General features: G+C 42.3%; 1 protein-coding gene and 1 long non-coding RNA gene across 3 annotated transcripts; one reads left to right on the top strand and one right to left on the bottom strand.

Moving 5' to 3' along the window:
* The first annotated feature begins 79,489 nt into the window (after positions 1-79,489).
* On the top strand, positions 79,490-259,803 carry PLEKHM3 (pleckstrin homology domain containing M3). The gene is made up of 7 exons (XM_068968990.1): positions 79,490-80,097; positions 101,278-102,213; positions 134,232-134,377; positions 145,490-145,683; positions 163,171-163,234; positions 226,809-226,966; positions 259,626-259,803. Exons 1-7 carry the CDS (start codon positions 79,503-79,505, stop codon positions 259,801-259,803), a joined length of 2,271 nt encoding a protein of 756 aa, XP_068825091.1. The 5' UTR covers positions 79,490-79,502.
* Positions 234,092-275,086, bottom strand: LOC138076710 (uncharacterized). 2 transcript variants are annotated; one of them, XR_011144686.1, is made up of 3 exons: positions 274,881-275,086; positions 274,659-274,731; positions 234,092-234,205 (listed from the first exon to the last, which is right to left on the bottom strand). It is a non-coding gene; the product is annotated as an uncharacterized lncRNA (long non-coding RNA). The 2 variants fall into 2 exon arrangements; XR_011144687.1 differs by lacking the exon at positions 234,092-234,205 and adding an exon at positions 239,432-239,535.
* Positions 275,087-288,358: the final 13,272 nt, after the last annotated feature.

Raw genomic sequence — 288,358 nt, 5'->3', positions numbered from 1 at the left:
TGAAGCCGTGAAATAAAAAGATGCTTGCTCCTTGGAAGAAAAGCTATGACCAACCTAGACAGCATATTAAAAGCAGAGACATTACTTTGCCAACAAAGGTTTGTCTAGTCAAAGCTATGGTTTTTCCAGTGGTCATGTATGGATGTGAGAGTTGGACTCTAAAAGAAAGCCGAGGGCCAAAGACTTGATGCTTTTGAGCTGGAGATCCAACCAGTTCATCTAAAGAAAATCAGTCTTGAGTATTCATTGGAAGGAGTGATGCTGAAGCTGAAACTCCAATACTTTGGCCACCTGATGCAAAGAATTGACTCATTGGAAAAGATCCTGATGCTGGGAAAGATTGAGGGCGGGAGGAGAAGGGGACGACAGAGGATGAGATGGTCGAATGACATCGCCGACTCAATGGACATGAGCTTGAGTAAACTCTGGGAGTTGGTGATGGACAGGGAAGCCTGGCATGCTGCAGCCCATGGGGTCTCAAAGAGTCGGACACGACTGAGCGACTGAACTGAACTGAACTGAAGAACTGAACCATTGAGAAAAAACAGACAGACATGGATGCACCAAAACAACAAGAGAAAGGCGTGAACACACAGGGGGGTATATGGTGTCAGGTATATGGTGCATCAGGCGGACAGTGAGGAGCCCAACATGGCCAGAGGACAGAATATAAGGAGTGAGTGAACATAAACGCCAGAGAATATACTAGAAAGATGGGGTAGAGTGGCATAGGAAGTGCTTTCAGGTAATAGAAAACCCTGGAAGGCATTCAGCAGGCTTCATGAAATTGGATCTGTGTTTCTTTAAAGTCAAAGGACAGGCAACTGGGAGGAGGGATAGAAGCAGGAAGCCAGGGAGCTACAATAGCATTTACAGAGAACTGGTCCAGCTCCAAGCGGACCTGCCCCATCAACAGAGGGCAGCCAGACAAAACCTCTCTCCAGACAGTCCCTCTCTCCTAGGGAAAAGAAAGGCCAGGTGGCCAGATCTTCCCACTTTTCATGAAAATCTAAAACTGTGTCAGTACATTCTGATGTTAACTATCCACGCACCAGCCTGATTTGTAATACTGATTTAAACTTTAAAAAATCATGACAATCAGGCAAGCAAAATATCCTCTCAGTTAAATTTATGCACAATGAGGAACAAAGAAGGGATTAGAAATCCAGACAGCAGAGTTTGGTAATTAAATCCTGCAAGCAGACTGCCCTGGACTTGGATTCATATTTTCCCAGGAGGCCAGGAGTAAGTAACTTAGCCTCTCTAAGCCTCATTACACAAGATGATTGATGGGATTGTTGTGAGGGATAAATTAAATAATGCATGTTAAGCCTTTAGTGCAGGATTGGGAATACAGTAAGTGCACAATATGTAAGCTTCCTTTGTTGTTATATCTAATGCATTATTATTCTCTGTTGTATTTTTCTGTAGTTAGTGGATTATTCTCATTTCATAAGTTGAGTTTAAGATTCAAAGCACCACAAATAACTACTACAATCTTTAAAAAAAAAAAACCTATTTCTCTAGTTTTGATACCCATATTAGTAAGAAAAGTGAGAAAAAAGGTAACTGGCATCATTCATCCTCCCTTTGAAAACAAACCAGACGTTATGGCCCTGAAATTCATTGAGCCTTTCCCCCAAGAATACGAGGCTCTCCCTTCTCTTAAAGTCTTGTAAGTAAGTTTTTAACTTGACAGACATTTTCCAGCTTACATTTTCAACACTAGAGTTTTGTAGACATTTAAAAAACCTAAACCTAAACTTTAAATTAGAGGCAAAGTTGACTATTTAAAGAAGCCTATATGAACAAATATCTTACTTGCTAAAGATAAGGGTTCAGTGATTTACACTTAATCCCCCAAATGTTGTGGATCCAAGTTTGCTCAGAGAGCATTTAGTAGATTAGCAGCAGCTGTTTTGTCTGACCTGTTCTTGGGTTTCATGTCTGTCTTCTAGCAAAATAGGAAAGGAAAGACTAGGCTACAGAGGCTCAGAATGCAAATAACTCTGAACTGAGATCACTTACATTGCACTGGGCAGAACTCTTCCAACTGCAAATGTCTGCAAACTAACCCATACAAGCTTTAACCGAAAGGATGATCTATAAGCCTTGGGCATGGCTGGGTGCAGGGGTTCAAGTAAGATTATCAGGAGCTGTTCTTTGTAGACTTCCTCGGTCCTGTTTTCCTCTGTGTGGGCTTTGCTCTCACCAGGCTCTTTCCATATATGGTGGACCTCCATAGCTACGGGTGTACAGCATCCTGTAGCTCAGAATCCCAGTGGGGAGTTCTTAGAAAGTCTTGGCATTGAGTCTCCCTGGCCTACTTTGAGTTAATTTCCCTCTTCCTGGGTTGATCACTGTGGCCAGTAGAATAGACTATTCTAAGGGGTTAAGATGAAGCCTGGGCTTATTCCTGGAGTTAAGGATAGAATGAGCTAGACGGAAGCCACCTGGCTCGAGAATGAGGAAGAGATGTTCCCCTAAGGCAAAAGGGATACTGGAAAGTGGAATGGATTGAAAGCAGGGAAAAGTCCAGATGCCTCCCTCCAAGGTGCCAGTGCCCTCCACTACAAAATCCAAAGAAAACTGGTGACTTGATTTGTGCCCCAACATGTAGCGAACAGTTCTGCTAATGCCTGCAAACCAGCTACTAGATAATCACCACCAGGAAGACAAGCTGAGAGTACAGGCTAGCTAGCACCTCTGCTTTCTCAGTCAGTTTTGACTTTATGATGCAAAATATGATCTCTTCCTCCTTGCAATTTAGAGTGCTTTTTTAAAAATTTGCTATTGGGAGGATTTAGAGTTATGTAAGAAATCCCTGATGATAAAACCAAGTGGACCCTGGCGTGGAATTACTGGGTGAAGTTAAGACTGTTCTACCATGAACTATGTAAAAAGTAGGGCCAATGAACTTGCTGATTTCCTAAGGGCAAGACTTAGAGTGAACTGCAAATAATCACATTTCTTTGAATGGCCAAGTCTCCTCACCACCATAGCATCTATCTAGTCTTTAAGTCTGTTATCTCATTTTTGAAAACCAGACTTTGAACTGCTATAAATTTCCTTGTAAAACTCCCTCTTATAATTAACAGTATGATTGTGCAGCAAGAAGCGATTAAGATTTGGGATCAAAAGCTTTGACTTCAAGTCTCCAGCGGTCTTCTTTTTTGGCCTCATATGTGTTTTATTTTAGTTTTTATCAAGATATAATACTTGATACAGAACATTATGTCAGTTTCAGGTGCACAACATAATGTGAAATGATCACCACAAGTCCAGCTAACATCCATCACCACACACAGTTACAGAGGCTTTTTACTGTGGTGAGAATTTTAAGATCTACTCTCTTAGCCCCTTTCGAATACACATGTGTCCGTGCATGCTCAGTTGCTCAGTCCTGTCCAACTCTTTGCGACCCTATGGACTGTAGCCTGCTAGGCTTCTCTGTCCAGGGAATTTTCCAGGCAAGGATGCTGGGGTGGGTTGCCATTTCCTACTCCATCCAAACACACAACACAGTATTATTACCTGTAGTCGCCGCGCTGTCCACTACCTCCTCATCCAATGTCCTTCTTGCCAGTTGCACGGCCTCATGTTCTGTGAACCTGTTTCCTCGTCTCTCAAATACCCATAGAATTCCTGCCCTATCTACCTCGCCAGATTTTTATGAGAAGCAAATATGATCATGTTCAGGAAGCCAATATTTAAACTATCAAGTGTTCTACTTTATTGTAAGGTAGACACATGGAGTTATTCTATAATAAAACTGCTGCTTACAGAGCCACTCAACTTCAAACACATTCCTAGACTCTCCCCAAAGTGGGCAGCTATTCATATTTGAATATTTCATAAATGTGGATGGAAGGTTTTTGGAGGCTTAGGCTGCCTTTCTTTGAGAGAAATGAAATCTTATTTTCTCCTTTAATATAATAATTATGGCTTATTTGGTGGATTTTTATTCCTTTGTAATTAATCTATTTTTCTTTTGGATTATGGAAGTATTTCTTGAGACAATATTTGTGTCATCTGTATGTCATTTCTGGCTGCCATTTTTTCCATCTTGGATCCCTTTTCACTTCCTTCCCTTATGTTTAAACTCAGTTTCACGGTTCCCACCTCAACCATCCATCCACCCTCAAGCAGGAAATGGGATACACACACATACACATTCACACAAAGAAGAAGCATATAGGTAAAAACAGGAAGAAAGTTAGGAAAAATGCAAAATTCATGGGACTTGGAGAAGGATGTGTACATTAGTCCAAGCATTTGGACTGGGAGAAAAATTGCCATGAAGTTTGGAATACAATGAATTGAGGGGAGGAACAGAGAGTTCTAAGTCATTGCTTTGAAAACCTGGGTCTCATTTTCATAGCTTGTTTTTTGGCTGCCCAAATGTCTGGGGGACTGCGTTCAGCTTAGGAGATATGGCTGTGCCACTTAGGGTCATTTAGGCAGTCTTTTGTAACTTTTCTGCACATGTCATTTTTGATGTTTGAGACAGGTTTTAAAAAAATAATGTGGATGAAACTCACCAATGTAATACATTGTAAAAGAAGCCAGATACAAAAGATCCATACTGTACAATTCCATTTTTTATAAACTAAGAAAACAGGCAAAATGATTGGATGATGTTAAAAGCTGGGCTTGAGTAGTGACGAGAAGCGGCACCAGTGGGTGTCTGGGTTTCTGCTAATGTTCTGCTTCTTGATATGGGTACTGGTTACAGGGTGTGATCAGTTTGTGAAAAATCACAGAACTGTATACTTACAATTTGGCATATATGTTATACTTTAATTTAAAAATTTCTGCGGGCTTCCCTGGTGGCTCAGAGGTTAAAGCATCTGCCTGCAATGCAGGAGACCTAGGTTCAATCCCTGGGTCGGGAAGATGCCCTGGAGAAGGAAATGGCAACCCACTCCAGTATTCTTGCCTGGAGAATCCCTTTAAATAGCATCAGTTGCTTTAAGAAAATATCAAGCGACTTCCCTGGGGCTCCAGTAGTTAAGATTTCACCTTCCAATGCAATGGGTGTGGGTTCAATCCCTGGTCAGGGAGCTAAGATTCCACATGCCTCACGGCCAAAACACCAAAACATAAAATAGAAGCAGTGTTGTAAAAAATTCAGTAAAATGGCCCACATCAAAAAAATCTTTAAAAAGAAAATAGCAACCACAGAGATCTTGAACTTATTTTCTCCTAATTAGTGAAGTTGGCTGGAGTGAAGAAGTAGGAAAGGTTCTTGACATTCAGGCTTTTACTGCTCAATTATTCACTCATTTAATACATGTTTATTTAAGAATGGGGTCAAGAACTAAAGGCAAAGAGAGGTCCTTGCTCTCACAGAGTACAGTCTAGTTAGATGGGGGAGGAGATAGCTGTCAATCAAATAATCACACCAATCAATTTATAAGAGACAGAACGGAGGGAGGAGGAACCATGGGGAAGTCCTCCTCTCTGAGACAAGAAGGGTGAGTGGCCCTTGGTAGAGGAATAGAAGATTGGTTGTTATGTGGTATTTAACTGTTAGGCTTAATTTGACCACTAGAGGGCGGCCACAGACAGGTATTTGCGGCAATTCATCAACCGGTGGAGAACCGAGTCTAAAAGTTCTCATAGCTTTTGTTCAACTCTCCTTGATGGTGTTGCTGCTGCTGCTGCTAAGTCGCTTCAGTCGTGTCCGACTCTGTGCGACCCCATAGACGGCAGCCCACCAGGCTCCCCCGTCCCTGGGATTCTCCAGGCAAGAACACTGGAGTGGGTTGCCTTTTCCTTCTCCAATGCATGAAAGTGAAAAGTGAAAGTGCAGTCGCTCAGTAGTGACCCCATGGACTGCAGCCCACCAGGCTCCTCGGTCCATGGGATTTGCCAGGCAAAAGTACTGGAGTGGGATGCCATAGCACAAAATATCTAACAGAAACTAATAATCAAGTGTCAATTTACATATGTTCATTTGGCCGTGTAGTCTTGCCTAACAATATAATACAGATTCCTACCAAGCGCCTAATTGCCTTAAAAGAATAAAGTTAAACAATCAAAAAGGAATGGTTAAAAGAGCCACCCCCAAGTCACAGGTATGCTATTACTATTGCTTATTCATTAGGACCCCGAAGTCCCTCACACCTACAGCATCCCAGGCCCCCACAGAAAGTACTTCACTGCATGATATTACCTGTTTCTCACTGAGGCAGCGAATGAGCTGGTAGAATTTTACGTGTTGCCTTCAGAGAAACAAAGGCAGAATAAGCAATAATTCACCACATCCAGTTAAATGATCAAGGATGAAATTAAGGTTAAAACCAAGTCAGTACTAGTGCACTAATGAGCAGATCTCTTTAGCACCTAAGCATTCCAGTAAGCATTTAAGGCATGGCTCTCCCTCCCTTAAAACTAATTTCTAGTGCAATTGAAAAAAAAAAGTTTATTTTAATTGTTTAAAAATGAAAGCAAATCTATCCTGGTGACAGGTGAAGGCCTGTGTGGTCCAGACATTGCCCGTCTCCGGGACCCCTTTCCTCTCCTCCTTTCCTTACTTCTTCCCAGTCTCACTTGACTTGATTCCATGAAGTCAACAAACATTTCACATTTTCCATCACTTCTTTTTCGCATTTGTTGTTTCCTTTGCCTGAGATGTCTGTTCTCATCATCACACAAGAAGCTTTTTGTTCTTCAAGTTCCAGTGAATTGTCACTTCCTAAAAAGACTTTGTAAACCATGCACTCCTGGCTGTCCCTTCCCATAGAACCTCGACCTTTAGCCGGCACTTTGATGCCCAGTATGCCAGTCCATATTTTCTAGCTGTGCTAGCAGCTGAATGTGGCCACGTGTCTGGTTAATGGTTGTAGGTGGAAACACTGTGTGAGACTTCCTAGAAGCCTCCTTAAGAGCAAGCAGAGGGACTTCCCTGGTAGTCCAGTGGTTAGGACTTCACCTTCTAATGATGGAGTGTGGGGTCAGTCCCTGGTCAGGAAGCTGAGATCCCACATGTCTCATAGCCAAGAAACTAAATCATAAAATGGAAACAATCCGTAGCAAGTTCAATAAAGACTTTTTAAAAAATCCATATTAAAAAAATCTTTAAAAAAAAAAGAAGAAGAAGAAGCAGAGAAGTCCTTACTTTCCTCTCTCCTGCTGTCTAGAATGCCATTATAATAACTGCAGCTTCTAGAAGCATCTTGGACTCTGAGGCGGCAGTGATGATGGGAAGAAGGGCAGAGAGGAACCTGGAAAACTAATGATACCATGGGATGGGAGTGGGATAGGAAGTACCAGCCTCTAGGTATCTTTTATATGAGAGAGAAACAGACTGCTTTACGCCACGGCCCCTTGTAGCTTTACTGCTACCTGGCACCGCACCTCAATACTAACAAACACACCACACCCGTCCCCACACACACCACCCTATTGTCTTCAGCGCCCTTTCTCTACCTGGAATAGCTCATTCATGTGTGTTTACATGAGAGCGGGGGCCTGCTCTGTCTTGTTCACTGCAGTAACCCCAGCATCTGCTGTAGTATTTCTGTTCCTTTCCAGAAATTCTTGGAATTTTGATATTTTTCCGAATTCCAAGAAAATCGTTTGAGAAAACAGAGGAAAGTATTATAATTCTTCCTACAAGAAATAAAGATTAATGATCTGCATGGAGCTGATCCCCCAATATCAACAGCTAATGATGGCGTGGCAGTCATGGAAAAAATCTGGGCGGTTTCCAGCAGCTGTGCTGCTTCACTACGCTGCACAAGTGTTTTACTCAAAGCCTGGAGAGGTGAAAGCTTCAAAAACCACTAGCAGGAGGCATACACAGTGCAGATTCTGAAGGTGAGAAAAACGAAAGCAGTGAGCTCAGATCCAGACGATGCGGCTGGGCTCATCAGTATGATCTGCAAAATGATGTCCTCCTGACCGTTTTTCAACTAAGAGAAATTATAATACTGTTCACATTTTCTCCAGTGAAAAATTCTCTTTTGCAACAAGAATGGGGGAAAAAAAACTTTTAGGCTTTTTGAATGGCAAGGCACCTTGAAGCACACAGGAAAAAAATAATAATTGAGAGATTTTTAAAGACCCCAAATGAGAAAAATGATTTTATGCCCACTGAAGTTGGGACACTTGTTTTCAAAGAGGAATATTACAAAATTCTGAGAGGAATATTAAATTGCTTGAAACTGGCTTGATTAGCAGTTGAAACAATAAGTAACCATGATGCAATTCTTCTAAGCAAAAACAGAATTCTGCTTTAAAAAAAATTAGAATAAAATTGCTTAATGTAGGAAAAAAGATCTAATATCCCTCATTAAACATTTAAGCAATGTTAGTAGTTTATATGAGAGGGACAGCTTCTTTGCTTTGGCAAACAAGAACAAAATCATTTAGTTAGCAAAATCATTACTGGAAAGATTCTTATGAAGGAAAATATGCCTTATCAGAAGAAATGTGAAGAAGAGTAAATGTTTTTGTGGACTCTCCATCGTGAAATCTGAAACTGGTCTAAAATCTGAATTAGCAAAAATGATATAAACTTTAAGAATGAGATGAAAATCAGAGAAATACAATATTTTAATCATTTTAAAAAGGGACACAGTAGAAAATACCACAACATTGTAAAGCAACTATACTCCAATAAAAATTAATTTTAGAAAGGGAATGAATTTATAATAAACTACATGTATCTTAACAATCAGCTTGAAGACGCTTCTAGACATACTCTCAACAATTCAACTATCCACACAAAATTAAAGAACAAGGCCTTCCCTGATGATCTAGCAGCTAAGACTGTACTCCCAATGCAGGGGGCCAGGGTTTGATTCCTCGTCAGGGAATTAGATTCCACGTTCCGCAGCTGGGACTCCACACAGGGAAATAAAATGATTGATAAAAAAAATAGATATCAGAATGAAAGAATATTCAATATCTGAAATATTCGTCATAAAACAAGACAAAGATTAAGACAACCAAAGCAATTCATGCTCTGCTGCTGCTGCTGCTAAGTCTCATCAGTCATGTCCGACTCTGTGCGACCCCATAGACGCCAGCCCACCAGGCTCCCCTGTCCCTGGGATTCTCCAGGCAAGAACACTGGAGTGGGTTGCCTTTTCCTTCTCCAATGCATGAAAGTGAAAAGCAAAAGTGAAGTCGCTCAGTTGTGCCCGACTCCTAGCGACCCCATGGACTGCAGCCACCAGGCTCCTCCGTCCATGGGATTTTCCAAGCAAGAGTACTGGAGTGGGTTGCCATTGCCTTCTCCGATAATTGGGTGCTGTTAAAAGTTCATTTTAAGAATGGTAACTTTTAACAGAAATAGACGCACAGACATAGAAAACAAACTTACAGTTATCAAAGAGAAAAGGGGATGGGGGAGTGATAAATTAGGAGCTTGGAAATAGGAGATACACACTCCTGTATATAAAACAGATAAACAAGATGGTCCTACTGTATAGCACAGGGAAAATTACATTCAATACCTTATTACAAACCATAATGGAAAAGAATATGAAAAAGGATATATATATGTACAATTGAATCATTTTCCATATGCCACAAACTAACACAACATTGTAAATCAACTAAACATCAAATTAGAAAAGAATGATAATTTTTAAAATTTAAATGTTCATGGTATTATTTTTTAAACTCTAAGACCACTGTACTTGGCACTTGTTTGTCTTTTAACATTTTCTATTATCAAATATCCATACCAGGTAGAGATCGTCTTTACATGTCACTGAAATTGTCAACCTAAAACAGATAGACTACAGTTATTTCTCCAGCAAAAATGAGTTTATTTGAAATAGGTAAAAGATGACAATTCAGGGTCTGCAACTACAGTGTACGCACCAGCCCCCAGCAGAAGTGGAGAGGAAAACTGTTTTAAAGAGGGAATAGGAACTTGGAGGTGGGGCAGGGGAGGGGAAGGTGGTAAACAAAGAGTCCATTGGAGGAATTGAGAGTTTGAAGTCTAGTGGGTTTTCATTGGCCGAGTTGTGAGTCTCTCATTGCCTGAGCTCTTGCCAGGAAAGAAAGAGGAGTCTTTTCTTCCCCTTGTTGGGCTCAGCTATCATCTAGGGCGTGACAGCTCTCCCTTCTGGTCTCCTGACTTTATTTTAATTGAGGTTTCTGTTTATTTTTATTTTTTTACAAAAGGTAGTATAATCTTGCATAAGTATATATTTCCATAATAATAAACCATTCATTTACTATTACTTTTTTGTTTTTTGCAGAAAACTTTGGAAACCTTTTAGCATAACTTTGTCGCAGAAAAATGGTTCACCATTTACTGTTATGGTCAATTGCTATTTAAAAACATACAAAGGACTTCTCTGGTGGTCCAGTGGCTAAGAATCTGCCTACAGTGGAGGGGACACAGGTACTACCTGGGAGGATCCCACACGCTGTGGATCAACTAAGCCCCTGCATCACAACTACAGAGCCCATGCGCCCTGGAGCCTGGACTCCACAACAAGAAGCCACTGCAATCACAGCTACAGGGCCCATGCGCCCTGGAGCCCGGACTCCACAGCAAGAGAAGCCACTGCAATCACAGCTACAGGGCCTATGCGCCCTGGAGTCCGGACTCCACAGCAAGAGAAGCCACTGCAATCACAGCTACAGGGCCCAGGCGCCCTGGAGCCCGGACTCCACAACCAGAAGCCACTGCAATGAGAAGCCCCTGCACCACAGCTAGAGAGTGGCCCACACAACTAGGGAAATGAAGATCCAGCAGAGCCAAAATAAATAATAATTTTCTTAATGTAAAGAAAGGTATTACAGAAAAAAATTATAGAATAACTTATGATTTTGAGAATTTCTGAGAACCCCAATTTCTTGTTCCAGAATCCTGACAATTGGTATCTATCAGGAATTTGTCAAGCCTAGTACAGTGTCTGGCATAGAGCAGACACTCGGCATATATTTCAAATGAAATCAATGTGACCTTGTTCCATAGCCCCTGCCACCCTGTGAGGTAGAATGTGTCCATTTAAAGGAGAAATCCAGGACCTCCTTTGAGGCTGGTGTGGGACAACACCCTGAGATTCCTGAGAGCTCTGGTGTTTACTGAGATGGTCTATGAGACATAGTCTTAAGATTCTCAGAAGTACTCCCAGGCCTGCCCTGAATTTCTCTGATAGAGTATCTTATAGCCACACTCTGGATGTGAGCTTAGCCCCAAAGCCATTTCTTGTTTAAGAATCTTTTAATGGGAGTGACTCGGGATGACCGACAATTTTATTTGAGAATCCAGTAAATCTTTATTTCTTTGTGTTTTCTCCCAATTCTGCCAAAAACATGCATGATTTCTTCATTAGAAACATTGGAATTGGGTCATCTCTCCCATCTTGTGTGTACATACTTGGCTTAGTTGCAGCACCAAGGATCTTCAATCTTTGTTGCTGCATGCGGGATCTTTTTTTTTTTTTTTCCTACCTGCAGCAAGTGGAATCTTTACTTGCAGCATGAGAACTCTTAGTTGCAGAGTATGGGATCTGGTTTCCAGAACGAGGACTGAACCTGGGCCTCCTGCATTGGGAGCGTGGAGTCTTAGCCCCTGAACCACCAGGGAAGTCCCTCCCATCTTGCACGTTATCATGGGACCTAGGAAAAGGAGCTTGGCACTTTCTACATTCCGCTTGGACATCTCCCCAGCTGACCCATGAGTTAATTAAGCAGACTTTCTAATCTTCACTTTCCACAGGTGACAGTGTTGCTAGACTTTCTGCCACTACATGAAAGGTATCCTCTGTTTTCCAGCATCCGCATCCTTCACTCCCTCCCCAGCTGTCTTCATGGCCTTTTTGGCTTCTTCCTACCACCCTGTCCCAAAGCCAGTGTCGTATGGTTTAGGCATTTGTTAGGGTAGCATCCCATTTCCAAGGACAAAATTCTGTTCAAGTTATCTATTGCTGCACGATAAACCTAGTGGTTGAATAAATAACTTACTATTACTATATCTGGACACAGCACAGCAAGGACAGCCCATTTCTGTTCCAGAATGCCTGGAGCCTCACCTGTAATGAGTTGAATATTTGGAAGGCTAGCACAGTTGGAAGCTGGCTGGTATCTCTTTTTCCTCTCTTGATCCCCTTCTCCCTCTCCAGAGAGTTTCTTTGTGTGGTTAGTTTAGGCTTCCCTATTTGATGGCAGCCTCTGGAGAGTCAGTCTTCTTACATAGCAGCTCAGGGCTCCAGTCCCTGTCCCAAGAGACAGGAATGGAAGTTGCTAGTCTCTTAAGGGCAAGTCTGGGAGCTGTCATTTTTCACAATACTCCACTGATCAAAGCAGTCAGAACTCACCCAAAATCAAGGGAAAGCAACATAATCCCATACTTCAATGAAAGTAGCATCAAAAACCTCTAGATACCTCCCATCTGCCACATTTTTAATTCCTGGGGTGAAAATAATATAGTTAAAAACTTCATGATAACAGAAATTCAGGTATAACTTCACTCCTGCCCAGGCCATATTCTTAAAAGAAAATGGCCTTAGGGATTTGCCTGGCTGTCCAGTGGTTAGGACTTCATCTTCCAATGCAGGGGGTATGGGTTTGATCCCTGCTTGGAGAGCTTAGATGCCACATGCTTGGAAGTGGCCAAAACCCAAAACATAAAACAAAAACAATATTGTAACAAATTCAATAAAAACTTTAAAAAAAGATGATCCACCTAAAAAAATAAATCTTAAAAAAAAAAAAAAAGGTGTGAGGAGTGGCCTCAGATTCTTGGTTTCTACGGTGGTTTGTACTGTGATCATTTGTGACCCTTCTGTATGCGGTACACCCTGTGCTTGTGATAATGAAATAATTGGTGTTCTGAATATTCCCCATTCATCTCTCCAGGTAACATCTTCACCTTTCTTCACCTGCTCTGTGTCCCGGGAGGCTCCTGGTTGAGGCCAGCCACAAGGTGACGCCAGCGGGAGGGCGATGGCTGGAGTAGGGGCTGGTGAATGAAGGCACAGTGTTTTTTCTCCAGCTCCCTCCCCGCTGAGTCATTGTGGTTTGGTTCTGGGGCTCCTACGCAGCCTCCTCCATTCAGCCGTCCCAGGGTAGTAACAGCTTCCTGGCTCTTGCTAGCTCTAAGGTACGGCATCGGCATCGCTTGGGTTTTGTTCCTTTCACTCTGACTCTTTCCGATTATTCTACTTGGGTCTTCTGTTTGCTTGTGGAGACTGAATACAGATGGTCTATTTCTTATAAAACTAATAAATTAATAAATTTTTTCTTACCAAAATTTTCCATTGTAAAAATTTTTCCAATGGAAAAATGTATTTTTCCATTCTTTTATCAGGTTTTGGGTCCATGCCCCACATTTTTAGAGTTCTTTACATCTCAGGGAACTCAAACAGGGGCTCTGTTTCAACCTAGAGGGGTGGGATGGGGAGGGAGATGGGAGGGAGCTTCAAGAGGGAGCAGACATATGTACATCTGTGGCTGACTCATGTTGATATTTGACAGAAAACAACAAAATTCTGTAAAGCAATTACCCTTTGATTAAAAAATAAATAATTTTAAAAGAATATTAGCCCATTATCTGTAATACATCTTACAAATATTTTCTCTCAGTTTGTTAGCGGTTTGCTTTAGCCATTGTTGTTCAGACACTAAGTCATATCTGACTCATTGCAATCCCATGGACTGCAGCATGCCAGGCTTCCCTGTCCTTCACTATCTCCCAGAATTTGCTCAAATTCGTGTCCTTTGAGTCGGTGATGCCATCCAACCATCTCATCCTCTGTTGTCCACTTCTCCTCCCTCAGTCTTTCCCAGCATCAGGGTCTCTTCGAATCAGGTGGCCAAAGTTTTGGAGCTTCAGCTTCAGCCTCAGTCCTTCCAATGAATATTCAGGGTTGATTTCTTTTAGAATTGACTGGTTTGGCTGGTTTTAGCCATCTAGAAACAAAAAATTTAATATTCTGTGTAGTCAAATATATACCTAAATGTATTTTTTCATTGCTTTTAGATTTGCAGTCTTTTCCCATACCAAAGTTGAAGAATTCATTGCTATTGTCATTCCAATCCCAAAGAAAGGCAATGCCAAAGAATGCTCAAACTACTGCACAATTGCACTCATCTCACATGCTAGTAAAGTAATGCTCAAAATTCTCCAAGCCAGGCTTCAGCAATACGTGAGCCAGGAACTTCCAGATGTTCAAGCTGGTTTTAGAAAAGGCAGAGGAACCAGAGATCAAATTGCCAACATCCGCTGGATCATGGAAAAAGCAAAAGAGTTCCAGAAAAACATCTATTTCTCCTTTATTGACTATGCCAAAGCCTTTGACTGTGTGGATCACAATAAACTGTGGAAAATTCTTCAAGAGATGGGAATACCAGACCACCTGATCTGCCTCCTGAGACACCTGTATGCAGGTCAGGAAGCAACAGTTAGAGCTGGACATGAAACAACAGACTGGTTCCAAATAGGAAAAGGAGTGTATCAAGGCTGTATATTGTCACCCTGCTTATTTAACTTCTATGCAGAGTACATCATGAGAAATGCTGGACTGGAAGAAACACAAGCTGGAATCAAGATTGCTGGGAGAAATATCAATCACCTCAGATATGCAGATGACACCACCCTTATGGCAGAAAGTGAAGAGGAACTAAAAAGCCTCTTGATGAAAGTGAAAGAGGAGAGTGAAAAAGTTGGCTTAAAGCTCAACATTCAGAAAACGAAGATCATGGCATCTGGTCCCATCACTTCATGGGGAATAGATGGGGAAACAGCGGAAACAGTGTCAGACTTTATTTTGGGGGGCTCCAAAATCACTGCAGATGGTGACTGCACCCATGAAATTAAAAGACCCTTACTCCTTGGAAGAAAAGTTATGACCAACCTAGATAGCATGTTCAAAAGCAGAGACATTACTTTGCCGACTAAGGTCCATCTAGTCAAGGTTATGGTTTTTCCAGTGGTCATGTATGGATGAGAGAGTTGGACTGTGAAGAAAGCTGAGTGCTGAAGAATTGATGCTTTTGAACTGTGGTGTTGGAGAAGACTCTTGAGAGTCCCTTGGACTGCAAGGAGATCCAACCAGTCCATTCTGAAGGAGATTGGCCCTGGGATTTCTTTGGAAGGAATGATGCTAAAGCTGAAACTCCAGTACTTTGGCTACCTCATGTGAAGAGTTGACTCATTGGAAAAGACTGATGCTGGGAGGGATTGGGGGGAGAAGGAGAAGGAGACGACAGAGGATGAGATGGCTGGATGGCATCACTGACTCGATGGACATGAGTCTAAGTGAACTCCTGGAGTTGGTGATGGACAGGGAGGCCTGGCATGCTGCGATTCATGGGGTTGCAAAGAGTCGGACACGACTGAGCGACTGAACTGAACTGAACTGTCTTCTGGTAGTTGTATGATTTAGTATCTTACATTTAGATCTCTGATCACTTTGAATTGATTTCTGACTCTGGTATGAGGTATGGGTTTAATTTTATCTTTTTCCAAATAGTCCCAGCACCATTTATTTAAAAATCTAACCCCTTCAAAATAGGTATTTTTTGTTTTGAATGTGTACACACACACACACGAATCTAAAAAGTAATCAGACTTGGGAGACAAGCAGTTCTCTAAAAATTTACCCCAGATGTGGAAAGAACCAGCGTCATTCAGTTCAGCGACTTGGGAGAAGAAAGCAACTATTGCAGTATATACCTACAATTTGCAATGAAACACAGGGAGATGAGCAAGCATAGTCTCCACCCTAAGAACATAACCACCTGAAGGGGGCGATAAACACTTACATAAAAGACTGCAGTGAGCCTCAGTGTTTAATACAGTATATTTGTTGGGTTAGCACCTCTCTGGGCCCCCAAAATCTACACCCAAATATCCATATGAAGTGCTTATGTATGTCTACGGTGATCCATGGTAGAAATGCAATTTGCTTGCTATTGTATATACTGAATGCTGATTTCGTATTCTCCAAGTATCCTGATCACCTCTAACATTGATCTTCATCCCCATAATGGTCTCTTTCATGGGAGAAAGACTATTAATATGGTAAGACCTTTCATTCGCTCTACAGATACTTATCAAGTGGCTTCTATGTGTGCAGAACTGCTCTCAGAGCTCAGATAGTAATAGAGAACAAGAAAGACCTGTGATGACTGCATCCTGGAGGCAGAGGCAGAAAACAAACATTTAAGGTATAATGTCAAGGAGTATGATGAAGAGTACAGCAAGTCAAGGAGTGAAGAGCGAGGTACCATCTTAGATAGGATGGAGAGGGAGAGCCCTTCTTGGGAGAAGAAAGCAGTTAGGGAGTCTTGAATGACATGAATGGGGAAATCACGTGAAGGCCCTTGGAGAGAGCACCTGCAGATCTAGGGGCAGAATGGGGGCCAATATAGTCAGAAGAGAAAGCAAGGGAGGGGCCAGGAGAAGAGGCTTGAGGTAGGCAGTGCCTAGATCCAGTAGGAACTCTAGGTTAAAAAAAAGAGCTTGCATTTTTTTCCGTGAAAAAGGATCCTTTTGGCAGGGGCATGACATGTACAGTCTGATTTATGTGCTAAATCTGGCTGCCATGGGGAGAATAGATCATAGTGTGGGTCACATACGGGGGGCTGGAGAAGAGTCACGGAGTTCCTATGAGAGATGACAGGAGCCTGGACCAGGACAGCTGTGGAGAGGAAAAGAATTGGAGAAGCAGAGGACTATGGGAGTTTTTTGTAAGCCGAGCTAGCAGGATTTGCTGAGGGACTGAATTTGGGAAAGACAGGAGCCAAGGATGACTCTGATTTTGGATTAACCTGGTGAATAACAGTACCATATATGGAGAAGGGCAAGAATCTAGAGATCTATATTGGACACATGGGTTCAAGATATTTGGTTACTTCCCATTAATTTTTAACATCCCATCATAAATTGCTTGTTTCTTTCCTATTCTGTGGTCTTCAGTTAGAGTTGTTCCCAGGAAGATGTTTAAGCTCAGTGAAAAGAAGAGAGAATAAATGACCATTTGGTCATTTCTCAAGGTCTCAAGCATTATCCTTCTAAAAGAAAAAAGATTGAGTCAATATTATTATTGATTTAATAATAGCTGTTTGAATCTAGTTGACTTCGATTGTAGTCAAACAGGGAAAAATCAATGGAAGTTAAACTCAGTGGTTTGCAGTGTTTTATATGGCTAAGAGCAGAGATGAACTTATAGCTTGCAACTGGCTCAGTCTGACGGGATGTTAGTTAACTGGGGGTAGATGCTTTAAATAATAACCGAGCCCTGATCCTTAAATCGGAATCTGTTAGGGAACATTTTCTCAGCATCTGCCCCACACAGGGGAGTTTGCTAGAGATTGTCACCATGTCAGATACTGTGGCGCACTTATTGTTATTCTTGGACACCTCTTTGTTCCTGGAGAGTTTCCCATGATTTCCAAGATACAGTTGATCATTGCGTTTTGTTTGTGAACTGTGTTGAGTCCCCAAGACTGAACACATAACTTTAATAAGACCATAAATGGGTTAAGGTATGTGAATTACTTCGAGGGGTTGAAAAGGTCATAGAAGTAGCATTTAATGTTATCTTTACCTTAAAAGTAGCTCTTCAACGAAACAATAAGCAAAAAGTGGGTCAAAAAAAAAAAAAGTTGTGAAGAGGATATTCTTGACAAAGATCTTGGGTTTACAGTCAATTATTTCCTGGCTAAGTGAGAACCCCTGATAATCGGTGAATTCTGAAGAAGTGTGGCCCTTTCAGGCCTCACACTGAATCTTAGCGGGTGGAGCAGAGCAGAATATCTGCAGCTATTGTGAACCATAAATTATTCTGGGTCTTTTTGACGGGAAAAGAAGAGTGGCATGGGCCAAATATGAATGAGTTACATCTTAAGCAACAAATGAGCAACATTTTTTTTCTAAAATTAAAAAGTCTTTTTTTCTTATAAAGAAAGCAATACATTTTAATACAGAAAATTATAAAAAAGAAAACAGTAATCACTACTCAGAAATTACCACTGTTGCTATTTTATTTATATACTAAAATATATATGTGTGCATATATGTGTGTATATATATAAACATATATAATCTTTTAGGAATATTGACTTCTATGAGTATATTCTTTAAGATGGTACAATTTGAAAACTGAAAGATCAGCTTTTAAAGAACTTCAAGTTACAGTGAAAAGTTGCCTAGCATAGACTTCGTAGTAATTATTTACATTTTACAGTATACATTCTGTGTGTTATCACTTTTATTAGTACTAAGCAATAGCAGTTGCTATTAATATCATTAATAATTATTATTAATATTGTTGCACTATTGGTAACAAAGGAAAGAATACCTTGCTGGAAGATGTAAGTCCTAGTCTCAACTTATGATTAAAAAGACAATGAACTTTGTTAAGCCTCAGTTTCCTCAAATGTACAGTAAAAATCTTGGGCTAGATGAAATCTGAGGCCTCTTCTAATTTTGAAATCCTATCTAAGCCTTGTTTTGGAAAATAGGTACTTACTAAGATGCATTTCCTGAGATGCCAAATTTTACTTTCAAATATTTTTATCTAAAACATACCTGTTTTCAAGCAAAGAAAATGGATCACATTTTGAAGAATATTCTAATGCTTTGAAGATGGAGCCTATTTACAGAGACCAATTTGTTTCTCTGCATTATTTTAGCATGCAACTCTACCCTGGGACTGAAGCTTCCTAAGTATCTGAGGCTTTGGAAAGTGGGGGTAGAAGAAGCTCATTACCATGGAGATAGATGGGAGCAAATGGTCATATCATCAAAAGCAAACTAGAAATGTACAAAGCTTTTGTGATGCTGATCCTTTTTTTTTTTTTTTTAAGTAAGAAGAAGAAGGAAAAAAGGCACAAATAAAAGGACAGATCTCGCTCATTAAATCCAACACTAATTTAGTAATCAGTGAAATAAAGGTACCCTTGAAAGCCTGCAGCCAGAAAACACAGTACAACAAAGAAGCACAAAAGGTTGCTGGCTGCCAGGTGTAATTTCCAGGTACTCCAAGTGCATTTGGACTCCCTGTTCTCTTAGCTTTTCCTTACAGATTGGCTGTCTTCATAGTAGATGTGAACGATCCATTTAGTCACCCCAGTATGTTATCCAAATATTTAGGGGGAGAAAAATTGCAGGAAAATAACCTTTAATTTTATGATTCTCTAGAAGAAACTGTTCAAAATTAAGAGGTATGAGAAGCTAAGAATGAGAGCTAATTTATTTTTCTGTTTATTACCTACCACTTGGGATAACCTGAAAATAATTTTGACAAGAACATTTAGAGTCAAATTTGGGATAAAAGTCAAATTTACATAAAGTGGCTTGTATCAGAGTAAAATCACTATCAACTGTATCTCTACCTTCATCTATATCTATAGATAGATAGATAAAAAGGTTTTCTTTTAACCTCATCAATTATTTTATTTTACTCAGGTAGAAGCTGCCAAAAGCCGAAGGGCAGCAAAGATTTATTTTCAGTTCTTCATAAATATTCAAAATAAGAAAAATCATTTAAGAATAAATATATAAAAGTTAAAAAGCATGGCCAAGATTCTGCCTTGCACTTTCAGTCTATAAATTAGAAATAGTAATTATGTGATGTTGGGATGTTTTAGAGGTTGAAGTATTACTTTTAAAGTGTTTTGTGCTATGCAGAGAAGAAATACACTTTACATCATATTATAGATGTGATTTATAAGAAAAATAGTCTCTTCTCCCTTAACTTCCTCTTCCTTTTCCATTTCAGATTTCCCCTCTGGTTACAGCTATTAAGAGAGAAAACTATTTGCAATTACAAAGCATTAATTTAATTGATCTATAAATTCAATGTAAAGACAAAACATCAAGATTTTTTTAAACTCTACTAGTACGGAAGTTCATTAAGAATGTAAATGAAAAGTTAGAAAAATTCTGAAAAATAGTGAAGTAGTTAATACAAACAAATATTAAAATATATGATAACGTTATAATAATCAAAATATTCTAGAGAAGAAATAGGTAGCTCAAAAGACTAGAATAATCAGAAATAAACCCAAATACACATGTGAATTATGTATGAAAAGGTGTGCTGTGTGCCCAGTTGTGTCTGACTCTTTGCAATCCCACGGACCATAGCCCACCTGGCTCCCCTGTCCATGAGATTCTCCAGGCAAGAATACTGGAGTGGGTTGCCATTTCCTTCTCCAGTATGAAAAGGTAAATGTACCAAATTTGGGGAAGATGAAAAGAAGGGAAGATGTGTCAGTTAATAAATGGTAGGTAAACTGGTTAGGAATAAAAAGTGAAACAAAATAGGTCCTTTATCACATTCTTTATATCTCCCAACTTTCCAGAAGATTTTAATATTCTAAATGTTAAAAAAATAAAATTATAATTCTAAAAGTTCAGAACTTTAAAGATTTTCTTTGATAAATAATCTTGGCATATAAAAAGACTTTCCAAGTAAGACAGATAATCCTAAAGTCTTAAAGGAAGAGAAAAATAAATTTGAGCATATACAAAGTGGAAAAAATATTGCAATATAATTGGCAAAGAGATATAGTCATTGATATGCAACGCTTTGTACAATTCATTGAGTAGAAACAAATCAAATGGAAAATGGTCAAATATATTAAAATTTTCCTCTCTTTCACAATTAAATAGTTGTATATTAAAACAATGAGTATATCCATACAATGAATGTTATTCACCAACAAAAAATAGCATAAGGAATTCCCTGGCAGTCCAGTGGGTAGGACACAGAGCATTCACTGAAGAGGGCCCAGGTTCAAACCCTGGTCAGGGAACTAAGATTCCAAAAGCTGCCTGGTATGGAAAAAAAAAATGAAAAAGAAAAAAGAGGAAAGAAAAAAAGTAGCATAATTTATAGTAGCCCAAAAGAGTAAGCAACTCAAATGTTCATCAATAGATGAGTGGGTAAGCAAAATGTGGTACATCCATTTTGCTAGAATATTATTCAGCCACAAAGAAGAATGAAGTACTGATAACGGCTACAAACATGAATGAACCTTGAAAGAAGTGAAAGTGAAAGAAGCCAGACACAAAGACCATGCTGTGTGATTCTAATTATATGAAGTCCTCAGAATAGGCAAATCTCAAGAGAGAAAAAGTAGATCAATAATTGCCAGGGGCTGGGGGATTGGAAATTGGGGAGAAATGGGGAGTGACTTCTAATAATTAGCATCTCTTTTGAGATCATGACAACTGTGGTGGTGACTGCACAATTCTGTGAATATGCTAAAACCTGTGACCTGTGAACTTTAAATAGATGAATTGTTTGATACATGGATTATATCTCAATAAAGCTGTTAGTTTTTAAATGTATTTTTTAATGAGGTATGTTGAATTTGTTCATTAGATTACAAAATTCAATAAATAATGAATATTGTTAATAGTATAGGACAAGCATTCTTATACTTAATGGAAGTACACATTCATACACTTTTTTGAGGACAATTTAGCAATATCTTTCAAAATACAAACACACCACATCTTTTGATTCTACAATTCAAATTCAAAAAATTACAAAAGATATACTTGTAAAAACTTGCCAAGTTACATACAGAAGGAAATTGTGGTTAATGGGAAAATCTGAAAATCTGGAGGTACCCATTTTAAAAAGTACATACAGCCTTTCAAGAATATCATGGAATTATGTGAACTGATAGGGAAATACCTCCAAGAAAACAATAAAAATAACTAATATTTATTCAGCACTGGCTATGTACCATCTTCTAAGTGCTTTACAGACAATAACCTACCAAATCCTTTTTGCAACCCTATTTTTAATTTTAATTTATTTTTTTTTGCAACCCTATATTTTTATCTGTATATTCCATTATACAGATGACAACACTAGAAAAGCACAAGTGTGTGAATAGCAAAGAGGAAGTTTTTGCTCTTGATTTTATATATTTTTGCATTGCTTAAACAATTGACCATGTGATATTAATTTTATTTCAATAAAGAAAAGTTAAAGCCTCAAACCCAAAGAGTTTGTATTCTAATATCTAAAGATTCTGGGACACATCAAAGAAATTAAGAAAGGAGGCTATTTCTGTCTTCAAAAAGCAATATGACTTGCCTACGACAGGCAATAGGCTCTGTTATCTCCATTTTTCAGATGAGGTAAAAGAAGTCAGAAAGTTTAAGTGAATTGTCCAATATTACACAGCAGTGAAATGACACTATAGGATCTGAACCAAAATCTGAGGCTGAAGCCTACACTCTTACAAATACAATAGGCCCAGCAAGAAACTGGATACAATATAAATATCCATCACCAGATGAAATATTACATATCAGTTAAAAAAAACACCTAGTTTAAAAGTAAAGGTCCTTTATGACCTTGAGATAAGAAAAGATTTCTTAAATAGGACACACAAAAAATTTAACCATAAAGAAGAAAAAACCTAATGAATAAGACTATATTAAAATTAAGAACTGCTATTCATTAAAAGAAATCTCTAGGAAAGTGAAAAGGAAAACCACAGATAAATGAAACTATTAGCAACACACTTATCCTACAAATCATTTTCTTTAAAGACAACAAAATATAAAACAGACAGAAGATTTGAACAAGAACTTCTCAAAGGAGGAATTCAAATGGCTAGTGAACACAGGAAAATGTATTAAAACTCACCAATCAACAAGCAAATACAAGTTATAACTAGACAACCTTATCTATCACCAGAGCAACTAAAAAGAGAATGACTGACAATGCCATGTATTGGTGAGAATATGGAGCAACTGGGACTCTCATATATATGACTGTGGATTGTAGTGATTGTAAATTGGTACACCCACTTCAGGGAACTGTTTGGCAATATCTATCAAAGCCAGACTCAGCAGTACATCCAACAGAAATGCATGCATCTATTCACCAGAAAACATGTTCATAGCAGCATTATTTATAATGGCCAAAGTCTTGAAACAACTCCAATACCTGTTAACAGTAGAATAGATAAATGAAATGTGGTATATTCCAACAATAGATAAAGCAATGATATACAGTTTATTCATAAAGCAATGAAAAGATATGAACTATAACTACGTGAATACCAATATAGATGCATCCCACAAATATAATGTTGAGCAGAAGAAGTCAAAATAGAAAAACTGCAGTGTTTTGATTACCTTCCTAAAACACTCAGAGATAAATCTAATGTTGATGGGGTGATTGCTCAGCAGGAGGAATGTATTGAATAGAAATGTATAAAGGGAATCTTGTGCAATTTTTAAAAATTACACTATAGTTAATTTGCAATGTTAGGTTCTTCAGTACAGCAAAGTGATTCATTGATACGTGTGTACACATTTTAAAATATTCTTACCTAGTACAGTTTATCCCAGGATATTAAATATAGTTCTCTGTGCAATACAGTGGGACTTGATTGTTTATCCATTCTACACATAGTAGTTTGCATCTGCTAATCCCAAACTCCCAATCCATCCTCCCACCACCCCTGCTGTTCCTGGGGCAATCAATGTTCTATATGTCTGTGAATCTGTTTCTGTTTTATAGGTAGGTTCTTCTGCGTAGTATTCTAGATTCCACATATAAGTGATATCATATGATATTTATCTTCCTCTTCCTGACTTACTTCACTTAGTATGATAATCTCTAAGTCCATCCTTGTTGCTGCACATAGCATTGTTTCACTCACAAAAGGATATTTTGAGGGCTGTTAATGGGTCAGGAAGCAACAGTTAGAACTGGACATGGAACAACAGACTGGTTCCAAATAGGAAAAGGAGTACGTCAAGGCTGTATATTGTCACCTTGCTTATTTAACTTATATGCAGAGTACATCATGAAAAACGCTGGGCTGGAAGAAGCACAAGCTGAAATCAAGATTGCCAGGAGAAATATCAATAACCTCAGATATGCAGATGACACCACCCTTATGGCAGAAAGTGAAGAGGAACTAAAAAGCCTCTTGATGAAAGTGAAAGAGGAGAGTGAAAAAGCTGGCTTAAAGCTCAATGTTCAGAAAACGAAGATCATGGCATCTGGTCCCATCATTTAATGGCAAATAGATGGGGAAACAGTGGAAACAGTGTCAGACTTTATTTTTTTGGGCTCCAAATCACTGGCAATGGTGATTGCAGCCATGAAATTAAAAGACTCTTACTCCTTGGAAGAAAAGTTATGACCAACCTAGATAGCATATTCAAAAGCAGAGACATTACTTTGCCAACAAAGGTCCGTCTAGTCAAGGCTATGGTTTTTCCAGTAGTCATGTATGGATGTGAGAGTTGGACTGTGAAGAAAGCTGAGCACCAAAGAATTGATGCTTTTGAACTGTGGTGTTGGAGAAGACTCTTGAGAGTCCCTTGGACTGCAAGGAGATCCAACCAGTTCATTTCTAAAGGAGATCAGTCCTGGGTGTTCATTGGAAGGACTGATGCTAAAGCTGAAACTCCAATACTTTGGCCACCTCATGCGAAGAGTTGACTCATTGGAAAAGACTCTGATACTGGGAGGGATTGGGGGTAGGAGGAGAAGGGAATGACAGAGGATGAGATGACTGGATGGCATCACCGACTTGATGGACGTGAGTTTGAGTGAACTCCAGGAGTCGGTGATGGACAGGGAGGCCTGGCATGCTGCGATTCATGGGGTCGCAAAGAGTCAGACACAACTGAGTGACTGAAATGAACTGAACTGAACTGAACTGAACTGAACTGAACTGAATGTTCTGTTCCTTGTTCTATTAATAGCTTCTGGTTACACTATGTGAAAATTCATCAAATTGTGTATTTATAATTTGTATGCTTTTCTGTATATTATACTTCTATAAAAATTCACGTAATAAAAATTAAAACAAATGAACCAAATGTATATGTAGTAACAGCGATAATAATAAAAGCATAAAATTGAGAAATTGTAATGACCTTAATCATATTATATGCAGTAACTATCAGTACAATATGCATTTTTACGTAAGTTATATTTCTGTAAACTTTTTTTTTTTTTGGCTGCACCTCATAGCTTGTAAGATCTTAATTCCTAGAGTGGGAATTGAACCCAGGCCATGGTCATGAAAGTGCTGGATCTTAACCACTGGACTGCCAGGGGACTCCCTCCTAGAAAATTTTAAAACATAATGAATAAGATAACCAACAAGGACCTACTGGATATAACATGGAACTCTGCTCAGTGTCATGTGGCAGCCTGGATAGGTGGGGAGTTTGAAGGAGAACGGATACTTGTGTACGGCTTAGTCTCTGCTCTTCACCTGAAGCTATGACAATATTGTTAGTCGGCTATACCCCAACAAAATAAAAAGTTAAAAAAAACCCATAATATTAATATTCGTATTGCATGGGGATCCATATAGATGGTATCAGTACAAAAATCATAGAATGTAGAGCATGATGACTATAATTTTTGTTATCATTTATTACTCTATTGAATACTAGAAATGCCAAGGAAGTAGATTTTAGGTGCTCTGGTCACACCCCAAAACTGGCAGCTGTGTGAAGAGATAAAATGTTAATTATTCTGACTCTAAATGTAAATCATTTTATTATGAACATATACATCAAATTCGGAGAAGGCGATGGCACCCCACTCCAGTACTCTTGCCTGGAAAATCCCACGGACAGAGGAGCCTGATAGGCAGCAGTCCATGGGGTTGCTACGAGTCGGACACGACTGAGCGACTTCACTTTCACTTTTCACTTTCATGCACTGGAGAAGGAAATGGCAACCCACTCCAGTGTTCTTGCCTGGGGAATCCCAGGGACGGGGGAGCCTGGTGGGCTGCCGTCTATGGGGTCACACAGAGTCAGACACGACTGAAACAACTTAGCAGCTTCCATCAAATTATCATGTGGTACACCTTAAATATGTGCACTTTTTCTCTTAAAAAATCATAGACACGTGACCCCGGGCGGAACCGGGCCCGCCACCATGGGGGGCACCAGGCTACTTCAGCTACGATGAATGAGCCATTGTGAAGAGAGAGCCCCAGGAGGCACGCGGATTATGTGGTCAGTGGACTGACCTGAGAGACCTATGTAAAAGGAAAGCCTATTCCAGCACACGGACTATTTTTGTACTAGAATTTGCTAACTTGTAAAATGGCCAATAATCAGGATTTCCCTATAAGTCTCTTGGACACTGGTCACTTGTAGGAAATTTAAACTCTAATTATGACAGCTACATTGAAAAATAATTGTACTGAAATTAACTTGTCTATCTTTATTTGGTTTTAATTTTTAAATGTTTTTAAAAAGAGATTTGTTTTGGGGGGGGATGGGGCAGAGGGTGGGCGATTTCTTTTGTAAGTATAAAATAAATGGACACGCATTGGATACAAAAAAAGAATTCATAGACACCAAAGAGTAAATATCAAATGTGTGATCATGATTGCCTCTAAGGATGGAAGAAGAATGAAACTGGACTGAACCTATAATTTTTTCATAATAAGATGTCAAAAGCAAATATCACAAATAATAACATTTGATAGTGGGTACAAATGCATTTGTTATATTACTCTTTTATTCTTCCATATGGTTGAAGGTTTCAATGTTTTTATTAAATGTTCTTTGTACCACAACTAACAGCCTCTTGATCGGTTACTAGAAATCAAATTGACAAAAACTCCTACAGAATGAGATAATTTTGGAGGGGAAAGGAGGGGAGTTGATGTTCAGTTAGTTTTACAGTCTCATGTCTCTATCACTGATTTGAACCATTTTGTTGAAGCCATGACCAAGTAAAACAGAAACAGGATTTGTCTGATACTTTTATATGTGACAAATTAAAGGTCAGCTCAACGTATTTAACTGAACGACTGATCTTCCTTCTTTTGGCTTCTTCCTTAAATGAAATAGCCAGCTTACAGATCTAATTTTCCTATCTTAGTGTGTCTTAGAGCTGACCCTTCTTTTGCTCTCTAACTCAATTGTACATGGCCTGCTCTGCTCAGGTCCTAGTCCAGTCTAGCTTGAAACACCATTAATGGTCCAATATTCATTAAATATTGATTTGTTTCATGTCACATCACTTCTTTGCACAATAGCCTTCAAACTCTCCCAAGTCTTCCTTCTAGGTAAGAGTTAGTGTAATACCCAATCACAGAATTACTTCATTACCAAGGGGATTTAAACCAGAGCAAAGCTCCACGTCCCTAAACTCTTCCAAATCACTTTTACATAAGATGAGGTCCTGAAAGAAACCCAATCATCTTCTTACTGAGATGCCTCTTGCTTCCTCTTGCTCTGCGTTCTCTCTTACAACACCCAGAAATAAATTTGACTTCCTCAACTGTAGGAGTGTGCCTGTTTAGAGGATATTGATACGTTAAATTGAGTGAAAGAAGCAAGGCACAAAACGATATAAAATTCCTTTTAACTGTGATTAATAAAAGTCAATACCAGTTAAATTATTTAGGTATGCTTTGTTACGTAGATGATAAGACTATAAAACAAAAACAAGGAAATAGTTATGACAAGTGTTGGCATAGTGTTAGTTCTTTTCTTTTATAAAATATTTATTTATTTGGCTGTGCTGGGTCTTAGTTGAGTCATGCAGGATCTTTGATCTTTAGTTACCGCAAGGGGGTCCTAGTTCCCTGACCAGGGATTGAACCCAGGTGCGCGGCATTGTGAGTTCAGAGTCTTAGCCACTGGACCCTCAGAGAAGTTCCCACGGTGTTAGTTCTCAGGGGGAAGGAAGGGATGGGATGGGCTGAGCCAATCAAGAAGGGAGCTCCACGGAAACGTCCTACTGCAGGAGAGCATGGGTGGAAGCGGCCACATCCTGAAAATGACCTGAGAGCCGTGTGAAAGGCCTCTTCTCCAGACGTGTCTGAGAAGAGGATTCAGCATGATGCCACTAGACAAAAAATGGATTCAAGAACATGTCCGGTGATAAAGCTTCAGTCTGGGCATAGATTACCTTATTCAAGGATGAGTAAAAAAAACAAAGCATAGCAACCTAGGGGGGTGAAAAAAAAACTATTGCAGAAGAGGAGAAAGGAAACAACTCACAAGAACCTCCTAAGAAGAGCTTGCTCCAGGCTTTGGTCCACTGTTGACTACTGAAAATTCAGGGAACTGACAGCCTTAGTAGGTCCCAATGGAGTTTTTCAAAGGGAAGGGTTAGGAGTTATTAAAAGAGGGAAATAGCACAAGAAAACATCAGGGTGAAATGAAAATGCAACAAGATTTTTATTTAAAGGAAGAATTGTAGGGAAAAAGGTATAAAGAAGGTTGAGAAGTGCTTGCAAATGAGACTCTCAACCAGGGCTGAACATTCTTGCAAACGAGATGTTCTGCCCAGTGTAGGGAACTAGGTTTAAGGAAGGTTGAGAAGTGCTTGCAAACGAGACTCTCAACCTGAGCTGAACATTCTTGCAAACGAGATGTTCAGCTAAGAATCCTGTTTGTTCCCATGGGAAAAGAACATTTCTTGCACACAAGGATGTTTCTCTGATTCCTCAAAAGGAACAGACCCTGGGACAAAACGGATTCTAAGTTGATAAAAAAAGTTCCCCAAAACAAAGTCTTAGCTGCAGTAAATAAGTCAAGGTAAAGGTTATTTTGCCCTGCGCCTGCGCACTGTATAGTCTCTGAATCATAGTGCTTGGCAGCTTGCCCTGTAGGTTGTTGTGCAAGGGATATAAAATAAAGTAGCTGTAAGAAGCAAGCGTTAAAATATAAAGATTTAAACCACTCTGCAGTGTTGGTGTTTCATTCCGTCGCCGACAAGAATGATGTGATAAAAGATTGGAAAGAAATTAAAACTGAATGCTGGAATTTTAAAAAAACAATATTGGAGGGTGTTACAAAATTAAGGCTATTGTGATATAGGTGACAAGTTAAATAACTCCCCAAATGCAGAGAACAGGAGAGAGAAATGAAAAAGTTTAGATGATGGAAACAAAAGAGAGAGAGCAAAGAAGAGAGTCAGCAGATGTTCCTTGAGAAGAGCTTGGAATGGAAACACTCAGTCACCAGAGATTTGATAGAAGAGTCATTCTCCACAGGAGAATGGGGGTGAAGAGGCACGTCACAGCTTGTTGAGCCACAGAAGCAGAATTGCCAGGGAAGGAGCTGTGTGCTTTTATGGATGTATGTATGTGTGGGTATATGTATGTGTGTGTGTATATGTATGTATGGGTGTATATATTATATTGTGGTATAACAGTTTACAATATTAGTTTCCAGTGTACAGCAAAATTTTTATAGATTATATTCCATTTATAGTTATAAAATACTGGCTATATTCCTTGTGTGTGTGTGTGTGTATGCCCAGTTGTGTCTCTTTGTGACCCCATGGATTGTAGTCCACCAGGCTCCTCTGGCCATGAGATTTTTTTTTCCAGGCAAGAGTACTGGAGTGGGTTGGCATTTCCTCCTCCAGGGGATCTTCCCAACCCAGGGATCGAACCCAGGTCTCCTGTGTTGGCAGGCGGATTCTTTACAACTGAGCCACCTGGGAAGCCCGGTATTCCCTGTGCTATGCAATAAATCCTTGTACTTATTCATTTTATGTGTAGTAATTCCCTACATCTGTCATCCAGTTTCCCTCTCCCCACTGGTACTCATTAGTTTGTTCTTCTATATACGAGTTAGCTTCTTTTTTGTTTTATTCACTAGTTTGTTTTATTCTTTAGATTCTACACATAAGTGATAATATACAGCATTTGTCTTTCTCGATCTGACTTATTCTACTAAGCATGATGCTCTCCGGGTAGGAGAGGTAGGCTTGTAAATTATAGTAATGAGTGACTGATGGTAGGGCTGTGTTTGTGTTCTTCATGGTGTTAGGAAAAAAATGTCAGCACCATTATAAAGTAGATCTGAGATAAGATAAGATGTGGATGAATGAATAAAGATGTTTAGAGTAAAAGTGCTAAACCATGTCCTAGGTAAAGTCAATCAAGAGAAGACCACACTCAAGAAAAGGAAACCCTCCTATACTCTTGGTGGGAATGTAAATTAGTACAACCACTATGGAAAATGGTATAGAAGTTCCTTAAAAAACTAAAAATAGAGCTACCACATGGTCCAGCAATCCCACTCCTGGGCATATATCCAGAGGAAACAAAAACTCTAATTCAAAAAGATATACGCAAGGGCTTCACTGGTGGCTCAGTGGTAAAGACACTGTTTCCACTGTTTCCCCATCTATTTCCCATGAAGTGATGGCACTGGATGCCATGATCTTCGTTTTCTGGGTGTTGAGCTTTAAGCCAACTTTTTCACTCTCCTCTTTCACTTTCATCAAGAGGCTTTTGAGTTCCTCTTCACTTTCTGCCATAGGGGTGGTGTCATCTGCATATCTGAGATTATTGATATTTCTCCCAGCAATCTTGATTCCAGCTTGTGCTTGTTCCAGCCCAGCGTTTCTCATGATGTACTCTGCATAGAAGTTAAATAAGCAGGGTGACAATATACAGCCTTGATGTACTCCTTTTCCTATTTGGAACCAGTCTGTTGTTCCATGTCCAGTTCTAACTGTTGCTTCCTGACCTGCATACAGGTTTCTCAAGAGGCAGGTCAGGTGGTCTGGTATTCCCATCTCTTGAAGAATTTTCCACAGTTTATTGTGATCCACACAGTCAAAGGCTTTGACATAGTCAATCCAAAATCACTGCAGATGGTGATTGCAGCCATGAAATTAAAAGACTCTTACTCCTTGGAAGGAAAGTTGTGACCAACCTAGATAGCATATTTTTTAATATGTAATATCTCTGCTTTTTAGCAGATATTTTTAGCAGATATTACTTTGCCAACAAAGACCCGTCTAGTCAAGGCTATGGTTTTTCCAGTGGTCATGTATGGATGTGAGAGTTGGACTGTGAAGAAAGCTGAGAGCTGAAGAATTGATGCTTTTGAACTGCGGTTTTGGAGAAGACTCTTGCGACTGCAAGGAGATCCAACCAGTTCATCTTAAAGGAGACCAGTCCTGGGTGTTCATTGGAAGGACTGATGTTGAACCTGAGACTCCGATAGTTTGGCCACCTCATGCGAAGAGTTGATTCATTGGAAAAGACCCTGATGCTGGGAGGGATTGGGGGCAGGAGGAGAAGGGAACGACAGAGGATGAGATGGCTGGATGGCATCACTGACTCAATGGACATGAGTCTGAGTGACCTCCGGGAGTTGGTGATGGACAGAGAGGCCTGGCATGCTGCGATTCATGGGGTCGCAAAGAGTCGGACACGACTGAGCAACTGAACTGAACTGAACAAACTTTTGAGTTGATAAGTCATGAAATGAAATGACTGGTGATGAGTACAAAAATAAATTAAAATTGAAATCATTTTGAATAGTGATTTCAATTTTACTACTCAAAATCATTTTAAGTAGCTTATTTTTTAACATCCCCATCCTCTGTATGGGGCTTCCCAGGTGACTCAGCAATAAGAAAATCCACCTGCCAATGCAGGAGACACAAGTTCGATCCCTGGATTGGGAAGATCTCCTGGAGACAGGAACGGCAACCCACTCCAGTATTCTTGCCTGGGAAATCCCAAGGACAGAGGAGCCTGGCAGGCTACAGTCCATGGGTTTGCAAGAGTCAGACATGACTTATTAGAGACTAAATAAACCACCACCACCACCATCCGCTATATGACAAAATTACTTTTAGTTATAATAATTAAATAAAACAAAACTGGTCAGAAAAGAAATGTAGATGGTGAAAATAGTTTATTAAATTTTGTATATATAACTATACTAGTAAAAACTTATACTACAAAAAAGGGAAATACAGCTTAATACTTCTAAATAAAAATGATGTGAGATTTTTCTGGTCAAAAAAGAAAAACTTGTACCTACATATTGGTCAGACACAGTAATGAATTAAAACACCATGATTTAATAATAATTGCAAAAACTAACAACATTATAAACAAGAAGAGAGTTCTATTAAGGATAATGTTAGAATTCAGTAAAACATTTTATATATAAACTAAAATTTGCAATTGCCAATCAGAAATATTCACCTTGCAGTTTGCACTATTTCGCTCTTTTCTATTTTAAATACCGAAAGTTCAAATAGTCACAAAGAATGACAGAAGCTCTGATTCTTTGTCTTTGAAACCACTCTGATATTTATGTCAAATCTACTGCTTAGAGACAGGCATTTGTGGTGCCACAAGGGTTGGAAACACAAACTGGGGTCCTTAAAGTGAGATAGAACAACCCTGAACCAATATGAAGTTACATTTGGAATGAGCTTGCATGTGCTGTGTGTTGAAAACCCAGCGTATAACTGGGAGTTTTTATAATTAATATCCATGTAGAACACAACATTTACTAAAGAACAAGTAATAAAATGTGCTAAGTTGACATTCATGCATCTTCTTAAAATTCAGGAACCTCAACAATTGTTGAGCATTTAGGCAAAGACTTTTTTTCAGGGAAGGGTATTTCGTCGCTGACTTTGGACATTTCTAGGAACGTGGTGATAATGAACAGCGGACAGCATTTAGTTAGTTTCATTAGGCTCCCACTGCCCTACCCTTGGGTGACCACTGGTTTTAATAATTCTGGTAAGTCTGGGGGGGTGCGGTGGGAAACTGAATGTCAGACCCTAGGTATCTCTTTTTCTAACTGTCCTCCAAAGAAAGTTCTGTGGTTTAATCCGTTGGGGATGATGTTCTCAGTCCTCATATTGGGAAGCTAGTGGTTTAAACAATGGTTTAAACCAGGGAGGGGAATATTTTTCTCCCATAAGGGGCAGTGTCATCACCGATGCACGCTCCCTCTACTTTTTTTGGTGTCAACATCCTTCACTTCTGTCTTTTCCCCTTAAGCTCACAGCGTAACTGCTAAACCTCAAGATCCTGTGCTAACAGTCCCCTCAAGCAAGAAAAACAAAAGCAAAATGCTCACAACAAGCCAAACCTTTTTTTTTCAAATGAGGAAAACAGTTAGCTTCCCTAGAAACCTCATCAGTCAGATTTTTGCTTACATCTCATTGGCCAGAACTTGTTATGTTAACTGCAAGAATGAGAAATAAAGTTGTTGGTTTTTAATTTTTTTTTTAGCTAAGAGGATTTTTTTATTTGGAACATCCCAAATACAGTTGGAGTTCTTTCTGGAAGGAAGAATGGATGTCACTGAGGTAAATTATCTGGGAATTTGGTTCGTGTGTGCTTAGTCGTGGCCCACTCTTCATGACCCCGTGAATTATAGCCTGCCAGGCTCCTCTGTCCAGGGGATTCTCCAGGCAAGAATACTGGAGTGGATGGCCATGTCCTCCTCCAGGGGATCTTCCCAACCCAGGGATTGAACCCATGTCTCCTGAGTCTCCTGCACAGGCAGGCAGATTCTTTACTGAATGTTTTCTTTACTGAAATAAACAAACTTGGGGTATACATGAATTTCCCATAAGGAAAGTCTTGTGGTTACGAATCATAAGAATTTGAATACACGGTCCCAGTGCTATAGAGGAGAAAGATCCATGATAGTTTCTGAATGCTTGTGCCCCCTCAAACTCATATGCTGAAAGACTAACCTCAAAGATGACACTATTAGGAGGTGAGGCATATGGGAAGTAATTAGGCCATGAGGGTGGAGCCTCCACGAGTGAGGGGACTAGCGTCCTTATTAAAGAGACCCTAGAGAGGTCCCACGCCCCTTCCACCCCGTGAGGGCACAGGGAGAGGGTACCTCCACGAGGACGAGGGTCTAACCCAGACTCCTCATCTACAGGTGTCAGGAGCTTGCACTTCCCAGCCTCTAGAATGGTGAGAAGCGAATTTTTATTGTCTAAAAGCTACTCAGGCTATGGTATTTTGTTATAGCAGTCTGAATGGACCATCTGCTAAAACAACCTATTTTTCAGAAGATGTTTACTCTGCTGCGTTGTTCAGTCACTAACACTTTGTCCGACACTTTGCACCCCCGTGGACTGCAGCACGCCAGACTTCCCTGTCCTTCACTCTTTCCTGCAGTTTGCTCAGATTCATGTCCATTGAGTCAGTTATGCTATCTAACCATCTTATCCTCTGCTATCTACTAGCTTTGTTGTAGTAGAGATTATTTCTGTGCTAGGTCACATAATTTCATGCTTTTATTTTAAAAACTATTTTAACACAGTTTGTATTTTAAGATTTTTCCACTTGTTACTTTCCTTTCTGGTGACCAAGAGAAAATAAAATAGTATATGATCCTGTTCAATCACCATGACTATAAATACTGCGTGCATGTGTGCTCAGTTGTATCCGACTCTTTGCAACCCCGTGGGGGTTAGCCCGCCAGGCTCCTCTGTCCATGGGGTTTCCCAGGCAAGAATACTGAAGTGGGTTGCCATTTCCTTCTGCAGGGGAACTTCCCAAACAAGTGACTGAAACTGCATCTCCTGCACTGCAGGCAGTCTTCTGCATTTCAGGCAGATTCTTTACCACTGAGCCACCAGGGAAACCCACATATATTCATAAACATATACAAACAGATACAGAAGTAGATATTAGCATTTAGCTATAGCAGCCTATGGTTACTTCAGTAAAGAGCTGGCTCGGAATACCCAGGCTTCCACTCAAGCTGATCTTCTCAGAGTTTGAGCACATCACATGGCATAGCCCTCTTTACAACTATATTCTAAAACACCCCCTCATCAGATTCTCCCCAGCCTAAGAACCAACAGTGATATAGCAAGGCGTGCTTTAAGTGCTACCTTATTCTACAGTGAATACATGGGACCATTTAAAAAAAAAATGAGGTAGATCTTTAGGACTAACAGAAAAAACTGACAAAAACTGACAAGAAAGTAGAGAACTGTGCTGTGAAGTGAACAAAGGAAGCTGCACAGCCTTAAGCAGAGGAGACTTTGATTTGTTGTCTTTTGTCAAGGGGAGAGGTGATTAGACTCTGCAGAGAAAAAAGTCTAAGGGAATCTACATCAAAATGTTACTTTCTTTTTTTCTTTTTGAGGAGGTCATGAGAAACATTATATTTTTTCTATATTGCTTACTTCTCTGATGTCTTATGTTTTTATACAAAAATATATTATCCTTAAAATCAGAAAAAAACTAGATATCAATATATATGCATACCTAGATTCATATTTATATGTAGCATGTTTTCTAAAACTCACTTCCTTACAAGATCCGGCCTTGTCTTCATACCACTCCCAAACTTTCAGCTTTCATTAGGCTCTTCCATGCCATGTATATTTTCCCCTTCAAGCCTTTGTTCCTATTATTCCTTCTGCCTGGAATGCCCTCCCCAAAACCCTTCATTATTCCAAATTCTACTATACCTACCTAATCTTCAAGGACAACCCAGATTAAACTCAAGGGTTTCCTTGAAACACCTCCCCAAGTTCTCACCCCATTCAAACTTCTTTCCTCAACTGTTATAATGCCTTAAAACTTCAGTATGTATGAAAATCCGCTGGAGAGATTGTCAACCTCCTGCTTTCCTGCCCCCAGAGATTGTTTCAGTGGAACTGCAGTAGGTCCGGAAGCCTGCATGTCTAACGATGCTTCCAGGTGATGTTGATGCTACTAATGATGCTTCCAGGTGATGTTGATGCTACTAACGATGCTTCCAGGTGATGTTGATGCTACAGGTTGTAGACCACATTTGTAGAGACCCTGGACTAGAACCCAGCAATTCAGGATTCATTGTACCTGTTGTCTAATTTACTTATAAAACATGTATCTTTTGTTATAGACTGCCAGTTCTCTGCGTTAAGTAGACACCCTGTTTCATACTCTGCTGTGTCCTTTGCAGTTTGAGAGTTGAGAGATGCTCATAGGATACATGTTAACTGAGTTTGGAGGTTTGCAGATTTTCTCAGTAATTTAGACAGCGCTAGAGATTATGTAACAATTTGCAGCCATCTATTCCACTATTACCAAGTCCAGAAAACTTTCTAGTCCTGGTTCTGAACTTGAGGACATCTGGAATCCATGCGCGTGACCACGTGAATTTACAGTTACAGGATAAGGGACAAAGGACATGCTGGCCTCTGCAGATAGTTGCTTTATGGAACCTCAGATTCTCTGAAAACATAACTTTATCATAAGACTTTCTTTCTTTAATTTCCAAACTGTTCCTAAATTAGTGGGAGCTCAAGACTGGCTGATGCAACTTGATTATAACAGAGCAGTCTGAATTTAATTGGCCACAACTGTGAAATTCAAGTGTGCAGTTGACTTCTAGCCTTAGTTTCCAAAAGGAGTGACTATGTGCGATTGGTGAGTCCACTATCTGAATGCCTGATGCTGCTCAGTGCAAGTCAGGGGACACTCAGCTTGCCCCATATAGGCCAGCCCCTATATCTCCCCAGAACACTCCAAGCAACAGAAAACACACCCAAATCTGTGCTCTTACTTTGCATCTGCCGAGGTCCACCCTTCTTTCTCCAACCAGTAGAGAAAGTCCACATTTTTCATGGGGGCCAAAACCAGCTGGAACAATCACGCCTGGCCATCTCTATGCCGATATGCTTGCAGTGCTGACCATCTGTAATCCTTGACTCCCCTCTTTGGCTAAACACCCATTCTCTTTCCCACTGGGTCATGACAAGACAGGAGGCATCATTAAAGCTTGTGGTGCTTCTTTGAGCCTTGTGAATCTATGTTACTGCATATGGGCCCACTTATTAGGGGAATAAGAATGTGCTTTTCGTTCTACCTCTGAAACTAGAAAATTAGTCTTTAACCTCACAGGAAAGGATAACAGGCCAGTACTCTGATAGGGGAAAATATGGGGTGTAGGTAATTCCTAAATGTAGTAGTCATGGAAACCTCTCAGGGAACAAACTTTGGTTGAAAAATTGAAAATAGGCAAGTACTTAGGTCACAGATATTGTTCTGAGCCCTGAAGATATAGTGATGTACAAAACCAGATGTAGTTATTGCTTATAGAGATTATAACTATTCTCATGACATTACAGTCTCTTGAGGAGGTAATTATAAATATATAAATCATTCCAATAAATGTAAAAGTTTAATTGCAGTGGGCTTTCCTAGCGGCTCAGTGGTAAAGAATCTGTCTGCAATGTAGGAGACTCAGGAGACGCAGGTTTGATACCTGGGTCAGGCAGATCCCCTGGAGGAGGGCATGGCAACCCACTCCAATATTCTTGCCTGGGAAATCCCGTGGACAGAGGAGCCTGGCAGGCTAAGGTCCATGGGGTTGCAAAGAGTCAGACACAACTGAAGCAACTGAGCATGCACACATGCCATGAAGGCATATATGGTTTATAAATGCATGAAGTAAAAGTTATTGACCCCGAAGGGCAGTCAGGGAAGACTTTCCTGAAGATCTGACTACTGATCTGAGAGCTGAAGGATGAGTGGATTGTACTAGGCAAAAGGAATGCTAGGCAGAAAGATGTGCAAAGGCCCTGTGGCAGGAATGGGCAGGATATGATCAATCACTGAAAAAGGCCCCAGTGACTGGAACAAAAAGCTGTAGAAAGCACAATATAAGACATTACTAGACAGGAAGAAAGGGCCAGACCATGTTGGGTCTTGTAGATTATATCAAGAATTCTCATGAATAACAGGAGGCCACTGAGATGTTTAATTACATTTCTGTTTTGAAAGAGTTGCTCTGGTTGTTGTAGGGAGAATGAGTTGGGAGGCAAACAGTGCTGCTGGAAGAGAATTGCAGGGGACGATTGCAGTCACCCAGGGGAGAAGAGATGACAGCTTCATCCAGGGTTGGACCAGGGGATGTGAGAAATGGACAGCTCAGGTCACTTCCCAGCTAAAACTATAAGTAATGCACAAGAGTTCCCTTGTGAGATACAAGCCTCCAGGAAAGCTGAGTGTTTGAGGCCTTTGTTAAAGCTGGCTGATTTTAACATGGCAGTTTGAATCCAAGTGGCCATCCTAAGTCTGAAACGTAAGTACACCACAGACTTAAAAGGAAAAATGGGACAGTGATTTTTCTGGAGAAGTAGACCCCTGAAAGATGAGAAGAAGGAGCAAGCTAAAGGGGAAATTGCCCAGGGCATCATCCTACTTTATTCCTACCGAGTGAGGCTGTTTCCAACGACACATTCCCCAAAACCCAAAGGGCCAAGGGCCAGTAAGAGGAAGTGGGGGAAATCACCTTGCCGTCAAGAAGAAAGGGACAACGATGTTTCCTCATTTTGAAATCTAGAATCCTGAGCAGCAGGGGTCCACACCAAGTTTTTGTGAAGGTCATTTTGCAGTACGGTAACTTCTGGCTTACTGTCAGCGTCTCTAAAGACAGTCCCCAGAAATAAAGGGGCAAAGAAGGGGCTTTTTTAGAACCGTTAGCATGCCCCCTCCCCCACAGCCCCATTAGTGAGCCTTATTAAACCAACTCAGACAAAGAGCAAAGATGCCCTAGTTAATGGAGAGTCTCTGATAATTACTCTGCTCAGCCGCTTCTTTTAGGGTCTGAATGGCCTTTAAATAATGTTTCTCTTGCTGTGGTCACAGACAATGACCTAGCAATCTGCTTTAAGCGGTGCCAATCCCATTAGCTAAAGAATAGCAAACTCTGTGTGTGTCTGTGTGCCAATGAGTGAGTGAGTGTGTATGTGTGAATGTGTGTGTGTGTTGAGGAGCTCAGTTTATGAGAGAGATTAGATTTAAATGTTGCTTTCTTCCTCTTTTCCTCCCTTCCTTAATAAACCTATCCCTCCCAAGAATCAAAGGTATCATTGTGTTTACTGGGTCATCCACTGGGCAGAAATCTATTCCTGAAAGTGACAAGGAATCTTCTCAAATGCTTGTAGAAGATGCCCCTCATTCTTATTTACTAAGCACTTCTCTTCAGGATGTGATTTTCAACTTATCTCTGCTCTCTAAAACCTTCAAGTCCCAAACCACAATCATGCCAAGAATATAGTCACTGCAATACATGTCTACTGTTCAAAGCTGAAAAGCTTAAAAATGTGGAAGAAAATAGGGTAGGAGACAAGGCTAACAGGAGGAAATATCAAGATCCTTGGAATATTTTGCCCTGTGGCCCTCTCTCCTGATGCTTGCAACTCTTTTCTTCCAATAATTAGACTACGTTGATGATCTAAGAAAGAATTGGAAAATTTTATTTGAGCCAAACTTGAGGATTATAAGCTGGGAAAAGCATCTCAGAAAGCTCTGAGAACTGTTTCACCTGGTAGAAGGCACTGTTATATAACTTTCCTTGAGACAGAGGGTTGGACATGAAATGATGTGACATTGACAGTTTACATAATGCAAACGTAAGCATCATTGTGGTGGTTCACGTGACCCCTTGCAAGAGCAGGGAGGAATGTTATCTTAAAGGAGTTGTCAATGCCACCAGAGAAGGTTGCTCTTTAGAGTTCAGCAGGTATTCCTGCCAGTGGGGGAGGTTTGGTCGATGTATTGCAAATATGCAATACACAATTGGAGAGAGGGGAAGGCAGGGGTTAGAGAAGAATTTTTTATGTTTAAATTTTTCTCATCTCACCATAAAATATGAATTTTATTCCACAACTATGTAGTTATATTTAAAAACAAATTATATCATGGGCAGAGACTGAGAAAAAGGGCAAACTTGCTTTATCTGGGGCTTCCCAGGTGGCACTAGTGGTAAAAAAAATCTGCCTGCCAATGCAGGAGGCACAGGAGACTCAGGTTTGATCCCTAGGTTGGGGATTGCTGCTGCTGCTAAGTTGCTTCAGTCATGTCCGACTCTGTGCGACCCCATAGACGGCAGCCCTCCAGGCTTCCCCGTCCGTGGGATTCTCCAGGCAAGAATACTGGAGTGGGTTGCCATTTCCTTCTCCAATGCATGAAAGTGAAAAGTGAAAGTGAAGTCGCTCAGTCATGTCCAACTCTTAGCAACCCCATGGACTGCAGCCTACCAGGCTCCTCCATCCATGGGATTTTCCAGGCAAGAGTACTGGAGTGGCGTGCCATAGCCTTCTCCGAGGTTGGGGATTGGCAAGGGTCAAATGCTCCAACATGAAAGTGTGAATAAATTCAATCAGGAGCAATTTTGTCATGAAAACGTGTAAAGCAACATTCAGATGCACTGAAGTGAGTCAGCCCTGGCTGGAACCTGCTCTTGCCCACCTTGGTCTGGAGGACTTTCTCAGGGGTTCCAGAGTGGTCTAATCCAACAGTTTTGAAACAGAGTGTGAAAACAAGTCAGCAAAACAATCTGAGATGACTCCAGTTACACAAATACATGGCAGTGAGTTATGTGCAGCTCAGTGAGTCTCACAAAGCACCCTCAACACACACACACATGTACACACACCACTTGACAACTTCTGGAGAGAACAATTACACTCCAGCCAATAGGATAAAAGCTAGTTTCTAATTCTGGATTCCAGAAAGACACCGTAGGCCAGGGGAAATTCTCCTCAGAAAAAGTAAAGAAGATGTTCTTACTTCTCATTACTTACCATCCCATTCTCATTCCCTTTAACATCTATCTTTCATTTCAGTGACTGTGAACACCTTACGTATAAGTGTCCTTCTCTATAATTTAATTTCTGATGTTATTCACTTTTGAAAGCACAAACTTTCAAACAGATATCTATCTGAGAGACGTTGGTTTCTTGTATGCATACTGTTAGCAATCTACCTGTTGAGTAACAACTTTCATTTGCATAATAATTAGTTAAAATATGTGAAATAAGGACTCCTACTGCAGGAACTGAAGCAAGTGCTTCGGGCCTTGGGGCTCTTTTGTATCAGTGAGTCCTGTTCTGGTGAAAACGACGGAATAGTGTGAAAGTTCATTTGGGTGTGTGAGGAAGGATGGTGAACTTTTTAAAAGATAAAAAAGAAAAGGGGGATCCAACTCTTAGAGACAGCCTTGAATCTTGGGTTAGATTTTTTAAAAACACCTTGAAAATTACTCTTAAAACCAAATTGAATTCTGGAACTCAGTAGTCTTTTACACTCAGTTCAGTCACTCAGTCGTGTCTCACTTTTTGCGACCCCATGGACTGCAGCACACCAGGCCTCCCTGTCCATCACCACCTCCCGGAGCTCACTCAAAGTCATGTCCATCGAGTCGGTGATGCCATCCAGCCATCTCATCCTCTGTCGTCCCCTTCTCCTCCTGCCTTTAATTTTTCCCAGCATCAGGGTCTTTCCCAATGAGTCAGTTCTTCACAGCAGGTGGCCAAACTATTGGAGCTTCAGCTTTAGCATCAGTCCTTCCAGTGAATATTCAGGACTGATTTCCTCTAGGATTGACTGATTTGATCTCCTTGCAGACCAAGGGACTCTCAAGAGTCTTCTCCAACACCACAGTTCAAAAGCATCAGTTCTTTGGTGCTCAGTTTTCTTTACGGTCCAACTCTCACATCCATACATGACTCCTGGAAAAACCATAGCTTTTATTCTCCAGAACTTTGTCAGCAGAGTAATGTCTCTGCTTTTTAATATGCTGTCTAGGTTGGTCATAGCTTTTCTTCCAAGGAGTCTATTTTAATTTCATGGCTGCAGTCACCATCTGCAGTGATTTTGGAGTGTCTTTAATATTACAAATATAAATTTTCTGTTAGATCTTACTATGAACCATCATGGTGTTTGGTGCTGTGAGTTATAACAAGTATAATAAATATAATCTATGATCCTAGACTTTGTGGCTGGGATCATAATTTCAGAGGTCCTGATCCTCAATCCAATGCCTTTTTAGTACAGCAAAGCCTCTCTTATGACATGATTACCTTTTTTTTTTGGTTTGTTTGTATCTTTTTTGTCAATTTTTTTTTTACTTTCTTAAAATTTATTTGTTTACTCAAAGGATAGTCACTTTATAGAATTTTGTTGTTTTCTGTCAAACAACAACATTAATCAGCATGACATGATTACTTTATAGTAATCCCATAAGGACTAAAGATGAAATATTGAGTAAAAAGTGTTGAGCCCCAGAACTGGACTGTGAAGAAAGCTGAGCACCAAAGAATTGATGCTTTTGAACTGTGGTGTTGGAGAAGACTCTTGAGAGTCCCTCGGACTGCAAGGAGATCCAACCAGTCCATTCTAAAGGAGATCAGTCTTGGGTGTTCTTTGGAAGGAATGATGCTAAAGCTGAAACTCCATTATTTTGGCTACCTCATGCGAAGAATTGACTCATTGGAAAAGACTCTGATGCTGGGAGGGATTGAGGGCAGGAGGAGAAGGGGACGACAGAGGATGAGATGGCTGGATGGCATCACTGACTCGATGGACGTGAGTCTGAGTGAACTCCGGGAGGTAGTGATGGACAGGGAGGCCTGGCGTGCTGCAGTTCATGGGGCTGCAAACAGTCGGACACGACTGAACGACTGAACTGAACTGAACTGAACTGAGAACTACCAAGGACTGCTCTTAGATCTGTTGACTTGCTTTAGGTCCTTCTCTGGCTGCATCTCTTTCTGGTCAGTGAGGTGGCTACCTGGAGCCCTCTCCTTCTAGACCAGGTTCCTGGGGTATCAGAATTCCCTGTACCAAAGCCAAGAGTCTATCTCCAGCACTGCATGGGCTGTTCCTCAGGGCTTGCTTTCCTGGGGGCTGATCCAGCTGCCAGTATGTCCTCAAAAGTTTGAGGACTGACTGTGGCTGGGGAATCAGTAAATGAAGTTAGGGATGGCAGCTGAGGTGTTTATATGCACATGTTTGGGGCTTTGTGGTGTAGGACACGATCTGGGCTGGGAAACTGAAGGCATCCATTTGTTTTCTTGTCCTGGCTTTTGTAAATATTAGGGTCTACCTGCTCAGCTCCCCAGTTCCAGTGGAATGAAGTTTGCATACATGTAATGTGTGTGTGTGTGTGTAAATTTTTTTACACTGCTCTGCAGTATGATATCTTCATGTTTATCTCCATGCAATAACAGCTTACTTACTGGGGGCCTTATACTGCCAAACACTAACACAAATTTTACTGTGAATTAACTTATTGCAATAACACTTTGAGGTAGATAATATTATTACTATTATTACATTATTATTATCATTACCATCCCCATTTTACCTACAGGGAAACTGAAGCACAAAGAAGTAAAATAATTTGTGCAAGGCCTGAAAATGAGTAAGTGTTAGGGACAGGATTTTAACTGCAAGACAAGGTAGCTGCTCATGTCTCCTCTGCTTTTCTACCACAATTCTATTCATCCTTCAAGGCAGGCTCAAACCGTTGTTCTTCTGTGGAGGCCTGTCTGAGTGGCTCCATCTGCCTCTGAACTTCTGGAATTTCTGTTGCCTTTATCACTCTCTGGGTGTTTATCATCTTTCCATCTAGAGGTGAAAGGTGACTAGACTCTTGACTGACAGCTAGTTGAGTAGGAGGTGACTTAGTTTCTCAAAACAAGTATGGTGGACTCTGTGATGGGTGGCCCAGACTCCCTATCAGAAAAGGACTCATTGCCCCAGGTGCTGGGAGTGGTGTCAGTAGACTGCCTTCAGTGGTCAAACCCTTCAGGGACTGTATCAGCTGCAGAGGGCTGGCTTGCCCAAGGCCATGCTCCCTCCCACATTCATTGACAGATGGATGTGGACAGGAAAAGGCCTGGTCATCTTGGTCAGTGGTGAGCTGGAGCCAGCTTCTTCTGGCTCTTGAGGCCTGACTTTTGCACATCTCCAATTCCTTGTTCAGTGACACGACATTCATAAACTTAGGTATGGTGTGGTGTTTACATTATGGAAATCAGCCAACACTAACAAGTCAGGGCTTTTGTTTTCTCAGAGTTCGATTTGCCAGCACACTACTTGTTCTTTGTCCAGTTCAAGACTGCTCTGAAGCCTCTGACAGGCCACTCTTGCTTCATGGGGCTGGTGAGGCTGCACAACTCTACCTGTCCCCTTGCCCAGTTTGGCTCTCATCCACTCCCATACACACATGCTGATCCCCTGGGTATACCCTGCATGCTGAATTCTCTCTGAGTCTGATTCCTGGGAATTCAATCTGCAACTCTTTTATTTTTTTCTCTTCATGAGTTGTTTTATTTGGGGCAAAATGATGACTATAGTCTGGGAGACAGCCTCTCAGATAGCTTTCAGGGTCTGTTGAAGGTCAGCAACTCCTGCAACTCTTTTTAAAAAAATATTTATTTATTTAGGTGTGCTGGTTCTTAGTTATAGCACACGGAATGTTAGGTCTTCATTGCAGCATGAGCACTCTTAGTTGTGGCATGTTCAATCTAGTTCCCCAACCACGGATCGAACCCTGGTCTCCTACATTGGGAACTTGGAGTCTTACCCACTGGACCATCAGGGAAGTCCCCCCAGCAGTCTTCATGCTGTTAAAGTTTACCTAACTTTGCTGATTGTTTAGGTGTTTTATTGGGAATTCTGGGTTTTTCCAGAAGAAAGTTGAGAGCATATCATACAAAACACTTCTGTCCCACATCAAAATTGAAAAAGTTTTCCTTTTACAAGTTTTTAACTTTCTGGACCATTCTATCAACAGGTAATTTGTTATTCTTGTTGCTGTTCAGTCACTAAGTCATGTCTGACTCTTTGTGACCTCATGGATTGCAGCACACCAGGTTTCCCTGTCCTTCACTATCTCCTGGGAGTTTGCTCAGGTTCATGCTCATTGAGTCAAGTGATGCTATCTAACAATCTCATCTTCTGCTTTCCTCTTCTTCTTTTGCTTTCAATCTTTCCCAGTATCAGAGTCTTTTCTAATGAGTCAGTTTTTAGCAGCTCTTTTTCCAGTAGTCATGTATGGATGTGAGTGTTGGATTGTGAAGAAGGCTGAGCACCAAAGAATCGATGCTTTTGAACTGTGGTGTTGGAGAAGACTCTCGAGACTCCCTTGGACTGCAAGGAGATCCAACCAGTCCATTCTGAAGGAGATCAACCCTGGGATTTCTTTGGAAGGAATGATGCTAAAGCTGAAACTCCAGTACTTTGGCCACCTCATGCGAAGACTTGACTCATTGGAAAAGACTCTGATGCTGGGAGGGAATGGGGGCAGGAGGAGAAGGGGACGACAGAGGATGAGATGGCTGGATGGCATCGCTGACTCGATGGACACGAGTCTGAGTGAAATCTGGGAGTTGGTGATGGACAGGGAGGCCTGGCGTGCTGCGATTCATGGGGTCGCAGAGTCAGACACGACTGAGCAACTGAACTGAACTGAACTGAATGGAGGGCCTAGTTAGTATTAACCACCTATAAGCCACCTCAAGCCCATGAACCTCTGACCAAGAGGACAAAGCATTCCTGTATGTGCTTGTTGAATACCTAAAATGAACCACACTCATATTGCCCAAATATAGAAACTTTCTTGTAAGGTTCTATTACTCATTCTTGATCTTTCTGTTTTAAAAAGACATAGTCAGTGATAGTAGGGTATGGAATCACTGAATATTTTGCTTTGTTGAAGGCTTTTCACCTTTCTTTTCCTGTTTACCTATTTGTAGAAGTGATAGCAAAAGACCCCAAATCATATATGGTCTGACCATTAACTAATCAGAAAGAATCCTGCCTCTAATTCAAGAGTGGGATCAGGTATCAATCCTTTGGGTATTGGATCTTAGGATGGGTAGAAAGGGAATTCTTTGGAAAGAGATTTGAGACAGTTAGGAAGCTTGGGAACAGAAGCTAGTTAGCAGAAATGGAGTAGCCATCATAGTCTACAAGAGTCCGAAATGCAGTACTTGGATGCAATCTCAAAAACGACAGAATGATCTCTGTTCGTTTCCAAGGCAAACCATTCAATATCATAGTAATCCAAATCTATGCCACAACCAATAACGCTGAAGAAGCTGAAGTTGAATGGTTCTACGAAGACCTACAAGACCTTTTAGAACTAACACCCAAAAAAGATGTCCTTTTCATTATAGGGGACTGAAATACAAAAGTAGGAAGTCAAGAAACACCTGGAATAACAGGCAAATTTGGCCTTGGAATACAGAATGAAGCAGGGCAAAGGCTAATAGAGTTTTGCCAAGAGAACACACTGGTCATAGTAAACACCCTCTTCCAACAACACAAGAGAAGACTCTACACATGGTCATCACCAGATGGTCAACACCGAAATCAGATTGATTATATTCTTTGCAGTCAAATATGGAGAAGCTCTGTACAGTCAACAAAAACAACACCAGGAGCTGACTGTGGCTCAGATCATGAACTCTTTATTGCCAAATTCACACTTAAATTGAAAAAAGTAGGGAAAACCACTAGACCATTTGACCTAAGTTAAATCCCTTATGATTATAGAGTGGAAGTGAGAAATAGATTTAAGGGACTAGATCTGATAGACAGAGTGCTTGATGAACTATGGACAGAGGTTCGTGACATTGTACAGGAGACAGGGATCAACACTATCCCCAAGAAAAAGAAATGCAAAAAGGCAAAATGGCTGTCTGAGGAGGCCTTACAAATAGCTGTGAAAAAAAAAGAAGTGAAAAGCAAAGAAGAAAAGGAAAGATATAAGCATCTGAATGCAGAGTTCCAAAGAATAGCAAGGAGAGATAAGAAAGCCTTCCTCAGTGATCAATGCAAAGAAATAGAGGAAAACAATAGAATGCAAAAGACTAGAGATCTCTTAAAGAAAATTAGAGATACCAAGGGAACATTTCATGCAAAGATGGGCTCAATAAAGGTCAGAAATTGTATAGCCCTAACAGAAGCAGAAGATATTAAGAAGAGGTGGCAAAAATATAAAGAAGAACTGTACAAAAAAGACCTTAATGACCAACTATGATGCTGTGATCACTCACCTAGAGCCAGACATTCTGGAATGTGAAGTCAGGTGGGCCTTAGGAAGCATCACTATGAACAAATCTAGTGGAGGTGATGGAATTCCAGTTGAGCTGTTTCAAATCCTGAAAGATGATGCTGTCAAAGTGTTGCACTCAATATGCCAGCAAATGTGGAAAACTCAGCAGTGGGCATGGAACTGGAAAAGGTCAGTTTTCATTCCAGTCTCAAAGAAAGGCAATGCCAAAGAATGCTCAAACTACCACACAATTGCATTCATCTCACACACTAATAAAGTAATGCTCAAAATCCTCCAGGCCAGGCTTCAACAATATGTGAACTGTGAACTTCCAGATGTTCAAGCTGGCTTTAGAAAGGGCAGAGGAACCAGAGATCAAATTGCCAACATCCGCTGGATCATGGAAAAAGCAAGAGAGTTCCAGAAATACATCTATTTCTGCTTTATTGACTATGCCAAAGCCTTTGACTGTGTGGATCACAATAAACTGTGGAAAATTCTGAATGAGATGGGAATATCAGACCACCTGATCTGCCTCTTGAGAAACCTATATGCAGGTCAGGATGCAACAGTTAGAACTGGACATGGAACAACAGACTGGTTCCAAATAGGAAAAGGAGTACGTCAAGACTGCATATTGTCACCCTGCTTATTTAACTTAAATGCTGAGTACATCATGAGAAATGCTGGGCCGGATGAAGCACAAGCTAGAATCAAGATTGCTGGGAGAAATATCAATAATCTCAGATATGCAGATGATACCGCCCTTATGGCAGAAAGTGAAGAAGAATTAAAGAGCCTTTTGATGAAAATGAAAGAGGAGAGTGAAAAAGTTGGCTTAAAGCTCAACATTCAGAAAACAAAGATCATGGCATCTGGTCCCATCACTTCATGGCAAATAGATGGGGAAACAGTGGAAACAGTGGCTGACTTTATTTTTTGGGGCTCCAAAATCACTGCAGATGGTGATTGCAGCCATGAAGTTAAAAGATGTTTACTCCTTAGAAGGAAAGTTATGACCAACCTAGATAGCATATTCAAAAGCAGAGATAATACTTTGTCAACAAAGGTCCATCTAGTCAAGGCTATCTTTTTTCCAGTAGTCAAGTATGGATGTGAGAGTTGGACTATAAGGAAAGCTGAATGCCAAAGAATTGAACTGGTTTTGAACTGTGGTGTTGGAGAAGACTCTTGAGAGTCCCTTGGACTGCAAGGAGATCCAACCAGTCCATCTTAAAGGAGATCAGTCCTGGGTGTTCGATGCTGAAGCTGAAACTCCGATATTTTGGCCACCTGATGCGAAGAGGTAACTCATTTGAAAAGACCCTGATGCTGGGACAGATTGGGGGCAGGAGTAGAAGGGGACGACAGAGGATGAGATGGTTGGATGGCATCACCGACTCAATGGACATGGGTTTGGGTGGACTCCGGGAGTTGGTGATGGACAGGGAGGCCTGATGTGCTGCGGTTCATGGGGTTGCCGAGTTGGACATGACTGAGCAAATCAACTGAACTGAACTGAAGTAGCATTTGTGGAGCTGTTTTAATATTTTAACAATGGAATGGCCTTGTGGATGCCTCCCAGCTTCATTTGTACTTTTACGCAAGTCCATTTATGCCTTTAGGGTTCTACATCTCAAAAGCTTTTAATTTACTTAATAAGACAAACAAATTATATTTTATTGCTCTCACTGAATATCACAATCATCTTTACTTAGGTATGGTTGTGAACATGGGGTGAGATATACTTGGTTTGCAAATTCTAGGCTGTAAATAACACCAACATTTTTTGATTCTGTTTAAAATATTTTTTGATGAGACTTTTGTTTTACTTCTTGGAAGATAGCATTGCTTTATTGAATCCTGGCTTGACCATTATGTTATAAAGGAAAGTTTAGAGGAAAAAAATTTAATGAAGGTGTACAATAATAGAATTGCCTTACATGTCATTTGGTATTTTACTTTGTTATAATGTATGTTTATGAAGATGATTTGTGTGTGTGCGTGCTAAGTCGTTTTAGTTGTGTCTGACTCTTTTTGACCCTACGGACCATAGCCTGCCAGGCTTCTCTGTCCACGGGATTCTTCAGACAAGAATATTGGAGTGGGTCCTCCAAGGGGTCTTCCCGACCCAGGGATCTAACCCCTGTTTCTTATGTCTCGTGCATTAGCAGGTGGGTTCTTTACCACTAGTGCCACCTGGGAAGCCCCGTGAAGATCAGTAACTAGGTATCATAAGTGTTGTGGACAGAGGAGCCTGGAGGGCTACAGTCCATTTGGATGAAAAAGTTTGGACACGACTTAGCAGCTAAAAAAAAACACCCAAAAAACAAACCAAAAAAGTGCTATGGAAAATGCAAAGATGGAAAAAGCAAGTTCTTTGCCCTTCAGGGGATGCAGATGGAATATAATTGTGGAGCCTAAAGCAGGATAGTGGGAATTAATGAAAGAATATCCAGGAGTGGTTAAAAAGAAAAGTGAATCCAGAGTGTAGAGTGGGAGAAAGAAGTATTGTGGAAGTAAGTCTGGAAGATGGAGTGCTTTCACTTGTAAATGACGATGCTTTCAGTTGTAAATGACAGAAACCAACACAAACTACCTTGAGTAAATAGGGACTTCATTGGTAGCATACTGTGGCGTCTAAAAGACATAAACAGGTGGCCCTTTGGATTCGGGGTAATAATGATGTAGGCTCGTCGATTGTAACAAATGTATCATCCGAGTGCGGGATCTTGACAGTGGGATCGGGGTTGTGTATGTGTCAGGCACAGCCAGTATCTGGGAACTCTGTACTTTCTGCTCAGTTTTGCTGCAAACCCAAAACTGCTCTGCAAAATAAAGAAAAAGCGTGCTATGGCTGCTATGTCTGGGATCATCCACTTGTCTTGGTGCTGAGGATCTGCATCAGTGATAATGAGTGAATCTAGTCATCCTGTAAATGCAGCATTTGCATACATTTTAGGTACCAGATAGTCTGCTTAATGCATAGTGGGGAAAAAACGACAAAGCATCAGCCCAATGATCACCTACATTGGAAGCACTCTGAGGCACTTGTAAAATCACAGAATTCAGGACTTTATTGTAGACCTTCAGAATAAAGATCTATGGGTATATGGTCAGGCCACTCAATTCAGCTGTTTTCTTGCTCTCTGTACATTCCCCTGCTCACCTACACCCTACTCACATGACTGGCCTTCCTATGTACTTGCCCCAGGCCTCAATTGGAAATTGTTCCTATTGAAGGGGCAGGGAGGGGCATGCCCTTCTACTGGTTTCCCTGGTAAGCCATGGGCCTATCTGACGTCAATTGTCAATTCCCCCTGTAACTAGCAACCACCCCAGGAGTGAAGACTGCTACCAGTCCACAGCACACCATGGGGTGTCACTTCAGATTCTTGCTTCAGGCATATAAGATCCCCCACCCATTAAACCATAGATAACTCTGTTGCTAAGTCCAAGCTCTTTCTTTGGTCTTAAAACTGGGCAAGTACAGGCCTTGTAGGCATGTGGGGTGCAGCCCAACAATGGGTGTGTGACCCAGGAATTTGCAGTTTCAACAAGCATCTAAGAGCCTTGACACTCAAAATGTGGCATCACCTGAGAATTCACTAGAGGTGCAAAGGCCCCACCACAGACTCTTGAATCATGACCTGCATCTTAACAGGATCCTCACACGTTAAAGTTTGAGAAACACTGCTCTAGAAGATTCTGTTTCATGCTGAAGTTTGAGAATCAATGGCCTGGGGAGACTAATATGTAGATAAATGCATTTATAGAAGAACATGTGAGTTCCTCTGGGCATGCTTAAAAGGATCAGGTTCCTCAGTCAGAGACTTCTAGGAGAGGTGTGATGACACTTGCTCCATAAAGAGCAAGGAGAAGTTGGCCAGGCTAAAGGGATGGGGCAAAGGTGACAACTCTCATCAAAGGGAACCAGTTATCAAAAGTCCTGAGGCAAAAGAGAACACTGCATGTTTAGGCAACAACAGGTATCTCAAATTGCAGTGTAAGTTTTCTGACAAACTTATTTAAACTCTAAACATCAAAAGAGATTTTTTTTTTTAATTCAGTGGGGAAAGATTTTTATTCATTTTCCAGAGAGTGGGGGAATCCTGTTTTTCAAACCTTATCTTGCTACTTTCTCTGGCCTCCTTTGACAATTTTTTTGTGTGTGTCCATTTCTTTGTTCATTCATTCAAATATATATACCGTGCCACTGTGAAATTCAAACTGTTAATTGCTCAGTCGGGTCCACCTCTTTGTGACCCCATGGACTGTAGCTTGCCAGGCTCCTCTGTCCATGGAATTCTCCAGGCAAGAATCCTGGAGTAGGTTGCCATTTTCTTCTCCAGGATATCTTCCCAACCCAAGGATCGAACCTGGGTCTCCTACATTGAAGGCAGATTCTTTATATTCTGAGCCACCAGGGAAGCCCCTGATCAGTAGGCACAGAAGCCATTGTGCTTTGTACCTGTAATGTGGTGGTGAGTGAAACTGAAATAGTTCCTGCCCTCAGGGAGTTTGGGCTTCCCTTGTGGTTCAGATGGTAAAGAATCCGCCTGCAATGGAGGAGACATGGGTTTTATCCCTGGGTTGGGAAGATCCCCTGGAGAAGGGAAAGGCTACCCACTCCAGTATTCTGGCCTGGAGAATTCCATGAACTGTATAGTCCACTTGGGTTTCAGAGAGTTGGACACGACTGTGCAACTTTCACTCACTCACTCAAGGAGTTTACAGGTGAGGCTGGAGAGGGGGTAGAGATGCCAACAAAACAGGTAAGTTTTTTTTTTTTTAATATGTAATTATAAATTGAGAAAATGGCTAAGTGAGCTATGATGGAGAATAAAGCAGGAAACTTCAAGGACAGTCTTCCATTCAGACCAGCCTATCCTCTTGTAAACTGGCCAAAGTCACTGGGGGTGGGTTGGGGAGAACTCAGGTCGCCTGCCAGTGTGCATGTACACACACACACACACAAACACACACACACGCCCTTTCTGTTTTGATGTGAATCTGAATGGGGGTTGAAGACCTCTCAAAACCATCCTCTTTCAACCTGCAGGCTACAACATGAAAGGGCAATGAAAATTGACTTTCATCGCAGCTCCAAACCGGAAATGCGAAGCAACCTCTAGGTTCTAATAGTCCTATTTTTAGAAATAAGTTATTTCTCAAATTCTCTTAACCAAGGGAGCTGCTAACAACTAGTCCCAGGTTTGTTCCAAGTAAAAATTTCGAATTGCAAACATCCATTTGGGCGTTGAGAAGAGCAGAGAGGAGACTGAGGCACATAGCACTGTTTTCAAGAAGTGTGTGATGAAGACTGTGAGAAAACAAAGAGGTAAGAAGGCCAGGAGGGTGTGATTGGCCATACCGAGCGCTGGGTCCCTAGGGCAGGGAAGACGAATCCTTGCGGCCTGGAACCTTGTGTGTCGGAGTCTCGCTTCCCGGGCTGCTGGAAGGAAGCATTAAAGTGTGGGACCGCAAGAAGCGCCTGTAAACAGAGAGCCGGGCCGGAGTGGTCGCTGGCCAAATGGGCTGTTACCGTGAGGAGGGCGGGCTGCCGAAACCTAGCCCCAGCCTGGAGTAGGTTGCAGGCCCTGCAGGTGAAGGGAGAGAAGCAGTCGGTGGCCAGGTGAGCATCTGTCTGCTTCTTTGCCGCCTGGCTGGCCACTGGGGGAAGGGTGTGGGGATGACAGCATTGTAAATATCCGAGAAGCTCCCTAGGGTAGCGGTGATTTTGCTATTTCTTCCATCCTCTGGAATGAAAATTGCACAATAATGCAGTGGATAATAGTTGAGAGGAGATTATATGATGCATTGTCTATTTATTTTTATGAATCAGGTATATAAGTAGAAAGCAGTTGAAATAGCTGATCCTGTTCTGTGCGTTTTTTTTTCAGTCCTCCCCTCCTGGGTCCTAGAAACGAGGCCTCAGCAGAGCTTTTAATTCTCATCTAACTAGGGCTCCCAGATTACAACGATTGTTCCTTCTGTTGACCTTGCTCATTTTTAATATATAGTAAATGCCACTGTGTGACTGATGACAAGCATGATTTGGTCTTCTGTAAAAGGATTACTAAGCTAAAAGATTGAGATCCGGAAATTTTAGACCCACTCCTCAAATAAAGTAAGTTACTACTGAGATATACAAATGAATGACAAATAAAGACTGATCTAGATTTATAGCTTGCAAAGCAAAACAGATCTGAATTTACCAGGTTAAACCGAGATTGAGTTATGCTGTTGTAAACTTATTTGGAAGTTTTCTTTATTCTTGGAAAAGAGAAATATCTAGGCTTTTTTCCTGTAATATATTAATTCCAGTTGTCATAGTCAATTGCAATTTGTATTCATTCATAAGATACTTTGGCACACCTTTAAGATACAAGGCAATTTCTATTTCGTTAGCTTCAAAAAAAATGCTTTAATCAAAACTGGGCTGAAAGATCAGTAGACATGCAGTCCTTCTGGGTAATATAGTCTAACTTTTAGTTACTAGAAGAATATTAGAGTAAATTGCACATAAAACAGTGTTTTAAAGTCATGCACATCAAGGAAATAATATTAATGACTGATGAGTTTGCCTTTACAGTGAGTATTTTCACAATGTAATGGTTCATAGCAAGAACTATAAAGCCAGTCTGGGTTTGAATTCCTGCTTGGTCACTTCCTATTGTGTAACCTTGAGCAGTTTATTTGTTGTGTTTCTTAATCTTTGGTATGGGAATGACAGTACTGATCTCATAGGGTTATTATGAGGATTAAATGAGTTAATATTTTTAAAGTTCTTAGAACAGCACCTGTAGAAATTGCAATATACATGTTTGTTAATAAATACATAAGGATATAGCAATGTTAAAAGTAAATGGTGATTGCCAGGAGCTGGGGGAGGGTTGAAATGGACAGTTGTTAAATGGGTATAGTTTCAGTTTTGCAAAATAAAGAGTTCTAGAGATTAGTTGCACAACAAGGTAAATATACTTAACAGTAACTGTACCCTTAAAAATAAGATAGTAACTTTCATATTGTCACTTTCCCCACAATTAAATCTTTATCAGCAGTGTTAGCAAAGTTATATACAGTCATCCCTCAATACACAAGGGTGCTTAGTTCCAAGACCTCTCAAATACCAAAATTCAAAAATTCTCAAGACCTTTATATAAGATGGTGTAGTGCCTTGCACTTAACCTACACGCATCCTCTGGTGTAATTTAAATCATTTTTAGATTGCTTATGAAAGTGTTAGTCGCTCAGTTGTGTGTAACTCTGTGATCCCATGGACTGTAGCCTGCCAGACTCCTCAGTACTATAAGATCACTGGTAGTACCTAATATAATGTATATTCTATGTAAATAGCTGTAATTTCAATGAAAATACTTTGTAAATAGTTGCCTTTTTTTTTTTTTTTAAGTTGCTAAGTCATATATTACTCTTTGCTATCCCATAGGCTGTAACCCACCAGGCTCCTCTGTCCATGGCATTTCTCAGGCAAGAATCCTGGAGTGGGTTGCCATTTCCTCCTCCAGGGGCTCTTCCTGACCCAGGGATCAAACCTGCATCTCCTGTATTAGCTGCCAGATTCTTTACCACTGAGCCATTAGGGAATCTGCAGATAGTTGCCTGTTGCTCAGCAAATTCAAGTTTTGCTTCTGGAACTTTCTGGAGTTTTCCCCCCAGATATTTTTAATCTGTGATTGGTTGAATTTGTGGATGTGGAAGCCAAAGGTACGGAGGACCCACTGTGTTCAGAATCTTTATTAGCACTTACCAGGCCCTGTCCACAGCTGTCTTTGCTATTGTGAAAATGCACCTTCTGTCAGTCATCAGTAAGATTCACTTATTTGGTAAATTCATGCAATTAAGACATCACAAAGAGAACAAACAAATGATTAGAAGCAACACGTAAGATGCTGTGGCCCACACAATTCTGAAAATGCCCCTCCCCTGGGATTGCATGCTCTAATCCCTAGAACCTGTTGCAGTGATGAAGTGTCACTTCCTTGATCATATTATGTTACATGGCACAGTTAAATATAAAATAGGAGAATGAGCTGGTGGGCCAAATCTAATCAAAGTGAAGTGAAGTCGCTCAGTCCTGTCTGATTCTTTGCAACCCTGTGGACTGTAGCCTACCAGGCTCCTCTGTCCATGGGATTTCCCAGGCAAGAATACTGGAATGGGTTGCCATTTCCTTCTCCAGGGGATCTTCCCGACCCAGGGATGAAACCCGGGTCTCCCGCATTATAGGCAGACGCTTTATCGTCTGAGCCACCAGGGAAGTCAAATCTAATCAAAGGGGCCTGTAAAAGAGGAGAGCTTTCTCTGGCTAGGGAAATCCGAGTGATCTGAAGCCTTAGAAGGACTAAATATGTTGTTGCTGTGTTGAAGATGTGGAGGGAATGCTTGAGAAGGAGTAGGGTTGGCCTTAAGACAGTTCAGTTCAGTCGTTCAGTTGTGTCTGACTCTTTGTGACCCCGTGAATCGCAGCACGCCAGGCCTCCCTGTCCATCACCACCTCCCGGAGTTCACTCAGACTCAAGTCCATCGAGTCAGGGATGCCATCCAGCCATCTCATCCTCTGTCGTCCCCTTTTCCTCCTGCCCCCAATCCCTCCCAGCATCAGGGTCTTTTCCAATGAGTCAACTCTTTGCATGAAGTGGCCAAAGTACTGGAGTTTCAGCCTTAGCATCATTCCTTCCAAATAAATCCCAGGGCTGATCTCCTTCAGAATGGACTGGTTGGATCTCCTTGTAGTCCAAGGGACTCTCAAGAGTCTTCTCCAGCACCACAGTTCAAAAGCATCAATTCTTTGGTGCTCAGCTTTCTTCACAGTCCAACTCTCACATCCATACATGACCACAGGAAAAACCATAGCCTTGACTAGATGGACCTTAGTTGGCAAAGTAATGTCTCTGCTTTTGAACATGCTATCTAGGTTGGTCATAACTTTCCTTCCAAGGAGTAAACGTCTCTTAATTTCATGGCTGCAGTCACCATCTGCAGTGATTTTGGAGCCCCCCAAAATAAAGTCTGACACTGTTTCCACTATTTCCCCATCTATTTCCCATGAAGTGATGGGACCAGATGCCATGATCTTCGTTTTCTGAATGTTGAGCTTTAAGCCAACTTTTTCACCCTCCTCTTTCACTTTCATCAAGAGGCTTTTTAGTTCCTCTTCACTTTCTGCCATAAGGGTGGTGTCACCTGCATATCTGATGTTATTAATATTTTTCCTGGCAATCTTGATTCTAGCTTGTGCTTCTTCCAGCTCAGCGTTTCTCATGATGTACTCTGCGTATAAGTTAAATAAGCATGGTGACAATATACAGCCTTGATGTGAGAAAGTCAGGAGACCTAGAATTGCTGAGGGTGACCGAGCATGGAAACGGGGAACTCAGACTGAGGGCCTGCAAATGAATGAGCTCGTAACTGGTTTTTTTACCAGAGCCGTTGGTTAGAAACACAGCCTGGCCAGTGCATTGATTTCAGCCTTGTGAAGGAGAGCCTGAGCTGAGAACCCAGCCAGCCCCATCCAGACTCTGACCTTCAGAATTGTGAGGAAATGCGTGTTGTGTTAAGGTTCTAAGTTTGTGGGAATTTGCTACACCACAATAGAAGACCATAAAGACAGGAACAGATTATCCATAGAAGAGAAAACTAAATGGCTAATAGTCATATGAAAGTGCATTCTCAAATAAAAAAGAAAAGAAAAAAAAATGCTTTCTCTTTCCATTAATCAAGTAAATTGAAACAACAACCAGCTCTCAGATTTACATAGATTTTAAAAAATTCTAGCTCTTCACATCAGTTAGTGTGCAGTAGAGCAGACACTCTCAGATGCTGTGAGGGGTACCCTGATGTTAAACCTTTCTGAAAAACTTGTTGGCTGAATGTCTGAAAAATCTCATGAATGTGTCTACTCCTCAGTCCGGTAGTTCCACTTCTAGCAGTCTGTCCAAGGGAACTTATAAGAAATATTTAAAAAGTTAACATTCACAAGTGCTTAATATAGCTTTGGTTAGAAAAGTCAGGTATTGACAGTAGTCTCAATGGCCAACAGGAGGGGAACAGTTTGAATTAATTATGGTATTGTCAAAAGATATGGTGTTATAGAGACTTTTAAAAGGATATTTATGAAGGCTTTTAACAGTATGGAAAGGTATTTACCAATTTTTGGTAAATAGGAGGAGATCGGTTAGAGAAATATATGTGTAGTAAGTGAAAAGTGTTAGTCGCTCAGCTGTGTCCAACTTTTTGTGACCCTATGGACTGAAGCCTTCCAGGCTCCTCTGTCCATGGGTTTCTCCAGGCAAGAATAGTGGAGTGGGTAGCCATTCCCTTCTCTAGGGGTTCTTCCCGACCCAGGGATCTGAGTCTCCCACATTGCAGGCAAATTCTTTACCATTTGAGCCACCAGGGAAGACCATAATAACTCTCAGCTATGTTTAAAAAAGCAGAAAATATACCTATATAAGGAAAGAGGCTGAAAGGGCCAAAATGGAGCAGCACTTTTTTTTTCCCATTGGAGGATGACTAGGCATAGTTTATTTCCCCTTGAACATTTTTATGTATTTTCAAAACATTTAACAGTAAGTATATAGTAGTTGTATATAACCATAATAGTTAACAAATATTATTTTAAATACTGTTTAAAACTCTATGCTATGGGGCATACAATGACTCTAAGACCTTGTTCAGTCAAATAATGGAGAAAATAAAAGTTCATAAATAACTAAAACGTGTAAGAAAGTGATGTTTTAAAGAAACACAATGAGATAGGAAATGATAAATATGGTTGAGAAGGTTGAAAACAAGGTAGGGTAACTTATTTGTCAATACAGATAATCAGTGTAAGCTTTATGGTAGAAGGATGGATGAGTATCATACTGAAATAATAGAATAAGGAAGCTTGTGGTTGAGTTTCCTTAAGTCTTTGTTTCTCATAGATTGATGGATTTTAGGCTTTGGGCCATAGACTCAGGTTAATTATACAAGTGGAAAACAAAGAACTCTGATGGCTATATAGCCATTAGCGAAACAAACAAACAAACAAAAAAAACCATTGCATGTTGTTACTAGGAAAAGCAAACTAGGCTGGTAACATCTGCATTAAAAACCATATAAAGGTAATACTTCCTGAATATTTATCAAGTATTTAACATACTGTATTCCAGTTTAATCTTGTGTGCAGCTTTCCTATGATATGTGAAGTCAAGTCATACATTTACATATTTAAGAAGCAGGCAGGTTGTAGGGTACTATTTTAATTACTGGTTTCAGAAAACCTGATTTTACTAGAAACCTGAAAAGGTTAGACCGGTTGGGTAGAATGTTTAGGATTCTCTGTCTCCGGACACTTTCCAGGAGCCCCAGACCACTGCCGCTCCTCCTCCTTTTCCTACTATTCCTTTGATAGTTCGATATGCCCTCTCCTCCGCATCTGTAGGAAAGTCCTGGAAGTGTCTCTTGCCCCACTGGCTGTTAGCCAAATGCTGATTTTCTTCATGGGGCATGTTTACCCTTTAAAAGAAACCGTGTTGAGGAATATCTAACAAGGATTTGCTTTCTTTTTCCTTTTTCTTTTAGAGTGGATTTAGTATTTGGTTCTTAAGTAGCTGAACTGTATTCTAGCTTGGAGTTTCTGGTGCAAGCTAAATAATTCAGAGAACTGGGTACTGAGTGAAAGTGTGGTAAGCATAACCGCCAGCAGTGAATTCCATGGCTATGTTTGCTCTGCTTCACTGGCTACTGTAGGTTTTACCAGACAGCAATAAAAAGCCCACATCGTTCACCTTCATATTGACAGTTGGGTAAGTTTATTTGGTCCATGAGTGTAGTTAATGTTAGTGGCAACATGAGTTATGAGCAAAAAACCAAAGTCAAAATATAGAGGCCATTGTGTTGAGATGTCAGGCATGCTATTTTTCACTAACATTTTTTTTGTTTTTCATACACTCATTAACTGTCAATTTGAGTTTTGTGTTTTAAGTTTGATCCCCTGATTATATGTCACATTTATGAGTATGGAAGAGATTATTCACCTAGTTACCATGATTAGTATAACCAATTTATAATTCAATGCAAACTGAAGCTGCCTTGGTCTGTATTATCTGTTTTACCTGTGGACATTTATCTAACTGCAGAATTGCTAAATATCCATTTCACTCCAAAACCTACAGATGTGATTATAGATTTTCATAGCACAAGGAACGAGTATTACAGATTAGAAAACATTGGAAATGTAACCAACAGTTTTTATGCTCCAGGAAATTAGCTAAATGATCTTTTCTCATAAACCTTTCCAGAACAACTTCTCTTCCACCCTCAGGGATTCATTGGTTTGTTAATTAGACAAGTAAGAATTGAGCATTTGTTTTATACCTTGACACATACCTCTTATACTTGGAGCCAGAGATACAGTCTTGAAGGAAACAGGCACAATCTTGCCTTCGTGAAGGTTGCCATCTAGCAGGGGAGACAGACAAGTAAACAGGCTATTTTTACAGAGTGAAAAGCATTATAATTGAGAAAATATGTGTGCTATGGTACCTCACAAGAGGGATGTCCAGAATGGACATGGGAGGTCAGGGAAGATGTGGTACCTCAGCAAAGACCTGAAGGCTGAATGAGAACTAGCTAAGTTCTGTGCCTGTGTGTGGCGGGGTGGTGGTGGGGTTACAGGATAAGAGATGATGAAGATTTAAGAGGTAACCCTAGAAAAATAAGTGGATCGGAGCTCTTATAGGCAGTGTTAAGGAATATTAAGATTTATCCAGAAAATAACAGAGTTTTATCAATATTTTTAGAAAGCCCTCTCTGACTGCAGTGTAGTGAATGGATTAGTGGAAGGAAAAAAATAAAGGGAGGAAACTGGCTGGTGTCTGAACTAAGGTTGTAAAGAAGGAGAGAAAGGGATAAATTTGGCAGATCTCAGAGAAGTAGAATTAACATGACTTGCTGTTCAGAGTGATTTTGGGGGATGATGATATTCTTCACTCTGTGGAGAATGCCAAGAGGAGGGCAGGCAGAGGGTTAGATGAGGAGTTCGGTTTTGTGCATGTTAGGAGTTAGGGGATGTCTGAAAGGCAGTGGCATGTGTGAGTCTTGAGCTCAGGAGAACAATACTTCTCATCTCCACGTGGACTTCTACAGAAAGCCACAGGGATGGAGAAGATCACCCAGTGGAAAAGGAACTAAATAAGAGGGTTATGAGGAAAATAGGGGAGCACCTACGTTATGATATGGGCATTTTGTTGTTCAGTCACTCAGTCATGTCCAACTCTTTGAGACCCCATGGGCTGCAATACACTAGGCTCCCCTGTCCTTCACTATCTGCCAGAGTTTGCTCAGATTCATGTCCATTGAGTTGGTGAGGCTATCTGCCGCCTCCTTTTCCTTTTGCCTTCAATCTTTAACAGCTTCAGGGTCTTTTCAAATGAGTTGGCTTTTCGAATTAGGTGGTCAAAGTATTGGCGCTTCAGCTTCAGCATCAGTTCTTCTAATGAATATTCAGGGTTGATTTCCTTTTAGGATTGACTGGTTGGATCTCCTTGCTGTCCAAGGGACTCTCAAGAGTCTTCCCCAACACCACAGTTCAAAAGCATCAATTCTTTGGTGCTCAGCCTTCTCTATGGTCCAGCTCTCATCCATACATGACTACTGGAAAAACCATAGCTTTGACTGTACAGACCTTTGTCAGCAAAGTGATAAGGGCACAGGAAAGGGAGCTCATACAAGGGACTGAAAGGAGCATACAGAGATAAAGGAGAAGTGCTGGAAGAGACCGTGTTAATGCATTCAAGAGAGCAATGCAGAGAGTGAGTATTCAATAGTTCAGTACTACTGAGAGGTCAGGCAGTTGTGGAGTGAAAAGTCTCCCGGGTTTGGCAATAAGAAGATTGCTGCTGACCTCTGCCTGTGCAGTTTCACCTGAGGCAGAATCAGAGTGCTTCCACATGGTGAGAAGCAGAGTCAGAGAGAATTAAAAAAAACAAAACAAATTTCTTTAAGGAACTTGGAAGAGGAGAAGGGACAAAGTGTCCAAGCTGTAAAGGAACTTGGGGGACAAGGGAAGATGTTACTTGTTTATTATTGCTTCTTTGAGAAGAAATATTCCTTTTGAATCACCCTGAATCTAGTCCTAGTGAATCCTTCCACTCTAAGACCACCAGAAAGCACAGAAACTAATGCTGCCTGAATAGTGCAGGAGGAACCCTTGAGTAAATTAAAACCTTGTCTCAGAGCTTCCAAAACTGATTGCTGTCACCACTCTCTCCACTAGTTTGTTGGTTTGTAATGGGAGGAGATCAAAAAGACTGTGGTGACCTTTTCCCTGGTACCATCCAGATGACACCTGGCAGTGTCCTGTACTCTGCTTTTGAGTTCTCAAAGCACTTAGATTATGTCATTTGATTTGCACTCCAAAACCATCTTTGGAGGAGGTAGGGCAGGAATCCTTATTTGACCTACATTGAAAGAACTAGAATTCAGGTTCAAATGACTTGACAAGCAGTAGTGGTGCATGGACGCTTCAAACTCAGGTCTTCTAATTCCAGACCTTGTGGTCCAAAAGTAATTACCCGTCACTAAAAGGTCAGATATCATATCTATATTTTCACTGTAGTGGGGTCATATGAAACCTGGGCATGTCATCTAAAGAAACAAGACTGAAAGTTGTGGGTCAACTTTGTTATTTTGTTTGAATCCCATATATACTGGTATTTGTCCCTCTATCTACCTGTCACCACCCCCCCCCCACAAAAAAAGTTAGTTAGTTTATTTGGATGTGCCTTAAAAGCTGAAGCATGTTTGAATTACCTATAGTCACATCTAACTTGAAAATATTCCTTTCAGTTCTTTTGACAGAAATACTTATTTGCAGGGTTAGTTTTTTTTTTTTAAGCAAACATTTTTACAAGTGTTTCTATTTATTGGCTAAATGAAAAATGATGTCTTTGGTAAACATTAGTGAAAGGTTAGGGCAATTAGGACTATGTAAACATTTTGAAAGCACTTGTTTGGCCAAAATGGAGTCACAGTTATTATACCCTTGCAGACATTCCAAGCAGTATGTCCAAGGTCACTTCAGAGAATTGAGGTTAGAACAGCCTTTTATTCTGTTTGTTCAGGCACCTCTCATTCACCATTCCCTTAGAGAATTTACAGTGACACAGAAATAGTACAGAGGTGATTTTTTTTTTTTGTAAATTAAATATATTTAGCAGTTAACTTTCTGAGTTGTGGGATACACAAATAGAAAGATTTAAAGTTCTTACTGTTTGAAATTAACATTCAGAGTACCTTATGTGTAAAATTCTAGCTGTGTTATCTCAAGGTAATTAGTTTGCTGTTGTTCTACTGGCTGGTATGTGCATTTTAGAGGCTGGTTTCCACTCACTTACTGACCATATTAGCTTGGACAAGGTATTACTGCATTTCTTTAAATCTAAGTCCCTTATCTGTAAAGTGGTAATAATAATAATAGCAGCAACTCTTCGATAGGGTTGCTTGGAGGATTTAACAGCATAATGAAGATACAAGGCTTCGCATAATCACTTTAGTAAGTGCTCAGTAGCACTTTTTTCCAGTAGTCATGTGTGGATGTGAGAGTTGAACTGTAAAGAAAGCTGAGTGGTGAATAATTGATGCTTTTAAACTGTGATGTTGGAGAAGACTCTTGAGAGTCCTTTGCACTGCAAGGAGATGCAACCAGTCCATCCTAAAGGAAATCAGTCCTGAATATTCATTGGGGAGGACTGATGCTGAAGCTGAAGCTTCAATACTTTGGCCACCTAATGAGAAGAACTGACTCATTGGAAAAGACCCTGATGCTGGGAAAGATTGAAGGCAAGAGGAGAAGGGGATGACAGAGGATGAGATGGTTGGATGGCATCACCGACTCCATGGACATGAGTTTGAGTAAACTCCGGGAGTTGGCGATGGACAGGGAGGCCTAACATGCTGCAGTCCATGGGGTCACAAAGAGTCGGACACAACTGAGTGACTGAATGGAACTGAACTGAAGTGCTCAGTAAATGTTACAATGACTTAAATCTTGGGTTTGGCATAGGAGCTGTAAGAACTCTGTGTAGTTTTTTAAACTTTTTGTTAAATACACCCTTCCACATTTAACTTATGTCCATCTACACTGAAGGAGTCCTCTGCAGGGCATTTTTGAAGACTTTAGTAGTAGTCATTTCCGATGCTGGGGAACTATTTGAATCCCAACTGCTGTAAGCGTATCATCCTAATGTCAGATCAAAACAGAAAAATAAGACAATCAGAGCTTCAGAATTCAACTTCGGAGGGTTTTTGCATAGCAGACTTGTTTCGTAAAAATCCATTTCATACTAATGATAATAGTCTATGCATGCATGCATGCTCAGTCATATCAGACTCTTTGTGACCCAGTGGACTGTAGCCTGCCAGGCTCCTCTGTCCATGGGATTCTCGAAGCAAGAATACTGAAGCGGGGTGCCATGCTGTCCTCCAGGGCATCTTCCCAACCCAGGGATCGAACCCAGGTCTCTGTGTCGGCAGGTGAATTCTTTAGCCACCTGGGAAGCCCAATGGTCCATAATAAAAGGAATTTAAACCAAGATTTAGAGGTGAAAATGTAGTTTTTAGTGTTCTTCTTTTTCGTACTTTGTAAACTTTTCCTCTATCTATATGATGGACAGAATTTTTTGGCCTATGTGTTGTACTTTAGTAAAATAGCAAAGACTTGTCTTCTTATTTTTACCTTGCCTTGTCCTTATCTTTGAGGGTCAAAGACAATGTTTTGTCTGCTTTTGGCAGTCTCATTTGTTTCCTGAGAGAATTGGTAAGAGGCTGCTTGGTAGCCAACCAAGGTCATTGTCAAAAATTGTGTCCAAAAAGGAGGGAGAAGTTGTGGAAGCAGCCCATCATCACTGGGTACCTCCATCCTTTCAAATAAGAAGTGAGTCACCTTCTGCTTAGACCTTATTGTGGGTCTGGTACTCTCTGGGTGCCATTTAACAAAGATCTGGGCTCATATTTAAGCAGGTTCAAGTGTACCGAGGCAAGAAAAAAAATCAGATAATTACTTCTCATGTACATTCACCCTAAATGCCCAGAGGAACCAGTTCTGTGAATACATGCTCACACGCAAGCTGGTTGTTGCTTTGAAGGTTAAAGTGGTGAGTATTCTCCCTTCTGCCAACCAGCTGTGGTGACCTAAGAAATTAAGTCAACAGGAAGTGAGGCATGGGTTCATTTCTCATGACATCTCAGCCACCCAGCAGAGGCTTCTCGTGGCCAGGGATGTTCCCATGGGTCGTAGAGACTTGGGCAGCTTGTGAGGAAGCACTCTGCATGCCTGCCTCCCGTTTGTGCAGTGGTGAGTTCACGGTGAGCTCACCCTTTGGTGAGACCCTTCAAGATATTCCAGTAAGTTGACAGCTTCATGCCAGAAGCATGAATGATGCCAGAAGCATCATTTCTAGAGCAGCTCTGATTAGTTTTGTTTGTACATTTGTTTCCTCTGTCTTTGGTTTCTTTCAGCTGAAGTCATCTCTGTGTACATGTTATTATGTGATTTAATTGTGCTTTGTCACTTAAGACCTTTTATTGTCCCTTGATTTGTGACAATTCTTATTTATGTCCTTGTAACACCTTTTGTAGACTTCTGTTAGAGTGCTTTATATACTTGGTTTTGTTGTGTTTCCCCACAAGCTTTTTGAGGGCAGAAGCTGTGTTTTGTGACCCTAGTATCATCTAAAATAGTGTTTGGATACTTGGCCCATCCTCTGTGAGTGCTTGTTGAATATAAATGTTTGTGTGTTTAGGAATCTGCTAGCTTCTAATAGGAATAGTAAATGTTTTAGATGTTACAGAAATTTCACATATATTGTCTGCATTTGTGCATTACAGCTCCCTAATGGAGAGATGCTTTGAGGGATACAGGCATTGGCAGGATTTCCACTTTGCAGATAAGAAGGGCAAAGAAGTCCTGAGTCAGCCTGACTTACTGGAGGTCATTCAGCTTAGAAGGCAGTGCTGAGCCATCAGCCCTCTCCTGGTGTCAGAAATGTGTGTTTTTCTTGTTGCTACACCTCTGTCCCATCAAACAAACTCAAAACTGGGTGGCTCATGGATTGAATTCAGCTTACTTAGTCCTTGTTTATGGTCCTTCTAGCATCAGGGTCCCTGAGTGATTTAAGGTGACTTAAAAGTTAACTTGTACTCAGTAATTAGACAGGGATTGCAGGAACTTCTTTTTCTTTCCCATGGGGCCTTCGACTGACAATAGATGAGTTATTTTGGTCTCTTTCATCATCTCTAAAAAATAATCCTGCTTCTCTACTTACCTCTCTTTGTTGAGATTACTACAAAATTTTATCAAGAAACTTATCAAGTGCTTTATAAACCACACACTAAACCATGCGCATGAAGACAGTTACTCTCAATAAAGTCAAATAGTTGTATGAGCTGATGACATCTTTAAATCTAAAGAGGCTAATCTAGAAAGCTACTTCCCTAGCTTTTAGGGTGTCTTGCATAGCTGGGTCTCAGTTGATGTCCTTGGAGGGGCCATTGCCTTCGTTGTGGAGGTTTCATGTTAGCTGGTTTAGCTAAGACGCCACCTCCATGTTGCAGTTGTTGTTCAGTTGCTAAGTCATGTTCGTCTCTTTGCAACCCCGTGGACTGCAGCACCCCCGGCTCTTCTGTCATCCACTGTCTCTTGGGGTTTGTTCAAAGTCATGTCCACTAAGTTGGTGATGCCATCCAACCATCTCATCCTCCTTGTTCTAGTCAGTTATTCCTTGCTGCAGTTGGAGGCTGACGCTAGCGCATATGGTTTTTATGATGGAACTTGTCACTTTGTTCACCCCAGTCCTAGGATGAAGATAATTTGAGTGGTTCCTTTGTATGTTTTTTAATCACTATTTCCTGCCATGGAGGTAAAGGGAAATGAAAAACATTGAGTCTGCCTGCATTTTTCGACACTTAAGTAACTGAAGTTTGTGTCTATTTTGTTGCTAAAACCAGGACATTTTGGTTTTATGAAAATGGGCTTCTGAATCAGAAGCCGTAGCTTTCCAATCCAGTGTTTGACATTGGGGCATAATAACATTACTGCCTTCAAGAGCAGAGCAGTTGGAAATTTTTGAGATGCCATACTTATATTTTGTTTGCTTTCTGGGAAAATACCTTGGGGTGTCACATGTCTCAATGATTTTTGCAAGTGACAAACAGTAATCACAGAGATGGACTGAAAAATGCTTTAGGTTGATTGCCTGGGGATATTTCAAAGGGAACATGTCCTTCCTGGTATTAGAAAGAGCTTGAGCTCTAAGTCACTGGGAAATTTGACCAGCTGAACTATGGATTTGGAGTGGTTCTCAGAGTAATTCCTAAGTGTTGCATAGGTGCTTTTGTTTTCATAAAAGGTCTGAGTGAGGTCTTTGCTTCCTGACCCTTGCCATGTTATTTTTAAACCCACTTTTAATAGCTTGGAAGCTTTTTCTAACCAAGAAAAAAATGTAAAAGCTCAAGTCAGTGTTTTGGAAATCATGTCAGATTTTACTTAGATGAGCTTATGAATTCAAATATATTTTTGCCGGAAAACCAGAGTGCTGTTTATATGTATAGATGTCAGTACCTTGAAAACAGACTTCATTTAGTTGTTCATTCAGCCAGTATTTACTGAGCACCCACTGTGTACTGGGCTTCTGAGGTGGCGCAGTGGTAAAGAATCTGCCAGCCAAGCAGGAGACATGGGTTCCGTCCCTGGGTCGGCAAGATACCCTGGAGTAGGAAATGGCAGCCCACTCTAGTATTCTTGCCTGGAAAGTCGCATGAACAGAGGAGTGTGGCAGGCTACAGTCATGGGCTGCAGAGAGTCAGACACGACTGAGTGACTGAACCCCCGCCCCCTTCCCCACACACATAACACATTGTGTATTAGCCATAGTGTTAGGTCCAGTGAGGGTGGTAAACATGCGATGGGGTAGAATTGCTGTTCTCAAGTTGCTGTATGTCCAATAGGGTAGGCGTGTGACTGCAGGAAATTTACTTGGTATCTTTGCACCTCAGATTCCTCATCTGTAAAAATGGGAATAATGGTACCACTTTAAACATGGTGAAGCTTACAGATATAAAGTACTAAGCAGTACTAAGTGCTTGGCACAAAATATGCTTTTGATAGTTTATCATCATCCTCATTTCAGAAAGAACAGGCACTGTGCAATGTAAGCTGTGGGCATGGTACCAAAGACGTTGCATAGATGGTTGAAGAAAGAGCAGACCGTTTTAGGATCGGGAATCAAAGAAAGCTTGTGAAAGAAGTGGCAATTGAGCTTGAAGAGTGGCTGGAATTTCAGTAGGTAGAGGTAGGAGGTGGTACCTCAGAGATAACTGTAAGCAAAGTGTTAGAGTTGGGAAAGCCTAAAATTTGAGCAGTAGTATTCCAGTTTGGAGGAAAAGAATATCTTACGAAAGCAAAGTGGAAAGTTGGAGAGCAAGCTAGTCCCAGATGGTGAAAGAGTTGTGCCATCGTCAGTGGGAGCTGTACTGAAGGGTTGTATTTGCTTCTGTCTCGCCAGTAACTTAAACAGCACACAGCCCATAGTGAGCAGTCAGCAAGTAATCATTGAGTGAATCACTGAGTTGGCTTGAGACAAGTTGAACTTCATTTGGCCAGAAGATAAGTCAGGTAGAAATGTCTTACAAAAAGTTGGGAACATGGGGCCCAAGTCCCATGAAGACCGAAGGTGGAAGTTTGGGAGGTGTGAACATGGAGGTGATTATTGAAGGACAGTGTGGACAAACTGACCCGAGCAGCACATGTGGCCGTGGTCAGAGGACAGAGCTGGGGTGAGGCCCTATTTGATGAGGAAACCATTTAGGAAAGGCAGAAGGTGGAACCAAGAAGGGGAGGGTAGAAGGAGGAGGGAAACAGAGACTTCGGTGCCTGTGAACCCCAAGGAGGAAGGGCTTGAGGAGGGGCTGGTGACAGGCTCGGGGCAGGGCAGGGCTTTGCAGGGAGGGAGCTAGTCGTGGTGTAGTAAGGAGGTCCCTGGACTGGGTGGAAGAGAGTTCAGTCAAGAGGGGCCTGGTGCCAGGCCATAGGTCTTGCTGGACACAGCACACTCAAGCACATTTTTTTCTTTTCAAGGTTAGTTATTATTGGTATTTGCTTTTTGAGTATATATCTAAACAGATCGTATGCCCAAACTGTATATATAATCTGATTTTAATTAAATATTAGATTTAAAAAAAAAATCTGTTTTCTCTGAGTTCTGAGGTCATGACTGATTTCCGTTTCTTTTCCACATCTGTCAGTATTTTCTAGGGTTTTTATGAGTGGTTATTACCTTCAAAACTGAGAAAAACACTATAAAATTATATTTTTAAATGGTATGTTCCTTATGTATTGCCCATCAATACACTTCTCATGTATTGAAACTTAGATAAATGTAGCCATTTAATTCCATCTGTATTTCTACCTGTCCTTCTCCCCCGAAAGACCTCTGAACTCTTCTTCTGAGGTCCACACCAGCACCGTTTCCTTATCTGCTGCTCCTGGCTTGCCTGTGCGCCATCAACATGCTCACATTCCACGTCTTTATAGCAGAGCTTAACCTCTTGTAGCCTGATCACCCGGAAACACCCTTACTAAGGTCAGATCCTTTTGTGGTGGAGCCTTTACATTATGTAACTTGCAGGAGATTTCCGGGCAGCTGTGGCCTTAACCGAAGTGAAGACCATGTGAGAGCCACATGTGCTGATCATTCTTATAATCGCCCTTGTTTCTCATATTTGAGGATGAATTGGCAGAAACCATTTATCCTGGGTGTCTTTAGCATTGCATTTTTCTTCATAGTCCAGCTGCTTCTAAAACTACGTGGCCCCAGCTTCTTGAGCACTCATTACATTCTGAATACAAGTCATTTAGTCAAGTGGGAGGAAGTCCGCGTTTTTACCATCCAACTTGGGAGATGTGGCCTGTCTGTGTGGGCGGGACTGGTATTATTACTCATATCTGTTTCTGCTTCTGTGTGGGAGGACTGCTGTGTTCATCCTGCTAATTAGCCTTGCCTAATGAGCATGTAAACAGCAGATTTCCTCGTTAGGAAATAGCAGTACACTGATACCGCATCCTGTTACATTTGGATGCCTGCATGGGATTCTTTGGGTTGAGTGTTTATGGCCACACTTGACAAATGGACCTCAGTTTCTCTACCTGTCATGCTGGGGAAGTAATGCTTTTTACAGAATGAGTATTCTTTATAAAAATAAGATAAAATGTCTGTAGATCATTGAGTTGGCTGAAAAGCAGGATGCTATAAATAGTTGGTTGCTGATGTTGCTGTTGCAGGGCTGACATGTCTTTCCAAGGAGAGAGCAGGAGCACATGGTTGTTTGGGTGAGGTCTGGTGGAGGGCTCCATAATTATACAGCTGTTTACATTTTTTAAAAAGGTGTGTTGAAATCGAAACAGCTACCTAGTAAATGATCCACAATCACTATCAAGCTGAAGCAGTTTGATATTAGCAATGTTATTGGATGCAGATGGTTGATTAAGGCGCCCAGAATGTAAGCGGTTTGCCAGAGGCCACCCAGCACATGTGTGGTTGAACCAGACTTAGAACTCAGTTCTGATTAGCTCCTGATTTCCAGTTTTGTGTAGAAGCAAACCAGACTGCACCCCCACGGTGATTTTACTCAGTTCACTTTGTCAGAGGAAAGTACTCTCCCTACTTTGATCTGTCTGAAAGTGTTATTTTTAATTAACTAATTTCAAAACCAGATGAGGCAAGCTAGTAAGAGGTGTTCACTTATAGAAACTAAACTTGGCCTTAGACCCTTGTATAGTGAACTTGAGGACTATACATCCTAGGGAAAAGAAGAATTCCAAGAGGAGAAAGGTTGGAACATGGAGCACCGAAGGTTGAAGACATAGAGATTATATAAGAGGGTCAGTCAGACATCACCTGCCTGCTGTCAAGTACTTGGAATGTAGAGTGGGATCAAGAGAGGACTGTTGAGCATTTAGTACGTTGTGGCAAACCCAGGGTGTTCTGAGAGCCTGCGCAATTTGGAACGTTCCCCAGCTTGGGCCAAAGCACCGAGAGATAAAACAGCAAGGAGAGTGTTAGCGGGGAGCGACAAAATAAAGAGGTAGATAGGTCATGAAGGGGCGTGAACGTCCTGTAAAGGAATAACAACGCTTCCATGCAACGTGCATCTATTTAGTGTTCTGTGTGTGTGTGTGTCAGGTATTTTTCTAATGTACTTGGGATACATGAGTGACCAAAATAAGTATCAATTCCTGCCCTTGAGGAGCTTTCACTTTAATGAGGAGGGAGAAACGCTAGATATTAAGTAATAATTAAACTGAGTGGTACAGTAGAGGATGGTAGATGTAAAAAGGATGCGGCCGTGTGACCACAGTTGACGTCAGCAGTAGTGAGTCATGTTGATAGTATCTACTCTTCTTATGATATGAGAGTGGCACCTTACCTCTCTGGTTTTTCTCCCCCAAACATATAACCCTAATCTCATCACAAGAAAACCATCAAACAAATCTCAGTTGAGGGATAGCCTGTGAAAAACCTGACCAGTACTCCTCAAAACTGTCAAAGTCATCAAAAACAAGTAAAGCCTGAGAAGCTGTCACAGCCAAGAGAAGGCTAAAGAGACTTGACAACTAAATGCCACGTGTTATCCTGATTAGGGTGCTGGAACAGGAAAAAGATATTAGGGAAAATTGAGGAAGTCTGAACGAAGTATGAACTTTAGTTAACAATGATATATTAATATTGGTTCATTAATTGTAAACGTACCATATTAATGCAAGCTGTTACATGGAGGAAGCTGGTTGTGGAGTATACGGAAACTCATTGTACTGTTTTTGCAATAATTATGTAAATCTCAAAATGTTCTAAAATTTAAAATTTACTAAAAAAAAAAATCCACAGAGTAAAGAAGATCAGAAGTCCAGGGTAGAGACACATGTTGTAATTTAAAATAGGATGGTCAGGGCAGGCCTCATTGAGAAGGTGATGTGAACAGTCACTTAAAAAGAGAGTTGACCAGGTTGGTATGCGGGGGTGGCGAGGAATGGGTCAGCCAGTGCAAAGACCCTGAGGGGAGAAGATGTCTGCAAGTCGGAGAACCAGCAGGGAGGCGCGTGCGTGCGTGCGCGTGTGTGTGTATGTATGTGTGTGTGCGTGCGTGTGTGTGTGTGTGTGTGTGTGTGTTTTGAAGGGTGAGGGGGCCGGGTTCGGAGAGTATGACATTACAGAGGAAAGGCTATGGAAGCCATCAGGTGAGGACTTTTAGGCTGTTACCAGGAGATAGTGAAGGACAGGGAAGCCTGATGTGCTGCAGTCCACGGGGTCACAAAGAGTTGGACATGACTGAGCAACTGAACAACGGCAACATTCATATACTGTGTGCCGGGAACCATGCCATGGGTTGTCCTATTTAATTCTCTCAGCTGTTGATATTTTAGGAGAGTTAAAGTTAAATTTAAAGTTAATTTATGTTAACTTGCTGATTTTGCAAATGAGAAGATTGAGGTTAGGAGGATGAAGTAATTTACCAGAGTCCGTTGCTGGTAACGGTGCAGCTGCAGTTCCTTTCTTCGTACTGAGACCCATAGCCATCACTCCTGACTTCAGCCTCCTCTTCTCAGGGGGCTGGACTAGATCTTCTAGGCCAGGAATTAGATCTTCTGAACCACAGCCCACTAGAAAAGGTGGCCCTCTGCTTGTTTTTGTTTAAGTCATGGTTAAAAAAAAACAACACATAAAGTTTACCATTGTAATCATTTTAAGGTCAATAGTATTTATATTCACATTGCTATGAAACACATCTCCAGAACTTTTCATCTTGCAGATCTTAAACTCTATACCCATTAAACAACAACTCCCTTTTACCTCCTTTCCTAGCCCCTGGTAACCCCTATTTTACCTTTTAATTTCCATGAATATGATACACAGATAACACCACCCTTATGGCAGGAAGTGAAGAAGAACTAAAGAGCCTCTTGATGAAAGTGAAAGAGGAGAGTGAAAAAGTAGGCTTAAAACGCAACATTCAGAAAACTAAGATCAAGGCATCTGGTCCCATCACTTCATGGTAAATAGATGGGAAAACAATAGAGACAGTGACAGACTTTATTTTTTTTTTTGGCTCTAAAATCACTGCAGATGGTGACTGCAGCGATGAATTAAAAGATGCTTGCTCCTTGGAAGAAAAGCTATGACTAACCTAGACAGCATATTAAAAAGCAGAGACGTTACTTTGCCAACAGAGGTCTGTCTAATCAAACTATGGTTTTTCCAGTAGTCATGTATAGATGTGAGTTGGACCATAAAGAAAGCTGGAAAATTGATGCTTTTGAACTGTGGTGTTGGAGAAAACTCTTGAGAGTCCGTTGGACTGCAAGGAGATCAAACCAGTCAATCCTAAGTGAAATCAATCCTGAATATTCATTGGAAGGACTGATGCTGAAGCTGAAACTCCAGTACTTTGGCTACTGATGCGAAAAACTGATTCATTAGAAAAAACCCTGATGCTGGGAAAGATTGAAGGTAGGAAGAGAAAGGGATGACAGAGGACGAGATGGTTGGATGGCATCACTGACTTGATGGACATGAATTTGAGCAAGTTACAGGAGTTGGTGATGGACAGGGAAGCCTGGTGTGCTGCAGTCTGTGTGGTTACAAAGAGTCGGACACGACTAAGTGACTGAATGACAACAGCAAAGACATTGAAGGCATTTAGAACAGTGTCTAAATAGTAAGTGCTCCACCAGGATATGGGACTTGCCTGGTGGCTCAGGCAGTAAAGAATTCACCTGCAATGTGGGAGACCCGGGTTCTATCCGTGGGTCGGGAAGATCCCCTGGAGAAAGGAATGGTAACCCATTCCAGTATTCTTGCCTGGGAATTCCCATGGACACAATAGCCTAGCGGGCTACTGTCCATGGGGTCACAAAGAGTCAGACACAACTGAGTAACGTTGATTCACTTTGACCACTAGGATAAAAGCTCCACAAGGACAGGATTTATGTTTGTCTTGTTTACTGTTGTATCACCAGTGCCTAGAACACAGGTGTTGCTTCAGTAAATATTTATGGAATGAATAAATCACCGCAGCAAATGCAGGCAAAATCTGTATTTCTCGTATTAATTCATTTATTACACTAAAGAGTAATTTTTTTGGCAGTTGTTAAAGCAGTACCTCTATTATTTATTACTGGAGATAATCATTATGTGATGAGAAGGCTGTCAGAGGGACTATTTCAGGAAAGAGAGTGGGTCATATCCTAGGTCATGTCCAAGTCTCTGCCATGGCCACCAAGTGTGGCTTCTTGCCTTCACAGAAGAGAGAATTCAAGAGAGAGCCATAGTAAAGTGAAAGAGGGTTTATTCCGGGAGATAACATACTCCGTAGACAGAGTGTGAATCATCTCAGAAGTCAAGAGAGGCACCAGGGTATGGAGTTGTCAGTTTTTATAGGGATGGGAAGTTTCATAGGCTATTGAGTGGGAGGAGTGTTCCAGCTATTTTGGGGAAGGGGTGGGAACTTTGGGGACTGGGCCACTGTCCACTTTTTGACCTTCATGGTTGGCCTTGGAACTGTCACGGTGCTTGTAGGTGTGTCATTTATTAATATGTTACAAATGGGGCTTCCCTGATAGCTCAGTTGGTAAAGAATTTGCTTGCAATGCAGGAGATCCTGGTTCGATTCCTGGGTTGGTAAGATTCCCTAGTGAGGGGATAGGCTACACACTCCAGTATTCTTGGGCTTCTCTGGTGGCTCAGCTGGTAAAAAAATCCACCTGCAATGCAGGAGACCTGGGTTTGATCCCTGGGTTAGGAAGATCTCCTGGAGAAGGGAAAGACTTCCCTTCCAAAACTTCTAGGAATTGGACCACTGTCCACTTTTTGACCTTCATGGTTGGCCTTGTAGGTGTGTCATTTAGCATGCTGATATGTTACAAATGGGAGCTTCCCAGGGGGCACAGTGGTAGAGAATCTGCCTGCCATTGCAGAAGATGCAGGTTCAATCCCTGGGTCAGAAGTTCCCCTGGAGGGTGTAATGGCAACCCACTCTAGTATTCATGCCTGGAAAATCCCATGAACAGAGGAGCCTGGCAGGCTGCAGTCCATGGGGTCACGAAGAACTGGACATGACTGAGCACACACGTCTTTGTTGTCATCATCATGTTACAGTGAGCGTATACTGAGGCTCACGGTCTAGTGGAAGTTGACAAGGTCTGCCATCTTGGGCCTAATTGATTCTACTCAGTGTGTCGTGTTCTCAGGCTATGTCATTCTTTTAAAGGCTGTGCCCTGCTCCTTTCCTGTCTGAATACTGACAAAAGAAAGAGAGGAAAAGAAAACAATGTCATGATCCTAAAGTTAGCCATTCAAAAATAATTTTATTTATTTATTATTATTTAATTGTTTAAAAGGGCTTCCCTTATAGCTCAGTTGGTAAAGAATCTGCCTGCAATGCAGGAGACCCCGGTGTGATTCCTGAGCCAGGAAGATCTGCTGGAGAAGGGATAGGCTACCCACTCCAATATTCTTGGGCTTCCTTATGGCTCAGCTGGTAAAGAATCCGTCTGCAATGTGGGAGACCTGGGTTCAGTCCCTGGGTTGGGAAGATCCCATGGAGAAGGGAAAGGCTACCCACTCCAGTATTCTGGCCTGGAGAATTCAGGGTCTCGAAGAGTTGGACATGACTGGTTCTAATCAGTGTGTCATGTCCTGAGGCTCTGCCATTCATTAAATGTTGTGCCCTGCTCCTTTCCTGTCATTCATTTATTCAACAAATACTTTGTTGGACCTCAGCTGTGTTTAGGGGGCCCATAGGTGAACAAAATTGCTGTCTGAGGGGATATTGACATCAAAACTAGTAATTGTGGATGTCATGTATACAACTTACAGAACTGCTGGTGTTCTTCTGAACCAAGGCCCTTGTATCCTTAAACAAGGACAGTTAACCTAGTCTGGGACACCAAAGAATGCTTCCCTAAGGAATCGATGAGTCCTAATAATTGTTTGCAGTGTGGCAAAATACTCTGAAATTTAGTGTCTTAAAACAATTTATTTTCTCTCATGGGTCTGGGATAACTGACTCAGCTGGAAAATTCTCTTTTGGGATCGTGATACTGACTGGGGCTAGAATCATCGTAGAGCTCAATTAGGCTGCCATTCAAGATAGCTTTTCCCTCATGTGTCTGGTGCCTCTGTGCTCTAACACTTGGCCTCTCCCTCCAGCAGAGTAGCCTGGACTTTCTGTCTAATTGGCCTAGAGCTCCAAGAAATAGGAAGAGGAAGCTGCCAGGCCCATTCAGGGCTGCACCTCCAGTGGCTCAGTATCATTTCTGCCACACAGTAGTGATCGAAACATCACAAGCCTTGCCTACATTCTCTGGAGAGGAAAAGTAAGCACTCTTTCTGATGGGGAAGTAGCAAGTTCTCATTGCAGAAAAGCACGTGGGATAGGAACTATTGTTGTGGCCCTCTTTAGAGAGTGCAGATCTGTCACTTGGTGTTAGGTTGGACCCTCAAAGATGATTAGGCATTGATGTGATGAGCAGAAGAGTCCAGGAGGGCATAACTCCTCTGGCAATGGGATCAGCCCCAGTGCAGGCCTGGAGATCCAAAAGGTAAACCTTGGAGGAGGAACTAAAAGGCTTGTGTGACTGAGAGGAGGAATGAGGAGCAGAAGAGTGGCCTGGAAATCCTGGGGTACACAGTGAATGCATGTTTACATCAGAAAACAAAGAAAATAGCTGTGTAGGTTCCGGACAGAAGCAGTGGAAAGCACCAAAAATGAAATTCTTAGAATAGGAAGAACAGATTAGTCCCAAGGACCTGGGTTGGAGAAGGGGTGGGTCAGGGAAATCTTATCCCAAATTACATAGCTAGAGTGAGACAGAATTAGGATTCAGAGCTAGATCTGACTCTGGATCTGCTAACTTGCTTGCCATACTCCACTATATTGCTCACCCCACTGCCTATGAAAAGTCATTTTATATGATGAACTTGAAAATCCCTTGCTAACTGAAAGGTGATTTACTCTTCCTAATTTCTTCCGAGCTATCCTGGCAAATACCATCTAAGTTCTTTAGGCTCAACTCAAAGAGCACATCCTTAATCTCTCCCTCACCCTTGCTGTCAAGTGACCCCTTCCCTCCTTCCCCCACCAAATCTGTTTCCATTCTCTATCAAAGGAGTGTTTTGGACTTATTTTCTTAGGCTCATCATGATAGACCATGAGTCTAGGGCCAGAGTGTATTTGATTCATCTTTCCATCGTCAGCATCTTTTATCTATCGTGACCTTAATGAATCATGAATGGATGGGTAGATGAGTGGTTTCTAGAATCCCTGGGTAAACAGCACTGAAGTGGTTCTCAAGTTGAGTTGTTACTGCCCTTAATGAGGGTTAAATGAGGCATTGCATTCGAAGTATCCTTGGGACCTCTTACTCTCTCTGGGCCTCAGTGTCCCTTTCTGTAGAAGACTGGGGTTGCAAGGATGATCTTAAAGGCCCCTACCTTGTCTACGAGTTTACAAATTTGGAATGCATTGCGATGAAGTGTTCTACAAACGAGCAGTGCTGGCCAGCAGTGGTTATATGTTCCAGAAAAGCATCTATTTCTGCTTTATTGACTATGCCAAAGCCTTTGACTGTGTGGATCACAATAAACTGTGGAAAATTCTGAAAGAGATGGGAATATCAGACCTCCTGACCTGCCTCTTGAGAAAACTTTATGCAGGTCAGAAAGCAACAGTTAGAACTGGACATGGAATAACAGACTGGTTCCAAATAGGAAAAGGAGTACGTCAAGGCTGTATATTGTCACCCTGCTTATTTAACTTATATGCTGAGTACATCATGAGAAACGCTGGGCTGGATGAAGCACAAGCTGGAATCAAGATTGCTGGGAGAAATATCAATAACCACAGATATGCAGATGACACCACCCTTATGGCAGAAAGTGAAGAAGAACTAAAGAGCCTCTTGATGAAAGTGAAAGAGGAGAGTGAAAAAGTTGGCTTAAAGCTCAACATTCAGAAAACAAAGATTATGGCATCCGGTCCCATCACTCCATGGGAAATAGATGGGGAAACAGTGGAAACAGTGTCAGACTTTTTTTTTTGGGGGCTCCAAAATCACTGCAGATGGTGACTGCAGCCATGAAGTTAAAAGATGCTTACTCCTTAGAAGGAAAGTTATGACCAACCTAGACAGCATATTAAAAAGTGGAGACATTTCTTAGCCAACAAAGGTCCGTCTAGTCAAGGCTATGGTTTTTCTAGTAGTTATGTATGGATGTGAGAGTTGGATGATAAAGAAAGCTGAGCACTGAAGAACTGATGCTTTTGAACTGTGGTGTTGGAGAAGACTCTTGAGAGTCCCTTGGACTGCAAGGAGATCCAACCCGTCCATCCTAAAGGAGATCAGTCCTGAGTGTTCATTGGAAGGACTGATGTTGAAGTTGAAACTCCAGTACTTTGGCCACCTGATGCGAAGAGCTGACTCATTGGAAAAGTCCCTGATGCTGGGAAAGGTCTAAGGTGGGAGGAGAAGGGGATGACAGAGGATAAGATGGTTGGATGGCATCACCAACTCAATGGACATGACTTTGGGTAGGCTCTGGGAGTTGGTGATGGACAGGGAGGCCTGGCATGCTGTGGTCCATGGGGTTGCAAAGAGTCGGACACGACTGAGCGATTCAACTGAACTGAACTGAACTGAACCAGCTTGCAAATACCAAAGCAGGGAACACAACGAGTATATTCCTAGACATTTTGATTTTTTTATTTTAAAGTCAATTTGAAGGTATTTATGCTTTCTAGTATATATAAAGATTGAATTTTAAGCACTGGGTAAGGAAAGGAGTATTCAAAATAGAATCTTAGGTGAATAGCTTTGTGCTCTGCACCTTAATGTCTCTTCTGTAAAGTGAGAAACATACTTTATGATGTTCATTTAGAATTTTAGTCAATAAAGAACTAAAATTTTTAAGATTCATTCTATATTTTTTTCTTAGCCTCTGGTGTACAAGATGAAACTGAAAATTACAAGTTCCAAAATTACAGAAGTAGTAAAACTGCTATAAAATTCAGGAGACTCAGGCTTAGCATAGACACAGCAAACAAAACCCTGTTTGCAACTAGAAACATGTTAGAACTGATTTTCAGTCAGTTCCTTGCCAACATAATAAAAATCAAAATCTAAAAAGTAGATAAATTCACAGTCATTATCAGTTTACGAGAGGTTAGCCACCAGGGTCCTATAACCTGCACACCTTGATACATTTAAAATAAAAGGCTGTATATACTAGCTTAACACATTAAGCAATATAGATTAGTGCTGTTGATTTAAATACAATGATTTCATGGCCTACGTGCTAAAAATGATTTTAGTGTACCACAGAAATTGTGCAGTTTTAGAGAAAAAAGCACATTTATGTACCTTTATAGCAGCTTGCAAAGGTGTTGCTAATTGCCTGGTTTTATCTACTTGTAAGTAGTTAAGGAAGACAGAGCTTACCTAGTTGTTTTGTTTGTTCGTTTTTTGGTAAAGATACAAAGGTGTATGTTGAGCATGTGAAATGTGGCTAGTGTGACTGAAGAACTTTATTTGATTTTTAATAAAGTTAAATTTCAATAGCCATGTATGGCTAGTGTCCTCCATATTGGACAGCATTGCTGTTCTCATTTGGCCTGGCCTCAAGGATCTAGGTATCTCAGAGAGTGAGGTAGTGTTAGGGTTCTTTCCGCCCAGCCCCAAGGTTGAACCTACATATAGAGAAAGTGAAGTTGCTCAGTCGTGTCCAACTCTTTGCGACCCCATGGGCTGTGGCCCACCAGGCTTCTCCATCCATGGAATTTTCCAGGCATGAGTACTGGAGTGGGCTGCCATTTCCTTCTCCAGGGGATCTTCCCAACCCAGGGATTGAACCCAGGTCCCCTGCATTGCTGGCAGACACTTTACCATCTGAGCCACCAGAGAATCTCCCGAACCTACACATAGGCAATCCTCAAAGCCTCAGGGAGTTTGAACACTAAAACCTTTTTGCAAGCTGACTGGAAAAATTGTCCAGAGTCATCTTCAGGCATTACGTCATCCAAACGTAGGAAGCATAGCGCAGTAACATTCAGAAGAAGAAGGGCCATTCTTCCTCTCTGCTTCCCCTTTGCACCTTTGAGCTGATCAAACCATCAGTGCTTTCAAAGTTTGTGAAAAGACTCATGCAATTATGACTTTCAGACTGATTATGATAAAGGTCCAGTCACAGAATTCCTAGTCTCTTTTGCTTACTATTTTAGGTCAGTATCAACAGAGATTTGCCAGGGCAGTCTTTTCACACCTGCTATAAAAGGCTTCTCTGTGTGAGTAAAAGCTCTTGACTTTAATTCCGCTCATCAGGAGTCCCACGCTTCTCTGTGTAAGTTTTAACACAAAGTAGAGATGTGTACTCTTAACAGTAGAACTTCTGGGTGTTGTCCACAATTGGGCATGACTGCCAAGGAAGAGATGTCAAGATGAGGATGTAACTGGGCAGATTCGTATGTGTAGAATACAATGAACCGTGTGCCAATGTTGTTCTCTTTATTTTCTTTCAGGAAATCAAAGATGGTCGTGACGTTGCTTTGACAAACACTTCCTGTTGTCTTGACAGTGGTCTCCCTGAAGAGTATTCTCAAAGGAATATTTGTCTCCCAGTATCTTTGTTGATGACTGTTATCATCTAGAAAATGCTTTTCATGTTCAGGAAATCAGCTACCCTTGTGCTTGACCTGTTCCGGGCAGCTGAATGAAAGTTCCTTCCAGTTGCTTCCAGAACTCTGTTGCCCAAAACTCTTCTCCTCTTTGGGTGAATGTTCATGAAGCCCTTTCCTGAACCAGTGTAGGAGGCTTTGGCCCCTTGGAGCCTATGACATGGAAGCTTTGGAAGTGGATGATATTAGCCCAGCCTTGGAAGTGACCGAGGATTTCTTTAATACTTTTGACAATAAGCTCGAAAAGGCTGTGCAGCAAGCGGAGGTTTATGGGATCCAAGAAGTCCCTGAACTGGTGGGGCGGGAGGTCCTCGGTGACATAGACAATGGTGCTATCAGAAATGTCACCTCCTTGGGCCAGGGGGGCATGATCTGGGACCATTGTAAGACCAGACTCTTAGACACCAAAGTTCCAAATGTCTTCCCTGCCAAAGAACAGTTTATGGTCCAGAAGGGGACGACCCCAGATAATCTGTCCTGGATGGAACAAAAGGAAGCATCCACTTTTAATTTTTTCAACATCTGTCAGCGTCGGAGAGACAGGCCTCGTTCTGTGAATGACTTATTGGATGAGACCTCTACTTTTAAGCCTGGGCATGCTCGATCAAGGTCAGATATTACCCAGGTGGACTGGAGGGTGGTCCTCAAAACCATGCCTCTGCAGCAAGAAGTATCTCTTCAGGGTCCTCACTTCGCCAGGCCTTCTTTTCTGTTGTCCTCATCAAACAAGGTAGAAGATGCTCAAGGAAACACAGGTATGTCTTCATAGACTGCTGTTGAATAGTGGTTGATTTTGCTTTGTCTCTCTTGCATCTGCCTCATGAAAGTCTGCCTCTCCACTGCCCATGTCTGTCTTTGCCTACTTAAGCCCCTTCTTCCATTTGCTTCCACACTTACCTTATCTGAAGTCTCCAGTCTTATTATTGTTCTAGGAGGTACTAAGTGAAAGGATAACTGTGGTTAATTCTCTTTCCTAATCTTGTTTGTTAGAATCAGAATATTCCCGTAATTAAGGCAGTACTTTCCTTTGACATTGCATGATACCACTTATTCACATCAATAGATGTTTATCAGGTCATAAGCATCAGTCTTGTGCTACGAAGGCTTGTATGAAGCCACAGTCCCTGCCCTAAAGAACTTCTCTTTAGGCTGAGGGGATCAGACACTCCCAAACTCTCAGGAAGACACCCAGTGGTGAGAGAAAGGAGATACTCAACTGAAACACCTGGAAGGGAACTTTCGTTTTACTTTATATTGTTGGGATTTTTTTTTTTAAAGAGCGAGTGACACTGATTGTAAGAAGATAGAGGGAGGGGAGGACGCTTTGGGCTGGACTTGTCAGAAAAGGGTAGTGAGACATCGTGGAACTTGAGCTGGACCTTGAAGGACACTATGTTGCAGAAAGAGAGTGGCAGCGGGAGGACCCTCGGTCAGGATTATGGTGTGGACAGAGGGACAGACAGAGGAGAGCGGGCTGACCCTCAAGGAGACCAAAGGTTCTCATGATGATCGTGGGAGGAACAGTGTGAAAAGGTTGCTTAGGACCTCATGGTTTAGGCCCCAAGTTCCTTTTCCTCTTGTTTTATATGCATACACACGTGCCCATGGATACGTGCTCATGTACATATGAACATGTGAACTTGCTCTTCTGTGAGACACAACAAACCATCTCTCTCTTTCTCTCAGCATTTTTCCTGATGATAACCTCATTTATACAGGCTTTATACATGTATACAGTAAACATTTATTACTAATGATTCTTCAACTACCTTGCATAACCTCTTTATTTAGATGCGTGCATGCTAAGTGGCTTCAGTCGTGTCCTACTCTTTGTGACCCCATGGGCTGTAGCCCTCCAGACTCCCCTGTCCATGGGATTCTCTAGGCAAGAATATTGGAGCCAGTTGCCCTGCCCTCCTCCAGGGGATCTTCCTGACCCAGGGATGAAACCCACATCTCTTATGTGTCCTGCGTCGGCTATGGGTTCTTTACCGCTAGCACCACCTTGGAAGCCCTAGTTTAGATGGCTTCTGCTCAGTTAACTGGGGAGACTTCTTTTGGCACTTTGTTTCTGTTTTAGCGTTACATGTATTTATTTATTTAAGAATGAGAGTTTTGCCTTGGGCTCATGTACAAGTGGCTTCCCAGGTGGCTCAGTGGTAAAGAATCCACCTTCCAATGCAGAAGATGTGGGTTCTGTCCCTGGGTCAGGAAGATCCCCTGGAGGAGGAAATGGCAACCCACGTCAGTATTCTTTGCTGGAAAATTCCATGGATGGAAGAGCCTCGAGAGCTGTAGTCTGTGGGGTCACAAAAGAGTTGGACATGACTGAGCGACTGAATACACACCCATGCTGTGTAAACAATTGTACTCATTGATTAGTAAGCAAGCTCAGTTCTTGTTTAGTTTCTTGAAGTACATGTAGATTTTTTTAAAAATCACTAACCCCCTGTAACCATTCTAAATCCCTGGCATAACTCAAGTTAGGACGTCGTATCTACAGTTTTATTTTTCCTATCTTGTCTAGATTGTAAATGCAAAAACTGGCCTTCCTCAAGTTCTCTAAAGGAACCTAAAGAGAAAACCTTCCTTAGCTGCTCCCTTGAGGATATGATGGACCATGATCTTTACTTTTTAATTCTCAATTTTAAAAAATTTGGGTATTATGTTGAAATATAAGAACTGAATTACCATTCAGTTTGAAAAGCAAACTGTAACAAATGGCCTTTGCAGGTATTGATGTTATATCATGTGGCCAGCTTTTGGGTATCCATAGAATACACATTCTATCAGGAATTAATGAAGTTGGAAAATGACCTGCCAGGTTTCTGACGTCTTTTCTGTCTGGCACGCTGTGGAGAACAGGAGATATAAATCTTGTTTGTGTTGCTCACTCGGTTGAGGGCAGGGGTAAGCAGGGCCCACTGGCCGCCCATTCTTGAGCTGGTGGGGAGGGTGTGTGGAGAAGAGTTAGATTGGTGACCGGTCACCCACTCTGTCAGCTGTAATTCTCGCTGCATTTGGGAGTGGGAGTGGGGCGGGGGGGGGGTGGTGGTGTCAGCACCCAGGTACACCCTTGTCAAAATCAGCCAAGATCTTTGAGTGAACTTCGCTTTAAAATCTTTGAAAGCAGCCATCCAGACTGCAGCAGTTGTTCCTCCTGAAGGAGTATGGCCAAAGCCGAGGAAGGTACTGTGGTGTCTTGGCCAGAGCTGGAGCTGAGGACCCAGGAGGTTTGGGATGAGGCCAGGCCTCATTCTTGAGTCTCAGACTTACACATCCCACTGCCTGGGGCATCTCTGCTGGAGTGTCCCACAGGCGCTTGGAAGTTCAGGGTCCAGAAAAGAGCCCATCATCCTCACATCCTCCAGTTCAGCTGTAAAAGCTGACAGGGTAATGAGAGGTTGAGGGCTCCTCAGAAGAAATAAACTTTAGTGAGGGGGATTTCCATTGATGAGGGCAGCCTGGTTTTGTGTCCAGCCCTTATCTCTGTGTCTCTCCCTTACTTATGGGCTGTATTACTTTGTAGTCTTCTCCAGTTGATTTTTTACTCTTTTCTGGATCCTTCTCTGAGCTCATCTGAGTAGCTTAGAGACTTTCCAGTAGTGGGTTTCTCCTCAGCTGCCCCTTCCTCCTTTTTTGCCCACCCCCATCCCTTCCCTTTCCTTCCTAACAGTACGCCTGAGGGTCTTCTTTATTAGGTAGGGCCTCTGTGTCTTCCACCTCATTTGGCAGTGACTAACTGGGCTTTTTGGAGAAGACAATGGCACCCCACTCCAGTACTCTTGCCTGGAAAATCCCATGGGCAGAGGAGCCTGGTAGGCTGCAGTCCATGGGGTTGCTAAGAGTCGGATACGACTGAGCAACTTGACTTTCACTTTTCACTTTCATGCATTGGAGAAGGAAATGGCAACCCACTCTAGTGTTCTTGCCTGGAGAATCCCAGGGACGGGGGAGCCTGGTGGGCTGCTGTCTGTAGGACCGCACAGAGTCAGACACGACTGAAGCGACTTAGCAGCAGCAGCAGCAGCAACTGGGCTTTTGAGCCTTACCGAGGATAAACATTGCTCTGGATATAAAACAACTCAGATTTTGGCATATTGAGGGCAGTGCGTAGCTGAGGTATGGTAAGAGCTATTTGGCTAATGGGCAAGCCTGTCTGAAGAAGGCCTTCTGGTCTGACAAAGTAGCAAGCGTATTAAGAAAATGACTCCAGGTCTAGACTGTTAAGAGTTTCCTTCCTTGTTTCAGTATTTACTTGATGTGTAACATAGGGCAAGTTTCTTAACCTCTCTGAGCCTTTATTTTTTTGGCCATAAAGCATGGGATAATAGTAGTATTTACCTCAGTATCTTGTGAGCATTAAAGGGGTTAAAAGATCTAAAGTGCTTCTCATAACCATGTTTGGCACAAAGTAAACACTTAAGTCTTTCCTAGTGGCTCAGACAGTAAAGAATCTGCCTCCAATGCAGGAGACCTGAGTTTAATCCCTGGGTCTGAAAGATCCCCTGGAGAAGGTAACGGTAACCCACTCCAGTATTCTTGCCTGGGAAATCCCATGGACAGAGGAGCCTGGTGGGCTACAGTCCGTGGGGGTCACAGAGAGTCAGACACGAGAGAGCAACACTTTCACTTTCAAACACTTAATAAATGTCTTAAACGTTTAGTAATATTATTAGTATTATAATTGAATTTGAAACTCATCCACGAGAATCAGAGTGATCCTGCCAGTCACTCCTGGTTTCTCCTGGCATAGTCAGTTTCATAAAATGACCTCACAATAAATATTTCTTCAGTTGGTCTTCCTGCACTGTACTTTCTCACAGCGAGTCACTGGTTCGTTAATGAGAAATAGACCATCCCTTGTCTCACACTGACTTGTCATCAACAGTTTACTGTCCTCCACACCAGAGTTTATGGTCACTGAGGAAGGGATTGTTTCGTGTGCATGGTTTTATCCTCAGTACCTAATATAGGGCTCTGAACATAATATGGGCTCAGAACAAATATTTGCATGTGAGATTAACATAATTCTGATAGAAATAAAGCTGATAAATTAAGAACATCAACTTCTTTAGCGGGTTTATGCCTTTCTAGAAAAACGACCGCTCCACCCTCTTTTCTGAGAGCCTCGCCTGGTCATCTCATAGCATCTCATACCTTGCATGTCTTTTCTGTGAAGTTCTTTAGCAGCAGTGAAAAATGAAGATTTGCTTTCATCTCAAAGGCTGCCGTGTAGTCTCCTTGTGATAAGAGAGAATCAGACAGATATGGCTTATAAAATAGCCCCTCGTGTTGGAAGAATGGTGTCCTGGCCGTGGAGGAGTCTCCGGATACCATCTCAGACTCCAGGGTCACACAGTTGCAGCTACGATTGCCCTTTGTAGAGGGATCTTCTGACTGCTGTTGGGGGAGCACAGCGCCTGGGGAGGTAATTGTGGTTTGCCCTTTGCTCGTCCTGTAGTTGGCAGTCCTGCGAGGTAATTTTTTGCATCACTCTTCAGCTTTTGCCTGTTCGCTCATAATGTTTCTTTATAGAAGACTATTGCTTTGGGTTTGAAGACCACTTCTTTGCTAGGTTTTTGGTATATATGAGAGCAATATACATCAAACATATCAATAGCCTCCTTGTTACCGTCAAAGCCAACATTTAAGCACCTGGTGTGTTATCCTCAGGGTAAGTAAGAGAGCCCGGGTGGAGAGAGAAGGGAAAAAATAATAATAATACTTACTTTGTTCACTGACTATTTTAAGTTCTTTGCAGATAGTCACTTATTTAATTCATTTTTATTGACTCCATTTTAAGGATGAGGAAACTGAGGCACAGAGAGCTTTAGTAACGTGCTTACAGTCCCCCTACTAGTAACAAGTGGATCCTCAACTTGAACCTGGCACTCCATCTTCAGAGTCCATGCTCTGAACCGTGAAACTAGACCTGAACCCCTACTTCGGAAGCCAGTAGATCTGTCTCCGGAACCCTCCACTCTGGAAGCTGTGTTGGCAATCAGTCCCTGTTGGGGTCAAGGGTAGGAAGTGGTATGGAAGAAACAGACCTGGATAATGTTCATCAACTAAAATTAATCCCTTCGGGAATCACTGGTTAGGAAAAACCGAGGCGCACTGAAGCAGTCTAGCTAAGCAAGGTTTGTTTCCTGCTCTAACACGTTTACTACGTGGACAGTTGCAGAGCTGGCCACAGCCCTTTAGGGGACCAGTGGGTCTGCAGAAGGAAGACTGCAGCTTTGCTCTTCACAGCCTTGAATGTTAGCCATGCAGAAAAGCATAAGGAAACCGAACCCCTGGTTTGTGACCATGGAAAGAGGGCTTCAGAGTTCCGCCCCATCTCCGCTGCCTTTCTCAGTCTTACTCAGTTCAGTTCAGTCGCTCAGTTGTGTCCGACTCTTTGCGCTCAGAAGCCTGTAAATGCATTCTCGAGATTCCATTGCCTCAGGCAGAGGCAAACCTAAGATAGACTGTGCTAAGTGCTGAGTGAACAAAGGGTCCTACCAGTGGGTCCTACAAGGTGGGTGGAGTATAGCTTGAATCCAACCTAGTTAAGACTGTCTGCATTATCTGAGGATGGAATTATCATGTCCAAAGGGTGAGGTCATAAACTGATGGGAAGGAATAGATCTAGGGAGATAGCAGCAGTTCTTTTTTATCCCCCAGCTTTATCGAAGTATAATTGACAAAATTATAAGATATTTTAGGTGTCCGTCATGATCTGATACACGTATACACTACAGAAGCATGATCCATCCGTTTGACACATCCATCACCTTACAACACAGGCAGTTACTCCTAAAGAACCTCAGGGTCGGGGAAAGTGGAAGTGCTAGTCGTTCAGTGGAGTCCAACTCTTTGGGACCCCATGGACTGTACCTGCCAAGGCCCTCTGTCCGTGGGATTTCCCAGGCAAGAATACTGGAGTGGGTAGCCATTCCCGTCTCCAGGGGATCTTCCCAACCCAGGGATTGAACCCAGGTCTTCTGCACTGCAGGCGCATTCTTTACCACTGAGCTACCTCAGAGTAGGTGGTGGAGACCAAAGCTCCCCCAGGGCCAGCTCCTACTCCTCCTGCCATCCCAGGGTCTGCGTTGCCCGGGGCAGCTGTAGCAAGGTGAGACTGGGAGCCAGTCCTGAGTAGAGGCCCTGCCTCCACCACCAGCATGGCTCCTGTGCAGTCCTAGCACTGTAGTAATCTTCATTCTGTACAGACATGCTCCCAACTAGTGTCTGCTTTAACCTGTTACCCCTTGGCACCACTATCATCCTATTTTGTTTACTGAGTAAATGGTACAGCTGTAGGCAGCAGGGCATTTTCCATGGGACAGAGAAGATGAGGATGTAGTACTGTAGGATTACAATCCAAATATAAAAATATATTAAGGCAAGAACATGAAAAGTCCCTATAGGAACATGTGGACACTAGAATGTTATCAATATGAAAATTGGGTGTACACACACACACACTTATTGCCCTAAATATATACACGTAGTAGAAAAGGGGAGGCTTTATGGAAAGAACACTCACTTAGGGCCTGCGAGCATTTTATCCCACCTCTGTTCCTAACTTGCCACGTAAGTTTGGAAAAATCACTTGTCTGTTGCCTTTGGTTTATAAACCTAGTAAAGCAGGTCCAATTGTCTTTATAATCTTTTCCAACTCTAAAATGATTCTAAGATGTAGTTGAACTGACCTCGACTCATGGTTGTGTGGGAGCTAATTACTGTAGTCAGATCAGTGATGGAAAGTCGCGGTGGAAATATAGGCATGGTTGTAATTATTTTACACAGAAGGATTTCTGTGTGCCTTGTAACTCTACTTCTGGACGAACTGCTGTTGCAGTTTTTAAAATAAAAATGTTTAAAAGAAATCCTTGGCCTTAGCTGTGGAGCTCTGAAACCCGAATCTGACGGGTGCTTCCCTCCTAGCTGTGTTCACGTTTTCATCTGCTTGGCAAGCGTAGTGGTCAGCTGGGCTTTTGTTTCCTTCAGTCTCACTCTCTGGTGACCTAGTACCATTCCTCTGCCTGTGTTTCTTGTGCTGAGATCTTCAGGAAAAGATCTCAACAGAGATTTTATGTAGGGCTGGAAAAACCATGGCAGGATGGTTTCTTTATCCTGAGCTCTGTGTTGCTCCATTTCAATTCCCTTTTCCCCCATCTTTCACTTGAGAAAAAAAAAAAAGGCCAAATTTGGGACGTACACTAAATTGACTGCTTTTTCAGTTATGATATTTCTCAAAAGCCTTGGAGCCAATAGAAGTGGGAATATTCCTGTGGGCTTAGAACAAGTGAAGTCACCAGGACATGGGCTCTTGCTGACTCTGATTCACCCTTCAGCACCATTAGTCAGTGCAAAGAAGTTGCTAAAATAGGTCACAGAAAGTTGATTTTATATGGTTGTATAGTTTCCATTGGTTATATTTTTCGGAAACCTAACATGCCTCATTGCCAACTGGCATCCTGATTCCTAATAAATCTATATGGGAACTCTGAAAATGAAGTGTCTTTGACTTTTTTTGCGGCTGTTCTGTTAATGCATTTTATCTTTCTTGGCTAAGGAGGACTACAGTTACTAATTTTACAAACGTCTAGAGTTACCTTCTTAAAACACAGATCTTTTCATGCTACTCTGTTCTTAAAAATGAATCCTGGTTCCCCATTCTTTACAAAAATCAAGTGTAAATTTTCTGAAGCATCCAGATAATCTTTCTAAGTTTATCACCTGCACCTTTCTTCCCCACCTACTGATAAAGACCCCTGGTATTATTTGCTCAGTCATGTCCGACTCTTTGCAACCCCATAGACTATAGCCTGCCAGGCTCCTCTGTCCATGGGATTCTCCAGGCAAGAATACTGGAGTGGGTTGCCATTTCCTTCTCCAGGGGATCTTCCCAACCCAGAGATCGAACCTGGGTTTCCTGCATTGCAGGCGGATTCTTTACCATCTGAGCCACCAGGAAAGCCCCTTCTTCCCCCATCTCGGTGCTAATTTTGAATCTGTCATGTGTGTTCAACCAACTTAGCCTTTGCTTATGATGTCTCTTTACCCAGAAGACCTTCCCAGCCTTCTTCACTTTTCACAATCCTCCATTATCTTTCAAGGATCAGTTCAAATGCCACATCCTCTCTGAGACCTTTCCATCTTTTTCCATTTTTTTAAATTAAAGTATAGATGACTTACAATATTGCATTAACTTCTGGTGTACAATGTAGTAGTGATACACTGTTTTTATACCCTGTACTCTATATTAAGTTATTATAAAATATTGCCATATTTCCTGTACTGTGCCTTATATTGTTTGTAACTTATTTATTTTATATCTGCTAGTTCATACCTCTCTTCACCTATCTTTCTCCTTTCCTGACCTCTTTGCCCTCTAATAACAACTAGTTTGTTCTCTATCTGTGTATTTTTAATTACACTTATGTTTTTTCTTTTATTTCATGTTTCCACAGCACATTTTATTCTGCCATGCATTATAGGTAATAGCTTGACCATTCACCTTTCACACTAGGTTGGCAGTTCTTTGACGCAATGAATTGTAGACAACTTTCTATCGTATCAGGTATGAGCCTATGAGGCTGTTTGGCTGAATTCTATGTGTTGGTACTTGGAAAATCAGGATACACAGTTTTTTTGTTTGTTTGTTTCCAGAATGAAAATGACCTGCCCTCTCTTTCAGTTTTCCTTACCTAAAGCTTGAGTCAAGTTGAATAAGGTTTGTTATTATTAATACTGTCAGTAAGAGCTATCATTTAGTGAGTTAACTTTATGCCCAGACCTGTGCTAAGAAGTATTCATCTGTTATCTTATTTAATATTAATAATAATTTAATATGTTAGATAATATTGTCCTGATTTTACAAAGGAGAAAGTGGAGGCTTAGAAAAGGCAATCTCACTAGGCCATCAGGCTATAAGTGGAGAAGCTCCAGGCCCGCTCTGGAGGCTACACGTAACCACGCTATAAAACTGCCTCTCAAGTCTGAGGAAGCGTAGGACTCATTCCCTCCACCGCAAATAAAACACAGTGTGATCTAGATTGAAAATCTGGAGGTTGGCATTCCATCCTCATTTGCACACTTTGTGGTGTACCCTTGGCCAAGTCATTTTGTTTCCTGGAACCTCATTCCAAATCTGTTAAATCAGTTAAAATGTTTTTAGAAGCAAGTAATAGAATACTCAACTCAGTAGAAGTGGCATAAAGAGTGAGGCCATTTATCATTTTATTTTTTCATCTAACAGATAGCTATTGGACATAGTGCATATCAAACACTGTAGGCAGTAAATACTTAAGGACACCTACCTCTGGTGGCCCCAGAGTCATCAAAGATCCAGGTACTTTTCATCTTTTTTCTTTGCTGTCCTCAGTATAGGTGGTGGTGTCTCTTCTTTCCCTCATTGATGCAAGATGGCTGCATTAGCCCCAAAGATATGTATCTGCAGCCAAAATCAGGAAGGGAAAAAGCAGGGCTCCTTGTCTGGGTCTTTTCTCCAAGGCCCCCAAGAGCATCCCATCAGCAGTCAGAACTGGGTTCCATACTGGTCCCTAAAGCAACCTCTGGCAAAGGAAAATGGGGTTACCAATTGTTTTAAACAAACCATGGCACTTTCTGTGCGGGTGGGGAGAAGCCATCTCCACACCTAAACACAATTAGGGTTCTCTTGATAAAGAAGGGGGAGACACTCGACAGAGTAGCCAGGCGCCTGGCAGGTTCTGCCTCCGGTAGGGCTGGGCTGAAGAGATTTCTAGTCCCTTCTGCCTCTGGGTTTCTGTGATTCAGTGTTACCCAAAGATAGAGCACTTATCTTAAAATCTGGTGGCCTAAGTATGGGAGATTCTTTTATACTTAATTTCTATAGATTAATGAAACAAGAATAAGAAGCTCACCGTGGCAGACAGTGAGCATCATTTGAAAGCTGATGTTTGGAAATGTTTTCTGGGTAAAAAAAAGTTCATAAACACTAGAGATATCCTTGTTAGAGAAGACAGAAAACCTCTGAATTTAAGAGGTTGAGTCTGTGATCTTCTGGTCAGGTTCACATCCAAAGAGTAAAATTGACCAGGTCTGTGTTGACTTGTACGCTATCACTGTTGCTCACAGCACAAAGAACTTAGATGGAGAAGATCCCTAGCTGTGTATCTAACGCCTACATAGCCACATATGTTACAGGTCTGTTTCTTCTAGAGCCTACACAGATAGTATGTCCTTTCCCCTAAGTTTATGAAGGGAAAACAAATGGGATGTTCTCTTTCACCAACAAAGAAAGATCTCCAAAGTAGCTCATCACTTGAGCTTAGTTCATTTCTCCCAGAATGAGTTTGTTAATGACCATTGGTGAGCACTGCAGTGGCCAGCACTGTGTACCATATATAAAATGTCCAGGACCCAGCCCCTCTTTGATTCCTGTAGATCATTCTCTTCATGTTCTTTGCTGTGGGCATTTGTGGCAGTGTCATAGTTGACGTGCATCCTGTTAAATTCACTTCCCTCATGTGACTCTAATGAGAACAAAGACCCCAAACTAGTTAACTTCTTCCTAGTTTCTGGCTTAAGCATGGTCAGATACTAGAATATGAAGCAGAGAGACTTGGAAAGCAAAGAGACTTGATTGATCTAGAATGTCAGAGAAGTCTTCATTGAGGAAAGAATGTTCCAGCTGAGCACTGAGGGTTGAGCATGTAGTGGAGGTGGAGATGAACACAGCCTGCGTGGGGGGGGTGGTCAGAGGCTAAGCCAGAACAGGACTCATAATGGACTACAAGATAATGGAGGACCTTCAAAGCCAGGCCGAGAGAATTAGCGTGGTATGTTGGGCAAGAAGCACTTGAAAATTTCTTGAGAGTCAAGATTGAAAGGATATGGACTTCCTGGTGATCCAGTGGTTGAGACTCTGAGCTTCCACTGCAGGGGACATGGGTTTGATCCTTTGTGGGGGAATTAAGATCCTGCATGCCGCTCTTGTCCTCTCTCCCTCCCTTTGCACACTTCACTCCCAGGGAGGAATAACTTCAGGCAGCTTTAGGAGAGGAAGCAGGCGTGTATCACTCAGCCTCTGAAGGAAACACTGATTCTGGCCTGCTCCTCTCAATGTGCTTTGCCACCCATCAGCTCTGTGTGAGCAGCCCCCTGGGAGGGGAAAGTCTATGTTGAGTGATCTAGTGATCCACTGGATCCAGGGATCCATTGTTGCTGGTGACTCACAGGTGGAAGTGAAAGTGAAGTCGCTCAGTCGTGTCCGACTCTTTGTGACCCTGTGGACTGTAGCCCCATCAGGTTCCTCCGTCCATGGGATTCTCCAGGCAAGAATGCTGGAGTGGGTTGCCATTTCCTTCTCTAGGGGAATCTTCCTGACCCAGGGATCGAACCCAGGTCTCCTGCATTGCGGGCAGACGCTTTAACCACTGAGCCACCATCTGTGTAATTCTGGGATTCTGTTCATGGCTACACCCCTAACCTGTAACCTCCAGCTGGCTCATGTTCAGATTGCTATGAGTCTGACTACCCTCTATCAATCTCAGTTGGTTTGCAACTTGGGTGAAGAAGAGAGATGCTATTTACTGGGTCCACTCAGGCTGTAAGAGTATGGAAGGATTGGTAGATGGGGTGGAAATGAGAAAACTCTGCCAGTCATCATGATGTGAAGTGATGGGACTCAAATTAGGATGACTGTGGCAAAAGAGAAAGTGGGACTTTTCTCTTTGGTGAAAAGTGAAAGTGAAAAGAGAAAGTGACTTTTCCCAGCACTGGCTCCGTAAAAGAAAGTGATTTTTCTCTTTTGTGAAAGAGAAGGAACGGCTGACTCATTTGGCATTCCCACAGATCCCAGCAGAGTCCTTTGTGCGTGCATCCAACAAGTGCTTATGGAGCCAGTGCGGCTAATATGGGGGTGAGAGGGACATCCAGGTCTTTGTCTTCAAGGAGCAGCGGTTCTTTGAAAGAAATAAAAGAAGGTCGTAAGATAAGAGACTGAGAGGGGCCCTTTAGCTGAGGTGCTGAGAGGCAGTGGCCTCACTGAGGATGACACCTTTGAGGTGAAAAGCTGAGGAGATGAAGACGTCAGTGGAGCTGGGAGGAGGTATTCCAGAGAGAGGACACAGCAGCTCCAGAGTCCTCAAGGCCAGAAAGCACTCAGCTCGTTCAAAAAACACAGGAGGCTTTTGGCTGGAGTTAGAGAAGAAATGTGAGATGGTGCGAGGTGAGGTCAGAGCAGTAGTCAGAGGCCAGACTGTGCAGGACAGAAAGCAGAGACATTGGAAGCATCTAGAATCTGGAGGAAGGAGACAGATTGAGGCGTAGGAGATGCAGGTGCAAGTGAGTACTTTGGAATAGAATAGACACAATACACTTTGGGATATTAGAAGACAAGAGGAGAAGAGATCCATAGAGGGGTAATTTTCAGATGTAATAGAGGAAGAGATTCTGAAGAAGAGGGAGATTCCACCTTCAGAGTGGAGGTGGAAGGACTCGCTTTTCCTGGTCTTCTTTTGAGACCAGAAGCTGAAGTAGGAAACAGATCGATTGAATTCTTAAAATGTGTCAGGCGTCATTCTGAGAATTACTGATCTCTTCTTCATAATAATACAATGAGGTAGGTACTATTATGCATGCATGCTAAGTCGCTTCAGTCATGTCTGACTCTTTGCAACCCTATGGATTATAGCCCACCAGGCATTATAGCCCATCCCAGCCCACCATGGGATTCTCCAGGCAAGGGTATTGGGAGTGGGTTGCCATGCCCTGTTCCAGGGGATGTTCCTGACCCAGGGATTGCACCCACATCTCTTACGTCTCCTGCAGGAGGATTCTTTAGCAGGCGGATTCTTTACCACTAGTACCACCTGGGAAGCCCAGGTGCTATTATAGCCCCATTTTAAAGATGATAAAACTGAGACTTTTGTTACGTCATTTGTCCAGGGTTACCCAGACATTTAGGACAGAATTATGATATAAACTTCGGCCAGTTGGCTTAACCACCTGTGGTCTTACACTTGTATAGTACATTGGTTAGTGTAATGTTGAAGTGAAGCCAAGTAAAATATATATAAAGGCCCTCCCTCTGGTGTACATAGAAAGAGATGGTAGAATTTGGAGTTTGAAAGACTAAAGAAGGTGTGGAAAAATTGTTCTGGGATTGTGTTTGAGATCCATGAAATGAATAAAAGAATGAATTGTCTGGATTAAAGCAATAAAAGAAGTTGAACATGAATTTATGTTTGACCAGTGCTCTGGTCTGAATATTTGCATCCTCCAAAATTCATACGTTAAACTTCTGGCCCCAGAACTGATGGAATTAGGAGGGGGCTTTGCAGGGTGCTTATTAGGATGTGAGGGTGGGGCCCTCTTTTCACATTTATTCGTCTTGTTATATGAACTTAAATGTTTCCTTTAAATTTGCCCAGATAATTTTGGTTTGGAATATTGTCAGCACAAAGGCTTTTGAGTTCTTTGAAAACATTACAGTGTTGCTCTTTGTCTTTCATTCTGAACTATTGCCTGATCTTTGGGAGTCCTATTCTTAGGACTTCATTCCTTGTCTTGACTCAGGCCATTCAGACTTTCTTGGTAAACTAAATGTTTACCTAAATGTTTCATTAACTGTGATCTGAGACATGCATTTTAAAAAAACATGGTTTTTAAAAAACAAAATTGCATAAAGTGACCAAAATGGAAGCACATTTTGTTTAATTACATATGGTAATATATGTGAATAAGTCTCACTATTATTTATATTATTATTACATATATATATAATGTCTAAAAGCTCAATATCAGATACTCTACAGTCTGGGCAGAAGGATTGTGAGTTCTGGAATGTGGAGGCAGAAACTTTTTTTACCTTTCTTATTGATTTTCTTGGAATATTATATAATTTAATACATATTTGATGAGTGTGAAATAGTATCTGAAATATGAGTCACCAAGGTGGTATAGCCATAGAGCCTTGTGGCTTCAGGGGAGGACAGCTGTGTTCAACTAGAGGGGACAAGGAAAGCCCTCGGGAAGAAGTGAGATTTTATACTAGCCCTTACATATGAGGAAAACTTGGACAAGAAGAGATTCAAGGAAAGCTAGGCGGGGGTGTACAGTGAGAGAGAATCCATGGTTGGGTGGGGCCAGTAGTAAAAGTCACCGCAAGTCCCCTGGCTGGAGTGTGGGTAGTGGAGGAGAGTGGCTATAGCGTGTGGAAGGCCCCTGGAGAAATTCATAACAGAGGGATCAGGCTAACATCCTCTGACCCTCCTAATCCATCTCCACATCCCTACAAGCAGGACAACCATCTGTAGCATATTCTCACAAAAAAAGAAGAGCATCTACCTGGACCTTGAGATCTATATAGCAGTTGACAGTAAACCTAGGAAACAGGAGCATTTGAACAATACCCTGAGGATACATTCAGCCAAATCCAGGCTGTGCGAAATTCTACAGGACAAAGGAACTAATTTCTTCAATAAATTGTTGCTGTTCAGTTGCTAAGTTGTGTCCGACTCTTGTGACCCCATGGACTGTAGCCTGCCAGGCTCCTCTGTCCATGGGATTTCCCAGGCAAGAGTACTGGAGTGGGGTTCCATTTCCTCCTCCAGGGGATCTTCCTGACCCAGTGATTGAACCTGCATCTCCTGCATTGGCAGGAAGATTCTTTACTTCTGAGCCACTAGAGAAGCCCAAAATATATGCCATGACAGAGAGAAAGAGGGAATTGTTACAGATTTAAAGAAACTTAAAAGACCTATTACAACTGTATGGATCACAAACAAGCTGTGGAAAATTCTTAGAAAGATGAGAATACCACACCACCTTACCTGCCTCCTGAGAAACCTGTATGCAGGTCAAGAAGCAAGAGTTAGAACCAGGCATGGAACAATGGACTGGTTCAAAACTGGAAAAGAGTATGTCAAGGCTGTATATTGTCACCCTACTTATTTAACTTCTATACAGAGTACATCATGCAAAATGCCAGCCTGGATGAAGCACAAGCTGGAATCAAGATTGCTGGGAGAAATATCAATAACCTCAGATACGCAGATGACACCACCCTAATGGCAGAAAGCAAAGAGAAACTAAAGAGCCTCTTGATGAAGGTGAAAGAGGAGAATGAAAAAGTTGACTTAAAACTCAACATTCAAAAAATGAAGATCATGGCTTCTGGTCCCATCACTTCATGGCAAATAGATGGGGAAACAATGGAAACAGTGATAGACTTTATTTTCTTGGTCTCCAAAATCACTGCAGATGGCACCTGCAGCCATGAAATTAAAAGACACTTGCTCCTTGAAAGAAAAGCTATGACAAACCTAGACAGCATATTAAAAAGCAGAGACATTACTTTGCTACAAAGTTACATATAGTCAGAGCTATGGTTTTTCCAGTAGTCATGTATGGATGTGAGAGTTGGACCATAAAGAAAGCTTTGCTCCAAAGAATTGATGCTTTTTAACTATGGTGTTGGAGAAGACTCTTGAGAGTCTCTTGGACAGCAAGGAGATCATACCAGTCAATCTTAAAGGAAATCAACCCTGAATATTCATTGGAGGGACTGATCCTGAGGCTGAAGCTCCCATACTTTGGCCACCTGATACAAAGAATCGACTCATTGGAAAAGACCCTGATGTTGGGAGGGGCTTCTTTGATAGCTCAGTTGGTAAAGAATCTGCCTGCAATGCAGGAGATCACGGTTTGATTCCTGGGTCGGAAAGATCCACTGGAGAAGGGATAGGCTACCCACTCCAGTATTCTTCGGCTTCCCTTGTGGCTCAGCTGGTAAAGAATCTGCCTGCAGTGGAGGAGACCTGGGTGCAGTCCCTGGGTTGGGAAGGTCCTGTGGAGGAGGGAAAGGCTACCCACTCCAGTATTCTGGCCTGGAGAATTCCATGGACTATACAGTATACAGTATACTATACTGTATAGTCCATGGAGTCGCAAGTAGTTGGACATGACTGAGTGACCTTCAGTTTCACTTTCACGGATGCTGGGAAAGATTGAAGGCAGGAAGAGAAGGTGACAACAGAGGATGAGATGGTTGGATGACATCACCGATTCAATGGACATGAGTTTGAACAAGCTCTGGGAGATGGTGAAGGACAGGGAAGCCTGGTGTGCTGCAGTCTGTGTGGGCAAAAAGAATCAAGACACGACTGAGCAACTGAACAACATAAAGACCTGTCAACCCAATCAATGTGTAAACCTAAATCGAACAAATCATCTATATAAAGAAATTTTTTGAGATAATCTGGGAAAATGAGATACAGACTGGGTTTTAGGTAAGGAATTATTAATGTTTGGGGCATGAAAATGGTATGATATATGTTGTAAAGTTCTTATCTGTTAGATTGGAGGTATAGCCTGAAGTATTGACATTAGTAATGATGAAATGTCTGCAATTTGCTTTCAAAAATATTCCAGCAAACACACACACACAAAGCATGAGTTGGAGAGGAGACAGTAGCAGAAACTTCGTGATTTTTAAAAAATAATTAATTTTAATTGGAAGCTAATTACTTTATAGTATTGTGGTGGTTTTTGCTATACATCGAAATGAGTGAGGCATGGGTGTACATGTGTCCCCATCCAGAACCCTCCTCCCACCTCCTTCCCCATCCCACCCTTCTAGTTTGTCCCAGTGCACCAGCTTTGAGTGCCCTGTTTCATGCATTGAACTTGGACTCTATTTCACATTTGGTAATATACATATTTCAGTGCTAATCTCTCAAATCATCCCACCCTCACGTTCTCCCACAGAGTGCAAAAGTCTGTTCTTCATATCTGTGTCTCTTTTGCTATCTTGCATATAGGGTAGTCGTTACCATCGTTCTAAATTCCATATATATGCTTTAATATACTGTATTGGTGTTTTTCTTTCTGACTTACTTCACTCTGTGTAATAGGCTCCAGTTTCATCTACCTCATTAAAACTGATTCAAATGCATTCTTTTTAATAGCTGAGTAATATTCCATTGTGTATATGTACCACAACTTTATTATTCATTCATCTGCTGATGGACACCTAGGTTGCTTCCATGTCCTAGCTATTGTAAACAGCGCTGTAATGAACATTGGGGTACACATGTCTCTTTCAATTCTGGTGTGCTCGGTGTGTATGCCCAGCAGTGGGATTGCTGGGTCGTATGGCAGTTCTATTTCCAGTTTTTTAAGGAATCTCCACACTGTTCTCCATAGTGGCTGTACCAGTTTGCATTCCCACCAATAGTGTAGAAGCTTGGTGATTTTTTTAGACTGAGGGTTGGGTCCATAGGAAAATGTGTTACAGTCAACCTAAGGAGTTTGAACTTTACCATGTAGGACTAGGAAACTTGTGCAGCGTTTTAGGCTGATGAGGAGGCATGAGAAAGGTTATAAGCCGCCCAGAAAGGTTTCCCTGGTAACTGAGTGGGACATGGCGGATGGGGAGGAGGACTCACAATGGGAGCCCATTTAAAATCTTGATTAAGATGGTGGCTATGAGAATGGAAACTTTTTTTTTTTTTTGAGAACAGAGAGAGGAAATAATGGCAAAAGAGGAACTCTTTGGTGGTTTGGCAGTACAGAAGTGAATCAGGTGCATAAGGAAATCCCCTTTTCCTCTTTAGTCAGTGGCAATTTTTATCCTGAAGCTACTGCTCTGAGTCGTTGGGACAAGGGGAGCGAAAAGGGATCTTTGTTGAGGAGGAACTGAGCCACGTCTTCATAACTGGCCACAGTGGAAAGCAGTGGGGAAACAGAATTCTCAGGTTCTTTTTGTTTATGTTTTTGTCTTGTTTCTTGCTCTTTTTCACGAGAGAATTAGTCTCTTGTAGTTTCAGTATGAAATTTATCGATACAGTGATTCATTTTGATTGCCTTTCTGTTTTCATTGGGGAAATGGTGATAATCTTTGTCAGAGGTTCTACCTGAATCGTTTATGGTATTAGTTAAGACAGAGATAATAGTGTTCATTGGTGAAATGGAACACTTTAGAAAAATGTAGGTGATGAAATGGTCTGGGGAAATAAAAATTGACCTATGGTAAATTAATGGAAGCTTAGATTTAAGTGTATAACTTCTGATTTGTCAATAGCAAAAATATTCCAGATAAACTTTAGATTCAGCAGAAAGTAACAGCAAGGGATTAAAGAGAAATGGAAGTTCTCCAGCCCTCTATAGTCAACGATAACTCATACTTTGCACACAACATACCGATAAGCTTTGATATAAACAGGCCCTCCAGAAAGGACTACACTCTGAGAATAGTTTTTTTTTTTTTTTATCACATCTGTTCTCTTCTTTTTCAAGAAATTACACTACAAACTGCAGTCTATAAGGATGGGTCATATCCTATGATTAACCCCCCTCTTCCCTTTCTCAGTTAAACATACCTATTTAGAGAGGGCTGAGCTGAGGTAGGAAGGAAATATTGAAACACTATGCATTCTTTACCTTATTCTGCAGCAAGAAGGTAGGGGAACTTTTGAGACTCCCTACTAGACTTCCATTCAGTCCACCCAAGCTGGCATCTGTTCTCCTAGCTTATAAAGGCTTCCTAGGTGGCTCAGTGGTAAAGAACCCGCCTGCCAGTGCAAGAGACGTGGGTTCAATCCCTGGGTCGGGAAAATCCCTTGGAGGAGAAAATGGCAACCCGCTCCAGTGTTCTTGCCTGGAGAATCCCATGGACAGAGGAGCCTGGAGGGCTACAGTTCATGAGGTTGCAAAGAGTCAGACACGACTGAATGACTGAGCACGCTTATACAATCAGAAAGGAGCGAGGTGTGCTTCTGGTTTAGGTCCAGTTAAAGTTAGAATTTCTAATTTGTGGTAGCTGTGGTAAAAAGCTCTTGGGAGGAGAGAAAAGGAGAGGAAATTTCCCAGCTAAAAGCAAGAGAGATGGCTTTTCTTTTGCTCAGGAATGCGTAGCTGAGCTGTTGGGCCTCAGAAGGGATGGGGATGGAAGCGTGGTTATGGGTCTTGTTATGGGAAAGGTTGACCTGTCATCGGCGCCTGATGGAAACGAGAGGGAGGAGGCCACAGCAGTGTGTCTAACAGCACTGCCTCTCTTCTTGCATTATCGGAAACGAAAGATAACCTGAGAATAGTCTTCCATTATCTCTCTCTACAAAGGGATTAGTGCGGGTTGCAAGAAATTAATGGCTTTTGAATTAGCACAGAAATACTAATGAATGTCAGGACCGGAGATGTAAAGTAGGTGAAATTAGCTTTTCTCCGCCGCATTTCTCTCCTTTTCTCTTTTGGTTTGCTATTTTAAGATCTAGATCTGTGTTACTCTTTTTTTTCTCCTCCATCCAAGATCAGAAATCCTACCCCTTTGGGAATGTGATTTGTCTTCTTTAGGGAGTGACTCAGTTTATGACTGTCTCCGATGTGTCAGCAAAAAGGTTGAGAAACATCTCAGAAATGAAAAACTTGGCTAGGGAGGAGAGCTACCTCATTTTCACGCCCGATGAAAGTATCAGGACACCTCCCAAGTGACAGTCCCCTTTTATTAAAGTATGACCTCTGTATCTGTGGCAGCTAATCATTAATTAAAGATGGCATGACCAGATGAACTTGTGGGGAAGAGGGGAAGAGAAGGGAAGGGAGTTAGACCTACTATATGCTGGGCATTATGCTAGAAGCTTTATGTTCTAGAAGCTTTATTTCTATTCTGACTTTTACTAAGTACCCACTATGTACTAGACATTGCACTATGCACCGTGACATAAGGATGACAGGACAGACCTCGCCCCTGTCCTCTGTGTAGCTGATAGTCCAGTAGGGAAGACACACTTCTTTAAAAGCATCAACATTTATTTTGTTTGTTCAGGTATTTAAATAAATTATTATAATACAGCCTGAGAAGAGCCCATTAGAAGAGAATAATATAGTAAGGATCCCTGATTCTGACCCAGGGGTGTGTGTAGGCAGACTAGGGGATGGGGTTGGGGGAGTCAAGGGCAGACTCCTTCTAGAAGAGAGGATCCTTGAGTGATGGGTAAGTGTATGGTAGCCGGTGGAAGTGGTGGAAGGGGCATTGCAAGCGAAGCGAATAGCATAAGCAGGTTCAGAGAGGGGAGAGAACGGCTATCCAAGCAGACACCTAAGAAGTAAGCTAGTTGAGTCATGTCTGGAGAACTGGTTATGAGCCAGAAGGCCCCTGGCCTGGCCTTGAAGGCTGATGGGAGTGTCTGAGAATCAGGAGTTTGTGAGCAGCACGCATCATGCTCTGTTCTTTGCACTGGCGCTTCCTGTCTCTACCAACCTAAAGAAAGATGAGTATTGTCAGGGAGTTAGGTCAAGTGGCAGGAGGAGCATTCTTTCTCATATTTGGTGCTTTGTAGAACATTGGGCTTCCCTGGCAACACAGTGGTAAAGTATCTGCCTGCCAATGCAGGAGACACGGGTTCCATCCCTGGGTTGGGAAGATCCCATGGAGAAGGAAATGGCAACCCACTCCAGTATTCTTGCTGTAGAAATCCCGTGGACAGAGGAGAGAGCCTGGTGGGCTACAGTCCATAGAGGTCGAAAAGAGTCAGATATGACTGAATGACTAACCAAGAACAAAAGACCGTTACCTAGAAAACAAGAAATTCTGGCAAAAAGCGGTTGTTTCATGGGCCCGCAGAGCATAACCCCAGTCATTCCAGTGTTTCTGTTTTCTGAACAGGCTTCTGCCTGTCTGATTGACAGCGGACCCCCAGCCGCCCAGTAGTTAACTTTTGCAGTCAGGATTCCACCCTAGGTAAGTTCTTCAGATGTGAGGGTTTCCCTCAATTACATCTTGTTGATTAGACACTCACTTGGAATTTTTACTACCTCTGTTTAATATTGTGTTTGGTTTGAGCCAGCAGGTTAGGCTGATCTGTTTGTTTTCTGGCACCCGCCTTGTCATCTCACTCAGTTCATTCATGTTCATGAATTAATATGTTACTTCTTTTTTTCTTTTCCTTGCTTTCTAGAACACAAGCCAGCATTCCCGAACATCCTGAAGAAGGGTTACCTGGAGATTCGGAAGGACCATGACAGTTACTGGCAAAGCTGTTACGCCGAGCTCTCCCCCGACAGCTTATACTTCTACAGCCTCGACAGCAGTGGGAATCAGAACCTCTACGCCACGTACCAGCTGTCCCACTTCCAGAGCATATCTGTTCTGGGAAACCTTGAGGCCAGGCTGGTGGACACCGTCCTGTATGACAACACTCAACTGCAGCTAAAGGCAGAGTCGCCGTGGGAGGCTTTGGACTGGGGGCAGAAGCTCTGGGAAGGCGTGCACACTGCTGCACCAGCCTACATGGGCCGGCCGGGAGAGCTGGCCGACTCCCCAGGGCTTGGCCATCACATTGACTGTCCACAGAATCATTGTTTACAGAAGAAATCCCGTGAGCTGCTCATGCCATCCCCTGTGCTGGATAGCCCCAAACAGTATCAAAACATCCTCAAATCCGGGACGCTGTACAGGCTGACCATGCAGAACAACTGGAAAGCATTTACATTTGTGCTGAGCAGGACCTGCCTGATGGCCTTTCCGCCGGGCAAGCTGGACGAGGACCCCCTGCTGAGCTATAACGTGGATGTGTGTCTGGCCGTCCAACTGGACCACCTGGACGACTGTGATTCTTGCTTTCAAGTCATTTTCCCCCAAGACGTCCTCCGCCTCCGTGCTGAGACGCGGCAGAGGGCTCAGGAGTGGATGGAGGCGCTGAAAACAGCTGCCAACGCGGCAAGGAGTTCAGAACAGAACCTGCAGGTCACGCTGAGGACCAAACCCAGGGATCAGATGGGTGGGCACGAACTCAGGAAGAGCAAACGCCAGTCAGTGACCACTAGCTTCCTTAGTATCCTGACGACTTTGTCTCTGGAACGAGGGCTCACTGCTCAGAGTTTCAAATGTGCAGGTATGAAACAACATTTCAGCCTAAAACTCATTAAAGAACAAAATCCTAAATCCTGCAAATGCAATTCACTTGAAAAATCCCTTTGAGAAGCCAGTCCCTGATACCTCTTGAATCTCACTTAGTCGTGTCCAACTCTTTGTGATCCCATGGACTGTAGCCCGCCAGGCTCCTCTGTCCATGGGATTTCTCAGGCTAGAATACTGGAATGGGTAGCCATTCCGTTCTCCAGGGAATCTTCCCAACCAGGGATCGAACCCGGCTCTCCCATGTTGCAGGCAGATTCTTTACCATCTGAGCCACCAGGGAATCCCCTCCTTTAAGGAGTTTGCTGTATTAAACCATCTATCCATCTTCATGCCATGCTGATGAAGTAAGTAGAAGCAGCTGTGATCTACCCACTGAATCAAAATGACTCGGCTGCAGCATAAGCAGGCTAGAATGTAGACTTCCGGAGTCTGCTGTGATTCCATTTCCTCTGCCTTCTTAAATCAAGGTCAAGAGACATCCATGCCCAGAGCTGACTGCTGGCATTCCTTAGGTAAGGAAAGCATCCATAGTTAGTAACTGTCATTGATCATGACCTTGTCAGATTCTGTTAAGGAAGACTCCAGGAAGTCAGCTTTGACAGAGAACATGGAGTGGCCAAATGCAGGGCGATGATGAAGCAGCAGGTGACCTCTGAGTCACGATGCTCTGGACCCTCATCCTCGGGACTCCTGGGGCTGCCAGAACTGCTGTGGAGGGTGAGACCCAAGGTGGAGGCCAAGGCCCAGTCATCTGGAAGTCCTTAAAACCCTATTATTGCTTCTCTCCCCTACTCACCATTCCTCTCACCTTCCTGCAAACAGTAAACCAGAAAGCACACATCCCTCACTAAACCAAGTCTGTATATTTCCTATGAGCAAAATCAAATTATTTCCCTTTCACTGTACATGCTTGTGTGCTCAAACATGTCCGACTCTTTGTGACCTCGTGGACCATAGCCTGCCAAGCTCCTCTGTCCATGGGATTTTCTAGGCAAGAATACTGGAGTGGGTTGCCGTTTTGTACTCCAGGGGATCTTACCAACCCAGGGATCAAACCCATGTCTCTTGTGTTTCCTGCATTGGCAGGTGGGTTCTTTACCAGCTGTGCCACCTGGCAAGCCTTTCCCTTTGACTAAACCCCATGCAATTTGTCACAAGAAATTTACCATGGAGGTAGCTTTAACTGGAAGCCTGATTTGGAAAATTTTGATTCAGGTGTATCAGGTTTAAGTACATTGTTTAAAAATGAACAAGAAACCTACCACCAGTCAAGAACAGATTTTCAGTTTCATGCCCCTTCCTGCATTCAGAAAAGCCAAACAGTGGTGGCACAGTGAACCTTTGAACTTAGCTTAGTTATGATGGTTGCCTCTTCTATTGAAAAATAATTTACTCAAAGCAGGGATTAAGTGAATCATCTGTGCTTTGTCTGGAGGGCCTCAGGAGCTTGGGAGCAGACACTTGCAGGGTGGGCTGGGAGAGACCCGCAACTCCGAGCCAGTAAAGAAGCCACACTAGGCGAGGTGCACACGTCTGCAAGCTTGTGTGACCTTGTATTAAGTCAGCCAGCTACGTTCGGAAAAGGTTTTTGAAATAAGGAGATGCTGGTTTTAGCACAGTTTTTAGAAACTATTGACATTGCAGTGTCTTCATTACTAGTGCATATATTGTATTTCAGAGTTCAGCCAGTCAATAATAATTTATGAGTGCTTGCTCTATGGATGCGCTGGAATTGGGGCACACTCCTGTGGCTTTAGGCTGCTGAGGAGGGAAACAAATCTGCTGTGTTATTGGAATCGGGGAGAACAGCTCAGCTTCATTTTCAAGGCGGAGACCGGAGTATGGATCGGGAACTTCCTAGTAAAAGAGGGAAGAGAAGCCTCAGGTGTTACACAAAATGATCCCTTTGTGGCCTTCTACTTCACCTTCCTGTCCTGAGTTTGCTTCCTGATGGAGTGTACCCTGCATACACCTTGTGCTACCTGAGCAGCATCTCTGATACCTAGAGGAAGGAGAAATACAGGCAGAGGGTACCGTTCGACAGGTGTACCACATCTGGCAGTTGGAGAAAGGAGAACAGGAAAAAGGCATAGAAAGGTGAGTGCAAGAGACAGGGAGAAGGAAGCTAAGTGAAAAAGAGTACGGAAAGGATCACGTAATGGGCTGGGATAGGACCTGGAGCCGCTTCTTTGTGTGTGCCTGCTAGGTTACTCTAGTCATGTCTGATTCTTTGCGACCGTATGGATTGTAGCCAGGCTTCTCTGTCCATGGGATTCTCCAGGCAAGAATACTGGGGTGGGTTGCTGTGCCCTCCTCCAGGGGATCTTCCCAACTCAGGGATCAAGCCCGAGTCTCTTATGTGTCCTGCCTTGGCAGGCGGGTTCTTTACCACTAGCGCCACCTGGAAAGCCCCAGTGCCCCTGCTTTAGGGTCCGTGTTTTAGGATGCCACCCTTTGCTGTGTGAATCGGGAGCCCACTGATTGGCTGTCTGGTGGTAATAGGTACCCCGGAGACAGGGTAAGGTAGTCTGAGAGTCCTTTGCTCTGCTCGACTTTTACCTTCTTGCTTTTGGTTTGGTGTACTAATGGGGCACAAGTAGCTTTCTCATTTGGTGTGGGGAGAAGTCAGTCCTAATTTGTGCAGTGTGGCTGATTCTCAAGTAAAATGTTTAATTTCATTTCACGTCCCCTCTTCCATCAGAAACAGCTATGCTCAGTTGCTCTGTGGTACACGTGGGTTATGCGTGGCTTTCCATTTTCCTAAATACCTGTGCCCAGAATACTGGTTTCCTATCTCAGATAGGCGTACTCCATCTCCTGTAGAGGGCAGAGTCTCAAAAAGAAAAAGGCCCAAACTTAGTAAGCAAACCTCTGAATGTTGTTTTAAGTTACTTAGGAGGCTGTTCCTTATATCAAAGATTATTAGAGCAGATGGAACTTGAAAAATTGATCTATGTTTCTCACAAACACAGTTAATCTAAACCAGCTGTTTGTGCGTTTAGTCCTTGTGTCCCCTAGCTTTTCATCTTCATAAAAACATGCGTTCAGTGAAAGAGCTGGTTGCAAGGCATGTTTATCTTCCAAGCTGTCAAAAAGTCCAATAAACTGTTTTTAGTTGAATCTTGGCTTTATCATTTTGGGGAGAAGCTAATTCACAGTATTTCACTGTTTAAGTGAGCCTCTTTAGACTACAAGGACTTATGTCCACTTGGTCCCTCCTCCTTTAAATATTCCTAATGAATTAACAGTGAAAGATTGCACTGAGCAGGTCTTTATCATGATGTCATTTGGTTGCTATTCGGGGGAGCCACAGATGTTGGCTTTTAAATCTACAAAATAGTGCAGTTGGCCTCATTTCACTGAATACTTTCTGTAGGTGAAGAATTTTCTATATCCTTTTTAGAAACTTAGAGAGCCCCGGCAGAGAAAATGGACCCTGACCATCCCCAAATGCCTGAGGTTACGGTTTTGAAAATACATGCTTGCACATAACTGTTTATTTCTTAACATGTGCTTGAACTTTTTATAGTTGTGTTTGATTATGTGTGGTTTGTTACATGGCTCCCTCTCCAGCTCCATGGATGCTAGGAAACCCAGCTACAGTGGTCTTCCTGCTAGTCTGTAACCTGTTCTTGCTCATTCACGGATCCAAGGCCCTTACACATGCTCTTCCTTCTTTCTGAGAACGTGCCTTTGAAAATTAAATTCTTCCATTCATTCCACCATTTATTGTGTGCCCAGTTTCTGACCACATGCCTGAACCTCAGATGTACCTGGAGGAGTCAGTGGTCCCTGCCCTCAGGGAACTTGCAGTCTCCTAGGGAAACCAGCGTGAACCAGATTCATCACCAATGCCAAATGGTAAACTGGGGAAGCGAGGCCCACAGGTCAGATTTGGGAGCTGTCAGAGTGGTGCCAAGTGGAAGTCTATGAAACTGCAAACATTGTGTCTTTTCTGACCAACAAAAAAGGGCAGTTTGATAAGGTTGAACTTCATGTTTGACCCTGAAGTCCCAGAAGGTTCCTGGGCAAAGGAGCACATGAGGAAAGTGGTATTTAGGAGCAATTAATTTGCTAGTGCTTTAGTCCAGCTTTACAGAAGCACTTTAGCAGAAAGTAAGGAATGCTTCTTTAATGAAGTCACTGGTTGGGATTCAAAATTATGTTTGGCAGTAGGGCATCTGTAGTGTTAAAATATTAATGCTAAAACAAATGACTGTGCGGCTTATTAAAATATTTATGGGGTATGTACCTGTAAGTGGTTCTAAATGAGGTCATTCACAAAATGCTGTATAAATTTGATTATAAAGCAGTAGCACAGTTTTCTTCAGGAATTGGAAAACGTGTACATACCTATTTCCCCTCAACAGATACTTGGTTTCCTGGCAGTAATATATACAGATATTTTTCCTGTAATTTCCCAACAATCAAGAAACATAGCAGTTGAGTGTTATGATAAAAGAGCCCAGAGCCTTGTTTATAGATGTGGCAAGAGATGGCAATGCTCACGTCTCGAAGCGTCTTCAGTTCAGTTCAGTTCAGTTTGCAGTCGGATGGCCCACTGTGGGGCAGTGTTCTCGATTGTGAACCGAAATTGAAAATGTTAACAGAAGAAACAGCAAGAAAAACAGTGATCTGAGGAGATCCCCTCCACCATTTCGCACTGTCAGTTTTTATGGTTTTACTCCTTGGGCTGCTGTTTAACCTCTTAGGACTGCTGTTGGTGATTACATCTCTCTGGCATTAAGAGCTTTTTGCTTTCCTTTTTTCTACCCCCCTAGACCTTGGGAGGGGTAAGCCCAAGGGGTGGCGGGGGGGGGGGAGTTTTGCTGTGAATTCTTCAGCCATTTAGTGCAAATTCCTGTAATTACCGGCATTGTGTCCTCTCTGAATGGCACATAATACAGCAGAAGCCATTCCTAATTGAGACCTTACAGGAGGTACAAATCCTCTCTTTGTTCAGCCTGACAAATTAGTGCCAGAAAGTGGCAGGGTCCGAGTGGAAATCAAAGGCAAGAAACACAAAGATGGAACTTAAGGCTACAGTAATAACCCTCTCTTGTCCTGAAGGGAAAAAAAGGAATGACCAATGAAAAATGAAGTTTTTTTTTTTGTTGTTATAAATTCCCTTGACATGACAGCACCTCGGGGCTGCTCTGTTTATTTAGCAAAAGTGATTAAACAGTAATACAACAGGGCTGCCCATTGTTTCCCCCGGTGCCCCCACCTCACAGACCCCTGCTGCCTTGGCTAATTGATTGACAATGAACCTCTGATAAAGAAGTATGTTGTTAGGACCTGAGGTGGGGGGAGCCTTTTTTCCCCTCTTTTTGTGTGTCTGAGTGTGTGTGTGTATGTGTGTGTGTGTGATTTCATTTTTGTTTGAATTGCACTCCAGTTTCTCTTTGCCCCACCCCTTCTTTCCCCTTCTCTCCCCTTTGCTTTCCACTCCCTTACCCCAAAGCTTTTGAGCAGCTGCTCCCAGCTGACATTCACAAACAGGTAGTGAGGAATTAGAATTGTAGTACAGGCTTTTGACAAGTTATCTTCGAGCAAACTTCCTCCTCTCCCTTTGGTCCATTTAAGGCAGAACAGCAGTGTGAGAAGACAGAAAAGGGGAAGAGGGCTGATTATTGGTGCTTTAAGCTCAGAGAAGTGGGTTTTTTTTGTTGTTTGTTATTTTTTTAGTTTCTCGTGCGTGGGAACGGATGTCTGAAGCTAATCTTTCAACTTTAAGAATCTGTGCACGTTTCTGTGTGTAGGTGGGGGCGGCGTTATAGAATAAGAAATAAAATTTTGAATTATTTAAATCTCCTCTCAGTTCCTGAGACGCGAGGATTGATTATTTTAGGATAGAACATGGCTGCTTGTGGTGTAATTCAGCACCCCAAGATTGCTGTAAATGGTGGGAAGATGACCAGAGGCCTCTAGGCAGATAATTAATAGCCCCTAGTTATATATGCTCAGCTAGCTAAGCTGAAGCTAAATCCCAAATTTAACTCTGTTACAGCTGCAAAAACAAATCATTTCAAGCCCCTATGAAAGCAAAATATATTAAACAAACAGTATCGACCTTGTTAATACCCCATGGCATTTCATGTGATAAATGAGGGCGTCTTTCTGGCAAAGGCCTGTTTTATGGCATCGTTTGGACATAAAAGATACCTTTACCCTGGTAATACAAGCATCACTGATAGAAAGTATGGAGTGGTTAATTATTCATTAAATAGCTGCCAGTCTGGAAGTAAGCAGTATTTCTGACTTGGGCACAGTTAGTTACTTATTGGCCTCAGAGTAAATCATGCAGAATGGCAGTTCTTAAGAAAAAGAGAAATTGAATTTGGAAGCTGATTATGCATGAGTCTAGGTAAAATAAGTCCTGTACATTTTTAAGTGCCAAGTAGGAAAGTTATACAACTTACTACTTACGTTCTTGAAAAAACAAATTCCAGTATGGCCAAAAATCTGTTTTGATTCTCATGGGAAAAATTAGAGGATCTCTAGTAGCCGAAGTGCCAGACCTCCTAAGGAAATGAGAGACAAAAAAGAAATTGACTTTGCTTGATAGCTCCAATTCCTCTCTTTACTACTATTTTCAAATTTGTCTCACACTTATTAGGAATGGTAATACAGTGAAGATTTATTTGACTTAAAGAATAGGCAGGTAGCCAATTGGAAGAGAGAGAAACAATTAAGGAAGACTCTGCTGTGCCCCTCAAAACATAAATAGCTTGGAGTAATGAGAACTATTTAGTCCATTATTACCGTCTCACTTTGTATTGGGCTTCCCTGTGGGTCAGCTGGTAAAGAATCCACCTGCAATGCGGGAGACCCGGGTTCGATCCCTGGGTTGGGAAGATCCCCTGGAGAAGGGAAAAGCTACACACTCCAGTATTCTGGCCTAGAGAATTCCATGGATTGTATAGTCCATGGGGTTGCATTTTGTATTGTCTGAATTATTTTGTTTTTGAGTGTATTTGATGGCTGTCTCTCAGAGAAGAAATCTCTAGTTCGTTTTGTGTGTGTGCTGGAGGGCTAAGTTTTATTTGCCCAACCTTGATTAGCACCATGGAGGCGTTCTGATAGTAAAATCCATAAGTGGAGTTTCAGTGGAGGATTTATGTCAACATGCATTTATTAAACCCCTCATGTATGTAGGGGCTTTCCTGGTGGCTCAGACAGTAAAGAATCTGCCTGCAGTATAGGAGACTTGGGTTCGATCCCTGGATCAGCAGGATCCCCTGGAGAAGGAAATGGCTATCCACTCCAGTTTTCTTGCCTAAGAAATCCCATGGACAGAGGAGCCTGGCGGGCTACAGTCCATGGGGTCCCAAAGAGTCAGACACGACTGAGCGACTAACACTTTCATGTATACCACACATGTGCTCTTCCAGGTACCTTGGGATATAGGAGTAGGAGTATGATGTATGCTGTGCTCTTCAAAACATCTAGAATTCCTGCCCCTCCTGAAGTGTATGGGGGGCTGGATGGGACTGGGAGACAAAGGGGTCAAGCCAGTGGTTTGGAGACCCGTACGTCTGTGGCTGTGTTCATGTCCGAGAACCCTGTTGTAGAGAACTTGAAAGCTAAAGTGCTAAAGGAGTGTCTTTCCTCACTCCTCCGTTTTAAACTTTGTCCTTCTGCTTCCTGGAGAATTAATCTCAGGGGATCATCATCTCAGCTTTTACTACCATCTATCAAAGATAACACCTGAATTTCTATTATGTGCTCCATTATGTAGTAGGTGCGATAGGAGACACAAGAGAAGCATAGATGTGTCTAGACCCCCAGGACATTATAGTCTGGTGGAGGATGCACAAAAGAAAGTGAGGGATTACGAGACAGTTAGGTCAGATCCATGCTTAGTGTTCAGAAAAGCATTTGGTAAAAAACCCTCAAGACCGAGAAACTTGGGTTATCAGAGATTTTAATAATGTTGTTTTGTGAATGGTGAATGGCTGTCAGCTTTACCCAAGGATTATTGACTAACGAATTCCTTTCACCCTAGAATGTTGTCAGTAAAGATACATGAAAAAAGTGAGAAGCAGCACACTTTAGTAATTAGGAGCTAGGACTCTGGAATCAGACTGGCTAAATTCCTAGATCTGCTACTCACTCTGTGACTCTGGGTAAATTACTTAACCTCTCTGTACCTTCATTTTAAAATTTCAGAGGTGAGAAAATAATCACATCTACTCCATAGGTTTGTAGCAAGAATGAAATGGGTTAAAAGGGCTTGAAACAGTGCCTGGCACGTGATATATGCTATGATTAGTCACTCAGTCGTGTCTGACTCTTTGCAACCCCATGGACTGTAGCCTGCCAGGCTCCTCTGTCCATGGGGATTCTCCAGGCAAGAATACTGAAGTGGGTTGCCATGTCCTCCTCCAGGGGATCTTCCTAACCCAGGGATCGAACCCAGGTCTCTTGCATTGCCTGGCACATAGTAAATGCAATATAAGAATTTTGTTGTTCACTCACTCAGTCGTGTCTGACTCTTTTCAGCCCGATGGACTGCAGCACTCCAGGCTTCCCTGTCCTTCACCATCTCCCGGAGCTTGCTCAAACTCATGTCCACTGCATCAGTGATGCCATTCAACCATCTCATCCTCTGTCATCCTCTTCTCCTCCTGCCTTCAACCTTTCCCAGCATCGGGGTCTTTTCTAATGAGTCAGTTCTTTGCATCAGATGGCCAAAGTATTGGAGCTTCAGTTTCAGCAGCAGTCCTTCCAATGAATATTCAGGGTTGATTTCCTTTAGGATGGACTGGTTTGATCTCCTTGCAGTCCAAGGGACTCTCAAGAGTCTTTTCCAACACCACGGTTCAAAAGCATCAATTCTTTGGTACTCAGCCTTCTTTATGGTCCAACTCTCACATCCATACATCACTACTGGGAAAATCCATAGCTTTTACTATATGGTCCTTTGTCAGCAAAGTAATGTCTCTGCCTTTTAATATGCTGTCTATATGTAAGAATTATCTAGTTTTATTACTTGTCTACATAGGACAATAATTACCTGGGTAAAGGTATCATAGGCCTACATACCAAATTTTGCAGTTATCTCTAAACTAGGTTGGACAACTAATGTGTTGAGTGACAATCAAGATTCTGAAACACGCTAGAGGAATGGACCAAATGAGGTGAGATTTAGTAGGGATTAATAGATAATCCTATACCTATATTCGGAACGTCAGCTGTGAAGATGGAAGGAGGAGAAACTCGATCTAATAGCAGCTCACGTGGTCATACAGATGAGATTTAGTAGGGATCAATAGATGGTCCTCTACTTAGGTTCAGAGAATCAGCTGCAAAGATGGAAAGAGGAGAAACCTAATCTAATAGCAGCTCACGTGGTCATACAGAGGAGGCCCTGGGGAAGCCAGCATTTGTGCTGTTGTGGCTACACAAAGTGCAAGCACAAACAGGTCCAGAAAGGAGAGAGTGCACCTGGAAGTTTCAGTTGTGGATGCTGCTTTGGAGGAACAAACAACCACATCTCCTGACACTGGATAGGATAGTGAAGGGACTAAAAAGCCCTGCCATACTAATGTCACCTAGAATAGGGAGGACCCGTCTTGTTTCCACGTTATTTGAAGGCTGCCATTTAGAAGAGAAAATAGGCTTACATTGTGTAATTCCATTGGCTCAAAGTAACAGAAATGCCCAGAGTAGCATGGATTTTCCTTACTGAAGAGGGTTTGATGGCCATGGGTGAAAATGCGTAGAGTGGCAAGAGCCCTGGCCGATGGGACCAGAAGGTCTGGAACATTGACCCCAAGGCCAGTCTTCTAACTTGTCTGAGCTACGTGATTCTCCTCTGCGGGATGAAGAGGTGTATTAATTCAGCCCTTCTGCAAACATTTACTGAATTTCTACTATATTTTATGTAGTATGCTTGATGTGTAGTGAGCAAGATAATCCCGTTACGTGTCCTCACAGAACTTGAAAGCCGGAAGCCAACTGAATAAGTAACTCTAGCACCTGAAAGTCTTTGAGTATCTTTCCAACACTTCCATCTGTCTGGGGTATTTTAGAGGGGACAGTTTTGCTCTGTATGGTCCCTTTTATCTCTCATTCTGTGATTCTTTGAAATGTCTATAGAAGATTAGAGAAAATTAGATTAATGTGGTCCTCCATTTAAACTTCATTTAATAAGCAATACCTTTTTGCTTTGGGTAACAGTATTTAAACCATTAGAAATATCACTTGACTAAGAAGACAGGAGATGGGATTTTTTTTTTTTCCCTGATATCTGTCATTGGATAAATTACTCTTTTGCAGTCTAAGTTTCTAGGTCCAGGAAATTCATTTTCAATAAAACTAAATGTATATTAAGAATGTGAATACACACTGAAATAGTACTGTGACTGTGGAAGAAGAAGAATGTTATATAATTTGCGTTTTGAACTATTTCACATCCTAAAATTCAGAGAGATCTGATCACTTTATATAAGTAGGCCGTTTGATTTTATAGGATATAAATTTGCTTTTTGATTTATTCCTGGTATTCTCATCATAGAAGTCACATGTTGTCTTTGATATGTTTCAGAAGAAGAAAATCATTTTGAATTTCAGAAGATAGGGATCTTTTGATAGACCTTCCTGAACTTCATAGACCATAGCTGTGCTATCTTTTTTTAAAAAAGCTGTTCATTTCTCCTAGTCTTTGTTGCTGTACTTTGGTCTGGAAAGTTCTTGTCCCTTTTTGTAGCTTCCTTTATGGTTAACATTGTTCTCATCGTGTGTTCATTTCCGGCTAAACTTCTAAAGTAAGTGTTAATATACTATTGGACTCTACGTTGAGTTAAAAGTTTCTATTTACTGACCTTTCACTGGGAGGGAAATTGGTCTAGGTGTGGTTTTAGGACAGACTGGGGTAGGTTCTTTTAATTTCTAGCTAAGTTCCTTGAAAAACTAAGCTTTCGTGAAGTCCTTAGAATAAGAGCTACTAGAGAGGTTTTCTAAACTCCATTATACTGCCTAAAAGCAGAAACATTCTTAACTGAGAAACTTGCTATTTTATCATATATCTCTGAATAAGGAAACTGGGTAATAGAGTAGTGCCAACTTATTTCTTGCATTAATATTTCCATCCATTCATTCAACAGACATGGGCCTGATACAGTCCCCAAAATTGAGGACCCTAGAAAATATGGCTATAAACAGGTCTTTATACTTTGAAACATTCTAGTATAGAAAATGTTTTCATTAAATTATGTTAGTTAAAAAACAAAGAACATGAAACTCCTTTACATGTTTCTGATAAAAAGTGGAGCAGGCCTGCAAAGCCATGTGATCACGGGTACGGGTGACAGCCAGTGTTTCGGGTACAGTTTTGCATTGTGCTTTGTTGAAGACTTGTAGGTGTGAACAATCCTTTATACTCCTAGAGACTTATTTCCAAGCCTTTCATGACTACTCTCCCCAAACCCCACTCTTATCCTGCGGGTGAATTGGACCATTCCTCCTGCTTGACTCCACCCACCTCCACTGTTGGACTCATGGGCCTGTGACTTGTGTCTCACTTTTTTGAGGGTAGGACCCCAGCATCTCTCAAACTGTGGTTGGAACACCATTTGCATCCAAATCACGAGCATGATATGGGGAGCCCTGGCTGGATTCTTTCCTAAGACCTGCTGGAGTCAGGATCTCTCCAATCAGGCCTAGAGATTTCACAAACTTTCCAGTTGGTTTACACACATGCAAAGTTTGAGAAACCACCAACCTAGCCCACAGAATGTTCTTAGTGAATGAATCGAGCCGTATTTCAGCTTTCTTTAGGTTTATATAGGTACGTTTCCTTTGTTTCTTCTACCTATGACCATTCTTACCTATGAGTTATCAATCTGCTGATCATCTGTAGTTTTTCATATCCTCATTATATCCTGGAAACTGCAATGATGTTCTGTTAGGGTTCTACCCTGTGGTGAATACAAATGAAGGAAGTGATTAGCTCAAGTCCTTGACCCACATTTTGGCTTTTTTTCTCCTTTGAGACACTCTAATGTTATGCTTTTGTATTATACTTGGCATATTTAGTGTTTGAATTTTGAGACTGGCTTTTACCTCACTGTCTTTTCTCCTAGCCTGGTCATTTTTCCCATAGATGACTACAGTGGCTTCCTAACCAGGTTTCCTGCTTTCATTCTCTCTCTTTTTTTTTTTTTTTGCCACAAGGTGTGACATGTGGGATCTTAGTTCCCCAACCAGGGATCGAACCTGGGCCTTCAGCAGTGAAAGTACCAAATTCTCTGGACCGCCAAGAAATTCTTCCCTGCTTCCATTCTAACCTTTCCAAATCTTAACTGCAGTGAGTGTGATCTTATTAAAACTAAGATTGACCGTGGCAGACCTTTCTACACCATTTTTCAGTAGCTTCTCACTTCCTTTGATGTGAAGACTGGCATCTTTACAACTACTCCCTCGCGATATGGCGCCTGCCCACCTCCTAGCCATCGACTCTTGCCCTCTTGTCACTCTCCTCTACACTGAATTCCAGCCACACTGCCTTCAACCACTTCCTTTGCACTTGCCCGAGAGCCCTCCCATGTGTGGTTGTGTCTCCCTGGAATATTGCCACCCTCACCATTAACCCCCCACTCATTGTTTGGGTCACTACTTAGATATCCCTTTCTCAAGAACACCTTCTCCAACCAACCCCTCAGATTGACTCAGGACCTTTTTTATTCCCTCTGCTATCATGCTGATCTAATATGTCCAGAAAGTTCCAAAAAGGAAAACTTGAATTTGCCGGTTATCAGCAACTATTTGCATAGCATTTACATTAGGGATTATAAGTAATCTAGAGATGATTTAAAGTACGTGGAAGGTTGTGTATAGATTGTGTACTATAATAGGACATGCAAATACTATATCCTATTATTTAAGGGACTTGAGCATCTGCAGATTTTGTTATCCATAGTGGAATCCTGGAGCCGATACCCCATGGGTATGACTGTACTTATGATTACACTTTTATTAAGGAAGGATACAAATCAGGAACAGCCAAATGGAGAGACTCAGACAGCAAGGTCTGAGAGGACTCTAAACACAAGAGTTTCCTTGCCCTCTCTCCATGGAGTCAGAGCACATCACCCTCTCAGCACACCAATGTGTTCATCAGCCAGGATGTTCCCAGAGCTTCAGTGTCCAGAGTTCTTATTGGGGCTTCATTATATCGGCGTGTGTGACCGAATCACTGACTGTGATTGAACTCAATCTCTAGTTCCCATTCCCTTCCTCAGAGGTCACACTGACTCCTTGTCCCAGGTCTCTAACTCTGTGGTTGATCCTTCTGGCAACCACCCCCTCACCCCAACCTGAAGCTATTTAGTGGCCCACCAGGACTTACCTCACTAGCATTAACTCAGTTGTGATCCATGGGGCTCATGAATTATAAAGATACTTGTATCACTCAGGAAATTCCAAGGGTTTTAGAAGCTCCCTGCCAGGAACAAGGAAGAAAGACCAGATAATTCATTATCATACAACAGCTCAGAATGTTGAGTGGGCCATTCCTACCGCAGAAACGGAGCCTGGATGAAAAGAGGATGAGTGATATTGTGGTTGCCTCTTAGTGAGTGGGCTTCCCTGGTGGCTCAGTGGTGAAGTCTGCCTGCTAATGCAGGAGACGCAGGAGACGCTGCTCTGATCCCTGGGTCAGGAAGTTACTCTGGTGTAGGAAATGGCAACCTGCTCCAGTATTCTTGCCTGGGAAATCCCATGGTCAGAGGAGCCTGGTGGGCTAAGTCCATGGGGTCTCAAAGAGTCAGACATGACTGAGCATACACTTCAGAGAATGAGAAAGGCATGGCCTGCTCAACCTGTTTCCTCATTTCTGGTACGCTACTGGTAGGTGCCGTCTAGCGCTGACTGCATCTGCCAGGGGAGGGGAGATTTCTGGTGGTGTCTTCCTGGGTCACTGTGGGACCAAGCAGCTTCAGAAGCAAGAGCCCCGGCTCAGGGTGGAGGGGTGATGGACACGTCCAGTGACTTTGTGATCCCTGCTGTCTCGCCCAGGTACCACTCACACATCTTGGTTTAAATAGAGTGTTTCCTTTTTTAAACAGCTATTATAAAGATGATCAACAAAATTAATTTTATATATTACCTTTAACTGAAAATGTAGTGTATGCTATTTTTAGATACGGGAGCTAGGATTTCAAAACCAAAGACATATAGACTTGTGTCAGCTTCCAAAAGAGTGCAGATCACATTCATTTATTTCCAGCTTTATTGAGGCATAATTCACAGTTGACATTGTGTAATGTGAAGGTATATGAGATGATGATTTAATATATGTGTGTAATGTGAAATGATTGTCACAGTAAGATTAATTAACATATCCATCACCTCACATAGTTACTTTTTTTTTGGTGGTGAGAACTTTTACCATCTACTCTTTTAGCAACTTTCAAGTATACAGTACAGTATTATTAACTATAGTCATTCTAACCAGGTCTGTACCAAGGATTGTGTCTCATATTTTTTCAGTAATGTAAATAAATCACGTGTGGCTGAACCAAAAGCTTTGCTAAAAGCCACTTCCTCCTTAAATCACCAGGCCCATACCACTGACACAGAGGATAGACTTAGTTTGAAAGCCTTGGTCTCTTTCTTCCTTTACCAATAAAGATGTTCTTCTCAACCCCCAGACTTCTAGAGACCAGACAAAATAATAGACACACGTGATCTGGGGGCTGGGAAGGATCCAGACTCGGTAGGATAAGTAATACATTAGGAGCACAAGAGCTCAGACTTCTGTTTACAGCCCTGCGGCTGATTTATCTTAACAGCCTCGAGCTAGCCTGTCACCATCTTGCAGGTCAGCAACTTTGACACCATAACTTGAGGCAAGATTTAACTGTCTTGACTATGTACAATTCAAATGTTATAAAATGTCAGTTGCACTCAAAGTACTAAATATCATCTATCACTGCATTTTTTTCCCCAGGAAATATGAGGGAGGACATTCTGTCCTATGATGTAAAAGTACATGAAAACCTCAAAGAAAATGATGTTTGTCAGCCATCATTTGGATGAGGAATTTTAACTGAGTAAAAGGTGTCCAGTTATGTGGGGGATTTCCTGGCTACCCCTTGAGTCCAACTGTCCTGCATGACAGTAATCCTCACCCGCCCACAGGCGTACTGTGGTTTCCTGATTCTCTCCCTCTTTCCTCCCCACTCCCATCATTGGATGCTGTTTGTTTGAGCCATCATCCATATTGAGGCTTTCCAGGGTTAATAAATCATACTTCTTCATTCTTTTTCTAGAGGTCGGGCGGATGGCGATTAAGATCTTGCATGCATTGCTCATAGATCACATGCAGTGTTATCTAAGGGAGCCTTAAATTAGGGAGACTTCTTCACATGGTCACAACTGGAGTCCCTAAGGCCATGTCCTCTTGCCACAGCCCACAGAAAGACTGCTCCCTGCAGGCCAACTGAGCATGCCAAGGTCCTTCTTCTAAACTCCCTGGTCAGATACCTCATTTCCTTGTCTGTGAGGAGGGCCAGATGAGCGATGGGGAGAGAAGCTGGGAATACTGCTCTAGGAAATTCCTCTCAAATGGCAACGTGAAGACCCAGGAATAGGCATTTCTCACTTGTAGGTGTTGTGTGTATCTGTGTGTCTTCCAGTGTCCGTAAACTGAAGTTTTATTGGCACACAGTGACACTGTTGTTTATGTATTGTCTGTGGTTGCTTCTGAGTCGTAGGTGTCTTCTGTTCTCTTGCCTACCTACTCTAAATATCCTGACACCAGCAGCCTATCTTCTTCAAATGCGAACCATATCGTTAAGAACCATATAGTTAAAAGATTAGTCTTGGCGGTGGTTGCAAATCCTTTGTTTTTAGAGAGACAGAAAAACTTGGAAAGCAAGACAAAGAAGACATAAGGGAAAAGAATAAAGGAAGAAAGTAGACTAAGGCAGTTCCTAAATCTTCTGGAACACAAAGAATCTGGTGCAAGGTAAAAATGAAGGAATTCAAGCGTGGACTTGAAGCTGATGAAAGTGATTTTTTTTTCACTTTGAGTCTGTTCCTAGTACTGCTCAGATCCACCCTCATGACTTTAATTTTATCAAATTGTTGTCATTACTAAAATAGCTCAGGCAGAAATTGCTGTAAGAGATGTTGTCAGGGTTTCTTCACAGGTTTTAGCAAGGAAGAGGAAAGGTTGTGTTTTAAAGATATTGTAAAGTTCAAAGAGAGGAGACTCTCACAAAATAAGCAGAGAGAAACAGGCATTAAGAATGAGGAGTGATGTGAAGGAGAATTCGGAAGGGACCCTGATGGGACAGTGTGTGTGACCGAAGCTACAAGCTGATGAAGCTGATGCACACGGAGCCTTCTGTGTACATGCTGGAAGGAAATGTAGGTTCTAAAACAAGTCAGGAAAGGAAAAGGTGCTTTTCAAGTAAATCTGAAAGATAATGTGAACCTCTAAGCCAATAAGAGGTTATTGATCTTTTCAAGCAATCATAATAGAGATATAACTGAAGAATCACAGAAGAATTAGTGGTGGCTTAATATAATGTTAAATACCAGGGGAAGTCACTGTAAACAACGTAATTGGGGCACACAATGGATCCTCTGTGAAGAAAAGAGGATTCAGAGCAGGACCCTGACTAGGTTGAGGAGAGCAAGGCACTCATTTGAGGTGTAAAACTTAAGGAAATGCAAAAAAAAAAAACAAAAAACAACAACAACACCTCTCAGTAGATAAACATCATTTTAATGGAATATTCTTTAAAAATAAAAATTAACACCAAAAAGCTCATAATGAACAAAATAAAAAAATTTTAACAGTATCAGATAGCATCGGTGTAACTGATTTCACCTCAGGCTCCAGAGAAACATTCCAGTAACAGTTTACTTAAGAAGATATCTTCCCCCAAAGCTTTTAGTGTGTAAGTTCCAAGTAGCCCAGCCTGATATTCACCTTGTTAATATTGAGGATGATGAGGTTGATCCCCCCACCACTTGTCTGTCTACTGCAGGGCTGCCAAATGGGGAATCCAGACTGCTATACATGGAGCCATCTGTTTACACGCTGGAAGGAATCATGGGTTCTAAAACCTACATTTTAGATTAAGAACTATGATTTAGCAGTGACAGATTCTGGGTTAAGATAGAACTGGAGGAGACGCTGTGTAAACCCTGACAGAGGAGCATGATTTCTCCACTGGCCGTCTGCATGTTTGAAATAATCCGCTTAGTCTGGCCCCTTCTGTTTCTGCCTTTGTTTTTCAAGTAAGAGTTACTGGTAGCAAGTGTTTCACCAGCGGAGTAGTTCAGGAAGAGATGAGCCCCAGGCTTGGAGGAGGTGTAGCTATCAGGTAGTCCAGTCGATGGTGGTGCAGTGTGGACAACACCTCTTTTTGGAGGCAGCTCTCATGTAAACTGGGGTTCCCAGTTGGCGCTAGTGGGAAAGAACCTGCCTGCCAGCGCAGGAGACATAATCAACGTGGGTTCGATCCCTGGGTCAGGAAGATCCTCTGGAGGAGGTCACCCCTCTCTGGTATTCTTGCCTGGAGAATCCCATGGACAGAGGAGCCTGGCAGACTACAGTCCATAGGGTCGCTAGTTGGACATGACTAAAGAAATTAGCAGTATGAATCGTTCCCTTTAGACAGGAGACCAGAGCTGGTGAAAGGGCTTTTACTCCTGCCTATTAACAGACGGCAACCCACTCCAGTATTCTTGCCAGGAGGATTCATGGACCGAGGAGACTGGCGGGCGACAGTTCATGGGGTCACAGAGCTGGACACGACTTAGCGACCAACAGCAGCAAGATAAGAGATGGTATATTGGTCGCTTGCAGAGAAAAGTGACTAAGTGGTGCATGCATGTGTGCTCAGTCGTGGCACCGTTGACATTTGGGGCCAGACAACCCTTTGTTGTGGGAGGCTGTCCTCTGCATTGAGGGATGTTTAGCAACATCCCTCACCACCATTCATTAGATGCCAGAAGCTACCTCCACTCACCCTTTTGTGACAACCAAAAATGTCCTGACATTACAAATATCCCCTTTTGGGACAGACATTTCCACTAGTAGAGAACCACTGCTATCAAGAAACAAGGGCAACCAACTGTCTCCTCTTCCTCAGTTCTTTATAAAGCAGTGTCTTCTACTGAAATCCATGTTGATTTGGAGAAGACTCTTGAGAGTCCCTTGGACTGCAAGGAGATCCAACCAGTCCATCCTAAAGGAGATCAGTCCTGGGTGTTCTTTGGCAGGACTGATGTTGAAGCTGAAACTCCAGTACTTTGGCCACCTGATGTGAAGAGTTGACTCATTGGAAAAGACCCTGATGCTGGGAGGGATTGGGGGCAGGAGGAGAAGGGGACAGCAGAGGATGATATGGCTGGATGGCATCAGCGACTCAATGGACATGGGTTTGGGTAGACTTCGGGAGTTGGTGATAGACAGGGAGGCCTGGCGTGCTGTGGATCATGGGGTCGCAAACAGTCAGACACAACTGAGTGACTGAACTGAACTGAATGGTTTCTAATGAGACCTCAGCCTCTTACTGGGTAGGTTTAAGGAAAAGTAGTTTGGAGAAGGCAATGGCAACCCACTCCAGTGTTCTTGCCTGAGAATCCCAGGGATGGGGAGCCTGGTGGGCTGCCATCTCTGGGGTCGCACAGAGTCAGAGACGACTGAAGCAACTTAGCAGCAGCAGCAGCAGCATTATTAAAGTATTACTCACTCAGTCATGTCCGACTCTTTGCGACCACACAGACTGTAGCCTGCCAGGCTCCTTTGTCCATGAGATTTCCCAGCAAGAATACTGGAGTGGGGTGCCATTTCCTTCTCCAGAAGATCTTCCCAATGCAGGGATCAAACCAAGATGCTCTGCATTACAGGTAGATTTTTTACCATCTGAGCCACAAGGCTCAGAAGTAAAAGTAGTAGGTTATAGAAACAGAATTTTCACCAACCATCATTCAGTGTAACTATATCAGATGCTTTCGGTCACAAGAAACTAAAGATTGAATTCAAATTGATTTGTATTATAGAGGTGAATTATTCTCAACGGGCTGAGTTTTAGGTATTAATTGATCTGTTAGTTCAAATTTTTAAAACTATTTAAAAACAATTTTTTTTAAAAAAAATTTCTGTTTGTTTGGTCAAGATTCAGCACATAGGATCTTAGTTCCCTGACTAGGGACCAAACCCAGGCTCCCTGCATAGGAAGTGAAGAGTCTTAACCACTGGACTGAGCTATTTTTTTAATTTAATGCTTCGAACAGCATTTTCTCATGTAAACCACCTGCCCCTTCTGACTGATAGCTTTCTTATATAACCATCATAGGCTCAGAGTGTCTTGGGTGTCTTTTGGCAATCCCCTTGCCACACTCTTCCCATTATTCACCTACCAAATCATTTGCACTTTATCTCACACTACAGTATCACCTTCTTTATCTCCCTGCCTGCCTAGGCTCAGGCTGGGGCAGTGCCTTATCAGCTGGTTCTCTCGCTCCCACTGTTTTCTTGTCAATTAATCTTTCCAAAGTTCAGGTTGTAGTTTTGCTTCTAACTCTAGCTGTTCGTTTATCTTACTCGTTAATACTCATCCTGGATTGATTAGTAAGGACTTCTCCCTGAGCATGTGGGAGTCTTATGTTCTAGCTTCAGTTCATTGTTCCAGGCTCTTTTCCCAACACCCCTCTAGTTACAGTGAGTTTCAGACAACTAGAGTAGTCAGTGTTCTCCAAACAAGCTACCATTTTTCTGACTTGAACCATTCTTTTTCAGAATATATGTATTTTTCCCCTTCAAAGCCAAACTCAAATGCCCCCATGTCTACACAGCCTTTGTCAATCTCCACAAGTAGAGTGATTGCTTCCTCTTTTGCTCATCTCTGCTGTCTTCTGCCTGCCGCCTTACAGATCTGTATTCTTGCCCCCTTCACCTTTCGTATTCAGAGGAGATGCTCATGCTTGAGTGGTCCAAGGCACAGTGCACTGATGAACTAAGTGATGTTCTTGCATGGAATTGATTCATATTTTCTATGCTTGTCATATTGTCATCCACAAGGAGACAGTGTTTGTGATATCTTCTGCTTGGAGATGACAATATGAAAATTCACTTGTATAGTTCATTGGTGTTGCTCAGTTCAGTTCAGTTCAGTTCAGTCTCTCAGTCGTGTCCGACTCTTTGCGACCCCATGGTTCGCAGCATGCCAGGCTTCCCTGTCCATCACCAACTCCAGGAGTTCACTCAGACTCATGTCCATTGAGTCAGTGATGCCATCCAGCCATCTCATCCTCTGTCATCCCCTTCTCCTGCCCCCAATCCCTCCCAGCATCAGAGTCTTTTCCAATGAGTCAAGTCTTCGCATGAGGTGGCCAAAGTACTGGAGCTTCAGCTTTAGCATCATTCCTTCCAAAGAAATCCCAGGGTTGATCTCCTTCAGAATGGACTGGTTGGATCTCCTTGCAGTCCAAGGGACCCTCAAGAGTCTTCTCCAACACCACAGTTCAAAAGCATCAATTCTTCGGCGCTCTGCCTTCTTCACAGTCCAACTCTCACATCCATACATGACCACAGGAAAAACCATAGCCTTGACTAGACAGACCTTAGTCGGCAAAGCAATGTCTCTGCTTTTGAATATACTATCTAGGTTGGTCATAATTTTCTTCCAAGGAGTAAGCATCTTTTAATTTCATGGCTGCAATCACCATCTGCAGTGATTTTGGAGCCCCAAAAAGTAAAGTCTGACACTGTTTCCACTGTTTCCCCATCTATTTCCCATGAAGTGATGAGACCGGATGCCATGATCTTCGTTTTCTGAATGTTGAGCTTTAAGCCAACTTTTTCACTCTCCTCTTTCACTTTCATCAAGAGGCTCTTTATTTCCTCTTCACTTTCTGCCATAAGGGTGGTGTCATCTGCATATCTGAGGTTATTGATATTTCTCTCAGCAATCTTGATTCCAGCTAGTGTTTCTTCCAGCCCAGCGTTTCTCATGATGTACTCTGCATATAAGTTAAATAAGCACGGTGGCAATATACAGGCTTGATGTACTCCTTTACCTATTTGGAACCAGTCTGTTGTTCCATGTCCAGTTCCGACTGTTGCTTCCTGACCTGCATACAGATTTCTCAAGAGGCAGGTCAGGTGGTCTGGTATTCCCATCTCATTCAGAATTTTCCATAGTTGATTGTGATCCACACAGTCAAAGGCTTTGGCATAGTCAATAAAGCAGAAATAGATGTTTTTCTGGAACTCTCTTGCTTATTTGATGATCCAGCGGATGTTGGCAATTTGATCTCTGGTTCCTCTGCCTTTTCTAAAACCAGCTTGAACATCTGGAAGTTCATGGTTCATGTATTGCTGAAGCCTGGCTTGGAGAATGTTGAGCATTACTTTACTAGCGTGTGAAATGAGTGCAATTGTGCAGTAGTTTGAGCATTCTTTGGCATTGCCTTTCTTTGGAATTGGAATGAAAACTGACCTTTTCCAGTCCTGTGGCCACTGCTGAGTTTTCCAAATTTGCTGGCATATTGAATGCAGCACTTTCACAGCATCATCTTTCAGGATTTGAAACAGCTCAACTGGAATTCCATCACCTCCACTAGCTTTGTTCATAGTGATGCTTTCTAAGGCCCACTTGAGTTCACATTCCAGGATGTCTGGCTCTAGATTAGTGATCACACCATCATGATTATCTTGGCCATGAAGATCTTTTTTGTACAGTTCTTCTGTGTATTCTTGCCACCTCTTCTTAATATCTTCTGCTTCTGTTGGTGTTGCTCATTAAGTGCTAAATCAGGCACTTCATCTAGGTCATGCCTATTCCACTAGAGGTACAACCATGAGCAGAATTACTGTATCCACCCTCTGTCTCAGTTTCTTCATCTGTAAAATGGGGATAACACCTACCTCACAGAATGATAAGAGAAATGAATGTGTGTGTGTGTAAAGTGCTTATAACAAAACCTTGCATACATCGATAGCATTATGTCGGTATTTGTTTATCCATTTGCTTATTTATTTTTTCCAGTTTAAATTTCTTACTATTTTCTCAAAGTCTTTATGGAAAGAGCAGACAGGCATAGAACTTAAAGAGAAACTCTTAAGAGGAAAACAAGTATGAAAAAATACTAACTTTAGACTGATTTAAATATACTAGGTGCTGAACTTATAAGATTTCATTATTAAACTTATCTTACACTACTCTAAATACTGGTATTGAAGTATCTTATCATTAAAAAGAAAATAAAAATAACTTGGCTCAAAACATTTCTTTGGAAATGAAAATCCATGTCACAGATCATTATATTTATAACTCAGTGTAGCTATTTAGTAGATAGAAAAGCAGTCAGAATCTCTTGAACAGTGCACATATTTACTTAACTTGCCTTAGCAAAAATCAAGATTTATTGCCTTTCAAGATAAATTTTGACTAAATATTGACTCTTGGTTCTCAATCATTGTTTACCCGAAAGACCAATAAATCTTGACACTTCTCAACTTGAGTTGGAGTCTACTTGGTATTTATTAATTCATTTCATACGATTTATAATCTTAATAACATGCCATGAGATTAAACAAATAAACATTATAGAGTTTACCAAGAGAAGAAAGTCTTTAGTTTCTATTTTCTTTTTTTTCCTGCAAAAGCTTTCTTGTTTCCATTTGGTCCGCAGCTCAGGAGAGATCTCCAGAGTGGTTAAAAAAAAAAAAATCTGCCTAGTGACTGCAGGGGCCAGAAGCCCTGACACCAGGGGCATGCAGATGGGTCCTGCCAGAGGGTACGCCTTGAGATACTCACCCAGCCCCACCCGCAGGGGCTAGTCACGTGCAGTGCATCTCCTTGATGAGTTTCACCCCTTCATCCAGGGAGTAACTCTCCATGACATCACAGAGGCAAAGGTCTGTGCGGACAGAACCCAGGGCCCGCAGAGCCCACAGGGCCCGGTTCAGGGTCTTCTCCAGGGTTTCACTCCACTGATCTTGAGACGGCCTCTGCATGTTCTGGAGGAGGGTGCAGCCACCGAGCTAGTTTTACATCTTCAAGAGACGGTCATTGCCCTTGTGCTTCTCCCAAGCCACCTGGCAGAAGTGACTCACACGCCCCAGAGCCACGGTGATACAGTGCAACTAGACGCCCATGGAGCCGTGGGTGCAGGAGGTCCACAGATGGCCGACCAGGTAGTTGAGAGTGGACTCTACCTCACTGGAATAATTCTGATGAATCTGGTTGGCAGTGAGGTGCTAACCACAAAAACTGGCATTGTCCAGTCCTAGAGGCAGAGGATGGTGAGGGTCCCAGCAGTCACAACTAGAAAGAAGGTTGGGAGGTGGTCAGAGGTAGGAAGAAGGGGCATCCCAGCATCTGTTCCATCCAGACATTGTCAAAACAGGAGACAGATCCATGAGACCACCAGGTGTGCTGCCTATATTTTCAATCCACAGTAATTACCTGACATGATTTTTTTGCTTCGTTTCTTACTTAAATATAGTACTTCTAGCTCTGTTAATATAACATGCAAATTGAAACTGACTTAGCAATTTAAATATTTCATTGTGGAAAAAAAAAAAACCTCAGCTAACAGCTTGGAGAATACCTTTATTTTATTTTTTAAATAACTTTGTATATTTATGTTATTGGCTTTGCGGGACCTTTGTTTCTGTGCAGGTTTTCCTGCAGGGAGTGGGGCCACCCTTTGTTGCTGGGTGTGGGCTTCTCTCGGAGCACAGCTCTTCAGAGTAGTTGTGGCACGTGGGTTTTGCTCATGGGCTTAGTTATTCTGCAGCATGTGGGATCCTGTCAGACCAGGCATTGAACCCTTGTCTCCTGCATTGGCAGGCGGATTCTTTATCACTGAGCCACCAGGGAAGCCCTAGAATACTTAAAAATGTTAAACCAATTAGTATTCAGCTTAGGTTTTTTTTAAAGATCTCTCTTTGGTTGCCCCTGTCCTGCAAGTATAGTCAAGTAACATGTGATTGTGCTTGTAGATGACCTCTGTCTTGAACGGTTGATGGCTCTTGGTCTCAGTTACCTCTGTCTGTCTCTCTGGATATAATGTGCACTGAACACTCACTGTGTCCAGGTGCAGTGCTCATGCCCACGGGTATAACATTTGCCATCTTGCTGTGTTGAAAGGAAAATTCCTTGGTTAGGTATCTCCGTTTTGTATGAGAGGAGTTATTTACTTCTGTTATGTACTTAAGCATATAGCTGTCCTAGCAAGGAGTTATTTACTTCTGTTATGTACTTAAGCATATAGCTGTCCTAGCAAGTTACAGTCCATTCTACAAGTGCCAGCTTAAATTATCCTAAATATGTGTCAGCCACAGTAGGAACATTTCCTTCCAAGTGTTACTTGGACTTTTTAATGTGTGTCAGCCCTCTGACTCGGTAGCCCAACTTTTGGAGTCAGATATTTGGCCAACAATGAGTGACAGTTTCTCTTTACAATCTCTCAGTGCCATGAAAGTCCTTTATAGACAAACATAAAATGAATCCCACTAGACGAAAATTCTTTTCTGATGAACAGAAATGATTTTCAGAATAGCATTGGAAGCAACCAGCCAGTACATTTCAGGAATACATTTGAGTATGTGTATTCCCTCCCAACCATGAAGTTTTCATCTCCTGGAGAATTCCCTACCAGAGGACTTAAAACCTTATGGAGAATATAATTTGGAAGTATCACCATTTAGGGGATCCCCACTAATGGTAAAGTACCCTCTTGCCAATGCAGGAGACACAAGAGACATGAGTTCAGTTCCTGGGTCAGGAAGATCCTGTCGAGAAGGAAATGGCAACCCACTCCAGTATTCTTGTGAGAGTAATTCTGTGGGCAGAGGAACCTGACAGGCTACAGTCCACGGGGTCACAAAGAGTCAAGCATGACTGAGCACATCACACCATCCAAAGTGAGACCGTGTAACACAGCGACCACCAGCAGCATGTCATAGTATTCACATGAGCAGTTAGAGGAAGGACACAATTGATTTTTCTTTATTTCCGCTTTTGTTCCTTTAGTTTCATCTGAGATGCTTATAGGTACTATTTTCATTATAACAGACAAAATGCATACTCAGAGACATTTGTTTTCTTGTGCCAATTCTCCAATCCAAGTATTTCTTGTCTTAATTGATTTTATGACTAAGTAGATGTCTCCTACTTTATGGGTCACCACCCGGCCCCAAAGATACAGAGTAACTTGGATGCTTAAGATAGGATAAAGTTTGGGATCACTTCTTTCTAAGGAGGTATTTCTCAGTGTCCTTCACCTTTGCCCTCCTACTGTTGCAATTATGTAGAATTCTGTAGCCTTGGTCCCACCTGTGTTACCTTGTGAACACACGTGTGAACAGTCTCTCCTGGCAGCTCCATCCCCCTCAACAGTGGAGGATGCAAGTCTGGAGGCCAGGGTGCTTTGTTCCAAGTTCCCTTTTTTTGTTTAGTTGCTGAGTCGTGTCTGACTCTTTGTGACCCCATGTACTACAGCACGCCAGGCTTCCCTGTCCCTCACTATCTCCCAGAGTTTGCTCAAACTTATGTCCATTGGGTCAGTGATGCCATCCAACCACCTCATCCTCTGTCACCCCTTCTTTTGCCCTCATCTTCCCTTAGTGGACACCAAAGCTACCTTGCAAAAATCACTTCTTCCCTGTGTCCAGCAATTCTTTGTTTAAACACTGTGCCCAGCTTTATGCTAATGCTAGGCTCATGAAACAGAATTTTCTACTGTCTACTGAGTGTGACATCTTATTTTTAAAAAGTGCTTATTTGACATTTTCTTAATGAGCCAATGGTTATAGGGTATAGGCTAGGAAAGCTAAGTTCTTTATGCCTTTCCCCCCTAATTCTTGTAAAACAGTAAGTCATTGACATCCCCATTTCTGTTTTCTGACCATGCCTTGAGACATGTGGAACCTTAGTTCCCCAACCAGGGATCAAACCCCTGCCCCCTGCAGTGGAAGCTTAACCACTGGCCCACCAGGGAAGTCGTATTGTTTTTCTTCATTTTAGAAAATCTGATTCTTAAGGCATTTGGTTAGGCTCCAGTGATTCAATCAGTGTTTGCCCAGCACATACCACGGCTCACTGTCTCCCCCAGAGAACACCTGGTGGGAGGGAGGAGGCAGGAACTGGGCTGCTTCCGCTCTTAAGGCCATCAGTCCTTACTCCGTGCACCAGATAAAAGAGGGAACGAAACTTGCCAGTTTTATTTCTTCTGCTTTAACAGAGCAAATGAAAGTCTGTCCGCGCACTCTCTTTCTCTTCTCTCTTTTATAAAGGTACCGTGTCTTCTCTCTGTTTGTTCCTGTTCTCTTCTTAGGGCATTTCTTCCTTCCCAATACAAAGTCCTGGATTTCCCCTACCAAATGAGCTGGCGAGGGTAGCGTGGCTGGCTCCACTTAGAATGCATTGGGTGAGTTCTCTCCCTAGTGAATCACCTGGGTCCAGACATAGACCTCGTTACTTTTCTCTTGTGCCCATGAATTTTCCACCTGCCGGCCGGGGCAAAGAGGGCTATAGCTGGGAGCCAGGAAGTAGAGGGAGATGGTTGGTTGGCATCTCAAGATCTCAGCCTCAGCAACACCTCACTGCAGCCAACTGAGCTAACTAGGTACCCTTGTTAGAAGAAAGACTATGCCCTCATGGAGAATTATGCCAACATTTCTGCTTCAGCCCCCAGCAACAGACTTTTTTGGTTGTCTGTAGTGAAAGGCCCCTTGGGAAATGGACTGTACAAGCAGCAAATAGGATTTTGGTTAAATGGTGACATTTGTTTTCCAAAGTGTATCAGAAGGAAGCTAAGCTCTTCAGAACATGTGTTCATTAAAGACTGAAGTGGGGTGGGAAGCAATAATAAAAAAAAAAAGGCCAGTAGGTTCTCTTGTGAGATAGTTTTTTGTTCCTATGAATTGAATACACTCTCTGAAAAGTTTCAAAAAGAGACAGGGAAGAATGTATTTGCTTTGATCCTATGTGTGGAGCAGTTCTCTATGACAAATGCCTTTTAATTTAGAAACATTGTTGAAAAGTCTGTTTGAAAGTACATGAAAATGTAATATGTAAATAAGTTCTAATTAGTTATTTCAGTTAATTATTTTTTTGTCTCTGCTCTGCAGCTCTATTTTTCCTCCTCAGAAGGTCCCTTGTCAGAGTCCAGCTTTGGCCTCCTCCAAAAAATGTGTTTTTCTAGTGGTCATTATGAAGAAAATATAGCCCTCCCAACTCCGGTTGAAAACCGCATAGTGGTAGAGTGAAATCCCAGGGTGTTATGGGGAATTGTTTTTAGTCCGTGATTTGCTAGGAGGATATTAAAGCAGGAAATCTTGCAGTTAATTGAAAGAACGGGTATATCCTTCTTCAGATAAATGGTATCTGTTATTTTTTAGAAAATGAATCTACACCAGGCCACTAACCGGACTCTAATCTTTCCTGATTATCCTGTGTTCTTTTAATGACAGATACATTGGATTTGGAGATTAAAAATTTTAATTCTTTCTAAGTCAAATAAGGTGCTTCTCAGTGAATGCTCTGGGAAAAAATGGTGGTAAAATGAACTGTTGTTTCTACATAGTAAATTTTTGAAAATTGACTAAGAATTTAAAATGTTGAATTTAGAAGCCTAGAAAGTAAACTAGGTAACAAATTATGAGCTTTTCATTTAGCCATCTACCCCCACCTCTGCAGTTCACTTAATTAGATCAGAATTTTTGAGCATGGAGGGACCTTTGCAGTCACCTAGAAATCAGGGAACTCTCCTCAGCTTTTACCTACCACAGTCCCTGGTGGTGGTTGGTTGGGTAGAAATGCAAGTTCTTGGGCCCTACCCCAGATTTACAGGGTCAGAATCTCTGGGGCCAGGTTGGGGCTGAGAGGGACTACATTTTTCACAAACATCTCCGGAAAATTCTGATGCTCACTGAATTTGGCAAACCACTGGTTTAGGCTGACTCCTTTATTTTGTGGTGAGGAAGGGCAGCCTAGGGAGTTTGATGGGTCAGGCTCATCATGTTCCCTTAGGAAAGAGCAAGATTCCCGACTCTCTTAGTTGCTTCTGTCATGTCCGACTCTCTGCAGCACTATGGACTGTAGCCCGTCAGGCTCCTGTCTATGGGATTTCCCAGGCAAGAACACTGGAGTGGCTTGCCAGTGAGTAGCTATTTCCTGTTCCAGGGGATCTTCACAACTCAGGGAGTGAACCTGCGCCTCCTGCATTAATTGGCAGATTCTTTACCATCTGAGCAACCAGGGTTCCTGACCTAGACGTATGCTTGTCCCTACACCGTGTATCCAGAACACTCCTAAGCACAGGGAGAAGTCGGAACCTTCTAGGTCATTAGAAGCTGTCAACTTTTAAAACAAAAAAAGGTTAAGAGTTTAGTGAACAAAATTGAGTTTATTTGGGAATAGCAGAGGAATTGCTTTGGGACATGCAGACCATGGTGAACCATAAGCAAGTTTGGAGAACGGTGGAGAGGAGCAGTTCTATTAGGAAAGGGGACGCGGGGAGGGGCTGTATTGATGGAAAGTTCATTGGAGGACAGTGAGTGTGCGGGGTTGTGGTGTCTTCTCGTTGGCTGGATTGTTGGCAGACAAGGAGAAAATCTTCCTTCTTCGTGCTTGGCTATATAAAGTAAGCTGCCACAAATAATGTGTGCCTGAGACCTCCTCTTTCAGGGCTTCCTACGTCCATTTTGAATGAGGTATTCTGTTATAGTCATTTTTGTAGAGTGATTTCAGCATCAAAAGTAAGAGAGCATGGTTCTAAATAAGTTATCAAAGTAAAGACAGCCAAGAAGTAGAGGTAGGAGTTTATGTTGCTGCTGCTTGTGTCTTAGCTAAAACAAGTAGGAACCCTAGCCATGTTCTCTTTTTCTTTTACAAGCCTGGACACCTGTGCAAAGTGCTGAGGCTGTTTAGCTTATTGAGTTGAACCCTCAGCCTGTTAAGCTTTGGACCTGTGTGCCTGGTTGATATACATATTTGCAGGCTATATGCTTTCTTAAAAAGCACACTTGTGTATTTTAATATTGCCTATGTGTTAGGTTGCATCTAGGAGATAATAATAAAATCATTAAAAGTTATAGAATAATAAGCCCAGTAGGACCTACTAAAGCATTCAGCACATGCTTACTGTTTATTATATCCCAAATTCAAACAAGCAAAAGCAAAAATGCTAAAATAACTTACATTTATTTTTGCAATGTTTTATGGTGAACGTTTCAGCTGTAATGGTGCTCCCAAATTTCTACAAGATCACGTTCACTTTCTAAATCATTAGGGAAGATTGAATTCTGTTCAGTGTCATTTCAGTGTTAAGTCAGCTTGAATGTCTACAGTGTCTAGAATGTGTCAAGTTCTGCTCAACTCTGTTTCACAGTCCATATGTGGTCATGTTTAATGTGTACTTCTTGGAATGGGCAATGTACCTGCACAGGGGTATTCACCAAAGTAGGCTGTTTTCAAGAGGCAGGTGAGCAGGTTAGGAGGATTAATTCCAGAACAGCTCTGGGACATTCAAATCTCTTTATATGCATGAGGCTGTTTATGTGCCAAATAATATTCAGTTTATCGTCTCTTCAACATAAACATTTATTGCTGGTCTGTCATGTGTAAAGTTCTGTGTTAAGTGCTAAGGATAAAAAATAGATCTGAGCAGTTTATAGTGTGGTTGTGGCTATACAAGCACATCAAAAAGCACAATAGTTTAAGGAGGCATGTGCTGTATGCAAATGAGCACCATGCTCGTGGGTGCAGCAGATGGCATTCCAGTGTTCAGAGCCTAGTGATGGGACCTCCCACTCCCAGCAGAAGCAGCAGGTGTGTTTGGTTTTTCCTTATCAATTTCACGCATATCTCAGTCCTCAGCCAATCTGAAAAATAGGAGCTTGTTACGATCTTGTTGCTACTCAACCGTAAAGAAGTAGTTATTCTAGGAAGACAGTATTAAACTCTGGAAGCTCAATTCCAATACATTTACTCCCCATCTTTCAATATCTCTTGTATTCCAAAACAGTGGGATCTAGTTCTCTTTCTGGAGGATACTTTGTGGACCTGCTTGATGTTGTTTTATTTGTGATGAACATGAAAGCTCTAGGAATTTTCTGATACTTTCATTCATGAATTCATGTGAGTAAGTATCTTCTTAGGCTGTCAAACATGTTTGAGCTCCTTCTAGTGGAAATGGGGAACAACTCTGATTTTATTATTATTACTATTATTATTAAGAGTAATCTGTGCTTTCCTGATGGTTCAGATGGTAAAGAATCTACTTGCAATGTGGGAGACCCAGGTTCTATGACTGGGTCAGGAAGATCCCCTGGAGAAGGCTACCCACACCAGGACTCTTGCCTGGAGAATTCCATGGACAGAGGGCTACATAGCCTGGTGGGCTACCATCCATGGGGTTGCAAAGAGCTGGGCGTGACTGAGCGACTAACACTTTCATTTTGTACCCATTTTATGAAATAGGCTTAATATGAGATTTCTTTGATCAGTATGGTTCTTGGCATCCAACCATGAAATGGGCCATGAGGAAGGGTTTCTAAAATGAAATCTGTAGATAAGACATGTCAGAAAAGTGATGCTGTTTATATAATCCTGATGACCTGTTCTGGATGTTGTCCTTTGGGTTGATTGTAACAGAATTTCTATTATCAATAGAATGTAGTTCCTCCTAGCTAAAGGTAAATAATGGCATCTTTTTTGTCGAGGCCACAATTATTACCAGCTTCCCTGTCAGTACCAGGATGGTACTCACATAATCATGGACTTCTTGGACATGAAAAAGGCCTTGGCAAACATTTGCAGGCAGTCAGTGGTCTTCAGTGATGGGCAGGATCTGGCAAAGTAGAGATCGAAGAAAAGGATATCATGAAAGAAGTAAATCATGCCGAGATATGGAGGGTGGAGTGAGCACACTCTGTATATTTGGGGAACAATGAGGAGAAACTTCTCTGACTTCAACCAAGAGGTTCTATTCCCATTGGAGAGTCATAGGAGTAGGTAGTTGGAAAGGAGAGGTAGGGACCAATCAAAGGGCACATTCCTTTCACTGATTTTGTCAGCAAAGGAAGGCTACATGTCAGGTTTTAGGTTCATCTTAGACAAGTTCAGAACCCAGTCCAATCTCCATCTCTGACTGCCTGTGCTGTGCTTAGTCCCTCAGTCACGCCCAACTCTTTGTGACCCCATGAACTGTAGCCTGCTAGGCTCCTCCGTCCATGGGATTTTCCAGGCAAGAACACTGGAGTGGGTTGCCATTCCCTTCTTCAGGGGATCTTCTCAACCCAGGGATTGAACTCAGGTCTCCCACATTGCAAGCAGATTCTTTACCATCTGAGTCACCAGGGAAGCCCTGACTGGCTGGGCGACCTCAAGACAAAATACTTCACCTGGATAAATAAACCTTGGTTTATTCATCTGTAAAAAAGAGCTGATAATATCTTCCTCATAGAGTTGTTGATGGGTTAAATAAGATCCTATATGAGAAGCCCTCAGCCAAGTGCCTTGTGGAAGTAGGATTTCTGAGGAGGAAGAGAGGAGATGAAAGGGTGTTGGTTGTAGAGAGACGATCTCTGGCTGCTGTGCACGGAAGTGGAATTAGAAGAGATCAGAAACGTACCAGTATCAGCAGTCCCCCAGGAGGCGAAAGGGGCGAAGCTACCAGGCTAGGAAGGAGGCGTGCATGCTCAGTCACTCAGTCGTGTCCAACTTTTTGCCACCCCATGGACTGCAGCCCACCAGGTTCCTCTGTCCATGGGATTTCCCAGGCAAGGATACTGGAGTGGGTGGCCATTTCCTTCAGGGGATCTTCCTGACCCAGGGATCAAACCCACATTTCCTGCATTGCAGGCGGAAGAAGGGGACGTGTCTGTATATGTATTCTCTGCCATTTTTTTCCTGTCATTGACTTTTGTTTCACTTGAGGATTGTGTAACTTCATTCTACAGTGTTAGAGAAGTACAGCAATCACGGACTTTTCTTCTGCCCTGAACAGGATGCCAGCGATCCATAGGCCTTTCCAACGGGAAAGCCAAGGTGTGCAACTACAGCGGGTGGTATTACTGCAGCAGCTGCCACGTGGACGACAGCTTCCTGATCCCAGCCCGCATAGTCCACAACTGGGACACTTCAAAATACAAGGTGGGTGCTCCTGGGTTCACTGCATAATAGTGATTTTGCTTTTTACTTGTTGTCACGTGGATTCTAAAGAGAATGAGACTTTGAGGCAGACCTGATTAAGGTCATCTCATAAAAGCTGCAACTTATGCTCTTTTCCCACTATATACTGTTTCTATTGCATTATTTGAGGCTTCCCTTGTATTTCAGTCAATAAGGAATCTACCTGCAATGCAGGAGACCCAGGTTCGATTCCTGGGTCAGGAAGATCCCCTGGAGAAGAAAATGGCAACCCACTCCAGTATTCTTGCTTGGGAAATCCCATGGACAGGGGAGCCTGGTGGGCTACAGTCCATGGGGTCACAAAAAGAGTCAGACACAACTGAGCGACTAAACCACCATTGCATTCTTTCCCTCCCTTCTAGGCTGGGAATCATAGGCTGATAATTTCTGCATTTATCTCCAGCTCCAGTTTTGCTACCGAAAGTGAGACCTGTGGATTTAATTGCCTGGTAGTATTTATGTCAACTGTGGTTTTCAACCTAGTCATCCTTTAGACTTGTGAACTGGTTAGCTCTGTTGCACAGCGTGTCTACCCTTGTGTAAACCAAATTGCATAAATCAAATTTGGCAAGTCAAGCAATCTAACCCCCACTGGAGTCTTACTCTAGGTTTAGGATATTTATTTATTTTTTGTGTGGTCCTGGGTCCTGGGACCCAATAGAGAATTCTGTTACCTGATCTGACTAGAAGCTTTCTCTTCGTTCTGCCAGAATATTGTCACGTCTGCCTTGAACGAACCTTCCATGTAAGGTGCTACATACAAAAACAGGCTGTATGATGGGTTTTATACCTCCTTGCTAACAGATGTCAGAGGCTTGCTTTCATTGTAACGGTATCGTACTGGAGCAATGTGGGCAGGAATGGAACGTGTAGCTGCTACCTACCTATCATCTTTGAAGTCTAAACTGAAACTGACCACTCTGGGTGGCCAGTCGGCTTGGATCCTTTTCCGCATCCCTGGGCATCTCCTGTTGTGCCCAGTAATCATCCACATCTCTTTAATCTGCCTCCTCCCTGAGGAGTCCTTCTCAGCATATGCATGCTACTTCAAGGAGAAACTGAAGCTAGGAGATTTGAATTCGAATACCTGCCAGTCTGCCTACATCTGTATCTGTCCTTACTGCCTCCCCTCCTGGGCTGGAAAGAAGAAGAGCCTTTCCCTTCATTTAGAGATCGTCCTTCCACATGTGCTCCAGATACTTTTACCCATCTCAGGAACTCCTGCTCTTTGTTCCAGAACCGATAGAAGAATGTCCTTGATGAAACCTCCGATGCTTCCTGCTTTCCCCATCTGTACTTTGTTAGTTCCCCGCCATGGGCTTCCCTGGTGGTAAAGAATCTGCCTGCAATGCAGGAGATGCAGGTTTGATCCCTGGGTCGGGAAGATCCTCTGGAAGAAGAAATGGCAACCTACTCCAGTATTCTTTCCTGGAGAATTCCATGGACAGAAGAGCCTGGCGGGCTACAGTCTGTGGGGTTGCAAAGAGTTGGACACAACTTAGCAACTAAACAATAAGAATTTCTCTCTGTGCCACCACCACACATGTGTGAATCTCTGGAATTGCACTTATTTAGGGGTTGATAGCAGGAACTTCGGAGAAGGCAATGGCACCCCACTCCAGTGCTCTTGCCTGGAAAATCCCATGGATGGAGGAACCTGGTAGGCTGCCGTCGATGAGGTCGCATAGAGTCGGACACGATTGAAGCGACTTAGCAGCAGCAGCAGCAGGAGGAACTTTTGTTAAATAGGCCTTTATCAAAATCCTCTCTCTACCTCTAATTAGGTGCTTGACTGGTTGAGGCAAATAACTTGAACTTTCCTGAGCTTCCATTTCCTAATCTGTAGAATGAACCCAGACTACCTGGGTTCCAGTCTTAGCTTTGTCACTTAGTAGCTATCTGATTGGATTTCCCTGGTGGCTCAGATGGTAAAGAATTAGCCTGCAATGCGAGAGACCTGGATTTGATCCATACGTGGGTCAAGAAGATCTCCTGGAGGAGGGCATGGCAACCCACTCCAGTGATCCTGTCTGGAGAATCCCATGGATAGAGGAGCCGACGGGCTACAGTCCATGGGGTGGCAAAGAACTGGACACGACTGAGTGACTAAGCACACACACAATAGTAGGGATAGTCCCTACTTCTTAAGGCTGCTATTTGCTTAAATGAATAATTCACAGAAAACATCTAGTGCAGTGTCTAGAATGTAAATATTCAATTAATGCCAGCTTTTACAATGATTGAATATAAGATAACTCTAAATCTCTTTACCTGACATAAAGACATTTATGATCTCTAGTCCCAGCCTTTCTAGCCCTTCCATCCACTGCCTCCCAGCCCTGTGTCTCTTAAGGAAGAGCATACTCCTTCCCATCCCCCAGTCCTGCCAGGCTGTTTCACACCTCTTGTCTCCCTCTCGCCCTCATTCAAATCCGAAACCCAGCTTAAACGTTCTTTCCTCTCCTGCTGCTTCCCTTCCCCTCTGTCACACAGAGTTGTCATTCTCTCCTCTGCCTCTTGTACTTGACACTCTGAATACAGGCTGTAAATATATTGCCATGTGTGTAATAGATAAACATTTATTTCTAGGGCAAGAACGCTAGTTGAGTTTTTGGTTTGAACAGTTTAATCTCCTTGGAGCAGAGCTTTGACAGCTGAGATGTGTGTAGAGAGTGAGTGAGGCAGCCCCAGCCCCGTGACATTGAGGGCTTAGGCTGGTGGCACCTGCCCTCAGAATGTGTGCCCATCAATGGAGCTAAAGCAGAAAAGGTGGCACTGAATGAGGAAAGTGAGAAACTCAGGCATGGTTTAAGAACCCATGCAGTGGAGAAGGCCCAGGTCTGTTTGCAGTGAAGGCTGAAGGGCCCTGAAATCATCAATCCAGCCATTGCTCAGGCTTATTATAATCTTTACTATAAAGCAGATATTTTTGTGGTGGTGGTCCTTCAACTGACAAGGTTTGATTTTGAGAGGACAGTTAAGTAATAAGGATATTAAGTACCACACTTCATCCAAGAGGAAAGTGTCCTCTGTGAGACCATTCCCTCCTAGGTGCTCAGCAGACAAGAGAAGATTTTTAAATCAAGAACAGAGCTGGTCGATTTTATCTGGATCATCTCTCACTGACATTAAGTAACTGTGTTCCATTTAGTCCAGTGTCTGTCTGTCTTTGCTCAAATGCTGGGATTTAACTTAATGTTCCTAATTGTGAGGATCAGTTCAAACCTATCAGTTTCCAAGACCAGACATTGTTCTGTTAGAGCTGCCTGCTCCCCCTAATTGCAAGTACGTGACTGGCTTGAATATCCATTTGAAAGAGTGAACAAATGGTTTTGCAGAGCGGAATGAAATCTGTCATCTTAAGCGCTTCCTTGTCTGCCCTGCAGAGTAATAATAATCCTAATTATTTTTAAAGCAGGATTTCATCTGTTTTCCAATGTACCTCGTGCAGATTGAATTGAGCTCCAGGATTACCTAGCAGCTAAATTCTATCCTCCAATTCTACAGCCATTTTTCTAATGAAATTGTTTTTGGACAACAGTGTTTCCTCTTACCCTCCCCCCTTTTAAAAATATCAAGCATGACAAAGAGATAGTAAGGAAATCAAACTTTGCCTGAACTCTTCCTAAATTGTGCTTTTAAAAAATATTTTTGTTTCCTAGCCTGAACATGCACATTCCATTTAGCTAGGGGTTTTCCATGTTACACAAACCATTTCCTATCTCTTCATCTTGAGAGGCATTCAAGGCAAGCTCTGCTGGCCTTGCAGAGCTGGAGAATAGCTCGCTGATGGGAAAAGCCACTTGTTCAGAGTCAGTGAGAGATTTTGAGAACAAATTGTAATTAAACTTAAGATCTCTTGATTCCTCCTCCACTAGTCCACAGTGCCTATTTTAATAAGACCAAGAAGTGTTATGGTTGGAATTGATCTTCTTAAAACTTTGCTATGATTTTTCATAATAGAGATGCAGAAAAATGCTAGAAGGACACGTTATACCGAAGCAATCAGTGGTTATTTTACTGTGATTATAGGTGGATTTTTTTTCTCCCCTAATCTTTTCTGTTCTGTGAAAGTCGCTTAGTCATGTCCGACTCTTTGCAACCCCATGGACTATACAGTTATGGAATTCTCCAGGCCAGAATACTGGAGCGGGTAGCTTTTCCCTTCTCCAGGGGATCTTCCCAACCCAGGTCTCCGACATTGCAGGCAGATTCTTTACCAACTGAACTATTAGGGAAGCCTTCTCCTACTATTTAGTCTCCAAGTTTTTAGTAATGTGATTACATTATTTTTATTATTTTATAAATTTTAACTGTCACGTAGCTCTGTAGGTTCTATTTCAGAAAATTTGTACTAGAAATTAACCTTTTTTTAATACCTCAGAATTATCATTATCAATATGAGTGTTCTAAATCTTGTAACCAATAACTTCAGTGTGGTTTAGCATGGTATGGGAGACTGTTCTTTCTGTAAGGAAATTACCTTGTACTGCTATACTTTTATTCTTCTTTTTCTGAACATAATATACTTCCACATTTCGAGGTTCAAAAGTACAAAGGACATATACACACAGATAATCTCCTTCCCTTCTCTTCCTCACACCCACCCTGTTCTTCCCACAGGCAACCAAATCACTCCTTCCAGAGATATTTTATATACATGTGTTTTGCACAGAAATGGCAATAGGCAGTACAGTGTACATGCTGCTCTTAGAAAACATTCCATTTAGATCATAAACCTCTTCCTTGGGCTTTTAAAAAATAGCCATTCCATATTCCATCATGAATTTAACACACCAATTTCCCAGCTTCTTTTGACCAGCATTAAGGTTTTCTCAGTCTTTCTAATATGACAATGATTCTGTGAATAACTTTATGCATTATTTCGAATGTAAGTTCTTTGATTCATGAATGGGACTCTCTGTAGGTAGCTTCCTAGATGTAGTGTGTACACCTGTGAGTTTGATAGATGTTGCCAGATTGCTTTCCATCAGGTTCCTTCCTTCCCTTAGTACCAGGATGTCAGCTGTCACCCCTGCTGTCACTGCGCTGCCTCTAGCTGTCCTTCCCCTTTCCTACTTTATTAATTCTAAATATGTTGTGAACTTAGAAACAAAGAATCAAAATGATAGAGGTGTGTGGTTCAGAGTCACAGCCAGAGTCCTGTAAAGTACTCATTCATCTGTTCAGGAAATGTTTACTGAACGCTTACTATGCTCACCATTCTAGGTGTTAGGACATATGTTCTGCATCATGAATTTCAGATGATAAAAAAAGACAGTAAACAAATGTACAAATAAGTGACTTCTAGATAAATGAAGTGTCATTGGACTTTAGTTTTGTTTTAGAGTTAACGACACATGAAAACCCACACACCAGTGTACTGCCTCCTTAAATTATGGGTTCATCTCCATTGGTAGCCCACTTGCTTTCTATTTGACTGGGGAGGAGAGAGGGACAGAACGGGAACTGGCATCTCCTCTTTTAAAGAGTGATGAACAGACAGTTGTTGGTGGAGTTATTTAAAAAAGAACTGTGAGTGTAAACAATGCTAGCAAGCACTGAGCAGAGTATCCCCACATCTGAGTTTTGGCTCGAGATCTACCATGAGCTGACCACAGAGAAGTCATTTAAGTTCTCTGGACTCAATTTTCTATTAAGTGCAGGTAATGGTAGAGAAAGAGGTCCCTTCCTCCAGATGATGAGGGGAACCTCGGCTGACTCTCATTTGTCACCACCCCCCACCCCTCACTACAGTCTGCATGACGTTAACCAGCTGCCCTGTCTGTAGCCAGATTGGTTGGAAAGTGGCTGGGTTCCGCAGGTTTTCTCTAGTACTCCATGTCCCAGAGTTTTAATATGCTAACACCCTGCACTTTGAATCATCAAGAGAAGAATGTGGCATGCGGCATATTTTTCGTTGGACCTCAGAGGATCTTTTCTATATGGCTGGCATTCCCTGGGACACAGGTTAAGAAAACCTGAACTAGATCGTCTGTCGTTGTTCAGTTGCTCAGTCGTGTGGACTCTTTGAGACCCCATGGACTTCAGCATGCCAGGCTTCCTTGTCCTTCACCATCTTCCAGAGCTTGCTCAAAGTCATGTCCATTGAGTCAGTGATGCCATCCAACCATCTTGTCCTCTGTCATCTGCTTCTCCTCTTGCCTTCAGTCTTTCCCAGCATCAGGGTCTTTTCTAATGAGTCAGGTATTCATATCTGGTGACCAAAGTATTGGAGCTTCAGCATCAGTCCTTCCAATGAATATTCAGGGTTGATTTCCTTTAAGATGGACTGGTTTGATCTCCTTGCTGTCCAAGGGACTCTCAAGAGTCTTCTCCAGCACCACAGTTCAAAAACTTCAGTTCTTTGGCACTCAAGTCTATTTTATCTGTACCCATTCTTGTTATTCTAAGATTATGTTCTCATCCGTTTTACTCTGATCCATTTTCCTCCTTTAATAAAAACTAAAGTCCTCACCGCCACCACATCATTCTCCTCCTCTCCAAATTGCTATCATTGGTCACCACATTGCTTTTGCCCCATCACCTTATTACCCAGGACTGTTTTTGTCGGGGAACATACTAGGACACCATTTCAGAACCTCTCAGAATTACAGAAACCCGAATGACATTTGAGAATTTTTATTTTCAGAGGTACCTGTCACTAGCATAACAAAAGATGTATTATATTAAAATCTATGCCAATGATGGTTAGCTTGTAAAAATCAAGTGACAAATGTGCTTATTTATAAATACATATGTATACCTAGCAGATTTGTCATTATTGGTTTATGGATAATTATGACCTGAACTGTGCTGTTTTTTCCAACTCCTGAGTATGAGATGGAGAGGAGACCTGCTTCTTCCTGGCCCTCCTCCTCCTCACCTCTTTCAAATCATGTTGACTGCAGGTCTGTGAAGAGAAAAAGAGTTAGTTGCTCAGCCGTGTCTGACTTTTTGCGACCCCATGGACTGTAGCCCACCAGGTCTCCTCTATCCGTGGGATTTTCCAGGTGAAGAGAGAACCAGTTCACAAACTGCGACAAAACCACAGTTGCAGAATGAAGTTCTTACAGCTTAAACTATTCTAAAGTTAAAATATCTATGGAAAGAAACTGGGGAATTAATATTATTTAGTTAATATTAATAATATAATATCATTAATAAATATTGTTTAGTAAGATACTAACAGGCCAATAGGTTGGAAAAACGAATTGTCAACCCTGTAAAAATTGCTTCTAATCTAAGTGGAATAGGATCATGGAAAAGAATACCAACCTAAGCCATTCATTTTTTTTTTTTAAGTAAGGAATACTGGCCTTATCCTTTTGTACCTATGAGGTGAGTTTTCATATCAGAAACAGTACTCGGGTTTTTTGATGTTTTTCGTAATTTGGTAGGCAAGAAGTAGGACAGTAGCTCTTGGCTCTTAAGTAGAATATATTTAGTGTTCCCTTATAGCTCATGAAATGGTTCTATTAACGAGAAAGAGACTTTCTCTCACATAAACTTTGTCACTTAAGAATATCACTGGCTTCCTTCCATAAGTAACTATATATTTTTAGAAAAGCTTTTTAATTACAGTTGAGTTTGAAAGTAGAGTGCTCATACCAGAATAGAGGATGGTTTCGAATTTTGATCACTATATCTCCACTGATTTCCTATTTTGCAACAATAGCATTTCATACAGAATTTTGAGTCCTCTCCCAAATTCCCTCACTAATGTAAGTGGTTGGTTCTCAAAAAATGAGCAAGTGCTTTGCAGCCAAAAACAGCTCAGCATGGCAGGGCTTTATTTGTTCACATACTCAGGCAGCCGGGGTCATAGTATGCTCTGTATTCTCCACACTAGCTAGTAACTTCGGGAAACAGGGCCTTAGACTTTCTTGAGACTAGCTCTGTTTTTGTTCCTAGTGATTTCAGTGTATGAATGCAGATGTCAGTAGCTGCCATCCCATTTGTCTCACTGCTTTTACTGTCTCTGTAGAAGGCTTTTTTTTTCCCCCCACTCGGGCTTAAGTACCACCTGAAGAGAGAAGCCTTTTAAGGCCTGGGAGACTGGCCAGTGCCCTTTGTCCTTCTGTTCACCTACTAAAAGGTAGCATTGTTAACCTAATTCAGCAGGGCCCTGGCTCAGTATAAACACTGCTCAATAGAGCCAGAAAGACTAATTGAATTGTACAATACATCATTCTTCAGCAACAGTTTCAAGTGGATTGTACTTCATTTTCCAAAACACCATCCGTTTTTTCCTCATTTAAAATTTTTAAATATAGCAAATATTTAACCATTATAAACAAAACATTTGAACCCGGTTCTGTCTTTCCCTGCTGAACGGTGAGCTATGTGAGGGCAGGGTCCTGCCCGTTGTGGTCTCCACTGAGTGGTCAGACACCTGCTCTGGTGTCTGCCATGGATGTACCTGTGTCTTCAGACCTCAAAACGAGGCATTATTTAGCCCTGTCAGCTGCTCTTTCCAGTCTGATTACATAGTCCAAGGTTTTGGCTGATTCTCGGTGCCTCTCTGTGAGCACCATCTGCAGAGACTGTTATCTTCTCTGACTCTTTAACTGCAGGATCCCAGAGGACCACGCAACAGAACAGGCATCTCAAAGATTATTGCTTCTACGTTGAAAATGACTTTTATTAGAAAAAAGCATTGATGCTTTTCTTTTGCACCTCTATAATTACATATTAACTTTATAATAAAGAACATGGTAATAGTGAATTTCATAAACAAGTGTTTTAATCAACATACAATAACCATACATTTAGTTACTGGGCTTCCCTAGTAACTCAGCTGGTAAAGAATCCGCCTGCAATGCAGGAGACCCCAGTTTGATTCCTGGGCCAGGAAGATCCACTGGAGAAGGGATAGGCTACCCACTCCAGAATTCTTGAGCTTCCCTGGTGGCTCAGCTGGTAAAGAATCCACTTGCATTGCAGGAGACCTGGGTTTGATCCCTGGATTGGGAAAATTCCTTGGAGAAGGGAAAGACTACCCACTCCAGTATTCTGGCCTGGAGAATTCCATGGACTATAAAGTCCATGGGGTTGCAAAGTGTCGGACACAACTGAGCGACTTTCACTTTCTTAGTTAGCGCGTGTACAGATTGATTGAGTTCGTGGTTGTATCTGCTTGTTGTCCCGTCCTTACCCACCTAGTGCATTTCTGTTTATCTTTCTAGACCTTGAGCCTGTGTCACCTGCTTTGCCAGGCCTGCCCTGGCTCCTAGCTCCCTTCTCCCCAGCACGGTTGACGTCTCCCTCCTTCAGGCTCCCAGTGGACCTCATCCATGTTCCTTTGTGGTGGATGACTGGCTATGTGCTACATGTATATTTTTGTTTTAATTATTGGTCTGTTATACTCAACAACTGGAGAAGGCAGTGGCACCCCATTCCAGTACTCTTGCCTGGAAAATCCCATGGATGGAGGAGCCTGGTAGGCTGCAGTCCATGGGGTCGCTAAGAGTCGAACATGACTGAGCGACTTCACTTTCACTTTTCACTTTCATTCATTAGAGAAGGAAATGGCAACCCCAGGGATGGGGGAGCCTGGTGGGCCGCTGTCTATGGGGTCGCACAGAGTCGGACATGACTGAAGCGACTTAGCAGCAGCAGCAGCATACTCAACAGCAAATCCCAGGAGGTTAGGGGGCATATCCTGTTTATTATTCATCAATACTCTTCTAGAGTGGGAACAGTGGATTTTCAGTTTTGTTAATGAGCAAAGTTGTTTGTTGTGTTTATGCTGAATTCCAGTCTTACTCCCAGTACTAGAGAGGTTCCAGTGGAAACTTTGTGGAGAGGTCCATGTCATATCAGTGAATTGGTATGTAAAGATTCCCCCAAACCACCCACGGGTCATGCATTAGTTAAGCTGTAGCTCAGGTGCATTTTGTTTTTTTTCTGTTTATCTCTACTGACAAATGACATTTTAAAATCAGCTTTCATACTCTTGGTGTTTACTGCCAGAAGTGGTTATAGAGTTGGCTGCATCTATTGGCTAGAGTCAGCCCAAGTCCATGCGCTGGGGTGTGCTAAGTCGCTTCAGTCATTTCCGACTCTGCGATCCCATGGACTTTAGCCCGCCAGGCTCCTCTATCCATGGGATTCTCCAGGCAAGAATACTGGAGTGGGTTGCCATGCCCTCCTCCAGGGGATCTTCCCAACCCAGGGATTGAGCCACCAATCTCCTATGTCTCCTGCACTGGCAGGTGGATTCTTTACCACTAGTGCCGCCTGGGAAGCCCCCAGCCCAAGTCTAGACCTTTACTAATACAAGCAACTCTTTTCTGCTGATTAAAGTGTACGTTTGAGCTTGTTTTCTATGCGTATTGTTCTGTATATAATATCCTTTTCCCCCTTTTTGGGAGATATTCTTTCATTCCTTTCGATGTACATGGTTTACCTATCTTTTTAAAGTAACTACTTTATAAAAATACCATAGAATATATGTACATATAGATGCACATAGTTTTAGTTTTTAAAATCAGCATTGCTGTTAAGAGTCTTATGAATTATTTTTAAAACTTTTTATTTTGAAGTAATTGTAGATTCACTGGAAGTTGTATAGACAATGTAATACAGAGGGGTCCTATGTATCTGTCCCCCACTTTGCCCACTGGGTGTATCTTAAATAACTGTAATACAATATTTTTTTTTAAAACAACAGGAAATTGACATTGGTATACTGAATCTGTATAGTTATGTGTCATTTTATCATATGTGTGAAAGTGTTAGTCACTCAGTCGTGTCCAACTCCTTGCAACCCTATGGACTGTAGCCCCCCAGGCTCCTCTGTCTATGGGATTCTCCAGGGAATCACACAAAACAAAAACCAGAGTTAATATATGTTGTAATTCCTTTCAATGCCCAGATTTCTTTTACCAGTTGAGTTTCTTAGAAGAGAGAGAGAAAACCATACTTTATACTTAGTTACACTATGGGCTTTTTTATTTGTCTGTGTTCAGAAAATGATGTCATTTTGGTATTTAAGCTATGGTTCCTAGCTGGAGGAGGTGTGGAGAGCCGGGTTTTGCGCCAGTGCTAATGGAGGAAGTTTCTCTCTAGGTGTCTAAGCAGGCCAAAGAGTTTCTGGAGTACGTGTACGAGGAGCCCCTGATTGACATCCAGCAGCAGAACCCCATGCTGTACGGACACGCCGAGCCGCTGGCCACCGTGGTGCGGCTGCGGCAGCGGCTGAAGTCACTGCGAGCCTATTTGTTCAGCTGCCGGGCGGCGGTGGCCGAGGATCTGCGCCGCAGGTAAGAGTCATAAATGTCAGACAGCTCCGGTTTGTTTTTCTTTCCGCCCTGGGAGGGTGGTTAGATGATCTCCAGGGCCTTTACAATGCGGAGTAGCTGGAATTCTGCGGGTCTCCCTCAGGGCTCATCTCTGACTTTTTCCTCTGCACAATGAAAATAATATCTCAGCGGAACTGAAGGCTTTTAACCCATGCATCGAGTTCCCACGATGGTGAAGACCTCTCTTTACCCATAGGTTAACTTGAGATAATATTCATGGAAGTGTCTTCATTGATTGTAGCATCTTATAGTTTCTCCAATTTCAGTTCCTATTATCGTCAGTGAAAATAAGCATGTTTGAAATATTTCATAGCTCCAAAACATTTTTTTCAATGAGAAATTAGTAAGTGATTATTCAAATCTTATTTTACAGACAGAAACAGACTTGGTAAATGATACAGGCCGTAGAGCTGGAATTAAAATACATTTAAAAAAGAAAAACAACCCACCATAAAAAGGCTCAGGATTCTGCCTTTTCATGTTATCATTGGCACAGGCTGCTCTTCCATAGGTTGGTTATGTCCAAGTTTATGGAACACACAAGTCCATACCAAGCTCAGAACCTTAACATAAAACTGAAGTTAAAAAATGTGCCTGCTCTCATCAAATTCCTTCTTTTACAGTTAGGTTTTATTGGCATTTAAATTCTCACCCTTGGTATACACAAACTAGCTTATACTTGAAATAATTGTTGTTGGTGTTCATAAGTACCTAAACATATCTTTTAATTTTTTTTCATTGCAACTTGAAAGCATACATTAGTCATGGTTTTTGGAGGCAGGCGTATGTGAATAAGAAGCTTTAGAAAGTGATCGTTTGCTATTTGAAATCCAATTAATATCTGAAGAACCCCAGGCCTCTGAAGAAGATGTTTTGAAAAGAACTCAATGTAGATAGTAAAGGATATGTAATATCTAGACAAGCTCTCATAAAAATAATAATGAAAAGGCAGCTGCCATAGAGCAAAATGCCTCATAGTGGTAGCCATTCTTTCACCTGGTTGTTTTTCAGAAAACACTAGAAAGTAGTCAAGATTTACTCTTGTAAAGTCTAGGCAAATCTTAATTTTAAAAGATCGGGGCTTTGCCTGAAAGGGAATAAAATTATGTGTTTCCAACAAATTTACCAACCAAGCTAGATACAAGATTCTTGACATTCAAAGTATGTTTGCTCTATTACTCTCAGTACCTTTTGGCTTTGCTCAGAGCTGGTTTTTCTTTGTGCTTTTATTGTTGAATAATGTTAAAATCTACGCACGGAAACCTTGCTGGATACCTTTATGATGTAATGTTTTGCTTTGGTTAAATATGCCAAATCTGCGCATACATTTAGAAATTAAATAGGAGATCCTCTCTTCATATGGATGACTAAGCATACCTACGCTGTGCCAGCAGTTTGGTGGCTTACCACCATGTACTACTACGCCTTATGGCCAGACCACCGGGAAAGGAATGGAAGTTCTAGGGAGAAGGCAGTCCTGGGGCTGTAAGAGTGAAAATAGGAGTCTTTTCCCCCCCCTTCATTTCTCTTTCCTGGACTTGTTCATGACCATTATTCAGTGTAGTGCCTGGAACACGGTGCGTGGTTAGTAAGTACTGAACAGATGGATGTAAGGAGGGATGGGTGATGAATGGATGTCTGTTACGTTGTCACTTTAGACCACTGAGCCATGGCTGGTAGCCCAATTCAGAGGAAGGAGTCATCTTCAGATTCTTCTTTTTCTTACTTCCCTGTCAGTTAGCACAGCGTTTGAACCTTCTGAAACCTTCAGAAATTGTTGTTGAATAAATGAACAGACCAAACCAGCACGAAAAAGATTTGGTTGGTTCTGTTTCTGGGACAGCTCTCAGATCTTTCCTTTGCTTTCCACTTCCAATGCACTCCCCTGGTTCAGTCTCAGGACCATTATAGTATCCTTCTAACTAGTCCGTCACGCTTGGGTTTCTTTCCTCTCCAACTGAACCTTCACATCAGACAAATTATTAAAGCGCAAGTATGGAATTAAAGATCTGCCCCAATCTAACCCAGTATTTTGTTCTACTCTCTCAAACACAAATAATTATTTAATTCTCCCCTCAGTACATTCTGTTGTGGGAGTTAAATGGGTTTTTACAACTGCAGGGCTTAGACCATAGTGCCTGTTCACAGTAAATAATAAATACTATTATTACTAATACTGCTTCTTACCCTAGATTGTTCTTGTCTCTAGCTTTAAAAATCTTTGTTAAAAGAGTCCACTTAAAAGCCACCCCTGATGCTCTGTAACTGGAATCGGGCCCCTTCTCCTGCTACTCATTGTGTCCGGAGAGGGGTGAGCAAGAGGAAGTGGGTTGGAGAGCTAGTCTGGCACAGGGCCTGTGGTTTCTGGGTATGCGGTGCATACTTATCTGTGCATTTGTTGCATAAAAGTGGGTGGAGCGGGAGGCTCCCTAAGACTTCCTAAGAGCCAAGAATAAGACGATGATTCCTACAGAGCCTTAGAAGAGGTGCTATAATTTTTTGTTGTTGTCTTAGTTTCTGTATATTTATATAATCTCTGAGGTTGCCAAGCTCTCCAACCTGGCACAGAGAAAAGTACACAAGTAGCAAGCAGGTCTCATAGCTTTGGGAGGGGGGTGGTTTTGGGGGGAGTTAAGAACTTTTTTGGATTTATTTTAAAATATGACTGTTTAGTGAAATATGTCTAAGGTTTTCTGGGATGTCCATACTTCTTACAGCTGGACCATGCTTATTCATTCTGCCTTCTTCAGTGTCTATAAAAATAACCATTTAACAGAGGGGATTGCCCACCTCATGCTAAAATGACTGTCACCAGAAGCCATCTCTTACTTGTCTTTCACTTTTATACGGAATCTGACTTTTTAAAAACAAAATCAGTCAACAGTACCTTCAGCAACAATAAGCTTGTTCAAAAGCAGGATACTGAAGGTTTCCTTTGTTTCACCTGGGGAACCACCTCTAGAGTGGGGATAGGGGATAGTTTAGACAGTGCGAAGGACCTGCTGGGCACAACTAACCGTATAGAACCTTGATAGAAATTAAATGAGGGAGGAGTTGATGAGCAACAAGGGAACCGAAATAGAGCAAGGGAATCCAGTTCTTATCTAGTCGTAAAAGGCATTCTCTCCCTGCCTGGGTTTTACCTCCATATAAAAGTTGCCATTAATCTCCAGCAAGTAGGCCCAACATGCTGAAGACCTGTCAGTGCTGTATAAACAGAATAAAGCAAACTGTTAATATTGCTGTCGTGAGGAACCTGGAAACAGACTGATTAATCGTATGGGCGCTAGACCGCCAGGGAGCCAACTTTGGTCATTGCCTTATTAGGGAAGTCGCAGTTGGCTTTTAGGCCTGTCGTTACAATGACCGTCCGGTTTTTATCCTCACTGTTTTTGTTATTGTTGTTAAACGAACGCCTTGTTCTTGAACCCGAACTGCAAATCTTGACTGGCAGGGGTGATCAGTTTAGAAAAAGTCAGTGTCTTCCACGAAGTCTAAAATGTTTATAGTGCTGACAATTGACGGCCTCTGAGGACTCCCAGATGGTGACCCTGCTGGATCGGTTCAAGGTCTAGTTAACTTTTCACGAGAAGAATAATTTACAGTGTCCACATGTGGAGGTGCGTGAAGTACTCTGTGGAAAATCTTCGCACTGTCAGGATACATCCGGATGAGCAGCCGTTAAGGACGTGTTCAGGAGAGACCCCGGGAAGAGCTGGGAAGGGCCTCCGGCCTGCATGCCCCGCTGAACACAGGAACGGTGGGATCCAAGCGTAAATCAGAAGTCATAAATGGTCACCTCGGGGGCAGGTTTGCCCTCAGATGTTTTGTTTGGCCTTTCAGGGATGGTCCCACCAGGTTCTAAAGTTGCAAAATAGTAACAAATGTCTGACCTACTCAGTAGACATGAATTTGAGCAAACTCTGGGAGGTAGTGAAGAACAGCGAAGGCTGGTGGGCTGCAATCCATGGAGTTGCAAAGAGTGGGACGTGACTTAGACACTGAACAACAACAGCAAAAGCGAACATTTAAATAATTAGGCCTTTTCATGCTCTCACAAAATAAAGCTCTCTGGTTTCTCTTAGGAAATCAGAAGCTCTGAGTACACAAGTCTTCCCTCATTCCTGGCTTGTAGCAATCAGCATTACGTATTAGACTCTCCACTTTGCCTTAATCCCTGCCCCTCCTGTTATCTCCCTAAACCCGCTGACAGTTGGTACGTAATATGTTGCTGCCCTGCGTTTCTCATCCTCAGCCCATTTCACTTATTTGTGATGGTGAGATAATCATGATTTTATCAGTTAAAAAGTACCTTCCCATAAATATACTCTTTGGTCTTTACAACAGCCCTTCAAATAGGTAAGACATGGTATTTAGAAAGAATGGAAGGAACTATGACTCTGAGATGCTGCGTGACTTGCCTGAGGTGACAGAGCTAGCAAGGAGCAGAGCTCATACTCGGAACCAGGCTTTCTGATGCTCACATTGTTGCTGCTTTCCCAGGGGCATTTGCTGGTGGCAGTGATGTCCAGAAGTTTCTAGACTCTTCAGAGGAATAACCCCTTTTATTTCTCTTGAAGGACTTCATTGAGGTTGTCTAGGAGAGTGTGAAGGCAGCGAGGTGGCAGACAGTAATGTCTCTTGTGCGGAAAGGTCCAATTGCCGTACTCACTGCCAGCGCTGGGCTTGGAGAGCAAGGCATGGCTATTGGCTTAGCGCTAAAGAGCACACTTTCCTCTAGATTTGTGTTTACCAGACCTTTCTGTTGCATAGACCTGTAATTGTAGAGGTGTCTATAGGGTTATATTATCCATGTCTAAAATAAATATTACGATCTCTTTCTCACCATTTCATAAAAGAACATAATAACACACACACAAAAAAAAGTGAACAGCAATCAAACAGCTTTTTAAAGTCAAATAGATCTAAAATTCAATCTACTATTCTTTTTTTGGTCTCATTTTGCCTTGGATTGCTGAAAAACATTGCCAGAGCAATACCAGTTGTTTGGACTAGCTTTTCAGAAATCCTGAATTAAGTCATTTTCTCTTCTGAATGCTGAAGTGAAATTATCCAGTCCAAAGAAAGATATTACAGAAATCAATTGGTGGATGCCTGAGTGTTTCCCATTCTCTATCATTAACAGATGATTGGGGTTTGGGGTGCCTGGTGAATCCAAAGTTCCTATTGTGATAAATATTTAAAACTAGTTTCTCTCAACACTACTTGAAGCCAATAGGCAATGTTATAGCTGCCTTCCCAGTGACTTAGAGCACAAGTGTGATGGTTCTGGGGGAGCAGGTAGTCCTACTTGTTTGTTAAGTTCAGTTCTTTGCTTCGACCATTCTAAACCATTTGACAGTTTAACTTAGTATAAGTCACCTTTTGCTGTCTTCAGTCTCACATTTCATTTGAAATTATATCCAGTATTAGTTCTCACTGAAATACCAGCTTTATTGAACAGTGAAAAATTTCTATCATAAAACTCGGCATTTTTATTAACTTTGTCTAGCCTGCTGAGTGCCAGAAAAATATGAATGTGAATGTGTATGTGTGTCTATCCTGTCAGACTGTCCTTGCCTCCTCTTCCTTCAAGCAAAATTCAGCAGCTTGCTCAACTCTTAGAAACAGTCCCCAGAAATGTCATTTAATATACCAGATTTCCTTTCCCAATTCTTTGCTCCTTACCCCCAGGGAAAGCTGTCTGTCTGACTGCTGAGTTCACTAGACAGGCAGCTAAGTCCAAAGGTTGAAACATCCTTTGGGTGTCCACTAGCATCTCAAACTTAATGTGGTCAAAACTGAGCTAGTAGCCCCTCCCCCACTCCTGTTGCAAACTGCTTGGCTGCAGGGCCCCTCATCCGCCTTACTGGCACCTCCACCCATCCAGTTGTGCAGGCCAAACACCTTTCTCTCAGTTCTGAATCCAACCTGTCAACAAATCCTATCAGCGTCACCTTCAAAATAAATCCACTCAAATTGAAATCGTCATAAAACCATCACTTCCCCTGCTAACCCCTAGGTCCCAGCCACTGTCACTGTCCCCTGGATTATCGTGGTAACTGGTCTCCCCCTTCAGTCTGTTCTTAAGACTACAGTTAGAGTTAATGTGTACATTAGATGATGTCACCCCCGACTCAGACTACCTGATAGCTTCCCCTCTCTTCACCCAAGTGAAAGCCAAGGACGAATATGGCAGGTTCCCCATCCCCTCTCTGCCCTCATCCCCCGATACGTGCCCCCTCATTTACTCTGTTCCAGCCAGACCAGCCTTGTTTAGTCCTTGAGCACAGCACACAGGCTCCCACGTGAGTTTCTGTGCTTGTTTTCCTCTTCCCCAAGTAACTGCATAGCTGGCTTCCTTCTCTCCCTTAGATCCATATGCAGTCACCGTGTTCATGGGGCATCCTTGGCCACTTTATTTGAAATTGCGCCCAGCGCCCTCCCTGACACACACGCTTCATCTTTTTAGTCTCTGCTTATCACCACACAATGTAGTGTTTTATATTGTCTGTCTCCCTCTCTGGAGCCACACACATGGCTGTGGAGGTCATGCTTTTCTCAGCCTATATAGCCCTGCCCAGAGACCCTGTGCTCTCCACACTAGATGTAAGCTACGAAAGGTCATGGCTTTTTATCTGTTTTGTGGTCTTAGGCCCTGCTGTATCTCCAGAGCCTTGAACCATACTGTGTGTGTGTGACTGTGTGTGTTAGTCACCCAAGGCATGTCCGGTTCTTTGCGACCCCATGAACTATAGCCTGCCAGGCTCATCTGTCCTTGGAATTTTCCAGGCAAGAATACCGCAGTGGGTTGCCATTTCCTACTCCGGGTGATTTTCCCAACCCAGGAATCGAACCCAAGTCTCCTGCTTGGCAGATGGATTCTTTACCCCTGAGCCAAGGCTTCCCAGGTGATGCCAGTGGCAAAAAATCTGCCTGCCAATGCAGAGATGCCAGAGACTTGGGTTCAATCCCTGGGTCAGGAAGATCCCTTGGGGAAGGAAATGGCTACCCACTCCAGTATTCTTGCTTACAAAATTCTATGGACAGAGGAGCCTTGTGGGCTAGAGTCCATGGGGTCGTAAAGAGTTGGACATGACTTAGCAACTAAAACCACCAACAACAACACTGTACATACTACTTTTAACCCAATCATTTTGCTTAGTATATTGTGAACATCTTTTTATGCCAGCAAATATTTGTCTAAAGCATCATGAATCGCTGAGTGAAAATGGTATTTTGATGCATGAACATTCTGATGCACCCTCGATCTTAGAAGAAGTATGTGAGGATATTATTCAGTGTACCCAACAAAAGATTGCATGAAAGAGCTGAAAGAGATCATTTCATAGCAACAACTCCTCATCTCCCTACCTCCCAGTAAGTCAGACATATTAGGTAGAGGGATTATCTGCTACAGAGAGAAAAGATTGCATGCTCTTGTGACTTGAATACACATAATGTCTCCTCTGGCAGCCTCGTTCTTAAAACAGTCTACACAGACTTGACTTGCTGCGTCTCTGAACTGAAAATGAGGAGTGTCTATACCCAAAATCTAAGATGTAAATGTGCAGCCGATCATTAGCCAAAACTGGTTAATACTGAATTTTAGAAGGACGAGCCCATTTTAGGCACAATATTATCACTAAATTAGTCTCATTAAAGACCAGAGATTATTAGCACTTCAGATTTATATATAACACTTCTTTTAGCCCAGTTAAATGAACACAGCTCTTTATGTTCTCTGTAAGATTTAATATTGGCTAGACTTTGTGGCTAGTTTTTGAGTTAGCTAGTTAAAAGTGTCTTTGGGGCTTTCCTCTCAACAGATTAGCTATGTGAATCTATCAAGATTCAAAACCTACTAAAACACAAAACGTTACTTTGATAGTTTTTGAAAGCAGCTATTCTCAGTCTCCTTCAAGAATTCCTTTTCCCTTGAATGACTCGAAGAACCAAGGTTTTCAAGTCAGCTAAGTGCCTCATCTCCTGAGTCCCTCCCCTCACCTCGTTTTTCTCCAGAAATCTCATTCAGGAAATCATGTATATATGTGCTAGTATCAGCACTCTAAAAAGGAGCTGCAGACTGTCTGCAAAACCATCATACAAAACTAAAACATTAATAAACTTTGAGAAAGGAGCTCTGGCAAGTTATCTATTAATTTTACTATAATGTACACAGAACTTTTTATTTATCGAGAAATCCATAGCAAGTTAAAAAGTGATTTTATCTTATTCTGAGATTAAATGAAATCTGTAGATTGTAAAAAATCATTTTCTAAGAGATGACAGAAAAATAAAATGCATGGCAGAAAAAGTGTTATATTCTTGGAATCGTGGCATAACATAGGGATTTGAGCTAGGATCTGTAATGTGATAAAATCTGTCACTTTGATAATCAGATCCCAGAATAATAACAACCCAAATTTCTTCCTAAGTATTTCTACTCCAGGCTTTAGATCGAAGAAACTTAGGCACAGTTTCTGAATGAACACGTAAAAGAGACCCTTTTTTCCCATACCTATCTGCCAAGATATAATATCTGATGCAGTCTTGCTACTTTATCAACCAATGAGATTAGCAAAATGAAGTATCTCGAGAAATGATTGAAGCTTGTTTTCTTCCACATGGATGGCTATCGCAATATCTGCCTTTGATTTAAAATTGTTCTTCCATTAGCTGGGAGCATGGCTGGACATGAGAGTCCTGTCCATATCCAGTCTAATGTAACTATTTCGGGAACATCTGTAGCTCATATCAAGAACACCAAATTGCATCTCCCTGGGAATATTTCACTGTGCTTTTTGCTGATTTCGGCGTGGGTACGTGTGCCCTCCAAAGGAAAAATACTGCAACCCTTTCCATTCCATACAAATTACCTCACCTGGAGCACTGACTCTTGGAAAACACAGTAGTACTTCATGAATTAATGGTTTTCCTTTCTAAATTACTCCTTATGCACTTCTACACATAATCTTCCTTGAGATCCTTATGGTTTAGAATCAGAATTGGAGATTTTCCCTTGGTGTTGTCTTTTTTATTGTGTATACCTGTGTGTGTGTGTCTAAGAGAAAGAGAGTGATAGAGAGAGACAGAGATACATGTAGAAGAAGGGAGGGAGATGAGCCTGTTTTTTAACTTATTTATTTTTTAAATATTTATTTGGCTGCTCTGGGTCTTAGCTGTGGCATGTGGAATCTACTTCCTTGACTAGGGCTCACCCAGGCCCTTATATTGGAAGAGTGGAGTCTTAGCCATTGGACCACCAGAGTTCTAACTTATTTATTTTTAACTGGAGGATAATTGTCTTATATTACTGTGTTGGTTTGTGCCATATAGCAACATGAATCAGCCATGGGTATATGTATGTCCCCTCCCTCTTGGACCTCCCACTCACCTGCTACCCCATCCCACCCCTCTAGGTTGTCACAGAACACCAGTTTTAAGCTCCCTGCGTTATACAGCAAATTTTCACTGGCTATCTAATTTCATATATGCTAATGTATATGTTTCAATGCTGCTCTCTCCATTCGTCTCACCTGCTCCTTCCCCTCACCCTGTGTGAGATGAGTCTTTAAATCATATCTGTTACATGTGTTAAGATATTTTCATTTTAATCATTGGGTTTTTAATGCCACGTATGCAGCTCAAAGAACTGACCTTTAGGGATATGGCGATATTACTAAATCTATCAAATCCTGCAAAGGGTGTGCCTACTTCAGGGCCTGACTTAGTCCCTTTTCTTTCATGAGCATCAGGGCTCAGTGGAAACTGAGTTTAAGTCCTCAGGAATTAGTCAGGTTAAATGAGTCTTGATGTGTTTGACTCAGTGTCCTGGTACAAAATAGAAGAGGACTCCCTACTTGTTTTATATAGACTCCTGCCTTTGATTTCATAGGCCATTATTTCTGCATTTTTAACCCCAAGTGCCACCTATATAATATAAGAGATCTGAATCATTCATGACCTTTTTTCCCTTTTAATCTTTTCTCACTTTTCTCATTGGAACCATCTGTAAATGAAGCCTGACTTACCTGCTCAGTATGTCAGGAAGTTCTAAAGGTGATAAAATAGAAGTAGTTGGCGCGAGAAACAGTTGGGCTGGTTGGTTTTCATGATCCTTCAGCAGGTTTCTTCATTGTCCTTTGGTATCAGAGACCTTGACGGCGCCACCTGCCAGCGATGCAGGTTTCCCTCAGTCGGTGAGTGAGGCGGGGAGTTGACTCTCCTGCTCTTTGTCCTCTGGCTCTGGTGTCAGGACAGTTACGTTGGCGTGAGCAGGGCTGTCCTCATGCGGAGCCTGCTGGTGAAATTCTGCCTGACCTGATGACGACTAGGCCTGCAGTACAGCGAGATCACTTACTGCACAGAAAACCCTAAACACAGCTTCCTCATCAGAAACCAAGGGCCGCAGCCTCCTGCAGCTAAGAGGCCATTTACTAAAGCACTGCCAAGTCAGACAACCCTCCGTTGGTTTGTAGCTTTCCGTTCCTAGGATGTTGAAGTTGGAAGGGAACACTGGGGAAATTAGTGATTATGTTTTACAGAAAGTCTTAGTAGAAACTTCAAGCATTTCAGTGAAGAAAAGAGTGTGTATGTACATGCACCCTCACCCATGGCAAACGTTTATTTGGAAGAGCTCCTAGTGGGAGCTCCATGTCCCATTTCCTCTAGGCCTTTCCAGGCTCAAGAGCTCAGGCTCTCTTTTTCCCACTTCTCCATCAGTAGCTTCTGATTCTGCACTGGCTTCTTCAATATTAGCACGTGAATATGCCCAAGTGGCTTCCGTCTCTAAGAAAAGAATCCTTTCTTAGTCCTGCATCCTTCTGTAGCTATGGCCCAGTTTCTCTCCTTTAAAGTGAGTTTCTTAAAAGAGTAAGGGTTTCACAGCCCTTCGCCCCTCTGCAGTCTGGTGTCCTTCTTCCTCCTGAGGTCACTAATGAATTCCATTTTGCCAAGTCCAGCAGGCGCTTTTCAGGCCTTGTGAGTGTCTTTCCTGGGTTATCTGACCTCTCCGGGCCTCTGATGCTGTTGACCCTTTTTGTCCTTAAAACTCCCTCCTCCTTTGGCTTCCTGGATGTTGGCTCTTCTGCTTTTTCTCCTGTCAGACTGCTCCTTTGCAGCTTGCTTTCTGCAACTGTTCTTGCAATGGCACTGCTCTGCCGGCATCCAGTCTTTTCTGTCGCTCTAGTGTGTGCTGTCCTGGGTTGTTCCTCATTTTCATGTCTTCACCTGCAGGCGCACAGCTCTCCTCTCTGAATACGTGGATGACTCCACTTGGACATTCCACAGACAGTTCCAGACCTCTTCCCCGACAACTGAGCTTCCCTTTCTCCTCATGGGCAACTCCTCTTCCTTATTCCCTGTGTCAGTGAATGGAATTTCCATTTACCAGCTTCCATTTACCATGAGCAGTGCCAGGCTCCTTCCTGGCTTCCGTTTCCTGGTAGTCTTCATGGCATGTGGATGGTGCTGCAGAAATCTGTGTGTGGTAGGCTCCCTTTCTCTCCAACCCAAGGGCAACCATCTAAATTCTGTTCAGGCTCCCATCATTTCACAGCTAGTTTACCCCCAAAATTGTCCCATCTCTTTGGTCTCTTTCCCCTTCTGCTGTCAGTGAACTTTTATAGGCACAAAGAATGAGATTGAGCAAACTCCAGGAGATAGTGAAGGACAGGGAAGGCTGGTGTGCTGCAGTCCATGGGGTCAGATGCAACTTAGTGCCAACAGCAACAGCGCAGGCACAAATCTAATGCTGTCTTCCTCTTGCGTGAGGCACTCCTGTGGCACTCATCTCTTTGGGGGTAGGCTGTTCTCCAAGCATCTAAGCTCTCTCATATCTGGCTACACACTTTCCAAGCTCACACCTTGCAGTACCCTGGTTCCCAGCATGGGCACATACACACATGTACACATACAGAGCTTGTTCCCTGAAAGAATTATGCTTGTCCTGGCCTCTCTGCTCTTCCCCACGCTGCCCCCTCTACCTGGAATAGCTGCCCTTCCACTCCTTCATGTGGGTCCTGACGTGTTGGTTCTGAGGCTTTTCCTGAACAGGCTCCCTCACCCATGCACTCCATGCTGGAGCTGGAGTGATTCGCTTACTTGTCTGTTCATCTCACTTATTTGTAGGTATTAGGGGGAAAAAACTATGTCTTCTCTAAATTTCCTGTCCAGTGTGTACCCAGCACCTGCTTATTACAATGAAAATGTGTGCTGACTTTAGATTTTTCACCATGGTGGCAAGTCACTGAGGTCATAGGACTCAGCTTCATTTGCATTGAATTCCCGTGCCGTATGGTGATCACTAGTTGTTTTCTGACCAAAAAACTTCAATAACCATTCATTAAGCATATGAATAGTAAAATTATAAAGTCAGTGCTGCCATGGTTCTCAAGGAGGTGCCACACTTTGCCTCCCACATGTGAGCGGCTTCCCTAGCTCTCCCTGAAGTGGCTGTGTGCCCTGCAGAGCCCTGTGATGCTCGCCAAGCACACCTAGGGCCTGCGACTCTCCACCAGCTCTTCCATAACTTACCCCTGGGAGGCCCCACTTGTTCCATCCATACCCTAAAGAGCTCCCATCAGCTGGGCCGCCTCGTACACCGAAGCCGCCATGGAGGGAAGCCCTTGGCATCCTCCAAACAGGAAGTTGCCCTTGCTTTTCCTGGGCTTGGCTTTCATATCCTTATTTGCCCTGCACTTCCGCTGTGGACATCAGCCTAAAGAAAATATTCCAAGAAAGACAAACACTGTGTGATATCACTTATGTGTGGAATCTAAAAAATGCATCAAACTAGTGAGTATAACAAAGAAGAAGCGACCTGCAGATATGGAGAACGAACTCGTGGTTACCCTTTCGGGAGGTGGGCAACAATATAGGATGGGAGAATGGGAGGTCCAAACTATCAGATGTAAGACAGGCTCCAGGATGTACATGTACAAAACATGGGGAATATAGCCAGTATTTTGCAATAACTGTATCCTTCCAATTTTAGTATATGTGCTGCCAAAGCGAGCACTGCAGTAACTGTAAATGGAAGGTAACTTTTACAAACTGAATAAAAATTTTTAAAAAGAAGATATTCAGAAAATGTCTTACCAGTTGAGTCTGCCTTAAAGACATGGGCAGTAAGAAAGAGGAACAAGCTGATGGGGTTATCTGAGCCCGCCTTTGAAACCCTTTTCCCCTCTAAGCAGAAAAGCAAGTCCTTCCCTTTAAATAAATCTTTTTCTTCTTTTATGTACATTAAAAAGTGTTTATTTACATTAAAGAGACACATTTTAATGCCACGCTGTCTTCCCTCTCAAGAAATTTATTCTCATATTTGACTTCAATGCTTTCTTGATGTAATTTCCATCCTCATGGCGAAGAAAAGCTGACTGGCATTATCTGTCTTAAAAGTCTGTGTTTTTTATGGCCACCACTAAATCTCTTGGACACAACATCTCCTGCAAACACAATATGCTCAGTTCCTTTTTCTTTTCTGTGTATATTGCATTTTCCAGTTCTTTGAGTCATTAGGACGAAACTCTTGTAAATTATTAGTGTTAGACACTGAAGAGAGCCAAAGAGGAGACAGCAAATAACAGTGCTTCTGGAAGGGCTGAGAATTTCTTCCAGAGGGAAAGAGGAAATAAATATGTGAAATACATTTACACACAGAAACAACACATAGCTGACTTCAGCTGTATACAAATCGTGGTAAAGGAATATGAGAGATGACTGTGCCCAAAGTTGGTGAGTTATGGTGAGAAGAATGAGCAGTGTTTGGAGGCAATGAGGACCCACCTGGAGTGGAGAAAATAGAAATCCTCTTTGTTGCTCATCAGCTGTGTTCATTGAACGTATCCATCGCCAGCCCTTAGCACAACACCTGGCTCATTTCAGGCACTTGGTACTGTTTGTTGACTGGATCACCAACTGACGGTAGTACTCCAGTAAGGGTAAACCAGTGTGATTCCACTTGTAAACCTGTAATTAATTCTTATATCCTGTATACTCTCAGTTGTGGAAGTTTAAGGATTTTAGAGAAGAACTTGAAGTAGCAAAACATTAACGATACGCTACCCTGCTAGGGTTCATTTCAGTCACCTTCCTTCTAACATTTTCTCCAGCTGACCTTCATGCGTTCAAACCAACAGAAAAGGCAGGAGCTCACCTTGAAATGATTTTCCAGCCTACTTGTTCGGTTCACTCTGTCTTTTTTTCTCAGCTCTGCTGGCACATTGCTTTCATTTTATTTAAGGGACTTCATTACGAGGCAGTTGTCTCTGAAAAAGATAATTCCTGCTATTCAACCACACTCAAACGTCCTTTGTCCCCATATTAGATGACCGTATTCTGCTGCCCTGGTGACCCCACAGAAAGACTGCATCCTAGGTTTGCTTCTCTGCATATACATTTGGGTCTCAACTTGCAAGTGTTTATATATATTTTAAAATATCTAAATGTAATCTTGTATTCTGGATTAGGCCCTTGAGGAGAAAAAGAACATTAGTGAAACAATTGGTGAAATCTGAATAAGTTCTAATTTACATAATTGTTCATTTGTTCATTTTATCAATGAACCATGGCTCGAGGTTGTGTAAGATGAGGGGAAGCCGGGTAATGAGTATAAGGGCACAAACATTTCACAAAGGGAAATCAAGCACATGTGAACATCCTGGTTCTTTTCAAAGCAGTTTTTCAAGCATGAGAAAAATTGCAGACTACCAAAGTGTACTTCAGATACTTCTAGGCTTTGTAAGATAGACAAAACAACCCCTGTTCATACCAAGTCTCCTCCTATTCGGTTTCCTCCGAGGTCCACTCCCCTCCATTCCCAAAGCTTCTGTGCCGATGTCAGACATGCCCCTCGCTCTCCCACGTCTCTCAGCCCCACATCCCCGAGGGCCACACTTGCTGTCCCCTGCACAAGCACTTGCTGTTCAGCACAGATAAATCTCAGTGCTTTATCCCGTCCCCCAGCAGCCTGCCCTGTGTTGGCCAGTGACATCACCATCCTGACATCCCAGCTAAGTATTTCAGAATCACCTTCAGTTCCTTTCTCCTTTTCCACCCATTCCAAGTGTTGTCAGTCCTCCGAAAGGGTCTCTTGTGTCTATACACTCACCCATTTCCTTTCGCCTTGTGGTTACCCTAGGCCACAGGCACCTGGTCAGGACTGTCCCTGCCTGCCAGTCTTGCCATCCTCCCCACTGCCTTCAGGAAGTGAGCATGACCCAGCACATCAGTGTAAGTTTCCTTCTTTTAAAAAATAACAATTGGTCTATATTGCTGCTGGCCTAAACAGTAATAAACACCTACCCGGAAGAGAGCTGTATTATACAGCTAAATTAGACAGTCAGTTCATACCCACCTCTCTCCTTCCATCCTTATCTCCAGGCAAGCAGAGGAAGCACAGGCCTTTGGAGTCAGAAAGTCCTGGCCTTGAAGCCCAACTCTATGACCCTGGACAAATTAGTCTTTGCCTCTGAGCTTCAGTTTCCTCTTATGTAAAATGGAAGTGGTACCAACCACGTGGGGCTGTTGTGAGAGCTAAAAGGAGATGTTTATCGAGGGCCACACCCAAAGCAGGCTCTTCATTGTTAACCCTGTAGGGGCCATGAGGAACAGGTCTCTTGACGATCTCGGTACCCTATGTGTGTGAATTGAAAATGGACGTTGGTCATGTCTCCCGGGCCCGTGGTCTACCTTCTACAACAGGGGCCTCTCAGTAGGAAAGCTTCATCCCACATGGAGGGACTGAGCACTTTCCCTGCACAATTCCCAGCTGGGTGGGGACTGTGTGCTACTTCCTGTCACGTGTGCAGCCCCGAACCACTAGAGTAGAAGGGATCCCAGCCTCAGGAAGTGAATTCCATTCTTCAGAGTACAAGGACCATATCACTCAATAGTCTGTTCTCACTCTGTGGATGAAACAGGGATTTTCAGCAGAATTCTTCAGAATCTATCATTCTTCCCAGGAGAGAGCCAAACTATTAACACAAAATGCCTATTGGGGGCCTCCCTGCCAGGGGACTTTTTCTCGTTGGTTCAATGCCCTTTCTTTCTTCAGTGGCCTAGTACAGTAGCTGGCACATATCTGTGCTTAATCAGAATTGAATGGATAGAAAGATGAATGGAAGGATGAAGGATTTAATCTCTTGGATTTGTCCAGTAATGCACACTTAATTGAAAGACTGAATAATGAATTCCCCAATGAGCTAGGTATTAGACCAGTGATTCTAAACCTTGGCTGCTCTAGTCACCAGGAGAGTTTTTGTTTTAAGACTGATTTCTGGGTTCTACTGATTCCTATGCCCTATTATTTTCTGAAAGCTCCCAAATAATTCTAATAGACAGCCAAGGTGGGCACCTACCATGCTGGGCCAATCTAAAAGTATGTACCCCACGCATAGCTCTTACATCCAGTCACCATGTTGTAATTAACAGTTTATGATCTTTCCCTCACTTGACTCTATGCTCCTTGAGCTCTGATACTGGGACTGTCTAGTTCATAACCGTCTTCCTGTGCCTGGCACAGTGCTTGGCATATTGTAGATCATCATAAATGTTCGTTGAGATAGTTTCTTTCATTTGGGTGGTTCTATTCAATTTTCTTGTATCCTAAGGCAAAGACAGAAAATGCTAGCCACTGTGAGTTTTGTTTTATATGAGTGTGTGTGTATGTGTGTGTGTGTGTGTGTGCACTGTTTTCTAGCCATCTATGCTTTGGTATCTATATACTTGTCCCTAATTCATTTTTTTTTTTTCCATGTTCACTCACTGTCACTTTTCCAGATGCTGTGAACTGACAGCATCCAAAGATATTGGACTTTATCAGGGAGCCTCAACTTGAAATATTTTGTCCTATTATTTCTATCCATACCTGGTCTCCAAAGCTCATCCCTATACATATAAGAGGATAGTTCATTAATGTGAGGTCTGGCACCACTATCCTCATTAATGAAAGCCACAGGAGCCTCTAGAAAAAGACACACAGGTTGCTACTCTCGTTGATATTCTCAACTCCATACTCTATTCATTTAGACATAGAATAATAGAGCTGGAAAGATATTTAAGATACTGAGTTCAGTCATCCTCATTAAACAGTGAAGAATCTGAAGCTACATGGGTTTTAGGACTTGCCTGAGATGACACACTGTTCAGGAGCACAGCTGGTGCGAGAAACTTGGCGCTCTGGTCCTCAGGCCTGGACCACTGCACTGTACTCCGAGCATCTTGGAGTGCATCAGAAATCAAGGATCACACTTTTACTTCCTCTGTGGTATCTGTGTTAGAAGGGAAAATACCTGGAAAAAGGTATTATTATAGGTTTCTCAGAGGATGTGGGGAGGAGGAGTTATTAGGTGGAAAAGGATTCTTGAATGAGAACTGAGAAACTTCTCAGAAAAAAGCGTTTTGTGGCAGTACTACAATTTGTGTTTCTGTCCTTGTTTTCAGAATTTTCCCCAGAGAATACCTCCTTCAACAGATCCACCTGTATTCCCTCGCTGATCTGCAGCAGGTAAGCACTTCATGGGGCCACTTCATGTCTGTTTTCTCCCCAGGGATGTGTTTTTGATGCTTATGTTCTTGGTACTGAATTCTGTCATCATTAGTGTACTTATATTCACAAGCCCAGATAATTATCTTCTATTCAGATTGAGAAAGCTTAATGTAAAAAGATATTATAGGACAATAAGAAATGCTGGCTAGGATTTAGAGAAACTGGAGCTCTTGTACACTTGCTGGTAGGAAGGGCAAGCGGTGCAGCCACTTAGGAAAATAGCTGGGTAGTCCCTTAAAAAGTTACATGTAGAGTTTCCCTATGACCCAGCCATTCCACTCCTAGGCACATACCCTGCTGCTGCTGCTGCTGCTGCTAAGTCGCTTCAGTCGTGTCCAACTTCGTGCCACCCCATAGATAGCAGCCCACCAGGCTCCCCTGTCCCTGGGATTCTCCAGGCAAGAACACTGGAGTGGGTTGCCATTTCCTTCTCCAATGCATGAAAGTGAAAAGTGAAAGTGAAGTTGCTCAGTCGTGTCCAACTCTTCGCAACTCCATGGACTGCAGTCTACCAGGGTCCTCTGTCCATGGGATTTTCCAGGCAAGAGTACTGGAGTGGAGTGCCATACCCTAGAGAACTGAAAACATATGTCCACATAAAAACTTGTATGGGAGTGTTCAAACATCATTATTCGTGATAGCTAAAAAGTGGCAACAACTTGAGTGTTTATTAGCTAATGAATGGATAAACAAAATGTTGTATATCCACTTAAAGCAATAGTATTTGGACATAAAATGGAATGAAGGGTACAACATGGATGAACCTTAAGAACATCATGCTGAAAGAAGCCAGACAGAAAAGAATACATATTTATGGTCCTTATTTTTTGTAGACTTCTCTTAGAATGTCCAAAATAGGCCAATCCTTAGAGACAAAGAAGGTGAGTGAGTGCCAGTGCCCAGGACAAGCCATGGGGTCAGGAGTAGCTGCTGATGGTGTGGGCCTTTCTTTGGGGATGATGAAAATGTTCTGGAATTAGTTGTGATGGTTGCACAACTTTGTAACTGTACTAAAGCTAATGAATTGTATACTTCAAAAGAGTGAATTTTATGATAGGTGAATTGAATCAGTAAAAAAAAATTGTACAAGGAAAAAAGACATCAAGGACAATGAATATATTAAATCCTGACTTGTGTTCAAGCCAAACAGTTGGATGATGTTACATTAGGAAAAAAAAAAAAACAGAACAGAGCATGTAGGAGTGAAAATCTTTTTATATTTTTATTAGTATACATATATCCTTTCAATGATTGACCAAGTTAACAGCCAGGAAGAAAACCAACCCAAAGTTCTGAATATGTTAGGCTTTGCTTAATCATTTAAATCAACAGCTCATTCTCTAACACATTTTCAGATGCTACATGAAAGCATTGCTTTCTTTTCCATATTTTCTGGATTCTTTCAAGAGTCAATTACATAATAATCAGTTCAGTTCAGTCGCTCAGTCATGTCTGACTCTTTGCAACCCCATGGACTGCAGCACGCCAGGACTCCCTGTCCATCACCAACTCCCACAGTTTACCCAAACTCATATCCATTGAGTTGGTGATGCCATCCATCTCATTCTCTGTTGTCCCCTTCTCCTCCCATCTTCAATCTTTTCTAGCATCAGGGTCTTTTCAAATGAGTAAGCTTTTTGCATCACATGGCCAAAGGATTGGAGTTTCAGCTTCAACATCAGTCCTTCCAATGAACACTTAGGACTGATGTCCTTTAGGATGGACTGGTTGAATCTCCTTGCAGTCCAAGGGACTCTCAAGAGTCTTCTCCAACACCACAGTTCAAAAGCATCAGTTCTTCAGTGCTCAGCTTTCTTTATATTCCAACTCTCACATCCATACATGACTACTGGAAAAACCATAGCCTTGACTAGACGGACCTTTGTTGGCAAAGTAATGTCTCTGCTTTTGAATATGCTGTTTAGGTTGGTCATAACTTTCCTTCCAAGGAGTAAGAGTCTTTTAATTTCATGGCTGCAATCACCATCTGCAATGATTTTGGAGGAAAAAAAAAAAGCCTGCTACTGTTTCCACTCTTTCCCCATCTATTTGCCATGAAGTGATGGGACCGGATGCCATGATCTTCGTTTTCTGAATGTTGAGTTTTAAGCCAACTTTTTCACTCTCGTCTTTCACTTTCATTAAGAGGCTCTTTAGTTCTTTACTTTCTGCCATAAGGGTGGTGTCGTCTGCATATCTGAGGTTATTGATATTTCTCCCAGCAATCTTGATTCTAGCTTGTGTTTCTTCCAGCCCAGCATTTCTCATAATGTACTCTGCATATAAGTTAAATAAGCAGGGTGACAATATACAGCCTTGATGTACTCCTTTTCCTATTTGGAGCCAGTCTGTTGTTCCATGTCCAGTTCTAACTGTTGCTTCCTGACCGGCATACAGGTTTCTCAAGAGACAGGTCAGATGGTCTGGTATTCCCATCCCATTCAGAATTTTCCACAGTTTATTGTGATCCACACAGTCAAAGGCTTTGGCATAGTCAATAAAGCAGAAATAGATGTTTTTCTGGCTCTCTCTTGCTCTTTCCATGATCCAGTGGATGTTGACAATTTGATCTCTGGTTCCTCTGCCTTTTCTAAAACCAGCTTGAACATCTGGAAGATCACAGTTCACGTATGGTTGAAGCCTGGCTTGGAGAATTTTGAACATTAGTTTAGCGTGTGAGATGAGTGCAATTGTGTGGTAGTTTGAGCATTCTTTGGCATTGCCTTTCTTTGGGATTGGAATGAAAACTGACCTTTTCCAGTCCTGTGGTGGCCACTGCTGAGTTTTCCAAATTTGCTGGCATATTGAGTGCAGCACTTTCACAGCATCATCTTTTAGGATTTGAAATAGCTCAACTGGAATTCCATCACCTTCACTAGCTTTGTTTGTAGTGATGTTTCCTAAGGCCCACTTGACTTCTCATTACAGGATGTCTGGCTCTAGGTGAGTGATCACACCATCGTGATTATCTGAGTTGTGAAGATCTTTTTTGTACAGTTCTTCTGTGTATTCTCGCCACCTCTTCTTAATATCTTCTGCTTCTGTTAGGTCCATACCATTTCTGTCCTTTATTGTGCCCATCTTTGCATGAAATGTTCCCTTGGTATCTCTAATTTTCTTGAAGAGATCTCTAGCCTTTCCCATTCTATTGTTTTCCTCTATTTCTTTGCATTGATCACTGAGGAAGGCTTTCTTATCTCTCCTTGCTATTCTTTGGAACTCTGCATTCAAATGGGTATATCTTTCCTTTTCTCCTTTGCTTTTCACTTCTCTTCTTTTCACAGCTATTTGTAAAGCCTCCTCAGGCAGCCATTTTGCTTTTTTGCATTTCTTTTTCTTGGGGATGGTCTTGACCCCCTATCTCCTGTACAGTGTCACGAACCTCTGTCCATAGTTCATCAGGCACTCTATCAAATCTAGTCCCTTAAATCTATTTCTCACTTCCACTGTATAATCATAAGAGATTTGATATAGGTCATACCTGAATGGTCTAGTGGTTTTCCCTACTTTCTTCAATTTAAGTCTGATTTTGGCAATAAGGAGTTCATGATCTGAGCCACAGTTAGCTCCTGGTCTATTATGTAATAATAATAGTAGTAGTAATTGTGACAACTTTCAGAACATATCAAACTGCTGTGATTCAGTTCTTTTCTTTGTTGTTTTGCCCTGAAGAAAGAAGGTCAACTTAATCTGTGTTCAGATCCTTCACTCATTTTCAAGACTGAAAAAATAAATAATACCTTGAAAAGTAATTTCACCTCAAGGATTTTATGGGTTTTTTTTTTTTGGTCCCCCAGACAACTTATTTTAAATGGTAGGAATAGTACCAGTAAATGGTAGTTTTAGAGTGTTTATTAGAGAGGGCTGAGAGAACACTAGGGTTTTGATTTTCACTTGTGCATCCAACTTAAATCTATTTGCACCTACCAGCTCTCTCCACCCCTTCAGTCCTGCTGCCCTTTACCACGTAATCAAACAGTGATCTGCTGACTGGTATGGTAAGAGATGCAGTTTTAATTGTGATTGCCCACTGGTATTCATGGGGAGGAATTGGTTACAAGACCCAGTGTACACCTATGTATTTCTACAATCAGGATCAGTGATCTAAGAACCCAAACTCTTAGCACTGGAGAAGTGAGTTTAAAGGCACCGGTGGTGTATTCTTGTAAAGGTGATTTGATATAGAATGAGTAGGCTCCAAAGTGAGTACTTTTTGAGGAAGCCTTTCAAAAACAAGTTATGATACCAGATGAAGAGAAAGAATCAGTAATTCCATATTCATTTTAGGGTGTCAAAGTAGTGTAGCTATTTGACATAATAAAGCCTTCTCTTTTAAAAAGCTGTCTTATACCCTGCTGTCTTTTTTCTTTCTTTTTTTCCCCCTTGTAATAATCAAACCATACAATGCCAAGCAGCTTACCTAAATCAGTGGCAGTTGTATTCTTGGTGGGCCAGACCATTAGCCTCAGAGCCCCATAAGCAGCCTAATCAGTTTCAGCCTCCATCATAAAGCAATAGAGGCAATCAACAGCTTATCAAACTCCCTGTAGGCGGGGGTGGCCAGAGCTCCATGCTGTCTGTTTACTCGACAGTTCTCTCTAACCTGGTTCTTTGTGCGTGGCTTTAAGATCTCCAAACCTATCATATTGAGAGGAAGTTTAATTCAATTACTTTTTCTGCCTGAGGTGGGTTAAATTGGATTTAGCTTTTGATCTATCTACATCTAGTCTGTCAGTACTGAAAGAAACCTCTGCCCCATCTTCCCTTGGTTTCAGAGTAAATTTCTGGTCTGTTTTCTGAATCTGAACTGTTATTGCAAACAGATAAGTGAACACAAGAATGGGGAAAAATACTATTGCTTTGTGACAGCCCATGTCAGACATGTTAGGAAATCCCACCTCACTAACCCAGCTGCCAGCCCCAGGTCGTCCTGTACCATTTCCCCCTCTGTCTGGGTGCTATGCCACTCTGTTTCAAGTCAGCTTCAGGAGTTTTAGAGTAAGTTATTTCCTCTATTCCATTCCCATTCTCACTCCTAAAATAAAGGTCTCTGTAAAAGCATCCTTGGACAGCAAGGAAATCAAACCAGTCAATCCTAAAGGAGATCAACCCTGAATAGTCATTGGAAGGACTGATGCTGAAGCTGAAGCTCCAATACTTTGGCCACCTGATGCGAAGAGCTGACTCACTGGAAAAGACCCAGATGCTGGGAAAGCTTGAGGGCAGGAGAAAAAGTGGGCGACAGAGGATGAGATGGTTGGATGACATCATCAAATCAATGGACAGGAGTTTGAGCAAACTCCAGAAGATGGTGATGGACAGGGAAGCCTGGCATGCTGCAGCTCATGGGTCACAAAGAGTAGGACATGACTTAACAACGGAACAACACATAAAAGCATCTCTTCTATCAAGTGAAATGACTGTAGAAAAATGAATTTCAGTTTATAAATTTTGCAAGGGAGAGGAAGAAACTCAAGTAAGTAACTGAAGAATTAATCTTGAGTAATGGCAATGGCAACCCACTCCAGTATTCTTACCTAGAAAATCCCATGGACAGAGGAGCCTGGCAGGCTACAGTCCACGGGGTTGCAAGAGTCAGATGCAACTTAGTGACTGAACCACGACTACAAATGTCAATATAAGTATCTTTCCTAAGGGCTTGGATTCCTTTCTACAAATTTCTCTCAAGTGAATTTGAGTTTTCCTATTAGCTTTTATTTAAAAAACAAAATGTAAATATCTTCCTCTCCAGAGAGAAAAAGAAAGGTAAAAATTGAATAAACATGATAAAAGGGGATTTATAAGTATATATCCAAAAATCTTAAAATAATAGAGTACACAACACTGCCACCCTAACTAAAGACACTGAAAGAATTATGGTATCAAAAAACGTGCAACCTTTTTCTTTCTCGCTGTTTTCATGTTTATAAGTAATAGTCCCCAAAGTTTTAGCAGATAGATTCACTTCAGCAAATCGGCAGATTATGCCTCTGATATTACACTCGAAAAAATTCCCCCCTCTTCTGAGTATTTGAATTCATTGGCCTCTTTGCATGCAGTCTTGTCTACTTCTGTACACTTGAACATGGGAAATAAATAGCGTGGACTGACACTCCTCAGCAAATGAGACTTCCTCTAGTTGTTCTGGGCACTTGAATCACCTGCCCACTGGCCAGTGAGTGGTGTTGCCGGTTATTGGCACCATTTGTAGCTTATGACAGTGCCAAATCCTTGTCTTTTTTTTAACCATTTATTTTGTATTGGAATATAACTGGAGTTATACTCCAATATTTTGGGTATACTGGAAAAGATTCAGGGCAGAAGGAGAAGAGGGCATCAGAGGATGAGATGGCTGGATGGCATCACCGATGCAATGGACATGAACTTGGGCAAACTTCAGGAGATGGTGAAGGACAGGGAAGCCTGGCGTGCTGCAATCCGTGGGGTCGCAGAGAGTCAGACATGACTGGGCAACTGACCAACAACAACAACAATAGCTGATTAACAATGTTGTGAGAGTTTCAGGTGGGTAGCGAAGAGACTCAGCCATACATTCTGAATCCATTCTCCCCTAAACTCCCCTCCCATCCAGGCTGCCACATAACATGGAGCAGAGTTCCCTGTGCTATACAGTAGGACCTTCTTGGTTATCCATTTTGAATATTGTAGTGTGTATGTCCATCCCTAACTATCCCTTCCCCCCATTCTTCCCCCCAGCAACCATAAGTTTCTTTTCTAAGTCTGTGAGTCTGTTTTGTAAATAAGTTCATATGTACCATTTCTTTTTAGATTCCACATATAAGGGATGTCATATGACATTTCTCTTAAGCTGCTCACTGGCTTTTACTAGCGGGTGGGAATGTAGTAGTTAGCTCCACACAGTCATTCCTAATCAGTGGCAGGGGCTTCCCAGGCGGCTCAGATGGTAAAGAATCCGCCTGCAATGCAGGAGATGCAGGTTCAGTCCCTGGGCGGGGAAGATCCCCTGAAGAAGGAAATGGCAGCCCACTTGCTGGGAAATCCCATGGACTAAGGAGTCTGGTGGGCTGCAGTCCATGAGCTCGCAAAAGACATGGCTTAGCAACTAAAGCAACGCAGCAGTCAGTGACAGCATTGTAACACGTAAGACGGGACAAGTGCTCCTCCTGTCCTAGCAGCAGGGCACAGAAGATGGGGGCAGAGACTCTCCGAATCCCAGGAGCTGGGGGAGGGGGTGGGTACACCGGTTTGAGTTATCCATTTAAGTTTGGAATTTCAAATGAATTTCTGTTCAGTAAAGTAGATATTGTTAGAAAAACATGTGATCTTTGCTCCTTGAATATAAATCTGACAGAATGTGCTATTTTTTTTTTCCAAATCTTACAAATTTTCAGGAGGTTTGAATGCATAGTGGTGTTTTAAAATGACACAGCAGTTCCTCAGAAAGTATTTGGCAGGCAGTGTCTATCTTAAGCATGTGAGAATGAATGGACAAGTGTTGGTGCATGTTTTTAATGGGGAAATGAGGCTACCTTTTTAGAGGTGTTTTTCCCAGTTTGATGCTTTGAGAAAGGAAAGTAGAATAGAATTTGTGTTTCGTTATTTTCAATCTGCCCAGCATTATTGGAGATTCATGGGAAAGCTTTACAACAGGAATACAACAAAAAGATACACTCCAGTGGGACAGCGGAAGCAATCCCATGACTCTCCATGCTTGGCTTGTTGTATTAGTTCTCCTGTTCCTCTGTTGCATGTGTGACAACCATCTCCTTACTCAGATCCCTTTGGCTCTTTTAACACTGATAAGCAAATCCCTCATTTTATCAGTAGAATACATTAGTATATGCAAATTAGCATTCACTAGATCCTAGCTGCTCTCAAGGAGCAAATCAGAGCCACGGTTTAATATGTCACTCCTCTGGCTGTGTAAGTGATAGAGGCTTCTTCTAAAGCTCTTTCCACTTGCTGAAAGGAAAGGTCAGACCTGACTTCTAAATGTTGGCTACCTGTGCTTTTGTGACAAAAGCCTAAGATGTCTGTGAATGACTGACTCTTCTGGTGTTACTCACCTTTGGGACGTATGTAAGTTAAGCAGTGAATGATTCCATTTGTATACGGTTCATGAGAAAGGATGCTGGGTGATCCCAGGGGTGAGGCAGTTGGTTAGAGCAGCCCTTCCCCACCCACTCCCTCTACCACTCACCGCCTCACTTGCCAACACACACACACACTCTTCTTGTGGGGCAGTCTCAGAACTGATTTCCCAATTGTTCACGTTCCCTGGGCCCTAACTTTCCAGACTAGCCCCTACCTCCAGCTTAAAACAATGCGATTCTAGTTAATATGAAACACAGGCATACTTCATTTTATTGCACTTTGCAGATATTGTGTTTTTCACCAGTTGAAGGTTGGTGGCAACCCTGCATTGACAGATAATGATCAGCATTTTTTATTAATAAGGTATTTTTTAATTAAGGTGTGTGATTTTTTTTCAGACATAATGCTTGTACACTTAATAGCAGTTTGGTGGAAAACCAGAAAATTCATGTGACTCGCTTTACAATGATGCTTTGCTTTATCTCAGTGGTGTGGAACTGAGCCCACAGTATCTCTGAGGTATGCCTATATATTCCCTGAGAGGAGTAAATTATTACTTTAGCACAAATTCTTTTGTCTTATTAAGTTGAAAGCACAGAATGATACCTGAGGGGAGATAAATTCCAATAGGTGAGTTTTAATTATGAAAAAAGATGGAAGAATCTGAACTTTGGAGCTAAAGAGATGTGAAGTGGGGAGAGTACTAAAGCAGAGGATTCATAGCCCTCAAGAGCCATGAGAGAGAGAGGGGTAAAGGGGCCTCGGGTGGTCTGAGTTGTTTGTTTTATGCTAAAGCAGTGAACATTTATACTAAGCAACTGAGCATGTAAATGTTCAAATGATACAATGGATGGATGGATGAATGGATGGATGGATAAACACACACACATGTACCTACACTGTCCTGAACTCATTAGCACTCTCTCCCCATAAAAGAAAAGCAAACAAATTAATTTAACATAAGCCCTTAAACAAAACAATGTTAGAAATGCTGCTTTGTAAAATAATGCACAGAATTCTGAAAGCAAATAAAATCTCAATGTTTTACATATTGGAGCAACAGTAGGTTGTTCAATGTTGCAAATTTTCTGAACACTAAACCTTCCCAAACAGCTCACTGACTTTTCAGTTAGATTTCTCTCTAGTTCCCCACTCCCACAGAGCTCAGGAATTGTCCTCCTTGGGGCTTAAACATTTGTCAGAATTGGCTCCTGAGGAAATAACACAAGCGGTGCCCAGCCCTACCATGAAGATGTTCTAGTGTGTTCTTGCTAGTGAGTATGATCACAAAAGGTGATGTTTAAGGCATTTTGAGGCCACTTTTTAAAAACACACTTGGCCAAATTCTTCTCTGAGGAAGTATGCAAGTTATTTTGCATGGCTCTGCCCCACCAAGCAAACACAGAATCAGAATGTTATTCTCTGTGGGCACTATTCACAGAGTCAGCAGACAAAGGCCAAGCCTAAGTGGGCACCCAGCGCAGCTGCCCTTTCACCGAAGAAGCCACAGGTGATGACCTTTATTCACACGGGGGCTGACGTCTTTGAATCCACAGCCCCCAGGACCACAGCGCCTCGGTGCCCACAACCCAGTCACCGGTGCCGAGACTTCAGGAGCCCGAGGAACTTGTATTCATAGCGTCTCAGCACCCCTGATCCCCGCGCCATTGTCCACCCAGGCCTTAGTGGGCAGGATAACTAATTAGGAGCATTCGGATTTAACCAGCAGAAAAACAAAGCGTGACAGCTTGCCTGAGTTGCTTCATGGCCAGAACCTGTGTCCCCTGCAGCTGTCACAGCCTTCAGAAACTCCTGAGTATAATCTGGAGCAAGACGGGGACAAGGCCTCCATTAACACATCACTAAATCTCTGTGAGCAGCTTTCATCAGGGTCAGTCCAACCAGTGAACGAGTTAGGAGAGGGGACCATAAGTTATCTGGGAGACAAATCATGCCATTTAAATACGGGTTTTCAACAGTGAATGTTGAAGGGAACGGGATGTTTCACGGTGAAGGGAAGGGACTGAATGTCCCTTCCTTTGAAGGATTGGCAGGTTGGTAGCAGAGCAAATGGAAATTCACTCTTTCTCAGGAGAGCAGGTGGGAATAGTTCCCGACTCATGTTCCATCTCCCAGGGTTTCAGATTCTGGCGGGAGGGGAGAAGGGGAAGTGACAAGTGCCACGGCTGTAACTGGGGTCTTCTGACTCCTTCCCTGAGGCCTCTGGTCCTTGCAGGCCTGCTGATTACGACTGCTGGCGTTTTAGTGTCGGGGCCAATTAGCTGAGTGGGTTAACACAGATGATTAACACAGTGGTATTGCAGATTGTTCGTTACACCAGCTGGTTAGTCTTTGCCCAGAGAAAACTGCCTGCTTACAGACCTTGGCCCCACACCCGACTGCAGCCACACACATAGCCCACAGACAAGCGAAGGGCTAGCTAGGGACGGAGGGGAGGGGCTCAGCCACAAAACGTGGCTAGCCAGGGGCACAGTTCTTGCTCTTCTGGGGACACCCGGTGAGAAAAATGGCCCTGAGTGATGAGTGCTGGATGGAGAGCCATGTCGTCCAGGTGAGAAAGAGCTCAGAGATTAAGATTCCAGAAGCCAACCGTGAGCTACCCCTGCCCCCCAGCCTACCCCCGCCCCAAGTATAAGAAGCCCGCTAGTGGATGAGGATGCAGCCACACCACTGGATGGTGCTCGCTGAAGTCACTTCCCTAGAGTCCGGTTTCCTGGCCCCCTCATCTGCTTTGGCTTCTGACCATCTGTGTTCTGTTGTTAATTTGGGGGGTTGTGTTATTGTTGCTGTTTCCCACTTATTAAAAAGCAGTTGTAATACTGACTAGGTGAGGGCCTGTTTCCAAAGACAGTTTACTTAAAGATAGAAAATCAGGTCAGTGTGGCTCTTACCAAAGGTGAAATTGGACTCTCCCCAGCTGCCCACCCCCCACCTCCTCCTCAGCCTGCTACCTCACACATAAATATGTTTTGAGTCACTGGGAGCAGGCAAGACAGTATTTGGATCAAAACTAACCCATCATGTGTTCAGAGAAACAAATGCCAGCCATACCTTTGGTTGGTTGCTGCTGCTGCTACTGCTAAGTCACTTCAGTCGTGTCCGACTCTGTGCGACCCCATAGACGGCAGCCCACCAGGCTCCCCCGTCCCTGGGATTCTCCAGACAAGAACACTGGAGTGGGTTGCCAGTTCCTTCTCCAATGCATGAAAGTGAAAAGTGAAAGGGAAGTTGCTCAGTCATATCCGACTCTTAGCGACCCCATGGACTGCAGCCTCCAGGCTCCTCCATCCATGGGATTTTCCAGGCAAGAGTGCTGGAGTGGGGTGCCATTGCCTTCTCCTTTGGTTGGCTAGTGGGGTGTAATTAAATATGTTACCTAGTGGTGTATAATAAATTACCCCAAGACTTAGTAACTTAAAAATAAATGCTGCCTCCCATGGTTTCTGTGGGTCAGGAATCCAGGAGGAGTTTAGTTGGGCAGTGTGGGTGCGGAGTCTGTTAGGAGGCTGCAGTCCTGACGTTGGTGGGTCAGGACCGCATCATCTGAAGGAGGCTTGATGGGGCCAGAGAGTCTCCTTCCAGGGTGGGTTACTCCCCCATCTGGTGAGTAAGTGCTGGTTACTGGCGGAAGTCCTCTCCTCCTCCTTACATGGGCCTTTCCATGAGCTGCTCAGGTGTCCTCATGACATGATGCAGTGACCTCTGAGATCTTGCCTTGAAAGTCAGCATCATATTCTGCCATATTCTATTCATTTGAAATAATCACTAAGTCAGGCCCACATTTATGGGACAAATTGAAGTCCATCTTCTAAAAGGAGGCATGTCAAAGAATGTGTGAGTATATTTTAAACCCACCATACTTTGTAATAGCATCTTGGTTTTTTTGTATATTGTGTTATCACCTTTTTTCTACCCACTTTATGGACAAGAAAACTGAGATTTAGAAAAATTAGCCAGCATATCAAAGCCACAGGGCTTCTGCTCAGTGGCTGAGCCAAGACTGAAGTTGGGGTTTTCTGACTCCTTTCTTTCTGCTGTACCATGAGTGTGTGTATTATTAAAAAAAAAAAAAAAAAGGCAGCCTTTTGGGTACTCTCATCTCATACTTGCCATTTTTATGGCACAGAGATATAAGGAGGAAACATACTTCCAAAAAGTTCAAGAAGAGAAACACATGAAGTCAGTTATAATTCTTAAAGTTATTTCCTGTACGACCTGAGAGACATACGGCAGCAAAGTCCCTTATCATATGTGATATGCTCACAGGGAGTAGCCCTAGGCTGCAGAAAGGTGTTTGGGTACATTTCTGTCATGTTTCCTTTATTGCCGTGGTCAAACTTCCCTTATGCCACCAACAGCCAGCATGAAAGGGGGTTCCAAGATTCCTTCTGACTCTTCCTTTTTATTTGGTTCAATTCAATTACCGTGTGCGCCAGGCACTGTGCTGGGAACAGAAGGTGAGTGAGTCACACAGCTCCTTCCTTTACTGAGCTCACAGTCTCAGGAGGAGGCAGACAAGCAGTTTTTAAGTTCAGGAGGAGCTGGAGTCAGGAAACACATCTAATCCAGTGTGGAAGGTTATAGTCCACAACGATATCCACAACTGTATCTGCCATCCCACATGCCCTTCTTACACTGTGACTTTGACATTCTTCCTATTGAGAAGGGGTATCTGGTTTTTATTTTTTAATTTTTTCTGAATTTGGGTGGGCCTGTGACCATGGAAGTGATGTTATGTGACTTCAAGGCTAGGTCTTAAAAAGTGATACAGCTTCAAGCTGGTTCTCTTTGGGAATGCTCACTCTTCTAAACCAGCCACCATGTTGTAAGGAAGCCCATATTAGCCCATGCAGAGACCCCACAGAAAGAGGTCACATGTAGTCATTCCAGCTGACAGCCATCATCAACCAACAGACATGTGAGTATAAAGATACATCCAAATGACTCCCACCACCCCTAGCCTTCAAGTCTTTTTAGCAGAGGCTCCAATGAGGCTGCAGATATAATGGAGGAGAGACAAGCCATCTCTACTGTGTCCTGCCTGAAAGCCTGACCTATAGAATCTGAACATAATGACTGTTTTACACCACTAGGTTTCTGGGTAATTTGTTTTACAAGCAATAGTAACCGGAACACCCAGTAGCTTGGCCGTCAGAGAAGGCCCCCTAGTGGCTGTGACTCTAAATTTAAATGTGAGGCTCTATAAATGTGAGCCAGGTGGAGGGCAATGGGAAGAGGGCTTCCAGGCCTTGGTACCCTCAAACCCTTCTGTGACCTAACCCATGGAGAGAGGCAAGCAGGAGAAATTTCTCGTTACTGACTTGGACATTTACGAAGAGCAGTTTTCATTACTGATTCTGCCAGTTCTGTCTGCATGCTTCAGGATATTGATAAATTCTCTCAGAACATTCATGGGACAAGTATGATGGTATCGCATCACTCGCCTCAGAAATGACTCTGTGATGTGCCTCAAGCAGCAAGGAGCGTGACATTTGTAATTTTTTCATCCCACCTGCGCATCTGAACCGTGAACCTGGTTCTCCATTAGACTCTAGCAAAGTGTTCTATTCATTTATTCACTCAGCAAATATTTATTAAGCACATACTGTGTGCCCAGAGCCATGTCAGTCCTGAAGTTGAGAGGGCTCTTTTTCTCAGAACAGGACTAGCGTTACTTGGTGGTTATGGTTAAACCCCTGTATTCTGCTTGAGTGCCAAGAACTAGTAGAGACTACCTAAAGTTCTGCTTCAATCTGGTGACATCCAGTAGGGTGTTACCCCTTAATGCTTCATGCCAGCCATTCTACCACATTTGTGGCTAGTCTTCAAAGAGCAGAGGGATAATAATAAGAAGGCTCTGTCCAGTCAGGTGTTGGGGGCTGAGGAGGTTTCTAGCGTGTTCAAAGTTCATTTGCTTGGCCATTATTAAAAAGTCTGTTGTTCAGTCACTAAATCGTGTCCTATTCTTTGCAACCCCATGGACTGCAGTACACCAGGCTTGCTTGTCCTTCACTATCCCAAGGAGTTTGCTTAAACTCATGTCTATTGAGTCAGTGATGCCATCCATACATCTCATCCTCTGTCAACCCCTTCTCCTGCCCTTAATCTTTCTCAGCAACAGGGTCTTTTCCAATGAATATTCAGGGTTGATTTCCTTTAGGATTGACTGGGTTGCTCTCTGGCTGGTGCAAGGAACTCTCAAGAGTCTTCTCCAACACCACAATTCAGAAACATCAATTCTTTGGTGCACAGCCTTCATTATGGTCCAACTCTCATATCCCTACATGACTACTGGGAAAAAACAGTAGTTTTTTTGGACCTTCGTTGGCCAAGTGATATCTCTGCTTTTTAGTACACTGTCTAGGTTTGCCATAGCTTTCCTCCCAAGGAGCAAGCATCTTTTAATTTCATGGCTGCAGTCAACATCCGTGGAGATTTGGGAGCCCCAAAAAAGTCTACAAATGCTGAAAGGGATGTAGAGAAAAGAGAACCCTCCTACACTGCTGGTGGGACTGTAAATTGATGTAGCTGCTATGAAAAACAGTATGGAGGTTCCTCAAAAAACTAAAAATAGAGCTGCCATATAATCCAGCAATCCCACACCTGGCCATATACCCAGACAAAACTATAATTCAAAAAGATACCTGCATGTCTATGTTCATACTGTGTCACAGAAGCCAAGACATGGAAACAACCTGAATGTCCATTGACAGATGAATGAATGAAGAAGATATGTGTATGTGTATAAATGATGCGTATGCACAGTGGAATATTACTCAGCTATGAAAAAAGAATGAGATAATGCCATCTGCAGCAATATGGATGGAGCAAGAGATTATCATACTAAGTGAAGTAAGTCAGAAAGAGAAAGACAAATACCATATGGTATCACTTTTATGTGGAATCTAAAATATGACGTAAATGACCATATCTACAAAACAGAAACAGGCTCACAGACATGGGGAACACACTTGTGGTTGCCAAGTGGGGTGGAGTAGGAGAGGGAAGGACTAGGAGTGTGGAATTAGCAGATGAAAACCATTATACAGAGGATGGATAAACAAGGTTCTACTGTATAGCTTCAGTTCAGTTCAGTTCAGTCCAGTCGCTCAGTCGTGTCCGTCTCTTTGCGACCCCATGAATCGCAGCACGCCAGGCCTCCCTGTCCATCACCAACTCCCAGAGTTCACTCAAACTCATGTCCATAGAGTCGGTGATGCCATCCAGCCATCTCATCCTCGGTCGTCCCCTTCTCCTCCTGCCCCTAATCCCTCCCAGCATCAGAGTCTTTCCCAATGAGTCAACTCTTCGCATGAGGTGGCCAAAGTACTGGAGTTTCAGCTTTAGCATCATTCCTTCCAAAGAAATCCCAGGGCTGATCTCCTTCAGAATGGACTGGTTGGATCTCCTTGCAGTCCAAGGGACTCTCAAGAGTCTTCTCCAACACCACAGTTCAAAACCTCAATTCTTCAGCGCTCAGCTTTCTTCACAGTCCAACTCTCACATCCATACGTGACCACAGGAAAAACCATAGCCTTGACTAGATGGGCCTTTGTTGGCAAAGTAATGTCTCTGCTTTTGAATATGCTATCTAGGTTGGTCATAACTTTCCTTCCAAGGAGTAAGCGACTATATAGCTTAGGGAACTATATTCAGTGTCTTGTGATAAACCATAATGGAAATGAATATTAAAAAGTATATATGTATAACTAAGTCACTTTGCTGCACAGAAGAAATTAATACAACATTGTAAATCAACTATAGTTCAATATTATTTTTTTTAAAAAAGACAAAGTTCGTTTGTTTGATGCTCTAAAGATAGGATTTCCTGACAGCTCAGTGGGTAAAGAATCTGCCCGCAATTCAGGAGACAGAGGGGACATGGGTTCAATCCCTGGGTTGCTAGGATCCCCTGGAGGAGAAAATGACAACCCATTCTTGCCTGGCAAATCCCATAAACAGAGGAACCTGGTGCGCTATGGTCAAAAGGGTGGCAAAGAGCCAGACACGACTGAGCATAACCACATCATCTAGAGATGGATCCAGAAAGCAGAGCAGCCTCATTGGACAGCATTAGCGCGTGTGTCTTAGCTGAAACGTTTGCCCACAGGTGCTGTGTTGAGTCGCTTAGTTGTGCCGTCTCATTGCGACCCCATGGACTGTAGCCCGCCAGCCTGGCTTCCCTGGTAGCTCGGCTGCATGTGCTGCTGCTGCTGCTGCTGCTGCTACGTCGCTTCAGTCGTGTCCGACTCTGTGTGACCCCACAGACGGCAGCCCACCAGGCTCCCCTGTCCCTGGGATTCTCCAGGCAAGAACACTGGAGTGGGTTGCCATTTCCTTCTCCAACGCATGCAAGTGAAAAGTGAAAGGGAAGTCGCTCAGTCGTGTCCGACTCTTAACGACCCCATGGACCGCAGCCCACCAGGCTCCTCCATCCATGGGATTTTCCAGGCAAGAGTACTGGAGTGGGGCGCCATTGCCTTCTCTGCTGCATGTGCTAGCAGCCTGCAGTTCCATCTGCATTTGTAACTTGCTGCTCTTCAGTAGTATCACCCCCAACTCTCTTGAGGAAAAATTAGAAGGCTGATGGGGGCAGCTGTTCATACTGTTCTTTGTTTTTAAATTTCTAGCTAAATTCTAATAAACTATCAACACACTCTCTGGGATTTTAAACAGGATTCAATATCATTTGTGACAGCAGGAAAGATCTTTATAGCATAACCAATTAAAAAGTATAGGGTACAGCCATGGTCATTCAAAAAGCTATTGAAGCATTAATAAGCCTGGACTTCTGTAGCTGGGGAGCAGGTTTCTGTCTCTCAGAAATTTTTTTTTTTTTTTTTTCCCCAGAGAGCTAGTCACTCACTTATTCCTAAGTGATGTCTGTTATGTGCCAGACAGTTACGTGCCATGTGCAGGGACAGGAAAGAAAAAATACAGCGTCTGCCCTCTTGGCAGGCAGGGGGCTTCCTAGGTGGTGCTTGTGGTACCACCTGCCTGCCAGTGTAGGAGACATAAGAGACACAGGTTCGATCCCTCAGTCAGGAAGATCCCCTGGAGGGGGGTATGGCACCCATTCCAGTATTTTTGCCTGGAGAATCCCATGGACAGAGGAGCCTGGCGGGCTACAGTCCACAGGGTCACAAAGAGTCGGGCACAACTGAAGTGACTTAGCACACACTCACTGCCCTCTGGGAGCACCAGCTCTCCCAGTTCAATCCTGGTCCACCGAGCTAACCAAGCCAGCCGACGTTTTAAGGGAGGGAAGTACGGTTTCAGAACAGTGTTTTGTCGACTCCACTTCCTGCAGAGGCCAGGAAAGCTGCACCCATGCCCAAAGCAGGCCAAGGGTGAGACTGCAGGTCATGCTGAGAAGCCAGGGAGTGTCTCCTCTGAAGGGGACAGCTGTTCCTCTGAGCCCCAGAGCTGTCATCCCTTCCCTTTTTCCCAAGAGGAGCCGGAAATCTGTATTTTTATGTGAAATTTCTCAATATTTAAACACTCGGCAGGCCAAACAAAACACAGCTACTGGTTCTGACCCCTGCTTTATAACAGAGAATGCCAGCTTTTGTTCTGTCAAACTAATGAATGCTCAATTATGGGAAGGAATTTGGAGCTTAGTGTTAGATTGTGCTCCTCCAAAGGCTGCACACCCCATTTTGAACCCTTGAGATACTCACTGACAGACTCGCAGAGGCTGACAGCTGGGCTCTGAAAGTGGACACGCAAAAGGAAGCAGGCAAACTATTCCAGGTCACTTTGCAAGGTCAGGGCAGTAATGCAAACATTAGGAAGGCCGCAGACAGAGGTCAGGTGGCAGCCAGGAAGCCCTCCATTTCCTCGAACTGTTGGTTAATAAATCATTTTCAAAAGTATCCCAGATTCCACCCCCTCCCTGGCACTGCTTTCTGAGGTGGAAAATTAAATAGAAATCAAAACTAACATGGCTGTCAGGAAGTTTTAGGAGACTAGCAAGCCAGTGCGAGGCCAACAGGGGATGAAGTTTCTGCCTGGAGCAAAGGTCTCCAAAAGAGGGATGATACCTGACCTTAGGCTTCGCAGAAGGGCTGAACAGTGCGGTGGTTATACATGGAGCCTTGGAAACCAGCTGCCCACATTCAGACGCTCAGGTGACCCTGGGCAAGTCACTTCACTTGGTGCCTCAAGGAGTATTTCAGGAACTTCACTGGTGGTTCAGTGGTTAAGACTCTGCACTTCCACTACACGGGGGCCTGGGTTCAATCCCTGGTCAGGAAACTAAGATCTGCATGCTTCAGCCAAAATATTTTAAAACCTTAAAAAAAAATTTTTTTTTATTTTAATAAAGTAAAAAAAGAAGAAGCACTTCATCTCTGAAGCAGGGATAGTAATTGTACCTGCCCCGAAATGTGCTTATGAGGTTTAAAGAAGTTAATATGTACGACTGTTAGAACTCTGCTTAACAGAGAGTGTTTAAGAGAGAGGAGATGTGCCCGTGGTACCCGTACTGGTATAGGGTTGCCTGGAGACATGGACCTTTGTAAATGGCCCTCTGCCGCTTTCTTCAGTGGCACCACGACTCTGCATCTGTGGACACTAGACTGCAGTTGTCACGATATAAGTAATGCTGGCTGCACCCTGAGTTCTGCCTCTCAGATTCTGCAGGGGGGTCTAGACCACAGGTTCCTCCGATGTGGCAGCAGCTGCATGCTTGCATGCTAAGTCGCTTCAGTCATGTCTGGCTCTTCTGCAGCCCGACAGACTATAGCCCTCCAGGCTTCTCCGTCCATGGGATTCTCCAGGCAAGAATACTGGAGTGGGTTGCCATTTCCTACTCCAAGGGATATTCCCAGGGATCAAACCCACATCTCCGATGTCTCCTACATTGGCAGGTAAGTTCTTTACTACTGGGTCCACCTAGGAAGCAGAGTCACCATATGGAGCAGCACCTTGGTAGGGAAAGCTTCCTCCTGCCTCCAGGGCAGTCCTGGACCAGACCTCCCAAGTGACCCCACAAGGGGGATTGCACCTGGATAGCCCTCCATCCCACCCCTTTCTCCCAGGCAACAAGATCTCCCCCAGGCTCTGCTGGAGCAAGTCAGGTATTACCCTCCCACCCTTGCCACCTTCGTTAGTCTTACTGAGGGACTTTCCAAGCTTAAACCAGAAGGTGGGTGTTGCTTTCAAGATAAAGGTGGGCACCCTCAGCGCCTGTCTCTGAAGAATGCATGCCCTTTTGGTGGGCTGTGCAGAGATTATCTTTTCAATGTTAACAAAAAGTGTTCTGTTAAGTTTTATAGAGCCGTGGAATACATATTTTGTGCGCTAAAAAAAATAGTCTGTGCTATTTCTGCAGCTATAGAAGGGAGGAGCTTGCTAGACTGAAATGTTGGCAGAAACAAAGAGAACCGGTGTTCTTTCCCACCTGCAATTATAGTTTTCCTTGCTTGTAAAGCACACAGGTTTGCAGTACATTCTTCCATGCAGTATGGGAGAGGCCCTGCTGCGAGAGTAATTGGCTTTCTAGCTTCCTTTAACACTGAGGTGGAAAGGAGCTGGACTGAAGGGCCTTTACTCCTAGAGTTAACTGATGTTGAATTGTGTTGAAATCCTCTGCATCTCCCTGAACCCATGTGTTCTATTAAGTCTTAGTGAGGAATGGAAACACAGCTTACCTCTGAAAATATCTCCATCCTTATCACTTCTCATAGCTTATAAAATCCAAGTTTCTTTTCTTTAACAGATTTTTAACTTAACCCTCATAGGGATTATTCTCAACCCTGTTAACCCTCTGGTTAAAGCTATACAGCATCTTTAAATGACAAATTCATACACTACATCCAACTTTGGACCCCTTTTTTCTCTGACTTTGGCTTTGTACTATCTCTGTTTCCAAGAGGAGACTCACAGGTGTATTTGGATAAAAACCACCTTGATCACCTCACTTCTTGAGTCCCGAGTTTCCTCATTTGTAAAGTGAAAAGGTTGAATTAAGAATTTTTACAGCCCCTTCTGGCCCTATGGCCCTGGTTCTATGATTTTAGGATCCGTGAGAAGCAATTAAATTGTGGAAGCCGCTGTACCTGCACCTACTTTCTGAGGTTTCCCAGTCAGTCTGCATAAAACAACCAAGCTCGGGGCACAGGCAGAAACCTGGGAGGAGAGCCAGCTCTCCGCTGCTTCAGTTCTAAGCAACAAATGGCAAGATTTCCGTATGCCAAAGGTCAACTGGTATTTCAACTTTTTGTCATTAAATAGAAGTTCTAAGCATTTTTACAAATACAATCTGAATGATAGCTTACAAAAATAAGTCAAATATACTGATTTTTGTATATCCCTTTGTTGTTGTTCAGTTGCTAAGTCATGTCCGACTATTTGCAACCCCATGGACTACAGTACACCAGAACGGTCCTTCACCACCTCTGAAAGTTTGTTCAAACTCATGTACATTGATTTGATGTTGCCATCCAACCATCTCATCTTCTGTCACCCCCTTCTCCTCCAACCTTCAATCTTTCCCAGCATGAGGGTCTCTTCCAGTGAGTTTGCTCTTCGGATCAGGTGGCCAAAGTATTGGAGCTTCAGCTGCATTATCAGTTCTTCCAGTGAATATGCAGGGTTGATTTCCTTTAGGATTGACTGGTATGATCTCCTTGCTGTCCAGGGGACTCTTAAGAGTCTTTTCCAACACCACAATTAGAAAGCATCAGTTCTTCAACAGATCAATTGTCTTCCTAATACCTTCTAACCTGCTGGCAATTAGAAATAATGCCCAGCATACAAAAGTTGGCCAATAAAAACATATGAAAGATAATATGCCATTTAGTGGGTTTGCTCCTAAGATGGGCAGCGTCACTCAGGTTATCTGGTGATCAGTGGGTTGGTGTTTGGCAGGGCTAACAGCAGAGAGCCCACTGTAGCTCAGACAATAAAAGGACAGGGCATTCATAAGGGAAGGCGTAGACCAGACAACAAGGCAGGATATTGTGAATGGATTCTTGGCTGGAGCAGAGGCCAAGGGTGCAGAGAAAGTCTCAGCAATAATGGACAATAAAACTACTGGTTGGAGTTTCCCTTTTTCTCTTTTCTCTGCCTACTGCCTGCTGGAGGCAGGAACGCATCATCTGACAAGTGGAAGAAAGGGACTAGAAAGAGCCAGGATTCTCAACCTGAGGGCTTTGCTCCTGAGTGGTTAAGACACAGTCTCACTGAAGGCCAAGGGCTCGTTCCACTGTCATGTTGCAGCAAGGAAGGAGAGAGGAACATTCAGGAAACCCACTACCCACAGTAATAACAGCAGCCTATCCTTTGAAAAGTGAAAGTGTTAGTTTCTCAGTCCTGTCTGACTCTTTGTGATCCATGGACTGTAGCCCCCTAGGCTCCTCTGTCCTTATGATTCTCTGGGCAAGACTGCTAGAATGGGTAGCCATTCCCTTCTCCAGGGGATCTTCCCAACCCAGAGATCGAACCCAGGTCTCTTGCATTGCAGGCAGATTCTTTACTGTCTGGGCCCCCAGGGAAGCCTATCCTTGCTTATACGTATCAGGGTATCTCAGGTGGCACTAGTAGTAAAGAATCCACTTGCTGATGCAGGAGATGCAGGAGACGTGGGTTTGATCCCTGGGTGGGGAGGATCCTCTGGAGGAGGAAATGGCTACCCAGCTACCCAGTCCAGTATTCTTGCCTGGAGAATTCCGTAGAGAGAGGAGCCTGGCGGACTACAGTCCTTGGGGACACCAAGAGTCAAACATGACTGAGCACCTTGCACCATCTCTTACCAAGTCACATTCTATCCTGTGAGTTGCCATTTCCTTCTCCGATGCATGAAAGTGAAAAGTGAAAGGGAAGTCCCTCAGTCGTATCCAACTCTCAGCGACCCCATGGACTGCAGCCTACCAGGCTCCTCCGTCCATAGGATTTTCCAGGCAAGAGTACTGGAGTGGGGTGCCATTGCCTTCTCTGTGTAAAATAAGGAGGTTGTACTAAAACTTAGATTAACAATAGTAACTTTTTATTATATGCTGGGCTGCCCTTGTGGCTCAGCTGGTAAAGAATCTACCTGCAATGCGGGAGACCTGAGCTCGATCCCTGGGTAAAGGGAAGATCCCCTGAAGAAGGGAAAGGCTACCCACTCCAGTATTCTGGCCCGGAGAATTCCGTGGACTTTTTGTCTATGGGTAACAAAGAGTCAGACATGACTGAGCGATTTTCAGTTTCACTTTCAAGAAATGTTAGTTACTTTTATTTTTGAGTGCTTACTTTAGGCCAAATTCTGTTCAAAATCTACATGGATTAACTCATATAATCCTCACAACAGCCCTCTAAGACAGGAATATTATTATTCATCTTTTGCTAATGGGATGAACTTGCCCAAAGCCTCCTAGTTAAAATAGAGGAGCGGGGGTTCAAACCCAGGCCGTCCTGTTTTAGCACATACTCTTATTTTTCAAATTTTTTCAATTTTGTATGAAATTTTTCAGATTTATCAAAACAAAAATCAATAACTACTACCCACTAGCTACAGGAGTCCCTTCGCTAAAGGCACACACTCCAAGCCAGTACACTGTGCCATCTGCTTCAAGCACTGACGCTCTCTTATTTCTAAAGGCAAACTGGTAGCGAGATCCCCCAGGTGGCAAGGCCAAGCTCCGCCATTGCCAAAGCCCTACCAAGTCTTTCCACTGGGTGGAGGGAGGGAATTCTAAGCAAAGGGGGTGAGAATGAGGCGCCAGAGGGCCAGCAGCTTGTGTGCCAAGAGTCCCAGAGCCCAGGACACTTAGTGGAGACACTGGGATCATAGTGGTCAGGCCCAGTCCCCTGCCCAGCTTCCCCCACACAGGCCAGACCCCCTAAAATGTTTGCATTCTGACCTCTGCCATGGTGGTCAAAATATCTCCATACTGTCCAACCCATTGACCTGTAGATGTCAAAAACAGCAAGTTTCTAGAACACAGAAATGGATTATCCACAGAATATATTAACTTACAGTTCCAAAGGGAATGCGGGGCTAAATACATATGGATTCTTTGTGCTGTGAATTTGCTTTTTGCATTTCAAAAGTTTGGAGTTAACACATTCTACATTCAAAACTGGCTGACCCGTGTCGTGTGTGTTTTTGTATTTTACAGCTAGTCTGATTCCAAAAAGGACTTTTGTGGTGGAGCTCCTCTCTCTCCTCTTTCGTGTGTGTGTGTTTATAACTGTGACTAATTTTAATTCCCAGCCCTTTCCATTGGTTTGAATCATTGGCATATACACTTATCAAAGATGATTCTTTGCTGCTGGGGATCCTGCATGCCTAGAGTCCTGCGAATATCCCTCCTACTGAATGTGGTTAGGAAACCCAACTCGTCTAGAATTGCCTTTAGCCTCAAGGTTCTTTTCCCTTCAGCTACTGGAAAGATAGCAAAAATCTCTGATGCAGCTGACATTTTAGGTGTGTATATAATTTACCAAATTGTTGGCCACTCAGCTCTTAGTCAGTGGTCACGAAAGGAATTAGCAACCCTCCCCTGCTCCCCCAAAACCCCAAGAAGGAAGGGTGTTACTTGGCTTTGGCTCAGGCCTGCTGGCACAGTGTCAGACAGCAGCACCACGGTGCATTTTGGCCACAGAAGACTCTGGGGTGGCAGAAAGGGCCAAAATAATTGTGGCATAAGTTGGCCAAAATATTAAGCAGATCTGAGTTTAATTTAACACAGAGATAACAGCTCTTTTTTGTTGTTTTGTTTTGTTTTGCAACTGGCTGCTGCTTTCTCTGTTTCCATGGGACCAAAGATTTCAGCTGGGAGTTAGTTCATAAGGGCATTAAAGCCCTTTCAAAGTGAGGCATGTAATGGTCTTTACACAGGCTTTCACATTTGGCTGGCCAAGATGGAGTAAGGATAAAAAGGCACATGGGGATCCGAGAGAGGCTGAAAATGGATCTTGAGGCTTGAATTCCTCCTATGAGTTTGCTTAAGCCACATTGCCTGAGCTTAGAATAGAGAGGCAGGCAGTCTGTCTCCTTGGGATAAGGAAGGATTTGGAACTCAGCGACTGTGAGGTCTTGGCCTCTACTGTGTTTTCTGGTTTGTTTTGTTAGCAGGGGCAAGTTATTCTAGTTTCTTGCTTCTGGGGTTTTCTTCTGCACACTTATAAGCTGAGTCTCCACCCCATGGATGGCAATGGGGTGGATGGAATGGGATAATGAAAGGGGTGGAGAGAGAAGTTGATTCAGCTGCTTAGGATGAGGGAGGCAAAGAAACTTCAAACCTCAGAGCTAGTTTCTGAGTCTATCAACGGTGGAGAGGAAAGGGGCACCCCCAAGGATGGAGGTGCCCCCAATCTGGAGAGAAGCTGGTCTCTCAGACAGTACTATGGCTAGTTCGTTAGGAAAACCAGCTTAATGTCTGGATGGTGATTTTATTACCCATGAAATGGTTAAGATGTAGTAGTTTTTAGTATTTAGAAGAGTAATCCATGAAGTATATTCAAAAGTAATCAGATACACCTAAAAATGGTAAAATGGTAAATTTTATGCTATGTATATTTACCACAGTTAAAAAAAAAAAGAATACTTTCAAATGATTATGAGCTTCTCAGGAAACTACTGGCACCCTTTGATTTATGGACTATATTTTACAACTTTTCAGGTATTTGTTAACTGTTAGAACCATGATGCACTGAATTAAAAACGCATATGACAAGACACACATGCTAGTGGGTAGTGCGCTGAAAGAGATACATTTAGGAAGAAAGATCCACCCTTCCCATGTGGGATCTGGAGGGGATGGCCCAATGGGATGTCCTCAGTCCCCAAGCTGGGAGCAGAAAGGGTAATTTTATGATTCTTTACAAGACACATTCCCCAAATAAAATGTCACTTGAGTGGAGAAGGAAATGGCAACCTACTCCAGTATTCTTGCCTGGAGAATCCCATGGACGGAGGAGCTTGGTGGGCTATAGTCCACGGATCGCAAAGAGTCGGACACGACTGAGCAACTTCACTTTCACTTTGAGTTACTTAGCTCTTAGGCCTGCTCACAGGAACTTTTAAAGCAATCCATAAATAAGTGAAAGCTTCTTAGTGGCTCAGACCATAAAGAGTCTGCCTGCAATTCAGGAGACCTGGGTTCAATCCCTGGGTCAGGAAGATACCCTGGAGAAGGAAATGGCAACCCTGGCAATTCCTTCCTCCAGTATTCTTGCCTGGAAAATCCCATGGATGGAGAAGCCTGGTGGGCTATAGTCCATGGGGTTGCAAAGAGTTGGACATGACTGAGCCACTAACTCTACTACTATAAGTGAAAGAGTCAACCTTGAATGCAAATCTCTATCGTATATGCAAGAGGAAGTGCCCAGTAAACATCTGCTGAATTAATCAGTTATTAGAAGAGCAAGACGAGGATGAGAATGAACTCGAAAGGGATTGTGCGTTACTACAGGCTGTTGTTGCATAGTGAGCCTTTGTGAACTGAAGACCTCGCTAACATTTATCTTTTTTGTTTTTTAGCTTTGGAACTATTTGGTTCTGAGTTCAGACACCTGTCTTTGCAGTAAAGCTTTGAATAACCATGGCCTGTTGTGTGGCTGCAGCATGCCCTCTGCATGTAGCCCAGTAGTTGAGAGTACAGAGGCTGGCAACAAGACAGCCTGGGTTTGCATCTTGTGATCTTGAGCAAGTCACTTAAACAGTTATCATTAAAATGAGGATGATTAAAGTACCTCCCTCACGAGATGGCGAAGTTAAGCAAGTCACAGATACATAAAGTGCTTAGAAGAATGCCTGGTGTATAGTGAATGCTCCACGGATACTGCTGTGGAAAGTCCCTCACCATAATATTAACCAGGTTCAGCAGATTTATAACAGTGATGAGCTGCACCCTATGATGCCGGTGCTTGTTTCTCTGGATTTTTTTAGTCTGACTAGCAATTCTAGCTGTCTGTGAATAGGAAGAACACCTTAACTGACAATAGAGATTCTGAAATGGTTCGAAGGGGATTCCCTCCCTGGACAATTTGACATTTATTTCAAATCCTACTTCCGCCTCTACCACCAATCTCTTGTAGTTTAGATGGCTTCAATTTCTTCATCTCTGACATGGAGTATAATTTACCTTACATGGCTGATAAGGAAACAAAGTATACATTGACATGTTATTGAGGTACCTTAGCGAATTATTAAGTGTAATAAAATGTTTTCAAGTGGCACAGCACTTAATACTGGCATTAAAAAAATTACATTGAAAATAGTAGTCAACTTATTAATAACGATACTCTTTAAAGGCAGTATTATAAAGCTAAGTAACAATACCTGAATAGAAGAACCAAAAGCACAAAAAAAGACAATATGTAGCCATTCTGATATAGAATGGAAATGCAAAATCAGAATTTGGTAGAGTGATACTGCCAGGGACATTGCATCTAATGATGGCCTTTGCTACTATCAGGTTGTATAGCATATTTTTTAGGAATAAATTACTTTATATGTAAGTGTACACAAATATATATGCAAATATATATTATACACAGCCATATATTTAAGGAAATGGTCTCTTCTCCATAATTTGAAGATTCCTGGTAACTCCACTTTAATTTAATGACATACATTCGCACTTGATCTTAACTACCTGCTTCCTCGGATGCCCTATAATTTATACTGTTGACATTACCTTGTGACAGGGATTATGAGCACTACAGCCAGTTTGGGATCCTTAAAAACTGAATGGAAAATAAGAAAAAGCAATCACCCATGAATGGGAAGGGTTGAGGGTGGCAGGAGAAGAGGAGGAAGGCAGCTTGTCCCAGGAATGGCCTTGGAAGTCGGAAAGGAGAGGGAGCTGGCCACCTCAGGACGTGTTATTTTTCCTGTGGCTTCTTGCTCCGCTCCACCCCCACCTCTTCCAGTCTGAGCTTTGAGTATAGTTGAATTTTCACCGCAGAACTTGGCTGGGTCTCCTCAGGGACTTTCTCTTTCCCATCTTTCCATAAATTATAGGTTTGCACATGAGAGCAGAACAGATGATTCCCATTATCTTTTGGGTTGGGTTAAGATTTTTTTTTTTTGAAACCTCCTACCCACTCTTAAATGTGTATCCTAGTTCAGGGAGGTAGCGCTTTTATTAACAGTGGCCCATCCACCAACGAATTGCCCCCCTCTTCTTTAATAGGATGGTTTTAACCTGCTTTCTTTGACCAGTTTGACTGTGATCATTTTCCTTGGCCTTTAAATACTCTCAGGAAGTCCCTGCTGAAGGAGAACAGGGCCTGTTGGAGCTGTTCACCCCTATCCTGAGCACCTGGAACAGTGCCCAGTGATCTGCAGGCTCCCGGTGAATGAATATGAAGATTTTGTTCCTTATTTTGGTGGTGGAGTGATATTTCTAAGGTACTATTTACTTTCATAAATGACCCATTCAGATCAAAGGAATCAGACAGATCCAAAGGCATTAATTTACACCAGAGTATAGAGGCCATTTGGAACCCCCCAAAATAAAGGCTGACACTGTTTCCACTGTTTCCCCATCTATTTCCCATGAAGTGATGGGACCGGATGCCATGATCTTCATTTTCTGAATGTTGAGCTTTAAGCCAACTTTTTCACTCTCCTCTTTCACTTTCATCAAGAGGCTTTTTAGTTCCTCTTCACTTTCTGCCATAAGGGTGGTGTCATCTGCATATCTGAGGTTATTGATATTTCTCCTGGCAATCTTGATTCCAGCTAGTGTTTCTTCCAGCCCAGCGTTTCTCATGATGTACTCTGTATATAAGTTAAATAAGCAGGGTGACAGTATACAGCCTTGACGTACTCCTTGTCTTTTTTGGAACCAGTCTGATGTTCCATGTCCAGTTCCAACTGTTGCTTCCTGACCTGCATATAGGTTTCTCAAGAGGCAGGTCAGGTGGTCTGGTATTCCCATTTCTTTCAGAATTTTCCACAGCTTATTGTGATCCACACACTCAAAAGCTTTGGCATAGTCAATAAAGTAGAAATAGATGTTTTTCTGGAACTGTCTTGCTTTTTCCATGATCCAGTGGATGTTGGCAATTTGATCTCTGGTTCATCTGCCTTTTCTAAATCACTGCAGATGGTGACTGCAGCCATGAAATTAAAAGACGTTACTCCTTGGAAGGAAAGTTATGACCAACCTAGATAGCATATTCAAAAGCAGAGACATTACTTTGCCAACAAAGGTCCGTCTAGTCAAGGCTATGGTTTTTCTAGTGGTCATGTATGGATGTGAGAGTTGGACTGTGAAGAAAGCTGAAGAATTGATGCTTTTGAACTGTGGTGTTGGGGAAGACTCTTGAGAGTCCCTTGGACTGCAAGGAGATCCAACCAGTCCATTCTAAAGGAGATCAGCCCTGGGTGTTCTTTGGAAGGAACGATGCTAAAGCTGAAACTCCAGTACTTTGGCCACCTCATGTGAAGAGTTGACTCATTGGAAAAAATTCTGATGCTGGGAGGGATTGGGGGCAGGAGGAGAAGGGGACAACAGAGGATGAGATGGCTGGATGGCATCACTGGCTCGATGGCCGTGAGTTTGAGTGAACTCCAGGAGTTGGTGATGGACAGGGAGGCCTGGTATGCTGCGATTCATGGGGTCGCAAAGAGTCGGACACGACTGAGTGACTGAACTGAACTAATCTGAACTGATAGAGGCCATTTATAGGTAGGGTGTAGGGTTCACTGAAAGCTAGAGCCACTGCTAGTAGTTAAGGCTAGTTGAGTTACAGTCCTGGGCATTCTTTGGTTATATACCCAGACCAGATGCAAATTTAGTAAAGAAAGGGGAAGGGAATTCACTGCTTTGCACCTGAGCTTGGTGGTGGTGGTGGTTTAGTTGCTAAGTTGTGTCCAGTTTTTGCAACCCCATGGACTGTAGCCTGCCAGACTCCTCTGTCCATGCGATTTTCCAAGCAAGAATACTGGAGTGGATTGCCATTTCCTTCTCCAGCGATCTTCTCCACCCAGGATCAAAACCATGTCTCCTGCATTGCAGGCAAATTCTTCACTGACTGAGCTACCTGGGAAGCCCTGCATCTGAGCTTATTCAGCTCTTTTTGGTTTCTTAAAGAACTCAATCTAAGCTTCTAAAAGAAGTGCTGGGGAAAAGATGCAAAGGAAAATTAAAAGGTGTGCCCTAATTCCACTTCCAAAATTTGGAACATTCTATTACTTATAGACATAAAAGTACAGTGAAGGAATTTTTCAAAAAAATATCCTTGATGGTAGGGAAGGAAGAGGAGAAGAAAGGAAAGATAACATTTTTTAGAAAGAATAGTTAATGTTTGATGCTGAATTCACTAGAAAAGTTGGGGGACCTGCCTGGAAGAGTGTGGACATTGAGGATGACAACCTAGTCTCATCAGAAGAGAAGCCTTGCAAGGAAAGGGGCTGTAGAGAAAAGGGAGGCAAGTTACAAATGGAGGATCATGACAGCAAAAAGGAAAAGCTGAGATGTTCAACTTGAGACATGAGATGAAGAAACAGCCAAAGCTGAGTGGAGGAGAGGGGGAGAAAAAGATGCTACCAAGAAGTGTCTTGTAGCAACGGCAGAAACTGATCTACAGTGAACAAACTGGGGAAGATATTTTTAAAATCCAGCTCCTTTGAAGGAGACCTCCATCAAGTAGACCCATTAGAAGGTCTAGAGATTAACTATGCATTTTCATTTTGACCTTATCTTGTAGTTTAATAAACTAAATATGTACTTGTCCACTATCTCTTGCCCTAACCTTGACCAAGATCTACTAAATTAATATCCCCTCTTTCTGCTTGACTGCCCTGGCAGTGCTGTTGTTCTCACTGTGCTAAATATAGTCCCAGGGACAAAAGGGATGAGACACATGAAAGGCAACAGCTTAGGATATGTTAATATATGTCTTTCTTGTTCAAGACCAACTAATCCATCTTAGGAGCCCCCTAGAACTCCTGCTTTTTGATGTTAGCTCATTTATTTGATGACTTGCTAATGAGTAAGTCCTTCTGAACTGTGTTTCATAATATAAATTAAATCATAACATGTGAGGGTTAAATCCCCCCACTCTGAGGGTTCAATCCTACATTAATTCTATTGTTTACTCTAAATAGAGACGACATAAATTTCATACTTAGAAGCCTAGTATATTTGGATGGTCTTGTTTACCTAAGTAGTGACTTGCCGTTAAGAATCTGAAAGCCTTTCTCTATGGTGTAATCTTTTTGTGTCAAATGCATCATGTTCTATGCCTTAGAGGCAAAAATATATCATTCAGATTTGCTCTTGACCTAGAAAATGGGCCATGAAAGGAAACAAACCAAATGAACAATGAGTTGCATTCGATGCATGTGTACCAAGTTATTCACTTTAATGCGGATTAGCAAAGGAATTGTCATTCTTATTCTCTAGCTGTATGTTTTCTCCAGAAATATGTTACTGTATCACTAGAGGCCTGATACAGTCTAAGAGATGCCTAGACCTTTTGGTGTTCCTCCAAGTGTAGGACAATAAGAATAACTATTAACATTTTTGAGCTCTTAATACCTGTCACTTACCATTCTAAGAACTTTACCTGTAGATACGTGTTAGACCCTCACAATGAAGTGGGTATTATTCTTATCCCCATTTCACAGATGAAGACCTAAGCAGAGAAGGTAAATGGCTGGCTGAAGGTCACTAGCTGGTACATGGGAAATTCTCCAAATTTGAGCGACTGAACTGAACTGAGCCATTGCTCTTAATTACTGTGTAAGGATAACTCTGATTCTATGGAACATCAACCAAAATGATATTAGTTGGTATAAGATATGCTTTTAGGCAGTACATGGTCATGGCATTAAATGACATTTCCTTGAGGTTGTATCAAGCAAAGTTTCATTCCAGTGCTGGTGGGACTTGAACCCCTAATACCTGCATATCTCCCTTTCACAGTTATCTGGAAGCTCAGGGCCTTTCAGCAGTTAGGTTATCTTGATTTTATGGCAAGGGTTTCTGGCCTTCCATTTATGGTATTCATGTAAGACTGTCATTTTTAAATGTATTTACTTAAGCAAACAAGTGACTCAGTTGAAATTAATTAACACAAGTGGAGATAGGAATCAAGACCATCCCCAAGAGAAAGAAATGCAAAAAAGCAAAATGGCTGTCTGAGGAGGCCTACCAAATAGCCGTGAAAAGAAGAGAAGCCAAAAGCAAAGGAGAAAAGGAAAGATATACCCATTTGAATGCAGAGTTCCAAAGAATAGCAAGGAGAGAAATAGCAAGAAAGCCTTCCTCAGTGTTCAATGCAAAGAAATAGAGGAAAACAATAGAATGGGAAAGACTGGAGATCTCTTCAAGAAAATTAGAGATACCATGCAAAGATGGGCTCAATAAAGGACAGAAATGGTATGGACCTAACAGAAGCAGAAGATATTAAGAAGAGGTGGCAAAAATACACAGAAGAACTGTACGAAAAAGATTTTCACAACCCAGATAATCATGATGGTATGATCACTCACACTCACCTAGGGCCAAACATCCTGGAATGTGAAATCAAGTGGGCCTTACAAAGCATCACTACAAACCAATCTAGTGGAGGTGATGGAATTCCAGTTGAGCTATTTCAAATCCTGAAAGATGACGCTGTGAAAGTGCTGCACTCAATATGTCAGCAAATTTGGAAAACTCAGCAGTGGCCACAGGACTGGAAAAGGTCAGTTTTCATTCCAATTCCAAAGAAAGGCAATGCCAAAGAATGCTCAAACTACCACAAAATTGCACTCATCTCACACACTAGTAAAGTAATGCTCAAAATTCTCCAAGCCAGGCTTCAGCTGTATGTGAACCGGGAACTTGCAGATGTTCAAGCTGGTTTTAGAAAAGGCAGAGGAACCAGAGATCAAATTGCCAGCATCCGCTGGATCATGGAAAAAGCAAGAGAGTTCCAGAAAAACATCTATTTCTGCTTTATTGACTATGCCAAAGCCTTTGTGTGGATCACAATAAAATGTGGAAAATTCTGAAAGAAATGGGAATACCAGAGCACCTGACCTGCCTCTTGAGAAACCTGTATACAGGTGAGGAAGCAACAGTTGGAACTGGACATGGAACAACAGACTAATTGCAAATAGGAAAAGGAGTACGTCAAGGCTGTATATTGTCACCCTGCTTATTTAACTTATATGCAGAGTACATCATGAGAAATGCTGGGCTGGATGAAGCACAGGCTGGAATCAAGATTGCTGGGAGAAATATCAATAACCTCAGATATGCAGATATATACCACCCTTATGGCAGAAAGTAAAGAAGAACTAAAAAGCCTCTTGATGAAAGTGAAAGAGGAGAGTGAAAAAGTTGGCTTAAAGCTCAACATTCAGAAAACGAAGATCATGGCTTCTAGTCCCGTTGCTTCATGGGAAATAGATGGGGAAACAGTGGAAACAGTGGCTGACTTTGTTTTGGGGTCTCCAGAATCACTGCAGATGGTGATTGCAGCCATGAAATTAAAAGATGCTTACTGTTTGGAAGGAAAGTTATTATCAACCTAGATAGCATATTCAAAGCAGAGACATTACTTTGCCAACTAAGGTCCGTCTAGTCAAGGCTATGGTTTTTCCAGTAGTCATGTATGATGTGAGAGTTGGACTGTGAAGAAAGCTGAATGCCAAAGAACTGATGCTTTTGAACTGTGCTGTTGGAGAAGACTCTTGAGAGTCCCTTGGACTGCAAGGAGGTCCAACCAGTCCATTCTGAAGGAGATCAGTCCTGGGTGTTCATTGGAAGGATTGATGTTGAAGTTGAAACCCCAATACTTTGGCCACCTGATGCGAAGAGCTGACTCATTTGAAAAGATCCTGATGCTGGGAGGCATTGGGGGCAGAAGGAGAAGGGGATGACAGAGGATGAGATGGTTGGATGGCATCAGCAACTCAATGGACATGGGTTTGGGTAAACTCTGGGAGTTGGTGATGGACAGGGAGGCCTGGCATGCTGCAGTTCATGGGGTCACAAAGAGTCAGACACGACTGAGTGACTAAACTGAACTGAACTGAACACAAGTGGAAATGCTGCTTTGAAAACATCTGTGAAGGTATTTTCACATGATTGAAGTTTGGGAACTTTCCCAATTCACTTTAAAGCAATAGTTTTGGCAAATAGTGATATGTTTATTCTCTTATCACATAAAAATCTCAATTTTCTTCTGTGGGTTGAAGACTCATCTGGGATAGAGTTCTCACCAGGTCCTGAGGAAGGGAGAAAAATATAATGTGGTGAGTTTGTCCTCTCTTGTGAAATGTGGTGATAGTAGCTGCTCTTCGTGTCCTTACTAGGCAAAATTAAAAACAGGGCACTTTTTAAAGAGTTGTTGTTTAGTCTCTAAGTCATGTCCAGCTCTTTGGCAACCCCATGGACTGTAGCCTGTCAGGCTTCCCTGTCCATGGGATTTCCCAGGCAAGAATACTGGAGTAGGTTGCCATTTTCTTCTCCAGGGGATCTTCCCAACTCAGGGGTCAAACCTTGTCTCCTGCATTGCAGGTGAATTCTTTACCGCTGAGCCACCAGGGAAGCCCCTTTAAAAATTGTACTGATCCAGAAAACATGAAATCTGGGTGCTCTTGCTCAGTCACTTTCATAGTATCATTCCTTTCAGTTACCTGAATAGCCTTGAGTACTTCAGACAGGGTAATGTGGAGTCATGCCAATTGTTTCTAAAGTGCATTCAAAAAAATAATAATAATAATAAAGTGCATTCAAGCATTTTCTTCAGGGAAATTATTAAATAGCTCCTGCTTATGGAATTCTGTTATATCTTTTCTCTAGGTTTATAGTTTTCCTGGCAGGATTGCAGTGCTACTTATTAATGAAATTTTTTTGAAAGATGAGATATCTGAAATAACTATTGAAAGCAACCAATCTATTAGAATACTTATACTTGCTAACATGTTTATTTCATTTTCACTTCCAAACTGGCAAGTTCAGAGCATGGTTGAGAAATCCTTAAGAAGTTAGTGTTTGCTTGCTTTCTTTTTCTTTAATGTTGCTGTTGTTTCTGGGACTCAGGAGAAAGAGAAGCTAAAAAATTGGACAGATTTAAGAAAATTTTAAAAGGTTGGGTTTTTTTCTGTTTCTTCACTGTTTTAATCAACACATTATTACTTTACATGAGATTTCAAAGTTGGTTTAGAAAGAGGAGCTACATTTGGAGATACAGAAAGATTTGTAAAAGCGAAAGGAGGAGGCCCCAAATGCCCAAAGTCAAGGAGACTAGAGTTGCAAGGGTTGACTATAGGGCCAAAATACAAACAGAAGCAAAGTTGAAGGACTCTAGCAAGATTTAAAGTGGTTTTTCAGGTTGTATACAAGTTAGCCAGGGAAGATCTGGCAAGTTCAAGACTAGCATTGGTCAGCAAGCCCAAAGCAACAGGATCACTGCCATTGTCATCATGCTGAGAATATAAACTAGGCTCAGACCAAGACATTCCCAAGCACCCAGATCACTCTGTAGACTAGTGGATATTACTGGATCACATGGAGCTTTTTTTTTTTTTTTTACTAACTCTAAGATGTCTGAATAGTCTTCTCCTTAACTTGGCTTTCCTTTGTGCCTTTAAGGATCTTTTTAGGGAAACATGTAGGTTCTCATCCTCATCTACCCTTTGGCCTCAGTTTTAGCCACGGGTGGCCATGGCTTATTTCCATCAACTCTAAGCCTCATGTCCGTGTGGAGTCTTTTATGGTCTAGTGCACAGGGAGCTGGAACAGGCCTATCACACTGATGTCATCTTTGTTCCCCTGTGAGTAGCCATGACTCAGAATACCTGTAGGAGACAGGCCCAGACTGAAATATGTGGCTATTCGGGCAGGCTCATCATTTGGGTATCCGTTGGAAGGACTGATGCTGAAGCTGAAGCTCCAATACTTTGGTCACCTGATGTGAAGAACTGACTCACTGGAAAAGACCCTGATGCTGGGAAAGACTGAAGGCAGAAGGAAAAGGGAATGAGAGAGGATGAGATTGGATGGCATCACCAGCTCGATAGACATGAGTTTGAGCAAGCTTCAGGAGTTGGTGATGGACAGGGAAGCCTGGCGAGCTGCAGTCCATGGGGTCACAAAGAGTTGGACACGACTGAGCAATTGAACTGAACTCAACCATTTGGAATCTTACTCATTGATACTTTTTAAGATATTTTCAGTAGGTACTTAAATAATATTTAATATGTTTAATAGATAGGGGAAGATAAACTGATTTTCTTCTAGTAAAAATACATGTATACCTCTTCATGTTGAAGTGGGAATTTGTTACATGCTCTGACAGTAATATTACCATTTTAGCTTGTTGAATGGGATTTCTAGTAAGTGTTTCCATAACTCTGAACTGGATAGTGTTAATCAGTCAGACTCTCTAAGAGTATAAGCAGCCTAAATGGATATAGTTACAGAGTCTTGTTCAAAAATATAATAGTTGTTTTTCTTTTTGTGACTTTCATGTCAGCAAAATGTTTCTAGCTTTTCTTTATACCAGATCTTGTCATCTGAGACTAGAGATGGTTTTAGATCTTCCTTTTCAATCTAGAGTTTTAAATTTCTTTTTCTTGCCTAATTACTGGCTAGAACCTCTGGTATAATGTTGAATAGATATGGTAAGTCTTTTCTTGAGAAAAGAGGGGAAAACATTTAGTTTTTCACTATTCAGAATGAACTGACTCTTTCATAGTTAGGTACGCTACTCAATCTGATACAAGCTTCTTTTCCTACTTGTTGAGTATTTTTATCGTGGAGAGATACTAGACTTTGTCAAATGATTTTTCTTCATCTATAGAGATCATTATGTCATTTTTGTCCTTTATTCTGTTAATGTGGTGACTTAATGTAATCAAACTCTTATACTGTTTGATTGTTAGATGTTACACCAACCTTGCATTCCTGGGATAAATCCCAACTGGTCATACATATAATTCTTTTTATATGTTGCTGGATTCAGGTTGCTTGTGTTTTATTGAGGATATTTTCATCTTTTTTCTACTTTTCTATAGTTCCTATTTTCTAGGGTTTTTTGTTTGCAATTTTTTATGGAATCTGTTGAGTTTAGCCTTTACTTAGTAAAATTAATCTCTGGACTTCCCTGGCAGTCCAGTGGTTAACACTTCATGCTTCTAATGCAGGGAACGCAGGTTCACTTCTGGTCGGAAAACTTAAGATCCTGTGTGCCTCATGGCATGGCCAAAAGTAATAATAAATATAAAACTAAACTCTTGTACCCATGTTAGTTGGTTGCTACTTCAGATAACTGTCAGCTGCTTCATTCCAAGGCTGTTTCCCTGACTTATAGTGGCTTTGTACACCTTACACATGCTTACTACCAAAAATGTTCAGTATTCTACATAAAGCAGTTGTTTTAGAACTTCATTGCTATCTTCTTATTCTCAAGTGGGACTAGTTCACATTTGCTAATAATTTAAGGAGAGGGTATGAAAACTCAACCTCACTGGCACCTTATTTCCAATTTATTTGGTGAGAATGTAGTACAGTTTACCAGTTCATGCCCTAGGACTGGCTGGGTCACACCTTCATCCAGACTCCAATGGCGGGGGTTTATAAGAACCTCATCATCAGATTCTGGCATTAGAATTCATTGTTCCTAATAGTCAGGATAGATATAAGGCCACAGAAGAGAGCTCTCTGGGATTCTTTCCATTTTGTGTTGTGCCAGCCTTGTTTTGGAAAGCATAGTCAACAAAACAATATTCACATCTTATCTTCCATTTTCAGTTATTTTCTTTGGGAGAAAGGGGACAGATTTCTATTTGAACACATGGTACCAAAGCCTTGCCAATTGGTAGTAAGGTCAAATGGGTGGAGCCTCCCAAGTTTTGAGTGTGTGTTTCCACGTGATTGAGCTTGTTGAGCAGGTATAGCAGGTTACTGAGACAGAGACTTGGATCTGCCTTTTAATCTGAACTAACTGCATCAGTGGAAAATGGTTTTTGGTATTTGATGAGAGCTGTTGGATTAGCCAACTCTTCTTGTGATAGTTCAGGCCTTTTATAACTGTTTTCAGAGAGAGAGAGAAAAGAAAATAAAAGGACAACTCTGACTATGGTCTATAGCCAGGCTTCTGTCACTAAGCAATAAAGAAAAAGCTCAAGTCGCCCTTGCATAAGTGGGAATTTGTGGTTTCTAAAGCTGCCCGTTCCCCAAACGACTAAAATATGCTATTGGTGTTTGGCACTGTTTCTTATGTTTTGCTCTCCTTAAATTTCTCTTTAAAAGACTTGGAGTTTAAAGGCAGAACCACTGAAAAATGCAATTTAATCATAGAACTGTGAAAGACCAGCCCACAGTTAACCCCAGGATGCCCTGGTTTGTTTTGTTAAGCCAGAACTTTGAACCAGGCTTATTCACAGGGGGTGCTGAAAAGGCGGGAGGGAAGGAAAAGAAGGAGGCGAAGGAAAGAAAACGAGTAGCCAGGCTGGCCCTGGAATGGCTCTGCTGTGCACCAAGGGCTTTACTCCATCTCTAGGCCGAGTGACTCCATGATTTACCCTGGAATGAGTAGATGGGAAGGAGATGGAAGGAGAGCCCAGAGCCAGGGGAAGAATGGCGGAACCGTCTCCCACACTGTGGGCTGTCAGGGGACAGAACACAAAACTTCCAGGGGCTCTTGGCCTCGATTCACTGTTTTGAAAGCTGTGGGTTTTTTCTGGATTATAAAAGTGTACTCATTGCAGAAAATTTGGGATGTTACTGAAGAGAAAACCACCGCCCAAGCAGCATGGCAGAGAGGTTCAGATCCCAGCCCTTGAAAACCTGAGTCTGCGTCCCACTGCTCAGTGTTTGTATAGAAACAGGTGTGGTAAGATCCCTAGGATGATGATGTGGGCATTAAAGGAGCTCACAGACCCCGCCAGGGCTGGCTACTGCAGCTGTGAACCCCCCACCAAGGTTAACATTGAGGTACATATCTGGCAAGCTCTGTTCTATGCATGTTTGGGGTAAAGCATGGCCATTCTTCAGAGCATATAAACTTTTATCTTGCTTTAACTCACAAATACCCAGTGCTTCTGAAGATTAACTCCTATGTTAAAATCCCCATTGCTATAGCTAGTTTAACTTCCTTTTTATTGGATATTGTGGGGTTTCCAATTTTGTACTATTACAAATAACACTATGATATACATCCTTGTGCCAAAATCATTTTGTTTCTGACTATTTAAGATAAATTCAAATGAGGAACTACTAGATAGAGGATCTGAACTTTTGAAGAGCTCTAGATGCAATTTACTGTATCTATCTATACCCACACCAGGGCTTCCCTGGTGCCTGAGACAGTAAAGAATCCACCTGCAATGCAGGAGACCTGAGTTCAATCCCTGGGTTGGGAAGATCCCCTGGAGGAAGGCATGACAACCCACTCCAGTATTCTTGCCTGGAGAATCCTCGTGAACAGAGGAGCCTGGCGACCTACAGTCCACGGAGTTGCAAAGAGTCGGACACGACTGAGCGACTAAGCACAGCACAGCACATACCCACACCAACAGTGTAAGCAAATTCTCTCTGTAACACTGGAGCATTAGCCATTGTCATTTAAAAACTGCAAATACTTGGTAATATTAGAAGCAGAAAAAAATTCTCCTTGTTTGACTTTGCATATCTACTTTTTATTTGTGAGGCTAAACATCTTATATGCTTCTTACTATTTTTTTTCATGAGTTGTTTGACCATATCTTTTGACCATTTGGGGATAAGCTGTGTTTTCAGTTTTATGTGAGTTCTTTCTATATTAGGCTATCAATACTTTATGTGTGCTATTTTCCGTAGTTTGGTTGTTTGCCCTTGAATCCCTTATATGATTTTTTTTGCTCAGTAGTTTAACTCTTATGTGTCCAGATCTGTCCATTTTTCCCCTTGTGTGATTTTTTTTCCCATTGCTTTAAAGGCTGAAAAGCCTTTCACCATGCTCAGGTCAGATAATCATCATTTGCATGTTACATGTTCTTGTCTTTTTAAAGATAACTTTATATATTTAATAATGTAATAAATGTTGGGATTTGTTCTACTTCTTGATATGAAGTGAGGATACAGTTTGATTTTCCCCCAAATGGTTAAACAGTGATTTCAGCTCCATTTTTAAAGTAATCCATCCTTCCTGTGCTTTTTATTCCATATTTATCATAATTTAATTACATATGTGTTCTAGGATCTGTTTCTGAGCAGTCACTTCTGTTTCCTCAAAATAGCCATTCTGATGCCAGCACCAATTATTTGAATTGTATGATATATTTTGATGTCTGGTAGCATAAATACAATCTCATATTCTTATTTTTCAAACTGTCTTTATTTATACTTGCCCTGTTATTTTTCTAGATCAACTTTGGAATCACCTTGTCCACCCAGTTTACTTTGTAATTTAATAATTGTGCTCATTCTGAATTGGATTTCTGTACTTTTTCTTAACAATGAGATTTTTTAGCTTGGAATTTAAAACAGGTATTAGTTTATACACATGTATCCATTCTCCCCCAAACCCCCCTCCCATCCCATGGACACATGTACATGTATGCTTCCGTCCCTTCACTGTTCTCCTGAAACTACTGCAACATTGTTAATCAGCTATACCCAGTACAAAATAAAAAGTTTGAAGTTTAAAAGATAAATAAAAAAGGATTAAAAAATAAGTATTAGTTTAAATTTATGGAGGAATAATGTGCTAAAGAATCAAGTGACTTATTTTATAATCTTAACTACAGGTATGATTGAATGATGACAACTGAATGCTGCCACAATTTGTCAGGAGGTCATTGCAGAGCCAGTCACTCCCCATCAAGCTGTGAGACTTTCACAGATTGCACATTAATATTTGCTTTTTAGGTACAAAAGGAACTGAACATGTATCAAATGTTCAAATGCTTTGGTATTTTTCATTCTACATGATCAACAAGAATGTTAGCTATTCCAATGATAAAATGCTTTTCAAGATCAATTCAAAAATTGCCCACTCCGGCCTTTCCAGTGGCCCACAGAATTCATCCTCCCACTGTCCTCAGGTTTGAGGAGCTGGCTAGCTCATCTCTTAGGAATTATCCATGTCCCAGGAGCTCATGAATCACACAGCCCAAGAGGTTCTGCTAAAGTACACATGGTGTTTAACTGGCAGCAACTTCTCCATTTGCCCTTTGTGTTCACGCCATCAGATCATAACCCCGTCTAGCCTAAGACTTGCCAGTTTGTCTGGACAGAGCTGTCATCTCAGTGTTGGGTTCCAGGGCCTGCATTGGGAATATTCCAGAAATATTCAGTTTCAGCTTTTTTAATGCAGAGGTTGAATGCACTTGGAAAGGCCTAATGGAGCATGGGCCATTCTTCTTTAACGAGTCATCTCTTTATACCTGTGGAAAGCAACAGAGCAAGACAGGTACACCGGTGGCCTGAGTCAAAAATGCCTTAGAAACCAGGCGACACTCGAGCCAGTTATGAGAATGTGTGGCTTGAAGGGAATGGCAGCAGAGTAGGACGGATCACACATGGCAGTCGGACAGCCCGAGTTCAGACTCCAACTTTGATGGGCTCTCTGACCATGAAATGGGGCTTCCCAGGTGGCTCAGACAGTAAAGTATATGCCTGCAACTCGAGAGACCTTGGTTTGATCCCTGGGTTGGGAAGATTCCTTGGAGAAGGGAATGGCAACCCACTCCAATATTCTTGCCTGGAGAATGGAGGAGCCTGGCAGGCTACAGTCCATGAGACCACTGAGTTGGACATGACTGAGCGACTAACATTTCATTTTCACTGACCATGAAACAAGTCCCGTAATCTTCCTATGTCTCAGTTTATATGTAAAATGAGTGTGATACTATTTTGGACAGTTGCAGTAAGAATTGGAAATAGATACAGAAGCACCCAGAACTCACACATGCTGAGAGCAATGATGATAGCTATTAAGATCAAAACTTTTTCAGGGAATGATGAGTAGGCAGGCATCTGAGAGCAGGAGATGGATGCAAGGTAGATAAAAACCAGTAGCAAGTGTGGAAACACGGGCTGCACCTAGCTGGTGGGAATCCCTTGTAGGGCTTGATAACGAATTGAGACCTCATCCCGTCGGGGCTGAAGAGGCTTTGGGAGTTCTCATTAAGGAAATGCCAGCTCTCGGATAGCACTAACACCTCGTGGTTAGCACTTGGGCTCTGAGAGTCCAGCTCCCTGCTCTACACATGCAAGCTGGGTGACCTTGGGCAAATGACTCAAGCATTCTAAGCCTCAGTTCTATTTCCTATAAATTATTAACAATAAAACTACTGACCTTCTAGGACTCTTTTTTTTTAACTTTTTATTTTGTATTGGGAGATAGCTGTGCTATCCACTGGTTTCAAGTGACCAGTGGATGGACTCAGCCATATATACACACGTATGTTTTCCCTCAAAATCCCCTCCCATCCAGGCTGCTACATAACATTGAGCAGAATACCATGTGCTGCACAATAATGACCTTTTAGGGCTCTGGCAAATAATATTTATTTAATATTCACTGCATGCCTGCCAATGTTCCAAGTGCTTGACTTGTATTATCTTAAAGGAAATCATGAATTTAAAAGCTTAGAGCCGTGACTGGCACATATTTAATCACTGCTGTAAGGGTGGCACAAGAGCTGATGTCATTATTTTTATTGTTTGGTCAAATCTGTATTTTAGTAAGATCCTTCTGATGATGGCACAGAGAATGGGCTGGAGTGGTTGGTCCTGGAGGCCAAGAAAACAGGTAGTTTCACATGTAAGTTTAAAAGGTCATTGCACTGTATACTTCAGATCCATGCACCTTATCTATGTTATACCTCAGTTTAATAAATTAGATTCTCTCAGTACAACAGAGCTGTCGGCTGTCACCCTGTTTATTTAACCTATACACCGAACACATCATGAGACATGTTGGGCCGGATGAGTTACAAGCCATAATCAAGATAGGTGGGAGAAACATCAACAACCTTGGATATACGAATGATACCACTCCAATAGTAGAAAGCAAAGAGGAACTCAAGAGCCTCTTGATGAGGGTGAAGGAGGAGAGTGATAGAGCCGGCTTAAAACTAAATACTAAAAAAGAAACTAAGATCATGGCAGATAGAAAGGGAAAAGGAGGGAGTAGTGACAGATTTCCTCTTTGGGGGCTTTTAAGATCACTGCAGATAGTAACTGCAGTCATGAAATCACAAAACGATTGCTTCTTGGCAGTAAAGCTATGACAAACCTAGACAGTGTTTGAAAAGCAGAGACTAAATTACTTTGCCAACGAACGTCTGTATAGTCAAGGCTGTGGTCTTCCCAGTGGTCATGTACAGTTGTGAGAGCTGAACTGTGAAGACAGAGTGCCAAAGAATTGATGCCTTCAAACTGTGGTGCTGGAGAAGACTCCTGAGAGTTCCTTGGATAGCATGCAGATCACACCAGTCAGTCCTAAAGGAAATCAACCCTGAATATTCATTGGAAGGACTGATGTTGAAGCTGATGCTCCAGTATTTTGTTCACCTGATGCTAATGGTGACTCATCGGAAAAGACCCAGATGCTGGGAATGATATTGAGGGCAGAAGGAGAAGAGGGTGTCAGAGGATGGGATGGCTGGATGACATCACCAATGCAATGGACATGAACTTGGGCAAACTTTGAGGGACAGAGGCCTGGCTGCTGCAGTCCATGGAGTTGGAAAAACTCAGACACGACTGGGCGACTAAAGAACAACAACAAGTGAAATCCTTATTTTAATGAACCATGTTTCTGAAGGACAGGAAGCCCAAGGAAAACAAACCTCTACAACTCGTACAATTTTCTGACCTAGTAGATAGTTTCTCTTTGCTGGAGCTGCCTGTAGCAGTAGCGAATGAATGTAGAGGAGAGTTGGTGTCTTCCTCCAGCCTAGGAGTGCCAAGATGCTGAAACCAAGAAAGGCAGGCATCTGGGTGTTGTGGAGAAGGGTATTAGATGCTGGATCACCAGCTGCCTGCCCTTCAGTTCAGTTGCTCAAAGGTGTCCGACTCTTTGTGACCCCATGAATAGCAGCACACCAGGCCTCCCTGTCCATCACCAACTCCTGGAGTTCAAATCACGTCCTTCGAGTAGGTGATGGCATCCAGCCATCTCATCCTCTGTCATCCTCTGTCCCTTCTCTTCCTGCCACCAATCCCTCCCAGCATCAGAGTCTTTTCCAATGAGTCAGCTCTTAGCATGAGGTGGCCAAAGTACTGGAGTTTCAGCTTTAGCATCAGTCCTTCCAGTGAACATCCAGGACCGATCCCCCTTAGAATGGACTGGTTAGATCTCCTTGCAGTCCAAGGGACTCTCAAGGGTCTTCTCCAACACCACAGTTCAAAACCATCAATTCTTCGGCACTCAGCTTTCTTCACGGTCCAACTCTCACATCCATACACGACCACTGGAAAAACCATAGCCTTGACTAGACGGACCTTTGTTGGCAACGTAATGTCTCTCTTTTTCAACATGCTGTCTAGGTTGGTCATAACTTTCCTTCCAAAGAGTAAGCGTCTTTTAATTTCATGGCTGCAATCACCATCTACCGCGATTTTGGAGACCAAAAAAATAAAATCAGACACTGTTTTCACTGTTTCCCCATGTATTTCCCATAAAGTGATGGGACCAGATGCCATGATCTTCGTCTTCTGAATGGTGAGCTTTAAGCCAACTTTTTCACTCTCCTCTTTCACTTTCAACAAGAGGCTTTTTAGTTCCTCTTCACTTTTTGCCACGAGGGTGGTGTCATCTGCATATCTGAGGTTATTGATATTTCTGCCGGCAATCTTGATTCCAGCTTGTGCTTCATCCAGCCCAGCGTTTCTCATGATGTACTCTGCATAGAAGTTAAATAAACAGGGTGACAATATACAGCCTTGACGTACTCCTTTTCCTATTTGGAACCAGTCTGTTGTTCCATGTCCAATTCCAGCTGTTACTTCCTGACCTGCATATAGGTTTCTCAAGAGGCAGTTCAGGTGGTCTGGTATTCCCATCTCTTGAAGAATTTTCCACAGTTTATTGTGATCCACATGGTCAAAGGCTTTGGCATAGTCAATGAAGCAGAAATAGATGTTTTTCTGGAACTCTTTTGCTTTTTTGATGATCCAACGGATGTTGACAATTTGATCTTTGGTTCCTCTGCCTTTTCTAAAACCAGCTTGAACATCAGGAAGTTCCCAGTTCACGTATTGCTGAAGCCTGGCTTGGAGAATTTTGAGCATTACTTTACTAGTGTGTGAGATGAGTGCAATTGTGGGGTAGTTTGAGCATTCTTTGGCATTGTCTTTCTTTGGGGTTGGAATGAAAATTGACCTTTTCCAGTCCTGTGGCCACTGCTGAGTTTTCCAAATTTGCTGGCATATTGAGTGCAGCACTTTCACAGCATCATCTTTCAGGATTTGAAACAGCTCAACCGGGATTCCATCACCTCCACTAGATTTGTTCATAGTGATGCTTTCTAAGGCCCACTTGACTTCACATTCCAGGATGTCTGGCTCTAGGTGAGTGATCACACCATCGTGATTATCTTGGCCATGAAGATCTTTTTTGTACAGTTCTGTGTATTCTTGCCACCTCTTCTTAATATCTCCTGCTTCTGTTAGGTCCATACCATTTCAGTCCTTTATTGAGCCCATCTTTGCATGAAATGTTCCCTTGGTATCTCTAATTTTCTTGAAGACATCTGTTGTTTTTGTCTATTTCTTTTGCATTGATCGCTGAGGAAGTCTTATCTCTCCTTGCTGTTCTTTGGAACTCTGCATTCAGATGCTTATATCTTTCCTTTTCTCCTTTGCTTTTCGCTTCTCTTCTTTTCTCAGCTATTTGTAAAGCCTCTTCAAACAGCCATTTTGCTTTTTTACATTTCTTTTTCTTGGGGATGGTCTTGAATCCTGTCTCCTGTACAATGTCACTAACCTCATTCCATAATTCATCAGGCACTCTATCTATCAGATCTAGGCCCTTAAATCTATTTCTCACTTCCACTGTATAATCATAAGCGATTTTATTTAGGTCATACCTGATTGAAGAAAGTAGGGAAAACCACTAGACCAATTTAAGTCTGAATTTGGAAATAAGGAGTTCATGATCTAGCTTCTGGTCTTGTTTTTGCTGACTGTATAGAGCTTCTCCATCTTTGGCAGCAAAGAATATAATCAATCTGATTTCGGTGTTGACCATCTGGTGATGTCCATGTGTAGAGTCTTCTCTTGTGTTGTTGGAAGAGGGTGCTTGCTATGACCAGTGCGTTCTCTTGGCAAAACTCTATTAGCCTTTGCCCTGCTTCATTCTGTACTCCAAGGCAAAATTTGCCTGTTATTCCAGGTGTTTCTTGACTTCCTACTTTTGCATTCCAGTCCCCTATAATGAAAAGGACATCTTTTTTGTGTGTTAGTTCTAAAAGGTCTTGAAGGTCTTCATAGACCTGTTCAACTTCAGCTTCTTCAGGGTTACTGGTTGGGGCATAGGCTTGGATTACCGTAATATTGAATGGTTTGCCTTGGAAACGAGCAGAGATCATTCTGTTGTTTTTGAGATTGCATCCAAGTACTGCCCGCCCTTGGCCCTCTGTAAAGTCCACTGTTTTACAGGGCTTCCTACCTTAGGGCAGTTTTCCATTTAGGTCTTACTGAGCCTCTCAGTGTGTCACAGGTGGGAATGCTATTCAGAGTGCTTTTCCCTTTGAAGGTCATCTTTGAATGTCCTCCTGTTGTAAAACCACCATTCTCATTTCTTTCTTAAGGCCACATCTAAAGCAGGTTAGTCAGTACATTGACCCTTCTCGGACTGACACCAAATGAGGTGGTAAGAGTGTTCAAACCGGGCAACACCCTTCCCCTGCAGGTACCCTGGGAGATGTGGAATGATTGTGACCTCTGAATAGATGGGGAATGGATTCTTAAAATCTGATACCAATTCTGTTTCTCCTCCCATTGATTGCAAAAACATGATCTAAAACAGTAGGAATTGCGAGATCAACCAGGTGATCCAGACCAAGCCATATGCCTCCAGGGATGGAGCGTTGAGGGGGAGAGTCAACTGATAGAGCAGGAGGCCCCGCATTGCTGGAGAAGGGCATTTCCATTCGTAGAAAATGCAATATTCATCCTAACCAACTGCTTACTTACTAACTCCCAGTTAGGTATTTAAAAAGATAAGATTAAATGTCTAGAATTCAGTGATAATTATGTAAACGAAAACCAACCTTAAATTGCCTAGAATTAGATACGGCTATTGACACTATGCATATCTTATAAATCATTCTAATTGAGCAGGGCAGTGTTACCTTCCCAAACCTAAAAACCCATAAGTCAAGAGAACATTCTGATTAGACGGACAGGTCTCCTTGGATACAAGCATTGAGTCTGATCTGGCCGTGACAGGTTCACTGATAGGCAGTTTTCAAGAACTTTTGTGAAAATAAACATGTTACGGGGATAAGTGAAAACACGAGTCATATAAAACCAAAAAAATGAAGGTTCTTTACATTTTTGTAATGCTTATACATATGCATATGCAAATTACATGTATACATATTTCTAAAGCCCTGCTTTGTGGCACTGTCATTGTTTTCTTTTTTAATGGTTTAAGCATTTACTATAAAAAGCAGCCACACGTATTCCTGTAAACATTAAAAAATACAGGATTATATACATATATATTTTTTGAAGGTATGAAAAGTTTTATTACTTACATATAATTTGAGGTCTCTGGGATGAGCAGAGCACCCTCAGGCTGGTCCAGAATGGCTGCAGAGAGCAGGTAAAGCAGACTGGCTTGGGGCTTTTATTGTGGGCCAGGTGAGGACTGCCATCAGAAGGCAGGAGAGTGGGTGGTTTGAATCTCCTGTAGGTGTTTGGGCTTCCTTATCAGCTTACCCAGGTGTGGGGCACGAGAAGCAGGTGCGAGGCTTAAAAGCTGTTTGCAGTCAAATATCAGCAGAGTTTAACTCTATCACAAACATCATTCACACAGTCACCAAACGTGCTCTTCCAATGTTACCGCTCAATTTTTTCTTAAAATTTTTCTTCCCTCTCCACTCTTACTATTACTCTGTTAGTTTTAAGAAGTTATCATCTTTGTGTGAGTCTCTGTGATAGGTTTTTTTTTTAATGGAGGTTTAAATGACATATAACATGATAGCTTCAGGGTGCAATGTAGTATTCACTATTTGTATATATTGCAAAATGATCATCACCACAGTAGGTTACAGGATTTCTTTTCTTGTCCTGAGAACTTTCAGATCTACTTTCCCAGCAACTTTCAAATATGCAATATAGTGTCATTAACTGTAGTAATGATGCTGTAAATTATATCTACATGATTTGTATATTTTATAAAAGGTAGTTTGTGCCTTTTAACTGCCTTCACCTATTTCACTTACTCCCCACCCAGTGCCTCTGGAAACCACCACTTTGTTTTATGTAACTATAAGCTAGCTTGCTTTGTTTTAGATTCCAGATATGAGGAGATCATACTGTATTTGCCTTTCTCTGTCTGACTTATTTCATTTAACATAATGCCCTCAGGGTTCATCCATGTTGTCACAAATAGCAAGGTTTCACTTTTTTATGGCAGAATATATATACACACATATTCTACATATATATATATATATATATATACACACACACACACACACACAAACATGTACACACACACATGCATGCCTCACATCTCTATCCATTCATCCATCAATGGACACTTAGGTCACTTCCACGTCTTGTGCTGTGTGCTAAGTCATTTCAATCATGTCCAGCTTTTTGAGACCCTGTGGACTATAGCCCTCCAGGCTTCTCTGCCCATGGGATTCTCCAGGCAAGACTGCTGGAGTGGGTTGCCATGCCCTCCTCAATATCTTGGCTATTGTAAATAATGCTGCAGTGAACCCAGCAGTACATATGTCTTTTCAAGTGAGTATTTTTGTTTTGGTTTCTTTGGATAAATACTCAGAATTGGCATTACTATATCATATGGTAGTTCTGTTTTTTAATTTTTGAGGATCCTCCGTACTGTAACATTTTTTATAATGGCCGCACCAGTTTACATTCTCACCGACAGTGCACAAAGATTCCCTTTTCTCCACATTTATACCAACTCTTGTCTTTTTTTATGATAGCCATTCTAACAGGTGTGAGGTGGTATCTCATTGTGTTGTGTTTTTTTTTTTAAGAAAATATTTTTTATCTTACAATATAGTATCTTGAAAAGTACAGTAGTAAAGTACAACAAGTGACCTATTGGGGCTGGCATCGAGTGAATAGGCAAGAAGAGTTACTGACTGAAGGAAGGAAAGGAGGTGGGAAATGGTGGAGCTGAAGGATGGTGCTGAAGGGGACTTACTATAGTATTTCCAAGGTTCACCCATGTTGTAGAATGTATCAGTTAAGTCACTCCTTTTTGTGACTGAATAATATTCCATTGAATGGATATATATATATTACATTTTCTTTATCCATGCATCAGCTGATGGATGTTAGGTTGTTTTTACTTTTTGTCTGTTATGAATAATGCTGCTATAAACACTCGTGTACAAGTCTTTGTGGACCTGTGTTCTTAACGCTCTTACCATTAAGTATATACAAAGGAATGGATATGGTACCTCTTTGTTTGAAACTATTTCAGGAGATGCTGGACTGTTTTCCCAAGCAGCTACACCATTTCATATTCCCCCCTGCAGTGCAATGAGGGTTCCCTTTCACCTGCACCGGGAGGACTGAGGGGCTGCTGGGGGAAAGGAGACCATTTGGGCACCAGGAGGGGTTTGGGTGCCTTCGGGTGCTGGGAGCAAGTGCCTGCTCAACTGGGAGAGGGAGGGACCACTGAAGGGACCAGAGGATTCATTGTGATTTTGATTCACATTTCTCTGATGATTAGTGATGTTGTTCACCTTTTCATGTAACTATGTATCTGTATGTCTTCTTTGGGAAAATGTCTATTCAGATCCTCTGCCCATTTTTAAATCAGGTTTTTTTTTTTACTATTGAATTGTATGTGTTCTTTATATATTTTGGATATTAACATTATCAGATATGTAATTATTTTCTCCCATTTGATTTTGTCTTTTCCTTTTTTGATGGTTTTCTTTGCTTCTTAGTTTGATATAGTTTCCCTTGTTTATTTTTTGCTTTTGCTGCCTTTGCTTTTTGGTGTTGATTAAAAAATATCATCTCTAAGACTGATGTCAAGGAGCTTACTGTCCATGTTTTCTACTAGGGGTTTTATGATTTTAGATCTTTCATTCAAGTTCTTAATACATTTTGAGTTAATTTTGTATAGTGTTCCAGTGTCATTCTTTTGCATTTTTCTGTTCCATTTCCCCAGCACCATTTACTGAGGAGGCTCCCCCTTCCCCAGTGTATATTCCTGGCTCCTTTGTCATAAATTAATTGAATATATACCATGGGTTTATTTCTGTTCCATTGATCAATGTGTCTGTTTTTATACCAGTATTGCACTGTTTTGGTTAATATAGCTCTGTATTCTACTTTGAAATTAGATCGTGAAGCTTCCATCTTTCTCAAGATTATTTTGGCTATCCAGGGTCTTTTGTGGTTCCATACAAATATTTGGATTATTTGTTCTGTTTCTGTAGAAGATGCCATTAGAATTTTGATAGGGTTTGATAGGATCTGAATCTGTATATTGTTTGGGATAGTATGGACATTTTAACAATAGTGATTTTCCAATCAATGAGCATGAATTATCTGTCCATTTGCTTGTATCTTCAACTCCTTTCATTAAGGTCTTATAGTTTTCACTGTATAGGTCTTTCACCTCCTTGGTATTTTATTCTTTTTGATGTAATTGTAAATGGGATTATTATTGTATTCATTTCTCTGATAATTGTAGAATTCTATTTTTAACATCTGCCTTTCTGTTCTTCACATCACACTCTGCAGAGGTAGCTTTTTTTTTTAATAATCGGTCTATCTTCTTCCAGACATTCTTATATACGCATGTGAATATTTTTATTTCTTTGCAAATGGGATCAAACTATACTACCTTTCTGCATTTTCCCTTTTCCAACTAAGAGTATACTGTGGACACTTGGGATATGTGCCCATTCAGTATGCATATTCTTTTATTAGATACATAATATAGAGTTACCTTGGTTTTTTAACCTGTGGTGTTTTTCTCTGTTAGAATCAGTACTGCAGTGAACACATTCATATGTGTTCTTGTACAGTTGTGTGAATGGGTCTGTAGGGTAAGTTCTTTAACATGACACTACCAGGTCAGAGGGTATGTATGCTTTGCAGTTTGATATATATTGCATCTTGCTTTTTGAAAAGGAGAAACCAATTTTTACTTCCATTCAGTGTCTTAAGAAGTGATTGTTTTCTTATATCCACATTAACTTTCTGTGTTAACAATATTTTTAATCCTAACCATCCTGACAAATAAAAAATAACTTCACACTATGATTTTGATTTGTATTTTTTTCATTATAAGTAAGGTTGAATATCTTTTTTATATTATAGTGGCCATATGTAGTTTTTGTTAATTGCCTTTTAATTTCATTAACCTATAATTAAATTATATTAAGGAAATTGGCATTCTTTTTATCTAAGTAGGAAATATTTTTCCCAATTTTTTGTCATGTGACTTTGTAAATGGTATTTTATATTGTAACTAATTTTCTAATATTACATATTCAGATTTATCACTTTTCTATGGTTTCTAAGATTATAAAATATTTACTCACATAAGTGTTTATCTAACATTTTTCTCTAATATGTTTATAATTTTAAAAATACCTTTATGGTTTATTATTATATTTAAATTTTCCATTTGTGTGGAATTACATTTTTTTATGAAGTGAATTAGAGATTCAGCTTTGTTTTTTCTCTGATGACTAAACAATTGCCCCACCATCATTTATTAAATAATTTATCTCTCCTCACTTTCACTGTATACTAAATTTCCATATGTATTTGAATCCATATCCTGGGTACACAGATATACAGCATAAACACCACAAACACAGCAGATAATCTTCAAAAACAGATGTGTGAAGTTATAATCAGTACTGACTGGTGGTTTGCTACTTCTTGACACCTTGAGGCAAAGAATAAAAAACTGCCCACATTTTTAAAGACAATGGCATGCAAGCTAATAAAGAACACCTATTTCCACGTATGTGCAGGGTTTGTTTTTCCTCACATCAGTGACCCAGCAGTTTATTGGATCACAGCCTTGTAGTCAGGAACTCATTTTTGTTTCTCATTTAATCTTAGGCATTGATGGTCTCATAAAAGCTGTTAAGTAATAATAATGTTGGGCACTTACATTGTACTTTTCATCCCTAAGTGCTATCTAAACATTAACTAATTAAATGCATTGATGAAAGGGAAGGATTTGCAGACTTCATCAGGAAAACTGATATCTGGTTGCACACCTGGGAGGGCATGATTCCTGAAAAGCATTAACTCTCTCTTTGAATGGCGCTCAGCAAGCAGAGGAATAAAAAGCTGGTGACATTATTTTACTTCTTTTGAAAATTTCCTTGGGTATCTTCTAATTAGTCTGGTTAAACTCACCTTTTATCTATCTCCCCAGACGTTTCCTTTCTACATTCCTGGGGGTATTCAACAAGCTTCTTTTGATGTTTTCCCTGTCTGGTAGTCACAAAATCATAGGATCTTCAAGCTGAGAGAAATCCTTATTGATCATCTAGTTGTGAATAACTTAGTATGATCACTTTATTTTGTAGGTGAGGAAACTGAGGCATGGAGAAATTAAGGGACTTATTAAAAAGGTCAGACAGCTTAGTGGGGATAGAACTGAGAAGAGAAGTCAAGATGTTTAGCTCCCATTTCAGATCTCAAATCAATTTCAATCCTTTTTTTCTCTTTGTGAGCATCTGAGTTGCTTTTCCCTTTTTTTTTTTTTTTAACTCCATCCTTTACATACTTCTTGTTTCGTTCTTTGCTTTCTACCTTTTATGTCTCTCCTAACTCTTAGTGGGTCATTCCCATGCATGATCAGGTAACATTGCTTCAATTTCTCCTCTATTTCTCTACTTCTTTAAACATGGGGTCTTTTGTTGTTGGTAAGATGTCCTCAACAGGTCCCTCTGAAAAGATGTCCTCAACAGGTCCCTCTGAAAAGCACTGTTTCTTCACATTCTCTTACATACGTGCTTTCAGGGAGTTGATTTAGTTTGCTTTGGTTTTTTCCAGCCGTAGTTGCTTCTTCCTTTAATAAAGTTACTTCTCTTGGTAAATAGCCTAGGGTTTAAGTTAATAAGTCCATTTCCATCATAGAATTTCATGTTACTTTATCTTTTTAAATTTTTAAATTGAAGTTCATGTTACTTTAATTCATGAATTTCCCAGTCATTCAATAATAAGAATGATACTCCATGTTTAGAAATTTACACAAGATGTGACTACTTAAGAGAATTTTTGTACAAGGAATAAATATGTTGGAAAATAAATCCTCACATAAGCCAAAGACAGATCCAGTTCAGATCAAAACTGTGGGAGTAAACCTGGACCAGCTATTTCCATGCAGGGGCTGAGACGGTTTAGAAATCCTCCATTTCTATATACCTCCGTGGGTATCCAGTGACTTCAGGATTCTCAGGCTGAGCCAAACCCCAAGGCTGCACTCTGACCCTAGATGCCCTCATTAGGGCCCCTTCTGAGAGTAGTGAAGAGTACTTAAGGAGACGGGAGTGGGGGTGCCAAGGCCTGACATAACCCAGCTAGGTGATCTTAGCTCCCCATCACCTCCCTGGGCCTTAGTTTTGCCCTTGTATGTGTGTGTGTGTTAGTCGCTCAGTTGTGTCAGACTCTTTGCAACTCCGTGGACTATAGCCCGCCAGGCTCCTCTGTCCTTGGGATTCTCCAGGCAAGAATACTGGAATGGGTTGCCATTCCCTTCTCCAGGGGATCTTGCTAACCCGGGGATGGAACTCTGATCTCCTGCATTGCAGGCAGATTCTTTACCATCTGAGCTACCAGGGTGCTCCCCATCACCTCTCTGGGCCCCTGTAGCCAAGTTAAAGAAACCATTTAAAGCAAGGGTCCCCAGTCCCTGGGCCACGGACTAGTATTGGTCATGGCCTGTTAGGAACTGGGCCACAGAGCAAGAGGTGAGTGGCAGCAAGCAGCAAGCTAAGCTTCATCTCTATTTACAGCTGCTCCCCATTGCTCACATTGCTCAGCCTCCTGTCACATCAGTGGCAGCATTAGATTCTCATAGGAGCATGATCTCTATTGTGAACTACACATGTGAAGGCTCTAGGTTGCTCATTCCTTATGAGAATCATCCCAAAACCATCCCCCTCCCACCACATCCTACCCAACCTCACTGTTGTCAGTCACTCAGTCGTGTCCTACTCTTTGCAACCCCATAAATGGCAGCATGCCAGGCTTTCCTGGCCTTCACTATCTCCCAGAGTTTGATCATACTCATGTCCATTGAGTCAGTGATGCCATCTCACCTCCATCTCTGGTCTGTGGAAAATTTTTTTCCCATGAAATAGTCCCTGGTGCCAAAAAGCTTGGGGGGGCTGCTGACTTAGAGCCTTTCCTTGTATACTGTTCAGTGAGTAATAATGACATAACTGGGCCAAAATGAATAGTTGTGACCTAAATCAGATTTATATTAGACACATAGCTAATTAACTCAATAGAGAAATAAGATTCTGCTGAACGTACCATAAGAATTTCCTGAACTGTCTCAACTTAAAATATCTCAATCTACTTTCCCTGTAAATAGTATGCATGCATTTATATGAGACCATATGGCCTGCTTTGGGGCTCAGAATATGTGGGCCATATAATTGTACTTACTCTTTGCAAATGCTTCTACTGAAGTTCCATGAGGTTATGGCTTCACGAGCCTATAGCCATTAAGGCACTTTCCATAATGTGGAAAAACTGAAGTAGACCCCATCCTACATATTTTTGTGAATTAAGAAATTTATGTTCTTGGGTTCAGCTTTACCATTCAGCCATTGGAGAAAGTTGAAATTCTTTTAGTCCCTGAGATAGTTTCTACCAGGATGCAAAGTATAATTTGATAGGAATCATGATGGCCACTTACGAATCGACCCAATTATGTCAACCCAGACAACCCAAATTATAACTTAGTTTCCAGAATCTAAGTAGAGATTGTCACCCTTGGGAGAGAATCAGATAAGAGCTCAATGTTGACATCATAATCCACCATGAGTGAAGTATTTGATTAGCCAGAACCTTCCTCCTGTTAGAACAGTCCCATAATGGATAAAGAAGGGTGTGGAGCAGCTAATTGGAGAAGACAGTTTCCTGTTTTTCTGTAAACATCCCAGCATTGAGCCATGATAAGGAGCTTCAAGGCTAATTATGGAGAAATGGGATTTTAACAAACTTTTTGAAATAGGAAAATCCCCTATGCCTTTTATTTTCTATTTTTAAGAAAAATAATATGGTAGTATGCTTTTTATTTTCTGTTTTTAAGGATTGATTATTAAGAGGAATAAAATTAACTAGACTTACTGTGGTGATATTTTGCAATATATACAAATACCAAATCATTACACTGTATACCTGAAACTAATATAACATTACATATCAATTTTTTTAAGAAAAAAGGAGTAAAATTTAGAATCAAATGAGAATTCAGAATTATTCTTGCATGTGTTAGCTTTTCAAACTTGAGCAGACGCCACAGACTGTTTTTCCTAAATCTTCAGGGACTCACCGGGCCTAGATCACTAACCATCACTGTCCCCACCTGTTAACGCTAAGAAATGTCACTCAGAAAGAAAATAGTGAGTGCTGTCTTTCAAAATCCTCTGGCCAAGCAAATGCAAACGAAATTATATTTGAAATCATTTTAGTGTGTGACAATTTTGATTCTTCCATTTTACCAAGCTCGCTTGTTACTAGTGAGTGGCAGGTGGCTTTGTTGAACACGAATGGGGTCTTTTGGTTAGACTTTCAGAGGAGGGGCTGTTTGTCAAGTGCAGCAGCCCTCCCCATCAAAATCTTCCCAACAGTTGTCCAGAATCTAGATGCTACACAATGGTGGAGGAACACCAGCACTGAAATGGAAGGTAACTTGACAAATCGGGGGAAGGAATTCGTCGATGCATACATTCAGTGAGAAGGAGATTTTTCTTGCTTGTTTCTTGTCTAAGTCCCCCAGTGCTCCTTCTTTCTCCCAGTGTAGATTTTGAATCTTGTGGTGGTGCCAAGGGAGTGAAGGTAACAGACATAGAAGAATCATTTGTGCCCTTTTCCCAATCCCGCAGATCTCCATTGGCTGCAGACCTTGAACATGACACTGCAATTTCCTGGTGCCACACATGAGTAATGAGCAGCTGTTTCTGAACCTGTGGTTTGGAGAAGGCAGCACTAGGTTATTTTTTAACTTAATTGTAATTTTTGATTGCTCTGCAAGAAGGCAAATCAAATAAAGTCTGTTGTCTTAGTCTGCAAGAAAGCCATAGGCCTCAAATTCCAGTGCTGACCATCTTGACCAGAATAGAAGAGGGGGGGAAATGTGTGTATTCTTGAGCTGGAAGTTCGACCAGCAGCTTTCGTGGGCTACTGTCACACAAGAAGGGTAAGCATATTTGGTGTATTTGTCAGTTTGCGGGATCATGGAAAGTAACATTTGACTATTCCTTGAGTTCTAGAAGTACCTGAGTTGATAGACTGAAAATAATTTGTAGAGAGACTGCAAAAGTCAAAAATAGAAAACTCTTGAAGAAGGTATCAGCTTGATATTGCATTTGTCTTTATTCTACAGTGCAATAAAAAAGACATAATTTTAAGTTACAAATGGAAGTGTGTATTCTTTGAACACGAAATCCCTATGGTACCCCTGGAATAATCATATATGCAGTACCTCCAAATTAAATCAGACTAGGACTTCCTTTCGGAGAAGGCAATGGCACCCCACTCCAGTACTCTTGCCTGGAAAATTCCATGGACGGAGGAGCCTGGAAGGCTGCAGTCCATGGGATCGCTAAGAGTTGGACACGACTGAGCGACTTCACTTTCACTTTTCACTTTCATGCATTGAAGAAGGAAATGGCAACCCACTCCAGTGTTCTTGCCTGGAGAATCCCAGGGACGGGGGAGCCTGGTGGGCTGCCGTCTATGGGGTCGCAGAGTCCGACATGACTGAAGTGACTTAGCAGCTTAGCAGCAGGACTTTCTTTTGTACAAGAAATTAAATTTAATGGAAAACAGAAGCAAACTATTTCACCGTGTTTTGGACATGTGCCTTTTTCTCAAGGAGATAGAACAATTTGGTATATGGAGAAGATGAGAGAGATTAAGGAGATGGATGAAGAGCTACCTATGTTTTCTGCTAATTATTTTGTCATGATTTTGTTCACATTAAAAGGCACTTGTGGAAAATAACTAAGCCTAGGGTAACTGAACCTCATCTCAGAGGTCTATTTCACCAGCACTTACAACATATCCAAATGAGTGCCTGATTAACAAACCACCAGTCTTCTAAATGCTAAAGCTGAATGGCCTTGTGACTTGTGATGGAAGGATGTAAAGTTATATTAACCTGTGACCAGGAAAAAGTGAAAAAGAAAGGCTCCTTGAGCTTTGGTCTTCTTTGAGGCTTCCATCTTCCTCGTGTTTGTGGAATATGGTCCTAACCTCAACACCTCACCAGGTTGGCTAGGAAAGTGGGAATGAAAAGCAGGATTCTTGAGGGCAGAAGGAGATGGTAGGACATCTTACTTCTTCTTAAGCAAGTATCTCAAGTAAAGATGTAGCTGTGAGATATGAGCTCCAGATACCTGGAGCCTGCTTCTGTTAGTGCTGAAGCCTCTAGACCAAAAGCCAGAATAGCTTCCGAGTGTTGCTAGTTGTTATATTCAAAACAAGATTAAATTTTACCTTTACCCTTTGAAATCAGTATAAAGTTTTCTTCCCTATAATATTAAACAAATGTTTGTCACTTCTAAAATAAACTTACAGAGTATTACCTAGCTTTTCTGAAGAAAAAATTTCCAGCAACTTCAGCACTTTGAAACATGGCCCTGAACCTTACCTGACAAATAGGAAGATCAATTACTTAAGTGTAAAGAGGCGAAAAGGGTTTCTAATTAGCTGAGTTGCCACCAAGTTCACGTGTTCTTCATTCTCCTCCCCAAATCACACAGCGGAATGATTCAAAATGTTGTGACACAAAAATAGCACAGATATGACCGTTGCAGCAAAGGAAAAAGACTGGAAAGCATCCTCAATCATTCAGCAAGAACCTAGATGCCTGGCAGAGAGAGGGTATTTAAGACTGGTGTGAGATTCAGTCTGCCTTTAAGCAATTTACATTCTTTTAGGTTGCTTTACATAAAATTGCCATTTTTTAAGTAAAATCACCATTTTACTTTTATGGGCAAAATCACCATTTTATAGGTAGTACCTCTACTTTTACATTTTCAATCTACAGTTGGAAAAGCAAAACAATCACATGTTAAAGGATAGCAAAAACATACAGGAGAACATCAATTTCCATATTAAATTGTGTGGTTATAAAAATAAGTTATATGAAGCACAAGAGATCCATGCCAGGTGAAGTAGCCAAAGATGACTGTCCAGATCAAGCCAGAATAGATCTGAGCCGTGAATCCTGGGTGACATTTAAGTGTTAAGAGAAGAAGTGAAACTCCAGATAGAAGAAATACATTGACAAAGGTACAGAAGCAAGAACAAACATATTCTACACAGGGAAGAGTTCCCTTACAACAGAACATAAATACCAAGGAATGGAAAATGAATTTGGATAGACAGTGTGGAATTAGCCTATGGAGACCCTTGTACACCAGGCAAAATATAGGCTCCAGTTCCGTCTAGTTCATGCTTCTATCAATAGCCAAGTATATTCAATGCCAACTATGCATTGAATTCAGCAAATTTAGTGCAATTTTCTGAAATGAATGAATGAAGAATGGTAAAATAAGAATTCAACCAAAGGTTTGAGGGAAGAGATAACACACAATGAAAGTAATGTATAAACGTGATTAGTATAAATGCTGGATAGATTCAAGGAAAAAGGCTATCATCCATAAATAAAACCAGAATCTTATTTCATTATTAAATCAGGACTTCCTTGGTGGCACAATGGATAAGAATCCGCCTGCCAATGCGGGGGACATAAGTTTGACCTCTGGTCCAGGAAGATTCCACATGCAGTGGAGCAACTGAACCAGTGCACCACAACTACTGGGCTTGCACTCTAGGGCCTCTGAGCTGCAAGAACTGAGCCTGCATGCTGCTGAAGCTTGCATGCCTGGAGCCCATGCTCCACAACAAGAGAAGGTACCGCAGTGAGAAGCCCACATACTGCAATGAAGAGGAGCCCTCACTCACTGAAACTAAAGAAAACCACATAAAGCAATGAAGATTCAGTGCAGCCAAAAATAAATAATTAATTAATTAAAAAATTCAACATCAACCCTGAAACATTATGCTAAGTGAAAGAAGCCAGTCATAGAACACCGCATATTATATTATTCTATTTACATGAAATAGCCAGAGTAGGTAAAATTATGAAGACAGAAAGTGGAGATTGCTTGTGGGATGGATTAGGGAGAAAAGATTAGTGACTGCTAATGGGTGTGGGGATTTGGAGGAGAGTGGAGGAAATGTTCCAACATTGATTGTGGTAATGGTACAAGAAACACCTGGAGTAACAGGCAAATTTGGCCTTGGAGTACAGAATGAAGCACGGCAAAGGCTAATAGAGTTTTGCCAAGATAACACAATGGTCATAGCAAACACCCTCTTCCAACAACACAAGAGAAGTCTCTACACATGGACATCACCAGATGGCCAACACCAAAATCAGATTGATTATATTCTTTGCAGTCAAAGATGGAGAAGCTCTACACAGTCAGCAAAAACAAGACCGGGAGCAGACTGTGACTCAGATCATGAACTCCTTATTGCCAAATTCAGACTTAAATTGAAGAAATTGGGGAAAACCACTAGACCCTAGACCATTCAGGTATGACCTATATCAAATCCTTCATCATTATACAGTGGAAGTGAGATATAGATTTAAGGGACTAGATCTGATAGACAGAGTGCGTGATGAACTATGGACAGAGGTTCGTGACATTGTACAGGAGACAGTGATCAAAACCATCCCCAAGAAAAAGAAATGCAAAAAAGCAAAATGGCTGTCTGAGGAGGCCTTACAAATAGCTGTGAAAAGAAGAGAAGTTAAACACAAATGAGAAAAGGAAAGATATACCCATTGAATGCCGAGTTCCAAAGAATAGCAAGGAGAGATAAGAAAGCCTTCCTCAGTGATCAATGCAAAGAAATAGAGGAAAGCAACAGAATGGGAAAGACTAGAGATCTCTTCAAGAAAATTAGAGATATCAAGGGAACATTTCATGCAAAGATGGGCTCGATAAAGGACAGAAATGGTATGGACCTAACAAAAGCAGAAGATATTAAGAAGAGGTGGCAAGAATACACAGAAGAACTGTACAAAAAAGATCTTCACAACTCAGATAATCACGATGGTGTGATCACTCACCTAGAGCAGGACATCCTGGAATGTGAAGCCAAGTGGGCCTTAGGAAGCATCACTACAAACAAAGCTAGTGGAGGTGATGGAATTCCAGTTGAGCTATTTCAAATCCTAAAGGATGATGTTGTGAAAGTGCTGCACTCAATGTGCCAGCAAATTTGGAAAACTCAGCAGTGGCCACAGGACTGGAAAAAGTTGGCTTTCATTCCAATCCGAAAGAAAGGCAATGCCAAAGAATGCTCAAACTACTGCACAATTGCACTCATCTCACACACTAGTAAAGTAATGCTCAAAATTCTCCAAGCCAGGATTCAGCAATACGTGAACCGTGAACTTCCAGATGTTCAAGCTGGTTTTAGAAGAGGCAGAGGAACCAGAGATCAAATTGCCAACATCCGCTAGATCATGGAAAAAGCAAGAGAGTTCCAGAAAAACATCCATTTCTGCTTTATTGACTATGCCAAAGCCTTTGACTGTGTGGATCACAATAAACTGTGGAAAATTCTTCAAGAGATGGGAATACCAGACCACCTGACCTGCCTCTTGAGAAACCTGTGTACAGGTCAAGAAACAACAGTTGGAACTGGACATGGAACAACAGACTGGTTCCAAATAGGAAAAGGAGTGCATCAAGGTTGTATATTGTCACCCTGCTTATTTAACTTATATGCAGAGTACATCATGAGAAACGCTGGGCTGGATGAAGCACAAGCTGGAATCAAGATTGCCGGGAGAAATATCAATTATCTCAGATATGCAGATGACACTACCCTTATGGCAGAAAGTGAAGAAGAACTAAAGGGCCTCTTGTTGAAAGTGAAAGAGGAGAGTGAAAAAGTTGGCTTAAAGCTCACCATTCAGAAGACGAAGATCATGGCATCCGGTCCCATCACTTCATGGCAAATAGACGGGAAAGCAGTGGAAACTGTGTCAGATTTTATCTTTTTGGGCTCCAAAATCACTGCAGATGGTGATTGCAGCCATGAAATTAAAAGACGCTTACTCCTTGGAAGGAAAGTTATGACCAACCTAGACAGCATATTAAAAAGCAGAGACATTACTTTGCCAACAAAGGTCCGTCTAGTCAAGGCTATGGTTTTACCTGTGGTTATGTATGGATGTGAGAGTTGGACTGTGAAGAAAGCTGAGCACTGAAGAATTGATGCTTTTGAACTGTGGTGTTGGAGAAGACTCTTGAGAGTCCCTTGGACTGCAAGGAGATCCAACCAGTCCATCCTAAAGGAGATCAGCCCTGGGTATTCATTGGAAGGACTGATGCTGAAGCTGAAACTCCAATAGTTTGGCCACCTAATGCAAAGAACTGACTCATTTGAAAACACCCTGATGCTGTGAAAGATTGAGGGCAGGAGGAGAAGGAGACGACAGAGGAAGAAATGGTTGGATGGCATCACTGACTCAATAGACATGAGTTTGAGTAACCTCCGGAGTTGGTGATGGACAGGGAGGCCTGATGTACTGTGATCCATGGGGTCGTGAAGAGTTGGACACGTATGAGCGACGGAACTGAACTGAAGCTCTTGTTGGTAACATCATTTGCAAATGTGTTCTCCCAGTTTATAGGTTATCTTTTTTTTTATTTATGGTTTTGTTTGCTGTGCAAAAGCGTATGTTTGATTGGGTCCCATTTGTTTATTTTTGCTTTTATATCTGTTACCTTGGGAGACTAACCTAAGAAAACATGGGTACAGTTTATGTCGGAGAATGTTTTGTCTATATTCTCTTCTAGGAGTATCATGTCATATTTAAGTATCTAATCCATTTTGAGTTTATTTTTGTATATGGTGTGAGGGTGTGTTCAAGTTTAATTTGCATGCAGCTGTTCAACTTTCCCAGCACTACTTGCTAAAGGGGCTGTCTTTTCCCCATTTCATATTCTTGCCTTCTTTGTCAAGATTTATTGACCATAGGTGTGTGGGTTTACTTCTGGGCTCTCTAATCTGTTCCATTGATCCATACGTCTCTTTTTGTGCCAGTCCCACACTGTTTTGATTATTGTAGCTTTGTAGTATTGTCTAAAGTCTGGTAAAGTTAATGCTTCCTGCTTTGTTCTTTTTCCTCAGGATTGCTTTGGGAAATCTGCGCTTTTTATCATTCTGTATAGATAATTTTTGTATTATCTGTTCTGATTCTTTGAAAAATGTCATGGGTAATTTGATAGGGATCATATTAAATCTGTAGATTGCTTTGGGTAGTATTGTCATTTTCACAATATTAATTCTTCCAGTCCAAGAGCATGAGATATCTTTCTATTTCTTTGAGTCTTCTTCAGTTTCCTTTATTAATGTTTTGTTGTTCTCAGAATATAAGAATGCTGGAATAGATAGCAATTCCCTTTTCCAGGGGATCTTTCCAACCTAGGGATTGAACCCAGGTCTCCCACATTGCAGGCGGATTCTTTACTGTCTGAGCCACCAGGGAAGGGCCCATAGATTTCAGGATTATCAGTTCTGGTTCTGTGAAAAATTTCACAGTTAATTTGATAAGGATCACATTAAATCCATAGATTTCTTTGGGTAGTATAGCCATTTTAACAATATTAATTCTTCCAATCCAAGAGCATGGGATATCTTTTTATTTCTTTTAATCATCTTCAATTTCCTTTATTAATATTTTGTAGTTCTCAGTATATAAGTCTTTCACTTATGTGGGGTTTATTCATAAGTATTTTATTTTACTGTTTTGATGTGGTTTTAAAAGGGATGGTTTTTTACATTCTCTTTCTGATATTTCATTGTTAGTGTGTAAAGAAATTGCAGAATACATTTTTATATTCCTTATAGTCTTTTACTCTAGTATTATCAGCCACTACTATTTGTTTACCTTAACCTGGTAATATCTCTTTAAGTATGATTTACTGCTCTCAGATGTTATTTTTATGTAGATTCTCATTTTAATTATGATTCATTTGAAAGTATCCATCTATTTCCAGCTATTTCCAAATTAAATTCAATCTTCATTTTTTCTTTTATCAAAATCAGCATGTATATGCATGTGCCTCAGTAAGAGAGAAATAAAGGCAGATATTATCTTGTTAGTATAGGAACTGCTAAAGTCTTTGAAGCCTGTGCATTATTAGTTAAGTGAGGGGGGACTCTGATGAACCATCGGCTCCAAACTCATGAATGTTTGAGGGGAGGGAACTGAGGGAGGCAGCCAGACTCAAGACAAGACACTGGGGCCTCGTGGAGACAAGTGTCAGTTGAAGAGCGCATGTCTCAGCAGGAGCCAGCAGCCTCTACTCACAGCTGGGATCATCATCATGTTGGAATCCAGGCCTAGTTTTGCCAGATCTAATGATTTTTCGAAAGAAGCCAAAAATCTGAATTTTTAAATTATGTAACCCCCTCCCCAATTATTAAATTGGCTCATTTTTTTTAAACACTAAGAGATTTTTAAAAAACATCTTCAGGCTAAATATAGTCGTCAGACTGCCAAATTGCAACTTCTGTTATTATGATACTTAGCAGCAGCAAGAGAAACCTATTTTTCCACATTTGTTACACGTTCTTAGGTGAGCTGGTGAAAAAACTATTCTATTGACTCATTAGGAAACAGATATTATTGGATATATAACATAACATAAAATTCTACATCAGTAGTTACCCTGTTTGTTTTCAATCTGTTTTGGGAAATCCGCCACACTCCTCGTATAATACACCATAACTGTCTATGAAAGTAGGCTTCCCCATTCGTTGGTCCTCTATCCGCTACAACACACTACAGAAAAAGAGCAATACAAAAAAAGTTTCAACATCTTCATTTTTCAACCCCCAGCGGTATAAACCAGAGAGTTCTTTCGGAGTGAAAATACTATGTCTTTTCTTTCTCAGAGTTGCTGAGAAATTATAATTAGAGGTTTTCCTGTTGTGTAAAGGAAAGGAATTCCAGTCCTGCATCTACAAGACTTTTTGTTCTCAACAAATTTGCTTTCTTCCCTGTTCTGTTTCTCTTTCTGCAGGTAATAGAGGGAAAGCTGGCTCCATTCTTGGGCAAGGTCATTAAATTTGCCACCTCGCATGTGTACAGCTGCAGTCTTTGTAGCCAGAAGGGGTTCATCTGTGAAATCTGTAACAATGGAGAGATCCTCTACCCTTTTGAGGATATTTCAACAAGCAGGTACAGAATCTCTTGTCTTACAACAGTATGCCTGAATATGTCACATGCGGTGTTATTGGGCCAGATCGGGCCAACTTTTTGTCAAGCACTGTGTCTCTGTCTCTGCCTCTGCATCAGATTTCCCGTTGTCCTGGAGAATATTTTTTACCCTTTGGTTTCCTACATTTATTTCCAACTCACTTTGCTTCCTTTATCCAGAATGATATAACAAATTTGCAAAAAAACCATAGTCTAGATCTATCTTATTTGGTAACAAAGAGTATTCAGCTTCATTTTTTAGAATAAAGATGGGGGTGGAAGAATTCTCACAACCATCCCAGGATCAAGTGATAGGCTATGGAAATCATAGTCTCAAGAGGAAGACCCAAACTGGATGGATGACTAGGAAGAAAACCAGAGGACACTGGTGAACAGCTGTCTAGCTCACCACATGCTCTTCTCTATAGATGCACTACAGTCTAGTGATGAAAGTTTTAGGATCCAAAGGAGAGAAAAGTGGGAGTCCATGTGGGATTATTTTTCTAACCAAAGTAATATTTGGGTATCATCACTTCCATTGATTGATGGGTGATTTTTTTCCCCTGACTTAAGAGCAGGGTTTTTCCTGTTGCCTGTTTCCTGAGTCATAAAATGATACATATCACTTTTCCTTTCGTTCTAACAGCGTAATAGGAATATACATTGTTTGTGCATTAAGGGCATTGGCTTCTCTGGGCATGAATTCATGGCTCATTTCCCACCCTGCTGGGCTCACTTACTCTGTGGTTCAGAATAGAAGGTGAGGCACTTAGCCAGGGAGAGTTGAAGCATGTGTGGTAAAGCTAAGATATTAAAAGTCCACTCAGCCCTTCTGGCCTCTTCTTAAACCCAAAGACTATTTGTAAACGTCTAGGTCCCGCACACAGAAAGACAGACACATAAACATAAGATTCCCTATACACACACACTCCTGCCTCCAGTTTCCTGAGTACTGTTATTTAGCTCATAGCCTAAAGATTATATACTTCTTAAAAATGTATACCACACAAAAACTTGTATACAAATGTTCATAGCAACAGTATTCATAGTAATCAAAAATTAGAAACAATATAAATGCCTATCAGCTAATGACTAGATAAAGAAAATGTGATATATTCATATAGTGAAATATTATCCCATCTAAAAAGGAATGAAGTATATGCTGCAGAGTGGATGAACCTTGAAGCCATTATGCTAAGTGCAAGAAGCCAGACACAAAAGGCCACATATGTTCTATTTATTTGAAATGTACCCAAAAGACAAATCTATAGAGACAGAAAGTAGATTTGTAGGTGCCTAGAGCTTGGGGAAGGGGGAAAGAGAATAACTACTAATGAGCATAGATTTATTGGGAGGGTGATACAAATGTTCTAGAATTGGATAGTTGTGACGGTTACACATTCTTGTGAATATACTAAAAAGCAGTGAATTTTACACTTTAAAAGAGCAAGTTTTATGTGAATTATACTGCAATAAAAAATGTTTAGTAAAAAAGTAAAAATTAAAAAAATACCTCCAACTGAATATGCCATATATTTTGGGCCATAAAAGAAGTCTCAATAAATTTGAAAGATTGAAACCATACCAGATGTGTTCTCTGAGACATGGAATTAAGATCTCCAGTAGAAAAACATTTTGAAAAACCCCAAAGTATTTGGAAATTAAATAATGTGCTCTAAAAACCCATGTGTCAAAGAAGAAATCCACCACAAGAGAAATTTTAAAAAGAATTTAAAGAGCATTAAGTTCACCATTTTAATGTATCAATTTTTAAAATAATTTTTGTAAGTCTTTATTGAATATGTTACAGTATTGCTTCTGTTCTGTGTTTTGGTGTTTTTGGCTGTGAAGCATGTAGAATCTTATCTCCCCAACCAGGGATTGAACCTGCAACCCCTGCATTGGAAGGTGAAGTCTTAAACACTGCCAGGGACATCCTTAAAATATTTTTAAATGAATGAAAATGAAAAACAAAATATCAAAATGGAATGCAGCTTAAGAAGTTTTTTGAGAGAAATTTATAGCTATAAACACCTATATCAGAAAAGAGGAAAGAAGGTCTCAAATTAATAAACTAAAATCCCACTTTAAGAAACTTATGAAAAGCAAAGTAAATCCAAAGCAAGCAGGAGGAAAGAAAGGGTTAAGATTAGAGACGATATCAATGAAATGAAAAACAATAAGTCAATGAAACCACAAATTGGTTCTTTGAAAAGATTAACAAACTTGATACCTTTTAGGTAGGCCACCAAAAAATTAAGAGAGAAGATACAGATTGCCAGAATCAGGAAAGAAAAAGGGTATAGCAATTAAAAGAATTTTTAAAAGGCAGTATAAACAACTTCATCCCAACAAGTTAGACAACTTAGATTAAATGGATAAATTTCTAGAAAGACAAAGTACAAAACTGACTCAAGAAGAAATAAAAATATGAATAGGCCTTCAACAAGAAATTGAAATAGTAATTTTTTCTTCTTCTTCCCATGAAGAAGTCAGATGGCTTCACTGGTGAATTTTGTTGAATATTTGAAGAAATAATACCAATTCTTTACACCATGATAAAGAGGGGCATTATATAATGATAACTGGATCAGTTCTTTGAAAAATAAAAAACAATATTTAGTGTGTATGAACAGAGAGTCAAAAATGCATGAGGCAAAAACCAACTGCATGGAGAAACAGATAAATCCACAATTATATTTAAGTATATCCATTATTATAGTTGGGCTTCCCTGGTGTCTGCAATGCTGGAGACCCTGGGTCGGGAAGATCCCCTGGAGAAGAGAATGGCAACCCACTCCAGTATTCTTGCCTGGGAAATCCCATGGACAGAGGAGCCTGGTGAGCTGCAGTCCATAGGGAAACAAAGAGTCAGACACAACTGAGCAAGTAATAATTATTATAGCTAGAGACTTTAGCACCCCTTTGTCAGTAACTGACAGATCCCTTAGGCAGAAAATCAGTGAATGTATAGTAATTGAAAAGCACTATCAACCAAGTGACTCTAATGGACATCCATGTCAATTCATGTGGTCCATCCAAAAACAGAATATACATTCTTCTCAAGCTCACGTGGAATATTTACTAAGAGAGAGATCACATTCTGGGCCATTAAACCTATCTGGACAAATTTTAAAGAATAGAATTTATACAAAGTATGGTCTCAGACCATAATGAAATTAAACTATAATCAGTATTAGAAAGATACCTGCAAAATACCCAAATATTTTAAAATTAACAATATACCTTTAAATAACATGAGTTTATAACACGTTCACTTAAAAATCTACACATGGGTATTTATAGCAGCTTTATTCCTAATTGCCCCAAATTGGAAACAACCAAGTTGTTCTTTACTAAGTGGATGGATAAAGAAACTCTGGTTTATCCATATAGTGCAGTATTATTCAGGGATAAAAGAAATGAGCTATTATGCCTCAAAAGGACATGGAGGAAACTTAAATGCATATTATTGAGTGAAAGAAGCCAATCTGAAAAAGTTACTTACTGTATGACTCCAAGTATGTGACATTCTGAAAAAGGCAAAACTATACAGACAAGTGGAGAAGGAAATGGCAACCCACTCCAGTACTCTTGCCTAGAAAATTCCATGGATGGAGGAGCCTGGTGGGCTACAGTCCATGGGGTCACAAAGAGTCAGACACGACTGAGTGACTTCATGACGATGACATGATACAGACAATAAGAAAATCAGTGATTACCAGGGTCTTGAGAGGGGGTAGAGAGGAATGAATAGGTGAAGCACAGGAAATTTGGGGGCAATGAGATTATTCTATATGATTTTGTAATAGTGCATACATGACTTTATACATTTGTCAAAATTCATAGAACCGTACAACACAGGATAACTCTTTATTTTAAACTGTGGACTTCAGTTAATAATATACCAATATTGGTTCATTAATTGTAACAAACTACTACACTAATGCAAGATGTTGATAATCGGGAAGACTGGAGATCAGTCATAATATGGGAACTCTGTACTACCTACTCAGTTTTCCTATAAATCTGAACCTTGAAAATGTTGTCATTTAGCTGCTAAGTTGTGTCCAACTCTTGGGACCTTGTGTACTATAGCCTGCCAGGTTCCTGTGTCCATGGGATTTCCCAGGCAAACACCAGAGCAGGTTGCCATTTCCATCTCTAGGGTATTTTCCTGACCAAGGGATCAAACCCACATCTCCTGTGTTAGCAGGTGGATTCTTTACTGGGGAGCCACCAGGGAAGCCCTCTCCCAAAAAACAAAACCTGTTAAAACAGTTCATTCAGCAGAATATTTGGCTCAAAGGTCAAAGGTGAAAAGTTTTAATAAACTTTATTAGAACAACTTTAGATTTACAGAAAAATCACAAAGATAGTACAGAAAATTCCCTTATATTCCATACCCAGTTTTCACTATTAACATCCTACATTAGTACATTTGTTACAATTCATGAACCAATATTGATATACAATTATTAGCTAAAATCCATAGTTTTTTTTTTTTCTCTGATTTCCTTTGTTTCTACCTAGTCATCTTTTCTGTTCCAGAATATCACATTACATTTAATTGCTTCATCATCCTCTGCTTCGTGGTGGTGCCAGTCTTTCAGACTTTGTTTTCATGGCCTTGACAGGTTTGCAGGGTACTGGTCAGGAATTTTGTACAGTCCTTCTATTGGGACATACTTGTTGTCTTATGATTATACCAGGTTCTATGGGTTTGGGAGGAAGAACAAAGGGGTAGTGTCATTTTCATCATGATTTGCATCATGATATCATATCATGGGTACATACTATGAACATGACGGATCACTATAGTGTTCGTGTCTCCACTTCAAAGTTACTCGTCCCCCGGCCCCCACTCCCATCTCCTTTTTATCCTTTCCTTCTGGAAGGCAGTATGTTCAACCCATACTTAAGCAGTGGGGACTTATATGAGTGGAATATGTACAAAGTCATTTGGAATTCTTCTGCCTAAAGAGATTTGTTTCTTCTTTCCCATTTATTTTTTCAATTATTTATTCATATCAGTATGGACTCATACATACTTATTTTATGTGTGTGTGTGAGTCCCTCAGTTGTGTCCGACTCTTTGTGACCCCATGGACTGTAGCCCACCAGGCTTCTCTGTCCATGGAATTCTCCAGGCAAGAATACTAGAGTAAGTTGCCATTTCCTTCTCCAGGGGATCAAACCTGGGTCTCCTGCATTGCAGGCAGATTCTTTACCATCTGAGCCACCAGGGAGCTCAAAATAAATAAAATAAATAAAAAGTATTTATTTTGCACTCTGGGTTATCCAAAAAATAACTTACTTGTGTTACTCAAACCGTTCCAGTTTTAACCATTTAACTCTCAGTTGGCTCCTGTGTCCCCTCGGCATATCATAGCGATTATGCGGGTTTTGGTGTTGAGCAGTTCCTTACTTTCTAGCAGTGCTCCCAGCTCATCTTATGTAATTCCTGCCCTAATCGTAGAAGCAGCCATTTCTTCAGGGGGCCCTGTTTCCTTTTTAATAGAGAATATTAGAAACCAAAATCAGGGTGCTGGGGTACACACACGTTTAAAGCCCTCAGTCTCGGTACTTGTCTCTTGCAGGGCAGAGTTGCTTCTCTCTCACTGCACATCTGAATCTCCTGTGAGATCTGGCTTCTTTAAATCCCCAGAATCTGTATCTTCAAAGACTCCCCATGTGATTCTGAGTCACATGCAGGAGAAAGAACCCCTCCTCTAAGATACCTATCGTCATGATCCAAGATGCTGGATTCTCACAACCAAAATGACCACATTAGCACGGCCATGGGCTCATAAGGCCTTTACCCTGTAGGAAGGAATACAGTCGGAATCCTCTGTTTCTCCCTTAGTCAGATTCAGTTCCCTTTATTTGCTTGCACAGATGTCTGAGTCTGAAGGAGCACTGAGCCTTCCTGGAATTCCAGGTTCATAATACTTTCCAGGAACCTGCCGAGCTTTCTCATGGTGTTCAATTTCCTCTTAAACGCTAGGAGTGGGTTGTACACGTCAATGGAAAAGGACAAACAGAAACCCTAATAAAAGATTTACTGAAGGAAAACTGTAATCAGAAATAGAGTTGCAGATTTAAAACATATCTATAAAGATGTACTAAGTAAAGGTGGCGCTAGTGGTAAAGAATCCACCTGCCAATGCAGGAGGCACAAGAGACCCAGGTTCAATCCCTGGGTCAGGAAGATCCTCTGGAGAAGGAAATAGCAGTTCACTCCAGTATTCTTGCCTGAAAAATTCTATGGACAAAAGCCTGGAAGACTACAGTCCATAGGGTCACAAAGCATTGAACACAACTGAACACATACACATACATAAATAAAAATAAATTTGAATAGTGGGATAAATTTTAAAATCTATGTGTAACTGAAATCTTTACAGATGAAGTGATGATAAATCAGATTTGCTGCAAAATAATCTGATGGTGGGAGGGAGAAGATAAATATAGATAAATGAGATAATCATTGGTGATAGGTATTGGTGATAGGTGATAGGTATGCAGGGATTTATTATACTATCCTCTCTACTTTCTGAATATGTTTGACATTTTCCATAGTAAAATATGTTTTAAAAATCTATATGTGAAAATCCTAGAAATTTAGTTTTAGTGAAATTGTTTCCACATACATATCTAAACCATCTGGCTAAATCCAGCACCCCTGTGCCCTCAGAACTATATTTAATATCCTTTCAGACCCAACTATCATGTGAACAACATAATTACAATTCAGTAAAGAACATTCCACAAGCATTAGAACTACTCATTCCTTCAATAAATGATTCACTGAGCATATTATGTTTGTGCACTGGGCTGGGTTCTGGAGACACAAAGTGAACCCGGCATGCTCCTTGCTCACAAATAGTTGACAGTCTTCAGTAAGAGACAGACAAGCCACCATGCAGTTGCGTTCACATGTGGGAGGAGCCACCGTAGAGGGGGTCGACCTGGGGTTCCACTAAGGGGAATGACATGCATTGTGAGTAGAAAGATGTTCCACAATTTCTAAACAGAGGAGAAAACTCCATGTTGAGCTCTAAAGCACTGATTCATGCACTTCAGTATCAGCGTATACCTGGTTCTAACGTGCTCATTTGATTATGGCCATCTGTCGCCTGGACTTCCCAGGTGGCTCAGCGGTAAAGAATCTGCTTGCCAATCCAGAAGACGTGGCTTCGATCCCTGGATCGGGAATATCTGCTTGAAAAGGAAATGACAACCCATTCCAGTATTCTTGCTGGAAAATTCCATGGACAGAGGAGCCTGGCGGGCTAGTCTATGGAGTCACAAAAGAGTTGGACACGACTTGGTGATTAAACAACATTATCAAACACTGGTCAACTCTTAAGGCTTTCTCTTCCTTATTAAATGAATTGTTCTGCAGAAGGAAACTTCACAAATGTGTAATTTAGAAATAAAACCCTAGTATTAATTTTTAGAACAGCACCTCTGGCTGACATAGCCACTATTCTGGGCTTGTAGGGGAATCGCACTAGTACTTACTAGTGCCAGCAGTGTTCATATCTCATCATTTAATTCTTCTACCAGTCCTCTGAGGAAGTATTGTTACCTCCATTTTTATAATGAGGAAACCTAGTTTCAGAGGAGGCAATTAACTTGGCCCAAGAGATAAAGCCAAAACGTGAAGCCAGATATATCTGACTCTAAAATTTGTGCTTTTTTCATTGTACATCACTGTTTTTTCTGTACTTATAGTCTTCAAACTGTTTTTGCAGCATACCCTCTAAAAGAAATTTGAAAATCGTAATAACCTGTTATTAAAGAAATCTCTCCGCAAAACTGTTCTTTACAATTTTCCCTTTATTTGCCAACCTGGATTTTTTTTTTTTTTTAATACTTGGAGCAGTGAGCTGCAGTTAGATTGGGCTAGGGGAAAGCTCTGCCTTTGTTTTGTGAAGTGGCCAAAGGGCTATCCTGAGGGGGAGGGGGAGCTGGGGAAGGGGACCACAGCCAGGCTTCCAGCTCTGTGCAGCCGGGGCAGGCCATGTTCAGCTGGGGGTACCTGTGGAATGAGGGCCTGCCTTTATCAGGTTAAGGAAGGCACATCCCAGATTAAATACATACCTGTCTCCTTTAAATAGGAAAACATGGAAATCCAGGTTGCAAGATTTTGAATACAGTAGGAAGATCCAGAACCACAAAACTGCTTTACTTGAGCCTAATCCAGCATTTACCCCTGTAGAAGACTGAAAAGAGAGCTCAGCTCTAGGAGAGAGGGACCTTCTATGGAAACAATGGTCCAGGTCTACATCCTGAGGAAGCAGGAATGACAAAACACAGCCTTCTTGATGGAGAATAAGAAATAAGGGCTCTAACTTCTCAGAAAGACAAATCAGAAGATTAGACCGATAACAGCCCTAAGATGTAAGGGAAAGCAATCAGTATAAAAGCAAAAAAGTCACATAAAACCACAGAATGACCCAGAACTTAGATTGTTTTTTTTTTTTATCCTAAAATTACCTTCTATCCAGCTTTCTTTCCAATATCTCTGCATATCACTGATCTTCTTTTGTTACTAAGGACAGAGTGCTGCTAAGGAGGCCAGTCCTCAATCTTGAAATGTATAAATGCTTCCTCTTAGATAATACTCTGCATGCGTTTTAACATAAGACTTACAAAATATACCAGCTATCATAAATCAGTTCCATCCTTTCAATCTGATCCATTCAGCCATGTTGAATTTTTCATGTCACAGACAAGCCATCCCCACAGGTTTTCCAGTATGGAAAACATTGCACTTTAAGATTTAATGACCCCACTCCCATTTGGGGCTGTATTTAGATATGAAGTGGGCTTCCCTGGTGGCTTAGATGGTAAAGAATCTGCCTGCAGTGCAGGAAAAGAAGAAAGAAAGTGAAGTCACTCAGTCATGTCTGACCCTGTGACCCCATGGACTATAGCCTGCCAGCCTCCTCCATCCGTGGGATTTTTCAGGCAAGAGTACTGGAATAGGTTGCCATTTCTTTCTGCAGAGGATCTTCCTGACCCAGGGATCAAACCCGGGTCTGCCACATTGCAGGCAGACTCTTTACCATCTGAGCCACAAGGGAAGCTCCAGTTCAATCCCTGGGTTGGGAAGATCCTCTGGAGAAGGAAATAGCTACCCACTTCAGTGTTCCTGCCTGGAGAATTCCATGGACAGAGGAGCCCGACAGGCTACAGTCCATAGGGTGGCTCAGTTGGATACAACTGAGCAATTAACATTTTGATTTTCACTTTCACTTTTGATGTAGAGTACTATAAGAACATTATACATTAATACATGAATTTGGTTTCCCTCGTAGCTCAGTCAGTAAAGAATCTGCCTGCAATGCAGAAGACCCCAGTTCCATTCCTGGACCAGGAAGATCCCCTGGAGAAGGAAATGGCAACCCACTCCAGTACTCTTGCCTAGAGAATCCCATGGACAGAGGAGCCTGGCAGGCTACAGTCCACGGTGTCTCAACGGTCAGGTATGACTTAGTGACTAAACCACCACCACATGAATTTGGTGGGTTTCATATAGTAAGCATCCATAACTATTTACTCTTTGGTTCAGCTCTCCCAAGTATGTTATATGTGTTCATTAAGAACACTGACAGAGCTTTTTTAAAAAACTGATTAGTTCAGTTCAGTTCAGTCACTCAGTCATGTCCGACTCTTTGTGACCCCATGGACTGCAGCACGCCAGGCCTTCCTGTCCATCGCCAACTCCCAGATTTTACTCAAACTCATGTCCATTGAGTCGGTGATGCCATCCAGGCATCTCATCCTCTGTCATCCCCTTCTCCTCCTGCCTTTAATCTTTCCCAGCATCAGGGTCTTTTCAAATGAGTCAGTTCTTTGCATCAGGTGACCAAAATATTGGAGTTTCAGCTTCAGCATCAGTCCTTCCAATGAATATTCAGGACTGATCTCCTTTAGGATGGACTGGTTGGATCTCCTTGCAGTCCAAGGGACTCTCAAGAGTCTTCTCCAACACCACAGTTCAAAATCATCAATTCTTCGGCATTCAGCTTTCTTTATAGTCCAGCTCTCACATCCATACACGACTACTGGAAAAACCACAGCTTTGACTAGACGGACCTTTGTTGGCAAAGTAATGTCTCTGCTTTTGACTATGCTGTCTAGGTTGGTCATAACTTTTCTTCCAAGGAGCAAGTATCTTTTAATTTCATGGCTGCAGTCACCATCTGCAGTAATTAGTTAAGAGAATTTATAATACTGGCACTAAGTGAAAAAAGTCAGACAGGGAAAGACAGATATTGTATGATATCACCTATAATGTGGGATCTAAAAAAGCAAACTCATAGGTAGAACAGATTAGCAGTTATCAGAGGTGGGGGGTATGGAGTGGGCAAAATGAGTTAAGGGGGTCAAAGGTACAGATTTCCGTTTATAAGATGAATACTGTATAGCGTGGTGGTGGCGGCAGCAGCAGGTTTAGTCGCTATGTCATGTCTGACTCTTTGCGACCCTGTGGACTATAGCCCACCAGACTCCTCTGTCCTTGGAATTTTGAAGTCAAGAATGCTGGAGTAGTTTGCCATTTCCTCCTCCAGGAGATCTTCCCAATCCAGAGATTGAATTGGAAATAGCAATACTATATCATATATTTGAAAGTTGCTAAGAGAATATATCTTAAAAGTTCTCAGCACAAGAAAAAAAAATTGTGACTAAGTGAGGTGATGGAATTAGCTAAACTTACTGTGGTGATCATTTTGCAACATGTATCTATATCGAATTATCATGTTGTATGCCTGAAACGAATGCAATATTATATGTTAACTATATCTCAATAAACCTGGGAAAAAATACTTATGAAGCTAGAGGAGCATTGGGCTTCCCTATTTGCTCAGTCAATAAAGAATCTGCCTGCAATGCAGGAGACCCAGGTTCAACCCCTGGGTTGGGAAGATCCTCTGGAGAAAGGAATGGCTACTCACTCCAGTATTCTTGCCTGGAGAATCCCATGGACAGAGGAGCCTGGCAAGCTACAGTCTATGGGGTTGCAAAGAGTCAGACATGACTGAATGACTAACACTCAGAGGAGCATAGTTTAAGTCTGAAGTAACACTGCAGCTTTCTACATAAGGTTGAAGCAGCTGATCTATCATTTCAAGTATTTCTCTGGCGTGAGTGTTGGCCTAGGGAGAGTGATGACATGCCCTTGTCCTCAAGGCATCCCCAAGCATGTGTTCTTCCTGTGTTAGGGCATCTGCAGCTCACTGGTTATTCTTCTAAAAGGGTAACATATTTTGTTAAAGCACTAGGGACTTGGAGAAGCAGACTGAGTGTTAGCTAGTAGTTAGCAACTTCCTACTCTCCTTCAAGAAACCACGATTGCACACAGGACCCTGAACTTACCAACACCAAACTCTTACCGGTTGAGTTAACATACTCTGACACCACATCCAGTCTGCACACATTCACAGAACATTTCCTACATTTGTCTATTGAGAACAAACACTGGCCGAATGGAACAGCCCAGAGTGAATGAGTTTCTAAGAGGTCTTATCCTCTTTTTCATTTTCAAAATCTATTTTGTCAGGTTGTGCTATGTTTAGTCGCTCAGTGGTGTCTCTTTGTGACCCCATGGACTGTAGCCTGCCAGGCTCCTCCCTCCATGGGGATTTTCCAGGCAAAATACTAGAGCGGGTTGCCATGCCCTCCTCCAGGAAATCTTCCCAACCCAGGGATAGAACCCAGGTCTCCCACATTGCAGGCAGATTCTTTGCTGTTTGAGCCACCTGGCAAGCCCTTTGTCAGATTAGCTTACAGAAGCAAAAAAAAAAAAAGTCTCCTAAAGAATTCAGTTCAAGCCCCATCACTTTCATCCATTTTGGCCAAACTCCAGAAATGTCTAGCTTGTACTGAAGAGTGCAGGGACTCCTCCCAACACCTTGACCTCTGGAATTGGCCTTTGTCATTTTGCATCTCATTGCAATTCACATCATCCTGCCCCTGAGGACCTGAACTTGTTGGGGCATGGACTTTGTTCTTTGTCTCGGCACCCTCTGCCCTTCTTTAAGCTTCATAAAGACGTGAAGCTTCAAGTAACTAACTGTAGTCCAACCTTTAAAAGGTTTGTTTAAAAATAGAGAAAGAAAACTGCTTTATTATGAAGTATAAAATTACTTCTTCACACAGAAGATGCTGAGATGGGCAATTCTTAGCACAACTTCAACAGTCCATTAAGAGCTGCGTTTCCCACTGCCCTAGTTTCCTTTGATTTGTTCATGGACGGTAACTGTGGAGATGGCTTTGCCTAAGTTGCCACTTAACGTGCCTAGAAAATTATCAAACTCTGAATCTGTCAGCGACCTTACAAAGGCTCTTCCATTTTTCTGGGCAACCCATTAGAGTTTTGTCATTTCGTGAAAGAGAGTCTCACGTTTGGGCAGGAATCTTTTGGTGGGAGTCAGGGGAGTAGAAGAAAACTCCGCAGGAGGAGGCGGGAGCACCACGCAGACGCTGGGCTTCCCTTGTAGCTTCCTATTTGCTCAGCCTTCAGTTTCTGTGAGTCCCTGCACAAACAGACCAAATACCTGGATTATGCCCTCATCTGGACTCGAATACACATATATTACATACCCTTTTTTCACTAATCAGCCTGACACATTCCTCTGTTGGTAAATGGTTCCAAAACAAACACTGTCGGTGCACCTAATTAGCAGGTTCCTGGGCTGTGCTTGGCAGTCCTGTTACATCCTGTTCAACAATAGGGAACAACAGCCTTGGCTGAGTCGGCTGTTAGGGAGGGAATAGCTTCCCCCCAATGCATATACGCTTTTTTAATGATATTTCCTTTCTGTGGCTTTTCTTGGGACGCAGCCACTCAGCAAGTATTGTAATGAGGTGTGGGATTCTCCCAGCAGCTCGGGGGAATTTGGACTCCTCCTCGTAGGTGCCTTTGCTCAGGAACCAATGGTTGGCATCTGCTTGACGTTTCTCTCTCTCTCTCTATTCTCTCTCCCTCTCTCTCTCTCTCCCTCTGGTGTTGAAGAAGAGCATATTAAGGAACTTTCTCCATAGTTCTCTAACTCCCCTGCCTGCGTTCTAGAATCAAAACTAACAAAGGTGGAAGGACCCGTAGAGACCATGTCAACATTTTTAGCGTAGAAACACTGAAGCCCAGAGAGCGTACAGATTTTGTGAGGGGCAGAAGAAGGAGACTGACTTACAAGATGGAATTCTGCCCCACTTAGGCTACATGACTGCCTGCTCTTCGGTGTATTTATCGAGTGAGTAAAGGTTCTCCTTGATAAAAACTGGAGCACAATGCTCGTTTTTTTCAGCTTTTAAACTTTGGTCAAAGAGTAACTTGGTAAATAACATTTCACCTTGGCCTCGTGGCTCCTATATTCACACATTGAAATGTTTCGGAACGTCTGCTGATACAGGCAAGACTTTTGTGTAATCCTCAGGGCTGACCTGACCCTTTATGCCATTAAGCCACTTGATAAATACCATGCATTTGTAAATACAATCCTAGCTGGTGAGACCGCTATTGTTTTTTGAAACCATTTGGTCACTTGAATAGATTGGCTGTTGTCTCCCCCAGACACATTTCTTACCAAGTATCTAGTTACGTGTCTGGTTAATATTGTGTTAATCATCTTCTCTCTAAGCATTTCAGTTAACCTAATTTTTTGTGGTTTGGAGTGGGGGTAAGTTATTAAACTCCTGTTTTACCTTTTCAACTGTAAAATTGATTGATGTTCATTATAGAAAATGCTTAAAGTACATAAAAATATAATGAAGAGAATTCTCCATACCCATGTATGCATATGTATTTTTTAGTAAAACTGAGATTGCATCCAGTCTTTTTATCACATCATAGTAGAACCAGGAAAATAGTCGTGTTTAACCTATATGTTTTCACTAATGGGTAATTTTACAGGAAAAAAAATGTAACTGGCTCTAAAATTGTGAAGATCCATTTAATAAATAGAGGCAGGCTAGTGCCTGGAAAATCCCATGGACGGAGGAGCCTGGAAGGCTGCAGTCCATGGGGTTGCTGAGAGTTGGACACGACTCAGTGACTTCACTTTCACTTTTCACTTTCATCCATTGGAGAAGGAAATGGCAACCCACTCCAGTATTCTTGCCTGGAGAATCCCAGGGATGGCGGAGCCTGGTGGGCTGCCATCTATGGGGTCGCACAGAGTCAGACACAAGTGAAGCGACTTAGCAGCAGCAGTCCTCAGAAAAATCACTGGACTGATGACTTGAAAGTCTAGATGTCATTCCTAACTCAGTTGCTTTGTGACCTTCAACAAGCCTTCCCCTACCCCTCTACATAGCAGGCATATGACACTGTTTTAAGCTCTTATTGACGAAAGAAGTAAGCTCGTGAGAGCTTTACTTCAGGTCCATTTTGTACTAGTCTCTTGATAGTTTGTCATGATGTTTTCAGGGAAGTTGATGCTTTTTTTTAATACAATTCACCCAAAGGGATTAAGATATAAATTCAAATGTTGACTCAGTCCACCATTTAGAAATAATGTAGGATTCTTAAGGGACTCTTGTTTTTCTCACTGCTCCATCCTCTACATCTAGAACAGCACATAGTAAATGCTCAATAAATTATTTATGAATGGAAAGTTTATTTTACTTTGGTTTTTCAAACCCGTACTTACCTATTTTATTTTAAACAGCCTTTAAGCTCATTTCAGGGAATTTGCCTAGTTAAGTGTAGACATGGCCAAGATATCTGACTTTTATCGAGTGATCGCTAACATTCAACTATATATTAGGGGTAGATGTGTTTTATTGGCCCAGTGGAGCCTTCACTGTCACAGACTTGAGCTTTGCTAAGCTACCCAGGTAACTTAATTTTCAAAGAATCTTTTAGGTCACTTCTTAGTGTGTGCTTTTTTCTTCTCTGTGGGACTGTAAATAAGTAACCTGAATACACAATGGAGAAGAGAAAGAGTATTTACCTTTCCATATAAAAAATGTTGACTTTTCAGACTGAGCAATATGTTTTGAAATGAACTGTTTTTATACTTTAGAATTACAAGAGGTACAATAGTATCTTGGTTTTGTCAGTATATGTTTATGGTGGTTTGAGACTTTTTTCATCCAACTGTAGGAGTACAAATAGTATCCTGTTAAAGTTGTTTTCTTGTTCTTATCTCAGCATCTAACATGCATCATTATATCTTTATTGAATCCTTTCAGGATTTTGAATATTAACCCACTCAATGCTGCAGCAGGAAGCATCTGCCTGTTCCACCTAGAGCTACCATTAGTAATCGTCTGCTTGGTTCCTGATTCTCTCATAGTGCATAAAATAGAGTTAAAGGCGCAGTTCATGGACGATTGCACTCTGTACAAAAGTTGCTCTTTAGACTGAATTGTATCAGAGCATAGAACCTGGGGAGCTTAGCAATCATTTACACATTGCCCCCACACCCTGCAACAGACTCCCCTTCCCCATTCCACTCCACCATCCATGGATGCCAGCATCCCCTGCAATACCATTCCCATAGGTAGTTGGAGATTCAGGCTGTCAAACAGTATGGTATCCTTTCTGCCTCACTGTGTTATCAGCACTTGCCTGAAGTTTGAAGGAGACACAAAGCCTCCTAGGAGGGTGAGGGTGAAAGACTACTCTGTATCCTTAGCTAGCTAGTCTCACTTACTTCTGTTGACGGATGGGGATGGGAGTGGATGCTCTCACCAAACTTAATGGGAAGAACTTTTTTGATGAGAGAACAGGGAAAAAGAGTATTAAAAGAAGTGACTCATAAGACTTCCCTGTTGGTCCAGCGGTTAAGAATCCAGCTTGCAGTGCAGGGGATGCCCGTTCTATCTCTGGCCAGGGAACTAAGCCTGTGCACCGCAACTAGAGTCCACGTGCAAGAGATCCCACGTGACACAACATACGAAGATCCCCTGAGCCCAGACAGCAAATAAATATTTTTTTTAAAAATAATTCATGTGAAAAACAGAAATGCCTTGTATAAAACCAGTAACATAATAGACTGACTTGCAAATAATGAATCAGTGACTGGTTTAAAGACTGCACTGGAAACATTCAGTTCAGTTCAGTCGCTCAGTCGTGTCTGACTCTTTGCAACCCCATGAACCGCAGCATGCCAGGCCTCCCTGTCCATCACCATCTCCCAGAGTTCACTCAGACTCACATCCATCACGTCAGTGATGCCATCCAGCCATCTCATCTTCTGTCACCCCTTCTCCTGTATTCCTTCAGTTCAGTAGCTCAGTTGAGTCCGACTCTTTGTGACCCCATGAATCGCAGCACGCCAGGCCTCCTTGTCCATCACCAACTCCCGGAGTTCACTCAGACTCACATCCATAGAGTCAGCAATGCCATCCAGCCATCTCATCCTCTGTCATCCCCTTCTCCTGCCCCCAATCCCTCCCAGCATCAGAGTCTTTTCCAATGAGTCAAGTCTTCGCATGAGGTGGCCAAAGTACTGGAGCTTCAGCTTTAGCATCATTCCTTCCAAAGAAATCCCAGGGTTGATCTCCTTCAGAATGGACTGGTTGGTTCTCCTTGCAGTCCAAGGGACCCTCAAGAGTCTTCTCCAACACCACAGTTCAAAAGCATCAATTCTTTGGCACTCGGCTTTCTTCATAGTCCAACTCTCACATCCGTACATGACCACTGGAAACATTGGCAGCCACTAATTTGAAGTAAGGTAACTTAGGCTAAAAGATCTAGTTAGGCTTGAACATGGGGAAGCTGAAGTATCTTAAAGCTCTTCTCTAAGAGAGGAGTTGACACATTCTTTTTTTAGAAAGAGGTGGTGGAGAGAAAGGAAATTTAAAAGACTTAGGTAGGAAAGCAGCTTATATCAGTGATTGGGAAGAAAAACTTCAGAATTGAGAATGAAGAAACAAGCAGAATTTCCCTGGGAAGACAAGGGGTGGAGTTGGGTAGGGTGACATTAGGGTGGAAGAGTGAAGCCTGAGTTAGCCTGAGGGATGGCATGATTTTCATGCAGTCAGAAAGAGGCACCAGCCCAGGGGCTAAGGGACACTAGTGATGTGAATGTCAAAGCAGCAAGCATGAAAGGTGACTTTTCCCTTCCTCCTCTTTTCTGAGAGTTACATAAGGTCCACTGTTTAGAAGAGAGAGACCTGGGACTTCCCTGCTGGTCCAATGGTTAAAACTCTTTGCTTCCAGTGTTGGAGCTCAGGCTCAATCCCTGGTCAGGGAAGTAAGATCTCACATGCTGCACAGCACAGCCAAAAAATAAGTACATTTTAAAAAATGAAAAAGAGAGACCTAATTGGGCGAACCCTAATGCTTAGAAGTACCTAAGAGCAGTTCTTAACCCTGTTACCCACCTAACCCCACAAAAGTTTCCTAGCTGTTTTTTTCACTGAGGGGTCTAGAGGGCTTGCCCAAGTCACCTCCCAGAGACACTGAAAGGCTTAGTTATTAGTTAGCAAGCATGTTGTTAACCAGACCTAAGCGAAAGGCACCCACTGGCTTCTCCCAGTGAATGACCACATTGCTCCCCTTGAGAGTTTCCTTTGCTGATATACAACCCTCTAGCCTTCTCCACCCTAGTCCTGTCTTATGAGTGAATATACACAGCGTTGAAAGAAATACAACTTGCAGTGACTTCCTGGTGTCTAATGTGTCTGTTTATTACTTGTGTACATAGTATAACTATTCATAACATTTTTTTATTACTGTGTTATCAGTTTCAGGGGCTCCCCTGGTAGTTCAGCTGGTAAAGTATCTGCCTGCAATGTAGGAGACCCCAGTTTGATTCCTGGGTTCGGAAGCTCCCCTGGAGAAGGGAATGGCAACCCACTCCAGTGTTCTTGAGCTTCCCTGGTGGCTCAGATGGTAAAGAATCTGCTTGCAATGTGGGAGACTGGGTTCCATCCCCATCTAGCTTTTACTAATATGCAGAGTGGAAGTGAAAGTTTCAAATAATGTTCTCACTGAATCAGAGGAGCTGCTAAAAAAAAAAGGCATGTTGTTCATGCATTTTTCTCTCATTCAGTGTTTTAAGCATTGTTACATTATTTTTTCAATATGTTTGGTTCAAGCACACTAGGCTAAAACCTTATACATTATTGAACAGTTAAACCATGTTTTCTAATCTAATAAACATGTACGCAGTCTATTAGTTTAACCCACCAAAAGTTAATACTTTTGTCACTGTATAGAGATAAAAATAAATAACTGAGATGTTATTTATTATCAAAATGTCAAATATCTAAAGTAAAGACTGAAAAAAAAAAGTCAGAATTGGTCCTTGATTACCTCATATGTTTATACTGTGGCATCTCTTTTTAAATTAAATAAAACTAAGAAATAAAATTATAAATTTAATTGGTTGATGATATACATTTCAACTTTTTTCATTTAAAAAAACATAAAGATGGGCAGCATTGAACTTAATAGAGTCAAGATAGAATCTTATAACTCTTTGGGGTGTGGTGGTGGTTTAGTTGCTAAGTCGTGTCCGACTCTTGTGACCCCATGGATTGTAGCCTGCCAGGCTCTCTGTCCATGGGATTCTCCAGGCAAGAATACTGGAGTGGACTGCTGTATCCTTCTCCAGGGAATCTTCCTGTCCCAGGGATTGAACCCAGGTCTCCTGAATTGCAGGCAGGTTCTTCACCAACTGAGCTACGAGGGAAGTCCTCTTTAGATTAATTAACTCTTTCAGTTCAGTTCAGTCGCTCGTCATGTCCGACTCTTTGCGACCCCATGAATCACAGCACACCAGGCCTCCCTGTCTATCACCAACTCCTGGAGCTCACTCAGACTCACATGCATCAAGTCGGTGATGCCATCCAGCCATCTCATCCTCTGTCGTCCCCTTCTTCTCCTGCCCCCAACCCCTCCCAGCATCAGAGTCTTTTCCAATGAGTCAACTCTTCACATGAGGTGGCCAAAGTACTGGAGTTTCAGCTTTAGCATCCTTCCTTCCAAAGATATCCCAGGGCTGATCTCCTTTAGAATGGACTGGTTGGATCTCCTTGCAGTCCAAGGGACTCTCAAGAGTCTTCTCCAACACCACAATTCAAAACCATCAATTGTTCGGCGCTCAGCCTTCTTCACAGTCCAACTCTCACATCCATACATGACCACTGGAAAAACCATAGCCTTGACTAGACGGACCTTAGTCGGCAAAGTAATGTCTCTGCTTTTGAATATACTATCTAGGTTGATCATAACTTTTCTTCCAAGGAGTAAGCGTCTTTTAATTTCATGGCTGCAGTCATCATCTGCAGTGATTCTGGAGCCCAAAAAAAATAAAGTCTGACACTGTTTCCACTGTTTCCCCATCTATTACCCATGAAGTGATGGGACCAGATGCCATGATCTTTGTTTTCTGAATGTTGAGCTTTAAGCCAACTTTTTCACTCTCCTCTTTCACTTTCATCAAGAGGCTCTTTAGTTCCTCTTCACTTTCTGCCATAAGGGTGGTGTCATCTGCATATCTGAGGTTATTGATATTTCTCCCAGCAGTCTTGATTCCAGCTTGTGTTTCCTCCAGCCCAGCATTTCTCATGATGTACTCTGCATAGAAGTTAAATAAGCAGGGTGACAATATACAACCTTGACGTCTTCCTTTTCCTATTTAGAACCAGTCTATTGTTCCATGTCCAGTTCTAACTGCTGCTTCCTGACCTGCATACAGATTTCTCAAGAGGCAGGTCAGGTGGTCTGGTATTCCCATCTCTTGAAGAATTTTCCACAGTTTATTGTGATCCACACAGTCAAAGGCTTTGGCATAGTCAATAAAGCAGAAATGGATGTTTTTCTGGAACTCTCTTGCTTTTTCCATGATCCAGTGAATGTTGGCAATTTGATCTCTGGTCCCTCTGCCTTTTCTCAAACCAGCTTGAACATCAGGAAGTTCACAGTTCATGAATTGCTGAAGCCTGGCTTGGAGAATTTTGAGCATCACTTTACAAGCATGTGAGATGAGTGCAATTGTGCAGTAGTTTGAGCATTCTTTGGCATTGTCTTTCTTTGGGATTGGAATGAAAACTGACCTTTTCCAGTCCTGTGGCCACTGCTGAGTTTTCCAAATTTGCTGACATATTGAGTGCAGCACTTTCACAGCATCATCTTTCAGGATTTGAAACAGCTCAACTGGAATTCCATCACCTCCCCTAGCTTTGTCCGTAGCGATGCTTTCCAAGGCCCACTTTACTTCACATTCCAGGATGTCTGGCTCTAGATTAGTGATCACACCATCATGATTATCTAGGTCATGAAGATCTTTTTTGTACAGTTCTTCTGTGTATTCTCGCCACCTCTTCTTAATATCTTCTGCTTCTGTTAGGTCCATTCCATTTCTGTCCTTTATTGAGCCCATCTTTGCATGAAATGTTCCCTTGGTATCCCTAATTTTCTTGAAGAGATCTCTAGTCTTTCCCATTCTGTTCTTTTCCTCTATTTCTTTGCATTGATCGCTGAAGAAGGCTTTCTTATCTCTTCTTGCTATTCTCTGGAACTCTGCATTCAGATGCTTATATCTTTCCTTTTCTCCTTTGCTTTTTGCCTCTCTTCACAGCTATTTGTAAGGCCTCCCCAGACAGCCATTTTGCTTTTTTGCATTTCTTTTCCATGGGGATGGTCTTGAATCCTGTCTCCTGTACAATGTCACGAACCTCATTCCATAATTCATCAGGCACTCTATCTATCAGATCTAGGCCCTTAAATCTATTTCTCACTTCCACTGTATAATCATAACGGATTTGATTTAGGTCATACCTGAATGGTCTAGCGGTTTTCCCTACTTTCTTCAATTTAAGTCTGAATTTGGTAATAAGGAGTTCATGATCTGAGCCACAGTCAGCTCCTGGTCTTGTTTTTGTTGACTGTATAGAGCTTCTCCATCTTTGGCTGCAAAGAATATAATCAATCTGATTTTGATGTTGACCATCTGGTGAGGTCCATGTGTAGAGTCTTCTCTTGTGTTAATTATAACTAACTGTTTAGATTAACTCTAAAGTTGTTTACTTGAAGGGAGACTGTTTTTTACCAGATATCCGAATGTATTATAAGACAGTATACTGTTTGGACTTCTCTGGTGGTCCATTGGCTAAGATTCTTCGCTCCCAATGCAGGGGGCCCTGGTTTGATCCCTGGTCAGGGAACTAGATCCCAAGATGCTGAAACTAAGAGTTTGCATACTGTAACTAAAGATCTCACATGCTGTGACAAAGACTGGAAATCTCAAGTGCCACAGCTAAGACCAAGCACAACCGAATAAATAAATTAAAATATTTTAAAAAATAAAACAGTACAGTGTTGGCATAGGAAAATAAATCAGTGGAATGGGATTTCAGAAAGCATGGAGATAAATCCAAGTTATAGGGAAATTTAATGCAGTAAGGTAGCACAGCAAATTAGTAACACAAAAATGGATCATTCCATAAAAGGAACTGGGAACCAGATAACCATTGGAGAAAGAAAAATAATGCTGGATTTTACCATACTCCTTACGTCAAGATAAATTCCAAATGGATCAAATATGTTAATGTATAAAACAAACAAAACAAAAACCCATAAAGTACTAGAAGAAAAGAAGGGTGAATATTTTTATCATCTTAAAATGTGGAAGGTCTCTTTAAACTTGACACAAACCCAGAAGCCATGAGAGCAAAATGCTTTTAAATACATTTTTTAAAAGCTAAATGCCTAAAATTTTATAGATAAAGGCAAATGTAAACAGGAAACTTGGAGAGATATTACCACACATGTGACAAAGCATTAATTTCCTGAATATAAAAAAAAGAAATCTATAAAAGTCATTAGAAAATGCAAAGGACACAGACCAATATACAGAAACAATATGCAAATAGCCAATAAATATTAGAAAAACTCCCTTTTGTGATAAAGAAAAGCAAAATAAAATGAGATGCTTATTTATCAGCTGTAGGAACATGTTAATAGACATGAAATGTAAAGTCCTATGAAAAAACAGTAATCAACATCACTCCCTATTTCATTTTGCTAAGTCCATGTTTTTGTTCTAAGTATTTAGAATGAAAAGTGAAAGTCACTCAGTCATATCCAACTCTTTGTGACCCCATGGACTGTAGCCTGCTAGGCTTCTTGTCCATGGAATTCTCCAGGCCAGAATACTGGAGTGGATATCCGTTCCCTTCTCCAGGGTATCTTCCTGACCCAGGGTTCAAACCGCAGGTCTCCCAAACTGCAGGCAGATTCTTTACCGTCTGAGCCACCAGGGAACCCCAAGAATACATAGACTAGTTTTGTCTAATATATTAAATAGAACAACTTCCTTTGGAAATGATTGGCCTAGAGCAGTTGTTTTTGAACTTTTTTATTCATCAGAATTCTCTGGAGGGCTGGTTAAAATAGTGACAAGCCCCACCCTGTAGTTTATAACTCAGTAAGTCTGGCATGGAACCCAGTAATTTGCATATCTAACAAATTCTCTGGTGATGCTGGTTTGGCTAGTCCGGGGACCACACTTTGAGAACCACTGGCCTAGAACACATTGAGTATTAGAAAATAAAGTAATACTGTATTGTAGAAAATTGTATTGATGAGAAGAGACAAATAGGGAAGTAAGTAATGACAAAACACTTTGGGTCTTTTATTTGAATGCCTTTCTCCTTTTAAATTTACATCATTTAACTTATTCCTGCGTAACTAATCATGCTGTTTAAACTAGATCTACCTTCTGAACTTTTTTGCATTTTTCTAATGTACCCATGCTTGACAGTTTCCTTTATTTGTGTTCCATTAAGTGTCTTGAGGAACTGAAATGTAGTATGTTAAATACTAGTAAATCCCATCAGAATCTTGGTATCTATTTTTATAAATTATTGTTTCTTTTAAAGAGGTTTTACTTCAAACCTTGACAGTTAAATTTTTCAGTTTTACATTTTAAAGGTAGGCTGGTAAGTTAAACAGCAGTCTATATACATAAGCCAAGATAATTTTTTTTTAATCTGCATTAACCTAATAATATTCTTATATTTACTGTCTTTATCTTAGATGTAGCAAGATATTTCTAAACATCTCTTGGACTCTTAGATATTTTGAACTACTTTAGAGGTTTTCACAGAAAGCCATTGCTCTTATTTATGGTTTTTTTAATGGCTACAATCATGATATATCCTAGCTGTTTACAAAAATTGTAGAAAATTTTAAAATCCTCCTTCGGTTTACTTTTTCTAATATTAAAACAAGTTCCTGAAGTAATCCCAAGAAGTAATGGAGATTTGTCTGTTGAGAATGATATTAACTGCCAGGTGAACCATTGAAAAAAAAAACCACTTAGAAGTGTCAGAAATTCCTTTTTTTCATTCAGGTCAAATCTATTATGATTTTACATACATAGAGTATTACTGAGAAGTCCTGTCACCACCTGCAAATTAGCAAGAAGCATTTATTAAGCATTAGCACTAAAGATAATGGTGAGTTACTGTCCCCAGTAGGGTAGCAAAATTAGCAAATGAATTAATTAACCCTTGTTTACATTCTATTTCCAAAGCCAAGATTTTAAGTAAAGCTCTTGTCAAAGGTATTAGCTGAGCTTGGGTTTACAAACTAAAAGTGCAAGACCTGTGAAAGCCAAATGCTTTGTAGGCTGTAATCAGGGAAAAAACCTTCCTTAATTAACTTCAGGGATTAAAAGGTAAATAAAAAGATCATTTCAGGGCATACCAATTGTTCTTCCCAGATTTGAGCCTTAGCAGGTATTTGGGGATATACTAAGTAACTTAAAGGGCCATGTGGCTAGTAACTGTGGAAAGAGGGCCAGATTTAAGTCAGAAGACAGAAATCACAGCCAAAGTTGACCCACCATTTACTAGTTCTGGGACCAGAGAAGCCACCAGCTATTTTATTATTTTATTTCATTTTTATCTATTTACTGACTGACTTATTTAAAAAGGGAATACAACTAGGAGAGCTATTTTAAGGATAATTTATGTAAAAATAGGGACAAAGGGCCTTATAGATGTTGTCTGATTTAAATATCTAATTTGTGCATTTTATAATTCAGAACTACCGGGATAGCTTTACAAATTAGCACATAACGTGCCTAAATCTGCCTGACATTTAGTCAAAGGCACTGGATCTTTGATCTTTTCTAGTCTCATAGAACTCCAATCAAACTATAGGGGATACCTTTTCACTACCCACCTCCCTACCCACCCCAAGCCAAAAAAAAAAATAACAACACAGTTAACAACCCTAAATGTGATGGACCCAGATGCAGTTCATCCCTGCCCTCATTGTCCAAGGAGCCAGACCCTTTGTTGTCTCCCTCCCCACTCCCACCTGCTTCTCCTGGGGCAAAACCAAGGGGTACCTGGGGAATGGATTTCTGGCTATCCCAGCACAAGGCTTGCTCATTCATTCATTCAAAAGAATAAAACTGTTAGATTGTATCATCTAGTTAAATCATATTTAATTCATTTTACTTTGAATGTTTAGTAACATATTCTGTGTATTCTTCTAAACAGCATACGTATAGCTATATAAGTACATGCATAGCACACATACACACAGAGAGACAGACATGCTATATATGATATTGGCTGGTTTCCTATTTAAGCAAATTATAAATTGTTTGCTGACATCCATGTACTGACTGAAGAACAGAAGGAAACACCAACCCCAAACATGAAAATAACCAGGCCCCAATAACTGCCTCCCTTCGCTAAGAGATTTGAATAATCATCTTGGTTTCTGAGAAAAACCAATAATAACTAGTGACCCTGTGAGGCATCTTACATAGCAGCCATACCCCAAACCGCACACACATGCCTGATAATGCGCACTTACTCTGCGCCCCACCCTTTTCGTCGTGGGCTCCACTGAGTGGAAATCAGCCAGAGCTCACCCTGCTCTGTGGGCCTGTCTTTCCCTTGTCAGAGATCCAACCAAGCTAAGCCTGAATTTCAATCCTAGTGAAATATCTGAGGTCATTGCCTGAGCCAAAAATAAAAATGCAGCCAGGGAGGAACCCAACATGAACAGAGTAGAAGCATCTCAGTGACCTCAACCTGGGGCAGAGGCCTCTCGCGGCTTCCTGTGACCTCCCTGTGTGCAGCTAGAAGCTGGAAGGGTACAGACAAAGCCATCCTCAGCCTGTCTCTAATTGGTTTCACATCATCAGCATTCCAGAACAGGAAACTCTCAGCAGCCAGAAATTCTTGCTTCTTTGCCATAGTATTTGAGAAGCAAGCCTTTCCCTTGCACATATTTAGTTCTTTTAGTTTTGTCACAGGTGAGTTCTTGAATTTGATAGCTTGTAATAAGAACATCCTGTCTGTCCAATCTCTTGGCAATTGACTATTTGATTTCTGGGTTCTGGACCTCTCTTTCATTTGCTGTAGGTCAGTAAGCCAAGTTTTAGGGTTGTATATAAGAAATCAACCCTGAATATTCATCAGGACTGATGCTGAAGCTGAAGCTCTAAACTTTAGCCACTTGATGTGGAGAGCTGACTCATTGGAAAAGACCCTGATTCTGGGAAAGACTGAAGGCAAAAGGAGAAGGGGGCGGCTAAAGATGAGATGGTTAGATAGGATCACCGACTCAATGGACATGACTTTGAGCGACCGGGAGATAGTGGAGGACAAAGGAGCCTCTGCAGTCCATGGGCTTGCAAAGAGTCAGACACGACTTAGCGACTGAACAACAATAGAGTCTCGTCTGATGGTGCCTTTATTAATACACAGAATGAGATTTCTGTTTCCCCCAGCTGGTGGAGATATTCCTCTGCCCCGTTCCAAGTAAGGGGACCAGTTTGCCAGGCGTGCACCAATCATTAATGGTATTGACCCCTAGGGCTTCCGCAGACTCAAACCTTGAGTTACTCCTTTCTCTTCACACATCCTCTGGCGTACACTGTACTGATCGGCACCTGGTCCTCTCCAATGTGGCTGTCCCAATGTTTAAAACACAAAAGTAAGTACTTCCATGTAGGCTGAGAATGATTACTGCCTCTAGCCAGTCCTCACCCCCACAAAATAACCCCACAACATTTAACAATTCTGGGGATTTTTCTTAGGGAAAAGGGATGCTGATTAAGATTGGGAGAAAACTTAGAGAGAAGTCCTTAATGTTTAGTTGAAATTTTATTTGAAGGGGCAGAGTCAACTCCTTTTGGCCCAATTCCTGATGATCAGAGCTGTATATAAGCTATTTCATCACTTGACTAATGAATGCAAATAACATTTCAAATCTCACTCTTCACTTTAAGGCTCATCTCATGTTAAGGCTCATTCATTCCCAGCTTGTCAGTTTGAGATTTTTCTGAGCAGGGACCAGCAGGGCTACATTCCCACTCATTCATCCACAGACCTGGGGCCAAGGAAGTTTGGAAAGAAGAAGATAAAACCCAGAGTAGCTCTTTTTCCTCTGCACAAAATCTGCAGGTTGGAAGGAACCTTAAATACCATCTAATCCAGCTTTCTCTTAGCCTTTTCGGGAAAGTGAGGTTCCGAGATGAAGTAAGTTCTCCAAGATCCCAGTAATGCTAGGGCCAAGATTTCAGGATTACTGTCTCTCATTGTGCTCTCCCTTCTGCAGTAAGTGGCCTCACTGCTATTTTACTGGTCTCCTTTCCATTGCAGAAGTCACTGAAACTGAACTACTTCACAATTAGGTAAAAGAGATTTATTTTATGGGGCAAATAGAAAAGTATTTGGTTTTGGTTCTCTAGATGGCTTAGATACGGCTCGAAGAAGGAAGGAACACCACAGAGAAATCCCTTGGAAGTTCTTGGCCAAAGGGGATAAATGTGGTGCAGGGTCAGTCACCAAGATGGCCTTTGGGGAGAATGGAAAAATCAAAGTGAGCTGATAGAAAGTTGAGGGTTACTAGTCAATGCATGGACTTCCCTGATAGCTCAGCTGGTAAAGAATCTGCCTGCAACACAGGAGACCCCAGTTCGATTCCTGGGTTGGGAAGTTCCCCTGGCAAAGGGATAGGCTACTCACTCCAGTATTCTTGCCTAGAGAATCGCCATGGACAGAGGAGCCTGGCGGAGCACAGTGCATGGGGTTGCAGAGAGTTGGACATGACTGTGACACACAGCACACCACAGTCAATACACAGAATTGTGTATTGGGTATAGGCACAGAATTGTGCCATGGGTATAGGCTTCTTAAATGATGGCCTAAACTAATTTTAGAAACCACAGGATGGTTAATGCTAAGTGAGTTTCAGCTATTTTAATCAAGTGATATATTAAAATATGTGTTTGTGAAAATGACGTGAATAAACACACTACACTGGACCTTATTGGTTAATTTGACTGTAAGCCCACAGGGAATACTTGCAGGTTCCACCTGGAGAGGGTGCTGTTTATGTACTCCCTGGGTACCCTCTCCGTGATACCTTGTCCAGATAGGTTGAGTCAACAGTTCTCAACCCAGAAAGTTTCCTACCCCTGCCTGCCCTCCACCCCACCCCAGGGACATTTGGCAGTGTCTGGAGGCATTGACGGGAGGAGCAGGGTTTGCCACTAGCATCAGGTGGGCAGAGGCCAGGGATACCACTAAACATACTATAGTGCTCAGAAGGTGGTGGTGGTGTTTCTGCTCAGTCGTGTCGACTCTTTGCGACTCTGTGGACTGTAGCCCACCAAGCTCCTCTGTCCCTGGGATTTCCCAGGCAAAAAATACTGGAGTGGATTTGCCATTTGCTTCTCCAGGGGATCTTTCAACCCAGGGTTCGAATCCATGTCTCTTGCATCTCCTAAATGGGCGGACAGATTCTTTACCACTAGCGCCACCTGGGAAGCCCACAGTGCTCAGAATAGCACCACACAACAAAGGACTCTAAGTCCCAAACATCACTAGTGCCAAGGCTGAGATCCCTGGATTAAGTGAAGCAGTGAATGCTTTCAAGAAAAAAACAGGAAAATCTATTGCATGGGCCTGGTTATAGCAAGTATATCTCTATGCAGTCACATCCTCCATGACAGGACCCTGGAAAGGGAGGCCACACGGTCTTTGTTCTCCAGGGGCCACAGCAGAATCCAAAGACTGCTGACTGCTGGACTGGATGACTCAGAAATGAAGGAGCTGGCTTTCATTGGATGTATCACTGAGGAATGCCAAAGGGACGCTGCTCTTTCATTATCTGTAGCAATTTTCTGCCCAGACAAATACGTTGGTACCTTTGCCTTATATAAAAGACGTGTTCCTTAAAAGTTATGTTTAATTGTATTTTGTATTTTTAATACAATTAGGAAATTCAGTAAAAACTAAAGGGTCAGTGAATCTTTTTAGTGTGAAAGGTTCTTTTTAGTAAAGTCCTATCCTCAAAGAAAAGAATACCTATATATTGCATTTTTAATGTAAATATTTTTTCCTGCACACTACATTTTTACTACAGAGCTCATAACTCTTATGTGAGAGTCTCTCTTCCTCCTTCCTTCTCCTGCCCTTGTTCCTTTTCTGTAAAGGGAGGATCAGGGGAAAATTTTAACAGTACAGGCTCTGAATTTGGGAAAGTCATTGATAAGTCTGTCCACTTACACAGGTCAAAAGATGCCTGCTGGGTTACAGATTGTTAGAAAAAATAGGACTTGGTTCTATTTTGAAATCATTCATTTTTTATCTTATACTTTTTTTTATTTTCCAGTTAGTGACCTTTGGCTAGAAAGAGCAGGTGTACTTAGTCCCTCCATCACCCCTTGGGTGTTTGTTGCACCAGAAATATCTGATAAGACTCAGCCTCTCCACTCACAGTCGGGTGGGAGAGGGGTATCAGCAGAGACAGGGAGTGGTACTGAAGGAACCCAGCGGTTGTCTCCTTATCAGTCATTCTCTAGTGTAACATCCCTAGGTGTGTAAGTCACTGACTAACTCAGCAGGATAGAGGAGGCAGGAAGGAGGAAATTTGTTAAAGTTATCATTCACCTCCCTTCAGTAGTAGGAGGTTACAGAAGTGTGACCCACTGAGGACAAGGCCACCGAGGGGGAGCCAGCCAGACAAGAGAGGCACAAGGACACCTGTATTTGCCCTTCATTCCCTGCCTGCACTCTCCCTGGGAAGGAGGGAGGGGTTGAGGCCAGAGAGATGATAAGGATGACCCCACCATGTCGACAGCCCAGCAGCTCCAGGCAAGAAGGCAGGTGCCAGCGTCACCATGGGAGCTGGTGTACCCTTTCGCTTGCTCCTCGAACCACTTGCCATTTGACGGGCCCTTCCATGTACATCCACCCATTTTCCTCTGAGAACCCCACTGACTAGGAAGGAAGTCATTGTGAGTACCAAGAATATAAATTCCATGCCCAAGGTCACTCAAAGAAAGATTTGAGATTTGGACACAAGGATTCTAACTTGAAGCCCCACGTGTCCTTCCGTGATCACGCACTACTCTCACTTAGATAAGCAGGCCTCAGGTACAAGCCTTGGCTGGGCTGCCGGGAGTCCTGGGTTCTAGTCTCTGCTCTGGCTTTTACTCGCTGTGTCCTCGTGAGACAACTACTACCCCTCTTAGAACCTCAGTTTTCCTCTCTTTGAAATGACGGGGTTGATCAGAGTGCCTTCAGGTCACCACGGTGGCATAGGTGAAATCAGGCTGAAATGAAGACTTGCAGGAAGGCAGCAAGTAGCTGCTGACACTGGAAGAAGCCATCTCAGCTGTGTGATTAAGTGTTAACCAGGTGCCAGGAACCGTGCAAACGCTGTATCTGTGATCTCATTTGAGCCACACAGCACCAGATGAGGTACACGTTAATGGAAACCCAACTTAGCAGATAAGGAAGCTGAAGCTCAGGGAAGTGAAATAACTTCCTCAGGGTCACTGTCTTAGTCAGCTCTGGCCGTCACAGAGAATACCACAGCCTGGATTTATCTCTTACAGTGCTGGCAGCTGGAAGTCCCAGGTCAGGGTTCAGCAGGGCTTGGTTTCTGGCCAGCGCTCTCTTCCTGGTTTGCAGACGGCTGCCTTCCTGCCTCGGTCCTTACCTAGCCTCTCCTCCGAGTACAGGCAGGGGCAGAGAAGGGGCTCTCTCTTGTCCTTCCTGTTGTTGCTGTTCAGTCACCCAGTCATGTCTGACTCTTTGTGACCCCCTGGACTGCAGCATGCCAGTCCTCCCTGTCCCTCACCATCTCCCGGAGTTGCCCAAGTTCATGTTTATCACATCGGTGATGCCATCTAGCCATCTCATCCTCTGACAGCCTCTTCTCCTCTGCCCTCAATCTTTCCCAGCATCAGGGACTTTTCCAGTGAGTCATCTGTTCGCATCAGATGACCAAAATGCTGGAGCTTCAGCTTCAGCATCAGTCCTTCCAGTGAGTATTTAGGGTTGATTTCCATTAAGATTGACTGGTTTGATCTCCTTGCTATCGAAGGGACTTTCAGGAGTCTTCTGCAGCACAACAGTTCAAAGGCATCAATTCTTTGGCATTCTGCCTTCTTTACAGTCTAGCTTTCACAGCTCTATGTGACCACTGGGAAGACCACAACCTTGACTGTGTGGACCTTTGTTGGCAGAGTAATGTCTCTGCTTTTCAGCACACTGCCTATGTTTGTCATCACTTTCCTGCCAAGAAGCAATTCATGGCTGAAGTCACCATCCGCAGTGATTTTAGAGCCCAAGAAGAGGAAATCTGTCACTACTTCCACCATTTCCCCCTCTATTTGCCATGAAGTAATGGGGCCGGATGCCATGATCTTAGTTTTTTGAATATTTAGTCTTAACCTGGCTCTTTCACTCTCACCATTCACCCTCATCAAGAGGCTCTTTTAGTTCCTCTTTAGTTCTCTTCTTATGAAGACACAAATCACATCAGATCAGGACGTATCTTTATGATTCCCGTGAACCTAAATTACTTCCTGAGGACCCCATCTCCAAATATAGATACATTGGAGCCTGAGGCATCAGCATAGGAATTTGGGGGGCACACAGTTCCATCCATGGCAGTCCCATAGGCAGAATGTGATTTGAAGATAGATTGGCATTAGGCCATCTCACCCTGCCTGCTCTACTAACCACTGCTATGCAGTATTTAGACAAGTGTTCTTGCCTGGAGAATCCCAGGGACGGGGGAGCCTGGTGGGCTGCCATCTGTGGGGTCGCACAGAGTCAGACACAACTGAAGCGACTTAGCAGCAGCAGCTGAGCTGGAGGTAGAGACTACTGGGTACACTGAAGCTTCTGTCTTTTAATCTGTAGATACAGATAGATACAGATTTATCGGATTTAAGATAGATACAGATTTAGATACAGCCCCTGCCCACACACTAGTGCCTCTCCCTCTAAGTCCCTGCCTTCTCTCCTGGGTACCAGGGTGGGTGGGAAGATCCTCCTTTGACCAAACTTTCTGAATCCTAAGCCAATAGCAGGCCAGGGAGTGGTGCTCCAGAGACCATCCCACACCCAGGTCTGAAACTCAAAGAAAAGTAGGAGGCATAAGGCTGAGCCCTGAGGACTGGCTCCTTCACAGCCATCATTGAACCTGCATGCACACTGCCAGTGGAGCAAAATCACACAGGCCCAGTTCCCTGGGCTCCTGGGATGAGGTCCTAGTCGGTTGTCACTCACGTGAGGAAGGATGAGAACTTAATCCTCACTGGCAAGCCACCCAATGGAGCAGCTATAGTTGTGCTTGTCAATTAAAAGTGAGAAAAGTGTTACTCAGTCATGTCTGACTCTTTGCAACCTCATGGACTGTAGCCTGCCAGGCTCCTCTGTCCATGGAATTCTCCAGGCAAGAATACTGGAGTGGGTAGCCATGCCCTCCTCCAGGGGGTCTTGCTGACCCAGGGGTTGAACCCAGGTCTGCTGCATTGCAGGCAGATTCTTCACCATCTAAGCCACTAGGGAAGCTTGTCAGTTACTCATTATTAAAGGCTTTGCAGTAAAAACAAGCCATTTAGACTCCTACAGGCTTCCACCAAGCCAAACAACATCATCCACCTGGAATGTCTCCTCTCTATAAATTACAGCAGTTGTGTGTTTTTTGTTTTTCTTAAAAAACAAGATCTCTCCCCAACTCTCTCATGCTTTACTGTTCCCACATGTGTTATGAAGCTAGATATAGAGAGGTTTGAGAGAGTTTCTAATTTAAAAAGACAAAACTCAAAAGAGCAACAGTCTATCATTCAGAAATTGAAAATATGCCATTTTGACACTTTCCAAAGTGTCAGATAAAGGTAGGGAGTGACGGAACCGCTTGGCTCTTGTTACCGGAAGCACATTTTCACCGCTATGGCACAGGGGCTGTCACTGGTGTTGGGAGTGTTTTCAGTTGGCAGGGCGCTCCACTCTTATTTTCTGTCACTTCACCCTAGAGTCACTACCCCCATTTCTTTCTCAGTCGAGCTAACACGTGGAGCTTCTAGAGCTCTGTCCATTTTAACCATGATCACAAAATTGCTAACTGACTGCTGACTACCCTCCACCCAGAAAACATAAGCCTGTCCCCAGCTAGTTCTAATCAGAAACAAACAAACAAACAAAAACATGTTTTTCAAATGAAATTCAACCTTGTGTCTTTTGGAAAAGGAAAGAACCCACTTCTACGAGTCACGTCTCTTCGAGGGGTCAGGAATAAAAGGCTGTGACCTGAGCTGTGCAGAGGTCTGGACTTCCAGCCTCCTGCCCTGCTCACTTCAACCTTACTCATCATCTGTGTGGTTGGTTATTGCAGGTGTGAAAGCTGTGGAGCCGTTTTCCACGCTGAATGCAAAGAGAAGTCTGTCCCCTGCCCGCGATGTGTCCGCCGAGAGCTGCAGATGAAGCAGAAGTCTTTCTGGCGGAGGTTGAACATGGACGAGAGCCTGGAGGAGGCTTGCAACATGTTTGAGCTGTCCTACCAGAACACCTGACTCAGCAGGAGTCCAAGGCCAGGCGGTGACCTCTCAACCATCTATCAGCCCCAGTGGCTTCCAAACTAGACAGTTAGACCCCTCTGGGAGAAGTTAACGTCTCATCCTCAGCTAGATATATATATTTATAAATGTATATGCATACATACCTATATGTCCTGTACGTATGTTTAGTATAAGTCGTTGTCTTAAAGGTCCATGGAGCTTTGTGGCTCAAGAAGTTACCAATAGCGGGATTACACCTAGCCATGAATTTCAGCTGCTTTGCCCCCAAGCCAAACGTGGTTTACACACAAGGCTTTATAGTTCAGACATTGTGGGGCTCTCAGGAGCCATTTATTACACAGGACCTAGGAGAAAGCATTTTCTCCAGAAGAGTGCTTTGAGTTATTTTTGTGTTATTTATTTTTAGCCTTCACAGAGGATGAGGTAACTGAGGCAAGCACCCATCATCAAGTTTCATAAGAAAAGCTTCAAAACACAGCAGTAACTCCTGATCCTTCCAGGAGCCAATGTCCCGGCTCTCACCTCTGTGTCATCGCAAAGGCTGGGATCCCCTAAGCTGAGTTAAACAGCTTGGATATCAGGAGTGTGAGCTCCCTCTGACAGAAAGTGTGTGTCCCTAATTTATCAGGAGAGCTAGATAAATTGTTCTAAAGTTAATCTCAGAAAGTGTTTTTCCTGACAAGAGACCTCAGTAACCTACATGTTGTCCGTCTGTTTGCTGGTACGAATCCCAACACCCACCCAGAGACGTGACCGTCTTTGCCAGGCTGGAAACATGGCTCTGAAGAGCAGTCTTCCAGGAGTTTCATGGGTGACAGGATGATTTTTTTTTTTTAATAGTGCTGGCTGGAGGAAATTGCTTCGGATTGTTAAATATATCAGTTTGTGGACCAGGAGGTCAGGTGTAGAGTACACACATTCCAAGAGAGGATCTGCAGTTTTCTTTTCACAGAATCCTGTGTGGGCAGTTCCCACCTATTCATTACACTTTATTTATTTTTATTGTTCTTCATTGCCCTTTCACTCTGACCTTTCATTTGTCAATGTCACCACATCTGCTTTCATACTTTCTTAATTGTTTTGAAAAATCAGAGCACCTTGGAACTTCACAGTACCAACTTTAGACTATGAAGAAAATACCAAACTGACAAATATAATTAAGGAATTAAATCTAATCTTATTTAAATATATATATATATACACACACACATGCATCATTGCCACCATGAAGTGAGATGCAAAGTGCTAAGCTAATAAGGAATAAGAATGAGTTGCTCAGGCACTTGGCCAGGGGGGTATTCTTCCTCTGCAGCATCCTCTTAGCACAGTGGCCACGGTGACTAAAATGGCAGATAGCTTGGCACCAGAAAGCATGGCTCCCATTCCTTCCACCTTAACTCTTTCCAGAACCAAAAAAATAAGCTTATATTTAAGCAATTCTCAGTAGGTTATATGAGAAGATTCTTACCGTTCCTCTGAGCAGATGCCTTCAAAGCCTCCATGGTTTAGTAGCTACACTCCTAGCAGGACCTAGAGAACCAGTGTTCCCACAGCCCATGGGACATTTAACTTCACTGCTCCTTTCCACACACCTGGCTCCCTGTGATCCCAGCTCACGATGCTTCTGTTCGTTTGGAGATGTGACATTTCAGACTCACTTCTGTGCAGACTGTTGGGTGTGAGCATTTCACCTCTCAACCCACACCCATTCCTTTGGCCCCAGACCACACATTTCAACGTTAATAGCTCAGCACCACTCATGCATTTATCTTCTGATTATACAGTAGCTGTAGCCAAGGCATGAAAACTTATTAAAAGGCCGGGGCCCCATTCATGAGATGCCTTACGGTGCCTTTTACTTTTAGAAAAATAAGTTGACTCCCTCTCCCCGCCCCACCCGACTCTATAGAAACTGTTACACACAAAAGAAAAAGGGTGGAAAGTCTCAAACAAGCGCTTGGCAAACAGGCAAACAAATTTGATCATCTCCCCTTTCCTCTTCCCCTTCGTGAAATACAGTATTTATATATTCCAGCCTCAGAGAAGATAGCAAAACGTGATCTTTCACAAGAGAATTACAGACCTGCTTATTACAAAACAGATGTGCTCCAATGGCAAAGTGCCTTCTCCCTCCGCCCCCAGCTCCCTGTCACTGTAGCTTACTTCTGCCTTTGCCGTAATTAATGTATCTGTGACTCCAGCTGTCAGCAAGGCCATCCCTAGCACACTGCAATTGGAGACCCGGAGTACAGGGCCATCTCCTCCCCTTCTAGCACGCTGGCTGCGTGTACAGAATTTCCTGTCCTGTCTCACAGGCCCCAGGGTCAGACCCACCGAGAGTCAGCTTGATTCTCTGGGTCTGTGCTCCCAAGGCCTTGGCTTTTACCAGGGTTGTTTCGAGGTCCAGCAGAATAGTGGCAATCCCTGTGAACCTCTAAGGAGAACTTCCCACCCACATTGTTGCTTATTTTCCAAAGGGAAAAAAAATGATAAATGTGCTATCAGCATCAGCTACCAGAGCTGGAAGCACTCCCCAGCAGCCCGTTTCCCTCCTCTTTGTGGAGCCCCGAAAGCCTGGCCAGTGCCAGCCGCAGGCCTACATGACACACTCAGCCACCAACCCCCAAACATGAACAGACAGGGCAGAGCTGGCTTAGCATTTGGGTCTGCCACAAAAATTCAAAGTTGCTGTTTTCAACCCAGGATACCTTAGCGCACACCTGAACGCCCTTACTGTTTTCGACCCTAACAAATTACTTGGTGCACTGTAGGTAATTGTTCCACTACTTAGAAACTGTCGAAACGAAAGCAAATCTGTGGATTACCACCTCCTTAAGACCTAAGCTAATACCTGCTTTCCCTCATGGTCCATTTTTCATCCCATATTAAATATCTCGTACATAAAGCCCAGGAGAAAATGGCCCATTAATCTCCTAGAGCTGGCAGCCAACTTCAGGGAAACTCTTTTCTCTTGAAAGGCCCCTTCCCTGGTGTATCACTTGAGGAAATCCCTCCTCGCCGTGCCAGAAACTCGATTGTGGGACAGTCCAAGCCTGGTGAAATGCTGGCATCTCACCCTGCAGTAAAAAAGCCAGTTCTTAAAATAGACCTCAGTTTGCACCGCAGCAGGAAGGCCGCAAAGTACTTAAACAGCAGTCAACTGGGATGGGAGTCATGTTCTTTCCAGGGTGGCTCTTTCTCCAAGTTGAAAGCTCTGTATGTGAAAGCCACATAAAACTCCCGTCTTCCCCCTTTGCCTCACTGCCTTTTCAGGGGACTGTATTATGGTCATCTTCATGATCATTGTGCTTAAGAGTAATCTCTCTAGGAGCTTTAATATTTGATGAGCTGAGAAGGCAGTCACTTTTGGATTCTTCCAGACTAGGCCTGCACCAAGAAGGGAATATCGCTAGGACTTGGGATTTGTGGTTTCCAGCCAACCCAGTGGTGTCCTTCAGACCCCCGCTGAGGGACTGTGCCTGGCTTCCTTCCGGCTGCGCGGAAAGCCGAGCTGTTCACAGCAGTGTGGCTGCTGTCGGCCACCTTTGCTAAGCTGCAGTGAGTCCCCTTGCGTGGAGTCCAGCCTCTGTTTTTGTCTGTGCATCTGTACACACTGCACACCCACACTGGATAGTTTCTTCCCGTGCCTTCTCGAAAAGGCATGACTTCCAAACCTGTGGCTTTGTCTCTACCCATGAGCCAGAAAGGGCCACACGTAAATCATTGCATCAGGGAAGGACTTGCGTGAGGCCACACTGAGCATTTTCTGCAAAGAGAAGCATGATCTGAGGAAGCCAAGATACACTCGGCTCCTAGTTTAGGGTTAAGCCAGTGCTGCTGTTGCTGTGTGGGGGCAGTGTTCCTCACCTCCACTGACCGGCTGCTCTTGACTGAAGTAACTAGACTCTGAAGTAAATCTTCAGCTCCTGATTCTAATACTGCCTGGAGTCAACACAAGGTGATTTTCTTTTTTATTTTTTTTACTTCTCCCAGTAAAGAGAGGTAAGTGCAGTTCCCCCCACCCCCTTATGGCTTGAGGTTCCTGTCTCACTACTTTTCTTCCTCTAAGACAATGTGAGAGAAGTAGAGAGTTGGGGCAAATCTGAAAGAAGCGAACGTCCCCTCGTTGGCCTGAACTGAGTTGTTGGAACCACTCTGTTTTCCTTTCCCCGGTCCTTGCCAACACCTGGGCATTAACAACAGCTCCGAGTGTTGTGTCCTCTGCACCGTCACTACTTGAGCCCAGTGACAGGTGAACAAGCCCTGCTCAGCTCATCTAAACAGAGAAATGTGATTTCTACCATGGGGGACAGTGTTTCAACAGTGAAGTACCAGTACCCCAAGCCATTGTCAAAAGTCATTGACAAAAGTCAAAAGAAAAGTGTGGAACACCGTCTCAAGCACACCCACAGTCGTCGGGGCTTTTAATTTAAATGGGCTCCAAGGGCTCATGCGATAGAGCCCTTTCCTCCTGCAGTGGCCTCCAAGGTGATGGAAGGCACTGTTAACCCCGAGTGAAAAGACAGCTGCTGTTTTGTTAGGATTTCCCCTGTAGAGAGAGATGCCATCTTGTTAGGAAGGTCTGCAGTGAAGCCAGTTGTTACCCAGGTAGAAGATTCAGGCGCTTATGGAAACTCAACACGATAAGATACCCTCCTAGGCCGCTGAGCTGCAGACCAGCCTCTCTTCCCTTCCCTTGACCTTCCTTGCCGCAGTGCTGAGCCCAGATTCAGGCCTGGTAAACTGGCTGGTGGACCTCTGGGGCTTGTGGCTCCTCACACTGACCTTCGTATTCATGTCTTTTTGCCCTTAGGAGTGCCTTATAGTACTGCCTCGTGCTTCTAGTCTAGACTAGCAGACCCACTTGAAGCCTGCAGGGTCCTTTGCCTCAGCATGGATCACCTTGCTTCTTCCCTGCTGGCTGCTCTCGACACAGGCACGCTTGGAGCCCACATATTCCATGCACATGTCAGACCTTTCACCTTCATTTAACCTGGTGCCTTAACCTCATGAGTACAAGGGTTCCTGTTGGAAGCACATTGTCAGAGCAGACTAGTGGAAACACTCCTTGGCGCCATTGACACTTAACAAGGAAACACAAAAGATACAACCACATAATGTTTTGACTCTGTTTTATGCTGTTTCTCAAATTACTCCTTTTGTTTGCTTGCTTGCTTTTCATGAACCAAACTCAGGGGAATGTCATGATGTCACCAAGGCCAATGGGTAGAGAAATTAAACTGGTTATTCAGATTCCAATTGTAAAGTCAGTGAACTTAGCCTTTTTCAGGTGAAAAAAATTACCCAAACACAAGGATTTTCTTTTCCTTTACTGTATAAAGGGTTTCTTTTATTTTGCCACCTGTCTTCCAAGTGGGAAGTGAGAGGCCTCTTGGTTGGATTGTGGTGAAGGCATTCCTACATGGTGTGGGCAGTCCACCAAGCTATTACATTAGGCTTTCACCACCAGAGGCTTAGATTCTGATTTTGGTCACCTTTCAGGATCCTATTGTGAATAGCCTATCCTAGAACATTCAAGAAAAAAAAAATCTATCTTTAGAGAACAGTAAAAGGAGAGGAAGTGTGTAGGCTGGAAGTGAAGAGCATCGAACGTGGGGTGCGGAAGTCTTTGCACAACTTGTTCTTAACGCTCCTGGGTCAGATAGATGTCATTTTCCCTTATTTCTGTTCATGCTGTACAGAACTGTCTAAAACTTGGGGCTTGGGCTATTACTCTGTCACTCTGTGTTGAGCTATTTGTAATATCTACTGTAACTTATATGTGTATTATTTCTGTTTTCTGGATTTTATTGCCTTTTGTTTGGGCATAAGTTATCCATAGTTTTGTTTACATCATTTTTAAAAATATCAATAACTGTAATAATAAAAAAAAATAAACTGTGTTGTGGACAAGACCCCTAGTTTTTACGGTCATCTGTCATATAATTTAAGTGCACCAGTTCCTGATGTATAAAGTTATCTCTCTCTCAATAAACAATGCAGAAAGTACTTTCTCCTCTCATAACAACTCCATTCAAATGCTGTTTTTGCGGGGGTGGTGAAAGCCCAAGATGAGCGCTGGATGTTAATTCAAAGTCAAGATTTAAACTTTATTGAAAGTGAGCTATTGGGACCTTAAAATAGTTCTTAATATTTTTACTTTTTTTTTTTAACTGTAGTTGGTTCACAATGTCAGTTTCAGGTATATAACAAAATGATTCAGATATATAGATATATAAAATAGCTCTTAATCTTATAGACTTCATTTTTTTCCTGATTTCTTCAACCTCAATATTCTAATCAGCCCTTCCTATGCTTATGAAAAATATAGTGAAACTTTGAAAAAATTGCAAATGTGGTGGTCTAGGCCTCAATGGCCAAAACAGACCATGATTTATTTCTGATCTGAGACAAACCCGTCCCAGCTCCCACATGGAGCATCTATCCCAGCTTTCCCCCAAGCTTTCATCACCACTGTACTCTCCAAATTAGAGGAGCAAGTGCCAGATGGTAGGCCATTAGGCAAGGCCACCGGTCATTCCTAAAGACCATGAAGACCATACTTTGTGAGCAAAGAGTGAAAGTAGAGGGGACTTGTCTCTGTGAGGACAGCAGCCCTCTGGAGCTGAGAGGTGATGAAAACTATCTACATGACCTTCCCCAGGGCTGGCCTTCACGGCCACAAAAAAGACCATGGGCACAACTGTCCACTCGGAACCTTTCAAAAGCACCATTGAAATTCACCTACTCAAAGACATTGAAGAGACCAGAAAAGGTGCTTCTGGTTAAACATTTACCACAGGTGGACTCTGAGCCTCACTCTCTAGGACACACCTAAAGAAGTTCATGCCCAGGTGCCCCTCCTCCACCCCCAGGAAAGTGACTGGAGCTCATGCCCATTCCGTCCAAGGAACAACTGGACCTCATCTTCACAAGCAACCTGCCACAATCCACAATAAAAAGAAACAAGTTAATGTTTCACTGAACCAAACTAGACACAGCGCAGCCAGAGCCCCGATTCCTGTGATTTACAGGACGGGTTAGCCATCCCCCAGTGGCAGCAAACCTGAGTGACTGGATAACTGCAGGAAGTTTTCACATTATCACAAGTCATTTCCAAAGGGGGGAAAGAGACACCATTCTGTTCCCCTCTCCCCACCCTCAGGAGATGTGATCGGAATCTCCCTGAATCATTTCCAGTCCTGTCCTTTGATGAAGCCACTAGATGATGACTTTTAATCGGTGGTTCCCTCAGGAGTAACACAAAAATACAAGCAAAACTCAGGATCCCATTGCAGACAACTGAATCCAAATCTTTCTGGATGGGGCCTGAGTATTTGTATTTTTTTGAAAGTTCCCTGGGTGAGCCCTGTGCATCCTGAAAGTTAAAACCCACTAGACTGAATGAACGGAGAAGGCAATGGCACCCCACTCCAGTACTCTTGCCTGCCCATGGACGGAGGAGCCTGGTGGGCTGCAGTCCATGGGGTCGCTAAGAGTCCGATACGACTGAGCGACTTCACTTTCACTTTCACTTTCATGCACTGGAGAAGGAAATGGCAACCTACTCCAGTGTTCTTGCCTGGAGAATCCCAGGGACAGGGGAGCCTGGTGGACTGCCGTCTATGAGGTCGCACAGAGGCGGACACGACTGAAGCGACTTAGCAGCAGCAGCAGCAGACTGAATGAAACAAGTTTCCCTGAAAGAGCCAAGTGCTTGGGATACTGGTAGTCCACAGTGGGAAAGATGTCAAAGGTATGTAGAGGGACTGAGCCGTCTTAGTTGCCCTCCAGCTCACAGCTGTTGTCTCCCTTCCTCCCAACAGACACCGAACAGGTACAGTACTTTGGAACCTGCTGCTCAGAAATTGCCATTGTTTTCATAAAACCTGAACTTTATACTCTCTTAATTTTCTTCCGGGGTGTGGTTAGTGTCTATTTATCCAGTATATACCATTGCCAGACAGCCGGGTGAGTAGAAGTCATGACCACAGGTGACTAAGCTGATCTACAAAGACAGTCCTGTGCCCTTCCTTTCATTTTTTCATTCCTCCTCATTATGCTGCAGTTGTCCTCAAATGTATGCACGTGACAGTCTGCTGCCAGGCCAGGCCCACCCGACAAACATGAAACTTATCACTCCAGTGTTGTTTAAATGGAAAATCACTAGGTGCTTCTTGCCTAGAAAGGCCTCGGAGGTTCAGAAAAACCTGAGCTGTGTCGAGATTTGCCTTCGCTTCGTGGAAAAACTATAGACTTTAATTAAACCACAATCATTCTGAATCCAGGCATCTATTGAACTGACCACCTTCAAGCTCCCCTGCCAGTTGCAGGTGAATGGAAACTTAGTTCTTCCCCTCTCCTCCTTTTGTGAAGTCAGGAACTTTGATGATGACAAATACTCCTCATTGATGGAGCACTTGTACAAATGGTTCAGTCTTATAAACAATGTCTGCTCCATTCCCACAGTGCTTACCAGAGGGGGTACCTCCACAGCAAAGACTTTATTGAGAATCACTGTAGAAAGACAGTGTTTCCAAAGGGCAAGGATGCAAGTAGAAATGAACTTGGGACTTGTTCTAAAGCAGCATCCTTAAAAATTACATTATTGACGAGTGGGGCCAGGTTGTGGGGGTCAGGGGGTGTTTAAAGTGGATTTTTATTACTGTATTTGGATTCTGATTAGAGTAGAGGATTCCTTCCCCAAGAGAACAATGGCCCCTGGTATATAATACTCAGGAAGCCCAAGGCAAAACCCACACAGCAGATTCATTTATCCTCCCTTGTTCGCATCTATTCCTTCATAGCTTGGACAGAAAGGTCCAGCAGGAAGAACAAACTGTTCCCACAGCGGAGCCTACAGAAATTCTGATTTATGTGCAATGACTTACAATTTACCTGGACAATCAGGAGATTCATAATAACCCCCTCGCCCCCCGCTCTATCTCATATTCCTCCATTAAGAGCTATTGGTTTTAAGCCAATCAGTTCAAGTTCATGGGTTCATACAGTATTTCAGATCCTGCCATACAATCTCAGGCAGCTGTTGGTCTGGGGGAAATTCCTCCAGCTTTTATCCAATCCCTTCCAGACAGCCTGATATGAGAATCACTTTCCATGGCTTCTGTGCTCTCCCAGGACGGTTTGTTGTTCTGAAGCTGAAGAGCCGCTATTAGCACCATCATTTTTTCAAATGAACATTGAGCTAAATTATCTCAAATGTATAAAAGGAACATCTCTCACTGTGTTATGGAAAATTGCCTTCCAGATTACAAGACTATACAAAGCACATATTAATTTGGGGCCCAAGAACATCCAAATTGCCTTAGCTTCCGTGCTGTATTGTGATGGCACACTCTTAATAATGCCGGGTTCCAAGGAGACCGCAAGGTGCACGCTGTTAGGAAAATAAACCAGAATCTTTCTCCATTAGGATCACTGCACGCATACTCAAGCCCAGCTGGAGGTATTTCGCTCTGAGATTCAAGCCTTTTGCAGAGGAAATAAATTCCAATTGCACAGGCAGGGAAGTGGATGTGAATTCTAAACTGGGTCAAGCTCCCCAGATGGCTTTCTCACTGCTACCCAGGAGTGAGGCCACCAAGGAAGCAGCCACTGCAGCCCCAGTGCCCAGAGGAGATGTCTAATGATAGACATCTCAGGAAATACCTCTTGCTCATCCAAGTTCAGTTCCACAGCAAGGGGAAGAGGGACAGCAGAGGCCTGGCACTGACTGATGGAGTTTGCCAAGTGCCAGTACTTGTGGCAAACGTATATCAAAATCAGCATGTGGTCCAACAACCAGCAAGTCCTGGGAACTAGCTCTGCCCAAATCAGCCCCAAACCTGTCCCCCTGGAACCTCAATAGTCAGTTCATTTGCAGCCCACCATGGGGATATTTGGAGGTAAAAATAAACTTTTTTTAAAATAAAAATTATTCGATGTTTGCCTTGTTTGTTCTACCTACTCTTGTTTTCTTCTTTTTTTGAGAAAATATCAGAGACCATCTCAGACATAATGATATTTCATGCTGATGTGCTTTAGCACACATCTACAAAACATGTTTATTTTTCTTCTACAGAGTCACAATGCCATTATAACACTGAATAAAAGTAGTGATAATTTCTTGTTATCATCTGCTGCTCAATCCCAAATCAAATTTATCTCATGATCCCCCAAATACCTTGTTTTGTTTTGTTGGTTCTGACAATAAAGATTTTACAAAATAAGGTGCTCCTCCTGAAGGCTCGACACACTGTAAAGAGCTATGGTTCCATTCCAGCTTTCCTTTCTCCTTCTTTAGGGAGCGGGGGTCCCAGTCTCTTTGGAGGACAGTACCCCCTGCCCTATTCATGCCAGCCCATGCAGCCAGCAGACAAGAACACACAGGAGTGAGCACTGCCAGGCTGCATCATCCTCGACCTCTCCATTCAGACAGCTGCACCAAAGCTGGAGGAAAAGTTGCCTTTAATTGAGGAAAGAGGGCATTTCAGGAGTCTGCTGCACCCCCGACATGACGATAGTGACTTACCAATGGATGCTGAATACCTGACTAATTGAAAGGCCTAGCTCCAGAAACAGGGTTGGTTCCTAGAGAACTGAGTGGACTCAGAACCCTTTATTTGCAGGGAGGCAGTTTCCCCCAGTGCAGAGGGTCCTGTCTGTTCCCTGGCACCATGTTGGGACCTAAGGCACTAGCTCCTGAGCCAACATGTTGGGGGTCCCAGGGGTGGGTTCCTCAACTTCTTACCCATCTGCTGAGATGCCCTCACCGAAAGGAGTTTAGAATTAAAATCCTCTTTATTCAATTCTTTCACTGGAGGAGCATTTCAATTTAAAGTATACAATATTCATGACATAAACTTAAGAGGCACAAAAATTGATGAGAAAAGAACTCTCCAAGACAGTCATTTAGATATGTTCTAAAGCACGTCATTGTTTGCCGTGTTGTTAGTTGGGCATATCACTGATCATCTTATTTTTTAAATCAGATATAAATCACTGTTTGATTAAGACTGTTTTTTAAAGTAGGAAAGAATCTAAGATTATTTCTCATTATGGTCAAAGCTATGACAAACCTAGACAGCATATTAAAAAGCACAGGCATCCCTTTGCCAACAAAGGTCCATATAGTCAAAGCTATGGTTTTTTCAGTGGTCATGTATGGGTGTGAGAATTGGACCATAACGAAGGCTGAGCACCAAAGAATTGATGCTTTTGAACTGTGGTGCTGGAGAAGGCTCTTGAGAGTCCCTTGGACTGCAAGATCAAACCAATCAATCCTAAAGAAAATCAACCCTAAATATTCATTGGAAGAACTGAAGGTGAGGCTGCAATACTTTGGCCACCTGATGCAAAGAGCTGAGTCTTTGGAAAAGACCCTGATGCTGGTAAAGATTGAAGGCAGGAGTAGGGGACAACAGAGGATGAGATGGTTGGATGGCATCATCGACTCAATGAGCATGAATTTGAGCAAACTTCAGGAGATGATGAAGGACAGGGAAGCCAGATATGCTGCAGGCCATGGGGTCACAAAGAGCCAGACACAACTTAATGACTGAACAACAACAACAACAATGGTCAAAACTTTTCACCCTTAATTTCTCCTTAATAAAACTTCTGATCTCAGACCACAAAAACAACCACAACAATAACAAAACCAGAGATAATGGCAGGAATGGAATCCCTGATGCAATGTGAACATTATGCAGGAACTAGAGCAGCCCTTCTCAAACTGTGGTCCCCAGACCAGCTTCACAGCATCAGCTGGGGATGTATTAGAAGCGTACTTTCTCAGTTCACTCATGACTGGGGTACATGGGGACAGGAGGGGAGACCTGTATTTTAACAAGTTCCCCCACAGGGGATCCTGATGCAGCCTGAAGTCTGAGACCCACAAGGACACAAAGAATCTCTGCCAGTCCTAGAGCCCTCCCTGCTGCCCTCTTTGGTCAACAAACCTTTTGGAGGCCTCCCATATGTCAAGTGTTCTGTTAGATTCTGGAGTTGCTGGAGCACAGCCTCCCTGCCTCCCCACCCCCAACCTGAAATGTACATAGAGTGAATGGAGAGAGGTGCTCCCTGAAGCCAAGAGGGCAGTGTTCACCAGTGCTGTTATTGCAACTGTTAGATTCCTGGCTCCTCAGCTATGATGCTCAGTGACCTCGGGCAAGTCATTATCTCCTTCTCTCTGGGGATAATAATAGTCATCAGGTTATGGGGCTGTGGTGAGATTTCAGTGAAACAATGCAGACGGGGCATTTAGCACTGGACCTGACACACAGAAAGAGAGGAGAGGCATCCAGGGTATAAGGGAAGAGCGTGGACAGCACGTGGGTCCACACCACCGGGCCAGGAAAGTTTCTGGGAGTGGGTGCCTTTGAGGCTGGTCTAGGAAGGCGGCTCATTCTGTGTAAAGCCGGGCTGTGAGCTGGAACCCAGTGGTTCTGAGGCTCTTACTGGCTCCAGGGGCTGGGGTTCTGAGATTAGGGAGGCATCTCCAGCAGGCCCTGTGGGCTCAACAATACTATTTGGTTATCATTCTGTTCTTGTTTACCATTTTGCCCAGCTCCCCCTTCCCGACCATTTTAAAAGTCAGAATCACCTTCTGTAGCTCCTGGAGTTTATGAACATCTTATCCAGGTGGCCCAGTGGTAAAGAATCTGCCTGCAATGCAGGAGACTCAGGTTCGATCCTGGGTCAGGAAGGTTCCCCTGGAGAAGGAAACAGTAACCCACTCCAATATTCTTGCCTGGGAGATCCCATGGACAGAGGAGCCTGGCGGGCTATAGTCCATGGGGTCACAACAGAGTCGGACATGACTGACTGACTAAACAACAACAAATCTACCACCATCCAATAAATGGAAGCCTCCTTCTCCCTCGCTGGCTTCCCTTCTTGAGAAATGTGGTTGAATCGAGGACTTCACTACTCACCAGCCTCAGCACTTGCCTCTCAACTATCCTGTCCGGTATTCCTCTCAAAACGTTTTCTCACCAAACTCCCCCACTTTTGCATCAGTTTGCAGAAACACAGAAATGTTGGATGTGCAGGTCGACTGGACTGATTCAAGTTTCCCTTCCCAAAGGGTGCTTCTGCGTGACGCTCACCAGGCCTCACCTTGGCTCCCTTCCATCCCCTGTCCCCCTGAAGCGGGTCAAGGACCCTGAAGTTGTTTGCGGCATAGTCTGTACTTTTTTTTTTTTTTTCAAAATAATTCTTTTCTCCTTTGTTTTTATTTTTAATTGAGAAGGCCCAGCACAAACGCCAGCACTGCGCCCCCTCTGTGTGTCTCTTCCCCCTCTCCATCAGAAACCTGGGCCTCCCGTCCTCCTTCCATCCCTTTATTTCAGTGGCCAGCTGATTGGAAAAGAGCGGCCCCCCTCTTCCTCCCCATCCCCACAATTGTCACCGCCAATTAGTGCATTGTTAGGACACACAATGGCGTTACTGTAGCCAGTGGAATGGGCGGCCTTTGTGCTTCTCCAGCCGGCCGTGGGGGCAGTCAAGTTTCATTTAGAGACTTAAAACACAACACCAGAAGAAAAATGCTATCAGAAAAGCAAAAAGGAAAAACGGAGAAAGAAAAAAAAAAAAAAAACAGGAGGAAAGAAAAAGAAGGAAAGGGGGGGAGAAAGATGATGATAAAGATGAAGACGAAGGCGAAGAAGGCAGGCAGTAAGCAAATGTTGAAAAGGAGAAGAAAAAAACCCCCTGCTATTCAGGGGTTAGCCCCAACTCATGAAAAGACCCAAGTGGTCTCTACACACTGAAGCCCCCCTCAGAACACAAAAAAGGGCTTGGGCTTAACAGTAATTAGTGGTCTGATTGTGCTTGGAACACTGTGTGTCTTTAGAGGATTTTCCCAACTTTGCTATTTTATTTCTTTCAGTCTTCTCAAATCTAGGAGGTGGGGGGAAAAAGGTGGGGCCGGGGGAAGGAAGGGGCCACACTCGCTCCCAGCAATCTGGGTTGGGGGGGAATTTGGTCTTTCTCTTTGACAGGTAAATTGGATTTCATTCTCTACAGCTTGTAACTAATTACAGAGGGTATTTTCTGGAAGAACGTGACATATGGGTGAGTTTGGGAGTCACTGTTTTATTTGTTTCAAGCGCCCTTCCAGCAGCCTGGCCCTTTTTGCAGCCTGGAAGATGCCCCCAGAGGCCCAGCCCTTTAATCCAGAGCCACAGGTGGTAGACTTTTTCTCTCGGCCAAACTTTCGTGTCCAAGAGAGCTCTTTCCTGCTTGTAAAGATGAATATCCCAGTTTAAACATGAGACCAGCCTGAAAAAGCAGCCTTGGCTTCTGAGCTAGTAGTCACCTGGAACGTTGGTCAGAGGGCTCTCAGGCTGGAAACACAGCTCCCCCGGTTTTCACTCCTCTGGTCCTCATGGATCCTCCCAAATCGATGTGTTCCCTGCTTGTTAGAGCTCCGGGTACAAAGGATGCTCTCTGAACCCCAGAAGCCTGTAGCCACCCTGCCCTTAGACTGGTCTCTCTCTCCTCCCACCTGCCCCACCACAGCCTCCAGTTTCTAAAATGTGCCAAGATGCACCACGTCACACTGGCCACCAAACAAGAATATCCCTGTGTCATTTGTAAGATTTTTCTGGGAACCACCCCACCCAGTGCAGCTCATTCATAAACTTGTGCCGACTTCACTCTGTGACATGGGGGTTCTATTTCCCTGCAGATGCACGAAATATGCCTCCCCTGTCCCTTTGTGAGTCAGACCAGACTCCCAATGTTTGGTTGTTTGGGTGGTTTTTTGCTTGTTTGTTTGTTGTTTTAAATAAGCTAATTAATGGAGACATCCATTCCATGCAAGGTTTACATAAAATCACACTCACTTGAGAAACAGTTTCCCCTCGCTTTATCCAGGTCCGGCTCACGGTCGGTGCCTCCTCTGTTTGGTTTTTCCATCTGTCAAGTAGAAGCCAAGGGTTGGGGGCTGTTCCCCGGCGTTCGCTGAGACCAGAGGGGGGTGGGGGTGGGGGACCCCAGGGTTCTAATCCACATCCTGCCAATGACCGCTGGGTGTTCATGTGCCAAAGGGGTGCCCCTGCGCTCACCTTCAGGTATTGTCATGAGGATGAGAAGAGACAGCCTATGAAAAGAGAGGAGCCCTGGCACACACCGCCTGGCAGCGAATACACACCGGCTTCCTTCCGCGTTGTCTGCGGTCCCGGGCCGCTGGAGGGGCTCATTTTTCATTCCCTCCGCGCCGCGCCATGCGGCTGTACCGCTTCGCTCGGAGTGGACGCCTTGTCCACACCGGCTCCCTCACCCCTGCCTCCAACCCCGCGGAAAAAGAACAAGACCTGATTCCCTCAGGAAATAGAGAGTCAAACCCTCTGATAATGGCCCCTGGAATGTCACAAACACCCCAAGTCAGGAAATGCAAATCCCAGGGAGGCCGTAAGGAAACAATGCTGACTGAGCTTCTGCTAAAGGCGGGGTGTCTGAGACTGGAGTGGAGAGGGGGGCGGGTGCTTTGGTTCCCCCCAGAGCTGGGGCAAGGGAACCTCTGCTTCATGTGGCAAACAGAGGAGTGGGCCCAAAGGGGTGCTTGGTGAGCGACTTGGGGTATGACACCGGCTCCTGCCATCTTCCTCCATCCTCAGCCTTTGGCTTCCTGAGGGCTCACAGAAACTCAAAGCCTGAGAACCTGCAAAGAACGAGGGACACAGGATCGCAGCGGAGGGCAGCCCCGCCCGGACCACAGCAAACAAGGCTTCAAGCCCGCAGTCCTGCTATCAAGTTCACTGAATCTCATCTCCTCTCTGTCCACTGTTACTTCTCCCATCCTCGTCCTCTCTCTCCCCAGGCCATTTCAGTGGCTTCTTAACCAGCCTTCCCGCCAAGCCCTTCAGTGCTCAAGCCTGATCTTGCCCCAGCCTCACTTAAAAGTCTCTTAAGGCTCTCAGCTGCCTTGAGGACACAGTCTGAACACCACAGCCTGACCCAGAAGCCCTAGACGGTATCGGCCTGTCTTTCCCTTTAACTTTCTTTCCTGCCATCAGCATGGCCTCCTGGGCTCCTGAGCTGTGTTTTTGCAGGGGACCCCATGATGGATTTAATGCTCAGCTGTTGCTGTCTTGAAATTCTGAAGAATTTTTGAACGAGGGTCCTGCATTTGCCTTTTGCATTGTGTGTGTCCTATGCTGTGCTCAGTCATGTCTGGCTCTCTGCAGCTTCATGGACTGTAGCCCACCAAGCTCCTCTGTCCATGGGATTTTCTAGACAAGAATACTGGAGTGGGTTGCTACTTGCTTCTCCAGGGAATCTTCCTGACCCAGGGATCAAACCCACATCTTGCGTGTCCTGCACTGGCAGGTGGATTCTTTACCAATGAGCCACTTGGGAAGCCTTCATTTTACACAGGACCCACAAAATGTGGCTACCACACCTGCTTCTCTCCTTCCTCCCCCCTCACACTGCTCTGCCAGCTAACTTCTTACAGGTCTCCAGGTTTGTGCAGTTCCTTCTGTTTGGCACATTCTCCTTTTGCCAAGCTTTCTATCACTCATCAAATTTTGCTTGCGTGTCCCCTACTCTGCAAATCATCCTGCATTCCCCCATCTGGAGATTGTAGTGACTCTTTGTGACTGTTCCTTTTTAAGTTTATCACAGTTTAGTCTGACTTATTTCCTGCTTCAACTTACAGGATAGGCATGCGAAAATGACAGAACTGGTGTCTTGCACAAGTACCAAGATTTCTGATGCTCATTTGAGTGACATTGACTCGAGTGCTATATTTAAGAAATAAATGTTTATTGAAAGTATCATTTTCACTCCAATGACCACACCTGTGCTCTGCGTACACCTTGATTTCGACCCTTATATCCTCACTCTAGCCTCACTTGGGTCCCTCAGAAACTGCACTTAAACCACTGCCTAGAACCAGTAAAGTGGCCTCTGTTAAGTGGTACGCCTTTGAGTGATGCCGTCCAATAGAATGTTCTACAGTGACAGAAATGTTCGGTACAGAAGCCACCAGCCACACAAGCTGCTGCTGCGAAGTTGCTTCAGTCGTGTCCGACTCTGTGCAACCCCGTAGACGGCAGCCCACCAGGCTCCCCCGTCCCTGGGATTCTCCAGGCAAGAACACTGGAGTGGGTTGCCATTTCCTTCTCCAATGCATGAAAGTGAAAAGTGAAAGTGAAGTCGCTCAGTCATGTCCAACTCTTAGTGACCCCATGGACTGCAGCCTCCCAGGCTCCTCCATCCATGGGATTTTCCAGGCAAGAGTACTGGAGTGGGGTGCCATTGCCTTCTCCGGCCACACAAGCTACTGAGCATGTAAAGTATCACAGCTAATGCAACTGAGAGACTGAATTTTTTTTTAGCTTATTTTGTGTATTTGGCTGCACTGGGTCTTATTTGTGGCATGTGAGGTCTTCTACTTGCAGATGTGGGATCTAGTTCCCCAACCAGGGATCAAACCCAGGCCCCTTGCATTGGGAGTGCAGAGTCCTAGCCACTTGACCACCACTGAGAGTCTGAATGATGAATTTTATTTTCCTTGAACTCATTTAAAAGTTGATAGCCACACTGAAGCTCCCACATTGGACAGCACAAACCCTTCATGATGTTACTGACCGATTCTCTTCATGGCCAGGGAGCAAGTCTGCTCACAAACCTTGTTGCTTCAGAAAGACCTCTGTGCAAATCACAAGCTTTTGAGCACCTCCTGAGGACAAAGATTTTCAGTGACAGGGGAATCAGTCTCCCCTGGCTTCGTTTAGTGAAACCAGCAACCTCTCTCCACACACAGACTGCTGATGAACACAATTTGGGGCCCCCTGGTATAGACACATCCTGTCTTACCTGGGAAGTGAGAACAAAGAGCCTTCCACACCTGAGAGGGAAGTACCTGATAGAGTCAGGCATTTTGGTTGCCAGGGGCAATGAGACTAGTCTTACTTCCTTTCCTCCACAGTTGTCAAAGGTTCCTATTCACACTAATTATGGCTCTTCACAGGGCCTTTGAGTTCTGGGTACAACACCAGTGGAGGGTCCTCTGGGTGCTGGATTGTTAAAGACTTGCAGTGAAGCAACGAGAGAAGGAGAAGATTCCAATATCGGGGTGCACTGTTTCTTTCAGTGAGAGCTTCTATAAACAAAACAGGTATCAGTAGATCACCTGGGGACAGTTTCAAAGGTGAGAGCGGCTGGGTGAGTAGAACTCACAACAAAACTATATGGCTGAGATTCGGGCTGGCACAGGCGGATCACATGTTACAAGAGTGAGCTTCCTGGCTCTTTTGTGTTTAAAAATGTTCCACAAACTTGCAGCAAAGAGAAAGTCCCTATGGGATTTGGATCACAGTTCCAAAGGCTATTTTAAGTTATGATCACGAAGCGGGGCTGGAGGATGGGTGAAATAAATGAAGAGGATTAAGAGGTACAAACTACCAGTCACAAAATAAGTAAGTCACAGGGACACAATGTACAGCACAGGAAATACAGTCCGTAATATTATGATAACTTTGTAATTTACAAAAATATTGAATCACTGTTGTATACCTGAAACCTCGACTGCAAGGTCAAACCAGCCATTCCTAAAGGAAATCGACCCTGAATATTCATCAGAAGGGAGCTGAAGCCCCAATACTTTGACCCCGTGATGCAAAGAGCCAACTCACTGGATAAGACCCTGATGTTGGGAAAGACTGAAGGCCAAAGGAGAAGGAGCAACAGAGGATGAGATGGTTAGATAGCATCACTGACTCAACAGACACAAATCTGAGCAAACTCCAGGAGAGAATGAAGGACAGAGGAGTCTGGCATGCTACTGTCCTTGGGGTCACAAAGAGTCAGCAACTGAACAACAACAACAATACCTGAAACAAATATGCCAATTATACTTCAGTTAAAAAATTAACATCAAAAGGATAGATTACGGCAATTCCCTGGTGGTCCAGTCATTAGGACTCCGTGTTTTCACTGCTGAAGGTCCGGGTTCAACCTCTGGTGAAAGAATAAAGATTTCACAAACAGCACAGCATGACCAAAAAAATAATTATTATTATTGATAAATATTTTAGAAAAAGGAGAGATTAACTTTCAGGTCATCGAGTAAAATATAGGTCCTTCCCCTCATCTTTACTGCCCCCACCTCCACCACCACCATCTTGGGTTCCCTTGGGACACTCTCTATTCTCACAGGCCCTAGAATAGACATTTCTGGAGAATTAGCTACACTTAAGCCTGGGAAGTTTGAAGTGAAGTTTGAAGTGAAAGTCGCTCAGTCATGTCCAACTCTTTACGACCCCATGGACTCGTCCATGGAATTCTGCAGGCCAGATTACTAGAGTGCACAGCCATTCCTTTCTCCAGGGGATCTTCCCAACCCAGGGATCAAACCCAGGTCTCCCACCTTACAGGTGGATTCTGTACCAGCTGAGCCAGAAGGGAAGCCTGGGAAGTTAGGTCAAATCAGTCAATCCTAAACGTAATTATCCCTGAATATTCATTGGAAGGACTGATGCTGAAACTCCAATACTTTGGCCACTTGATGCAAAGAGCTGACTCATTGGAAAAAACCCCTGGTGCTTGGAAAGATTGAAGGCCAAAGGAGAAGGGGATGACAGAGGATGAGGTGGTTAGAGAGCAACACTGACTCCTAGACATGAGTTTGAGCAAACTGTGGGAGATAGTGAAGGACAAGGAAGCCTGGTGTGCTGCAGTCCATGGGGTCGCAAAGACTCAGAGATGACTTAGTGACTGAACAACAACAAGCCTGGGAAATCAAGATGAGAACTGGAAAAATAATAAATGATACTCTGGGGCTTTTCCCCTTAAAGTTCTGCTGATTGCATTTAAAAACAGATACACAAGTTTCTTCCCAGAAATATAAAATTCGATTTGAAGCATTCTCCACATCTTTCTTCTGAGAAGTTGTTCATGCTAATTATTCTCAGCTGACTCTATGGTTACAGAGGCTCTGAAATGGTTCACTGAAAATATACTTTATCAGCCACTGTTTGGCTCTAGAGCTGTATTTAAAGGGAGTTGTGTACAAAAAAAAAAACATAATGCAGGTCTCTAACCCCAGAGGAATCACTATTTATCTGCCTATGTGACAAGGAACAAAGTTGAAAGACCAATACAAGAATAAATACAAGTCCGTGTTAAGTTATGGGCTGAAAGCTCCCAGTATGGTTAGAGTTGGGAAATGCAGAGATCTCTGGGGGCTACAGTCAGGAGGCAGCATTCCCCAGGAGATAAGGAGAGCCATTCCCAAGGGATGATAAGCTGGAGCCTTCATGCTGGCTTTAGGAAACTCCTCCAGCCCCTGGATTTGGCAGGGCCTCAGGGAAGCAGTCCCAGGAGGAGGAAGGGCTCGACCAATGAAGCTGTAAACCTCAGAGGGTTAAGGACATGCAGTCACTCCAACCTGCATCCCCACATCCAGTCCGGGACACCCAGCAAAACCATGATTCCCCTCCTGCCCCTCTTCCAGGGCAATACACTGCAAAGCCACCTTCTGGCCACGGCGCCTGTCAAGAACTCGGATCCGGGGTTAGGGGGCCATGAACACAGGGTAGGATAACAGTCAGGAGCCGCTTAAGGGACACGGATGAATTCCCAGCTCTGCGCTTCACCATGAGCTGTGTGACCTCCAGCAAGTGACTTCACCATCCTGAGCCCTTCCCATCTGTCAAATGGGGTGACAAAGTTTCCCTTGCAGGATTACGATGAAGACCAAGTATGATTAAGAACCACTGGGAGGTGGGAGAGAGGCTCAAGAGGGAGGGGACATAGGTATACCGATGGCTGATGTTTGACAGAAACCAACACAATACTGCAAAGCAATTATCCTTCAATTAAAAACAAATTTTAAAAATTAAAGATTAATAAAAATTAAGTGGAAAAAAAAGAGCCACTGTTCCTTTTCGGCTCTTTATTCTTGTCTGTGAGTTATCTAATCACGAACTAGCCTCATTTTGACAAAACTCATGGCAATACAGTTTCCCTGGAGTGCTTATCAAACAGCAGAAACTTGATTTACTATTTCAGAGGCACTTGGCTTTTCTTTTTTTCTGAGACTGGTCAACAAGGTTAAACTTACGGGAAATTGTGCTGTGACGTATCAGTAAGAATTTAGTTCAGTTTCTAGACTTGACTGATTATAGTCATGGGCTGTTCAAAAGTATATTATTTAATCATTTGGTAAATATTTATGGAACACCTACAAAGAAGTAGGCCCTGTGCTGCATACAGATGGCTGCCTGTCTCCTTTTATTTTTATAACAATAAAAACTCTTATCAATAACTGTTCCTTAAATAATCAAAGAGATAAGGACAAGGTCTTGGATCTGCATGATGTAGAAACATGTTTAAATGTGTCTAAGTTGCCATATATACAATAGATAAAGACTACCCGGATTACATAAATATTGTTTAAAGTCCCACTAAAAATCAAACCAGAGAATGGGCAATTTACAGAAAAGAGAACCTGAATTGCCAATAAACATATGAAGTACACAGTGGAAGGTTGTGCAGTATTTAAAAAGAGTGAGTTAACACAAAATTATCATATGATCCAGCAATTCCACTTCTGGTCATTTTCCCAAAAGACTTTAAAGCAGGGACTCAAAAATCTGCACCCCCATGTTCATGGCAGCATTATTCCCAAGAGCGAAAAGGTACAACCCCCCGAGTGTCCATTAACAGATGGATAGGTAAACAAATGCACACACATACAATGGGCTATATTATTCAGGCTTTGAAAGAAGGAAATTCTATTACCTGCTACAACTCAGCTGAACCTCAAAGACAGGATTCGAAGTGCAATAAGCTGGACAAAGAGACAAATACTGTATGATTCCACTTATATGAGCCACCTAGAGTAGTCAAATTCACACAGACAGTAAGTAGAACAGTGGCTGCCAGGGGCTGAAGAGGAAGGAATGGAGAGCTGGTGTTTCATGGGTACAGAGTTTAGTGGAAAACAAAGAGCTCTGGAGATGGACAGTGGTAATAATTGTACAACAATGTGAACGGACTTCATATCACTGAATTGTAAACCTAACAATGGTTAAAATGGTAACTTTTATGTTACAGATATTTAATCACAATCTTAAAACATTTCTAAATTTGGATTCCAAAGTAACTATTTTTTTAATCTTTAATTAGGTTTACTGGATATTCTTCCTCCCCCTCCCATCATTGAACTTCCTCAGTGAGCGTTTACTGTTAAAAATGCAAGAGGGGGGAAAAAATGTACAAGGTAGACAAAGAAAAACGTCTAAGATAAATCATTTCATGAGACAGGGTGACTGCAAGTTTGATGTGTACAATATTGTCCCATGTATATTAAGGAAAAGAAACACATCATATGTGCAAAAGCATAAAGAAGTGTCTCCTAGGAAATACCCAATACTGGTCTCAAAGGTTACCTCTGAGGAGGAGAGGAGAGATAAAGGAGAACTCCTTTTATTGCTGAATAATTAAAAATAGATCCTCAATTTCCCAGTACCTGAGAGGAAGGCTGGGGTCTCCTGCCCAGAGGACTTGGCAAGTAAGGCCTCAGATTGCCCCATTTGACTTTGATAGCACCCTACAAAGTGAAAAACAGGCTACTGCATGCCAGGAGACCACGATGGCAAATATCATGAACCATTGTCTACAAAGACTGAAGCATATCTGTGAGATCACCACTTTCAGTTTTCAGTGTGGAAAATACTCTCACCATGGCTCTACATGGGTGGTAACAGCTCAGCTTTGAGCCAGAAATATAGGAATATAAATGCACATTTTATTGGTATGAAGTAGGCAAACTGACTTAACCTCTTCAAGCATCAGTTTTCTCACCTGTAAAATGCTTATTACAAAAATATAGATTTGGGAAGGAGGTAAGGATTAAAAGCATCTGGCATATACCAAGCACTCAATAAGTATCATTCATATAAAATAATGAGGTCTCATTTCCTTAAAAGAGTATTTAGAATTCAGTTCAGTTGTTCAGTGTGTCTGACTCTTTGCAGCCTCATGGACTGCAGCACGCCAGGCCTCCCTATCCATCACCAACTCCCGGAGTTTACTCAAACTCATGTCCATTGAGTCGGTGATGTCATCCAACCATCTCATCCTCTGTTGTCCCCTTCTCCTCTCGCCTTCAATCCTTCCCAGCATCAGGGTCTTTTCAAATGAGTCAGCTCTTTGCATCAAGTGGCCAAAGTACTGGAGTTTCATCTTCAACATCAGTCCTTCCAATGAACATTCAGGACTGATTTCCTTTAGGATGGATTGGTTGGATCTCCTTGCAGTCCAAGGGACTCTCAAGAGTCTTCTCCAACACCTCAATTCAAAGGCATCAATTCTTCAATGCTCAGCTTTCTTTATAGTCCAGCTCTCACATCTATACATGACTACTGGGAAAACCATAGCCTTCACTAAATGGACCTTTGTTGGCAAAGTAATGTCTCTGCTTTTTAATATGCTGTCTAGGTTGGCTATAACTTTCCTTCCAAGGAGTAGGCATCTTTTAATTTCATGGCTGCAATCACCATCTGCAGTGATTTTGGGGCCCCCCAAAATGAAGTCAGCCACTGATATTTGCCATGAAGGAACCAGATGCCATGATCTTAGTTTTCTGAATGTTGAGCTTTAAGCCAACTTTTTCACTTTCCTCTTTCACTTTTATCAAGAGGCTCTTTAGTTCTTCTTCACTTTCTGCCATAAGGGTGGTGTCATCTGCATATCTGAGGTGATTGATATTTCTCCCAGCAATCTTGATTCCAGCTTGTGCTTCATCCAGCCCAGTGCTTCTCATGATGTACTCTGCATAGAAGTTAAATAAACAGTGTGGCAATATACAGCCTTGACGTACTCCTTTTCCTATTTGGAACCAGTCTGTTGTTCATGTCCAGTTCTAACTGTTGCTTCCTGACCTGCATATAGGTTTCTCAAGAGGCAGGTCAGGTAGTCTGGTATTCCCGTCTCTTGAAGAATTTCCCACAGTTTATTGTGACCCACACAGTCATAGGCTTTGGCATAGTCAATAAAGCAGAAATGGATGTTTTTCTGGAACTCTCTTGCTGTTTTGATGATCCTTAAGATGTTGGCAATTTGATCTGTGGTCCCTCTGCCTTTTCTAAAACCGGCTTGAACATCTGGAAGTTCACAGTTCATGTATTGTTAAATTTAGACTTACGACCTCTCAAAAGCCAAAGTCAAAGCTATTTCTGTCCCTTTCCCAGTAGCTGGCATTAGAAGTGTTAGTCTCTTAGTCTTATGTGACTCTTTGTGACTCATTGGGGTATAGCCTGCCAGGCTCACCTGTCCACGGAATTCTCCAGGCAAGAATACTTGAGTGGGTTGCCATTCCCTTCTCCAGGATCTTTCCAATCCAGGGATCAAACCCTTTCCTGGATCAAATCCAGGGAAGCTGCATTTAGAAGGCAAAAAATAAATAGGACCCTGTGCCTTACCCATAGGACCCATGGTTCGCAAACCTCAGTGGGCATCCAAATGACCTGAGGAGCTTGTTAAAAATAACAGATTCACAGGGGGAATTCCCTGGCAGTCCAGTGGTTATGCTTTCACTGGCAAGGGTGAAAAAGGTTCAATTCTTTTTTTAAAAAAATTTATTTATTTATTTTAATTGGAGGCTAATTACTTTACAACATTGTAGTGGTTTTTGCCATACATTGACATGAATCAGCCGTGGGTGTACATGTGTTCCCCATCCTGAACCCCCCTCCCACCTCCCTCCCCATCCCATCCCTAAGACTGATCCCAGTGCACCGGCCCTGAGTGCCTTGTCTCATGCATCAAACCCAGACTGGCGATCTGTTTCACATATGGTAATATACATGTTAGGGTGAAGATTCAACTCTTGATCAGAGAACTAAGATGCTGTAAACCTTGCAACCAAAAGAAAAATAAAAAAAAAAACTTGAAAAGCAAAACCAGATTCCCAGAGCCCATACTTAGAAACTGTGATCCCGTTGTGACCCCAGAATCTGCAATTTACCTTCGGTGATGCAAGAAGCAAGGTAAGAAACCCTGTTCTGAGAGTCATGTTTGAAAGTGGTGGGGCAGAGCTCTCCGCCGGAATGTTCCTTCCGTACTCTGCCCTCGCCTCCTTCTCTGTAAGAAAGTGCGCACTTCCTTTCTTCTTCCTTCTCCAGAGCTATAGGACGCACACTTTCTAGAAAAGATGCCCTTGCTATTTCTTCACAAAAGTCTCAACAGGACAGTTTCTAAAAGAAAAGAAAGGGGAGGGAAGGGAAGTGGGGAAGGAAGGAAGGGAAAAGACAGTTTCTTGGAGACGGTATTTCTTGGTATTTAAACCAAAAAGACTAAAAATCCTTACATATCCTATGTAATGGGGCAGACAGACCCTTTCCGTCCTCTGGGATAAAATCCAGAGTTTTCCAGTTGGGATAATAGTGGAAATGAGAGATACAGAAAAAAAAAAAACACAAACACAGGCTGGAGGAAGAGAGGGCAGGATAGTGGGGGTCGGGGGTTTATTTTTAATATAATTTATTTAAGTATAGTTTATATATTTGTTTAATATTTATTTATTGGCCACTCTGGGTCTTCAATGCTACATGGATTTTTCTCTAGCTACTCTCTAATTGCAGGGAAACTGAGGATGACAGGATGTAGCCACATAACTGGGATGTGAATTCAGGCCAAGGCAAAAGTTCCCCTTTTCAGTACCTTTTAAACAAAAAAATAAATAAGTAAAAATAAAAACTCACCTAATGCTTTTTTTTGGTTTCCTGCTGCTCGGCAAACACCAACTAATGAATTCATCTGCCCAGGACAGCCCCTCCAAGAGGGAGGTAAACAGTTCCAGGCTCTTAGACCCTATCTGCTAAGTAAACCAGAACTACAATGGGCTAGGAGTTAAGCAGCTTTTGTGGCGAGAGGCTGCATAAAGTTAATTAATTGTGTCTCGGCTGTAGCTAATAAAGCAGGTCTAGTGGGTGGCTATTTTACAGTCACACAGCTCTAGGTGAAAGTTGAAAATTAACGTAGCTGCTTCAGCAGGAGACTTGAGGTTCCAGAGTCAACCCCTATTAACACTAGGGCTTCAAATGAAGGGGCGGGTTGATTAGAGAAACACGAGGAGTTGGGGCCGGGGGTTGGTGGGGAGAGAAATAGGGCCCATTAACATCAGTAGCTAAGGCAGCTGCTAACCTGGAGTTTTAATTCAAAAGACAAGAAAGACACGTGCAGCAGTACAAGGCCCGGGTTTTTCCAAGAGAATCCATTTTTCTCATTCTACATCAGCAGCCATCCAGCTATGACCAACCCCTCCTTCATCGTACCTACACATCCCCTTCATCCAATATGCTTAATTATTTTTAAAAACTTGTTATTATAGAAAATTTCAAGCATACATATAACCCCCACCCCATCCCTCCACTTCAACCTCAATGACTATGCACTCATGGAGAGTCTTGTTTCATCTAAACCAGTGGTTCTCAAACTTGAGCGGGCATCAAAGTCACCTGAGGAGCTTGTTAAACCACAGGTTGCTGGGCCCTGCTCTCAGGATTTCTAATCCAGTAGCCTGGGGTAGGACCTGAGAATTAGGATTTTTCAAGTTCCCAGGTGTTGTTGATGCTGCTGTTCAGGCAAGCACATCTTGAGAACCATTTATCTCTATACCCTCTCAGTTTTTCCTCCAGTATTATTATTATTGAAGCCAATCTCAGACAATGTATCATTTCATCAGAAATATTCAGCGCTCTAAAAGATAATGGTATTCTCACACCTAAAAAATAATGAAAACTCATTAATGTTATTAGATACCTAGTAAGAACTCAAATCTGCAAATACCCCATAAATGTCATAACTTATTTTTTAGTTTGCTCACTTTAATCAGACCAAGTAAGATGTGCGTATCACGGTCATGTGATAAGTCTTTAAGTCTCTTTTAATCTTTAACCATTAACATTCCTTCAACTCTTTTATTTCTTGCAATTAACTTGTTAAGGGACCTCTATTATTTTTTGAGAGGTAGAAGAACATAGCGGTAACCCTCTCTGGATCTTGGCTCCACCACAAGCCTTGTGACCTTGACCAAGTTAGTCAAGCCTCTGTCAGCACAAGGGTACTGGTAAATGTTTAACAACCAGTCTGGGCATGGGGCGGGGGTAGGGGCATGGGCAGAGTTCAAGCCCTAATTTGCACACTGGCCAATTTTTATGGTATAAATGGCCCCACTGTGGTAGATTCAAGTCACCAACATGATGTTGCAAAATGGAAAGCTGGGACGAGACTGTGAAGTTAGTTATTACATTATTACGCAATACTTCCTCCGTATGGGTACAACAGACATATACCACCTCCAAAGCACAGACGATAGTGAAAAGTAATAAAATAATTAGGGAGTGATCAATTTGAGTATCTATTACCTTTGTTTGTAATATAATTTATTTAATTATAGTTTATGTATTTAATTGTTTAATATTTATTTATTGGCTATAATGGGTCTTCCCTGCTGCAAGAGTTTTTCTCTAGCTACTCCCTAATAACAGTGCACGGGCTTCCCACCGCGGTGGCTTCTCTCGCTGCGGAGCACAGGCTTCAGTGGTTGTAGCACATGGACTCAGTGGCGATGGCCCCCAGGGCCTGGAGCACAGGCTTAACAGCTGTGGCCCACGGGCTTAATTGCTCCACAGCATGTGGGATCTTCCTGGCCCAGGGATCAAATGTGTGTCTCCTGCATTGGCAGGATTCTTCACCACTGAGGCACTAGGGAAGCCCTATATATTTAAGAGTTGTGTGTAACTACTAGCTTGCCAAACTCCTAAAAGTTTACCACTCAGCGCTGGTTCCTGCACACAGCTGTCTCGAAGTCTTGTCCTTCTTACCTGTGAAATGGAAGACATATAGCAATGATGCTTAGTGGTGAGGATGGAAGGAGATGGTCCATTTGCACAAACAGTACAGATTCAGAGCATGCACCTGGTCTGGTGGGCATCAAATAGAGAATTACTCGCTCTGGCTGGCAGGGAAAGCAGCGATGTGGGGGCTTGTGATCGCTAGATACAGTTTTCAGAATTCTTAGCCACCGAGGCTCCAGGAATTGGCCCTTGGGCCTGCCTTGGTCACCACACAAATTCCAACTGCCCAGAAGAAATGCACTTTCAGCATGCTGATTCAGGCCTGCTCCACCCTCCACTTTACACAGAGGCCACTTAAACTGTTTGCGAAAATCAAGACCCTTCTTTTGAGATAGATCAGGTTACCGGCAAGGTGATTATTGAGTCTAATGGTCTGCAAACAGGTTCTCAACTGCTAACCTCTCCAGCCTCTGGGGACACTGGGCCAAGCCGTTGGGCAGAGCCAACAAAAGCACCAGAGCCTCAAGGGTTGAGAGATGCTAAAAGAAAGAGGCTGGAGTTAGAAGGGCCCATTTCTCGTTAACAAATTGAAGCTCAATTTCAAGCTGAGTGCTTAACACCCACAGTAGTTCCCCAAACAGCCTGTGGCCCCCTCCCAGAGGTCTCAGATTCCTAGGAGGCCCAGAGTTTAAGCCAGGGGCAGGAGATTTCATAGGCACACCAATCATTGT

The sequence above is a fragment of the Capricornis sumatraensis genome, chromosome 3, assembly GCF_032405125.1.
Source record: "Capricornis sumatraensis isolate serow.1 chromosome 3, serow.2, whole genome shotgun sequence".
Taxonomy (NCBI): Eukaryota; Metazoa; Chordata; class Mammalia; order Artiodactyla; family Bovidae; genus Capricornis; species Capricornis sumatraensis.
This window is presented reverse-complemented; position numbering and strand designations above follow the sequence as displayed.

Bases quoted from the DNA above. Each gene is read 5' to 3' on its own strand.
- PLEKHM3 (XM_068968990.1), top strand. From the start codon at position 79,503: ATGGAAGCTTTGGAAGTGGATGATATTAGCCCAGCCTTGGAAGTGACC. The intron at 145,684-163,170 runs GTAAGAGTCATA...CCTTGTTTTCAG, and splicing joins GCCGAGGATCTGCGCCGCAG to AATTTTCCCCAGAGAATACC. The intron at 226,967-259,625 runs GTACAGAATCTC...TGGTTATTGCAG, and splicing joins GAGGATATTTCAACAAGCAG to GTGTGAAAGCTGTGGAGCCG.